This window comes from Haemaphysalis longicornis, unplaced genomic scaffold (assembly GCF_048455015.1).
Source record: "Haemaphysalis longicornis isolate Haplotype H1 unplaced genomic scaffold, Haemaphysalis longicornis Haplotype H1 scaffold_7, whole genome shotgun sequence".
Lineage (NCBI taxonomy): Eukaryota > Metazoa > Arthropoda > Arachnida > Ixodida > Ixodidae > Haemaphysalis > Haemaphysalis longicornis.
In genome coordinates this window covers 119308616-119596973 of record NW_027526422.1, presented here as the reverse complement: position 1 = coordinate 119596973, position 288358 = coordinate 119308616, and the positions used below count along the sequence as shown (strand labels likewise).

Genomic DNA, 288358 nt, shown 5'->3' with positions numbered 1-288358 from the left:
GTGCGTGTGTGCGTGCGTGCGTGCGTGCGTGTCTTTTCTGCGTATCCATCCCGCCACTATTTCGCTGGCCCTGACGCGATTGGCACTTAAGAGCATTCGTCAAGAAGCGCTAGAGGATGGTGCACGCTTACGTGTATACATCGTATATCACGATTTGAACTGCCAGAGATACTGGACATATCCGTTGTGTCCTGCCCTGATCGCGTACCCTGTGCCCACTGAGGTTACTTTGGACTGCCGGCTGACTTGTGGAGGCAGAAGGCAAAACGCCTCCTGTGTGTTCAGATTTCGGCGCACTTCAAAACTCCCCAGTTGGAGAAAATTAATCCGGAGCCGTCTACTACGGCGTGGCCCAGGTGCAGCTTCGGCGTGCTAAAACCCCCCAAAATTTGAATTAATTTCTTTAGGAATACTGCAGGCCAATTCCCCGGCCCTGGGAGGAGGGGCATTACTTAACCTGAGGAAAATAAGCGGCATCATTGCGTCGAAAAGAGGTACACGTCAAACAGGCACACTAGCTCAATGGAGAGACATTAAAAGGTCATTTCCACTAACGTGAAACCTTCGGCAAGGCGAAGCATGCAGTGTATAAGTGTATTCTTCGCGCCTTGGCGTTTTTGCCAACGGAGATGAGACCTTTGTGGGGTAGAGGTACACAGCTTTGCTGTAAAAGTCTCGTGTCTTGGAAGCACGAAGCGTTCTAGCGCGAGGCGTAAACGAGTGTCCCGGTGTTTTAGCACCGTGACTAGATGAGACGACGATTACGACGACGACAGGAGACACCAACAGCCCCAGCCCCTAAGGGGCTTCGCTCCTAAAGAAACAAAAAACAAAAGCAGAAGAGTAAAAAAAATGAAAAACACAAAAATGCAAACACCAATACAACTGCAGTTTCTACTGCTCACAAAAGAATTTTTTTAGAATTTCTAGAGATGAAATTTTTTGGCTCCCGGTTGATACTGTGGCTATTCGACTTACACTGTCGGGCTCACCGCGGATATATTTCGCGGGTGGTCCGAGGATTCCCCCAAGCCGTAGGGTTACTTGGGCAAATCGAATGCCGGACTGCTTCTCGGGGAGTCCGCGGTGAGTCCGGGACCGTCAATCGAAGAGCCCCACTTATGCGCAGCTGGGAGATAAATCGCAACCCCGAGGGACGCCCCGCGAAAATGGTAACGTCAGAAGGGAAACAATAGCTGAGGGGAAGACGAAATGGCCGCGTATCTGCTCATTTAGCTACATGTGTCGCGGAAAGACGGTCGCCGTGTGCCGCTTCTGCTACGCAAATGCAACTCTTCTCTCCCCCCGCCTACCCCTCGCGCTCTCCCCGCCCCGTTTCGCTGGTAAGTCCCACGATAAACACGGTGAAGTTTACTCGAGTCAATTCCAATTGCCCGCGTTGCACTTTTGGCTCGCCATCTATTGAAACCTTCCTTTACTTGGAATGCCTCCATGAAGTTAGGCTGGGGCGCAACTGTTTTCGTATTTTTTTTGGGGGGGCTCAAAATGTTGTTTTAAGCACAATTTTTGTTATTTGCTGCCGGGAAAATCAATCACAGATCTGTTTTTAATTAAAAAGTTGAAGTTGAAGTTCTTTTAGTCAAGTGCAATGGCTGAGGAGAACACTGCTCATACCAGTCATGTGTTGGCAGTTTTGTCTCCAATATGGCTAACGTTTTCTTCTTGCTCTACAATATTGACAAGCATGAATGGTGGTACAATTGGTTTAGTGGTTCGGAAAAAAAACTGCCCATGTAACGTTTCCTTTCAGGTTTCGCTAATTTTTTTGCCGGGTGGCTGAGTCGAGGGACAAAGGCATAGAGGCAGACGAAAATCTTGGGGTTTAACATAACGCCCAAGAAAGGGTCGTCCTTAGAATTAATTGAATTCATTCCACTTGAATTGAAGGGTCGACGTAGCTGCAGCGGAAGGGCGTCGCAGAGTGGGACCATGGTAACCGCCGCGTGCTATTACTGGATGCAGCGTTCATTCAGGGGACCGACCCTGCGTGGGCCGCTCGTGCGGCTTGTCCCATGCGGTGGTTCCCCCGGGCAGCGAAGTAATGGCCGGAAGTATGCGCGGGGGCTCCATCGGAAGCTACTTCCCCTCGCCCTCCGCCGGGCACCACGTTACTGCTCTTGCCCGATGAATAATCTCGCTAATGAGCTGGGCTGCAAGTAACCACGCGAGGTTGTCGATTTCGTTGTTTGGTTTCGTTGAGTGGTGTGTGTGTGTGTGTGTGTGTGTGTGTGTGTGTGTGTGTGTGTGTGTGTGTGTGTGTGTGTGAGTGAGTGAGAGTGAGAGAGAGAGAGAGAGAGAGAGAGAGAGAGAGAGAGAGAGAGAGAGATGAAGTTGCCGTGCACGAGACTCCAGTCCTCACGGTGCCGAGAAATGGTACAGCTCTCGATGAGTTCGGCCAGACGGACCAGTGCAATTGAAAAGTATCGTCTGCTGCTGCAATGCCCACAGCGTCGTTTTTGTTATGTGCATTTTTGTTATTTTGCTGTCGTTATGCCGCTCGTGTTTGCTTAAATGACGTGAACATGCGATGCTCAAACCGGCGGCATCAGTTTGTCGGGATTTGCGAAGCTTTCAGTGGCGAGGCGTCGCACCTGACAAGAGGGGCAGCGTACGTCAGCGACGGAGCGCCGGCGCGCTGGCCTCGGAGCGGAGGTGTGCCGTGTGCAGACGGGTAGTTCCGCGCGGCCCGCGTTTGACCTCTGGTCGCCGCGTTGGTCGATGTAAACGGTGGTTTCTCTGGATATAATCTCCTCCAAACTGTCTTAGAATTGGTTCCAAAGAACAGAACTCGGTTTTTTATGCCTTTTAAGTTTCATTGAAAAGTTGACCTCGAATGACCCCGGCGTCGACACGAATGTCGCAAAAACGCAAGGAAACCAAAGAAAGCCACGAAAGCGAACCAAATCACGCCAAACGGTATCCGACACGATTAAAGGAGCCATGAAGACAAAATACAAGTTGGGTTTATTAGAAAGACTGCTTAGTCCCGATAACAATGATACCAACATCATCGCAATCTTCGAACAAATAACGGAGATATTAAAGAAAACGTGCGAAGCAGTCGCGACCCCCTAGCCGATTTCCCGCAACTTTTCTATGACGTCACAGAACCTTGTTTGTGCGATTGGCGGCCGCCTAACCGACCTGTCGCGACGACACATGACTGGACGTCTGTAATGGGGCCTCTAGTTCCATTTGACCGCACCACTTGATTGCTAACGTGCAGTTAACGCACTGAAAATTATGTTTAATTGTTGGCCCGTACGACTTCATTCTTGCTCATAACACGTCACTGTGGCGCAAAATTTGCAAAGTTTTTAAATACTTCTTGCTTTTTTTTCGTTAAAAAAACATCTTTTGTGGCTGTAATGGAGCTGAGTGAGATACTGAATCCCAGTTCTTTCAAATTACACAAAGTTGTATTTTCTATTCATGGCTCCTTTAATGATTGCCAAAGGTAATTAAATATTGTGTAGTATTTAACAGTAATGATCAATAAGGTGGGATTAAGATGTATTAAGGACAGTGAAGTAGCGGGCTGCTGTGTCTACGTGTTTTTATGTGAAAGGTTAAAAAGTAGACGTCACAATAGCACGCCAGGCTATCGCCTTCAAACATGCAAAAGGGAAGTACAGTAAAATACCACTCAAACGAACGTCATTTAAACGAACTATTCAGTTGTACTAACTTTTTCAAATCACCCACTGAACCGCCATTGAACCCAATGCAAACGCCCTTTAGTTTAACAAAATTGAGGGCAGTGCACCTTTGAGTTCTACGAACATATTCCAAGGCACCATCCTACGTCTCCCAGGTCACATTGATCACTTAAAACAAGTACAACACGTACTTTTTGTAGCACAGTTCTCGTTGAGAATCGCGTTTCATTACGGCACAACCAATAAGGGGCCCCATTTTAACTTCGAACTGGATTCACTACCTAGGTAATCTTGTGCAGCTGCAGTTTGGTCCCTACAACCACGAAGAAAAAAGGCATTCGCGTGCTGGTTAATCTTGAGTACTAAACGAAAGCGCCTTTCCCTAGACGAAAAACGGGAACTTTTGCGGATGCCCATGGTTCACGAGAGCTTGGATGCAGTGATTCAATTCCTGACCACCGCAGGCCTAAGTTCACAGGTGCAGCAGAAGATTGCTGCATTCTACAGAGGGAGCTAAACAGTGAATATCCGCTTCCAAATGAGAAGAATGACAAATAAATTGGTTGGAATATCTTTCGAACAGCTGATGTTTCCTTTATCTCGTAGTAACGAGCATACCTATTTCAGTTGAGGGATCTTTCACTTTAACAAGCTTTTTCCTGAGGTCCCTTGAATTTCGTTCAAGTAAAGTTTCACTGTATTCCCAAAATTATTTCGGCGAGGCTGCGCGGAGAGCAGCCTCGCCGAATTTGTATTTGTTGACGAATACTTCGTCTTCCTTGAGCAGTTCGGGTCGCTTCGTGATGCAACGGCCTTTGCAACTGTACGGGCATGCCCCTGCGGGGTACGTAACGTTTCAAGTGCGACTTCAGGATAAAAGAGAAAACGTGGCAAGCAAATTAAGGTATCTCCGCAGAACTCGAGAAAAAAAAAAAAGAAAATTGGGGGATGTGGGGGATCTGTGGTTGTGCAGGATATTGTCCAAGAATTTTTCATCCTCTTTTCGCTTCGCTTGTATTACAGTCGCTACGACACTAGCGCAACCGCATCTGTGTTGTGCTGTGGAGTGTAGGTTTACAGGTGTAAGCTCCGCCTATAAACCCAATTTAAAGTTTGTTGTAAGGCAGCGCTTCGAGTATCAAAGCCTCGAAATTACCCACTGTATAAAAAAAAGTGGTTTATCTAAATTTTGCGACGATTTCCATTCGTTAAACTTGCCTTTTTTGTTTTGTTTTAATGTACCAACTTTTCGGTTCAGGGGAATTCATTGGTTGCCGGGAACGTTTTTCCAAGTGTTTGCTTGTTTACTGTAGTGAATTATGTTAATAGCTGCGCAGTTGGGCACCAGCTAAACCTCCCCGTCGTTGCTTGCCGTCTCTTTATTTTCGTGTAACCGCACAACGCAGAGCGCACACGAGGGAACGCATTCTGTGTTACGCAGAAAACTGAAAGAACTGGTTAGAGCGCTTTTTTTTACCCAAGCCTACAAGGTCCCAGTTGTCTTTGGGAGCTTCGTAAATGCTTCTTTCGTTTGTTCTTTTTTGCACACCGCCCGCCTTTGTCTCACAAACTTATTCGACCATACGTTCCAATTTGGGTTGGCACGGGTAATTAGCGCCGCTTGCTGTCTGCGCTCGCGCGGTCACTTATTTAGGACTTTTGTTTTTGTTTTGTTGATGATTTTTGCTGAAGCCTCAGGAACAGTCGGTTTGCCGTTCTTGACAGCGTGCAGAGTTCAAAAACGGAGGAGCGAAAAAAAAAAAAAGGAAACCATTGGAGTGAATCCCTACACGAGCAATAAACCGCGCGCAAAAAAAAAAAAAAAAAAAAAAGTAAAGCCGAAAGCCTCTGTCGAAAGGAACCTTTGGTTTCGGGAGCGTTCACTTTCGAAAGTGCAATTAGCCTACCAGAAGTAGGCGAAAGTAGGGGGAAATTAGGCTCTCACGTTCAATACGGCCTGTCCTTCTCGGCTCCGTTGATTTTCTTGTGGTTTGCTTTGTTTCCTGTTGGAAAAGGTTTTTTTTACACCGTGGTTGAAAACGATGTCATAGCAGAGTAAGGGAGTAGTTTACTGTTGTGTCATGTGTTACACAAGTACGGGTAACACCATAGGCGTAGGGTTTTCATTTTCCCGGAGGGGGCAGAGACGCGGTGAGCCTTCCACCATTCGGATTTATCCTCTCTCTCTCTCTCTCGCGATATATATATATATATATATATATAGCGAATTAGAATGAGAAATGAATGTTAGGCTCGTTGAAATGAAGACAGAAAATAAATGTAGGCAGTCAAGAAAGCCAAGGAAACCAAAGGGGAAAATGGGGCCAGATATATTTTTTTAATGAAAGAAAGTGGAGAAAAAATGCCCGCTGGGTGGCATCCAAAGCCACGGCCTCCAAAATACGCGTCTGGTGCGATGACCACTACACTACCGGCGGGGCTATATTCCCCTCCACTTTCTTGGGTATTTATCTCAAGCTAATTTTTTTTTAAATTGGCGTATTCATGGGAGGTTGTGGCCGTTAGTACACCAGGGTGGGCAATCCTGCTCTGGTGAGGGAGTGCGTTACAGGCGATGGTCGCCGGGGTCAGGCCGCACCCCAAGCCCCATTCTGCAATTCCATGAATACACGAATTTTTTTTCGAAATCCGATGGGAATTGTCCGGCACCTGGATTCGAACCACGGTGCTTCTGCACGCGAGGTGGATGCTCTACCTCTACGCCACCGCTGCACCTAAGGAAGGTAAGCGTTGGAGGGGGCGGCATAAAGTTTGATGGGCAGGTGAGATCAAGAAGTTCGGGGAGACACATTAGTCGCAGTTAGCACAGGACCGGGGTAACTGGAGAATAATGGGAGATGCCTTTGCCCTGCAGTGGGCGTAGATAGGCTGGTGATGATGATGATGGATTTTTTTTAGCTTGGGGTTGGTACCCGGCGCCACTCGGACTACTCGGCGTGAAGGGGAGCTTCTTTTTAGCACCCGGGCCGTGACTGGAGCGTCTACGACATTTCGGGGCGGTCGACCAGCGTTCAACCCTCTTAAGCTACCTATGGCACCAAGACTGCCAGAACAGAGCGAATTAGAATGCGAACACACACAATGCGAATATAGCGAATTAGAATGGCAAATAAGGGGCTCGTTGAAATGAAGACAGAAAGTAACTGTAGTCACTCAAGAAAGCCAAGGAAACCAAGGGAAAATGTGGTAGGTAAGATATATATTTTTTTGAAAGAAATAAAGTGGAGAAAAATTGCCCGTGGATACGGATCCCACCCGGCGGGATCAATATAACCTCGTTTAAATCTCAGAAAATCATTTAAATGTCCGATAATTCATAAATGCTCTACACTGGTAAGCCACATGTAAGATCATGCAAAGATAAATCAGTTTAAATAATTACTTACATAATTCGAGGCCTCATTTTTGTGTTGGCACTAATTACTAGCATGAGCTTCCCCAAAAGCCAAAGGCGCTTCTGTACCTTGCGGCATATTGCCGTCGTTGTGACTAAGGCCCATCCATATCGGAACATTGGTCTCGTCATCCGCCGCCTAAAAAGAAAGCGAAAGGGGCCTGACGAAATGGAGTGGCCTTAGCCTGTGACAGAGTCCAAAGATGGCTATCGGGGCTTCACTACTGCCGCGGCCGCCGTCCGCCTGTAGTAGAGTTAGGGGCCGTCATGCCTTCAGGTGTGGAACCGGCTCGGAGAGTCGCAGTGGGGCTTTTCTGGCATCACGCCCATTCCCCAGTTTCTTAGGTTAGGGAGAAATGCAGAAAACAAATCTGTACAATCGAGGAGGAGGGGGGGGGGGGAGGGGGGCGAAAGTGACTCCTTCTGCAGCGCCGCTTTCAGGTGGGGACAGGCCGTGCGCGCACGCTGTGGGCATACAATTAGCCCACTGAAAGACACTCCTATGGCTTGACAGTAACGTGAAAGAGAGGGGATATAAAGGGGTGACGCGCGTAACGGCGGCATCAATTGCTATGCGCCTTACTCACAAAGGTCCTCTCCCGGTGCATGGCCCTCATTCATCTAACCACACATTTTAACCATACATTTGGCAGGATGCGTAGCCCCATTGGTTTGTTCGGTCACTTTGTCTTTGGCGCCTTCTGCCGCCGCTGCATTGAGCGCGGTGCTGCTTGGAAAGGCAAAGTTTATCTGTTTCCTTTTGTTCACCCAAAAATGGACGGCGGTGCCCCTGTAGCGGCACTTCATAATCGACAGCAGGCACCCACTATCATCGCCTTGGGCCGCTGTGCCAGCCACGCGCCACAGAACATCATGGCCTCCGCGCTGCTCGCCACGCGCCACACAACATCATGGCCTCCGCGCTGCTCGGCCGCACCCCGCAGGCGCTCCCTGGATTCTCGGCCCATGCTGTCGTCCCCACGCAACTCTAAATAAATATAGGGCCTGCTGCACCGTCTCATCGGCCGCCTATACCCCCTTTTTCCGCCGTCAAGTACTGCAGACCACTCCTTGTTTCCCCACCACACCATGACGAGTAATCTTCTTTGCTGCGTTAAAGTCGCGCGTGGTTTCCCTCTTAGGAGGAGGGGGATAAACAACTTTATTGTTGTAGTCTTCAGGAGGTGAACAGTCCAGGACCCCAATTGCCTTGCCAGCCGCTACATCACTCTCCACCAGCCCAAGACATAGTCGGACAGGCATGACTTGGGCAGGGCGCGCCTTCAGAACTTGGGAGAGTTGAAAGGATCCAGTGTAGGGGAGACGCTGCTCTTCCGGCAAAGAACGACCAATCAGTCTCCACGTGGCGACATCGGCCACATTTCTCTGCGCATTTGAGCGTGGGACAAGACATAACATTTGGGATGATTATATGGAACCACACAAAAGGACCACGCACGCGTTTGGCGTCTCGCGCTTAGCTTACCTGAGGAGGCCACAGCTTTGGTTGCTGCAGGCCTCCGCATTCATCCTGACTGAGTCGCTTCGTTCTTTGTAAGCGCCCATACGTCGAACTGGCATTGAGACGCGAATCTTTCCAATACTGACAAGTTTGAAAGATATGCGCCCTTGTTTACACGCGTAGCAAAACTCATAGCAGGCAGCGCGGCACCTGCGTTTAAAAATTCCGGTGGTAGGAGGGGGCTTAAACCTGGTCAGCACCCCCCTGGTTACGCCACTGTCACACATAAACTTTCCCGGTAGGGGCGTCGCCCCCACCGAAGGAGCTTGGTGGGGGCATTCGCTCCGCTGCCCCCACGTATTTGACGCCTATGGGTAACACTGGGTCACCACTTCGCTATTAGTGTAGCAAAGCAGCTCTATGTAGCGCGGGGCGGTGCGGTCGTTCGTGCTCCGGGCTGGTGGTTCAGACGCCAAGCCGCGTCGGCGTCTGGTTGCCGCGTCTTTTTGTTTCCTGTGTCGCTGGCGCCCCCTGGTTTGGCGATCCGGAACCGTCGTTCTTGTTTTCGGGGATGAGTGCGCGCGTTCGCCGGCTGGCGGGGCTTCCTTCGCTTTGCATTGAGGTTCCTCGCGGATGCTGCTTGCTCTCCGCACTTGGAATGCTGCTGTGCTGGGGTTCCTGACGGAAACTGGCTGCGGGTGCTTTGTGAGGGGCAGTCAACAGTGCTAGAAAAACCTGTATCAGTTGGAGAAGCCCGGGAAAACGACCGTAACTCGAGTTGTGATATCGCTATGTTATACAGTCAAACCTCGTTATATCGAACAGTGCGCGAACCGTGAAATAGTTCGATATAACCGAAATTCGATATATAAAATTTGATCAAAAACGCGTCAAAATGCAGCGCGATTCAATCACTAAAAAGGCATCGACAGGAATGACTACTCACATGAAGCGTTAAAGTGAACTATTTATTCCCAGGGGGAAAAAAACTGCAGCAGCGTTGACTGTTTCTTCGAGTTGACCATCACTACGCCGCACGCGGCTGACACAGCGCCTTGCAAACACAGTCAGGTAACTGCGCGAACAGTGTCCGCTAGTTTAAACCACGCACGACGCTGAAGAGTTCGTTAAGGCGTTGAGGCTTGAGCTTATACGACTGAAACAAGGCAAGACGATGACTGAAGCTGGTGAACAACGACTGATCCAACTGGTGAACCGGCTGAGCCTGACTCAGCCAACTGCGTATGCCGCCTAGCCTGAATGGCGCTACCAGCGCCTCAGGCATGCGTTTGAGTCGCAAACGCCTGGTGCGCCAGCGCTATTCTCCCCTGCGTTGCGGGAAAGCCTGCCGTCTGTCTCTGGAGCGCGCGCTTTCGGCCGGCGCTGAGTTCGATATATCCATTTCTTAACCGACCGAGTTCGATACAGAAAATTAAAAATGCATGTAATTCTTTTACAAAACTGACAATGGTTCGATATAAGCAATAATTCGATATACCCGTGTTCGATATAACGAGGTTCGACTGTACTATTTGGAGGACGTTGGTCACGTTTCGAAATTATGAATTTTGTGACACGATCGAAAAAAAAAAAAGTCCGTCCAGCACGTCAAACCACGCCAGTTATTATTTTTTTCCCTGCTTATCTCTTTCTGGGCGCTTTTCTCCCGCATCGCCAGCCTTAAACAGGGAAGCATCTATGCGATATTAAACGCCGGCAAAGCTCTCTGCCTTTTCAGTGAGGAGCTTCTCTCTCTCTCTCTCTCTCTCTCTCTCTCTCTCTCTCTCTCTCTCTCTCTCTCTCATAGTTTGGTTGGGATTGGGGCTATAGTGCGGACGCACAAAATGGATGTAACTCGCTTGATAATACGTGCAAGCTAAAAAAAAATATCCTCTCAAAGACTACTCCGAACCTTGCTAGGATTGCCATTCGGGCTCATAGATAACTATTTCACTTAGTAATTCCTTTTTTTTTTTTTTTTGACGCTTCAAAGCTAATCCCGGGCTACGAGTTGCGCCGTACAGGGTATAGGTACGGCTCCCCCGCTCTTCCTTTTTAATTTTGCTCATTAGGCCGACATTGTAATCACACCCAGTTATTCGACTTCGAGGATGGACTTCTCAGTCCTTCGAGACGCCAGGTTGAAAACTCGGCGTACTAAGTCCTAACGATGCACGCACATTTTTGTAAAAGTAACGTGAATGGATATTCTGGTATAAGTACAATCCGGGTACCTCCAAAGCGATGAAAAGTGTTAATTAAAGGGACTCTGCAACACTTTCGATAAACGCTTTCACTCTTTCCTTCGCGCCTGGTAGCATTGTGAAAGCTACAGTTATCGCTAGCGCAGAGCGGCACTGCGGGATTTCCTCGTTGCAGCAGATGCGCCTTCCGTATCTGCTTTGCTTTTGCGGCGTTCTTTTTTTAATGCTGCTGTAGAATGCATTCATTGCTGAAACTAAAGCAAAGCCAGCCACTAGCCGCCACATTGCTCTAATCACTTAATTCCACCAGTCGTAGAAACGTCAAGACTGGGAAAGCGAGGAAAATCTTTTGAGCAATTGTGCAAGTTATCTGGGCGGAAAGAGCAGTGATTTCTGGCTGAGGTACTTTGCGGCCCCCTAAGCCAAGAAGTACTGGTTGTGCTGGTTGACTGCATTCTGCAAGCATTTAAGAATTCGAAAAACTTTGAAAAGAAGTATTGCAGGCTCCCTTTAAAAGTCTTGGTAATCCGAATTCCGCCTCCGACATTAAGGATCATAAAGCACCTTTAATTACAGATAGAATGCGGATACTTACAGGTAGAGAACATTTTATAATAAAAATCACGAATAAGAGAAAAAAAAATACAGCATTGATGGGTCCCGAACCCGGGACGCTCGTTGCAAAACCCGTTGGTACCCCCTAGGCAGCACGGCGGAGCCGAGGGGGTTGCCTCCACACTTTTTCAGAACGTTTCCATCGAGGGACGAGGGTTGGCCTAGAGCGTGCGGCGATGACGTCGTATCGCGTGACAGGCGAGTGTGACGGCACGTGAGTGGAGCCGGTGCGCGCCAGCCACGGAGAACTCACTGTACCCAAGCAACCACCGGACGTCCATTCCGGCTTTAGCGGACGTCCGTATGACATCCGTTTCAGGGCCGATGAACATACCATGTACCGTAATTACCCGATTCTAACGCGCACTGAATTTTCCAGGCAAAAAACCGAAAAAACTTGCACCGCCGATTGTAACGCGCAAGGAACTTTGTGAGAAAGAAAAACGAATGCGAGAAAAACGGGCGATTTATTCCCCGAAGTAATCTCACTCATCTCACACCTCGTCGCTCTCTGAGAGCTCCTTGTCGCCTTCCGCTGACCGCAACATCTCGTCATCGGTGCCGTCAAGCGAGTTCGCGATGCCACACTTCTGAAAGAACGTTCAACCTTGTTCGATGAGATCGTGGCCCACGCCTCGCACGCCCATCCCGTGAGCTTCTCCAGAGGCGCATGCTTTAGCCAACCGCTCGTTGTGAACGCGTAGGAGCCGCTCGTAAGCCATGGAAGCGGCGCACCTTCGTTGCCGCTGCTGCCATTGCTGTTATCAAGCGCGCAAGTGGAATAATTTGACGATTTGTGTAAACGCCGATAGAAAAGCCTAGGCGCCTAGATCCGAAAAATTGTTGCTAAAAGCTTTGGCGCCATCTTCAGATGGCGATGGGTGGAAAAAAATGTCAGCTGTTTCGACAGTTTCGGTTTCGTATCCGATTATAACGCGCATGCGATTTTTCCGGCTATTTTTTCGGAAAAAAGGTGCGCGTTAGAATCGGGTAATTACGGTACGTCCGTGGGATGTCCGGTTTTAACGCTTCCGTACGTCCAGTCGGACGTCCGAAATTAGCTTTATTTTCGATGTTCACTTAAAATTTCTAGAATAACATAACGAGAAGCTAATGTTCCTACAATGAATAGTACACCGCGCAAGGCGAACGCACTACCGGGCAGACGGCATACATGAACACAGGGAACTTGCTTCACATGTTTCGTTAGCGGTTCTCAATTCTTATATATCCTTCCCCAAAGAGATCATCGTTGGAGTTAAGTGCTTAAAAAAAAATTGGCCTTAATATTAGAAATATGCAGATGAAACTTTCAGCCTACAAGCCAGGGTGTTGATATACAAAATCTTTAATTGAAAAGCAAAGTAGCTTTTTCGTTTTTCCTTTTATATTCAATTTAAGCCATTAATTGATGCTTCATAGTAACTTTTTACGTCCGTTGAAGGATGTCATTCGTACTTGCACACCCGTTTCTGGATGTCCACTGTACGTCTTAAAATGTACGTCCAAACACAAACGTACAGTAGCCGTCCAAACTGGGCCTTGGATGTTCGGCAGTATTTCGGACGTCCGTGGACGTCGTGGTTGCTTGGGTGGGGAAGCTGTGGCGTGAAGTGTCGCCAAACTGACGAAGATACGAAGGCGAAGAAAGAGGCGGAGACACCGCGTGTAAGAGTAAAGAAATCTGGGGTATACTGCTTTCGTATTCTAGGCACGTGTAAGCAGACTTGATGCCTCGATGTATTTTTTTTTTCGCTTAAACGTATATTTTTGTTTCGCTGTTTCTCTCTACCTCATGTCATCCTAGCCTTTTTGTGAGGACCACGTCGACGCGTGCGCACTTCGCAGCAACCTTCACAGCAGGGTAAGGTGCGAATGCAGCGTGGAAGATGTACTCTGCATTTTAGGCGACAGCATGTAGTTTTTTTTTTCTTCATCTCGCGTCAGGAACACGTTCGGCTTCACCTGCGACGAAGAAATATAGCGGTGCTTTATAACGAGCCGTTGTTCCCTTCTTGTTTCTCGCTGAATCGGCACGAACGTGTCCACGAATCCATTTATTTGTATATTTTTGCCTTGTCTTACGCGCTCTTCGCGATCTCCTTATTCGTTTTCTTTCTCGATAATCGAAACCGATCGAACTGAATCGCGCTGGGATAGTTCGGATTTGCCGTTTTTGTTTCGGCTCTCTCGGTCTTCCCAATCGTCACGTGTTTTTTTTTTTGTTTTTTTTCCGGGTGAACTGCGCGAAGGAATTGGTCCGTGGATAAGTATATACGGCGATGTTTTCGAGCGATTTTTTTTTGTTATAACCGGGAACTTTCACCCCGCTGTTATTTATTTTGTTGATTTGGACTACCTACTCGCCAGTCGATAGGCGCTTACACCTCTACTCTCCGGTCAGTCGTCTTTTCGGTAGCTTAACTTCCGCGCCATTTCGTCGGGGACATTGTCAGGAAAAAAAAAAAAAAAATGCGAGCGCGTTATCGAGTCGTTCGGGATCTGCGTTTGAGAGACCTCTTCCGAACGACCGAACCCGACACCGTTGTCGTCGCTTTTGTTATCGCACCACCGGGTGCCGAAAGTGGGTAGACTTTGCGCTTTGTTGCTGACAGTGAACTTCGCGGTCGCTTTTTAGGCGGCCGTACATCACCGAACTCGACTTCGGCTGAGGAACTCGCGGACGTTCGATTTAATCCGGAGCCATTGAGCACTGCGTTTACATTTGAGGCCCGTCGCCCGTGGGCCCTGATTTGCGGAGGGGTAGTTGTCGCTACTGTCGCCTCGTCTCGGGTATGTTTGGAGGACCGTGACAGAACCATAAATAAGAAAAGAAAGTGAAGATAAAACGAGATGTTTAGATAAAACGAGGGTGTGTGTGGCATCACCTGCATTGGCTCATTGTGTAAACGAAACGCTGCTATATTCATAGTGGAGTGGCTTTTCACTGGTTAGATGAGCTACTCCACGCACGCCACGCTATAGCGTCGGCAGTGAGTGCGGTGAAAAAATAACAAAAACGAAAGTGTTGAAAAAAAAAAGCGCGTGTGACATAACAAATGCAAAACTTGTCGTCACGAACGTGACAATAACAACGCTGCGCGATGTGCTATCTACTCAGGTATACACAAGAGAATACGTAAGTCGCCCCTGCGCCTCTCTGTTCCTTCTAGCGGCGAAAACAGTACCTTAATGCGAGTATTTTTAGTGACACGAGTCGTTTCCGTAATTATTATATAGGGCTTAATCCGGTTATTAGTTACTGCAGCGACAAAAAGCGACTAGTCGAGTAGACAATGCCACGCATTGACCGCAATCTCCTTTCAAAACGCCCGCGCGCGTTGAGACGTCCTGGTCCGTCGCTTCCGCGGAGTGATACACGACATTAGCTGTTGCAGTTCTTAATTTGTACCCGCGATATAGCTGATGACACTTCACAGTTCCGACGCTTCCCGATGGGTAGACATTAGCCTAAATAGCGGTTACTAACCTATGTGGAGGTATACTGAGAATGGATTAGCCAAGCCAACACGTCCGCTGCCCGAAAACGGCCGCGGGTCGAGATTTCGGCGCACATTAACGATCACCACGTGGTCTTAATTAATCCGGAACCTTCCACTGAGGCACGCCTCATATCCCAAGTGTATCATCCGCCGCGGATGGGCAGCACGCGGTTAAAACGCGCACACGCATGAATATTTAGGAGCAAAATCGGGGAGTGAGGAGGAGAAGGTGGGGAGAGACCAGTAAACGCGGTTGCACTTAACAAAGTGTACTCAAGCTACAAAATTCTAGGAAATGGTAGTCGCGCACATGTAAAAGTGCGGACGTTGCGCTCAACGCCCACCCTTCGCCGGACGCGCTCCGCGGTGTGAGTATACTTTCGTTGTTGAAGAACGGGGGCGTGGCGTTGGGCCGAGTTGCGCACAGCGTCGTTAGGGGAGCATCGGGCAGTGAGACGCTCCTCCACCACGTGGCGCCGAGAGCGGCGGGAGTGTAGGGACCGTAGACGGGAGCTGAGGAGACGCCCTTTGGGAGCAGAGAGGGGAGCCCGTATAAACGAAGCGTCGTGTTCCCCGAAGGGGGAAGGAACAGCAAGAAGACGCATCTAGCTCTCGGGGTGCTTACGAGGCCTAAGCCGAGGCTTGCCCTCCGCGGAAGGTTTGGAGCCGGGCACCTTCGTAAGCGGCTTGTGTGCTTATCCTCCGCTACGCTGCATGCCCCTGGGGAGCGGAGGGTTTGAGGGGAAACGCTAATAGGGAGCGAGAGGAGCTTGCGCGGGACTGCAGTGCGTGATCTGACTCCTCTTCCCTGCCTAAATGAGGAGAGAGAGGGAGAGGGGGGAAGACAGGCTAGTAATGCGAAGAAGAAAACACCTCGCTTTTGTTTTGCGGGACGTACAGGGGTCCGGGGGAGATGGCGGAGGGAAGGAGCTCTTGGTTTGGATTAAAGCCGTGGGAAATGATCGGAAGGAGGGGGTGTGTGACCCTCGGAAGGGTATTTACGCGGCGGCGAGCAAAGTGTGTGCCCCGGAGATTTTTTTTTTTTTCTTTTTCAAAGTGTGGACAGACGTAGGAAAAAGCTGGTCATGTTACAAAGGGCTCTTCAAGCGTGGGGCAAGTGCGTGTGCATGCGGTGTGCGTACGGGAATTTAAGGAAGCGTAAAAGAACGGAGACTGGGCCCGGCGCTTGCAAGGGGTGGAAATAAAAAACCCGCTGCCTTGCGTGTGGTTCATCTTTTAATTTAAGCGGATGTGGTGGAACTGATCGTCGAAAAACAAAGAAAACTAACGGCCACGCTATTTTAGCGCGCTCTAATTTATTTACCGTCTTTGCGCGTTAGGGATCTGCTTTCTGGAAGGAAAACGGGGGGAATGGGGAATGGATGATCCCTCACTGTCCCCTTTTTTTTTTCTTTGGTCGGCTCATTAGGGGCAGAATAGAAACGGCTAAGTGCTGAGCGCCGTGTCAGGAACTCGGTGTAATTAAAAAGACGCGAAAAGCCGCGTCCTAGGCATTTAGTTACGCATATCTTTTTTGTGTGGTGGTTGTATTATTAACGCCTCATTTGCGTAATAGGCTGCTGTTCTGTAAAACTTTTTCTTGGTTGTCTTTGTTCATGCATTTCTGCCCTGAGCATTCTAAGCGTTCTTTTTGTTTTCTTCATAAAGAAGTTCATTAAGTATGTGTATCTATTCGAAGATTGAAAAATTGTGGACAACGTCGTGTTGCCTAAGCTTAATTGTCACTCACTAAAGTGCGACAAAAATCATTGGGTGGGAAACTCATTCATCAGCACACCTATAGGGCGTAGCTGCCTGGCATTGATGATCGACCGCGGAATGGCAACGGTTAATTTGTGCTCCGCTGTATGAAATCGTGAAACGCGTGCAACAGTTACCGAAGTCTATGACTAATGAGCATAGGCCACAATTTTATGCATTTGATTTTAGTTGTTGCGAAATTTCCCGCTGTTATCTTCGCTTAAAGGGGTCCTGAAATGCCTTCCGCCGATGCATGAATGTACATGTAACCAAATAAAGCAATGTATTAGCAATCTCCTCCTGCAAGAATTTTGTTAAAGCGATGAGTATTAGCTGAGAAATCGTAAATCAAAAACCGCGAATTATCGTCGCGCCGTATTTCCTCCTCCTTTCAACTGTTTCTTCGCTGTTGGCCTCCCCTCCCATGATGCTCCGCTCCTCAGCGGTGACGTACTTCCGCTATTGCGCTCCCACAGACTGCCGTCTGCTACGGGCCAGCTCTTTCGGCTTTTTCATCTCTGTAGACACCATGGAGACAGGCTGGAAAAGCGAACGAATGACCTGGCCGCATGTGTGCGGCCTGGCCTTGCCCTTTCGCGGTGTCCGTAGCTGCAGGGCTGCAGTTGGTATCGGCGGCGAACTCGCAGCCGCGTGGGGAGAATCGTGCGCTCGTTCCCTTTGGTGCACCGCGCACTGTTTATCCAAAAAGCGCGGTCTCAGATGTGGCCCCGCTGGTGCCGGGTGTTATTTTGCGGTGGTTGTAATTCCTACTACCGGAAGCATGTGAAAAAAGACATTTTCAACCGACACAGAGCCCGTGCACAAAACGCGCCGGATCGGATCGCTTTATCAGCGGCGATGAACGTGAAGGCGAAGAGCAAACCAACGCTGCACTCGATCAGCGAGAACCCGTGTTCTGACAAGCTGCACCCATGTGTTGCATTCAACACTGACGGGAAAGCGTTTGTTTGCACTTGTTTGGATAGTCGTAAAATGTCCAAACACTCCGGCACTCCGCTAGCAGATCAGCCGGCGAGACATTTCGGAAAACATTTGACAGATGGCGCCGTATGCATTAGTGTGTCGCTACGCAAAACTGATGAGACGCTCTACTAAAACTCCCATCGCGGTGTCACGGAGCGGGACGCAAAAATTTAGCGTTTAGCGTATGCAAAGGCCACAAACGCTGTACTAAAACTCTATTAGCAGCAAAATAGCGTGCGTATGTGAAACCGCTTGCGTTTACAAAGCTGCACGCCGAGCGCGTACGTTTCAAACCTAGTGACATCGTTTAAATACACTGGCAAGCACAGTGTAACGTAGTCAGATATCAACCGTATGCTCAGGCGACAAGCAAGAGCTTGTTTTTATGTGGGGCGGAGATTGCGCATAAAGGCCCGTTCGCACTTGCAACGAAAGCGAGTGAGAGCGGCAGGAATTCCGTCGCTTTGTCGCGCGACGATCGTTTTTGTCGAATGGTCGGGACAAATTTTGGTTGCACGACAGAATTCCCGTCGCTTTCTCTCGCTTTCGTCGCAAGCGGGAATGGAAAGTTCTGCCGCTGCCGTCTGATACGCAGCTCGGAGGTAACCGCGCGATCTGCTCGGGCCGGATGAACGCGCACACTCCCGCACGGCAGCGCCCCAAGCGGCAGACGGCCGCGTACATCGCTCCCGTCGCCCGCCTAGAGCTCGCCCTCGGCACACTAGCCAGTATATTTCAGGCACTATAATGGAGGAAAGATTTTTTGCTTCCGATGAACCTAGTTCTTTGCCCCTTGTGTTTTTAAATACGTGAAGTGGTTAGCACGTCGTCCTCACGCAGCTCTGTATCGTCGTAGCATCGCTGATTGTCCGAACGAAGCTTGCAGCTAAGCCAATGCAGCGACCGAAGCTGTGTGTGTGTGTGTGTGCATCGCCTCCTGTGTGTTGTGGACGCGTTCGTTTCGCGATGAAATGCGACATTGTACTTCTGCGGGTGGATAGTGCTTCCCATGGTCTGGATTATCTTTCTCGAACGACGTACCACTCAACCTCGCATGGGGTATGTGCAGTATGCCTGGCTAAAAGCCTTCTCGCTTGCGCGCCAGAGTTGTGACTTGCTGCTCGTCCCCGCAAACCGGGTGTGAGGTGAGTGCCGTATTTACGACGGGCAGGAGGAGGCAACTCATCGTCTGTCAATCGCGGTTCAGACTTGCAACGCATGTTGTGACGTTGCGTTCGTTCGAAACGCATCTCTGGATTGTTTTGAAGTTGAATAAAATGTACGCGTCAAACCCGGGCATTCGGCTCAGGGCGTTCTCTGCGATTGCACCAAAGAAGTGCCACGGGACTTTCTTTATGGTACGTACTCACGTAAGATAAAATGCACGTCGTGTTATGGCCGTGTTGCATTCAATACAAACGGTTAAGCGTTTGTTTACACTTGTTTCGTTTGTCGTAAAATGTCAAAGCACTCCGGCACTCCGCTGGCAGATCAGCCGGCGAGCCGACGCTGAGCAGACGACTCATCTCTTTGCCGGAAGTGCGTGAAAAAGCCGCCCAATAGCATGATGTCTAGCTCATGACGAACATCTGGGAATCGATGATGTAGACATGTGAAGATGGCGGCGTCCAAAAACACGAAGGAAAGGGTGAGAAAAAAGCGACAAACTTTGCAACAAAAGTGTGAGCTTTCCGCTGCGCGTAAAAGAGTAATACTTGGCACAGGTGACGTTGGCGACCCAATCTAGCGATTGCGCTAGTTCATTTAGTGTGCTCAAAATGCCTTTCAGGGCCCCTTTAAGTTTTGTCGCGTCATTGCACGATGGTTTAGATGTGGGTCATTGCACGCTTTCCTTGAGCCGGATAGTCCGCTGACGTTATACGTACGCGACGTCGCCAGTCCGGCTGCGGGAATGTCGGTCGTGCGAATCCCCCGTAACTGCGGGAAAACAATACAGGAATTGGGCATGCCAGCAGTTTCATAGCGCTAAACACATTAATTTCAAAAAAATTCCAATATTGCTTATGTTCAGGCGCTAACGCGGTGTATGGCGGTCCATGTATAAATACAGGCTTTGGCTCTTTTTAAAGGGTGTATACAAAGTACATTTATGTGTGAACGTTTAATACCGGTACTGTTTTGCTCTTAGCGAGAAAATGATTTTTATATTGAGCCTCCACCACGGCCTCAGTCAACGGCCCGTAAAATCGCTTCACTGCACGGAAGGTCGATGCGAGCCGGCAAGAGATGCCGTGGCCGCGCACGTTTTGGGTTGTCACCTGACTAGCTGCTTTACAGAAGCGCCGCTGGCTGGTACTGGATTTCGGGAGGGCTTCATCGGCTGGTGATCAGTTGTAGGAACTCTTAGTACTGACACAACATTTTGAAGGCGACTTAAAGGGACCCTGCAACACTCTTTGAGCAGTGCAAGTAAACCTGCGCGACGTTTAGATTACACTGCCAGGAATACCTGAGCCAAATATTACACGTGCACGTGAAGCGGTGAGCGCGCAAATCGATGTGAAAGACGCGGAAAAACCAACCGCTCTCTCTTCGGTTGTCCTCATTATGCATGGCCTAAGGGACGTCACATAGGCCATGGCTGCCCGATCGGCTGTCACTGGTCAACTTCGCGGCTAGATTCTCCCATTTCCGTCGTCGTCATCGCTGTGTACGAATCTCTTCTATGCCTGAACCTGTAGGCACAGTTTTGCCGTTTCTTTTGTGTTTTGAGTGCGCGCGGAGTTTGAGTGATGAGCTCAATACTTCCCTTTCGACGGGACCACTCGACTACAAACGTTTATTGCTTCAAAAACGCCCCAACAGCCCAAGCGCGCACTTGCGAGCAGGCACCCATGCCTGCTTTTTTGTGGCACCAGACCGGAAATAGACCCCTCCGCGTTGCGGAGAAAAGGAGAAAACTACCCGGCATGTGATATATCGAAGGCCGCCGAAGAGAACGCCGCGAGCCGCCCCCCTCTACGGGAGACAGCGCGCAGCTTTCGTCGCGTTGTCAGCGGACGAGTTGAGAGGGAACGATTATGCGCGATTTCTCATCGCGCGTAGTTTCGTTAATTGTGAACGGATTTTCATAATTCTTGCGGGAGGAGATTTCTGGGACAATAGACTTTATCCCAAAACACATTACTAGTAGTCGATGGCAAGTGTTGCAGGGTCCCTTTAAAGGAGCCATGAAGAGAAAACACAAGTTCGGTTCATTCTAAAGATTGCCTCGATGGAATCATACTGAGACCACCGTTAACGCACACTTCGCTCAAATAAGCCACATAACTAGGAAAAAACGGAATGGCCATGCGACCCACTAGCTCATTTCCCGCAACAGAACCTATGATGTCACATGAGCTAAGCTCTGCGATTGGCTGAGGACGGAAAAAGTAAACGCAAATTAGGCACGCCTTATAGGCTTTCCGAACGAACTACTTGCGCTAAGTTTAATGCGTATACATCAGTAAGAATGGTGCGGTAAACAATAAAAGTTACAAAAACGCACGTAAGCATACCGATGCGCACTGCTGTTGGTAGTGGGCGCACTATGCCTGTTTCAGCTGCACAGCACTCCGCCGCTTTGAAGTTGTTTTACAAGACACTGGCCGATTGGCGTAAGGGGCGTTGCCTTACGTGACCGTGTTTGTCGAGGATACCCCAGGTTTCATGAGGCGATCACTTTTTACAGTGACAAAAACAATCCAGGTGCAAATACGCTCAAAAACAAAGCAACGGCGGACAACGGCCGGTTCGTGGATGACTATAGCAGCGCCATCTGGGAGGGCTGACGGACAGCGAGGCGGCAAACCCGAATGACGCAGTGGAAGTTCGCTTGAATACACGCGCTTCTGACGTCATTTGTGACTACGAAAACCTAGGATTTGGCGGGAGAATCAAAATTTTAACCTTTATTGATCAATTTCTCAATTAATACGGCATCATTTTCTGCCGGACAAGCGCTGGCGGCGCTATAAAACGCGAAATCTTTCGAATAAAACAAACTTGTATTCTGTCTTCATGGCTCCTTTAACTTTGGAGATAGATTGGTGTGAACACACATACACCATCTACAAAATATCAGCGGCAAATACAGCCTAGGACATACTTAAAATTAATTTTAAAGTGTGCGAAACGCAACCGAGCAGCCAGCGGAGGACCTCGCGCAATCGACGTCTGCTTGGATTTGCAGTAAATAAACAACATCCAAACACGTCACGAGTTTGTGTTGGCCGCTTCCGCACTGCCGGCGTTTCTCGCCGGCTCGCCGCTCAGTTCGGTGCTTTTGCTGTCGAGCTACAAACGATCCGATCGTTGGCTCATCGGGCAGCTGGCTGCCACCCAAGTTCTAAAGCGATTCCAGGCACTCTGTTTTTGTTGCTTTTTATTACACTGGACGCGAAAAACGCGCCGGGCACACAACAGGCGCACTTAGGGAGCCGCGTATACCACGGTCGCTGTGCGGGCGGCGGCCGCGAAGTGGCACAAGCAGGGGCAGGTAGCTCGAGTGATAGCTTGTTACCGCTTGTTAAAGAGCACTCATGGCGCAAACAAAGCTGGGGATACGAGAAAGGAGGTAATGATGTGATGGCAAATTGTATTAAAAATCGTCAGCTGCACCATTTACGAGAGCGACAATCGAATAGCCGCCGCAGTGTTAGGCCTAACATCTGTAGGTGGACCTATAGCTGTGGGCTGTAGGCAGACCAGCTGGCTGCTCCCAGCGCGCGTCTACCCCCACTGCCTCGAGCGACGCGCGTCGTTCTCTAGCCGCGGCAGCAATTGGCACTTGCAGCGCCTGTATCACGTCCATGGTCGCTTTTTAATTAAGCGGCTGACGAGATCAGTACGTAGGGGCATTAGCAGAAACTGCCAGCGACGCGCAATCGACGGTGCAACGGCAGCTCTGCTCTGTGATATCCCTCCGACGGTCACGTGGACAGCTTTGTTTATACAAAACCCAACCTTTCGCAACACCCTCTCAAACCGAAACTGCGAATGGCCGCATTAAAAACGTTTATAATTAAACAACTGTCGCGCGGTGAAGCAAATGAGGTTTCCAGACGTGATAAATATATCATTAGCTACTTACTGCAACAATAAAGAAAAAAAAAACAAGATGCAAAATTTTTGTGTCAGTGCCCCTTTAAATCACTTCCGCAGCGCTGCGTTCACCCAAACAGATCACGCAAACTGAGTAGGTCATAGGCAGAGATGGCAAAATTAGTTCTAAAAAAGTAATTAAATTACATTACTCATTACTTTCCTAGAATTTTGTAAAATGTGATCAAGTTACATTAGAAATTACAGCTGCCCGGAAGTAATGACATTACATTGCTATTACTTTTCAAAAGTAATGAAATTACTTTAACAAAAATTTGTCACTCCTACACTACCAACTCATACCATTTTTTCGTCCCCGCCCGATGAAAAAACGCGCCTTTCTAGCAGCGGGCTTACCCCAGTGACTAGTGTAACGGTGCCTTGAACACAATCCGTATGTTTTTGTTTAACCCGACTGGCTTTCGCCACGGCATTCCCGGAACGCATGAAAAGGGAACGAAGAGGCACGGGAAAGCAGGCAGAGCTGTCATCTAAGAGTTGTTGCCTAGCCGGGTTAGCTACATCTGCGGTGGTGACTCCTGCCAAGTCATGAAGACCTAGCAATAGGACTTTATTCGCAGGCCCCAATGACGTTTGGCAATCCAATCCAATCCTTCGCGTTCGTAGAGTTCCAATGCCTTGGAACTTGAACTGGGCATTGAAACTCTACTTGGTCAACTTTTTATGCCGTAAGAGAAGCGGACAGGCTATATGGTAGTCAACAGTAATTCTGAAAGTAATGAGTAATTTTCGTGAAATCACTGGCCTGAAGTAATTTATTACATTAATAAATTACCAACACTCAAAAGTAATTTATTACATAACTCATTGCAGCAAAAAGTAATTTAATTACTGTAATTTCATTGCTGCCACGTCTGGTCATACGCCGACAGACCAGCTTTAGGAGGCTGCAGATTTCACCGTGGTCGCCGACGTTTGTGCATAGGTGACCGGTAAAAAGCGCGAAGGCTCATTGGTACGTTGTCTGCTCCAGCAACTTCCGGTTCGAGAGCTCTCCTGGCCTCCCGTACGCCGGCGGCTTTCACGCGCGTGTGTGCGTGTTGTTTATTTGTCACAGAGTACTTGCCGTTCAGAGAAGCCCCTAGTAGGATTTATCGTTGTTACACATTGAATGTGCGATGCACGGGCGCTATTTTTTTTTCGATGTAAACAGACAAACAACAAGCACACGCGTGCGTGGAAGCCGTCGGCGTACGGGCGGCCAGGAGAGCTCTCAAACCGGAAGTGGCGGGGCTCCGCGGGAGCAGACAATGTACCCATGAGCCTTTGCGCTTTTTACCGGTCACCTATCGCCGCATGAAAATTCCGGATGGAGAGGATATACCTTTCATGTTCTTTTCCGCCCATGTAAAAAGCTGGTGGGTGTAAGGATCTGTCCCTGGTAAGCGCTCTGGAGACTGGCCTTGACTGCCAATCGCTTCGCAGGTGCTGCGCTGCCAACCGATATCAAGCGCGCTGTTTACATTTAACGTTACAAAAAAAGTTCCACTCGGCTGATAAATTGAATTCGTTTTCCTGGTAGCACAAAACTTCAAAATTGTTCCTATTTTTGCGCTGTGATGGTGCACCGCCGGAAAAGCAGTTAATTTCCCGCACAGGAGAAAATACGTATTTCAGTACATTTAAAGCCTCATCTTGAAACGTAGCCGTGGCCACTGTTGTGTGGTCAAGACAGTCTGAAATCGCGGCATGTGCTTTTACACAGAGGGACTAGTTTCTTGTGAATGATATATGGCGGGTGTAGCGTGGCTTGCGTATTTACCCAGTTGTACGATAGGGAGCATCTTGAATGAGAAAAGTATGTTTCTCCGCGAAGTCTAAAAGAATCCTCTCGTCATCTTTCAGGCTGCTTTCATGTCTATTCGATACTTTGCTTGCCGGTTGCATATTAAGTGGCGCATTCCTTGAGCTCTTTATTTGCGTCAAAAGCTTCTTCGAAAATTCCGCAATATTTAAAATTACACTTTCCTGTCTACAGTCAACACCTGCGATCTGCAGCGATAAACATGTTCACTTCCTGCCACACTGAACCATGCCCTTTATTAATTTGCAAGTGTCGTCGTCTTTTTTTTTTTTTTTTTCTTGCTTCCGGTCTGCGGCACCGTGGGAGACCAAAAGATGCATGTGGAATCATTCTTGCCAAGCCGACAACATCGTTAGAACTAAACGAAACATGCGGTCTCTCGTACTGCGTGACTTGCCGCGGCCGGCGAAAGTGTCGGTGCAGTGAAGCGGAATTCTGGCCGAAGACCGAGGCCGTGGTGGCCGCTCAATATAATTTCTTTTCTCGGTCCCTTTTTCCTATTCAGGGGTATAGTTATGAACTTTTTTTTCCTCCTCCTCCTTCGCTTAAAACAAAAAGTACTCCGAATAAACTTCCAGTAGTGTCCTTTGTACACCTTTACCAATCAGCCCAAGTCAGTGTTTTTACATGTACCGCGACACTCTGCGATAAACGCCTGAACATGAGCAACACTGCAAACTTTTTCAAAGGTTAATTGACCCGATTTAGGGGAAATCCCCAAAGTGGAGTAAGTTCCTGCGAAGGAAATTTGGACATTCACCTCAATGCAGCCGTACGGCTACAAATGCAACCGTACGGTTGTAGCCGTACGGCTGCATTGAAGTGGATGCCAAACTTTCCTTCGCAGAAATTTTTCGAAGTTCATGTTTAGCGCTGGGAAACTGCTCGCTTCCCGACTCCCATATTTTTTTTCTCCCGCGCTTACCTCTAACAACATATACAAATTTTGCTGCTAAATTGTCTCTGAAAAAGTAACAGCTGTAAAGAAAGGTATAAATATGCCCCCCCCCCCCCCAAAAAAAAAAAAATGCCCCATTGCTTCCCCCAAAAGCATATTTTTGGACCCACTAGCAGCGGTGAGTGCGTTGTAGCAAGGAAGCGCGGTTCTTTTTCTGCCAACTGGAACTGTTTTCCCGTACTCAGTACAATATTTTACTTTAGCGAATTTTTTTTTTCGCAACGTAGGTTTTACTCACAGCAACGATATTCAAACTGTTGTGATAGAAAGAAAAAAAAATCCCCCCAAAATTGGTTAAGAAAACGAATGGTGTAGTGAAGTGTTCGACCATTATTTTTTGTAGTGTAATCGGAGGCTGTCGAACGCACTGTCTCAGAAGTTTGGCGTGGGATACTCATGTGTGAGCAGCACCGCAGTTGTTTAGAAAGCAGAAAAACGGGTTTCGGAGGTAAGGTCATGTTATGACGTCTTTAAAAAAATGCATAATTGAAAAAATGACTTTTAGTTTCCACTCAAGGGGCTGTGTATTGATTGCGTCCCCCCCCCCCCTTTTTTTTCACTATAATATTGAAACATGAGAAACGTGTTCCCGCGGGTGGTCAACGTAAGACGAATCGACGAATCGAACCGCGTCCAGCTCTGCGTTACTGTCTCTTCCAGTCTCGCCGTCGCATACAATGCTGAATGAACGGCGCACCCGTGTAGCGGGCAGACATAGAATGTACAAAGGTACAATGAGCGCACGAGGTTTGCAAAGTAGCGGGGGGGGGGGGGGGGGTGGGGGGGGTAGTAAAAATAAGTCACGGATACGCAAAGGGACTCTGTTTGTCGAAGTCTGTTCTCGAAGTGTCCTGATGGACCACGGTTTAGTGTCGCACCTCTCGCGCTGCAGTCAGACGTATTGATTTTGGCACTCAATAAAGCAATAAAACCACAGTTGAGTTTGTTGTATGTTTACCTCTCGTTTTTGTCTTTTTTACTTTTTTTCTCTTACATTTCGATCACATTTTTCCTCTCATCTCTATTTCTTACGTCATTCTAACCGTCCTGTTTGCATGCCAGTTTTGTTGCAGACAGCGTAATGTACACCCGTGATCATAAGTTTACGGACCACGTAAATGGCGCTTTTTGGTTATCTCTCTTCCCGCAGCAGCCCACAAACGGTGTTATGCATGTGAGGTGTCGTATGATTACTAAAGTATTGCAAAAATGCTGCACATAGTACCCCGGACTGCGGTACGACAGATAAGTAAGCCAAAATTGATGTGTTCCTGGTCCGTAAACTTCTGATCATGGGTGTACAAAGTCATTGAGTCCGGGTAAACAGCGTGGCTTTTGGAATAGCGGAAAGTGGGGTGCCTAGGGAATTTTCGTCTCGCAGGTTGCCATTTCTAGGGAATGACTGTTCGATCACGGGGAAACAGCGTGGAGGGAAGAATGGGAAACGGGATTTAGGGAAACCGATAGCCGCCGTTCCCCTCTCGCGCTAGGGGAAGCGACACCCCGATTGCCTAGGGAATTGTGGGGACGCTCTCCCGATTCCCCTCTCCCCCTGGGGAACTGGGGAAGTGGCGTGGCGGTGGGGAGGAGGGTGGCGGCGGCAGGCGCGCTCACTGGCATGGCGGCCGCGCCGGCGGCGGGTCGTCGCCTGGCGAGCAACCACGTCGGGGCGGTGGGGCGCGGCCCCATCCGGCCCCTGGCCGCGAGGCCCCCCGCCGCGCCTCCCCCGCCCCTCAGGGCCCCGTCCGACTCGAGCGACGAGGATTACCGCGAGTGCTGCTGCCTCACTCAGTGCATCCGAACCTGCAACGCCAAACAGGTGCGCGGTTCTCCTCTTTCCAAAAGCGCGCCCCCGCGGGGTCGGCATCATCCCCAACCCTCCCGGTTCTACCCTGTGTGGGTGCTACCTTCCAGAGTTGGGATGCGAAGGTTGCGAGATGGTTCGAGCGCCGTGCAATGCGGGAGCTCGCGGCCGATGCGGTCTGGAATAGCTCTTCCTCTTTGGCGCCTTCTCCCGTTTCGGTGCGTGTATAGGAGAGACGCGCCTTGGGGTTGCTGCAAGGCAGGATTTCATCTCGGGGATTGAAGTGTTCCTGCTACTTGGCTGGCGAGAGTAGACACGGCTGTGCTTAAAGCCGCAGGCCCGATGCGTGGGCGCATCTTGCTTTCGGGAGATTCCCAAAGCACATCCCCATGTCTCTATCGCTTGGATGCAGCAGCACTTAGCTAATTTCCCCCTGGACTTGCACATCGAGCCCGCCCGCACGTCAGTTTCCTTTCGTTCTTGAAATTAAACCCCGCAGCTTCCGGAACCATTTCCGGTGGTTGGAACTTCAAGAGCTCGACGGATGGCGCGCGGAAGTTCAGTGCTTTATTAATGTGAGCTTGCGCCGTCTAATGTGGATTGCCTAGTTGCCCGGTAAGACGCGGCTGACGCGTTTGTCAGTACCCCGCGTTGTGCTTCCGGGTGCTGAAGCCCCAGTGGCATTCTTCCGCGTCCGCATGCTTCTTGTGGAAAGCTTGCGGTGCGAAATAGTCGCGGCTCGCCCTCGATGCGTCCTCGAGACGCCCGTGCTTCTCCTACCGTATGTACGTTTACCTCTGGCGCACGTGACTTGTACGTACTGGGCGTTTTTTTTTCTGTCCCGACTTCCCGGCGTCTGCTTGCGTGGATGCTAGCGGAAGTTCAAACACATAGTTTTGCTCTTGACGAAAGCGGAACATTTTTTTCAAGCTCGTTTTTTTCTTGCAATCATCATCCTCATTGATAATTGTTATAAATGTACCAATGCATTGATGTATCTGCTTGGGCGGGAATTAGCCGGTGCTGGTTGCGGCCATCGACGCTCAGTGAAAAGAATAACCTCTCGTCTTGTTTTCTTCGCACGAAAAGTTGGCGCTTAGAGTATCGTGAAACCGTTTTTTATTTAATGTTTTTTTTTAGTTTTTCTTTGAAGTTGTGCGGCTTCATCCGGCTGTTCGGTGCAGCGCAAAACTGACTCGCAAAACTTCCAGCACCGCAGTTGACGCCAATCGCAACATACGCGCGCAAACTTCCATCGGCTTAGTGGTGGCCGCGTTTGTGCGTGGAGCAAAATACTCGATGATGATTCAAAAGAAGAAAAAAAGAAAAGCAGGAAGTAACTCCCCTAGCTTGTGATCCAGTATTTTACTCTGCCTCTAAATGGGATCGCGAACGACTCGAAACTTTCATTTTCAGGCGTCGTTTGCAAGCGTCGTTTACACCGCGTTCAGTGCAGACTGTGCGTTTTGACTGTGCGTTTCTTCGCTTCCATTTAAATTACGCGCGCATTCTAGGGATCCAGCGCAGCTTCTTTTTTCGTTTCCCCTCTGGCATCGTTGAGGAACGGCGCGTGTGTGTCGTCGGCAAGCCTGCGGCCCCCGAGAGAAGCACCTCCGGAAGGAACGGCGGCGGCATCGAACGATTTGGTGCGGCGGCGGCGGCGCGAGCTGTTCTCGGAGGGATTGGGCGCGCTATAAATACGGCGGGCGTCGCTAGCGCGTTGTCTCCCCGCAGTCGCGCCTAGCAACGCGCCTCTCAGCCGTGTCGCCGCCGCCGCTCTCGGTCAATCGAGGGGGGAGGGGCCGCTCTGGCCCCGTGCACTCGCAAATGTGCGGGGGGAACTCGTACGTGCGTCTCCAAATTACCCGCAACTGAGGCCAATAATAAAGTACCGGGTGTGTATATTCCCCGTGCGCCGCGTTGCCATTGTTTGCGACTGAAGCGTGAGTTTCGGTTGCAACCTTACGATTGTGCGGGCAACCCCAGGTTTCGACGACGGGTTTTCGCGTACAGTCAACTTTCGTTAAAACAAGGTCGCTTTATTCGAACTTTTTCGTGGCCACTTTTCAATGCATGTGTAGCAAGTGATACCCGGTTTTAACGACGTACTGAGTTGAGTTTTTTCTCCCGAACTAAATTAGTTTGCTTTCTGAAGGACTTCGTTATAGCGAGTAATTGCTCTGCGTTTCCTGGTTTTCAGTTTATTTTTCTACTTACTATGCCAACGTAGTGGCAGTGAAGATGAAAGCTTGGTGGTTTTTGTGAAAGTGAGAAGTAAAACTGCGAAAATAGCGATTGTCCCTTCACTGCAAAAAAAAAAAAAAAAACTGTTGTTGATTCCTCCTTCATAAGAATCGGTAGAACACGAAAGTGAAATGTGCAGCGAAATCTGCTGCTGAGCATGGTTTGCGGGTCCGCGGCTGTCGTGTGGGTGGGCTTGGCGAGCGACGTCCTGCTGGCGGGTCAGTTCGGCAAAGGTGCACTGGCGTCATTTTCGTGACGGATATGACGTCAGTAAAATTTTGGTGTATCCCGGCGTAAAACGCTTTCGTCTTAAAATATAAAACTCGAAAACGAACAACCCTAAGTATAACGTACCCTTTAGTACTCAAGGTTGCTTCCCCGCAAAGAGACCCTGTGTGCAGGGGTGCACCCTTTACAGGCCGCTTGCTTCGTTGTACTGGCGTCACTTCCGTGACGGATATGACGTCAGTGAAATCTTTGTTTACCCAGGAATAAAACACTGTCGTGTTAAAAAAGTCGTTGAAGACGGAAAATGGGGAAATTCACTTAAACCGCGGACGGGCCCGCCGTTAACGGGATGCCACAAAGCGATCACTGAGTGAAGGCATGTGGGCGAATGTGGCCGCAAAGCGCGGTAACGGCACCAAAGGTATACCCTAGAGACGTACTACTGCAAGTGGCTATAGTGTCGCGCTCATCCGACTATTCGACGTTCTCAGATATATCCGTTTTTCTACCACTGCGTCATACTACCACTACCCCGGATCCAGTGGTTTTGTCATGAGGAGTAAATGCAAAAAGGAAAACAGACGCGCTGTTTTGAGCTCAAGCGAAGTCTGCATAACAGGGTGAATGTGCGTTCCGCCGCATATAGCATTTAACAGCGGTGAAGCTTCCACATAAAACTCCGCAGTCGTGGTGGTGAATGAGCAATGGTTATAGCGCGACGTTAGTATGGCTAAAAGAACCATTAAAAACTCGTTCTTGCTCGTGCCGTCTGCAGGAGAAAGGCGGGGGAGGATAGAAGCGCATTCATAGTTCGTTGGTGTTCGTAATTAAAAGCAAAAGATGGTTAAAAAAGAGGACAGCAGTAAAGGAAGAAAAGGCAGAGAAAAGATAAAGCGGACATTTGAGATGTGGCAGCTAGGGAAAGTAATGAGGCTGATTTTCTTTCAATCATGATATTTGTTCTGTAGATCCTTCTGGATGGTACGTATCAATGGAGACGTTGTTTCTAAATGTGCGATGGAGCTTTTACAAGAATGACTTCTTTTAGGGGCGGAGCCCCTTAGGGGCTCGGGCTTGTCGGCGTCTCATCATCATCATGCCGTCGTAGTATCATGTAGTCACGGTACTAAAACACTGCGACACTCGTTCTCCAACGCCTTGTGCTAGAACGCTTCGGTCTTCAGAGACACCAGACTTTTAGTGCAAAGCTGTATACCTCTACCACCCAACGGTTCCATCTCCGTGGGCGAGAATGTCAAGGCGCCAAGAATACACTCATACACTGCATGCTTCGCTCCTCACCAGGTTTCACACGTTAGTGGAGGAGATGGCCCGGGATTTTTATCTTGTAGACTTTCGCTGCTGTGGTTGTTATCCAAAGTACACAAAGTGCACCCTTTGAATTTCTGTTCCAGGCTGGGAGCGGGTGGGAAAATACCACAGCAATGCTTTTTTCTGCGAGAAAATATGGATGCATGGATCAGTGTCATCGTTCCTCATCCAGATGATGGTAGGCGGGATACCCACTGATCACCTGAACGTCAGTCGACTAGCCGACATCGCAACAACTCAGACTATTCTCTCATTGTCGTTTTTCTTTTTTTATATATGTACAGCCATCCCGCAGTGCCCTAGCGCCGTGCTGTCTACGTCTTCCTTCGTCCCTGTTTTTTGAGCGCTCCTGTTTTCCATTAAGATGAACACATACCAACTAGCCCAACTTTCCGTTCTTCTGCTAGCCTTCCGCTCCTTGTCGACCCCTTAGAAATGCCCCGTTTAATCTGAGCGCTTCGGGCACTGTTGCGTCTTGTAGCGAGTTGTAGCGACCGCAGTCTGCTGGTAGCGGGGCCGGTCGCCGTCGTTTCGTCGAGCCAGGACTAGGGGAGAGCTTAGAGCAAACTCAACAGGTTTATTTACATTTTTACAGTGAGTTGTCGAGATGAAGACAGAAGACAGATCTTGGCGGGCCGCAGCACGCCCTTTTTGTTGACCCCCGATCCCTAGTTCCCTAGGTTAGGGATCCCCATACAAAACAATGCGGACCAATGGTGATGTGTACGTTCCTCGCTGTGAAGCACCGCCCTCGGGTAGGGGCACGCCTTTCAGGTATGTCGGCAGATGCACAGCACACGCACACACACACACCCTTGCCACTCGTCAGGACCCGCGCGGCGCCGCGTATTCTTTTGGTGTCTGCCGCGCGCTGCGTTCCCAGGGAGCCTAACAGCACAGATTAACAAGGTTCGTGGAATCACTCCGGGAAGGGTTAATGGCTTGACCATTGCCACTGCCTTCTTCGCTGTGCTGCCGCCGCCACGGGGTCCCATTGTCCGGTCGTCGCCGTCTGGGCTTTCACGCGCACACGCGTTCAGTTGCTCAGGCCGGGGGAATACCGGCGGCTCCTTAATCCCTTTTGGGGCGACAACACTCAACGCCGCTCAAAAGCCGCTGTCAATCAGTGGCCGCCGCGGCGTCGTGTCGGCCTCCTTCGTTTCCGTCGACAAGCGGTGGGGTGGTCGACCGGCAGGCGACTGACCCGCGCAAACATGGCGCCAGTGAGTCATAACAGCACCGGATGGCGAAGGTTCTCCGTAATGCCTTGGCAACTACCCGCCGCGGTGGCTCAGTGGCTAAGGCGTTGCGCTGCTGAGCACGAGGTCGCGGGTTCAATTCCCGGCCGCGGCGGCCGCTTTTCTGATGGAGGCGAAAAGCAAAAATGCCCGTGTGTACGAGATTTCGGCGCACGATAAAGATCCCCAGGTGGTCAAAATTAATCCGGAGCCCTCCACTACGGCGCGCCTCATCGCCTGCGCTGCGTCGGCGCGTTAAACCCTACAATCAGTCAATGATCGTGGGTGAAGCGAAGACAAATTAAAACGCCCCCCCGTGGTCTGAATCGATACTGGGACTGTCCCTCGCGTTATGTAGCCGAATGTCTTTCCGATTGCGTCATCGACGCATTCGGTTCGCTCAGCATTCTATTTAGGTTCGTTGCGTAGGCGTTGACACTCAAACAACACACCACTGCACGTCTAGCGCATCCTCTCTTCAAAATCCAAATCACCTCCGTCTACCGACGACGGTGGTATAGCGAGACGATGTGTGTAGGTTTAAAGGGGGGCGGCGCTCGGCAATTTTCTCGTGAGGGATTCGTTTGCTGAGTTTTGACTTTGACTCGGAGGCAGTTCGCACCGTGGTCGTTGACGCCTTGATTCGATACTTCACCATGTATGATTCACGCGATAGAAAGCCTCGCGTTTCAACCATCGTCGGCGTTCGGCGGAGGGGATTAGAACTTTCCTGCCACACTTCGAAGATGAGACGGCAAACTTCAATCAATGTAAGGACAGGAAGAAGGAACGCAACAATGGCTTCAGCAACCGGAAACCAAGCTTCTCTGGCAACCTGCCCAGCTCGCTTGCACGCTACTACAAACAGGTCAGCCGAAATTCGCGTGACTGCACTGATGCGCGGCATCTATGAGCCAACTAATGGTTTAAACTAACTCGAACTAAGCGGACATCACGTTAGCGGTCGTTACAGGTTAACGTGCTGCCATGCTCGTGCTCGGTGCGTGGAAGCTTCGCGTTTGCGTGGGGACTGTTCATTTGATATCGATTACCGCTCGTACTTTAGTCCGCACTGGGATGGATAACGTCACGTGTTATCATTATGGAGCCACCAGGGGGGCTTGCAGTGAATCTCGCGTTTCAACTCTGGGCTAACGTCCCGTGCTTATCGCGGGGAAGGGGAAAACTTGTTTCGGCCCCTAATGGCACGCACTGGAGACGATCGCGTGGTAACCTCCGAAAGAGTTTCGTTTTTTTTTTTTTTGTCGTCCTGGAAACAAGTATGTTGTTGTCTTGGTATGAGTACATTGTAAAATGATTGCACCAATTTGGTCTATGACTAACATCCTTATACCCTATCAAAAATAGAAAAAAACTCCCCTTGAAATGGTGGTATTAACCGTAAAACACCCTTTAAAAGGGGTATGCTTGTGTTCTTGCTCGGGTGTAATAGTGTTATAAGCGAGAAAACAACTGAAAAGGATGTTTTTTTTGTTTTTTTCAGCTACGGTGTACGAGTGTCGGTTATAGACAGTGATTTACACCCGTATGGGTGTAAATGATTTTACACTTTACATTGCGCGAATTTTATGTCTGTGGTGCTACGTTTTGTCATTGTGAAGGTAATTGATGTTCAAAAATATACTGTTTTATTTTTTTGCCTGCCACGTTCAGCAACCAAAAAGCGTTTTGGTCGTGTCGGAAATTCGGGAGTATTAAAAAAAAAAAAAAACGAAGCTAAACTGATCACTACTGCGGCCGGTGTCTGTTCTGAAAACTTCCCCGCTAGCTGGTCACGCGTGTCTTAACCCCCCCCCCTTTCAAAAAAAAAAAAAAAAAGAAACCGAAAGTAATACAGAAAAACGCCTGTTATATTTGACAACGGATATAAATCTTTATGTTGACATCGAAAGTGAATTTGTTGCGGAATTTTTGCTGCTCTCTAACGGCGAGCCTCATTCGTTTCTACGGCTGCAGCGAGGGCGCGACTTTATACAAATTTCATTAGGGAGCGAGGCATAGGGAGCTGGAAGGAAAGAGAGTGAGAGAGAGAATGATAGATGTAGAACACACCAAAAGGAGGGAGAGAGGGCGACTTGATTGCGAACATCTGTAAAAGGAGCAGCGACGTTTCTCTAAGCGTTACACGCGTAGGACTAGGCTCGCATCGCCGGTGCGGCCTGGCCTCCCGGGGATTCGTCGGCGCGGCCGAGAGACAATCGGGACGCTACGACGACGACACAAGCGTGAAATGGAACATCGGCGAAGCAATACGTTTTAATGACGGCGGTCCGTGGACTCTGTCTTCTCGTATTGCTCGGCGGACATCAGTCGTTCCGCTTAACGTCGTATCGCTCTCTTCTTCCCCTTTGTTCGTTTGAGGAACGAGGTATGTCGGTTACTGCTGCCAGCGAGCGGGAGGGAGATGCCCATCTCCGGTTCCTTACAATTCTCTTTTTTTTTCCTGGAAGAAGCGATGTTACCGCTAGCCGGAGGAAAGTGGCCCGGGGGGGGGGGGGGGGAGAGGGGAGAGAAGAGAAGAGATGACGCGACGTTTTTCGTAGCGGCGCCCTTCCGTGTTCCTCCAACCGGTCTCCTTTGTTTTGTCGGTGTTATTTAGGGACGTTTCGTTCCCCATCCCCTGTAGCCGCTGTCCCTTTCTTCGGCGAGCGCTTCGGAGGTCGTCGGGAAGAGGGGGAGGGGAGTGGCCGCGTGTTCTCCTCCGCGAGGGCGTTGACCCGAGCGGGAAGACGCCGCTACTGCCGCCGCCGTCGACGCTTGGAAGATGGAGCGCCCGGAAGGAGACGCGAAGGGAGGGAGGCCCTGGAGCGTCCCTCCTCCCTGCGCGCCCGCGATCGTTCCCGGAAAAGCGGGCTTCCCCGCGTCGAGAGTGTCCCTGCGGGGAAGCCCGACTCTCCGCGTGGCCATCGATTATTCGCATCGGCCGCTCGCGCTAGTCCGCCCTTCTCCCCGTCCTCCTTCTTTCGGTTACGTCGACTTGCGCCAGCAGTGTCCCCCCCCCCCCTTCTTCTCGTTCTCATTGTTCCGCCCCCCCCCCTCCGCGGTGGCCTGTGGCACCATCCGTCCGCATGTCTTCGGTGGTGGTGCTGCCTCTCGTCCGATCTCCCTCATCGGCGCAGCGCGCGAGGCTCGCGCGCTGCGGCCATGTTTTCACCCTCTGACCCCCCCCCCCCCCGCCTCTTCCTCCCCCCTCTTCTCTCCCCGCCGTCCTACATGCTGCGGTGGGGTTCCCCCATATTTCTTCCTCCCTGATCTCTTCTCGCTTCTGAGTGGCAGTGGGCGAGGAGGATGCTGGCGTTAGTTGTGCGGAAGAGGGCAGAAAAGAGACGAGGCTTAGCGCGTGAGCGGGGCGGCAACGTTGCCTTTGATACGAGTGTGTACGCGATGCGCGTGACGTCACGCCTTTCTCCTCACGCGTGACGGTGGATGATGCGCCGCGCGGGGATGTGTCTTGATGCGGAGGAGGAGGAGCGGGGATTTCGGGGTGGAGAGGGAGAAATCCGGGACGTCGGAAGGGGAATCGTGGTGTCCTAGTTTTGCCGGCGCCATCTAATGGTGCAAGACGACGCCGACCGACGATGCCAATGGCCGCTGTTGTAGTAGCAGTATTCAGGCGCCCTCTTTCTCCAACTCCCCTTTCTTCCCCGCGCTACTTTATTTACTTGCCCCTGTTTCCGCCGCGGCACTCGCCCCGTTCTAGCGCCGTTTCGCCTCCCTCCCGAAGTTTTTTTTATTTCTCTTCGCGTCGCAAGCGCCGTCTGCGTTTCCTTTCGTGTCCCCATTTTTCCTCGCCATAACTCCCCGTTATTCCTTCTTTCTTCCCCATTGGCCTTTCCTTTGTTTTATTATTCATCCCGGAGACTTTTTCCTTTCCGTATGCCGCCGCCATTCGCGGTGCGGCGGCGTTGTTTGTGTTTTGGCGTGGTGTCGTTGGTGTCTGTGGTTTCGGGGTTCGTTGAACGCGCGGTAGACAGCCGGGAGGGAGGCGGGTAGTCTTGAAGGGGATGTGTGTTTGCTTTACGGGGTCCCCGCCCGAGCTTATCGTGTTTTGTCTTTCTAGGGCGTGCCTTATTTTTGACGTTGCTCTTATTCCGTCGGCGTCGCTGGGCGGCCGTGTAAATGTCGGCAGCTGCTGCGTGTATATCGACTCGTATATCGCTTCTTCATAACCCCCGTAAAACTCTCTCGAGGTGCTCTCCCCGTCGCGTTCGCTCGAGCATCGTTCTTCTTTTGTTTTCCGACTATGACTGTTGTTTAGCTTCGAGATGAAAAAAAAAGAGACACCGGAGCGATCGGGGGGTTTGCGGGATTGCCTTCTCAAACCGACCTGGAAATTCTCAGCTCAGCCAGACCGAGTGTTTATTTTTTTATATTTTTCTTTTACTGGTATGCGGTGAGCGGCATTGCGTTATTGGAAACATTTCCGGGCGCTCTTTGTATCATTTCTTTTTGGTGCTGCGCGTGCGCGTTTGTGGTCAAGCTGTGTATAGGGATGAAGGATTGGAGAGGATTTCGATTGAATTTGGAAGGGAAGAAGCGGCTGCTATCAATCCTTCTTACGTGCAAGTCGAATGCCACGCTCTTTTTTTGCACTGCTGTTCACTTTCGCTCGAACGAAACGAAACAAAAAAAAAAAATCGGGGAATGTATCCGAGTTCGTCGACCGCAAGAGTAAGAGAAATTGGGAGATGGAAAAGAAACGCAGGATTGCTTGTTTCTCATTTCGTGGGCGAGATATCGCGACCGGCGGCTTAATCCGCCCAGATTGTTCCCTTGATCCGCTCTGGGAGTTCTCGACGATGTGCGTCCGCCCGTTGGCCGGCTGACCGCGGTGGCGTCTGGAAAATCTCGTTCTTCCGTTTCTTTTTGGCTTCTCCGGCGACTTGCGGATGTCTGGGGCGCGCGTCTGAGATAAATTAAGCTGTCACTGAACGGATAGCGTATCCGGGCCTCCAACTGTTGTTTCAGTGCTGTTTTTCTTGTTTTTGGAACCTCGCTGCCCGCTGGTTTTTCCGGTTTTTATACTAAAGCGCCCGCGGCGTGGACGCGCGTTGAGGAATGGTTCCTTCGCTAACACTTCTCATCTGTGTCGTAAGACAGATGTACACGTCGAGGCTTATTTGTCAACGTGCGCTGAGCGTTTGCATGTGCCCCTTTACCTATGGTCGTTCTGAAAGCATAATCGGCTGGCGATGGGGTTACCAAGCAAACGGGATTGTATTTATTAAGGAAGGAGGCAGGTTAACGAGACTATAACGTATAGCGGCGTAATGCCAAGCTCTGCCTTTATATATAAACCTTCCTTAGGACATACTAGTTTTTTTGTCTTAAGCGGGTTTTGTTAATGCAGACTGCGTCTTGGTCCCGAATGCGGTCTACGTTATACGGTTTTCTTTTAGTAAACGCTTAAGGCTGGACAAGTTGTTGTCCTAACTGTGAGATGGCCTCTTGAATTCGTATGTCTCTCCTATCTTCCGTTCAACGGCCAGCAGTGGTTTATTAACGAGAAAGTGTTTTATTCCGGGATACGGGAAGGTTTGAGTGACGTCATATCCGTCACGGAAATGACGCCAATACAACGAAGCAACACAACGAAAGCGGTCTGTAAAGGGTGCACCCCTGCACGCAGGGTCTTCTTGCGAGGAAGCAACCTTTAGTATTAGGGAGTACGTTTTACTTAGCGTTGTTCGTTTTCGGGTTTTATATTTTAACACGAAAGTGTTTTATGCCGGGATACACTAAGATTTCACTGACGTCATAATCGTCACCGAAATGACGCCAGTACTCCTTTGCCGAAGCGACCTGGCAGCAGGACGCCGCTCGCCAAGCACACCCACAAGACAGCCGCCGACCCGCAAATCATGCTCAGCTGCAGATTTCGCTGCACATTTCACTTTCCCGTTTTACCGATTCCTATAACAGAGGAATCAACCACAGTTTCTTTTTTTTTTTTTTTGCTTATACAGTCGAACCCCGGTGCGTCGAACTCCGAGGGGATCGCGAAATAGTTCGATATACAGATATTTCGAAATATAAAATAAGCCCCTCTGAAGCTCATCTGAAAGTTTCGCAAATCACCGAGAGGTTTCCGAGATCGCGTCAAGCGGTAGCTTTCCGATTTGTTCCTTAAAGCATAGAAAATACGAAAATACGGCTGTACGTTCGTGTCTAATGAACGTACAGTCGTCCATCGTCTCAGCTTGAGCAACGCCTTCCACACTTACCGTCTTCTCCTTTCTCAGCGCAAGGCAATTTATGCTGTATTCGGGTGGTCGCTCTGATACTCTGACTCGGCGTACGCTGATGCACCACTTCCCCCAATCCTAGCAAGAGTCACCGCTCCCCAACCGAACGCGCACCCGATCTTGGAGCAGCACGCGACCGTGGCGGCGCGGCGCGGCCAACACGGCAACTGCAAGCAGCCAGGCCGGCCAAGGTGTTCAACAAATGGCGGCATCCAGATCGGTTGCGTTAGCTGCAAGCCAAAGTTGCGAACGTATTCCGGCACTTTGAACACAGGAAGCGGTGCGGCGAACACTTCGGCGAACTTTGTCGCCTAAACGTGCGAGTCGTCGTCGTCGTCGTCTGGGCTGCTGTCCTCCTTGGCGTCGATTTCGAGCTGCAGAAGCAGCGAAGACGGTTCCCCTACGCTCAATAGGCGTCTCCGTTTCGACATGATGCGAAGATGCCTTCAGTAACAGAACGAGAAGCAAAAACGTCGAAATACTCCAACAACAATCCGCTGGCTAGGCCTCAGCGAACGCCACCGACTAGGCAGGCGAGCCGTGGCGGCCGCGGGGTCACGTAACCCGATCGCCTCCAGATTTCGGCGGCGCTCCCAAGAGCAGTCGGAGGCGCTCGGAGTGGAGGACGACGCTCTGAGACGACCAACCGAACATGCGTCGAGTGCTCGATTTCGACCACCCGAACACGGAGACGCTTTCCTGAGGGCTCCAGAGCGCTCTAAAACGACCACCCGAATAAGTCGCAACTTTTGCTGTGCTCTGTAGTAAAATGTGGCACTCAAGTCCCCCACGCTGGTTTGATCAGTTATACGTCAGAATGTTCGAGCTATGCCACACTAGAGGAGAATATGATGCTCCCGCCAAGCCTGTGGACGACTGTACACCTTTTCTTCTCGGCGTGTTGCTCGACGGCCGAGAGGGGGTTATTTACCTCACTCCTTGAGACGGCCCGCGCGTTAACCTGCCTGCAGCCGGAGCAATCGATCCCCGGTCGGGCGCACCAGCCGCTGGAGCATCTGCCGACGTGAGCTGGGAGCGAGAGGATCGCGCCTCCGATGAGTGTTGTTGCGCTGCGCCCTAGTCCGGCGCAACTGGCCCGGAGAGTGGGGGCCGTCCATCCACTTCACCGAAGTGAGCGGTGGCGGACGCTAATGTGAAAGCCGCGTTGGAAATCGCTTCAACATGCCGGGCCTCGCTTCTTCCCGCAGTTTTCGCTTTCACTTGCCGACCTCTGCTTTTTTTTTTTTTTTTTTTTTTTTTCTGGCTCTCTCTTTATCCAACTGCAGTTCTCGAGTTCAAATTGCTTGCCGCTTGATCGATCCGTTTTTGGGCTTTATTTTTGCTCGTTGGTTTTTAGTAGTTCTGGGTTTAATTGAGCCCGCGCTATAGTTTTACGAAGCAGAACCCGCCGTCGCCGTTGAACGCGCGCTGCGAACTTCGGCGACAGCTTGGTTTGATGAATCGTCTCGTGGAGCTTTCCTTTAAATTGCGTTCACTTTGGTCGGTTTCCGCGCCGGGTTTGTACGCCGTCGCAGCGCTCTGTTTCCGAACGACAGCGACGCGGAGGTTGAAATGTTATTGGGGAATTAGCTCGCTTGACGTTCTGCGCACCCCGCCACGTCGATCCTTGTTTGCGAAGTTGGTTTTCCTTCGTTTCACATATGGTTGGTTGGTTGGGTTGGGTTGTTGGTGAGTCTGGGCGAGCAGCCTCGCAAGATGTGCCGACAATTGCTGTATTCGCGGGGTGCCTGTGAAGTTTAGACGTGGCTGCTTTACTAAATATCCTCGAGTTGTGTGTCCTGAAAGAAGCTCTACGTAGCACGCTCCTTTGAGAAGACCACGTGGGGCTGTGCTAGCTTCCGCTTCGCCGGAAACAATGTGGTTTGCCCCGTGCTAGCTTTGAGGAGCATAGTACGTAGTGTTTCACATCTCCCACCTCCCCACGTGACCAACAGGTGTCGCACCAGGTCCATCTTCAATCGCCGAACTGTAGTTTTTTTTTCCGAGTCTCTGCGGATGCGATAAAGTAAAGATGCAGCTGGTCGTGTTGGTCCTTCTGTGCCAGAAGTGTGACGTATGTCGTCACTAACGAGCCGGCGAAGGAGGCTAGTTGGTATTTCATATTGAGCAGAAAATGAAGCGCTGCGCTGCCGAACACGAAGGATGGCGGAAGATACGGGTAACAAAACGAAACGTACAATACGAAACGTTTAAGTTAGGGATCGCGCCTGGAAAGGAGCATCCTATACAGGGATCTATTGAGTCGTGCGGCGTGAAACCGGGAAGCGAAAAACTACACTGGCGGGATGAGCGAACGTTGACGGGCTGAAGGTACTTATACGAATGCGTTCCGAGCGTTATGGATGGAGGGCTGATTTTTCGGCGAAGAGAGTAGGGCGACAGTTTGCCCAGGTGTGCGTGAGAGACGCTGGGGACAAGATTGGGTAGTTTGTAAGGTCGTATTGACGAAGTGCGGGGTACGTAATCGGTTGAAGATGGTGTTTGCAGGGATGGCCATGTGCCCCCGTGCAGGTTATCATATCCACGCCCACTGCAGGGCAAAGGCACCTCCCATGGATCTCCAATTATCCCGGTCCTCTGCTACCTGCGACCAATTTATCCCCGTAAACTTCTTCATCTCAGCTGCCCATCTAACTTTCTGCCGCCCCCTGCCACGCTTGCCTTCTCTAGGGATCCACTCTGTTACCCTTAATGACCAACGGCTATCTTGCCTTCGCATTACATGCCCTGCCCACGTCCAGTTCTTCTTAATTTCTACTAATATGTCCTTAACACGGGTTCATTGTTAGCTTAACTATGCGTACCCTGTATTCACCGTTGTAGTGAGGTATAGAGTTTCGATTTGCCAGCGGATGGAGCGTGATACGAGCGTACACGTACGACCGGGTTCACTTGTCCTTTCTACAAGGTCCCATCGTGAGGATCGTCGGGGCGGTAATGATTAGGGATTTTGATCACTGCTTGCGCCTTAACAATCGGAAGAACCTTGGTCCACGAATGAATCTTTTTATCGCTTCCTTTTATATATATATTTTTTTTCTATTTTTGTCTCCAAATTTCACTTGAGAAGTGAAATCGTGCAGGTGCGTGGGCGACGACACTCACTTGAGCCATTGGCGCCTTTTCCTTTTTTTTTTTTTCCTATCCGAATATATATCTCCCTTCTCCCGCTCGAACGTCGCCGCTTTTAAGACTCCCGCGCGGCGGAAAGAGAAGAAAAAAAAAGGGGGGATGGGGGCGTATAGTATATGGCTAATGACGCGGACGGCATTAAAAACGTGGCGGGTTCTTGAGAGTGCGCCGAAGCGGAGATAACCCGATATCCCGCACCGGTCGTCTTAAGGGTCTGGAGACGTGAGGAGAGCTGTCGTGTAAGACCCCTTGATCCACGCCTTTCCCACCCCGGTTTTCATCATTCCTCTATGGCGAAAGCTTCGGGGCAGTGTGATCTTTTGTCTTTTCGTCTCTCTAAGCCGCGATGGCTTTTCGTCGGAGGTTCCTGGAGCTGGAAAAAAAAGAAGTTAAAAAAGGAAGCGAGAAGGGCTAGTGGTTCTTTTAAGGGGAGAATTTGTGATCGATGTCCGCGCTCGACGGAAAGTTCAGGGCGCTGCTGCGCTTGGTGCGAAGAGGAGTGTCGACAGTAGAGCGCCTGGAAAACAGGACTGGTGAAATTTAGGATTTGTCGCTGCGCCATCCTGAAATTTTTTTGAAGTGCACAACACTTTAGGGCCGCGCCTTGTCGCCGTAGCTCGCTCGCTGGACCCAAGTAGAGCCACACGGCGTTCCGTCGTCGCGGCGTAACCCAGGGGCTTCGAAAGCCAAGCGGTATGTGTAGTCATAAGCGTTCGAAACTCGTGAACCGCTGGCGCTTGTCATACACCTCCCCGTTATTTAGCGCTAAGAAAACTGCAGGTACATTTGATGCAAAATATACGTAATTAACCGGCAGCGCCTTCGTTCATTTGGGTAGGAACGCTCGTTGGGTTGGTTTTTGCGATAGTATGCGAAAAAAGGGGGCGTGCAACGCCGGCACGTGCGGAGGGAAAAGCAAGCACAAAAAAAAAATTCACAGCATATCGACGGGGTGAATGATGATGAGTGGGCGAAGCTCCTGAAGGGAAATCATCGGTAAAACCGTGACTCTTCAGTGAAAGTTCGCCCACTACATCTGTGTCCGAACGTAACGTCTAGAAAGTCTCGCTTAAACCGCGCGTCGGCACCTTGGGGCTGAGCTCGCCTGATGCGTTTTGCAGACGCCTCACGAGCTCTCACTGCATCGGGGTCTGCCTGCCGATACGCGCGCTTTCTCGCCGCTTCCCGTTCTCTGACGTTTTGGAGATCCTCTTCGCGCCGCATCCGTGCCGCTTCGCGTACGGCAGGGTCCTCGCGCCGTTGCCGTGACGCTTGGGCCTCTCGTTCTGGAACGCTGGGATCTTGGCGGCGTCGTCGCGCAGCCAGACGACACGCTTCGGCCTCCCGTTCTCGTACGGCAGGATCTTGGCGGCGGCGTCGCGCAGCTTCACGGAGCGCTTCTGCCTCGCGGGCTCGCACATCTGCAGCCTTATCCATCGGGCGACTCCGAGCGCGCGCCAACAGCGAACGGATTTTATTACAACGCTCCCCGCCATCTAGTAAACAATCCAAGAACTAAACTAGAGGTAGCCACGCCATCTAGTAAACAATCCAAGCGCATCTTTTCATCATATACAAGTACCGCCATCTAGTAAACAATCCAAGAACTAAACTAGAGGGGGCTACATACATACGTCGAGGATGGACAGACCCACGCCCTAAGGAGCTTCGCCCCTAAAAGAATTCCCCCGCACCTCCCCGAAGGGAATCGTGCAGAAATGCGAATGCATTGGGTGCACCGATGAGTGTGTTGCGAGTATGGCGTAATTAATGACGAGAGTGTGAACGTAATCATTTATTCATCAGCACCTGTTTGTGTTATCGTTGTACCTGACGGCCACAATCACTGCCTTGTGATCGCTAAAGTGCACGGTCAAAGGGTCCTTGAGAAGCATACGCGCGTCACAGTTTCGCGTAAAGACCAGATCAATGCAACTCCCGTGAATGGTAGTGGGGCACGTGTCGAAGCCGGCAGAGAGACAATGCATAGAGTGCCTGGTCTGCATGTACTCGACCAGCCATTCGCCACTCTTCTTGCGCACGTCAACGTTGAAGTCGCCAACCAAGACTATGGGGTCAGAGGGTTTGGAGCGCACGCGCACACTTTCCATAGCCGCGTCCAGCTGCGCGGCAACGGCGTCTCGAGCCCCCGACTAAGAAATGCATTCGCATTTACGACGACGACGACGACGACGAAGGCAGAACTACGAGGCGCGCGCTCACGTGCGCTCGCGCTGGAGGAATGCAGGCGCACGCCGGCTAACGGAGCAAGACAACCCCCGGCTAATAAATGCATTCGCATTTAAAAGAACAGAACTCCCGCTGGCGCAGTTTCAGGTAGGGGCGCGCGAGCACTGCGAAGAAGGGCGGGAACATTGAATTGCATTGGGTGGTATCAGTGAGCGGATAACGGCGCTATAGTCCATTATGGCGAATCACTGCTCTGCACTTCCGACAGCTTTCACATTGAGTGGAACGGCTTTAATTTTTTACTCTGTGGCTGTTTTTGTGATGATAACTCGCCTACATTCAACTTTGAGTAGCCGTGCTTACAAGGCGTATACAGGCAGTAGTGTTGCCTCTTTGTGTCCGTCCTTCAACGTATCTGGTTTATTTTGAGCGAATCATTAAAATTTTTGAAGTTTACGAGTACATTGTTTTCTGGAACAGGCAGACACCGAATGCTTGGAACGGCCGCGCTGTCACGGAGTTTCCAGTTTGATAAAAAAAATTAGTAGTGGCTTAGTTCTGCTATGCCAGGATATACGTAGCGTGAGCTGAGGTTCAGCAATCCAGTCCAATCCGGTCCAGTCCAGTCCATTGCAGTCCAATTCAGTCTAATCCAGTCCAGTCCAGTCCTGTGCAGTCACTGCTCCTCGCGCATGCTCAGCACTGGTCTTCACGAGCCACGTGTAACGGCTATAAAGCGGCTTCGACGCAGCGTGAGACTTGGCTACTGCGCAATTGAGACGCACACCTGGGCACGCGCCGGCGCCAGTCCGCCTGCCGCAGCTAAGACGCAACACAACCCAACACAATCCACTTTAATCCAATCCAATCCAATGCCCCTCGCGCTTGCGCAGGACGGCCCTTCACGGCACACGCGAAACTGCTCAACCTCGGACAGTGTACCTTACGCTACAAAAAACATGTTTGAGTTGCACAAGATGTCAGTATGCATGTTGACGAGGGCAAAGCACTTCCTTGGGATTATCGGCGGTGGATGACGGGCTAGTCGGTAACAAGGATGGGCGGATGGGCTAGTTGCGAAGGTGCACTGCGGCGAAATTTCGCGGTTAAATCTCGCAGAGGTGCATCGGAGGGGTATTCCCACTTTTCTCGTTCTTCGCTCCTGTCTAGACATTTGACTCGCTGATTTGCGGCATCTACCCGTCCAGCTAGGGCTCCGTAATACCGCAACGAAGAGGCGCGCAGACTTATTTCGATACACGCAGACGGACCCGGGAATAAAATTTCCCTTTTCCTGTCGTTGGGCTTGTGGCTATAGTTTATTTGGCAGAAACTTAGAAAGCGAACGGAAGTTGAACATAGTAGTAGTAATAACCTTGTTAATGAATGCAAAAGGAGGCATGAGGGTCGTGGAGGGGTAGTGGAGGGGACAGGCCAAGAAAGAACACCACTTCGGAAATTCACGTGGAGAGGTAAACTGTCATTTCTCGAAACAAACTTCACTGAGCGATGGCATGTTCACGTGTCGTCTTATAGAGGTGCTGGAGTTCGCTGAGAATTCACTGACAGGCTTACGTAGCCTGTGCAGAGGAGCAGTCGTGAGAAGAGTCAGTTCAGACCGTTACACCAGCTTATATACAAACCGTCCGCTAAGTCGTGCCTTTTAAAGCATGCAGGGGTCTTTGTACGTGCAGTCGCAACACCTTTGCGTGAGTGCACTAGTGGGGCGAAACCCCGCCGAAACCACCTCGAAACCGGTTTCGTCATGACGGGAGGCCGATTGGAGGAGTCTTTGGTACAGGCACCGGAAAGCGTGCTTCCTATCCGATGAGGAAGATGTCGAACCGCTCGAACAGTGTGTTTTCGTTCCTTGCGAACGTCTGCCAGGCTGCTGAAAAAACGCTAGACGAGCCGCCCGGGAAGAAAGAGATGCCGGTTCACAAGAGAAACCAAACAGGAACGGTGCCGACTCGCTCAAGAAGCGGAACAACGAGAGCACTAGCGCATAAAACAAGAGTGTTGACAAACATCAACGCCCTTGGTCCTTGGTAGGCCGTTGAAAGGGCGTGTAAAAGGTGCACAGCTGTTGACTGATTAAGGCCATGCATGAATGTGTGATTGCACAGCGAAGTACAAGACATCCCCTCATACCCTCTTCCCCTCATCGTAAGAAATGATCATAAGCAAAATAAAAAAGTTGGGCCCATCTCCCCGCGAGGTAGACTCGAGTAAATGCGTCGCATAGGGGGTGGGTGTATTGCGTTAACGTTTAGTGTTTGGGGAGTTGGTGGTAGTGAATGCGTTGTATGAGTCAAGGATGAGTCAAGGATATAAGGCGCGTTCGTAGCCTCCCATTCTGTGTCGGCTTTGTGGCGCAGTGGGTAGAGCACCATGAACATTGCGTTCCGCCCGCAGGGTCGAGGGATCGAAACCAGGCGCCGGATAGTATTTTTTTTTTATATAGTGTAGTGGGGGGGGGGGGGGGTGCGGACTACGACTACGGACGTCAGCGCGGGTGACATCGTGAGTTACTGAAATGCTCTGCATTTAAAATAGGCCATTTAGCGTTCAACCCACATGTGTTTGAAACTTCCGAAGTTATGAAGCATTCAAAGCTTTAGACCTCGCTGGCGGACCGAAAAGGGGAGGGGGCAATTTTGAAAGGTTGAGCTAGAGAATCGGCAGGCCCTTTTGGGGAAGTGTAAGCGAAGGCTTTGGAATGGCGGGGGTGGGGAAAACACCGGTTGTAAGCAGAGTAAAACTGTTAGAGGGACAGACAACCGAATTTTGGCCAATGTATTGTTTTTATACCCAAATTAAAGGGCGTCACTTAAAGCACCTTATTCACCCAAAACGGTTTCGCTGATAGCGCCCTAGCACTTTTGAAATACGCGCGTCCCGCCAAAAGGAATGTTGGCAACCATAACAGTGGGCCGTGCGGCAACATGCGTTTAACTGTACCGTTAGGTGAAAATAGGCATTTAAAAACTTGTCCCCGGCCAAAACAACAATAAAGTGCTGCCTTTCCTATATCTTCACGTGGTTTGTGGATCGCGCCTTGAAATCGACGGAGTCGTTTGGACACGTAACGTAGTGTCACGTTTTGTCACTAGATGGCGCCACATTTGAGACTTCAGAAAATTTAGCGCCGGATTACAATTATTTCCGCGTGTAAATTAGGAATTCCTTGCGGTTACCGCAGCATATAAAACGCTGACTTTCGTATGAGCTACACCACGTGCACTTCACAAAAACCAGTTGTCTGTCCCTTTAAGAGCTGCCGTCTATTCAACCTGGGGCATTGCCTGCATGAGGGGGGCTTCCCAATGGCGGAAGGGTTCCTGACCGCGACTGCACCCACAGCTGGGGGTGCTGCAGGTTAAGTAAGCTCCCTCAGAGGACCTTTCGGGGGGGGGGGGGGAGGGGGGGAGCGCACGTGGGTGGTTGAGATGGCAGGAAGGAGCAACGGGTAAATTCGCTTAGTCATGCCTAGTTTTGTTCGAATAAGAGGGAAGTAGGCGCAGTGCTTAACCTTCCTGTGTTACGTTATACGCTGTGACGTCGGGCAGTGAACGTACATTGGCGGCGACTCTAGGCCGGCGCTTGCCGGCGGTCTGTGTGCAGCTCTGGTGTTTGCGTCGCGTTTTTATAGCTGTGGGAGGTGGGTATAGAATGGCCATTGCAATAACCTAACACTGGCCGCGGTGGAAAAAGAAAACGATGGCTCTCTCGTAATCGATCGCCCTTCAAGTGTCTATACCGCCACGTGTGGGCAGCCGACAACAGGTCTCGAACGAGCGCCGCGCGTCGCAAGGCGATAAAGTCGAGAAAATACGTTCGCGCCGTGGCTGCGCGGAGCGAAACACCCTGCGTTAAAAAAGAAAAAAAAAGTGTTCGGGCCGGAAGTTTATGGGGTCGCTAACTTTAAACGCCAAGCGTTGAGGCTGGGGGCGCGCTTCATTCTTTTGTTTTTCTTTTTGAAATTTCGGCGGTGTTGGGTCGGTTGCACGGGCTATATCGCGGCTCCCCCGTCTCTTTTTCGATTAAATGGCCTGAAAGACATTGGAGGTCCTCAGGAGGAGGAGAAGGAGGAGGAGGAGGTTAAGAGATCTACGCAAAGAAAGAGGCAACATCGGGGAGGAGTGACAGAAATAGGCTAGAGTTGAAGTGCCGTTGCGGTGCAAATAAACCACGACATATAGTCAACACCTCGGGGCTCAAACTATTTTGAATACTTTGTGAAGCAGTCGCATCACAAAGAATATACTCGCATCTAAGATTATACTAACTCCGGAACAACTTTCTGTGGCAACGCATTCATGGCTGCAGGGCCGAACCACGCCGATTCGCTGCGCAGATGGATGTTGTTCAAAAAATGGCCGGGTACAACCTAAGCAATGCAAAAATATATAGTTTTTATTTTTTTAGCGTTGGGTTGACAATGGCGCTAAATTGTTAGCCAGAATGTGTGAAACACAGAGCATTGTGTTTCAGATTTTCGGGTCTTCCTGCTTGCGGCGTTCGCCACTGGCGTCGCATAGGTTCTCTTAAAAAAAAATGGCGTCCTGGTTAACGGCAGCTTCCTAACCCTACGGTAACGCGCGATTTAATTCGCCCATGGGATTTTAAAGAAGCTCGGGGACCAGAAGGTGTCAAAAGTAACGATCAAGTTTTCTGCAACGTGTGCGCCCAAGTGAGATTGACGCATGCAGCCGGCACTCTCCGTCGTTTCCGCATTTCGCTCGGTTAGCCAACTTGCCGGCGTGAGCGAGCGTACTGTCGCGCGGCTCTGAAGTGCCCAAGGCGTAAAACGGCTTCGTTCTTCGGCGACTGGGAGATCGCCTAAGGTTACCGGAAAGACAATAGTGCAGCGATGCGAAAGTTTCGCCAATCAACACACTCAACGCGATCCGGATGGGATTTGACTTTGCGCCGTAGTGTGTGCGTGCTGCTCTTTCGGTATGCCGCGCCCACTATATGTGTAAGCACGCTAAACACGTATACGTGGTGCTGCCCAGTTTTCAGCTGCAGAAGAGTTTACATATCAGTGCATGCCCTCAAAACTGGAGCGCTGACAAAATTCACGTCATTTCTGGACGTTTCATAGTTGGGCGGTGTATCGTCCACGGTGTACAATTTATCAGGTCGGTCCGAGTTCTTCAGAAAAAGCATTGGCGTGTGCTTAGAAACAAATGAAGCGTAGGGAAGGAGACGCGAATATGCCTAAATGCTCGGTGTTCGTGGTTCAGCGCACATCAACCATAGGAAGAAACTGTGTAGCAAACGCGTATCTGTCACGCCGACACAGAAACCGAAATCAGTTTCTCGGGAACTACTTTCGCGCAGTCCCGTAGCTTTCTCTCAATCGCCACAGAAAGTTGTCCGCCTGTAAGTTTCCCTGGTGCTCCATCCCTCCATGAAACGCGTTGGATTAATGTTCCCGCAATTATATTTAAGGAGATTTTCATGAATCGGGTTCGGATATGAAACGGGTCGGGTTCGCTGCTACTTTATCCCTTTCCTGCCAAACAAAAAGATTTTAGAAAAAAAAGGCCACAAGTAAATAAATTCTGTGTATTTACCCCTTCCTAATCATGCTTCGACAAGTGAAAATTGAAAGCGCAGATTATTTCACACAGAAAACAAACCCACACATATGTGTGGGCTGGGCTTCTATTCGTATGATCTGCGGGTAGTAAGAATACCATAAAAATGGCACCAGGCGCAGAAAACCTGCATTTTTACGTTTTATTTACGAGTTTTACATTGTTTTCAGGAGTACTTATATTATACATGGGATTTTTGGAAAATTAATAATATTGAAGTTTTAATTAATGTAATGATTAATTATAATTAATATTTTTTCACAAGTAATTACGGAACTAGTTCAAGGTTAAGGCGCGAGAAAACATTACCAACGAGCCAGCACAAAACCGCGAATAAATTAGACACGAAGAAAGGAAAAAAAAAAATTTTTATCGCTAGCGCTGCAGTGCACGAGTCCGCCACCCTATAGTGCCCAGCAAAATTTTCGTGACGACAAAAGCCCAGCCCACACATATGTGTGGGTGCATTTTTCAACCGTGATGACGGAACGAAGACGAAGGGAACGGGTGTATTTTTCAGCCAATCGCGTTTTTCCAAGTCCTGCAAGTCGTGTATTCCACTTGTTATTCAGAAAATACGAGAATAGCAAGAGGAAATATCAGTTTTCATCTTGAAGGCGGCTAGCGTGATCGCGCTGGCTTGAGCGCCGTTTTTAATGTGCGATTTCTCGCCCCCTGGTGGCGAAATGAGTGAACTAACGAAACCAATAAAGTCTCGAAAGCGTTCGCAGCGGCTACCAAGGGCTGTGAAAGTGAAACCGAAACAGGTGCCACTTAGTAAACGATTTGTTGACCCACACGTTTGTGTGGGCTGGGCCGTAAAGGGCTATAAGCGGGGGACTTCGTGAATAAATACTTTCTGTGATGGGTTCATTTGTAGCGCGGATATGCGTAACGCGCTTCCGCTACGCAGCCAGACCGCGGAGAGCACAACGTCTTTCCAGTATTTTCCTGACGCGTCTCCTCAACGGTGGCCATACCTTATCTGCAGGCCAATCCGTCTTGCAGTCCCTAATGACCCTATTGTATAGCGGACTGCTCTGGTTGCTGCCTTATTCGGGGGGGACGAAGTCGGTTGCCCCGAGACTGCGATGCCGCGGGAGGAATCTCATACAAAAAAAAAAAAAAAAGAGGAAACGCGAGTCCTCAATGACTACCGCTGAGACGGTCATTTGCCACGAGGGTCGGTCGGTCGGTCGCTGGGGTCTCTAAGTTGGTTAACACGCGGATGCTTCCTGCATTACTACGCGTTTTTATCTTTCTCCCCGGCCGAAAAAAAAATAAAAAAAGATGTGGTGGATGTGATTGCGCGAGTTCGGGGCGTCTGAGGGCTTCGAGTGGACGCTTTCTCCGATAGCGCGCCGGTCGTGCTGGCGGTGGATGGAAGAGGCGGCGCGGAAGGGCGTGTCCGTCTTAATATACTTCATGGCTCCTGGTTAGCTGACCGGCCGTCCCCTTTTTCCCCATTTCCCCGGCGTCCAATTACGATCCCTGTTGGGGGCTCGCGCGCCTTCGGGTCACCGGTTGCGGCGTCCGACACTGGCCGGCCTCGTTTAATCCGCAGGCCGCCGGCAATTTGCCCTGGCCCGGCAGCGCTCGGCTCTGATCCCATTTGCGTCTCTGCGCGCTTCCCTTCCTCTCTGATCGCAGTCTGCTCAGTCAGTTGCCGTTCGCAGGAGAGCCCGTGCTTTTTCGTACTTCGCGCTGACTGTTCCCTTTTATTTTTATTTTGTTGAACGCTGGTGAGGGCTCTCGAGCGAAATTTTTGGTCCGTGCGTAGTTAACGCATACGCACGTCGCGAGCTCTGGTCGTAGTCATCGTCAGTGTTGGCGTGCAGGGATGCTGACGCTGACCAGTTTCGGACGAGTTTCGGAGTTAGGGACTTCGAAATCGCAATTGCGCTCGTCAGTTTCGAGGGAGCGCGAGTTGATGTGCTAAAACTCTTAGCACGTGGCTTATTGATTTTTTTTTTGTTCTTCTATTGCGGGTAATTCTTCTTTCGAGGGTATTGGCAGGAGCGTGTAGGGTACGATGGCGGGAGATGGTGAGGTGAAGCGCTATAGCGCGCGAACTATTTTCCCGGATCCTGACCTGACCAACGCGAGGAGTGGGTGCTATCTCATTTCGGGCACGGCGTTGATCGAGGTGTTCGCTTCAAGAGACGGTTACCGTATGTTTCAAGGTACCTGACCCTGTAGAGAACCACTCGTTATCTCAGTTGAACGTGTCTATCTTCTTTAGAGTGTATGGCCGGCTCCTGACTGTGGGCTATACATAGAAAACAGTTTGCCCTCCGTTTCTGTCGAGTTCATTGTTTAGGTGCCGCAGGTGTTTCAAGTTATTCGTGTTTACGACGGTTAAGACCGAGAAGTTAACCCAAGCTGGCGAAAGCGGCGCGCAGCGTAGCCTGCCTGCCTTGTAACGAATTGTGCGAGGCGGTAGAAAGGCGAGAAAGAAACGCTCGCCAGTGGAATCTCTGTGAGGGCGTGCGAACCTCCGCTCCCGTCCTTGGGGTTTTGACCCCGCTAGCCCGCAGCGGTCTTCGTTAGGGAGCCAGTACGTCCTTCCTTGCGCCATTTCAATGGCCGGGGGGAAAGGGGAAGGGAGTTAGCGCGTCGGCCCTTCGGCCTCCGCGCTGCTCGAAGGTCGTTAGAGAGGCTCTGCTCCCTCGGGGACTCGCACGAAGGGTCGCGCTGTGAGCTGCGGAAGGGGTCGTCGGTGCTCTCCCAGTGATGAGGATGGGGAGGAGAGGAGAGCGAAGTTGCTGTGCCGGAAACGTAAGGACGCCCCCTTGCTCCTCTTCCGAGCACTTTCTCAGTTGGAGCCGCGCTAGGAAGCAAATTTGGTTATACGTTCTCGCGCCTCAAGAGTGCCCCCCTTTTGTTTTTTCTCGAAAAGAATATTAAAGACAGGGTTTGCCGAGTACTTAGATATTTACACACGTCCGCGTTGCGTGCTCCGCAGAGGCCCGGCAGAAGGGAAGATGCAGTTTTGCTGAGAATTAGCATAGTATGTACTCTAGTACTGCTTCGTTATACCGGAATGGGTTGAAGAGCCTCACAGAAACGTGCCTCTGTTGTGTCTTACGCGTCGTTCTCTGTCAGTGGCGTCCGCTGGGAAGATGAGTGTACGTGACTTACATTACGGGTGTAATGTGTTACGGTGGGGTGTGCGTGATATGCTGGGGCAGCGCTTATTTCCTCCGTGTTTCTTCGCGAGACCAAATTCCTGCATTATGGAAGGACGCGCGTGGTTCACCTCTTCTTGTCTTTGTCCGTCGACAATACGCTGCTTTTAGTTACCGCCGTAACCTATTCGAATCGCGTGGCCCACATACGCAGCTCTAAGGATCTCTTCGTGTGTAAGCGTTCGCGCCGGTCCACAGTCGCCTTGCATTCAGCCTGAGTAAATTCGCTGCCCACAGAATTGGGAGCACATTGAGGTGTGTCTGTGGGTGTTTGGTGTGCCTGCCTGGGGAAAGGGTGCGTGGAGGTGTGCCTTTGGGTGTGTCTTCGCGTGTGTTTGTGAGTTTCAGAGTATGTGTCTGCTGGTGTGTGGTCTGCGTCTGTAGATGCGTGCGTGAGGATAACCGACCACCTGGGCTGGGCTGGGGCTGTTGGCGTCTCCTGCCGTCGTTGTCATACTCGTCGTGTTTTGTAGTCACGGTACTAAAACACCGGGGCACTTGTTTACGCCTCGCGCTAGAGAGCTTCGTGCTTCAAAAACACGAGACTTACAGCAAAGCTGTATACCTCTATCCCCCAACGGTTTCATCTCCGTTGGCAAAAACGCCAAGGCGCCAAGAATACACTTACACACTGCATGCTTCGCCCTTCCCGAGGTTTCGCGTTAGTGGCGATGGCTCGAGATTTCTAATGCTAATCGTTTCGGTGGCTATCGGGCCACGTGCACGAGACGCGACACGAAAATATGAACCGGAACACAGAAATAGCGCGATCTCTTTCCATGCTAGCCAAATTGGCGCTTGGCTTAAGTGCAGTACAAAGTTTGAAAATGTTACTTTTTAAGTACACCAGTAGCGCGCCGTTATTGGGCCTCCGCGAACAGTATTTCTCAATTTTGCGTGTTCTGGTTTATATTTTCGTGTTCGCGTTGTATTTGTCCGTGAATGCACATGTTGCCTGCGCGGAGCCTCATCGTGAGCCTTTTTTCTTTTTTAAGTAGAACCTGCTGCAGAGGAAGTAACCTAATTCATATACACGTTTCCTGTTCTATGGCTAAACCAGCGTGGCGATGCCTAGTTCCATTTTTCAGGGGCGAAGCTCCGCTTGCTCGGGCCCTGTGCCGGCCGTACACGGCACATTGTACACGGCACATTGATGATGATTGTGGCAGGATCCGATTGGCCAACCAAAGATTGGCCGAAGAGGTCATAACGTTCAACGCGTTCGTTGCTACCCAACAAGGAGGTGAGGAAGAAGAAGAGGTTGTCGTTCGTCGCCTGCGAGCTCAAGACACGTACCGGGGGTACGCTACACAAGACGCTCTGCAGAAGGCGACGGCCAAGGTGGCTAAAATGTCACACACCGAATTCGCCAACTTACCCATGGAGATTCTCATCGTCCAAAACAAGCCCTACATAATCACCGCAAACATCGACGTCGTCAACTGAGCGGTGGAAAACTTGACGTGTCGAGTCTTTATATGATGTGTGGGCGAATGTTTCACGGTTTTAACGATAAGCATTTTAGTTTCGCTCCTCTTATCATTATTCACTTCTTGGAGATGGCGGGATTTCTTTTTTTTTTTCATTACCAACTACACTGAAAGGGGAAAGGCTCGTCTTGTACATTGGCCTGTACCCAAGCTTTGCGTGCGAGCTTCGTGCGTGTACGCGTTGTTTAAGAAGGGAAGGCAACACCGCAATGAAGAATCATTAGATGTATTTTTCAATTAACTGACTGCTATTGCTGCGAATGTCAGCGGCGTCAGCGATGCTCTCCTCCTTCTTTTCTTCTAGCCGCCGCGGTGGCTTAGTGGCTATGGCGTTGTACTATTGAGTCCAAGGCCATGTGTTCGATTCCCGCCCGGGGCGGCCGGTTAACTGATGCTGGCGAGAAGTAAAAAACGCGCGTGTGTTCGAGATTTCGGCGCACGTTAAATATCTCCAGGTGGTCCAAATTAATCCGGAGCCCTCTTCTACGACGTACCTCATAAACTGTGCAGTAATGCGCGTTCAACCCCACAATCAACCACTCAATCAACCTTTTCTTCCTCCGTAGCCGACATATGCGGGCTGCAGCAGCTTCCGTTACACGGTCTCCTCTCCGTCGGGGTAATTTCTCTTGACCCGGCGCTATAAAGTGTAATACTCGTATACGCCGTACCGCCGATGTAATCGTGTCGCTCGCTGCTGTTGCTTCCGAAGCACATGGAGCCTAAACCTCCGTCTACACCGTAAATGGGCAGGCGTTTTGTTGCACCTTTTTGAAGTTGTTTTATGGCTCCCTTCACGGACGTTTTGTAGTGCCTTCGTAACGACAGGAATATAAGCGAAGAAGTCTGCGCGTAAAATATTGTAAAACTAAGCTGAGCCCGGGCGCGTTGTTTAACGGCGACCGCAAGAGTTTGTTTTTATCACACAGCGGCAATTTGTGACGGAGTTCACTACAAGCTTGCGGGGGGAAGTGACCACTGTAAATAAAAAGGCAGCCTTTCTTGAATGGCTTCGTTTGTACACGGACCGCTACTCCCTGACCGTGCTCTCGCGGGCGTCATTTTTCCTCGTCTTTTTTTTTTTTTTTTTTTGACAGCCAGCGAGACTCGCCGCTGCTGCAATAAGCAGCGTTCGGAAGGGCGTTGTTCAGCTCTCTCCATCAGGTCGTTTGTCTCGCGCCTTCCTGCTTTCTTTTCATTTTGGTTTCTGAACAGGTGGACGCCAAGAAGTGCAGGTCTTGCCGCGGCAGGAACACTTAGTCTATTAAACCAATCGCAGGATGCCTCGCCGGTATCACACTCAGGACTACACCCGCTAGGGGAGTATACGACGTTGTACAGATCTTGTTTGGTTCACCGTGGGGCTCCGCATGCTAAACTTGTGTCTGTATCTTTACTGACACTATTTTATCGCGTTCTTTAAGAGTTTTGTTGCCAAAAGCTATATATATATATATATATATATATATATATATATATATATATATATATATATATATATATATATATATATATACGCACATACATTGCGGGGTAGCTCATGACAAGGTTAGGGACCGTCTATCTTTGTCGGAACCGATTTCTGTCGTGGTTTCTGCGTCTGAAGCTGCTTTATCTGTGTAATGTCACTTCTTATACTCGACTTCTTGCTCTGTTCACTTTTTTTCCCCCTGACTTTTCGTACTAATGGAATCAAATGTTGGGAAGAACAGCGAGATTTTTTTCTCCCTCTTGTGCTTTTCTATCACGCCTGGTTCCACTGTTATCGCTGCCATCGTTCGCGTACTCCGTTATTGGCTAGTTTCCTCCGCTAGTTTCTCTTCCTTCCTTTTTCTCGTCGGCGAGGAACAAGCCGACCGCATTTGTCCGAGGGGCGTCGACGCGATCGGGCGGCCGCCGTGTTGCGAGCGCGCGCTGCTGCTGCCAAACCCTAATTCGATTAGGACTGGCGCGGCGACCGACCGGGCCTGCCGCAGTTTTTCTCTTTTCTTCCTCTTCTTCCGGTCCCCTTTTAGACAGAACGATGGTGGCTGCCGCTGAGGGTGCGGTGTCGACGCCATCGCTCGACCCCTTTTTCTGTTTGAGGCGCCACCGATTTTTTTTGTGCGTCAGTGCGTGTGTGCGCGTATGCGTTCGCTCACTGTTGCTGTATGCCTGCGTATTCGTATCTCCGTTTGACTTGGCATGTTCGAAGCGTGGAGACGTGTGTGCTTGATAAACAACGCTTTAAGAAAGGCGCGTGTACGTTTGAGTGGAAATAGAATTTAAGGTTTGGCCGGTTGACGGGATTGTATGCACGTTGAGGCGGCTCTGCACGAAGGAGCGGTCTACTATAGTTAGTATCACAAGCTAGGGGCAGCACTGTGGAGGCTACCTTGTAGACAACAGTGCGCCCACTGAGGGCGCCTAACTCGACGTGAAGGGGGCCCTGAAAAGACATTTCCTTCTCCCCTCTCGGCAAGTGTAACCGCAAGGCCCCGGCGCCTTTTGTAGCTTCCTTCGCGGTGAGTCAGGTGCCCTCATTGGGTGGATTGTTGACAACAACAATGTAGCTTCCACGGTGCTGCACGTAGCTTGTGGTACGAAATAAAGACGCTGGGTGAACTCGAGAAAAGTTTCGTGGTTTTTGTTTGTTGATAAGGCAGCCGTGTTGTGCTGATTCTGGCGGTTAGGAAAGTACTCGGGCAGCCCACCGTCAACGATACTAAGAACGCTAACAAGTTTTAATAAGCTATAGAGGTCGATAAAGGTCGTCGTCATAGCGAAGCCGGCGAGACCAAGCGGATCTAGTGTGGCATCACGGGCCGCCTGCTCAGTGCCCGCTGTAAGCTTGGCCAGGATCGTTATCTGAGTAGCATCCAGACGTAGAAGCCGTACGGTTGTTCAGTATAATCGAAAATGGAGGTTAATGGAACGCTCTTATTCGTGCAGTGACTCCTAGTCCTGTCAAAGCCATCTTCGTAAAGTTGGCCTTCGTGCATTAGGAGTGCGCGTGCAGTGAAGTACCCTTGGCAGGTGTTCTCGGCCGTCGCATGCCGGCCCTAAACCAAGGGAACGAGTGGTCGAGGTCACCGGTACGCTAGGGCTCTCGATCATCACACCTCCTTAACCCGGACTGTTCAGAAAAAATAAAGTCTCTCTCTCCCTCTCTCTCTCTACTTGCGTGCAGGAGTTGTCTGCACCTGGTGTAGTGTTAGTCGAGCAAGAAGTCGGAGGCCGGATTTCGTGCGCTAGGTTATATTTGGTTCTTGACCCGGGATCGGGGCATGAGAGGGAGTAACGGAACGAGTGTTGAAAGCTGCTAGGTGAGTTGGTTCGTGTTGTGTAGTGAGGTCAGCATGTCCGCATGAAACAAAAGGGGCGCATACCCGGTCATAGCTTCGTACCGGGCGCGTTTAATTTCGAAGACTTTCGGGGCGTACCGAAATTATACATAAACAACACCATTCTGAGCTACTAAAACTGATAGCATGGCTCATACATGTCCACGTTATTCTGCGCAAAGGAAGCCTGAGGCATATTTGAGGCGAAATGTAATTGCCAGAGCTGTTTCATTTAGGAATACACGTTGCATTGGTTTTTACGATATCAAATGAAAGCGCGTCAACGGCGGTGTCAGAGATGCGAAATACGAACAAGCACAGCAAAAACGAAAGGTCCCGACAGATGACGCGAGCAGTTCTATCTAGCGCGGGAAAATCAAATGAAATTGAGGAAACTTATATTGCATTTCACCGCGGGATGAGTGCGGGGGGCTGAAGGGGACGTGCGTGGCAGTAGCGACAGAAGTTTTCACGACGTTTTCAGCGAGGCAAGCGAATTTACGAAGCCGATTTTTTTTCTTTCGCCCCCATAAAGGCTCTAATTTGACCCTTACCAATTGATCCCCCTGGCTGGCGAGAGAAATTCCTCTCCGAGCGACGCCTAAGATGCTACTCGAAAGTTCCTTTCCCCACGCGCCTATTACGCGCGAAGTATATCCGTTGTGGCGAGCAGTGGCGGTTCCAGATGAGTCGATCGCGGCGCTGCCGAGTGGCGCGGATCCGCCGTACCGTTTACGACTCCGGTGTTCGGTCCTTACTCCGCTCTCTGGCGGCAGCCGCGAGCTCTCTCTGATTCGGGACGGGTGGAACGAGGTGTCGGAGGGGGAAGCTACTGACGGCTCTCCGGAAACGGTACTTGCCGACCATTTCCGCCTTTTATGGCCTCGCTGCTCCCGCGGTCGGGCCGTTTGTTAGCGACGACTTCACTTTTTTTTTATATTTTTCACCTATGTTGGGAGCGGAGAGCGAACGCGCGCTCCCAGATGTGATTTCATTTTGCGGCCGTGCGAAGCTAAAATGTGGGCTCGCTGACGGGGTTGACTACGCGGCTCGTAAACTAGCCCGTGTTCTCTCTCTCTCTCTCTCTCTCTCTCTCTCTCTCTCTCTCTCTCTCTCTCTCTCTCTCTCTCTCTCTCTCTCTCTCTCTCTCTCTCTCTCTCTCTCTCTCTCTCTCTCTCCTGTTTTGTTTTGTTTTGAGCACACACGGTGAAGGGGATGGACAGTCTTACGCATACCTGCAAGAGTAGGGATATACGATCCCGTAATAAAAGGAAAATTAAATTTGCTGAAAAGCGAATGGCTGCTACAGTGCGGTATCTGTACATGTAACCGTGCTGGTGTCTCTGTGACAGGACGTCAAAATTGATACGGATGCTATAATTATTTGGAAATTTGTGTCGTCAATAATCGCGCCTTAGCTTCTTCCGTTTCGATTTCCTGTCCTCTAGTTAAATTCTTACCTATCACCTCAGCGGGGACGGTGCTGGCGTTCAATGCGGAATTAGCTGACATGTTGATGATGATGGTCATCATCAGCGTCATTATAATCGTTCTGAAACAACGCAGGTTTATGTTCTCTGTCCATTCAGTAGTACTTCTTTTGGGTGTTGGTATATTTGCACCTAAACATCTTTTACAGTGAAGTCGTGCCCTGCAGTACGCGTTAGCCCTCGATTCCACATCCCGTTGAGCCAGGGTGCGGTGAACCTGTCTTCCGCAGTTGCTGGTCACTTCTCCAAATAGTCATTTCCTCCCTTCCTCTGCATCACACACTCACGCATACAGACAAACGCGGGTAAGTATACAGACACGTGCACATACCTGAAGACGCATACTACACAAACACGCGAACACACAGACGCAAACCTCACACACGGACATGCAACACATGCACGCATATACTTATTCCCTCTACCTTCATCCATTCATCGGCTGGCCAGCTTCCCGAGTGCACTAACCACGCAAGCTTGTAGTCCATAGCCGATTTACTGGGGCTGTTTAGGAACCCGTAGCATTGGCTTTAATTAACCCTGCGTGGCCCCTTATAATCCACGAGCGGCGCGCTCCACGGGAAAGAGAAGCTGAAAATGGAACGAACTTCCGACACGTTCCTGCCCCCCTCCACCCCCAAAGAGCGGCGCTCCAGAAGAGCGTATATTTTACGCGCTGTCCCGGGGCCCGCGCTCCGAGTGACTGTAGCGCCGCCTTCCCCCCGCTGCAGCAGCGGGGGCCGGCAGATTGATCGCTCCTTTCTTCCGGAAGGAGGCCGACGGGGGACGTGCCTTCCCCCTCCTCCCCATCGCTTCCGCCGTTCCGTCACGCGCTGCAGCGCCTCGCGCTGCCTTCGCCGCGAGAGTCCCCTCACGGCCAGTGTACTCGCACGACGGTGTGTTGTGGGGTGGTTGCGTTGCTCTGCTCTGTGAGCACGTGTGTGTGTGTCTTAGTTCGATTTTCCGTGCATTTGTTGATGTGCAGGCGTGTGTTGTGGTGACGGCGTGTAATATATCTGGAGTGCACGTGCCGCGAAGGAAGCGCGCGCGCGTGTTTGTGTGTGTGTGTGTGTGTGTGTGTGTGTAGAGGTTATATATATATATATATATATATATATATATATATATATATATATATATATATATATATATATATATATATATATATATATATATATATATAGAAATAAGGGTTGGCCGTCAAGAAAACCTCGGAAAGCAAAGGGCAGGATGTGGTGGGTCATAGAAACAGATGAAGAATTTGGAAAGAAAGTGGAGAAAAAATTTGTCTTATTTCCTATTCTCATTCGCTACACACACACACACACGCACACACACAAAGATGAAGACACGTGTCCCTCGGCGGAAACGGAAGGAGCCTGTTTCCCGGCTAGGGGCATAAATGTTGGGGCACACGAGGGGCAAAGCGACTTCGAATATCGATTTCATTTCCGCACGTCCAAGTACGTAGCCGAGCGTCGAAGGGTGGCCGGCCGGGAAAGCTGTGTTCGAAGAGTGCGTCTTCTGCTCGCGCATGGCAGGAAGGAACACTGGCTCCCCTTGTTCGCCTCTTTACAACTGCTCAGCGTCCCCGACAAGGGAGGATGTCTGGTCGAGGTGATTAGACATTACACAACAATAAAAGCAGTGATGCATGGATTGGCATCAATTGTTTTTCAAGTGGAGCTTGTGTTGAGTAGAACTACCCCTTGGGCTGCTTGTTGGTGAGTAGTTTCCATGGTTCGAAGCGCAACGAAGACACGGACGGCGAGCACAGAATACAGAGTACAGCAGAGGACAGCGCAAGCGCCTGTCCTGTCTGCTGCGTGTTCGCCGTCCATGTTCTTCGTTGCGCTTCTTACCACGGGAAGCTTGTATCGGCTGACTTGCGCCGTCGGTGGTGGCGTACGCCTAAACGCTTTGTGGCAAAGCCAACTTTATGCACGTGCTCTTCGGGCGCACCTCTTGCTCGCCCTTCGCAGCTGACGGAGGCGCGCGCGCACAAGTGTCGCTCGTCGTCGTCGCTCGCATCACGCCATATCGCAGGTTCGGTCGCTCGTTCTCGTCGGGAAGTTCACCTCCTAGCGCGGCACGGTTAGGCTGCGCGTGGTTCGCTCCGCCGAAGAGCGGGCAGCCATAGAAAAAAGTAAGCGTTCCCGATAATCGCAGAAGAATGACCTACAACAACGTATACCAAACATTGGCGTTCCGGTAAAGCTAAGCGACATGAAATGGTTTCGTGTCGGTCGATCGGTGGTTTGGCGTTTTCATTTCGGTCATTGCGTTTTGATTCTGGCAGAAGTGTTTTCGTTTGGCGGGTGTCATCGCCTTTCGATCTCGGCCGTTTTTGTTTTCACTGAGGTCAACCTTCGCGTGCGCCTCCCGTTACCGGAGGGAAGGGGTGTCTTAATTTTCCTGCTTGCTTGTTTACTGCTAAATGGGTTTTGTCTACTGCCCCTGCGTTCCTACGCTCCCGGAGCTCTTTTCAGTTCACTGCCAGGGCCAGGTTTTATTGTTGGCTTTTTTAGTAAGGCTTGAATTTGAACAAAAAAAAAAACAGCTCCCGAGGATTACGAGTGGAGCGAGCAGAAGATGCGGACAGAACTGGGACAAGTCCCGACCGTCTACCTCTGCGATAAAGCAGCGCGTCGAAGACGGTGTCCCAGTAGTCTGTGCGGATGTCTCTCTTCGCTATCACAGCCGTCAGTTCTCCACCGCGCTGCTCGTTCGCTCTTTCACCCTCCCACCTGCCTCCCGCTCGCTCGGTTGCTGCGGCGCTCAACCGCTTGAACATACGCTTCACCGCTTCGCTCTAACAACGTTATGCGAGGAGCCAACACAGCGAAACAGTGCACGTATGCGCCTTCCTAACCACACGTGCCGGGGTGCAGTTCAGCCAAGGGAAATGAAGTTGCCTCGTTGAATTATCGCGCTATTAAGAGGCGGCCGGCTGCGTATTGAGCGGCAAAGAATTTATTTCCGCGCACTGTCGCGAGGGAGAAACTACAAAAATTCCCGCGCCTTCCCGCGAGGGGAACACGAGTGAATGCAGAGCATTAGGGCTTCAGTACTGGTTGAAGGCAGTGTTGCTTCCATCGCTTCATCCGTGATGCTGGAGTAGCAGACACGAGTAAACGTGGGAGCGAGCGTCAACCAAGGAAGGAAGGAACAACACAGTGACTGAAGCACGAGCGACCGCTAGCCGCTTTATATTTGCAGCGCGCGCAGTAGAGGGAGAGCAGTACGGGGGGGAGAGCGCGCATGCGCAAGCAGTGCGCGCCCTTCCACGCCCCACCGCGCTGCTATCACGCACCTGTTACGCCGAGACCGCGACGGAGCGAACGGGCTGACTACGACGCATGCGCGCGCCAGCTGCTGTTGAGAGAGAGGAGGGAAGGAGGAGAGGCGCACCTGCTGCGGACGCGGAGCTGTGGACGCCGTCCGACGCAGGAAGAGGCGAGGCTAAGAAATGCTCTGCATTTAACAGCAGAAAAATCGTCCCGAAAACTGGTGTGGAACGCGGGGCTACCGAAGACCTGTCCCGCACCAGTAAAATTGATACAGGTGCTGTGAGAACTAAAACCGCTTTTTTTTTAATTCTTGGCAAGTGTATAAAACATTGTTTTATGGATTTTACTTTCTGCGTGTCATGCTGGGATTACTTACAATTTTTGAGAGAGGGAGGTAGCTAAACCAGCAGCTCTTGTCTCTTCTTCGTACTTCACCGCAGCGCATCTGTGTGTGCTGTGAAGCACCCTTTACAGGCTAACGTCGACTTCTTTTGCAACCACTCGAGCGCGGCATTCCGCTTGCAACTCGCCGTATTTTTTCCTGCCCCGTTGCAATTCAGTCCCCACATTTTCGGGACCCCCCTTCTTTAACGTTGCATGCTTGGCCAGTGGTGGTCCCAAGGGGGGGGGGGGGGCGAAGGGGGCGGTCGCCCCCCCCCCCCCCCAAAGAGGTCCTCAGTTTCTTATTTTTAGTTTTTTTTAAGCAGTCCAGTTGCGCGAAGTTAAATCCCAGCGGGTTGCACCGCATACGCGCCCGCGCCTCCATGGTTATCGCCACCTCCGCAGAATTGGCGCAAGGAGGGGAGCGATTCGCCTGCCCCCCCCCCCCCCCCCCCCCCCCCCAAAAAAAAAAACCGATCTCTGGGACCGCTACTGGCTTGGCTAGCCTCGAACCAGCTTGGCTCGGACCGGTTGGCTTTGGTGAACCTGGTCCGGGATATGCTCGACGTTTGATGTTGCGTTTTACTCAAGATTTTAGGGGCGAAGTCCCTTTGGGGCTGGGGCTGTTGGCGTCTCCTGTCGTCATAACCGTCGTCTCATGTAGTCATGGTACTAAAACACCGGGAAACTCGTTCACGCCTCGCGCGAGAACGTAACGCGTTCTAAAAAAAAAAAAACACCGGGACCCTCGTTTACGCCTCGCGCTAGACAGCTTCGTGCTTCAAAGACGAGAGACTTTTACAGCCAAGCTGTTACACTGCATGCTTCGCCCCTCCCCAGGTTTCACGTTAGTGGAGATGGCCCGGAATTTTTTTTCTTTCTCTCCCGTTAGTCACGTTATAACAGCTGAGCAAAGAGCCCATTTGACTGCGCATTTGATATGCAAGAGAGCACGGTGGCGAAGAAAATTCTTTCCATGTGAGATGGCCGCCGGGCGAAAACGTGTAGTAGAATTGGCGCGAACGGTAGGGGTATAAAAATGACTCGAGTTTGGAGCCTCGCTTCTCGCTACGCGTTCCGCCGTCGAATTGAAATCTGCGGGAATCACCGGCACGCACGGCAGCGAACGGTAGGCCGCAGCAGCAGCGGAACCAACCACCTGTTGTGGCTCCCGCGCCTTTAATGGAAATTCACGTCTGGGATCGCAGCCCGCGGCCGTGCGCCGACAGTCGTCGTTCGCGTGCTTGCGGCCGATCAATGACGCGGGCGCGTTCGTATATATAGGCTCCGACGACGGCGAGCTTGTGTTTAAGACAACTTCGCGCAGTGCCTTTTCGCGTTCTCTCACTCCATGTCTTGCACTGATGCCGGTATTCCGGGATCGAGACTTCCCCCTTTCCCGGCAAAGCCCTGCCGATAAAATTGGCGCCCTCTGGAAGGAGGCGTTCCGTCTGTCGATCGCTGCTGTACCCGCCCAGTGTCGTCATTTGGCACTTGACACTGGCGAAAAGTTCCGCCGACTGAAATTTCTCGTTCCAATGTTACCAGTTGTGCAAGTCGTTCGCTTCCCTCGTGCGTGTTGTTGCCTCGATAGCTCGACGCGGCAACACACACAGGCAGAGGTCGGCGGACTCATTCACGAGTCCACTCACTCAGACTCATTTAGACTCAAACTCGCACGTGAGTTTGAGTTTGAGTGAGCGCGAGGCTAGTGTAGCATGGTGAGTTTGAGCTTGAGGGAGTTTGAGCCCAACTGAGATTGAGTACTCCTGAGTCCGAGTGAGTTCTAAGTCCATTTTGAGTTTTGAGTCCATTTTGAGTTTTGAGTACATTTTGAGTACTGAGTACATTTTGAGTACTGAGTACAGTTTGAGTACTGAGCACAGTTTGAGTACTGAGTACATTTTGAGTACTGAGTACATTTTGAGTTTGAGTACGTTTTGCGTACTGAGTACATCTTGAGTACTGAGTACATTTTGAATTTTGAGTCCGAGTGAGTTCTGAGTTTTGCGCTCCTGTGAGTTTGAGTGAGCGCAGATGTGCTGCTCAGCATTGAGTCTGAGTTTGAGTGAGTGGTGATTCGAAAAAAAAATTGTGAGTGAGTTTGAGTGAGCCGCGCCAACTTTGCCGAGGTATGCACACAGGACTATTTAGGCCGGGTCCTCGCTTACCTGATGAGCCCTTACGCCTAGATAAGCACCGTGGTCGATAGGAGTCCAGAAGTCAGCCTTTAAAGGCCGACTGCACTCAAAATTACACCCTCTTGAAAACGTTATTTTTGTATAGTCTCGTAGAAAAGACTCCGAGATACAAAATATTGTGGATGAAATACTCGTATCCTTGATGCAAACGACCATACAAAATTTGAAATTTTGAAACCGAAATTAAGTATAGCGCGGCCATTACGTCCAGGCTGAAGTGACGCTCCAGCCGGCTAACGAGCGGGCGCTCGCGCCCGGCCGGTCGGAGCAAACCTGCGCGCAACGCATCTTTGCGCGCAACGCAAAGGAGAAGCGCGCCCAGTGGAGCTCGACCGGTTCTCCTGCCTGGCCGTAGGAAAAAGCGGAGGGCCGGCCGCAATGTCACTTCCGCTTCATGGCTCTTTGCGCGATCGGTCGGCAGGTACAGCGTCGCCTGCGAAGGAGCTATTTTAAAAATTTAGAACTGATTAACAACGCATATCACAAGGGTACTAGTCATGTCGCTGTTGCTTTGGTGGTACGTACTGTGTGTTCAAATTTGGCAGAGGTGAAATTTGAATGCAGTTGGCCTTTAAAGCTGATGAAACTGGTGGCCGAAAGTTGTGCTTGGGCGGCGCATTTCTTCGGGTTGCTCTACGGGGCGTCCATCCTGTAGCACCCACTGTGCGGCATGACGGTTCTGCTACCATGCGTAAACCTAAGTATAGCTGAAGAACAATGGCGACGACGCTAACCTCTCGCCTTGAGCTATTTCCTGAGGATGGTTAGGAGGTACAGTGCACGTTGTGAGGAGTTGTGCAAAGCTTTTCTTTAACAGCAGAGCGGTTCTTGGTCGAGGATTTTGTGGGACGAGGTGTGTTAACGCGGTCGCAGCGATGTGGGGAGGGCATAGCTAGCGGGGAGGAGAGCAAGCGGCAAGCAGACATGCAGCAAGTTAACAGAATGTTTGGACGAGACGCTTATATAGGCAAAGCTTTTCTTGTTTATGCTTAATCTTAATCTTAATCTTAATCTTGTTTATGCTTAATCTTGTTTATGCTTAAACAAGCATAAACTTAATCTTGTTTATGCTTGTCAACATCGTTGAGCAAAAAGGAAACATTACGAATTTTTGAGGCAAGGCATCAATACATGAATGCTATTCGCATTGTTCTTTCAGTTAAAAAAAATACATGGCCGCTTCATTTTTGCGATAGCAAATAAAAGCAAAAATTGCTCGCGGCGCCCCCTCATGGCAGCATTCCAATTTCAAAAGTAACAAAAGGTTTCCAGTAGATGGCGCAATCAGTGGAACACCGCAAACACGAATTGGCATGAACTGGAATCGATCTGCTGCAGCTTTGAGTAGTTTTATGAAGCTTAGCGTTGCGATTAGGCAACGCCAGGCGGCTTCGCTGTTACATCAGCGTTCGCGAGTTAAGCCAGTGAAGGTGGGCTTTTTTTTTTTTCTTTCCTGGAACTTAAACGGTCTTCGCGGTGGATAGTTGTCTTGAGTTTGATCGGAGAATCCTTGCTACAACGGCAGCACTGCGTGCTGTGCTGGCAATATTGAAGCAAGTTCGCAGTTCTACATCAAACTTTCTTGTGTTTATTACAAATTTACAGATGTAAAGCTTTACAGCTTTCCGTCTGCAGTTGACTTTAAATCGTAATTTGTTTGCGAGTTTGTTCCGTGCAGTTCCACCGCGTGCTGTTTGATTTTGATGTACGCTAACGTGGAAGTATTACCGCATTTACCCAAATATAAGCCGACCACACAGTGAGAAGGAAAAAAAAAAATTAACACGCAGTCGTTTCGCCTTGGGGTGCGCAGGGGGCTTCGGAATCGCGACCTTTGTTTTCTATAGCGGGTCGCGGGTTACTCTCCGGTCCCGGTGAAAGCTGTGCCGTGCCTTCGTATACGCCGTTTGCAGATAAAAAGAACTCCAGTTTCCAGGAGTTCTTGCGTCAATTTGTTATCCACGCCAGGACCCGGGTTCAACCAGTCCTCCCAGGATGCGATGCGGGAACGCAGGTGTAGGCCTGGCGGATGGCACTCCGAGTTAAGGTGCCGTACTGATGGGTAGGAAGGGCAGTTTGGTGTAGGGCAAGTAGGACGCGAGAGGGTGCCATGTATGTAGTGGATACGGGGTGGAGTGACAAGGGAGGAGGTTTGTTTTTTCCGGACCACAGAGTCGGCTTCACGGGAGAGGATGGGGTGGGGGACCGGGAAACACCGCCTACTTGCCCGTAGCGCGCAGAGATGCTGTCGGCGTGCCTGATGTAAAATCTTTTGAGTGCCAGGGCGGTAGTACACATTTGGCCACAACATGGACGGACCGTCGAAATGCGCGCTACGAACGACCGCGGAGTTGCCAGAAAGGTCTGGTTCTTTACGACTGTTCCCTGTTCCCATAGCCCGAAATAGGGTGGTCCCATGCCGTCTGCAGGAAAGGGCGCGCTGCACATTTAGTTGCCCAGATCGCCTCCGGTTTCCCTGCCGTATTTCAGCTCATTTAAGTACCAGTTTTTTACGATAAGTATATCGCCGGCCATACAGTTAGAAAGAGACGGGAGGAGGGGGCGAATTCGGGATACCTGCATTTTCTTCGTAAGGTCGAGGTGCGGAAAATGGCGAAGGGTATGAAGCTCAGAGTTGCTGCACGTCTGTGGTGCATTACCAACGCACTGCATTTGAGTGATGAACGGGCGGTGGGAACCGCCTGAAGCGGGGGAGGAAGTGCGGCTCTCGAAAAGGGATCAGCGCAAGACTGCGGTGCCCTTTCCCCATTTGCCGACTCGAATCAGGGAAGAAATGGTATCCTAGGGAACTGTAGGGACGACGCACCGGGGGCCGTTTTTCCCTGTAGGCTGCCGGGTTTCCCTGCTGTAGGGATCAACGGGGAAAATGATAGTGGATGAATTTGAAAGGCAGCGCGATCCCCTGGCGGCGGGAACAGCGAACACTAAGGTAATTGTCCTTTCTCGCGGCACGGCGTGCTCTGCTCCACGCGATGGACGCGTCGGCGGCGATCAGTGCTGGAATTAGAAAACGCGCGCGCATAATGCTCCCGCGTTGTGCTCCCGCGAGGTGTCGCCGCGTTTGCGCCAGCCACAACTCATAAATGAACTGCCGTGTGCGGTGCCTATTGTTTGTGCTCCCGCTTCGCTTTTTTTTCATTATTAAAGAATATAGTCTTTTTTGGGCTGCTCAAATGCGAAATTTTTTTGGTCTGTCTGTATGCCTGCACCTCTATTCAGCCATCCGGACAAAAATAGAAACAATTCGTCAGAAAGAAGTATATATAGGCCGAGCTGTTCCAAGCTTCTGAAAATGCTATTGCGCTGGCAATAACGCAGACCCCAGCGGAAGTGATAATCACAGATTCACTGTCAGCGTGTAGGAGCTACCTCCAAGGCCGCATCTCGTGCATCGCCATGAAGATCCTCGGCCAGAACCCTCCGAGGAAAAGGGTGTCGATTGTCTGGACACCAGCTCACGCTTCCCTCTGCGGTAATGTCTTTGCTCATGAGGCTGCTCGAGCTCTAACCAGCCGAGCGCCGCGAGAAAGTTGGCTAGAGACAGCGACCCCCGTAACTTCATACCAGGAGGTGACCCAATTCTACAGGCTCACCAGGCTTATGCTACCCGCTGGCCACCCCTCCCTCAGCAAGGCAGAGGAGCGCTCCTGGCGTCTCCTCCAAACCAACACGTTCCCCCACCCGACCAAACTCCACTTATTCTGGCCAACAATATACTACTCACAGTGCCAGTTCTGCAACGCGCCCTGCACCTTGTATCAGACGGTGTGGGAGTGCCAGCTTAACCCCTCACTTTCCCCGATATCTAATCCCTCGATTGAGCAGTGGGAGGAAGTGCTGGCCAGCTCTAGCCTCGAAGAGCAGCTTCGGCTGATCCACCGAGCTGAGGCGGCTGGACGCTCCAACGGGGTCCTGAACTGAGGAAACCGCCCGCTTGACTCCTCTCATTAAATAAAGTTTATTCTCTCTCTCTGAAAATGCTGGCGTAAGTCACACATTATTTAGCACGAAGGAAACCTTAGGCACGTTTGGGGCAAAATGTAAGTATTTAACCGGTGGTCCCTGTGTTCGTTTAGTTAGAGAAAGGGAAAGTAAAAAAAGTCGTTTTAAAATGATGCAGAATGGTTCCCGCACGTGTGTTGTGAAAGCAAGCACAAAAAGAACACAACTCCCACTCCCGCTGTTCCAAGGAAAACAAGAAATCCAAAGTAAAGAGAGAGATGAGCGCTGTCCCAACGGATGGCCCGCGAGCAGTGTGAAGGCGGGAAAATTGAATTGCATTGAACAAACCTCCGTTCAAATCATAGAGGAAGGGTTGCGACAACATTTGCATTGAAGCAAGCAGATGAGTGATGAACCGTGGCGCCTCGCCTCGCAGGTGTTCGCCTTCATCTGCGGCCTGATCGTGATCCTGCTGATGATTCTGTGCCTGGCCTCGTCCAACTGGCTGGTGGCGCACAAGTTCCGCCAGGGGCTCTGGGAGCAGTGCGTCGAGGAGGACGCGCCGCTCCCGCTGCCGTTCGGCCTCAACGTCAAGCCGGGCTGCTACGTGGCGCGCACCGTCGCCTACATCCAGGCGGCGGCCGCGCTCTGCGTCATCACGCTGCTCTGCGACATCGCGGCCACGGTCATGACGGGCTGCGGCCTCTGCAGCAAGAATCCCGTGCGAAAGTACCTCATGTACAGGCTCGCCTTCTATGTCATGGTGTGCGCGCGTGAGTATCGTTTGATGATCGTGTGATGATCGGGGCTGTCGACACATCCTCACAATTTCTCATGCTGGAGGACGGCACTTACTTGTTTATTTACAAAGCAAATAACAATGGTGGCAATCTTGGAAAAAGGACCACCTCGGAATGGCAGCGCCACCTGTAGTGTCTTAAACAAAACATGCGATGCTGGTATGTGGGAGGATGCAGCCAAATGGTGTGGCAGATCAAAAATTTCTTTACATTGCTCATTTAGGGTAACACAGTACGTCGATTTGCGACCTTTTCATGCATGAACAACATCCCTGTCCATGAACAACATCGTGGAGTCAAGTCAGCACTGCCTAGTTATATTACCCAATTAAAGTTCAGAATGCGTGGGCTAAAGGGGGGTGAAGCTAAAGTTTGCCGGGCGAGGGCAGTGCTGGTCCTATCACAAAGCTGCGTCCTTTTCGTTTCAAGGGAGTGAGGGGAGTTCCCGCTGCCCTTTGTACATGCTGGGTTGAGTGGCTCGTGCAGCCAGTGGCCGCTTTGTTCGCATTTCGGAGTGGGGGGACGGGTGCTTCGAGCGGTGGAGGAACGCAGAAATGGATTGGGGAGTGCGGCAGCGTGCACACGGAGCTGCTCGTGCAGTTTTCAGACGGACCGCGTTGGCCGGAAGGTGTCTGAAGGTGGAGCGAAAAAGCGGATGCTCTCGCAGTCATTTCGCAATGTCTAGGTGGTAAAACTGAAGGCTAAGCAAACCCCCCATATTGTTGCGTGGTCAGCTGCCGCAACAGTAACAAGGCAGCGAAAGAAAAGGATCTATCCATGAAATTCTACCTCATTCTCTGCAAAAGCGCACCAAAAGAAAATGCGACAAGCATGGATCACTGCGGTTCGTGAGGTGAAATAAGCTGGCACATTTTGTGTTTGTATTTGTGCCCTTTCAGTTTACGTTTCCCGTCTTTCAAAATGCAAACTAGGGTTCTAAAATTATTTAGAGTCCTCCCCTCCAGTTTTTTAACACATGCGTGCTGCCAATGATTGTTTTCTGCTATGATAAATGAACTTGAGAGTTGCTTAGCTGTTGCTGTTCGATATCGTCCATGTATGGCACAATAGGTTCACATTCTTCGTGGTTTCTCGCAATTTGCCTGGCTGTAGTAGCTGCATTCATTGTTGTGATTGGGACTTGTGTTTTGGAAAGGATTGCTTTCTGTTCATTTTTTTTTTCTTCCCACATTTACAACTACTGGTAATTAAGAGTCATACACCACAAGCTGTTCTGTCGTTTCCGTGAACTGTCACTCTAACCCATAGTTGTACTCCAAGCAGGTCAATCTTTGTAACGAACATTGCGAACAAGAATTCCTTCAAGGACAAGCAAAATGAAATTGCGGCTTTGTTGGCACACCCACTTAATAGCGTGCGCCTCTTTAATGCGTTTTTTATAAGATTGTTTCAAGAATAAGAAATAACATATTAACTGTAATCAATCACATTTATGTCACATTTCTTGCAAGCCTCAGTGTTTCTGCAGTCCATAAAATCCAGATGTACGAAGCGCAAACACGCAAAGGAAGTAACAAACAATGCACTGTGACGGGCTGAACAACTCTCGCTTAGCCAATGAGAAAACAGCTGCCGTCGACCGCCAAACAAGGCGTTTCCCCCCTTGAAATCGCCAGGGCAGTCTGCCGGTTTAGCGGCGCATAGCAGATGTCAAGACAAATGCGGATAAAAATGAACTCAGTAGCTACTCTGCGTTTAAACCGAACTTGCTGGACACCTGCTGATGCGTATGGTTGCATAAGTCGAAAGAAAATTTTACGCAGACCTCTTCCTGGCGCGAAGAATGCCGCACGCGTGCAGCGGAAAAAGCACATGCCAAAGTGGCGGCAGCCCCCACGTACTCCTGTGGAGGGGAAACTGCAGCGCCGTCCGGCAATCTTTTGGTAGCCTATTGTCCAAGTTTTTGTCTTTGTTTTCCGGCCAATGTACGCTCACTTTTCGGTCAGAAAAGGGTGCTGCAGCAAAGTGCATTTTCTTGTTGTGGGTAACCCTTCTAGTTGTCACAGACTCTTCCCATGGACATATTTCTCGTGACCTGTATTCCTGCCCCTTAGACTGCCATCGTGTCATCAAATCTATTGCATTCCAGTGATGCTGGCCCTGCTAATTGTCCGTTGCCCCGTCCTTCCCCTCGGTACTGCAGTGCTGTGCATCCTGATTGCCCTGGTGATCTACCCCGCCTGCTTTGCGGCCGAGATCGAGGAGAGCAATCGGCAGCTGTGGGAGTTTGGCTGGGCGTACGGCGTGGGCTGGGGGGCGGCCATCTTCCTGTTTGGCGCCATCCTGCTCCTGCTGTGCGACAAGGAGACCGAGGAGATCTACTACCGCGAGCGCGCGCTGCCCCACGACGCGGCGGCGGACTCCAAGGCGTAGCCTCCGGCGGGCGTGCGCCTGGGCAATGGACGCGCCGTCGCCGCCTGAACCGCGAGCGTGCACTGGAAACGCCCAGGCGACCGTCTCCCGCAGTGCTCCACCTCAAGTCCGCGGTCGCGCCGCCTCATCTCTCCCTTCCCCTTCCTCACCTCTCTTCCACCCTCGTCGTGGCACGATGGCGGTTGATTGTGACCCCCGCTACGTCCTCGAAGACGGACCTCGACAACCACCAGAGTGGGCGAAATTGCACCACCGACGCTTCCGTCTCTTCCGTCGTTGCTGCACTCCTTCTGGGAACCCTTTGCAGTTACAGCCTGCAAAAGTCTTTCTGCACTGTGCGCGAGATTGTAGTAGCGGAGATTCGTCGCGAATAGTCGGCTGTATTTCCTCGTTTCGTGCCGCTCGACTTCCACTTTGAGTGCCCGGAATGGGGAGGCACTGCCGCAGTTGTTGGAACCGTGTTTCGTCGTCACCCACAGCTTTTCCCGGCTAGGAGTTGATGCAAGCACGGAAAGGCCACTTCGGACTCGGGACGGCCCTTCTCGCGATGGCTTCTCTACCGCCATGGTGTGTGTTTGTGAGTGCGACTGCCTCATCTTGCCTCCCACTCAACAAAAAGTACAAGACCCTCTCCGATGGCAGCGTTTGACGAGGCAGCTCGCATGTCACACTGCAGCACCCGGTGGCGTGCTGCAAGGCTTGCTTCTTGCCCCTGTGATGTTCATCTGCAGTTGCTGCTTCTGTCGCCAGCAAGTGCGGAGAACGCGGCTGGTGTGGGGACTGGCGTCGGTGACTTTGTGTGGCAATGCGAGCGTGGAGAGTGTGCTGCGACATGTGTGCTGCGCGGGATGTGATGGACGTTTTTGAGTGTGCGTAGCCTTGTAAGGCGCACGGGACTGTGCTGCCGCGCTTTCACACTGCAGGTGAAGTGTCTGCCTCAATTTAGACAAATTACGGTATGTTTTCTTTTTTTTTTGCAGTGTTTGTGTTGCCATGTGTCCCCTATGCTTTATTTAGGAATGATTTTGTTTATCGCGATTGATTTTACATTGAAGACTGGGGTTGTAAGGGAGCAGTGGTCCTGAGCTTGTGCTTAGCTGCTTGCTTCCACGAAAGCTTGGGAATTTTACGGCACGTGCCCTAATGCAGTGTGCTTTTATGTCGAGTGAAGTTGTACTCGTATATGCATTGCTTTTTTAAAAGTCTCGCTAGAACGGAAATCCTCATTTCTTGAGGAGTTAGAAAAAATTTGAGACTTCAATTTAGAGAAAATTGTGCTTGGCAAGGACTTTGCATACTTCTCAGGACTTTGCATACTTCTCGTCAGGCTTCCCACAGCTATTTTTTAAGTTTTTTGGGCCAGTGTTGTAGAAACGGCAGCTCGGCTCTTTCGATTTTTTTTTTACAACTACTTGCTTTCCCTGTGATAGTGAAAGCGTTGGCTGCAAATATCCAAGTAGAAATGGATGCTCGCGAAGTAACACCTTGATAATTATACTCTAGAGCTGACAATCTTCATTTCTCTAATGCTGATGGGGTGCTGTTGCGTTTTCCTGCAGCCTGTGGTAATTACCGCACTGATCAGCATTGAAGGCAGAGGAAATAAATAGGTATTACTTTTGACAAGAGCTTGTCAGAGGCTTTTTTAAGCTGTGTTCTTTTTTTTTTTTAGACAAATACGGGCTGTGCAGCTCTGTTCCTGATTACGTTTTTAACAGCAGCTGACAATGAACTTCTTTACTCGTTTTTAGTGAAGGCCGTACGGCACCACCGTGCGTTCATGGGCAGCTTAGGGCAGGCTTTTTCTGTGCCTTTTCTCTTTTTGTTGTCTTTGTTGTTCGTTTTGGGCGATGAGCAATGTGCACTTCAGTTCCATAAGCTTTATTGTGGCAGTTGCAATGAATTTGTCAGTTTGTGCTAGTGACGCCTTCGCTGTGTCAAAACAGTACAAAAATGAGACACTTGGCATTGCTGAGATCACGTGTAATCACCGCGGTCATGTTCAGTGGTAGATTTTTTCGGACAAATAGATAAGGCAGAGGTTCTTTTGAACTGTTTCTTGTGGCATGTTAATGAGCCGGAAAAATTTTCTGCAAACCTTTTTCTTCTGACTATGATTTCAGGGTGTTTTTAGCTATTTGTGGAGGTTCAATGGAATTGTGTAGGTTTTTTTTTTTTTAAGCGAGTCAACCCGATTTTCTTCTTTCATTTGCACTTTAGGTTGATGTAGCATCTTGTTTATAGCAGAGTCCACCCAAGGTATTTGGCAGTGTGTTGAACTCATTCAATCGAGTGTGATGGTCAGCAGTGTGTTTGAAAGGATGTTTTCACAAAAATCAGCTAATGCGTAACGTTTTAAATTTGGTGTTTGCTTTTTTGGTTTGTGCTTATCAAGCAGCACGTGCAAAGGAACCTCAAACGAATGTGCCGCAGTGCTGCAAGTTGTGCAATGCTTCTGTTGCATTTCTTCATCGCTGCCAAATTTCAAATTCGTTGTATTGTAAGCCATTCACATTCAGTCACAGCAGAACTGCACAGGCATCATCAAAAGCGTTTGCCACAGTCCAAAACTAAAGCTTGGAAATTGATAAACCTTCGTTTTAGTAGTCGAAGTTTAGCAATGCCTGAACGGTGTCTTCTTGTTTGGTCGATCCAACAGTTCTGTTCGTTTGCAAGATGTTCCTTTTCTTCGTGGCTCTGTGTGGTGTGTGCGTGTGTGTGGCTCTGTGAGTGTGCAAGCTCTGGTTGCTATAGCTGAGGAATGTCGTCGTGCAAGAGAAGGCATCGATCGAGCATGGTAGAGTTTCTTGAATGCGCGCGTCGCCGACGGGGTTGTCGACCCTCTGACGCATCCTCCAAGTTCCTCCCCATTGCTATCCGCCATCCTCCTTTGTGCATTCGGATCTGAGCTTCCTGATTCTTTTTCGCGAAATTACTTTTTTTCTTCTTTCTTTGCCAGTGTTCCTGCAGACCTGCCTTTTCTCTAAGAACATAGACTTGGTGGCACTATGTTGACGGTTCGCTTCATTCCTTACCCTTTCGTGCCAGTGTTCCCGCGATTCCGCGCACACTTTTTTCGTAGGGTAGACTTGGTTAAGTTATTACAGCAGTTCACTCCATGCCCTGTTTTACGTTTTTGCTGACTGGGCTGGACACAGCCTTTTGCGCGTTGCGTGTTTACTTTGAAGCTTTGTGAAATTTCAGCCGCGTTCTTTTGTCCAAAGAAAGCATTTATTTTGCTTCGTGTATATTGTTGAGTCTTGTTGTCTGCTAGCTGTCCTCCCGAAATTTGATTATGCCCACTGGAAGCGTTGATTTTTTTTTTCTCAACTGTGCCACAGGTTACCTCATCGATTTCCGTGGAACCAGTTGGATAATATTGTGGTTAATGAAACAAATAGCGTGACCGGGCTAAAGTGTCGTAAACTGCTGAGCATGTGCGCTTGATTTCTCTTAAATGGTTTCAATTCAAAGGTCAAATATTTAAACTGTTTGGCTGCTGGAGTTTTCCAAAGAAGTTTTTCACCAGTAATATCGTGCCATACTTTTGCGTAAGGCGTGCATTGTTTCAAAGGGAGCACTGACTTGCATTTACAAATTTGTGACAGCCATCTTGTATCAGTAGGAGACCACAGTGAAAAAAAAATAATAAAATGGACAGCAAAACTCTGATTCAAGGGTTGCTGCAAGCATCGAGAAATTCATGTAAGCAGAGGTCAAAAAGTTAAGAAAATATAAAATTGCTGGTGGAATCACGGGAAGTGCCTGCCGCCCGGAATAGCTTTGAGTTGCGCAAACAGCAGCCTAGTGAAATGCTAATTACATGTCAACAGCAGCAAGTTTTCTTTAGGCACCTTTATTGGCTATACTGTTGGCTTCTAATTAGAAAACCACCTTGTTCATGGGGAGTACGGAAGTCGTTGTCTGAGCTACAAATCAGCTTTTATTGTCCAGCTTTGCGGGCACTACAGATGCCCCTAGTGGAAACGTTTCTTTGGGGAGCGGCACAAACATCACGTGTGTGAGAACAGCCCCTTTGTGTTTAAGTGTGTCCCAGGAATAGGCTTTATGAAGAAAAAATTATTTCAGAATTAAGTGTTTCTTGATCAGCGATGTGATGTAAGTGCTGTCCATTTTGACGGTACCACATAAGGGATGTTTTTTGTTTGGTGTGCTTTTAAGTATTAAAAAGAAAATCAAAAAGGCAGGTGGAGATTTCGTCGGCGTAGTCTGTAGACTATGCGTGCACTATTTTCTCGTTTTTTTTTAACCCCTACCGATTTGCTTCGTATTTATGTATCCTTTGCAGAATTCAGTGCAGATATATGAGGCTCAAATAATGTCAATGCACAGCCTAAATCAAAAGTAATTAACAGCTTGATTCAATGAATGCGTGACCACAAACTAATCAAGTGCAACTTCTGACAAGAATTTAAAGTGTCTCGTCTTGTTTTGTTTCTGTACGAATATGCTGGCGTGAAACTAAGACAAGATTTGGTGGCGACGTAATTTTCATTCTTTCTGCACTGACTGTCAACTGCTTTATTTTTTTCCTTTTCTAGTGTTCAGTTTTGTTTCCCCCCTGGCAGTAAGTAGTGCTGTTTGTCGGCGAGAAGCAAAGCGCGAACAAACAAAGCGCGAATGTCCTAGAAATGTGAGCATTCAAAGAACACTGCCAAAATGTTTGTTGTGTGCAGGCATGGGATGTCTCGCGCGGTGTCTCGTGTGCAATGTTTCCTGACTGAATTTTTCGTTCGGAGTGTTGGTTGTCACCTTCTAGCTTCATCTTTTTAAAATTTTTAGCTCTTGTAGGTTGCACTTCATACATCGGTGTTCACATTGCATTGTCTTTGTGCGTGTGTGTGTGCGTCATTTTTTTTCTTGCACGTTTTTACAACACTCATCCGCATGCATGACCCTCCCGCATTACATGTGCTTGCTGGTAGGGCTACAGATCACTGCTGATTGGCTAGAAGTGCACTTCGTACAGTTACGCCATTGGGTTGCCTGCAGACGTGTATGTGAAACTTGTGGCTCAACCAACCCAAGATGTGTTTTCTTTTTGATAGCTGGGCCAAAAGGTTAAAAAGTTGCACTGTTTCTTTTTTTTTTTTTGCTTTTTTTACCATATGATGCAGGCGTTGCTCCCAAGTGAAAAATTTGGATGTATGAACCTCACGACATGTCACCATCATCATCATCAAAACTCTTTTCTCAGTTATGTGAGGGGCAGATGTGGAATTTCCTTTATTTTTGCTGTATGTCATTCATTAGTGCAAGTACAGATTGCCACATTGTCAAAACTGTTTCACCCTGTAACATGGCGAACTGTCGATAGCTGACATTATTTTAGATGTCATTGTTTCTGGAAGTGTGCAATTTCCATCATTAGTTCCTTTTATTTTCTTTTTCACGCAATGGTATAATGAATTAGTGCAATCGTTCACTGCACAAACCTTGTTTTGCATGTTCTAGAAGCTTATACAATACGATTAAAAAAGCAATTTCTGATGAAAAAGGTCAATGTATGCCACTACTTGTGAGCCGGTCAAACCACAAACGTCGGAAGCAAACCTTTCAAAATGAAAGGCAGCGAGGTTGTTTTGCAGGTCGTAACATTTCTCTAAAAGCAACTCGTTCCTTAGAAATTGGTTCTGCACCTTTAGAATGCAGCTTATTCTTTCCCTAGGTCTCCACAAAAGGAGCTTTCTGCACAGTTTTTGCACCTGTGTGAGTGTCTGTGAATGAGCTATTCTTTTTCTTTAGTTTTACATGAGGTGAGGTGGGGTTGTGTTGTGGGACAGGTAGGCAGTCTTTAGTGCACCGTACAACTCTTGAAAGAGGTAGCTCTAATTGATGACACACTGTAATTAGCATCCTTGTTAAGTGTATGTCACTCAAGTTTCACTTTTCTGCCAAGTAACTTGAACATTACCTGACAACTTTTCGTGCGTGCTTGTGCGTGTGCAAGTAAAAAATAGCATCTTGTGCTCTAAGCGCATGTCCGGGACCCTCTCACCCCTAGTTGTATTGGTTTACAGTTACGTTGAACCACATTTGTCTGTAACCTAACCCACTGCGTCACATCCTTGCACTATTTTAGCATCCTTTCACAAATTTTGGTGCACCCGCAGTGTGCTTACATTTTCTGTGGGATGGGCATGTCTATAAATGTGCTATCTTTTCCATGATCATTCGTACCTATAGTTGACTCAAGGGACCTATTATATGTTTGCTGCCTTTACCATGCTTAGCAATAGCATATATCCATCTGAGGGGAGGGGAAAGTGTCTTGAGAGAGCAAGCCAAAAATGATTTGTTTTGACGCACTGCTGCCTAGAAGAAAAAGGTCAGCCACAGCAACTTCTACATATGCACCCCATTCCCATCCCTTCCATCTGTGCAAATTTGCATTGACAGTTGCACGGTTAAGCTCATCTTAAATCGGAACTAAAGCTATTGCCCCACTACTGCCACAATATTAGAGGAATTTGGACATCACGTTTGCACTGGACAAAATGTGCCATACTTGTTGGTCTCATTTGCGAAATTCGACACTTTAACGCGGACACGTTTCTTGGCTAGGTTGGTGAAAGTGCGCACCTGGTCTGTGTCCTCAGAAGGTGTCCATAAAATACCAGTTGTAGCAACACTGGGCACATGTTCAATTCCCATTGGCTGCGATGCATTTCACTGCGCTTGCAGCAAGAAATACATAAATTTAAAAAGAGCTCAAAGAAAAGAATGTGCATCAGAAATCTCATTGGCAGTCTCAGTTGGCCTTCAGCTTTTGTGGAGGCAGTGTCGCAGAAGCAGGAATAGCGATTCTGCAACAATCGCTATTCCTGCAACAATTGCTTAGGCTTAGCATTGACACTGGCATACTGATCACCGACAAACTCGGCCAGAAGAAGCTATTTCGCGTTCTCATCGTCTGATACCCTTGGGGATCTTTTGTAACTCTTTTGTGAACAGCTTAAGATGCCTTTTGCTCGCACACATAGTCGCAAGACTTCTTCCAGAGGTGGGTACTGTGGGAGTCAACAAGTGGGATGAACACCTAATGTATTGCGAAAAATTGAATTGTTAGAAAACGAAACAAAAAAAAAGGGCTGTTGTACATTTTTGATGCTTTTATAAACAAAGAATAAGTATGCAGTTAGTGTTCTGCACTGAGATTAACCATCCTGTAAGAGTTCCTTTCTTTCTCTCCACAAACTGCGCCCCACCCCCCCCCCCGCCCTCTCCATTTTGGCTAGCAAGAATATTTTTGAGTTCATGAAAACGTTGATACTTAGAAAGGCCAACTGGAAAGGCAAACTGGAGAGACACACACACACAATGCAGTGGTGTGTGGGTTTGCCTCTTATACCGGTTTTTTGTTTTGTATGCGGGTCTAAATATGAACCATTTTTAACTAGTGTGGCTTTTAGCGAGTCTTGAAAACATCTACCTTGTTGAAGAGTGCTCCTTCCCTTCATACGTTTCCCATGAAACAAATTCGCTATTCAGAACTTTTTTTTTATTTGTTCCACAGCGCAACAAGTGTGACTGTTATTTACATTTCGTTTTGTGATTCTGTGTCCCATGTACTTAGAAGCATAGCTTGCCAGACGGTGATTCTGCTGGCAAAACAAGGATAGAAAAAAGAAGAGAACTGTGGTTTTGAAGTGGAGGTGTTGCGAACTTTGGTTTGTAAATACTATATGCAAGGAGTTGAATGCTTGTCAGCACTGCACTGTACAGCTATAGCTTGTGATGATGTAGGTTGTGGATTGCAATGTTTGTGGCCCCGTTTATCGGGGAAACAGTGCAATTGGGTGTTGCACCTCGGTTTATGCTGCTGCTGCAGTGTTGATTTGCGGTCCCTCAGCCTGCAGTTTTGTCCTTTTTTTGCCACACCTGTAGAATCTGGCTGTTGATTTCATCCTTTCGTTGCATGGTATTAAAACCGGAGCAAAAAGGCTTAGAAACATCCATACAGCTGCAAGCCGCTTTAAATGTTGACTTGAGGGGTGGAATGTGGTTGTCGCCATATCTGTTCAATTCCCAGCAGTGGTTGCTGTAATTACAGTGGTGGCAGAAACAGTGAACACCTGTGGGCATGAGATTGTGGTGTAAGAACCCCGCCGGCTTCCATTGTGGCGTGCCTCACAGCGAAAGCTCATTTCTGGCTCATCAAGCTTAGGGTTTTGATAAACACGCTTATCTTTGGAGGGATCTGAACTTCAAAATATGTCGTGTGACGGCCGCAGTCTAGAGTCTTGTATCAGTTTTATGGCTTCAGGAGAGTTTTTTTTATCTTGTAAAGCATCCGGTGTGGGTGGCTCAGTGGCTAAGGCATTGTGCTGCTGAGCCCAAGGACGTGGGTTCGATCCCTGCCATGGTGGTCGCTATTCACATGTAGGCGAAAAGCGAGAATGCCCACGTGTCAAAATTTCGGCACACTTTAAAGATCCCCAGGTGGTCAAAATTAATCCGGAGCCATCCATTATGGCATGCCTCGTAGCCCAAGTGTAGCTTCGGTGCGTTAAACCTTTGAAGTTTGAAAATTCTTTAGCGAATTTATGTAAAGTTCAGAAATTGGTTTGAAACGCACTTGCACGTTTTAATCTCTTTTTTTTTTATTCTCGTTATTTGCCACACGTTTAAATTCATGCTCTTGCAAGCTTAGTGTGTTCCTCACCCAAGTACTGGCACCGTAATAGGCTCTGAGCGAATTATAGCGACTGAACAAATCTCAGGAAGTTAGATTTCCTCGTAGCGGCCAATTCACTCGCGTATCGCTTTTGTTAACTGCGGCTTTCCACGTGCACGGTGGGAGTTTCTTTGTGAAGTATACCGGAGAAAAAGAAAAAAAAAGGCGAAAACAAAGTATTCAGCCTGTGCAAATGACTTGCATGTGTTTGCATTCATCTTGCTGAGTGTTTATATAGAACTGTCAATGTGCTTGACGCTGAGGATGAAATGTTATCACCTATATTTGTGTGCGAGCTGTTTTTGTAGGTGAAACTATTGCTGGTGTGCAAGTGTGGGCCTTTCTGGGAATGACGTTTGCAGCGGGACTTGTTTTCTTTCGTCACTCTTTAACAATGTTCCCGCCCGAAGTACGATTGTCCGCGACGCGATCTTGTGTGCTCGCCTCAGTTGAAGTTCTCCCATGGAATTTTTTGTTCCGTTCGACTCGTGTTTGGTTGTGCAGCTCTTACCGTGGTTTGTTTTTTCGGAAGATCAAATAAAAGTTACATTTTCGACTGTTAGATGAAGCGTGTCATGTCCCAGTTACTCCTGTGTCTTGTGTGCAGTGTCTGAACAGGGGCAGCAAAAGTGTAAGATACGAGGCTTGAAGACAAAGCTTGCTTTACAACACAGTAGATTGTTAAATATTACATTTTTGATTGTTAGGTGAAGCGTGTTGTGTCCCAGCTATTCCTGTGTCTTGCATGCAGTGTCTGAGCAGTGGCGGCAAAAGTGTGAGATACAAGGCCTGAAGACAAAGCTTGCTTTAAAACACAGTAGATTGGCAAAAATTACATTTTTGACTGTTAGGTGAAGCAGGTTGTGTCCTAGCTATTCCTGTGTCTTGCATGCAGTGTCTGAACAGGGGCAGCAAAAGTGTAAGATACGAGGGTTGAAGACAAAGCTTGCTTTACAGCACAGTAGATTGTTAAAAATTACATTTTTGACCGTTAGGTGAAGCGTGTCTTGTCCCAGTGCTTTACAACACAGTAGATTGTTAAAAATTACAGTTTCGACTGTTAGGTGAAGCGTGTCGTGTCCCAGTTATTTTTGTGTCTTGCGTGCAGTGTTTCAGCAGGGGCGGCAAAAGTGTGAGATACGAGACTTGAAGACAAAGCCTGCTTTGCAACAGAGTAGGTTGTTAAAACTGAACATGGCAGTACACACAAGCAGAATGCTAGTGTAGGAGCACTTTGCATGACATGTGGCTGCATTGTGTGTAAGCACGAAAGGTTAACCCAATAATAGGTGTGCCGAAACTACTTTTATGTCGGAATTAATATTGTGAAGTGGAAGCGCTACATCGTAAGGTCAACATCGGGCATTGTCAATATTTTTGTGAGGGCTGTCAAGAATGGAAAAATTGATGCTCCAAAGATGGTTGGGCAGCAAAGCTTGAATTCTGTAGGGCAAAGCACAGGACACTATCACTGGGGCACAGTCCAAGGAAGTGCAAGAAACAAAGCTAGCACAGGTAATTTAAAATTCAGCATACTTCCGGGCTATTTTTCTTTTTATTTCTTGGCTAAACCGAGAGGAGGTTGAGGCTAAAGGCGGATCTGGCCTGACAGGCCTCAGCCAGCGGATTCACAGTGTACGTAATAAAAGTGCTGTTCATAAATTTAAACATAATAGCAAAATATCCCAGAAAGCACAGTCATTAATAAATTTCCTATGTATTATAGAAAGCATAGGACAGTCATTAATACATTTTCTATGTATAATACAAAGCATAGCTCTAAAATGCGCAGGGGGATCAAAGTGTACACACAAACGCAGTAATTCGTACGCATTAACTTTCAATAATTACAATTCTGCATCGTAGTTACATAATGTCTTGTAGTTTGTTAATGTTTACTTCTTCCTTTAGGAGAGCGTATCAACATATACTTCAAATAATTATATATGAGTGTTGTAGGCGTTTTCCTTAAGTAACATTTCTTTGACCTGTTTTTAAAACGTGGGTTCACTGGCGTTGCAGTTTAATTTTTCTCCAAATTTATTTATTATTTTAGTTGACTAGTAGAGAGTGAAACTGGGAAGTACTACACTTTTACCCTACGGGACAAAAATGTAGCTGTTCATTCTAAGGTGGTTTTGTGATGGTGCTGGAATGCTTGGGAGGGGCGGCTTCATCCTTTGTGTTAAAACTGCCACTGATAGTTATACATGATACCAGCCGATATCAAACTCACCAGGGCAATGCAGTTTCTGAACAGTAAAATGTCATAAGTTATTTCGAGATAGTGTCGGTGAAGCATGAAGTGCAGTCGTAAACGAGTGTCCCAGGTTTTGTTTTTTTTTTTTCAAGTACGAGTTGCGTTCCAGGGCGAGACGTGAACGAGTTCCCCGGTGTTTTAGTACCGTGACTACATGAGACTATGATTACTACGACGACGACAGGAGACGCCAACAGCCTCAGCCCCTAAGGGGCTTCGCCCCTAACAAACTTTTCCCGTGGCCAGAATCGAACCAGGGTCCCACCCTGTACCTCACCACAAAAGGTTGATTGATTGATTGTAGGGTTTAACGCGCCGACGCAACGCAAGCGATGAGGCGCGCCGTAGTGGAGGGCTCCGGATTAATTTTGACCACCTGGGGATCTTTAACGTGCGCCGAAATCTCGTACACACGGGCGTTTTTGCTTTTCGCCTCCATCAGAAAAGCGGCCGCCGCGGCCGGGAATCGAACCCGCGACCTCGTGCTCAGCAGCGCAACGCCTTAGCCACTGAGCCACCGCGGCGGGTCACCACAAAAGAATACCAAAGCAAAAAGGCTGTGTCCAAAATCAGAAACCCCAATGCGGAGCAATGGGAGGCACTGCTGGCCAGCGACTGCTGTGAAGACCAGATTGGTCTGATTCAGCGGGTACGCAAGCCGCAGAGGCCGTTGGAGCCCCGGGCCAGGGGTACCACCCCTGCTGACACCGTTGGGAGTTGTAGCACGTGGCCCAAGACCCTAGTGCTGTGCCGCCCAACCACTAAAAAAATATAAATAAACGTTTTCCCTCCTTCTCCTCCTTGCTTTATGAAGCCATCGTCTATCCGATTGCTCCATTGAGCAGCAGGTACCGATTCGCGCCACACCCTAAACTCGAACGTTAGGCCTACGGAGTGCACACCTGAGAGTTGCTGTGGGTATTGGTTGGTTGGTTGGTACTAATAAATGAATGGCGCGTACCCGCTCTGGGGGATCGGCCAAGTTATATTTCTAACCGTAGTTCTATTTAACTACGTAGTTCTTTTTAACCGTAGTTCTTTAACCGTAGTTCTTTAACCGTAGTTCTAACCGTAGTTCTATTTAACTACGGGTAAATAGAACTGAGGAGAGTGTGAGGGACGCGTGATGTTGACAGTTTTGAGAACCCAAGAAAATCGAAGTAACTATACCATACTGAAACAAAACAGATGCCACACGTACCAGAAAAAGAAATTACAAGATGTGTTTTATTAAATAAACAGGGTAAACGACCTGATTCTGAAATAAAAGCGTGAAGGGCGCGAAAGACGTCTTCGTTGCAGAAACCTATACCCGACGCTCCAAAGGACAGTAAATTCGAAACACAAGGAAAGACCCAGGCGCCGGAGGGGAACCTTCAGGTAACTATTTCGGAGGGAGGAGAACCACCGGCAAGAAAGCAGGAAGTGTTTGATTGTCTCCTCCTGTGGAGAAAAATCGCATATGGCCGAAGGCGCTATGCGCGCGCGGTGAAGGTAGAAATTCAAATTGGGCACTTGGCAGCGAAAGCTGGTCAGTGTGACCTCTCACAATCGAGACTGCGCAACGTCGCACTTCCACGAGTACCGGAGGTGCTCAATTTCGGGGTAGCCAGAGATACTCTCTGGTGGAAAGCTGTCCAGCGAGCTATGCCTTCGAACCCGGGATGCAACAACTCGGGCTATGGGGGCAACAGCATCAACGAGCAGTCCATTCAATGCCACACCTACAAGATAATCAGCGGTTTCATTCAGGTAGTTAACCATGTGCCCTGGAACCCAGACCAGGCGGATTACTTGTACACAGGGTGGTACGAGCCTCGAGAGCGTTAGATGAAGAAGAGTAAAGCTTGGAGTACAGATAGGGTGGAGCAAACTGAAAGCGAGTGCGTCACAATGAGCGGTTTCGAATGGTGTTCACTGAGTTTTCGAATAGCAGGGGCAATCGCCAAAATTTCTGCCAAGAATATTGTCGCGAAATTGGGTAGGCGCAAAGAAAATGCCTGATCAAGTTACGGTGAAAAGTAATGCCAGCTTTTTTGTCCTGAACAGACGCATCTGTGGCCACAGCCACGTGGGGGTGAAACTTCTCTAAATGGCTGATTAGAAGACCAGATATCGTTTTCTCCGGCGAATGGAGGGGAAAATATTATCTAGAAAAGTGGTGCGTACTTGTAGAGTAGCAGATACTCGCAGTGTGGGATTGGCCAACCAAAGAATCCATCACGAGAAAGCGTCGCGATAACCATCGTCGTCGTTAGACAGAGGGGTGCGTGATTTTGTTTTCATACATAAGTGCTGGCGGTAACACGCATTTTTTTTTTTTGACCCGGCCAGCCTTGTAGAACAAGAGAAAAAACGAAGGAAGACAAACCTGAGAGCCATGACTCTCCAAAATGAGCACCCTCTTCCAAAGGGCTTATCCAGAGGGGCTCAAGTTCTGACCTACAAGGCCCGAACAGGGGACGCCCTTACCGAGGATGTGCTGCACAAATGGCGCTCCTACGTTAAAGTGGCGGCACGTAGTAATCCAGACAGACGCAACGGCTCCGCCGCTCTCATCGACCCACCTTACCCCTGCCCGTACTCCAATGACTCCGCAGTCCAGCAGGACATTCGAAACCGCCTGTGGGAGTGTGGGGGCATCCGTGAACTCCGAGCCCGACACGCCCAACAGGTGCCATCATACGAAGATTGGACTACGCCCATGAATCCTAGTCATGCCTAGAAGAGATTGCTTTCCCTTTGGGAGTTCGCCAAAGAGTCAGGCGTAGCCCGAAAAATTTAGGGCCTAGAGGAGCCCTGCCCCTCCTTCCAAACACCGCCACCCCCTTAGGCCACTGGCCACCCCTTTTCTTAAGAAAGATCTATACATACATACATGGTTACGAAGGGTACAGACACGTCATGTCACACTTTGGCGAATTTTGGTGTGCAGGAGAAAGGAGGTAGGTTATGGGAACTGACAGAAGAATTTAATAGACACAAGTCAGCCGTCCTTTTCAATTAAGCCGGCTGTTTTCCAGCACGCCATGCGTGGCGCCCCGTATGCAGGTCGCACCACTAGTAATGTGAAGAGGAAGAAGTCTCGGACACGCGCAGGTCCGTGCTCCAGATCGCGAGCTTTCCGCCCGGCCCCAGAAGAAGCGAAGCCATGGACGAACGCGAACCGAAGCCTCGCAGGCCACCGCCACACACCGACCCCGACGGCAGAGTCCCGATCCACAGCTCGACGCCGCCTCCCAAGCGACCGCCGCAGCCAGGCCGAGGGGAGTACCAGCCGCCTTCCGAGTACTCGTCAGCGGAAGACCCCGGCTCCCCCGGCCGGGGTTCCCCACCGGACGCGCCTGACGACTGCAGCGAGGGCTCGTGGATGAGGTGGGATGCCGGAGAGCTGCAGCGGCGGGCCCAGATGCCATCGCCACCAGCGCCCAGCGTGGCCAAAAAGGTTGGCCTGCAGAGCGGCTCGCTGCCAGCGCTCTTCGAGCAGTCGGCGCTGGACCTCCTCGCCTCGTCGGACAGTAGCAGCACTGGGGACGAGCCGAGCCAGCAGGCGGGCGACGGGGTGCCCCTTGCAGTGCCGAAGACACACCACCCGGAACCGCCCGTACCACCGACGCCGTCCTCGGCCGTTGTCGATAAGCGAGCCTCGCGGCCGGCCCACCGCCGGCAACACGGCACCCGAGATTCCCACATTCCCTACTGGGATGTGCATCGCACACACTCCATGGACGATGAGGAATGCGCGGACGAGCTGACGGTGGACTACGTGCCGGCCACGCTCAAGATATACGACACGGAGAGCACGCAAGAGGGCACGAGCATTTCGCCCGGCGGCGACGACTTCGGTACCGGCGGGGAGGCCGCCACCGCCATATCGGGAGGCGCGACCAGCGAGCACAGTCCTCACGCCAACTACAAGCGCGGGCGCATCAGCTGGCTGAGTTTAAGCGAAGATGGCGTCAGGGATCCGCCCGTCAAAGAAGTCGCCGTTGGTCCTACGCGAGCGGAGCCCAGCGTGGAAGTTCCCGTCATACATCCCAAAAAAACCCTCGCCGGGGTCCAAACACTCCCGACCAAGCCTCCGTCGGATGGGTCACTCGTCGACGAGCTACCCGCAGCGCCATCCCCAACCAAGAACGTTTCAGACGAAGAAACGACCGCAAAACCGCCAGTAACAAGATCCGCCCCAAACAGACTTTCAACAGACCTCTCAGGTGCAGGGTCCCCAGACACCAAATGTCATCCTTCGAGGTCCCAGTCCACGACGAAAAGTGAAACGGATAGCGTGGCTGCAAATGTGGCTTCACCGCGTAGAGATCCAGCCGCCGCCCGACTAGATCAGAATCTGGAGCCCCAAGCGGAAAGTTCGCAGCCTTCGGTCGCGGCATCTGCGCCGGTCCTTCCGTGCAAGATAGCCGTTGAACACGCTTTGAGACTGCAAAGAGCACCTCTGCCGCGTAAACAACCGGTGGAAGCCGACGACAAAAGCGGCAAAGTGCCTTCGGCGGTTCCCTATGAAGAAAAGAAGCGGGCCAGCTACTTGAACGAGCTAGAACTGCACAACACCGTAGCGGCGAAGTTGCAGAGGATACCGATGCGACTGCTACTCTTCGACCTGTTCCTCGCATTCCTGCTCGTCATATTTTCGCAGATGGAGATGCTTGGCCTGCAAGGTAACACCACGGCGACGACGACGACGCCGTCGGAGGGCCCCGCTTTATTGTACGAGCGGCCTGTCTGCCGAAGCGCGGCCTGCAGTGCGGCTGGAACCAACCTCTTCTACACGCTCAACGAGTCCGCAGACGCCTGCCAGAGCATCTTCGATGTGGTATGCCGGCCCTGGGTGCACGAAACGCCGTCCACGTACCACAGGGCGCTCGTGGGAAGTGCGCGGCTCGCCACGGCCACTGTCTTCGAAGAAACCACTAAGTTTCTTGAAAGTCAGCTTAGGAAGGCATCACCCTCCACCAGCCAGGGTAAGCTGGCGTCTCTGTACGCCAGCTGCCGAGACCAAGAAGAGCGTGATCGGGCAGGTTTGGCCTACTTCCGGGGCCTCCTTCGACGCTACCAGCTGGACCGGTGGCCTTTCGGCGACGACCACGGTGGCCTAAGCCGACCTCAGGGTGCGCTCGAGCTATTCACTCGAGATACGGGAGCAGAACCGTACTTTACGCTTCGTTTGCGAAAACTAGGAAATGGATCCATTCTCACCGTTGGCTGCCCACTTCTTGGATTGCCTCCGCTCAGTTTCATTTCGAAGGATGCGGACGTCAGTCGGTACACGGACTACGTCGGGTCCGTCCTGAAACTGGTTTCGGGACCTTCCGCGGCGCTGACAAACGTCCCCGCAACTGTGGTCGACTTCGAAACGAATTTTGCTCGGTTGCACGTGGCGTCCTGCAAAGAAGGCGGAACCTACAGGACAAAAAGGCTGCGGGATCTCGTCGACTCAAAGTGGAACTGGGAGCACTTCTTGCACGAAGTGACCGAGGGAGCCGTGACCAACGACCACGTCCAATCGGCGTCATGGGAGTACGCCTCTAGCGTCACTGGCTTCATCGTGAGCAACAGTGCCGCGGCTGCCAACTACTTCGGCTGGAAAGTGGTAAGCCGACTGGCGCCGTACACGACAACGTCAATGGAGGACACGTACAACGCCTTCCTCGAGGCTACCGGCCTGGAAACTCATCGGCCGTCGAGGCGATGCCTCACGCAAGTCAACCGTGTCCTGCCATTCGCCATGGGTCGCGCGTACGCGATGATAAGCCCCGAGACATCGACGAACTACCAGGCGTACCTAGTGGCCCACGAAGTGGCCAGGAGCCTGGACGCGTACATGGTCAAGGACGGCCAGCCCCTGGCTTCCGAGGTCGAGACTTTGTACCGCAAGCTGCGCTCCACCATGGACTTGACGATGGGCTACCCGGACTGGGTCCAGGACGAGGCGTCTGTCGACGCGTACTACGAGCCCGTGACAATCGGCGGCTCGTACCTGGAGTCCCACCTGAGCGCCGCCAAGGTCACCTACCAGCGTAGCTTCGACCCAAGGGTCAGCCTAGGGGGACGCGAGCGACTCATGTTCCCGGAAGACCCCAAACGCTGGACGATCGACCCCGCCTTGCTGTCTCTTTACGACATCCAGGACAACCGCTTTTACCTCCTCCCGGCGGTCCTTCAGCCACCGTACTACGTTGAGGGAACGGCGCATTCGCTGAACTACGGTGGCCTTGGTTTCCTATTGGCAAGATCAATACTGTCTGAATTGCTTTCGCACAACGTGGAGTCGACGGTGGCTCCGCTCCCGGACAGCCAGTCGCTTGCAAAGTCCGTCCAGCTTCTGCGCGCCAGACTTCTCAAGTCCTCAAGCGCAGGCGCAAAAAATAGGAGCAGCGAGGCCCTGGCGGCCAGCATAGCCTACCTCTCCTTCCAGATGCACGGCGACTTCCGCGACGAGCAGACCGTCGAAGGCGCCGAGACCTTAACGCCGGACCAGATCTTCTTCATCGCCGTGGCCCGAACACTGTGCACGCTGGCTCGCAGCCGCTACTACGTGCGTGTCGTGGTCCAGGGGTCCGAGGTTGACGCGCTCAGCGAGATCGACAACTCGCTGATGTCCCTTCCGGAGTACCGGGACGCGTTCGGCTGCAACGGCATGCTTCGATGAGGACAAGTGGATGAAAATGCTGCTTTAGTCGCTATTAGCCCCAGGGACGAATCCTGTTGGGAATATAGAATTGATAATGGTCAACGTTTTACCTTTCTGGTAGAGCTCATTTTACGGTCAGGTGTATAATTTCCATTCCAATGACCAAGGGCGGGCAAGTAATTTATGTAATAGGGTAATTACGAAGTTACGAGAATCAGCATTCTTTGCACGGTTGCAAACAATATGCGCTACATGACTGTCCCTTTTACCGGGACTTGATGGCGCCGAAATATTAGAATGTTACACCGAAAACTGCGACACCAGTACTAGACAGTATTTGGTTGTCGATTGTTTGTAACCTCATACGTTCAGTGAAATTTCACAATTTGTAACAAGGCGGCTCGGTAATGGCACTAAGTGGGTCCGTCACGGAACTAATAATGAAAATATGCGGCCACTCCATTCTGTGAAAGTGTTTACTCTTAACAAAACTGCGGGCTGTCTCCACTACTGTGAAACCTGTGGAGGGGAGAAGCATGCAGAGTATAAGTGTATTCTTGGCGCCTTGACACATTTTCCAACGGAGATAAAAACCGTTGGGGGGCAGAGGTATACAACTTTGCTTAAGGGGATATATAGTGAACGTAGGTGTTCGCTGCTTTTAGAGCTATCTACTTGAAATTATGAACGATATGTATAATATATGTCTACTAACCATGTGCAAAATTTCATACAAAAACATGTAATAGATTTTGAGTTTTTAGATTTTCGGATGCGAAGTATCTCATGCTCGGGGCTGTGTCCCTCCCTCCCTTGTCGTTGTCGTTGTCAGCCGTCCTCACACCCACTGCGCATGCCTGGCCAGGCACCGCTGATGATGATCGTGGCAGGATGCCCCTAGGGATTGGCCAACCAAAGAATCCATCACGAGATAGCTTCGCGTTCAACCACCGTCGTCATCTTCCCGTAGGGGAACCCTGAGTACCACACCCCCACTACGCATGCCTGGCCAGGCATCGCTGATGATGATTGTGGCAGGATGCCCCTAGGGATTGGATTAGATGCGAAGCATCTCATGCTCGGGGCTGTGTCCCTCCCTCCCTTGTCGTTGTCGTTGTCAGCCGTCCGCACACCCACTGCGCATGCCTGGCCAGGCACCGCTGATGATGATTGTGGCAGGATGCCCCTAGGGATTGGCCAACCAAAGAATCCATCACGAGATAGCTTCGCGTTCAACCACCGTCGTCATCTTCCCGTAGGGGAACCCTGAGTATCACCCCCCCCACTGCGCATGCCTGGCCAGGCACCGCTGATGATGATTGTGGCAGGATGCCCCTAGGGATTGGCCAACCAAACAATCCATCACGAGATAGCTTCGCGTTCAACCACCGTCGTCATATTCCCGTAGGGGAACCCTGAGTAGTATGCGAGGCATTCCTCCTCTCCTCTCCGAAGCTCCTCTCCTCTCCGGGATTGCGCAACGAATGGCAACACCTGCGGCTCCACGCGCGATATTGCGAAGCAGCTTAGGATTAGAGACGCCACGGCAGCCGCTGCATACTCCGCTAGGGGCGCCACTGTAGCTCCGCGGTATAAATGACGCGCGCGTGCGCTCCGCTCCCCTCATTCTCCTCCCGTAACGCCGCGATCGAACTGAAAACTAATGGGGGCTAGAGTCGACCCCATGGCTGCTTCGCATACTACTCAGGGTTCCCCTACGGGAAAATGGTGAAATTTTTTCTCAGCTTAAGGAACATTTTCAGATATGTTTTTGAGCCACAGGGCTAAAACATTTTCTATATGTGGTAAATTCCTCTGGCTTTCTTGTGAACCAAATAATGGTGGCCATAACCATTGAGTTTTAAAATATATACATAGCACAAAAATTTTTTTATTGAGTTTTGAGAGAAAAAAATTGTGAACAAAAAAATTTGGTTAGAACATGCTCATTCTTGTTCAGAATGTGTACACTGCATTGATAAAGAACTCGCACAAAAATGGTTTCGGAAACTCCATTAGTTGAAGAGACAATGTTCTTTTTCTCGGCGGAAATTGTGTTTTGAGAATTCGCACTTCAAAGTTTTCGTTTCTTTTTTTCAAATTTTCGCTCCTTGCGCGGATTCTGAGAAAAGCGAGGGAATGCTACTAGCACAGTGGACTTCAGGCTTCAAAGATCGCTGTAATATGTCAAAAAATAAACCAATTACATGCGTGAAACAGAAGAATAAGTGACCAACCTGCCGTAAACAAACGTATCGCTATGCATACGCAATGCTATTTCAACTAACGCAGCGCCATTGCGTCTTACATTGAACTACAGAAACATTCAAATAACCATGCGCTATAATTGTAATTAATTATAGAAATAAATGTTATCACACGTCTTCAAAAAAAATAACAATGTAAATACCACTGTGCATCACACGAAACTTGCAGTGACTAGGAGAGACTTGGGGCGCGTTTGGCTCCATTTTTAAATGACTTCTGGTGCGCATCTGAGGATGCAACTTCGTGGGGACGTTCTAGAGCAGTGTTAGAATAATTTGGGTCCATAATAAAAAAAAATCAAATTCTTAGTCGGTTTTGTCCGAAGCGTTCCGGCGCGAGGAGTAAACGAGTGTGCCGGTGTTTTTTTTTTTAAGTGTGAATGCACTTCTTAAGCGAGCCTGAAGCGTCCGCCGCCGTCCGCATTCCGCTGCCGTCTGCATAGCAACAGCAGCGGGTGCGCGCGCTCCTCGTCTTCCTTGGCAACGGGGGGAGATGGGCGCGCGCTGCCTGGCCGCTGACATGGCACATACCCACGTGGGGGATTGGCCAGGAATCGGGCGTGAGAAGGGCTAATGCACCCGCTTAAAGGAGTACTGACACGAAATTTCAAACCTGAGATCCGCTCTAGCAATCAAGTACAACGACAACACAAATAGGTGTCTGTGCATGGCACATACCCACGTGGGGGATTGGCTAGGAATCGGGCGTGAGAAGGGCTAATGCACCCGCTTAAAGGAGTACTGACACGAAATTTCAAAGCTGAGATCCGCTCTAGCAATCAAGTACAACGACAACACAAATAGGTGTCTGTGCATGGCACATACCCACGTGGGGGATTGGCCAAGAATCGGGCGTGAGAAGGGCTAATGCACCCGCTTAAAGGAGTACTGACACGAAATTTCAAAGCTGAGATCCGCTCTAGCAATCAAGTACAACGACAACACAAATAGGTGTCTGTGCATGGCACATACCCACGTGGGGGATTGGCCAGGAATCGGGCGTGAGAAGGGCTAATGCACCCGCTTAAAGGAGTACTGACACGAAATTTCAAAGCTGAGATCCGCTCTAGCAATCAAGTACAACGACAACACAAATAGGTGTCTGTGAATAAATGCATCTTTCTTTGTAGTTGTGTGTGTGTGTGTGTGATCTCTCTTTCGCGAACATTACCGAACCGCGCAAATTCAACTCGTGTATTCGCACTTTCACATTCTTCCCCTCGGGGAAATGCGGGGAATTTTTTAGTACGCGTTACGTTCTAGTGCGAGGCGTAAACGAGTGTCCCATGCATAAGCTTGTAAAAAGCTGCGCGTGACAATTTAGATCGGCTGAGCGCGCGGCACGACATAGACACATCCAACACGCACATATCACACTTAGGCAAATGAATTGAGCTCGAAAACCAACGGAATGCACGAGGAGAGCGAATATAACTTGGTTACCTTAGAAATCCGTCTGCTTTTCTTACTTTTATAGCCAGCAACGAAAGTCGCCTGATGGAGTCACTGGGCTTGTCGCAAAAATCATATATTTAGCGATAATTTTAGAATAGCGCATTTTAAAGTGAGAACATACAAGAGTCAGCATGTAAATTTGCAATGGAATATAAATGGATGACTTTATTAGGAGGAGGACAATAGGCTCTGTTGTGGGACATGGCAAAAAAGGTAGGGGAAGATGGTTCATATGAATATTTTCCCTGCACTGTGAACATTCACTTAGCACGTTATGTCTGGCTCCGCCCATAAAGGTACCGTATGCACATGCAGTTGAAGTAGTGGCGAGTACACTCTAATAGGATGATCATCCGGTTATCCAAAAGGTGCCGTTCAGGAGCCACAAAGGGTGTTTGGGGGGTCATCTAGAGAGGGGGTGAACGATCCGCCATCATACTACTTTATAGAGACCTGTTTTTTGGACGAATTCTGTAATTTGCTGTTTGGGGGTTGTTTCTGACATGTTGGACAAGTTCTGCAGAAGTCGTTGGGCGTACTTTCGTTGTAAGGAACTGGTCCCGGTCAGTTGAGTAAGCTGAACAAGCCCAGATGAAGTGAAAAAGGTTCGGTGTATTGTTGCTGCCGCAGTAGGCGCACCAAGGACTAGCACGGTGCCTGGGCGTCCAGTTGGAAATGACGTCCGGAGTGTAGGCCGAGTCAGCGTAGACGTCCCTGGCAAAAATTTCTCCAGTTCTTGGCAAGGACTGCAGATGAGCAAGAAAACCTTGGGTGGTGAGACGTCGGCAAGCCGTGGCCGGCTGAGGTTCTTAATTCGACGGTATTCTTGCTGCCAGTCCAATTCGCATGCCTGTTGGGGGTCAGGTTGTTCCTGGATGGACGCGGGAACCATGGGAGGATTGTGTAAACACTCCCAGGCAGCCTTATGCGCCGACTGGTTTCCGTCCGCTCCATGTGTGTGAGCGGGAGTCCAGACCAGGCGTATGTTGAACCCTTCGTAAGTGAGGTCTCGGATTTTGTAAGGAATGTCGGTGACCGAGAAGGACCTGTTCAGCTCCCGTAGAGCCCCATGGGAGTTAGTGATTACGCGGAACTTGTTGGTGGCGATAAAGGAGGTCACACTTTGTACGGTCTTAATGGCGCCGAGGATTTCGAAAAGTTCGACTCCATCAGTGAGACCGTATGTGTTTGTGATGTTGCGAGAGCCATTAAGCTGGGGGATGACATTCAGGGCAGGTCCAGGCAACCACTGCTGTTGTTCCGTTCATGGCTGCGTCGGTGAAAATGTCGATTTCATCCGGAGCTTCGTCGTTGGGGAGAGTGCGAACATATTTTCCCCGCACGGCGTGGTTACGGCGAGAAATGGGTCGGCGCCTGAGGTGGCCCAGGGCGGGTCGCTCCCAGGGTGGAGTAGCAGGTGGAAAAGTGTCAGCATTAAAAGTACTGTTTAATGTGTCCCACTTCAAAATAGATTGTCCTTGAGGCACGTGTTCAAGGTGTTTCTGAAAGCGGAGTGTCGTCTCCTCTACCAGGTTAGCGATGGGGGGAAGCGAAACTGCTTCCGACAGTACGTCTGTTTTGGTATGGAGTGAAAGCCCCGAGATGGTACGGATTAAATGTCTGTTGAGGATGTTCAGCTCGTTTAAATGGCGGGGACGCAATTCATAAACGGGGAACCCGTAAGTCAGTCGTCCGTGCGCAACGGCACGAGCAAGCGCGAGACATGCATTCTGACGTGATCCGCCATATTTTCCAGAGATGCGAGTTACCAAGTGCAATGTGGAGCGCAAAGTAGTTCTTAAATGGCGCATTCTTAGAGCGGGATTATTGCAGCTGCTCATCTGCAGCCCCAGGAGCTTGATAACGCAATTTTTAGAGGTAATAACCTTGTCGGCCACTTGAAGTTCGATTGTTTGATCCGGGTTCGTCGCGCGCTTGCCGTCCACGCTGAGGAATTCTGTCTTATTAGGAGATAATTACAGATTTAATGTAGCGAGGGTGCGCTCCGAGCTGAACGCAGCAGCTTGAAGCTCAATTTGCGTACCTTCGTTGGAGTCATAGTCGGCAGCTTCTGTCCACACGATCATCTGCATACATGGCGAAGCGGGCAGCAGAGTCGGTTTAGAGTGTACGAGCAACCCGGTTCATAGCCAGGTTGAATAGTATAGGTCCACGAATCGAGCCTTGAGGAACGCCTATGTCAATGTAGTAGGTTGTGGGCGCTGCGTCCTGCGGTTGAGACGAATGGGTCGGTGCTCTAGAAAGCAGCGAACCCATTTCTGCGCCTTTTTTACTGGGGAAGGCAGTGGCCAATTCTCAGAGTATGCCTTCTTGGCTGACGTTGTCGAAAGCCTTGTGAATATCGAGAGCGACGATGTAGTCAGGAGTACTCTTCCGGGATGTTCGGTTCACTACTCGACGGAGAAGCCAAAGATGGTCGCGCGTTCCCAAATTAGGGCGGAAGCCAATTAGTGCCGGGTGAAACCAGCCAGTCTGCTCGGGATAATGTTAAAGCCTGTTATTGATCATCCGTTCTATTAATTTGCATAGGACAGGGGTTAATGCAATAGGCCTGAGGTTTTTTCGGGCTTACGAGGGTCTTTGCCCAGGTTGGGTATTGGATGAATAATAGACGTTTTGAGGTGGTCAGGAACTTCTCCAGCGTCCCAGGATTGGTTTACGAGAGCCAAAAGTACATCTTGCCCATTAGGTGGTAGGTTACGAATATGCTGCCATTTAATTAAACTTTTTAATCGTTATTTCGAGGGGGAAAAGTGCTGTAGTTATTATGTTCAATAATTCATAGCTTTTGTTGCTATCAGTGAATATTAGTATCAAAAAAGCAGCAGTCGCTAAGTGCACGGTCTAGGGTAGTAACGATAGCATTTAGGTTTCATACCGTAGTGGCAGTACCTATGTACCGTTTTGTGGGTAGTAAAGTTCGTAAGGAGTCAGTGAATACAACCCGTTACTACCTGTTTGCTAGAATTTTTGTTAAGGGTGTGTGACCCCGTTGGCGCTGTACATTACTTATAATATGTACAGAGAAACTATACTGTTCTGTTGGCAACATTGTGCGGGTTTTGGAACTTACATGAAACGAAATTCCGTGTGATGGAGGAAAGTGGCCAATTCTCCCCTTGAACGTGTTCTCCCGTGGGTTGGTGAGCCCTGTGACTCGCACAAAACCAAGATAAATCAACTGCCCCTCTGTCGAAACCACAATTATGGGGAACGCGAAGCCTTCCAAAATCAAGTCCAACGCCGAACGAACCGAACGAGCGGACCATAGTCATTTACGATGGTTAGTATGGTGGCAACGCGTTTCCTACCTAATGTGTATGGTAAGGCGGTGTGGTGTGGTTGCTCTCGGTATGCTCAAGCATTCCGTGGCTTTCCCTCGCGTGGAACCATCGTCGTCGTTAGACGAAGGGGTGCATGATTCTTCTGTCTGATTTTGCACGTCCATGCGCCCCCCTCCAATTTCAATTCCAATGCCGTGCCCCCCCCCCCCCTCCCTTTCTCTTCACGAAGAAAAGTGAGAAAAGGATGTGCGGAACAAAACTTGCTCCAGGTAGGCCATGGCAGGTTTGAAGCCAGTCAAAAATAAGCAAACAGGGCTTAGAGCCAAATAAATATTTTAAAGGAAAATCCAATTTGAAGATTAAAAAAAAAAAACCTTAATATATGCAAAAGCAGGACATCAAATCAACGATAAAAAACTGAGCACTGTAAAGCAAAGACCATTAAAGCATGTACAGTGCTACTCTACATCACTACCAATCGTCGTCATCCCTTTTCGCCGTCGTCTTCCGACGGCACAGCCTCGTATGGCAAATCCGTGCCTTTCTAGCGCATCCTCGTCTCGGCATATTTGCATTTCTTCGCCAGCTGGTCCGGTGGCCGTCTCCACGTGTGGATTGGGAAGGGATGGCTTGAGAGATTCGCCGTCATCGTCTTCGGCGCCCACTAGTCAGCACAGCCAAGTGACGCAAGGCGCCATCAAACTATGTCCACGTGCACGTGGCCCTCAATTTAATCGCTCAGAACTGCTTGGTCTCGTAGTGTAGTAGTTCCGCTCCTGCGAAGTAAACATCCTAACCCCGGTTCAAACCCGTTACCGCTTTTTTTTTCTTTTTGAAGGGTTTGTCATATTTGAATATTATCATTTGTTATCACGCATATAATCTATTTATGACATCTTCATGCATTATAAATGGAATTTCTGGCATTTTTGTAGCCTTTTGGTCAGTTTCAGCTACTGCTACTTGTACGTTTTCACGGGTTTTCCCCTTTAGGTCGGTTTTGGCTATTTCTGTTGAATATTTTTCTACACCGTGGTTTTCAACTATTGCAGGTCCGTTTTTGCTGTTATTTATCTCAGTTCGGGTGGTTTTATATGCTTCAGGTACGTTTATGCTGTGACAACCCCCTAAGAAAGCTTAGGTGACGGCTGGCTGTATACTGTCTAGGAAACGCATATACGCGACCCGTGGCGCGCTGGTTGCTACACCACGACGACGACGAAGGCCGGAGCTCCTCACGTGGCGTAAGCCCACGCGCAAGCTTGGACGACGCCGGGTGGTCACCACTTGGCACGCGCTCACGTGTGTTCGGTATTATTTTCCTTTTTGGTGAAGCCACTACGTGAAGGCGCGCCCGGCACCTCGCGCCGGGGGCGCCGGGCGGGAGGCACGCGCTCACGTGCGCTGGGGGTTTTCAGTCTACGCAGGACGGATTTGTGTCGGCCTAAACATTCGCTCTGCGGTTAAAATAATCACACAGAAATATATCAAAAAAGATATGTATGTAAAATACGCGGCAAACGAAACGCGAACACGCAAATATGAATCAGAACACGCAAATTGCGCAATTTCTTTCCATGCAAGTCAAAATGACGCGTGGCTTGGTTACAAAAAATTCCCCGCATTTCCCCGAGGGGAAGAATGTGAAAGTGCGAATGCACGAGTTGAATTTGCGCGGTTCGGTAATGTTCGCGAAAGAGAGATCACACACACACACACAACTACAAAGAAAGAAAGATGCATTTATTCACAGACACCTATTTGTGTTGTCGTTGTACTTGATTGCTAGAGCGGATCTCAGCTTTGAAATTTCGTGTCAGTACTCCTTTAAGCGGGTGCATTAGCCCTTCTCACGCCCGATTCCTGGCCAATCCCCCACGTGGGTATGTGCCATGTCAGCAGGAACAACAACAAGAATGAGCCATGGGGACGCGGCCAGGCAGCGCGCGCCCATCTCCCCCCGTTGCTAGGGAAGACGAGGAGCGCGCGCACCCGCAGCTGTTGCTATGCGGACTACGGCGGCGGACGATTCAGGCTCGCTTAAGAAGTGCATTCGCACTTAAAACAAAGTCCGGAAATGTGGCTTTCCGAATATACCAATATCGCGCCATTATTACACCTCAACGAACAGTGTTTTTTTCAATTTTTTTGTGCTCTGATTCGTATTTTCGGGTTCGCGTTTCATTTGCCGCGTATTGTACACTATTATCAGAGATATTACCTACAGAAAAGAAGCGGTCCACGTTGGGCGGCAGTTTTCAACTTTTTCCGAAATCTTAAATGCTTGCAGAACAGGGCCGAGGTCATTCCACGCCTTCGGCGGTGTGCTGGCAGGGCAGGCAGGCAACCCAGAGTTTCTATTTGGTAGCTGCCGCCACCTCTGGAAGGCTTTAGTAGCCAGTGTTGATTACTACAATTTCGCGCTCTTTATATATTGCCGTCCTACACTTTTAGCCTTGTGGAGGAGGAAGGCGGAGAACTTCTCAGTGCTGTTATCGTCCCCCGGTAATGCGTCCCACTCTCCGCAAAACATTATGCCAGCCATGTCATTTATTTGATTCATTATACGCAACGCTATTCAAGTGACAATACCTCCTGATACTACTTGAATAAGCAGACGATTAGCGCCGAAGAGTCACTGAAATTTCTGTTGTCCTCAAGAGGAGAACTCCACGCGATTTAATGATTTGCGTAGAGCAGCGATTTCTGGTTCTCAGTAATCACTCGAACGTGACCACGTTGACGCAGGTGGAGATTGGAAATGGATTGAGCAGCAAATGGTAACACGCAACGCGTGACAGAAGCAAGCAAGCAAGCAAGAAGCAAGTTTTTTTTTCTTTCATTTTATTTTGACCCCACATAGTTCAGGAGGGCGCGGCCATCTCGCGGCGACACGCCTTCATCCTCGGGGATCAGTCGAAGAATCCGCGGCTCTGGTGCGGCCCTCTGTTGTAAGGGAAAAAAAACAACATCGTTACAACGTATGCTCAATTTTTTTTATTATTCAAAAAGAATACACGTCGCCTGCACCGCACTTGTTATTTTGTAAAGAAGTACGAAGTGCGGCGTATTGCGCAGGCCTACGGACACATTTTAGGGCACCTGGGCTCATTACCTCTTGCGCAGCAGCTGAACAAGCATATCGCTGATAGCGCGCAAAAAACAAGTACGGAGCACAAAGTTCGTAATCTAAGGTCCACAGCGTACGCAATGCTTAAAACTGTTTACTATGATTGGCCTATAGGGCATCTGGAGAGAAAACTCCAAAAACAGAAAGTACGCTGTTGAAAGTGTACCTAACGAACATTCTTATAAATGCTAAGCGTCCTGTGGAATAAAATTAGCGGGCGTGTATTTACATATACGTATCTGCTTTAGCTCCCATGACGACATTGAGTTACAAGAGCCTAGTTGTATACGTACGTTTTGGTGCCTCCTACTTCTTGCACTTGTCGCAGGGACAGCCGCCGGAGGCGCACTTGCACGACGTGGTGCAAACGCACTTGGGGTCTGTGAGGGGGCAAAAGAAGAAGGAGGAATTTCCCAATGAGCTGCAATCGTGCACGTGATGTCAAAGAAACCCACCAATCAGGTGGGTTCATCAAGTGACGTCAGCGAGCTCACTAAATGCGCGCGTATGCGGGAAGAAACATCTCTTACGAAAAGAGTCGGATACAGCTTGGAGAAAGGCGTTAATAAGCGCTCGCAGAATATCTCTGCGTTTGAGAACGAAACAAACGTTTCTCCACATTTGAGCGCCGAGAAGATATAAATCGTACGACAGGCCACTTGACATCAAGCGACCGTTTCGTTGTGCAACAGCTCTGGATTCGACGTAACCGACCGTATATATGCGATTCATTTTCGTTAAGTTCGTTTGTGGTACCAGTTTCAAGAGACGTTCACGTCGCAAAATAAAAGAAGCGCTGCTGTAACCCTCCTATGCAGTGTTAGCGTTGGCTTCGAGTTGAAAAGCTGCGGAATTGAAAACAAGCCACGCTGCGGTTCGAACACCCGATGACGGGGCGTCTCTCGATACGCCGCGATCGTCAGCAATGCTGATAGCGAGGAAGGCGACGGCGAGCTTGGTAAGCGCAAATTCCTCGAACCGTACACGCCCCGGATACTCGCGAACCCCGATATCGCACAGGCGACGGCGAGCTTCGCGAGGTCACCTGGCTGACGTCCAATTGAAATGGTATGAGTCAACGAACAGGGGAAATGCAAAACGCCCAGCGTTCTTTAGGATTTTTATTTTGACACTGGGGCAATAGCGGAAAGAGGATTCGCTCCACCTAAGCATTCCTTCCGTGCATAAAGCAAACAGCACTGAAGGTATAGAATTGCCGTGCGTCATGTATACGTTTCTGCAGAAAGGACGTGCAAGAACGGCACATGAATTGTAATCTGGGGCGGTATTCTCCTGTTTGTCCGTTTCGAAAACGGCCGTTTTGCGTCCGTTTTGTTGTAACGTACTTCCAGTTGTAGGCGGGCTTTGGGTTGACTTTTGCGCAATGTTCTTGTAAACACATTATAAACGACTAAACCTATTTTAAACTAGCTTTCATGTGTTTATTGTTCCGCCAGCGAACCAACAACAAGGCGACGAAATATCGCCTGCTCCAAATTGTCTACTCCGAGAAGCCGCGGCTCATAGCACCGGCGAGATTTCATGGCGCCACATCCGGGTGTTTGCTTTTAGCCAATCAGGGCTTGCTCAAAAACACAAAACACGAGAATACCGCCCCTGAACGCCAAACACCTGTAGGCGATATTTCGTGCTTCCAAATATCAAACCACCGCCAGATTCAGCTAAAAAAAAAAAAAAAAAAAGAGAGAGAGAGAGATTTCTTCTCGCAGCTGAACTGTACCCGTCTGCTCAATTCTTTCCCGAGAGCGCGCAAAAAAGTTTCCAATCTCCTACTAAACGTTATCGGCTTCGTTATTGATTTCGGGACATCGTTGAGCCTATCTGGAGCTTAACAGCAGTTTCGTTTTGCTGTCAACATATGCTCCTTGTGAAGTTCACTTATTTGTGATACACGCTCGCATATTTGCGATGGTTCAGCCTCGTCGCGAATGCTCACTGCTTTGAAGTCTACTCAGCCATCCGGAGTGCATTGAGTTGGATGGTACCCACCATAATATGCCCAGCCGTTGGAAAGTAAACAGAGAAATCACCGCTCGCAAAAATGCGCCGAAGTGAACGTAGTTCTCTGCGCCTCCCCACACCGAACGCGCCCGGAGCGCTGGGCGCCGCTCTTGAGCCAAATATTCTTACATTGCGAGCTAAACGTATCAACACACTTGAAGCACGGCGGGCAAGAGAGCCCTTGTCGAGCCGCGATGCACCGGAACCGGCGATAAGACGCGATAACTCCGACGGAGCTTCCCATAGCGACAGGTAACGGTCGGGTTACGTATCGGGAACCTATCGACCTGCAAGTACTCTCTGACTGAGTGCCTACGTCCTTGCGTAAACGGGCTAAACGCGGGGCAGTGTTTACGAACACAACTGCATTCGTTCGGGGAGAGGCGAAAAGAAACTAACGCAATTTCTTTGCACGCAGGACTGGCAAGAGTTGCGTGGTTGCTTTATGGGTGGCGCAATGCCAGCGACACGGAGAAAAACAGTCATTCCTGAGGAAATGACTTACGGTAATCACGGCTTTATAGGCTCTGCGCCGTAGCATTGTATTATAAGCTGAAGTATACGCCACGAGCCACCGCTGTAAATTCCCCATGACGGGTCTTAGTAGGCCTTAAATGTTACCGCTCCGCATTCACACATGCATTTATTACGCAAGTATTGGGCAGAATCCGGTAGGCAAGGCAACGAGTGCGTGAGAGAGAGAGAGAGAGAGAGAGAGAGAGAGAGAGAGAGAGAGAGAGAGAGAGAGAGAGAGAGAGAGAGAGAGAGAGATCTTAATGAAAGCAGAAAATGCAGGGAGGTTTGCCGTCATGCGTTCGCCGACATGCGAGTGCGCGTACGTTGGTTTGCGAGGAAAGATTTGTCACAGCCTTGAAAATTCAAAACGGTTCGGCGCTAGCCCCGAGTCTCTTTCAGACTCAGCCCGGGACATCATGGTGCACGGGTTACTGGGACAGCGACATTGATGACCCCCTGATTACATTCGTCAAAGCAAAAGAGCTGTACGACTAACTTCATTAAAGTGAACTAACCGTATCATTCTCGAAGAAGCCGGGCAACAGATTGCGACACAATTCAAGGCTCCAGAAGTCAGCGCAAATAAGGTAGCTATGTTTTCTATCCTATACTGACCAAATTCATAATTCATAGCACAAAAAATGGGAAGGAAACGTAAAAATTCTACACTCACCGCCGCACTTGCATGCCTTGTCCATGGTTCTTCGAGAAAAGTGCGTCTCAACTCTTGAGGAAATGTAGCTCGATGTATACAGTAGTCTTTAACGCTGTTTGAAAGGCCGCCAAGACTTTTATACCCATTTCGGAGTCGCGCTGGAGTCGTGCGCAAAAGCCTCCCTATTGGCTCTGGCTCACCTACGGGCTGCGCGCAGACGGAGCGTGCGGTGTGCAGATGTCGCAGCGAATGGCGTTGCAAAGCTCGTCGAAGCGCACGACGCACGTCATGACGCGAGTGGGGAGTCGTAAACAAAGCAAGTGAGTCACCTCGCTCTGCCGGGAGGCGAGTTCCAGGGATGTTTGCCACCACATGTCGCCACCTGCTCGGAGCGCTTTCAAAGCGGACTAGTATTGCTACGGCCGCTGACAACCACCGTTATTCCGCACGAGTCGCGGGCTTCCTGCGCAGTAACGGCGCACGGTGGCAATGCCGCGAGTGATACTCGAGCCATGTACCTGAATGAATGCGAGGGCTAGGATGGAAGTTGTTTTCTGAGGCGGAATTTACAGTTTTGTCCATTTCATGTACGTTTCGACTGAGCCCTGATTGGCTGAAAGCAGCCGCTAAGGGGGGACGCAGCACGAACAAGGGGGAGCGACAATTTCTGCGAATGCCATTGGTCAGAGGCTTCGCAAGTGCACCTACGTCACAACTAAAACAGACCCAAAATGGACATTTTTGAGACGCAAAAGCTCAGAATTCCGTTCCTGGTCTTTTTTTTTTTTTTTTCTTATGCCAGTCCTGTAAAGTTCTGGGCAGTTCGCGTGCAACCCAAAACTGCTCTCGCAAGAAGAGAACTTCTGCAGGAAAAGAAAATTATGTAGGTTATCTGGGCAATTTTTGCGCTGCCCAAAACGACAATTTACAGAAACCGTCAGTCAAACCGTCGCCTACTTCCTGCCGCATGACAGCGGACACTGCAGGAAGGCGAGATAATACATTCCGCAGCCTGCCGCACGGAAGATCGAAGAGCAATTCACTTACTGTTTGCAATCTATTGCCAACGCTGCTCGCGGCATTCCGCGTCCCTGAACCCCGGCTCTTGATTGGCTGCTGAGTTTGCCCACGGCACGCTCTTTCTGTGCACGGCTCCGATGTGAGTGAGAGCCAATCGGAGAGCTTCTGCGCACGGCTCTAAACAGCGCGAAAGACGAGTATAAAAGTGGCGGCAACGCCTCGAACGTCATTAAATTCCAAGGAATTTTTTTGGGTACGCATCTTGTTGCAACCAGCATCAGCCACTATGGACCGCGCTTGCAAGTGTGGAGGTAAGCATGTTGTACCTCGGTCTTATTTTCTTCGAACGAGTGCGGTGTTTTACATGAGGTCCTTGAGGAGTCTGATGAAATATTTGCTCGTTTTTTCGTTTGTTTGCTTTAGTGACAACCAATTGTTGATGTTGTACGGTCTTTTTACGCCGTAACGCCGCGCTTACTTTTCGCGTGCCTCCAAACAACTGCTGTACATCATTCAGTTCCTCGCAGTATTTAAAGTTCTCGCCGCTTGATACTCGTTTGTTTTCCCACTGTGGCATAAAATAGTGTAGTGCTCGATGTTGCTATGCTACGTTCAAGGTTTAAAAATAATTTCCGTATAATTTTCAATCACTTGCGTTTTTTTTTTTGTTTCGGCACCACCCGGCAATGCTTTTTTGTTATTCATTTGTTGCAGTAATTATGCAATAGCACTTGTTGAAGCTTCGCTCACATTTTCATGGTTTAGCGGAATCGCAGAAGGAGAAATATCATAGGCTCTAACTGCACCTCTCTTATAGGCGACCAAAAACGGCTTCGTGCTTGCCAGTTTTCTGCAGTTTATGTGAGCATTACACACCATAGCTATCTCGGAGCAGCTTTTTGAATCTTGTTGATTGCTGCGCATTCTATCTAGTGCTTAGAGAAATCGGAAACTATAAATAATAGTTAGTTTATTACTGCTTAGTCTCTTTCATGTCGTGACGAACCCTGGACTACGAAAGAGTGAAAATTTAACTCGATACGCTCACATCTGTGCTCTAGATTAGTTTTCTTTTTTCTACCACTTTCCCGTTTATGCGGCAGAGTGCGAAGCCGGTATTACTGCCGCAAGTATTCGCGATCCTAACACTTGAGGAGTTTTTTTTTTCCTGTTGTGCCAAATCCAGAAACCGAAACAAAATCGGTAAAAACTAGTGAAAAGAAAAGCTCGGCAACTTTCCCCTAGAAAACAGGTTGCAACGAATAGGTCAGATAAAGCCCGCCGAACGTGACGCAGATCGTACTTCGGATCGAAAATCAGCCAGATTCTGTTATGGCCCGGGTCAAAATGAGCCAAATCCATTTTCCCTATGGGGGTGCTTTTGGTTTGACATCACATAACCAACATGAGTTCCTGCCAGACAGCTCGGACTGCCAGGCGGGATGAAATAAATATTTAAGGTAGTAGTAGATATTTAATTAAGAAATATAACAACTATAATTAAATAACTGATTAATTTTTGATTATTTGTGACTGTAAACTTCCCCCTGCTGGCATGTAAAACATATCACATAAAATATTTGACAGCGTTGAATTTAGGTCTCGTAAAAAATTTCGCTGTTTTTTTTTTCAAATTTTGTTTGGGTAGATTTGACTCATTTTGAAAAACGAAAAAGAAAACTCCTCACTTACCCGCTTGTTATAGAATATTACTGTTGGTGGTGTTACCAGAAAAAAAAAATATTGATTAAAAGGAAAGGAGAGCTGCAACTTTGACGTTTCGACTTGCGTTGTCACATAATTTGAAAATTTTAGGGATACAATAAGGGTAACAACTTGTGCTGCGTATAAAGAACTCATACTTCTAGCGAACTATAGCACAGGACGAAGAAAGAAAGAAAAGACGAAACATACGCTAGCGTGTGTTTGTCTTTTCTTTCTGTTCTTTCTTTCTTCGTCCTGTGCTATAGTTCGCTAGAAGTATGAGTTCATTAGTCAGCAGCAACCAACTCGCCCAACTGTCCGCTTTAATTGTGCTGCGTATATTTTGCGGGCTGCATTGTGTTTTCATGGCACGTACAATTTATGACCTCTCTCGCATGCGAGCGCTGATTGACTCGTTCGTTTCGTTTGCCGGCGCCGGCTGTGTTTTGTAACTATTTGTTGCGGGTGATTAACAAGAGATACATACACGCACAAAATTGCACGCGAAACTCAGTTGAATCTCTGGTTGCGCAGGCTTTCAACGCGACGACGGACGCGCTCTCTATTTTTTTTTAGATGCGACTGCATCTCATTCACTCGCCTTGTCCCTCCATACGGCGTTGTTGTTGTCCGTCCACACCCCTTCCCCATTCTCCTCGCCGCGCGAGCTGCGCTCTCCGCCGCTCACCCCCTCTCCTCTCCGATAGCGGACACTCTCTCGCGAGGGGCATTGGATTGGATTCGATTGGATTGGCTTGGCTTGCCTTAGATTGGATTGGATTGGATTAAAGTGGATTGTGTTGCGTCATAGCCGCGTCACGTTGCGTCATAGCCGCGGTTGCTCCAGCACCGGCGTTCCGATTTCCATCGATGCGTTGAATGGAGCCTAACAATTCTGCTATCGCCCGCGCAACCGTAACAAGCACCGATCACTGTGATAACAGGAATGCTAGCACCACTGAAGACAAGGCTGCGAAGCGGCGTGAACGTGATGCTGAACGCAAACGACTGAAGCGAGCAGCCGATTCCGAACTTTGTAAACGTGATACCGAACGCAAACGGTTGAAGCGAGCAGCCGATGCTGAACGTTACGCCGTGTGTTAAATAAAGAATACATCATACGCGTTCCTCACACGTTTCACGCAATTAGAGAATCAACCCAACGGAAACACCAAGTGAACCCCCAAGATGCGTCGCATCTCCACAGGGGTTCCCCTCGCGGGAAGGTGGGGTAATTTTTCGTTTTATTCCGCAAATATGCGCTAAATCAGCGGAGACAAAGGGGAATGCTGAAAACGCAAACAGCGTGGAAATATGCAGTCGACTAATAGATATCGCTATTCGCCATTCCTCTTAGCAAGCAAAACGCAACAAAGGCATCCCCGGGGTATTCTCGAGACTGAAGTCAGTGTCATTCTTTTTTCATACCTAGGCCAATATATTCCAACGAAAAATTTTGTCACGTTGCTCCCTGCGTGAATTTCCGTTCTATCCCACAATTCTTAACCTTTTTTGTCCTTGTCTTCTTTACCTCGCTTCAAATCCATGAGATGCTCAGGCTGTCTAACGCGAGATGATCATGACAAGGTTGTCACCTGTTTGTTCTTTACCTCATCGGTCGCTTAAAACCACGACCAAGTTGGTCGTGCTTAAAACCAATCGCTCAAGCTCAATTAAGACGCAATCTACACCAATCATAATTTCGGATGACCTGGCTTTCCTGGGTGGTCGCCTGTAAACATTTTTGTTTGTTTTGCCCCCGCAAGTTCCTGCTTACGTAGTTAGTTAACGAGTTCTCCCTTTCCGCAGACCCCAAGTGCGTTTGCACCACGTCGTGCAAGTGCGCCTCGGGCGGCTGCCCCTGCGACAAGTGCAAGAAGTAGAGCCCCCCGCAACGGTAAGCTATTTACGTTGTGATTTAAATGCACGTTTTACATAGCTGTCAGTTTCTATTCGATAGCGGCCGCTCGAAGCTCATTCAGCAAGCTTCTTGCTTCCCGACCAGCAATTGTTTCTTTTCCAGCTGTGTGCACAGACCATAAATGCGGGACATTTTACGGCGTGATATTCAAATGACGGTTTCGTTGATAGCTGTTGCTGCATCAATTGCCCGCCTGGATTTTAATATACTTGTTTGGTCCCTCGCAGCGCCTCTTGGGCAGTACGGAGTAGTAATATGTTAGAAGGACCGCATTCAGTGAGTTGTTTTTATACGAGGCCGTGCACCAACGCTGCCTATCGTTATATAAGGGGGACCGACAATTATGTCGCTGCCGCAAGCTGCAGACCAACTTCACGTGGCTGTGATGTCTGCTCTCGCGTTCAGTCCAGCCCCCCTTTTCACCCACGCAACTCCCCCCCCCCCAAAAAAAGACCGAAACAAATGGGAGCTCTCAATTGCATAGTATGTCAAAGGCGAATCCCAAGTTTTTTACTTTGAATATTGAAGGGATTCTTTGTTTCGTTTTTTTTTTGTTTTTTACTCCCCCCTCCTCCCGAAATGGAATTGTTGCAAGTGGGTCGACTGATAAAGTACACCCACACACACACACACACACGCACACACACACACACACACACACACACACACACACACACACACACATATATATATATATATATATATATATATATATATATATATATATATATATATATACATGTGCTAGATGCTTTGTTCTTCCCAGCTTCCTAACTATACACTTGCACCTCTACGACTGAACCGTCCTTTTTTTTATTTTTCAGAGTGCAGCACCACAGTAGTGGGCTCTCTCTCCTGGCCCAAGGAATGGACTCGCAGGACAGCAGCGACAGAAATGCAGCAGTCATTCCTACTGGCAGAGGCCAGGAATAAAATTATAAAAATGCATTACTTTCGTGTCTCGTTTCCAAATCATTTGTCATGTATGCTGTCAGCGGCCATCGCAGGCTTTTAGCATGATAACTCTGTTCGTTTCAGGAGTACCCATATTCATTTACGAATATTGATTGATTGGTTGATTGATTGTAGGGTTTAACGCGCCGACGCAGCGCAGGCGATGAGGCGCGCCGTAGTGGAGGGCTCCGGATTAATTTTGGCCACTTGGGGATCTGCGCCGAAATCTCGTGCACACGGGCGTTTTTGCTTTTCGCCTCCATCTGAAAAGCGACCACCACGGCCGGGTCATTTTCAAATATTATGCATGCATGCGCGCAGACACTAATAGAATACCTCAGAAAAAACAAGCACATTAAACTCTCAATCAAACTTATAAGTTTCACAGCTTCCGACATAGGAATTTTAATCATTCAGCAACAACTAGTCTAAACTGGCGTGGTTTCAAACGCTAGCTGTATGACATCAAAATAATCATTCGTCTTGGTTTGTAGAATTCCCTTCAAGCAGAACACAAATGACATAAGTGCGGGTTACTGCCAAAGAACCGGGAAGGATCCTCTTGTAACAAAACAAAGAAAATCTCGTTGGGCCATACAGAGGTTCAAAAGCATCGGGGCTAAGACGGAACCTTGCGGGACTCCACGCTTTAGATACGTGGCAGATCCTCAGCCAGGGAGTTGATCATGCGGCGTATACTCTAAGGTGGCGCTTGGTAAACTATGTGGCCAGCTTGCGGTCAGAACCACACACAATTTGAATGGTGCACAAATACGACGCATGCAATATACCAAGCGATGTCTTTGAGAATTCGTCCCTTGGTAGAATCTGTCAGCTTCGGATTAAATTGTGAACGCATTTTCGCGCTTGGACACTGGAATACGCTTCTGAAAGTTCTAGGGTTGCTTCTTAGCTTACTCTATCAAATGCTTTCCGTAGCCCTACAGTCGCGAGTGGCTGTCGCGAGTACCAATATTAGTGCAAGCCAGTTCGGGCAGGATGGGACCAAGGATGGGCCAGGATGGGTGGATGCACTCCACATGATGTGAACAATTATCTGTGGATGGTAATCACACAAAAGTTGAGCGGGCTATTTCTTCTCTTGGGAACACTGAAAACATGCGTCCGCATCTCAGAGAAAAAAAAAGCAACCCCCGAAGTACGCGTCGTCCATGCCGTTACCACCCGATTCTCGGCCGTGGCGTCACAGATATGCATAATCGCAGTGACATTGTGTTGTTATAGCGCCTAGAATATAGGCACTGTAGTGTGGGATGCTCTCCTTGCCTTTGAGAAATCAGTCACCAGCGGAGAGTGGAGCTGCGGTTGCGAAAGAAAACGGCACGACGCGAATGCCTACGCTGCAGTGCAGTTGCCTGCAAACACGGATATCGACAGAGGTGCATACGCAGATTGCTCACGGCAGAGTCGTGCTAATGCAACTGCTTGAAGCAAGAGCCCGTCTGAAAAAAAGAAAAAGAAAACGGGGCAAAAAGTAAGCGTTAACGCACGATGGTTCATTCTTGCGCTCCCTGCATTTTATGGACCAACACATGCTTACTTCAGAAGAAAGAACGCGTGCTTATGTTTTGAGAAAATTGTACCTCTTGACAAATTTACCTACCACATTGTCAGCGAGAGAGGTGTCTGGTGCACTTTTCGTGCCGGTGGATCCGCCGCGTGCGCTTTGCTTTATAAAATGAAATTCGAACCCGGGACCCCCGCCTAACTAGGGCAGTCGCTCTGTCGCCTAACTAAGACCCTAGTTACGCGGTGGTCTCGGGTTCAAATCCTGGACCTTTACGAACTAGGGCAGTCACTCAGGCGGTGGTCCCGGATTCGAATCCTGGTCCTCGATGAATTTTTCTTCAACTGCAAAGTTTCTGAGAAAGCTGTACAGCTTTCCGTGGCCGTAAGGCTGCATTTAGGAGGGTGTCAAGCTTTCAAGACTCTGGTGCGATTTAGTTGGTTCATGATCTAGAAACTTCAACAGCGCGAACTGACAGGACGAAAGACGAGAGACACAAACGACGTAGACGGGCGCTGACTTCCAACTGTTTATTTCAGAGCGTCCAAGCATGCTTATATCTCAAAGAAACACATACGAAACTTAAAACCATGAAGAAGTAAAAAGAAAAGTACATTTGATAACGGAGGGAACTGGTTAAAGGACACCTTGTAAAAATTTTATCTCTTTATCGTACAGTGACAATGATGGTGTGCTAATACATTTTTTACCCGCTTTGTTTATGTAAAAGGCTTCGATAATCTCTCTCTCTCTCTGTTTTATCAGAGGCTCGTTTTAGGAACTTGGGTTTATCTAATAGTGGCTCACACCCTAATCTCTAATCTTTTACAATGGTCGTTCATGTGACCACCCAGATTGCTACGTACAGCAAGTTGGTGTTCACGTGCCCTATCATTAAAGCATCGGCCTGTCTGTCTGATATATGAAAAACCGCAGCGCAGTGGTATCTCGTACACAACGTTGCGCACGCAATCAGTGTAACGTTTTTCATGTTTCTTTGTGTAACCGCCCTTGGTTTCTTTCTTTTCCATCATTGGACATAGTCTTTCCAATTTGCACGGGGCGGAAAACAACACGTTCACTTTATATCTCGCCGCAACCTTCTTGACGTTATGCGAAATGCGGTGAAAATAAGGAATAACGTGCGTTGTGTTACGTTCCAAATGAGCACGCTCTTTTTTCTTTCCTTTCACCTTTTGAAGGAGGCGTTCACAAACATTTTTGGTAAAAGCTGCAGCTAGGATACCCAGCGTTTGTTAAGCGCGTAGTCTGATTTTTAAAGCTGACGTCGATTTTATGCTGACACGACTTAACGAGTGCAGCTTGAAGACAGGTTGTCGCAACCCCCCTCTTGACTAACTTTGAATGGGCACTGTCAAAGGGAAGAAGGCACTTTTTTGTTCTTGGGTTGTACATGTAACAGATGTGATCAGGAGCAAATTGTAGTTCCAAATCCAGCAATTGAATTACCGTTCCTAGCGGCTTTTCTAGAGTGAAATTTAATCCTTTGGATTGAGAGACAAATGTTCCCTTTACCTCTTCAATTACGCTATTAAGGTCAGTCACACCGGAAGTGTTTAAAAACACCAAATAGTCATCTACGTATCTGTAGGTTTTAACTACAGAGAGGTCACTTATCTCTTCGGCTACACGCCTGTCTATGGAAGCTAAAAAGATGTCACAAAGAGCGGGTGCAACAGAGGAACCTATGGAGGTTCCTTTCTTTTGCACATAAAAGGCATTGTCAAACCGAATGGCAGTGGAAATCAAATATAACTCTAGCAACTCTAAAAACTGCTCACCAGTGACACCAGCCGCGTTCTGAAACTTCACTTCTCCACATTCTTCAATCCTTTCACGCACAGCCAAGAACAAGGGACCGTGAGGTATGGAGTAGTATAGGTCTTCAATGTCCAGGGAAAATGCGGTGGTTGCGCACATCAGTTCCCCGCCTTCTAAATCTTGCACCACTTCTGCTGAACTCTGGACACAGAAGGGGTCACCACCAGTCAAAGTCCTCAGGCGACGTTGAAGATAGCGGCTGATCAGGTGCCCCACAAGCCGGAGTGTCCCCTTCGGGTTATTGTTTCGGAGAAAGACAGCTGGCAGCACCGGAAATTTTTCGCACCCAAGAGCTAGTTTTTAAATGCGAATGCATTTATTATTTGGGGGTTGTCTTGCGTCCATCGAGCGGCGTGCGCCTGCATTCCTCCAGCGCGAGCGCACGTGAGCGCGCGCCTCGTAGTTCTGCCTTCGTCGTCGTCGTAAATGCGAATGCATTTCTTAGTCGGGGGTTGTCGTGCTCCGTCGGCGTGCGCCCGCAGGTGTTATCTCTCCGCGCTCAATGCCGAACGCATGCGCTTGAAGCGAGCTGTACTAGTTTGCTCGAAGCGGCAAGGACGGCGAGTACTGCGGTGTTAGTCTCGTGTCTAACGTGTATGGGAACTTGATATCGCACGCCGTTGCCACGTCTCCAGTTCGAGACACGTCTCCGTACAAGGACTTGTACACCCTTGCGTACACCGGAGACGGAGTCTTTGTGGTGACCGTGTACCTCGCGCCCAACCTCGCTCGAGACGCCGTTGCCGCGCAGCTGGACGCGGCTATGGAAAGTGTGCGCGTGCGCTCCAAACACTCTGACCCCATAGTCTTGGTTGGCGACTTCAACGTGGACGTGCGCAAGAAGAGTGGCGAGTGGCTGGTCGAGTACATGCAGACCAGGCACTCTATGCATTGTCTCTCTGCCGGCTTCGACACGTGCCCCACTACCACTCACGGGAGTTGCATTGATCTGGTCTTTACGCGAAACTGTGACGCGCGTATGCTTCTCAAAGACCCTTTGACCGTGCACTTTAGCGATCACAAGGCAGTGATTGTGGCCGTCAGGTACAACGATAACACAAACAGGTGCTGATGAATAAATGATTACGTTCACACTCTCGTCATTAATTACGCCATTACTCGCAACACACTCGTCGGTGCACCCAATGCATTCGCATTTCTGCACGATTCCCTTCAGGGAGGTGCGGGGAAATTTTTTTTTTGTGTTTCCTTCTTGAAGGGGTCCTGGAGTGACGTTTTGGCCGGCGTTTTTCCCATCCAGCTTGAACCAGAGCGACACTTTGTCCCGTGTCTGAATGCTTCTCGCGCATCACCAGCCGCCCCTTTATGCGTGCATCAGGCGGGGTGGATGGTGTGCACATGTGCACGTCTCACGTGCCGATGCGACCTGACTGCTGTTCTCCGTGGTCGAACGGCTTGGGTTGGTGTGTTCCACAGACGACGCTGCATGAAGAGAAACAGACGGCCATACGTTGGTCCGCTAGAATAAAACTCTCGTGCTTCCAAGTTTCACTCAGCTAAGTTTAGCTAAGCCGAAGAGGTATGCTCAATCGCAAATTACAATTAACAAGCGCGTTTTGTGTCCATGTCTCCTTGAACTAAATGTGCACAGCTTCACTGGTCGCCCTTCTTGGCAAAAAGGGGCAGTGAATTTTTAGATGCACACTACCTATAGCCAAGACTAGTGCTAGTCTGGCGCACTGCACTAGACCTACTTAATAGAAAATTAGTTATTTTTACCCATCATTGGTGAATGATTGGTTGAATTAACTTCCCCAAACAGGTCTGTCGCCTGTTCAGGGAAGTGCAGAAAGTGGTGTCTATGAAAGAAGTATCGCTACTTATCGAGGACGCAGAACCCTAGCAATGCTAAAAAAAATAATCTTCATTTCAAAGATTTCTGCCGTGATAATAGCTGCAAGTTTGCCAGTGGGGATGGCAGCGAGAATCCTCTGATTCCCGCCTTGTACTTTTCATTCACGGAAAACTGGTTCAAGCCTTGCACGACAACGCAACTTCGCCAGCTTTTTTTCGAAGCCGAATGCCATGAAGCGGCGCAGACGTGAAAGTGTTTCAGCCGAAAAAGAAAATCTGCATTATTGTGGAAATACCATGTGTTATACGTTTTGCCTATTTCCGTAATTCATTAGTATTTTTCTTATTTTTTTAGTTTTTCAAAATTTCGTCTGACCATTATCTCCATTTACGGTATTATAACGTTTACATTTGGAACTTCCGCGAAATCTGCATTATCGTGGAAAATTGAAATGCAGGGCGTTACACGTACGGTTCGCCATTTTCCGTCATTATTCTTTTTATTATTTTCTTAGTTTTTCAAAATTTTGTTCCTCCATTTGCGCTAATTATAACAAATACATGTGGAACTTTCGCGATATCAGCATTATTGCGGAAATGTAGGGCGTTACACGGTTCGCCATTTTCCGTCATTATTTTTCGTTTTCTTATTATTTTTTAGTTTTTCAAAATTTCGTTGGCCCACTTATCTCCATTTGGGCTATTATAACGATTGCAGGCGGAACTTTCGCGATATCTACATTATTGCAAAAATGCAGAACGTTACCCGTTTCGCCATTTTGCGTAATTTTTTATTTTTCTTATTTCTTAGTTTTTTTTCAAAATTTCGTGCGACCAGTTATCTCAATTTACGCCATTATAGCGATTCCAGGTGGAATTTCCGCGATATCTGCATTTTTGTAGAAATGCAGGGCGTTACACGGTCCTGGCTGTGGGGGTAATTGGCAAAGAATGCTACGCATTAAAAAAGATTGGAATTGAAGACACAACTGCACCAAGACTGCACTCCCAAAAGGTCCAATGGTTTTTTCGGCTGGGAGCGCTAGCTATATAGTGCCTAGGCACTATATAGCTAGCGAAACCGTTCCAAAAGTTTGCGCTAACCTTAAAATTGGCGCTGCTTAAAGTAATTCTGTTTTACTTTACTTGTTTTAAGCTAATTTAAATAACTGAAGTGAGCAATTATCGCTTTCTAAAAAAGTAACGTTAAAAAGTGTGCTCAGTCAAATATGCTGTCTACCCTCAGTAGAGAGCGCTACATACCGGTACAGAAAAGCTAGGAGAGAGTTGGGCCGGATTGATGCGGTTGCATTCAACAGGCGCTAAAATATAGGGAAGGCACTGGCTGCTTTTTTTACATTCATGTCAACATTAGATGCGTGATTGCTGCCGGTTCAGCCGGGCGGAAGTTATTTCGCTTTCGTAAAGGCACGAAATCTCCTCAAAATGGTGAGCCCAATTCCAGCGTGTTTCGTTGTCTTGTTATTGTGTCATTCATTACTGACGTGATGCTCGAACTGATGTTTATAATCTCTGGTTTCGGTAGGCAACAGGTGCCTTTGAAGTTCCACTAAAGTACCAATCCTCTGTGATCATGGGTAACTGTCCGCGTGACATGTTTACAGAATAGTAAATAAGCACTCCTGTCACAGTTTTGAACACGTTCGAGGGTGGTTCATCTTGATGCATGCGAATAACTTCGTTCTAACGCGGGTGGAAAAGGTGCCTTTGTCGGCGTGTACAAGTCAGTCGGTGCTCTCAGGTTCAAAGCGTTCATCTGATAAGCAGAGACCCCATGCACTGCAACTGCTGAGTGATACAGGTGTGCAGGTTGTTGCACCTGGAAAGAGTGGAAGATTTAGCGCAAACCCTATCTGCCAACTAATTAGCTTCTAAAACACTCAAGTTTTTGAGACAGTGATCAGGAAACATGACAATCGCGTAGCATTGTTTGCGCTGCATTGGATTGTGGTCTTGGTTCGAGATGCAGCCATTAGGTGCGAGCAGCGTGCAACTTTCCATGGCTGCGGCGCGATAAGGACCCCTGCTACTAAAGGGATGTCGATCGCGGGTCTTCGATCCGGACGGGCTCTTTATGCCTTCCCGTTTTCTATTTGCTTTCTCTTTATGCCTTCCTATGCCCTTCGATGTTGTTTTTTCTGCGTGCTGCGACCTTTGTAATGCCTTTAACTTCACACCCGTAGCATTTTTTGGGGAGTTATCAAAAATTATTATTTTCGTCTAGGTGTTCGTAACAAACGCACAGAAGCAAGTGGTCTGACTGGGATGTGCGAGTCACGTTTTCAAATAAGTTCACGTTCCCCACTCGTGAAATTCATGTATATTTGACGAATCGGCAGCCTTTGGTTCTCACGGAGCTGCAAATGGCTGCTAAGCGCATTGTGTGACCTCAACAAGGTCGAGAACTGGGCCAGTTGGTATACATTCATTCTGAGGGAGCAGCGCAAACTAGACAGGTGTGACCTGTCTAGTGTGACCTAACTTTTTGTGTGACCTTACCTTAATCAAACGCACTTTGTTTGTGAAGCGACCGATTTGATTGATTGTAGGGTATAACGCGCCGACGCAACGCAGGCGTTGAGGCACGCTGTATTGGAGAGCTCCGGATTAATTTTGACAACCTGGGGATCTTTAACGTGCGCTGAAATCTTGTACAGACGGGCATTTTTGCTTTTCCCCTCCATCAGTAAAGCGGCCGCCGCGGCCGGGAATCAAACCCACGACCTCGTGCTCAGCAGCGCAACACTTTAGCCACTGAGCCACCGCGGCGTGTCTTGTGAAGCCACTGCAAACAGGGCTGCAGAGCCGGCAGTTGAAAGCTACATATGCCTGCGATATCAAGCCAGCACGCAGCTGCTGGCTTTAACGGCACTAGTATGTTTTTCTAAATTTTTTACTGCAGTGTTACAGGGCCAAAGGATGGCTCTGCCAGTGTGAGTCTGTCCTACGTGCTCAGATAGGACGCAATCAGGTCACAAGTCGTATGTTGTTTGTTGGGCGGTGCCCTCACCTAATTAAATAATATATCTTGTGCAGTGGTTGTAAACAATGGCGATGAGTAGCAGTGCTCTGAGTGCAGCGCCTTAATTTTACCATGTCACCGAGGTTGAATTGGGAGAGGCTAGAATTCAAGACGATGTAGATGCAGTGTGTGGCTATGCCAGCAGACGATGACCAATCGACCAGCTGCTCTGTGATATGTGAGCAGCTGTGTCTCTTTCTCTCTCCTCCAGCCAGAGCGGTGAAGGCTTGCTCTGTGCATTTGTTTCAACGGCAGTGGTGATTGACTGCTTTGACAGCTTGTAGGTGTACGGATCAGGCTTTAAATATTTCATTTTCACTTCATGCTCATTAGTTGTTCCTGCAGTGCAGCTACATCACTCCCGGCGTGGTTAAAAATTCTGCACACCTCACTTGTTAGGAAATATGCCTCTGCTTGAACATTTCGTCGTGTACAAGTGAAATGGGATTACGAAATTATGGACCGGAACGCACAAATAGTGCAATTTCTTTCCGTGCAAGTAAAATTGACATGCGACATAATTTAGCAACAAAAATGTGGCTTTCCAAATAGAGTCGAGTCCACTTATAACGATACCGTTTATAACAATATATTGGACATAACGATGAACAGCTGTGGTGCCGTCAACTTTTGTATTCTTTCTATGGTAAAATAAACCGCTTATTACAATGCTCCAGTGCCACGATATCGGGTTTAACAATTGAATCTGGTAATATTGTGCACCAAAAGTGCAACAGGGACAACTCTAATGACGTGGTTGTGCAGTCTACTCAGGTAGGGTCTTCGTAGGAGGCCCAATGCGTGACACAGTCCTTCGAGGACTTTGTTTCCGCCAAGGACATTTACCTCAGCTAGGTGAAGCACCTGTAGGTGCTTTTGTGAAAGATTCGCGCTAGCTTTCCACGCGGCAAACAATCGTGACCAACTGTGGCTTCTTTTCCGCAAATTAGTAGTAGTAGCACCTTGCTGGCATGCGAATAAAATGTTTTGAGCTCTGTTCTGTCTTATTTATTTCGCAACCCGCTTATAACAATTATCGGTTATAACGATAGGATTTCCTTGGCACTTGGATATTGTTGTAGGTGGACTAGACTGTATACCAGTAGTGCACAAGTGTTGGACCTCCACGAACAGTTTTTTTCAATTTTGCATGTTTTGGTTCATACTCTCGTGCTCACATTTCATCTGTTCATGACTGTACCTCATCTTAAGCCGCATGCCTTGTGCTGTGAGTGAGGCAAAAAGTTTCTTTTCTTTCTTTTTTTATTGATATGCAATCAACACGATCCAATGCACTGTATTCTGGCAGGGACTGTGTTACTAACATTGAACTTGCTCAAGCTTGGCACGGGTGGCTTGAGCTGTTTTCATGGGCATGGGACAGCGAAAAGCGTACCTATTCAGAGTGTATTCCTCTTATTGCTGTATCTTGCAAAGACAGCATTTGACTGGAAAACGGCAGCTGCAAGGCAAGTGTTGCAAGCATTGTAATAAGGGAAGGAAAAAAAACAGATCGTTGCCCTGAGCTGCAATACAATCGAAAGACGAAGCCTGCTGTAATACTTGTACGCAGTTGAAGCGGCGCGACAGGTTTCAGTACCTTTTAATTTTGCCGTGCATAATAGAAGCCAGATTGTTACGCTTCAGATTATGTTGAACAAATATTTTCAACTAGTTGCTGCTTTTACATTTTCTTTTCCAAAGCGAAACGTGGTTGCGGTATGTATTATGGGCATTGAAAAGTCTATAATGTACGGGCCTTTGCACAAAAGCCTCGCGCATCATTTTTTAAACTGTGCTAATCCTCCCTTCCCCCTCCCCTATTTTGGCCACATGGCCTTCCCTTCATTAATAAAGGACTACAACAACAACAGTCAAAATCCGATTTTGTAATCTTGCGTGCCGGTCGCAGGTACTTATTGCTGCTGTGCCTTTTGGAGGTATGTTGGGTATGTCTCTTTGTCCACCGTGGTGGCTTCGTGGCTAAGGTGTTGCGCCGCCGAGCCAAAACACACCGGTTCGATCCTGGCCACGGTGGCCGGGATTCAGATAGAGGTGAACAATTAAAATATTCGTGTTGACATTTCATTGCGCGTTAAAGATTTCCAGGCGGTAGAAATTAATCCAGAGCCCTCCACCACGGCATCACAACAAAAAGCAACACGTAGATGAGGAGTTGAAGAAAGCAATTCACAAACACAAGCACTGATTAACAACTAGGACCTTGTTTCTTGCACTAGGCAATGTAAAGAGAAGTAGTGGAGTGACGTCAGGGACGCAAACACGCACGCAAAAAAGTCTGTGCGTTTTAGTCTTGTGCCTGTGAACTCCTCTTTTCGTCCTGCCTACGTGCTGTTTCTTGCCATATGGCTGCAGAACCAACTAGACTAAGTTCAAGCCTTAGTCACCCTCTCTATGGCACACCTCATAGCCCAAGTGTAACTTTGGGACACCCCCCACCCCCAAATTTTAAAGACGATAGTCTGTCTTGGGCTACTTGAACGCTGAAATTCTGGTCAGTCAGTCTGTCTGTGACTCGATTCAGCCAGCCGGCCAAAGCGAAACAGAAACTGCGCAGTAGTCTTATATACCCACAGCCAAATCCAAATGTCCAAGTCCGGTGTTAATGTTTTGTACAAGAACAAGACATTACGCAAATATAAGGCAGAAAATCAGTACATCAGCGATATTTGCCGTACTTCTTCATTAAAAAATCATGGGTTTGCGATAGCAAATGAAATACTACATCAATGGCAGAAAACCGTCGCCTGGTGTTGCCTGCGCTACCTCCTGGATTCATTTAAGAAATCAAACGGCAACTGCAACGAAAGGTTTCACTAAATGGGATCCACATTCCGCTTGGAATGCTCGGGCTGTAGGGCATTGTGGTTCTATAAATGTTTCAGTAGGGTGCCTCAATTCATGCGCGTCTCTGCCGTACAACATTGCTGGCATAGGGGCACCCGACTTAGAGCAGTGGAACATGGTAAATTTAAATTGACTTGAGCGAACCTGTAACATGTTATCTTGGGAGGAACGAGATGGGTGAGGAACAGCTTGAGAGGTGAGCGGGAAACAGAAGGGAGGCTTAATTAAGCTGTTCCCATGATGAAGTACCAACTAGCTCGCATTGGCACATTAATTAAGAAGGGAGGCATTTACTTGCCAGGGGCGCCAGTCAACTATCATCTTTCATCGTCGACATTTGAAACGAAAAAAGCAGATACATGGCCATTTTCTTTTTTAAGGTATTTCTTGAAGACGTCATCTGTTTAGGCATCTGAAAGTTTGGCTCTGGGCTAAAGAGACACTGAAATAATTTCTTCAGCCTCTTATTTTTTGCAGCATTATGTAGTTACTTTATGTAAGGCCGTATAGTTTATCTGCAAACATTGGGAGAAGCGTGTGCACCCTGGCAATAGCTAGAAGCTGACACAAACCACGAAAGTTCATAAAACAGGGACGTTTTGGCTCCCGTTCAGAAGCCTTGTTCACTCAGCCTTTGTGAAAGGAAGACAAGATGTCTTTTTCCCTTTACGATACTTTCATGGCCGCTGTCAGCTTTAATTGTTGTCATGTCTTTTACTAACCAGACGGGCTTCCGTCATACTCTTGATTTCAGAAGACGCCCTGTGCCCTTCTCTTGACTGCCTAACAAACTTTCACTGGGATGTCGTGATGGTTTGCAATGTAGTAGTTCAACTGTACACATTCACCTAGTTTACGGTCAATATGAATTCTTTGTTCATGCCTTGTTTACGAAGCTAAGTGCGCTTGCAATTGATGCCATCCTAAAGGAGTCAACGTTACCAAAGGCAATGACGGTGTTTCTGTGGAACACACTTTTTGCACGAATAAAATGCAGAAAGTGTGTAAATTGGCCGGGAGTACCAAGACAGCCGATGTTTTGTTACACTTTAAGGGGATAAAGTTATTACGCTCTATTTGTAGCTCGCTTCAGTGTACGTTTAAATTAAAGCTGCACTGAAATAAATTTGTCAGGAAGTTTAATTTGTGGATGCATTGGGTAGCTGAGCCTGTGTAATTTATTATTTTACTGTTTAGCACAAGTCTACAGTCTTAGTTAGCCGCAACTTGGGCCAGGTGCGATAACACCATGTGTTGTTCGTGGCTGCTCTACCAACCATCGTAATAACGTCACAGTGGTTTGCAGTGGATTTTCATGCTGTTTTCTTTTTTGAAACGTTGATTTGAACCCGCTTGGGTCAATATCAACATCTTGTTTGTTCACACGTAGGTTGTGCCAATTAAACATGCGAGTAATCTGGTTAATCTTAGTCGAAATCCGCAAACTCGCGGCAAAGATGGGGCAAATAAAACAGCAATTTTCAATGCACTTTTCTCATTAATAACTATGTGGAAACTGGTTAAAAGAAAAACCCTGAACAAGGCCTACACATTTTACACTCCGAGCGGCTGAAGTAGCGAGACAAATGCATGTATGTACAATATGCAGCAAATGAAACGCGAACGTAAAAATATGAATCAGAACACGCGAATGGTGCGATTTCTTTCCATGCAAGTCAAAATGACGCGTGGCTTTGTTACGAAAACAAAGTACAGAAATGTGGCTTTCCGAATATGCGCCATTATTAGACCTCAACGAACAGTATTTTTCAATTTTTTTGTGTTCTGATTTATATTTTTGTGTTCACGTTTCATTTTGCCGTGTATTGTGCCTGGCTTCTGCGTGCTTTTTAATTAAAGGCTCGCATTGCTGTTGCCTTCCAGAACAGACTGCTGCCTCACGTCCGTCGGTACTGCACGGCCAAGACGCGCTTTCCCCCCGTGACGACGCCCATGCTGCCGCCCGGCACTTTCAAGGACAAGGTGGCCCTTGTCACGGGAGGCGGGACGGGAATCGGCAAGGGCATGACGGAAATGTTGGCGCAGCTGGGAGCTAGTGTGGCCATCATGAGCAGGTGAGCCACTGTGAGCAGATGAAGTTCTGGTTGGAACTGGTCTGGTGAGTTCGTTGGTGAGCAGGAGTGCACAGGTATTGAATTTTCGAATGGGAATCGAGTTGTTGTGATTCAACTGGTATTAAGTTCGAGGATTTCGTGTTAGACGTCCAAGTACTATTCGTTTTGAGCCTACTATGTCTGAGCATAGTATTCGCTTTTGGTTTCATGTCAGAGTGTACCTTAACGGGGCCATGAGGACAAAATACAAGTTTGTTTTATTCGAAAGACTTTGTGTTTTTAGACCTCCTAGTGCTTGTCCGGCAGCAAATGATACCGTATTCACTGCGAAATTAATCAATTTAGGTTAAAATATTGATTCTCGCGCCAAATCGTGCATTTTCGGGATGTCAGCAATGAGACTATAAGCGCGCGTATACAAACGAACTTGTGCACTGCGTGATTCGGCTGCAGCGCTGCTTGCCATTAGTCTTCCCAGATGGCACTACCGTACTCATGCTTGGACTGTTGTCTGCCGTTGCTTTGTTTTTTTGACCGCATTTGCACCTGGCTTGTTTTTGTTACTGTAGAAAGCAATCGTTTCTTGAAGCATGAAATATCGTCGACAAACAGGGCCACGTAAGACAACGTCGCTCACGCCAATCGGCCAGTGTCGTGTAAGACAACTCGAAAGCGACGGACTGCTGTGCAGCTAAAACAAGCATAGTGCCAATCACAGAGCTGGCTGGTATGACATCATTGGTTCTGTTGCAGGGAAATGAGCTAGTGGGTCTTTAGCCATTCCCTTTTCCTACTTACCTAGCTTATTTGAGCAAAGTTTGCATTAAAAGTGGTGTCAGTATGGTTCTAACGAGGCAATCTTTCGAATGAACCAAACTTGTGTTTTGTCTTCATTGCCCCCCTTTGAGTTCTTGAGCTTGTTTCGAAATGTGCGATGTGGAATCGCTGCTTATTTTGCAAACGGCTGATGTCCCAGCTGATTATCTGAGAATGAATCGTGCAAGCAGTACTATGCTTAATTAAGCAAATGTGGAAATGCAAATGTGCATTCGGGTCAATTTTATTCCTGCCCATTTGTCAAGATCCACAAAGGCAGTGCGTGTTTTCGAAAGAAAAGTTTGGATGCGGCATGTTCGACAAGTCTTCTTGCCCTGCTTTGGGAGTTATAATCTCTAATAGAGCTGGAATACAAATATGTCAAACACATGGTAAAGGGACAGAGCAGATATGGACTTCGAAATGTGGGGAGCAGAAAAATCGCGTTTTAGTGAGGTGTGGGTGTTATATCCTATGATAATAGGGCATCGCAGGCACTATCGTCATCATCCAATTCCAAGTGCAGAGCACTTTATGGGCTCGCCTTGTCGTTGTAGCTCGCTAACGGTCGATGTCAAGCGACTGCCGGAATCAGGTGGCGCAGCGAGATGACGGACCCAAGTAGAGCCCGGTGTACCGTCATCAAGGAGTCACACTGAGGCTTCGAGAACCACGTGGTTTAAGTAGTCGAAACCGTTCAAACCGCTGGCGCTTGTCATGCATCTCCCCGTTATTTAGCGCAAAGAAAACTGCAGATACATTTCGGGCAAAGTATACCTAATTATCTGCCTGTGCCCGCGTTCATTTAGTTAGGAACTCTCATTGGGTTGGTTTTTTTAAGCGAAAAAAAAGCGTCTTTGCAAGAAAAAAACCGGCACGTTCGAAATGACGCGGAAAGGCTCCATCCGCGCGAGAAAAAAATTACGCGTTCGAAATGACGCAAAAACAGCACCAGCATGCGAAATTAAAGCAAGCACAAAAAGAACAGAACTCCCGTTTCAGGCAGAGAGCGCGCGAGCACTGCGAAGGGTTGGGAAATTTGAATTGCATATTGATCAAGAGAGAAGTGAGACAGGGCGGCGAAGAGCGTGATGGGTGGTAGCAGTGAGCAGATAACGTCGCCACCACCCATTAAGGCAAATTCCTGCTCTGCACTTCTGACGGCTTTGAGATTGAGTGAAACGGCTTTAATTTTCATCTCTCTTAGCCGGTTGCTTAATTTTTCAATGGGACAGACATTTCAGGACAGTGTTTGGTGCCTTTGTTTTGTGTTTTTTCATGTTTTGAAATCCCAAAATTGTGATATTCTTTTTATTTCTGGGCATTTTTTATTTGTTCTAACGAACAGGAAGCAAGAAGTGCTGGATGAAGCGGCCAAAGAGATTTCCTCCAAAACTGGCAGCAAGGTGAAAATCCTTCATTTACGAATGCGTAGGCAATAACGGTGCAAAGCTGTCGATCGTGCTGTCACCATAATTGATAAGTGAATCGTAATTGAGCTATAAATGTTAAAAAAACTGAGTAGTGTACATTTTGCTTTAGTAAAACGTGTCGGTTTGATGCTAGAAACAGAATTATCGGTGCAGTGCCATTCATTGTTGACTGTTGTAAAACTTAAACTTGTGATTTGCTGGCAAGTCAGAATTGAACTGTCGATATTTAAGAGAACTGTCAGCTGCGCTGAAGCTATGGATGGTATTAATTTAAAAGATGACAGGACATCAGCAGTTCAATCAAGAAGTATAATAATCTTGTAGGAAAGAAAGAACACCACTGAAAGTAGGGACATATTTGTAATCATTGAAAAACAGTCTTGAAACCAGTGCACATCAGAGAAATTACGGAGATCCTGCCCAGAAGGACCATTGGTAGTACATTATAAAAAATTATCGATGATGGACTCTAGAACAGTTTTAGTGTAATTTTGCCTTAATTTGTTTGAGTGTCTGTCGATGGTGCTCAAGGACTTGCCGCACAGTTTCAGTGGGAGGCAGAAATTGCAAAAATAGATCATGTCAAACCAATTAGATTAGGTAGTAAAGTAAATGACCACGAAGCACAGGCTTATCAATTTTCTTGGTGCGAGAAAAACAGCATTCACCTCGGCCCTCTCCCTATCTTCTTCAGTCTGTGGGACAAGTCATAAAAATAGGGGAGCACTGCAAGCCGTTTTTCGTTCTCATTTCCCTCAGCGCCACTGCACGCCTCAGTTTCTGTACCTCGACCAGTGTGTTTGACACTCCTGAGCAGGCCCAAAACTTTACTCATCAACCAATTTTCCAATCTGGCCTTTATTGGCTTCACTGTAAAACACACGAACTAAGCGGGAAAGCTACCTTACTGGGACGTCGTCTCTCACAGGTTGCGCCTAGTGTCATTAGAAATGACCTCGTCAAAGTTAGTGGTGAGGACGCAGAAGCGTCAATCTGGCAACACTGATTAACACTAAAATGGCCGCCGTTTCTAACTTACGTGCCTGAGTGCCGGTACTCTGTATGTTATCTAGTGACTCCAGTTGTGCCCACCAACCAGCGAGCCGGACTCTGTATTACTGGCTTCACTGCAAAACACTCAAGCTAAGCGGGGAAACTACTCTAAGAGGGCGTCATCACCATCTCTTGCAGGTTGTGCCTATTGCCGCGGACGTCCGTGATCCGGCCGCCGTGAGCAGTGCGGTGGACAGGCTGGTTTCCGAGCTGGGCCTGCCGGACATTGTGGTGAACAACGCAGCGGGCAACTTCATCAGCCCCACTGAGTCGCTGTCTGTGAACGGCTGGAAGACCATTGTGGATATCGTGCTCAACGGAACGGCCATCGTCACGCTCGACGTCGGCAAGAGGCTCATCGAGGCCCAGAAAGGTATGCCAAGCGTGCACGGTCGAGTCTGCAGGTTTACCTAATCGTTGTCAAGTATTCAAGGTTCTGGAGTTAATGTGCTTCCCCGAAAAACTGAGAACAACATTGGTTCCCAACTGGTGTAGCACTCGGTGAAGTTGCTCTCGAGTTGGTGAGGAACAGGAGAAGGTAGAAAAGGCAATCACGTTAACAAGCTCAATGACCACCAACTGTCTTTCTTGCAGGGAAGAGGACCTATGTGTGAGATTTGATGAAATGTCATCAAGCAGTTTTTAATGTGAAAGCATGAAATAGCCAATTGATCAATGCAACAGGCAAGGAATGGACTCAAGAAGCGCAGGACAGGAGCGGTTGGAGAGGCCTTCATCCTGCCGTGGACCTAAGTAGGCTGCTATTGTTGACAGTGATGAACGGTAAATTGTGGCCTTGGCGTCAGCATCGACGTCTGCATCAGCGAAATGACTCCTACAGCATGTGTTCTCGAAGTGTTCCTTAGCGCAAGGTGTTCCATACCCTTAAACCTGGAAGTTCTGAAAGGAACCTCTGGGTTTCAACTCCACAGATGAATGAAGGGAGAAAAACATAGTCAAGTGAGCAAATGAACAGGCAGTGAAATAAATCCGCCATTCTTGTCAACTCTCCCAATTCATGGCTACAGGAAAATTTGATTGATTCTAGGGTTTAATGCGCCGACACAACGCAGGCAATGAGGCGAACCGTAGTGGAGGGCTCTGGATTAATTTTGACCACCAGGGGATCTTTAATGGTGCCGAAACCTCCTACACATGGGTGTTCTCGCTTTTCGCTTCCATCAGAAAAGCGGCCACCGCGGTGGGGAATCGAACTTGCATCCTTGTTTTCAGCAGCGCAACGCCTTAGCCACTATGCCACCGTGGCGGGTGGTGCAACACATAGGAGGCAGATCGATGCCATTCGAAAGCGGGAGGATGGAGCGCACTGCAAAGCAAATTGTGCCAAGCAACGAAAGAACGAAATTTTTTGAGAATGCGGGGTGGAAGCAAAGCATCTCGTGCGTTCAATTGAACAAAAGTGGCTTCGCATTCAGAACCCTTAAGAAGTGCTTAGGTGCTCTTGGATATTTTGCATTTCTCTTTTGGAGTATTTACTTTGTTTTTGTTTTCTTTGTTCGGCAAAAAGTGAAAAATCTGACCTCCCTTCTTGCAGTGTTTACATGGACGCTTTGCTTTGCTGGATGACTTTGTTTTAGTGAACGATCACACTGTTAACCCTGTTTCAGCTGTTTTCTTTTGATGGCAAGTGATACCCTCTTTCATTAGAAATAGGTGATCAAAGCTGGAATTTCTCTCTTGTTTTACTTCAACTTTTATGTGATGCAAAAGTTCATGTCACATTTGAAAGAAGGATGAAGCCATTCAACGAATTTTCAGCAAGGAAAGTGCTGCTGCCTGGGAAAAACAGTAGAAACTACAGTTAAACCTTGTTATAACGAGACGGGCTATTACAAAATAAGGAATATAACGAGCAAATTGTAGTTACCCTTGAAAGGCCCCATAGAAACCAATGTATGTAAAACCTCATTTTAATGAGGTAAAATTTGCCCGTTACGGGATACTAAATGAGCAAATTTCATTGGGAAATAAAATTTTTATCCAATTTCATGACAGTGCGCTGCGCGGATTTTAGACAGTGCTCAATGCGACAAATGTACCGTATAAACCGGATTATAGGTCGACCCGGTATATAGGTCGACCCCCTACCTTGATGTGGGAAAAGTTGACAAAAAAAATAATTCGGCACAGAAGCGCACTCACAATGTCTATTATTATTTTCGACGCCCGTCCATCACTGCCACTCACTATGCCTGCCGAAGTCACTCGTCCGAGCTCTCAGAGTCGTCCGAGGATGACTGCTTCGCACTGTCATCTTCCATGCCATCAGGCGCGTTGCTGATGGAGCACTTCCTGAACGCTCGTGTAACCATGTCGTCGGGCAGCGACTGCCCAGAGAAGGACACCCAGCTTGACACGGTCGCAACCGGCCCGTATAGGTCTTTTTGTTGTCGCCGGCTATCCACTCATTGTACAGTTCGCGGAGCCGGTCCGCGCATGGCCTCCGGAGCGATCGTGAGTGAAGTTCCCGGACAAAGTTCCCGGACGAAGTCCGCCACTTTGTTCTTCAACTCAGGGTGCACCGCTTGACGTCCACAGAACGATCGGTTTCGGGGGTTGCACGCGCACAGCTTAGCTTTCTGGCTCCGCCAGTACCGCACACTTTTCTCTGAAACGCCTAACTGGCGTTACGCCGCCATATTCCCATTCTGCTCGGTGACTCAATCGCCGTCAGCTTAAACGCCGCGGTAAACTGGCGTCGACTGCCGCCACTTATCTCGGAACAGAGACGTACAGAAATGTACGCACGCACGCGTAATACACGAGTAAAAGACGAAAAACTAGAGAAAAGCGAAATCAAATAAAGGCCTGATAGAGCGAGAGAGCAGTCCGACACGAATGGCGGTGGCGATTGGCGACGGACTACGCTTGCACAATGTTGCCAGACAACGATTTACATTCTGCCAATGACCGCTATATAAGACGGGGGGTGACTTTTGTGCGGATTTTTTTGGAAAAAAACTCGACCTATATTCCGGCTTATACGGTATTTAGCATTTCAAAACTCCTGGCATGCATACTCGAGCAACCTGTGCAAAGCTGGACGTACCACCACGTGTCTGCTCCGCTTGTGAAGCTGATCCCCCCTTCCTAAGTTGCGTGCACGTTTTTTTTTTTTTTTTTTTTTTTTTTTTTTTTAGTGCATCAGCCTTATCTTTCATCATGCTGCTTCGAGCAGCATGAGTGCACCAGGCCGGAAGCGAAAGTGAAAGACTTACACTAGACCAGAATGCGGTTTTGGCAAAAGTCGTCACATGAGGCACGAAGCTGAGCGAGCCATCGTTAGCAGCAGAAAGATGCGTCAATGTGCAGTTATGGGCGTCTTTGCTGCGAGGCCTGTTGGAAATACGAGTTGCTTATTTTGAACTGCAACAAAGTAGGCGCACGACTTCTTATTTTTACTGCAGCAGGATGGAAAGTTGGGCGAGTTGGTAGGTCGACATGATGTAAAAACAGCGCGGTAGGACGAAATACACGAGGAAAGGAGCCAGACAGGACAGCTTTCCTTTTTACCTCTGGAATGCGGTTATTTTGTTGTGTACCGCCATGCGGGGAGATCTAATTTCGCCCACTGTTTGTTTAGGGTAAGTACAGTGCACAGTATTTGCAGTGAATGCTCACTACGGCTGCAACAAAATATTGGTTATAACGAAAAAAATTGCAGCGCCCCTTCAATTTCGTTATAATGAGGTTTAACTGTACTGAACTCGTGCAATTTCCCACCACAGGGGCAGGTCCCTGGGTTCGTACAGGTTGCACCGGCGGTAATCTTGGACTTTTGCTGCTGGTCGCACATATATAAACACGGATAGTGAAAATAGGAAATGGCCCTTCTGTTCACTTGCACAAGCCTTCTGGCAGTACTTATGAATACGCAAAACAGGGCACGGAAGCTGAAACTGACACAAAGGTTACTAGCAGTTGCAGTAAAAGCACATGCTTAAAAACCCCGGGCCATCTCCACTAATGTGAAACCTGGGAAGGGGCAAAGCATGCAGTGTTTAAGTGAATTCTTGGCGCTTTGGCGTTTTTGCCCATGGAGATGAAACCGTTGGAGGGTGGAGGTATACAGCTTTGCTGTAAAAGTATCGTGTCTTTGAAGCATGGAGTTTTCCAGCACGAGGTGGTCGAAAACGAGTGTCCTGGTGGGTTCTTTTAGTACGCATTACGTTCTAGTGTGAGGTGTTGGAAAACGAGTGTCCTGGTGTTTTAGTACTGTACTACATGATGCTATGACAACACGAGACGACAACGACATGAGACTCCGACAACCTGAGCCCCTAAGGGGCTTCACCCCTAATACAATGGAACCATGATAATACGACTTTCAAGGGACCGCGGGAAAGCGTCGTATGACCGGGGTGTCGTACGACCGGTGTGCGGGTAAATGCCGGCCTCATAAACGGTCTCACGCGACAGGTGGGCTAGGAACTTATTTAAACTACTATATTTAGCGCGTTCTCGTGTGACTTGCGAAACTTTGGCTGAAATCACAAGTTTAGCCAAAACGAAATGCCGATGTTGTGCCCCCCCTTTCCTCCACGGCGTCCAAGCTAGCACGCAATACAACTGGTGCGCGCTGCGCGGCACCCATGCCATCCGGTGCTATTTATAGCCTGCCAGCCCCGCGCCTTGACCGAGCGAGATAAGACCGACGTGGTCGAAGAAATCGAGAGGGGAAAAAGCGAGTGTTAAACTGCCAAGGCTAAGCGATATGAACGACAGTGCAAGGCGGAGATGAAAAAAAAAAACAAAACAAAAAAAGGATTTCCCGTACAGGGTGAAGACGCTCTTCGAACAGCCCCGTGCCGTCACTGTGGGGTCAAAGTGCTCAACACATACCTGTTTTCGTTTCCCACAAGATCTAGCAACGCGAAATAGATAAGATGATTCGAACTTCGCTAGTAAACATCTTTGTGGTGAAAATTATAGCGTGGTCTTGCTACAGTGACTTGCTTTGGCGGCCAGCGAGTGACCCAAAATGGCGGTGCCAACGTATACATGTCTCCACCCTTGCGGCGGACATGCGTGAATCGAGGCACCCTAGCAAAGAAATGAGCGGAGTGACACCGTGGCTTTGAAAGACACTGATAAGCAGAGAGGGGAGATACGTATAGGGAGCGATAGCGTCGTGAAAGAAACTTGGATAAAGCGGGCGAGGAAAGCGGGTGTTCGGTCATCGCCGTGGGGTTGTGTCGTATGTGTTTTCGCATTCGCCGGCGGCTCATAGGGAGCTTCAAATTCACAGTTTGCCCCTAGAGAAAAAAAAATATTTCTTTCTCCATGGTTTGCCTGCCACCTGCACTTCGACTTCTCGCAGTTGGCGCATTAGCGTACTGCTGCTCCGTGGGGCAGACGAAAATTTAACTCGCGCTCGCGAGTGCTTGCTTGCGTGCTTGCGTCTGTTCAGTAAGTGGAGTGGCCCGCATGGGGACCTTTGCTCATCAAGCGACGTCAGAGGGGGGTTAAAAATAAGGAAAGGTCAGGGCGAGGCGGCGAAGCAGTGTAAAATATGGGAAAAAACGCCGGTTTATCCGCACCAGGATCTGTCGTCGTATGAAGCGGGCCGCATGCACCCGAGCGTGATATCATCGGGGTTTTTCAGGCATCGTTTCTATGGGGAGTTTGCAGGGACCGAGGTGATCCGTCATAGGAAGCGGGTCATCGTAAGTCCGGGGGACGTATCAGCGGGGTTCCACTGTACTAGCATCCATGTTTAAGACGGAAAATATGCCCGCGAGCCATGTATGGGTTTATTTATTTATTGTTTGTTTTTACTGCCGGGCCAAGCCCGGCTGTGTTATCCGCGTTCCAAGCAAAGCGCGTCTTCCATTCTTTACTTTTATGCCGCACGGGCTATCACATTCAGATAAGCAGACTGTTTCGCCTTAACGTCGCTAGCCCAGAATAATCTTCTGCGATCTACAATGTTCTGGATGTGAATCGACGGTTCCAGAAACACTCGCGCCGAAAGATAAAAAGCCTGCAGAGCAGAGGCATTCGATTCGACGACACTCGCCTGCGCAAGTCACTCCAATTGTTCAATTGCGCAAGTCACTCCAAAAGTTCGCTCCAATAAACTTATTTTCCTTGAAGACAACCGCGTCGTCTTTGCCCACGTTACAATATGTGCCTTTTCGGAACACATGTGCTAAGCAGCAGTTTCCACATAAATTGGTTTGTGCGCGGGCTCGGGCCTACCCGAAACCCGTGGCCTAACCAGCCCGACTAACTTTTTCACCCACGCCTGGGCTGGACCCAAGTCGAAATATTGCACCTACGGTCGGGCCGGGCTGTCCTGGCGGCCTGGGTTCAGCCTGGCACAGTGGAGCGATACTGAGGTTTTTAAGGATAGCACGGAACCTATACGTTGTCAACGTGGCCTAAATATGGACAGAGCTTTTTTATACATTCGACATGGCTTACAGCTGGCCCTTTAGACATTATACATACATGGGCTGGCTGGTTTCATGGTATAGAGATTCCCTTTCTGAGTGGCAGTCACATGAACCAGATTCAAATCCCACAGGCGCAGCTCTTTTGCTTATTTTACGGCGTTGCGGTTAGCCTCTAGTTGGTAGGAAAATTTCGTGTTGTAACAAAAAAACCCAGGCAGGACTCAGCAGTTCTCGCCTAAGATGAGGAGCACATTCGTCAGACTAATCAGTTATGCAGCATAGGGCTCAGCATTCATTAAAAAAAAAATTAGTAGTGGCTTAACTCTGCTATGCCAGGATATACGTAGTGTGAGCTAAGGTTCAGCAATCCAGTCCAATCCAGTCCAGTCCAGTCCAGTCCTGTCTAGCCACTGCTCCTCGCGAATGCTCAGCACAGCTCTTCACGAGCCACACGAAACAGCTATCAGGTGGCTCCGGCGCAGCGTCAGATTGGCTACTGCGCAATTGAGGCGAACACCTGGGCACGCGCCGGCACCAGTGCATGTGCCGCGGCTATGACGTAACACAATCCAACACAATCCACTTTAATCCAAATCCGATCTAAGCCAAGCCAATCATTTCCAATCCAATGCCCCTTGCTCTTGCGCAGAACGGCCCTTCACTGCACACCCCCGCACGGGGCACCTTGAGTAATCTTGGTGATGGTGAGTGGCGACACCGCGTACTCCGAGCCCCCCATACTTAAGCTGTTACCTACCGTGGCGAGAAGTTGAAAGGTGAAGGGTTAGAAGCCGTGAACGGTGGCTGTCGGAGCCCTCGTCAAGCTCCGGCCGATGGGTTCCCTGTCTGTCTATCAGGCTGGGAGCTCCGGGACCTCTTTGACCATCAGGGTAACGTCAAAGAAGAAAGTACCCCAGTTCCCTGCTTTATACTATGTCGCATGGTATTTTTGAAACCCTCTCTTCCAAATGATCGGGCCCCAAAAAGGGCCCGCACCGATGTAATATTCAAACCTTTGCCCAACATGAAATTTAACACCCCGGACAACTTTCCTCGCTTCTTAGTGATACAATCTAAGAACAAGGAATCTCCAGTTACCTGCAAGTCTGTCTTCTTATTTGCCAAGTTCATTGAGAGTGTAGTTGGCGCGAACTACAAGGCAAAGAAGCTGACATCGGGGGACAGGCTTGTAGAACTATCTACTAAAAAACAATCTGATAGTCTCTTGAACCAGACTGACTTACTTGGCCTTGAAATAGCTGTAACGCCACACCGGAGCCTTAACAGCTCGCAGGGCGTCATTTCCGAGATGGACCTGCTCAATGAAAGTGAGTCTGACCTCCTCGAGGGCATGCGTGACCAGGGCGTTACTGCGGCAAGAAGAATAATGATCAGACACGATGGCAAAGAAGTAAAAACGAAACGTGATCCTAACTTTTGACCGAAGTGTCCTTCCGGAGTCTGTCACTGCAGGCTTCCTTCATTGCAACGTACGACCTTACATACCCAACCCACGCCGCTGCTTCAAGTGCCAGCGGTATGGGCACAGTACTACCACCTGCCGCGGAAAACTGACATGCGCCAAGTGCGCAGGACATCATGACCCTTCAGAGAACTGTGCTTCTAACGTATTGAAATGTGCCAACTGTGAACAACCCCACGCTGCATACTCCCGGTCATGTGCTAAATTCAAAGCCGAGAAAGAAATCATAAACATGAAGGTCACCCAGAACATCACCTATCAAGAAGCACGACAGAAACACTTAATGTTTTCGCAAAGGTATGCCGATGCAGCTTGCCGGGGGGCGGAGCGGCGTCTTGTCACGGCGGCCACCCAGTACTGCGAAGCAGACTTGGTGCCGCCCCAGCCCCCCCAGGTGCTGCCCAAGGCAGCCCAACCATCCGACACGACACCTGTGGCGCCCGCAAGTGTTGTGTTAGCTGCGAGTGTGAGGAGTGACGGTTCTGCCGTCAGTCCTCCTCTTCTGGCTGCCAGACTGCAGGCAGCCATGGACGTAGATGTGGTCGGTCCCACGACCACTTCTGTGTCTAACAAACAGTCGGGGACGGCATGGGCTCCTGCCTCCACTTCGAACATATTCCGAGGTGGAGCCCGCAAGGACTCCATCTCGTCACTGTCACACCACTCAGATGATGACATGGAGGTAACACCGTCTCGGCCAGTGCCAAAGGCGGAGAGAGAACAGCGCACCATGGCGGGGTGAGGCAAAAAGCCACTAGCCACCCGGGTCACAGGCCCAAGTCAGAACTGAGAGATAGTATACATCCAGTCCTAGTCCTCATCTACACCAGGTAAAATCTCCTCCCTAAACATTTATGTTAGCACAAATAATTACACAGTGGAACTGCCGGGGCCTTATTAAAAACCTAGATGATATATATGAAATCCTACACAAAACGCAATCAGCCATCCTATGTTTACAGGAGACACACTTGAAACCTAAGCACACCAATTTCCTCAACCAATACTCAGTATTTAGGAGAGATAGAGATAGCTGCACGCACTGCTCTGGTGGCGTAGCTATAGTTACGCAAAAATCTGTCCCTTGCCAATCTCTTCAATTGCGTACCACCCTAGAAGCGGTTGCAGTCCGGGCAATTATTTTCAACAGATTAACAACAATTTGCTCACTATACATTCCCCCTGAATATCGTTTATCTAGCTCTGAATTTGAGTCTCTCATAGATGAGCTGCTGGAACCGTTTCTATTGTAGGTGACCTGAATGCACACAGCCCACTATGGGGATCTGAACGCACAGATTCCCGGGGCCGCTTGATAGAAAAATTCCTCTTCTCATCCGGAGCTTGCCTCTTTAACAAAAAAGAGCCGACATACTACAACACTACACACAATACATACTCACGCATAGATTTGGCAATCGGCTCTTCTGTCCTCTTTCTGGCTGTTGAATGGGAAGTGGACGACAACCCCTATGGGAGCGACCACTTCCCTGTCATCTTGAAAGGCATTGATAAAGCCCGTAACAGTTCCATCTGCCATAAAAAGTTTAAGGAATCTGGTGCTGATTGGTTAAAATTTAAACAATTATCTCAGCTTTCATATACGTCTTTCAGCTATTTGGGCATTGACAAAGCCTGTGAACTGGTGACTGCACACATTCTTCATGCTGCTGAGGGCTCAATTCCGCAAACATCTGGTGCCACACCTAACACTAGGAGGCCGTGGTGGAATGAAGAGTGTAGGCTTGCACGGCAGGCTCAAAATAAGGCGTGGGGTGTCCTTCGCAGGTACCCCACTGTGCAAAACTTGATTTCCTTCAAATGTGCAAAAGCACAAGGAAGACGCATTCGCCAGCAAGCAAAAAGGGATAGCTGGCGCTCTTTCGTGACTTCTATCAATTCATACACAGATGCAGGCAAAGTATGGAACAGAATTAAAAAGTTTAATGGACGGAAAACACACACCCTACCTTTGGTCAACAGTACAGGCGATACCCTGGAGGACCAGGCAAACACACTAGCGAAATACTTTTCATATGTATCGAGTTCTGCTCATTACATGAATGCTTTCTTACGACACAAAACATCTATGGAGAAGAAACCGATTCGTAATAACAAAAGATCTGACGAACCATACAACACCGAATTTTCCATAACAGAGCTTTTGGTCGCCTTGGGAACATGTAAGGCTTCAGCGCCTGGGGCAGATGGCACATCATACACAATGATACAAAATCTGCACCCAGAAACTCTCCGAACACTCTTGCACTTGTTCAACAAAATATGGGTGGCGGGATACTTTCCGAGAGCTTGGAGAGAAGCAGTTGTAGTTGCCATATTAAAACAGGGGAAAGATGCCTCACTACCTGCCAGTTACCGACCAATAGCTCTGACAAGTTGCCTAGGAAAGGTTTTTGAAAAAATGGTAAATAAGAGGCTAATGCATTTTCTTGAATATAATGGCATCCTGGACTGTTGTCTGGCTGGTTTCCGATCAGGTCAAAGCACAACTGACCAGCTAGTTGCCTTTGAGTCGTATGTCAAAGATGCTTTTATCCACAAACAGCACTGTCTTTCTGTTTTCTTTGACTTAGAAAAAGCATACGACACAACTTGGCGTTACGGCATACTGCTTGATCTCAAGGCATTCGGTGTGTCTGGACATATGCTAAACACTATTGAAAGTTATTTGTCGGAGCGGACATTTAGGGTAAGAGTAGGGACAGTGGTATCAAGAACATACATACAAGAAAATGGGGTTCCCCAGGGTGGAGTATTAAGTTGTACTCTGTTTATAATTAAAATGAATTCACTTGGTAAATCGTTACCACCCTCAATCTCCTACTCCATGTATGTTGATGACGTCCAAATAAGCTTTAGGTCATGCAATCAGTCCATATGTGAAAGGCAGATACAGTTAGGTGTGAACAGGCTTGCAAAATGGACGGAAGAAAATGGTTTTAAATTGAATCCTCACAAAAGTACATGCGTTCTATTCACAAGACAGCGTGGAATTCGTCCAGAACCCGATGTCATACTGAACGGAGAACGGATTGCTGTCAAGAAAGAACATAAGTTTTTAGGTGTTGTACTTGACGGAAAACTAACGTTCGTGCAGCACTTGAAGAAACTCAAACAAAAATGCCTAAACACCATTAACATTTTAAAAGTTTTGTCACATCAGTCTTATGGTGCTGATAAAGACTGCCTTCTACGTCTCTTTGTGAGTTTAGTTAGGTCACGTATAGACTATTGAAGCGTAACATACGGGTCCGCGTCTAAAACTGCCTTAAAAATGTTAGACCCAGTACTACATTTGGGCCTTCGCCTTGCCTCTGGAGCCTTCAGGACAAGTCCAATCCAGAGTCTTTATGTAGAATGCGACCACTGGTGCCTAGAGCACCAGCGTGCTTATACAGCACTCCTCTATGCTATTAGGACAATGTCTATGACGGATCACCCATGCAATTCTATTGTGAATGACATCTCATCCGCCCATTTGTATTTAGCGCGCCCATCGATCCCTGCCCCTGTAGCCTTGCGTGTCAAAGGCCTTGCAGAGGAGATAGGGGTGTCTTTAGATGATGGCATAAAAACCTGTATCGCCGATATAGTCCTACCTTGGGACATGTCAACTATTCATTGTGACACATCCTTTAAACAAATTGACAAGCTTCGTGCACCCCGTGAATTGATTTTACAGCATTTCTTAAGTTTACAACACAGATATCCATGCGCCTGTTTTTACACAGATGCTTCCAAGTCTTCTTCTTCTGTGTCGTGTGCTGCACATGGCCCGAACTTTGCCAGCACAAGGACATTGAATAGAAATTGTAGCATCTTTACAGCAGAAGCCTATGGTATTCGAATCACAGTGGAACACATTACACGAGACAAAATACAAAAATCAGTCATCTACACAGACTCCCTAAGCGTAGTAACTGCATTGGATTCCTTTAAACCCACAAAAAACGTTATTCTAAACTGCATTTTTAAAGCTCTTATAACTGCCTATAAGTCAAAGCAAAAATGGCATTCTGGGCAATGAAATCGCTGACCAGAACGCCACTTTGGCGGCCCTCCGTAGTGGTGTTGATGTAGCGCAGGTCCCTCACCTCAATCTGAAACCAGTAATCCGGAGGGGAATCCGTAAGTGCTGGCAGCACATGTGGGACACACACACAGACAACAAGCTCCACTCAGTAAAACCAAACCTAGGAAGATACACAACAGAAAAACAAAAGATTCATTGAAGTATCCATTTGCAGACGGCGAATAGGCCACACTTACGCTACACATGCATATCTTTTGAATGGCACACTCCCACCTGTTTGTAACAAGTGTGGGGAACGGCTCACCGTCCTCCATGTGTTAATTGAGTGTACATTCTGCAATGAAGCCAGAAAACGGCATTTCCCTAAAATATATACCTACAACATTCCACTACATCTTTCACTGTTTTTAGGAGATGAACCTATGTTTACAAACAACAGTCTTTTAAGTTATCTTGCAGACATCAAGTTTTTAAAACTCATCTCGTACAGTGCGTGACCTCAGAGCCTACGTGCAGTGAGTGAGGCCCTGATGCTTCCTTTGTCAGCACGGGAGGCCCACTCTCGTCGCATGCTCTTTGGCTCGAGGTGCATCACGTCCCACCCATAATCCATTTCAGCCACCATTATGAACATCTTCATGTTTTAGCGGACGGGCCCTCTACACCCATATATACAGTATTTTAGGATATATCATACTCATTTCATACATCTTTTAAGCCCAAACATGAGTATTGAAAGACCACGTAGCATAGTTCTGGTGCTCTTTGGTCTTAGAAACCCTTGCGCCAATAAACCACAAACATACATACATACATACTTCACTGCACACGCGAAACTGCTCAACCTCGGCCAGTGTAGCTTACACTACACAACAAAAAAACAAAACAAGCATCGAAACTACATTATGGATGATAGGCACCTGTGAACAATGGGACCCCGCCCAACCAACCATGTGTTCCTGGTAAAGATGATGTTTGCAGACTATGTGTTTGAAGGCTAGGCAGGACAAGTGCCACTAAGTACTAGAGCAGTCCTTGCCCAAGATGCCGAGCGCATGCTTCAGGCTAGGCAGGACCCAGAATTGGCCGCCGGAGAATCCAAGAGCAAGCGACAAGCCCGCCAAGATGGCGAGGAACATAATATCCTCCCATACCAGCATTTGTTGTGGTGTACAACAGCTTCGCTGGACATCCACTTTTGCAGGGCGGGGTGGCAACCACTTTTTTTTAGTTTGTTGTTCTTGAAACCCATGTCTTCTTATCATGTGTGACATCTACTTATGACACATTTCCGCATTATAAACAAAATTTTGGGCGGTTTTGTTCCCTGTAAGTCAGTTCCAGCTTTTGGTTTGTACTTTTTAGTGGTTTTGTTGCCCATTTTTGTCCGGTTTTACTGATTATAATTTGCCCTGAAGGGCTTAAGCCCTTTAGGGCAAATTATAATCAGCGAAAAGCAGATAAAAATTTTTATCTGCTTTAAGTAGGCTTCTGCTGCCAAACGTCCCCTAAGCAGTCGTGGGCGCCTACGGGATATGGATTGTGAATGCATGGCTGGGCCGGGCCTGGGTCATAGGGTTATGATCTCAAACTGGGCTGGGCCAGCCTGTTGGTCTTTTTTTTCGGGCAGGGCAGGACTGGGCCGGGCCCGGGCCACAATGTTTCGCCTGTGCACAGCTCTAACGTGCACTTACCTGGTTCCGTGCGTGCCTAGACATCATCACCTTTACCATCACCACCACCAGCCTATTTACGCCCACTGCAGCGCAAAGGCCTCTCCCATTAATCTCCAATTATCCCGGTCCTGTGCTAACTGCGACCAATTGATCCCCGCAAACTTCTTGATCTCATCTGCACACCTAACTTTCTGCCGCCCCGTGCCACGCTTGCCTTTTCTAGGGATCCACTCTGCTACCCTTAATGACCAACGGTTATCTTGCCTTCGCATTACATGCCCTGCCCACGTCCATTTCTTCTTAATTTCTACAAATATGTCCTTAACACGCGTTTGTTCCCTGCCCCCCTCCGCTCTCTTCTTGTCCCTTAATGTTACGCCTATCATCTTCCGTTCCGTTGCTCGCTGAGTCGTCCTCAATTTAAGTTGAACCCTCTTAGTGAGCCTCCAAGTTTCTGCCCCCATAGGTGGGTACCGGTAAGATGCAGCTGTCGTACACTGTCTTCTTCAGGGACAATGGTGCGTGCTTAGACAAGCTCCACCAAACCCATTTCACCATTCACGACTTGTGACATCAAAAATTGTAATGTGGGAAAGCATGTTGGGCGGCAATACCTTTGTGCTACTTTTGCCATTTTCTGCATTAATAATCAACTGTCGTTGCGGTGAGTTCGCATCTATGGCCCTGTTTAGTTAGCTTCCCAGAGGCCAGTTTGTTTCTACACTTTTGTGTCCCTTTAAATAGGCCGTGTAATAATTACCGTGGGATAAAATGGCAGCATTAATGGGGGAGGGGTTCCTATGGTCACAGCAGGGACAATGTTAGTTTGGCACTGTGTTGGGCATAGAGTGGCACCATCCTAACAGAGGAGTGGCACGGAGCGTGGAGTTTATTGCCACTTGGTGCAACTCCACATTAGTATATGCATCAACACTCTACAACAATTCGCTTACTTCAAACAAACACGTTCCTTCACCCAGTCTGACTCCATATGCAGTTGCCCAATCAGCATCCACCTCAATGCAAGTTCTGTGGAAACTAATAGCGGATTCGGTTGGACGTTTACGAGCGCTCTGGAGGGCTCTGAAAAGTGGCCGCGCCTTCGGTTGGTAGAATTCAAGCGCTCGAACTACCTTCGGTTGATTCTTTCGGAGCGTGAGCCTCCAACTCGGAGCGCTTCCAACCGCTCTGACTGCGAAGTGAGAGGACGGGTCGTGTGACACAAAACGCCGCGGTTTACCCGGCAACTTCCCGCGCTGGCTGCACGGTGGTGATAAGCGCGCTGCTCTGAGATCACCGATGCATTTAGGTTGGTACGCTGCCTCTCGCGCTCTGACTGCGAGCTGCCTTGGCATCTGGCGACTCTGAGCTAGAGGGCAGGAGCGGCCAACCGAATACGCCATAAGGGTCCCGGTGCCATGTAGTCTGCAAATGTCGCCAAAACTTGGACTTCCCACTTCCTTTCCCTAACCCCAGCCTCGAGCAGTGGGAGGCAGCGCTGTCTGGTGCACACCTCGCCGACCAGTTCAGGCTGACTGAGAGGGCAGAACTTGCAAAGACGATGCTTGTACTTCTGGACTAAGCAACCCCCACACATAGAAATGCTCAAAAACAGTTCTACTCCCCCCTCTCTCTCTCCCTCTCTCACCATCAAAGTGTGCAAGGAGTATGACGGATGCAAATTGTATCACTGGCATGTTGTTCATCTATGGACCTCTGGTCATGTTGTATTGCTTGCTGTACAATAAATTGCTCCCACTTGTATATTTCATGACCCTTTGACGTCTCTTTTGTCCAGGTGCGAACTTCCTGGCCATCTCTGCGACTTACACCAACTATGGATCGGGCTACGTCGCTCCGAGTGCGGCGGCCAAGAGTGGTGTCGAAGTGCTCATGATGTGAGTGTGCCTTGCCCTTCTGTACCCTCTTTTCTTCTTTGTATCTTTCTTCAGCCGCTGTGGCATTGGCTGATCAGTGAAAGTACAGTCGTGGACAACATCGCAAAATTCAGGCAAGAGGCTATTCGCAGTCGGTCAAGTTTGGCCTGGCATTAGCCGTAGTCACCTTGAGTGGAGCGCAGTTCTGTTTCAACTCAACGGTGTAGGTCGCTTGAGCGCACTTATGTTTTTTTGTGCACTCTTTTCTTGACCTTTCAGTTGGGCATGCATCTGCAAGGTTCCACTGTAGTATTAGCAGCAGTGTTTTCAATAGTAGCATTGCCCACTGTGGTGGCTCAAAGTGTTGTGCTGCTGAGCACAAAGACGCGGGTACAATCCCTGCCGTGGTGGCTGCTTTTCAGATGAAGGTGAAAAGCGAAAACTCCCCTGTGTTGAGATTTTGGTGCACTTTAATGGTCCCCAGGTGGTCAGACCTAATCCGGGGCCATCCACTTTGGCACGCCTCACAGCCCAGATGTAGCTTTGGCGTGTTAAACCCCTGAAATTAATAGTAGCATTATGCTATTCATTATGATCTGGATCATCACCTCTTCTATTTCCTTTTATGTGGGGTGGGGTTTGCTGTGCTATGAAGATGGTCTGGCCTACGACGAGGCCATTACACTTGCGCAGTGTTCCGTCAGTGAGCATGTCTGGCCAGGCCTCGATGTCAGATTTCTCAACACAGCTGCAGCAATACCAGCTATGGCAGCCCTGAGCGATTGATCGTGCAATTGTCGGCGCTGAGATTTCTAGGCCTCGTGCTGAAGGATTTGCCCGGGGGTCTCTGGCATGAACTGCTTTTGTGCTGGAAGTGCAGTGAACACAAAAATGCTAGCTAGAAGAACAAAACGCTACATACAAGATGAATTTAGTAATGCTTGTGGCGCATAACGTGATGCGTGCTACTATACCAAGGAGCAGCACTTTTGTTAACAACCCAAGCAAAGTGTCACGACAACTGGCGTATACTTTTAGCTCTAAGAAATGTCCCTACAACTTCAGTGAATACCACTACAACAATAACGAATCCGCTGGGGAAAGCCAAACAATTCGCTTTTGTGGGACTTTTGTTGCTGTGAGAAGGAATTAAAAAATGACAGGAAAATCGTCCAAAGACAGGGAATTTATTTCCCAAGGTCGGTTATAATACTTTGCGAGCCTCACCTTGCCGCAACTCCACAACTCAGCTCTCGCACTGCAAGAAGTGGTTCATTGCTAGTCGTCGTGCGCGCCTAAGAATGACAGGATCGTGTCAACTGCATCCAAAACATCCCGCGGGTTCACCTTCTCTGCTTGTTTTTCTGTTCCAGTGCTGTCCACAAGAGTAAGTGAGAACCGCTTTGTTGACGTTCAGAAAGGCCACAGCCATCACTGTTTTGTTTTGTGCGCGTACGCCGCCAGTCAAGAGTGGCGTCCTTGCTTTTCAAAATGGTAGAACGAGCTGTGGGCAGTTCTACAAAGTTGTCGCCGCTATCCTCCCTTCCTCCACTTGGGCCATTGACTTGGGCAATGATGGCTGCCTGATCTCGATAAAAACTTCCACTTTTGATTGAGAGCAAACGTGCCGATTGCCGCACACACAATGAATGTGTGCACGCTATTCAGCAGTAGCCGGATATGATAGCTGGGGCCCAACCCAAAGCAAAAAGACATGCCGTGACATAGCCTCCTGTATAACCGACTGTAACTGCTCTATCACTCCAAAACCCATTGGAGCAGCCCATTCTCGGTGGGGGTGCCAAGTTCCCAGGTTTTTCGATGGCCATGCCAATGCGAGCTGCTGTTTCAAGAGGAGGTGAACTGAAACGCATGTTGGCGTCGTCTGCTACGCGAAAGTGTCTTCCTGCTACAAAAGTCTGCAAAACGGCGAGCTCAGGTTTCGTTAGCCAATGTTAAAGGCCGGAGCTTTATGTGGGGTGTCGCAGAATTACTAAACAGTGTTCAGTGTACTGTTTGCGCCCGCACGCTCGCCCTTTTAGGTTCACTACGAAAGTTCCACATGAAAATGTATGTATTTACAAATAAATAAATGTAAGTATTTACAAATAAATAAATAATGTCCTCACAGTTGTCACTGCGATAAGAGCAGGTTGACTTTCTCCGCTCTGTAACAGTCGATAAGTGAGAAATAATGAGGCTTGATTAAGTGTTTATAGATAACTGAGTCATATGAATTTAATTTTGTTTAAATAAGTCCAGGCCGTCGAGCTCCCCCTTTTCGCTTACAAGTCCATTCAGTCTCAATCTGCCACTAATATTCTTTTACGGTCCCTGGAAGCATACGCTCCCACTGTCCTCCCCCCTTTATTTCTTCATTGCTGCTGCTTCACGAAATGGTTCCATCGTGCATGTAGTGGATATATTAATTGAAGAGGCGGTGATAACCAATGTTCCCCTCACAGGGCACCTTGAATAATCTTGGTGACGGTATTGGCGACACCGCGGACCCCGAGCCTCCAAACATAAGCTGGAACCAACCGTGGCGATGTGTTTTAAGGTGAAGGGTAGAAACCTCAAACGGTAGCCCAACCTCAGGCAGAGGTTGGGCCACCGTTTTGCCCCAACCGGTGGCAAAACCTCAGGCAGCCCAACCCGCCTCCGCCCCGCTCGCTGAGCCAGCAGTGGCTGAGCCAGCCGTGGCATCCACTGCTTCCTCTCCACCGGCCTAAAGTACATGCGAGGGCACGGAGGAGATGGAGACGGAGGCACCCGTGGCAGTTCCCACCCCCGCCGCACCGCCTCTGCCACCTGGGGCGCTCCTGACTCCCTCAGCAGCCGAGGCTCCAACGAAGCACACTGGGAAGGGTGCCAAGTCCAAGGGGTCCGGTCCGCCAGCTACTCCCCACAAATCTGATGATGAGATGGATGTGGGACCTTTCCTGTCCGCTTTGCAGCGGAAGGAGCAGGTCCCTTCATTCAAACCTCCAGAGAAGGTTAAAAAACCCCTTTCAAGAGTCCAAGCCCCGAAAAACCTTACATAAATAGTCACACTCCAGTAGCTCTGAACGCTTAATAATGGGAAGAGAAAATATTGTTCAATGGAACTGCAGAGGCCTTCTGAATAATCTTGACGACGTGTACGGGATTCTGCATGCTAATCAGCCAAGTGTGATGTGTGTCCAAAAAACACATTTAAATTCCAATAATACAAATTTCTTAAATAGCTATATGGTATTCAGAAAGGACAGGGCTGGCTGCACACTCTTCGGGCGGTGTGGCCATAATCGCCCGGAAATGCTTAGCATGCCACCCTATCACCTTGAACACTGTCCTTGAGGTTGTAGCAATTCACACAATAATAGTTAATAGGTTGATAACGGCATGCTCCCTTTACATTCCTCCTGATCTTGCACTTTTGAGCTCTGACTTCGAGGCGCTGGTTGACCAGCTGCTCGAACCATATATCCTCACAGGCAACCTTAATGCGCACAATTCTGATTGGGGCTCTTCTCGCATTGATGCCCGAGGTCACCTGATAGAGAAGTTTTTAATATCCTCTGGAGCATGCCTCTTCAACAAAAATAAGCCCGCATACGTTAATATAGGACACAATACACACTCATATCTTGACTTGGCTATTGGCCCCACAGTTCTCTTTCCTCTTCTCGAGTGGGGTGTGGGCACTGACCCATACGGCAGTGACCACTTCCCCACCTCACTAACATACATAGGTAAAGGCCCAGGCAGTCCATCTTCCCAAAACAGGTTCAATGAAGCAAGAGCTAACTGGAATACAGTTACAGAGACATTCAAACTACGCCACACATCCATAAAACACATACACGTGGAAGAAGGTACCCAACTCCTCACGGCGCACATCCTCGATGCCACCGAAAAGTCCATTCCCCACGCCTCTGGTGCCTTGCGCAACCAGAGGAGACGGTGGTGGAATGAGGACTGTAGGCGGGCACAAGAGGCCCAGAACAAGGCGTGGGGTATCCTCCGTCATTACCCCAGGTCGGGTAACTTCCTTTTATTCAAATGGGCCAAGGCATTAAGAAAACGTGTGCGCTGTGAGGCAAAAGAAGAGAGTTGGCATACCTTCTTGGCATCCATTAATTCATACACGGACACACACAGTCTGGACACATACGTATACGTAAGCTCAAAGGACAACAGACACACAGCCTGCCCCTGGTTAGCACAACAGGGGACACACTCAAAGACCAGGCTAACACACTCGCACAACACTTCCAACACGTGTCCAGTTCAGCACACTACACAAACGCTTTCATGGAACACAAAACATCTCCAGAAAAAAAGTCCCTGCATGATAGAAACAAGTCGCACATTTCCTACAATTCTCCTTTTTCAATTCATGAGCTGAAGGCAGCCCTGACCAACGTTTATAGAACAAGGTCAGTTGTAAAACTTCGAAGTGTTTCCCGGCGCCGCCGCACCAAGCCGCATTGAAGGCGCTGCAGTCGCACCCGGCTCCCGAGCGGAGCACCGGGTGGCTGAGGAGGCAGCTGAGGTCAGCACGTTCTGAGGGATACACCTGCCGTTGGGCGGCTAGCGTCTCCGCGCGTGCGGGCTTGCGTGCGTGCGCGTGCGTGCGTGCGCACTCCAGTTGTAGATGGTTAGGTGAGCACCATGCCGGCGTGTTGTGTCCCCGGTTGCACGGGTGGTTACAGGGGAAACCAAACCCAAAAGCGCTTTTCCCGCACTTCAAGTTACTTCGGCCTTCGTGTAGATATATGGTACCGTGCCAATGCGTGTCTCGACCGAAACCTCTCAGCCAAATCGCGCGTGTGGCGTGAATTTTTACCCTGAGGACATAGCAAAGAGCTACACCCACTTCATTAACAGTGAAAAAGTAGAAACTGAGTGAGGAAAGTGGAGCCTCGTCGAAGGAGCCGTCCCGAAAATATTTCCAAACCTGCTTCTTACCTATCCAAGCCGCCGGCAAATAGAAAGAAATTGCCACGCCGAAACATGCAGATTGTTGCACAGACCTCGTCTGCACAGAAAGCCAAAACAAGCGCTAACGGTGCAGCCGAAGAAAGTGCTGCAAATTTAGACGTGCTGGCAGCGAGCAGTAAACCTTCGTTGAGAGACATGGAAGGAGTTCGTTTTCAATTGGCGAGCTGGCGAAAGAATGTTGGCAGAGATTACAATAGAAGTTATGTTGGTTTTTTGTTGTTGTTCTTCAGAAAATAGAGGGATAGCTTCTTTTCGTTTAAAAGTGTTTCAGTCGGGGAAGAAGTAACTATTTCGGTCAGCTGCTGTCTCCGCTGCAGTGCCTAGAAGCTCTGTCAATAAATCTCATTTACCGGCACGACGTAGACGAGATTATAATAGCGGTATTTGCACTATTTACAGAGCTACTAGGCACTGCAGCGGAGACACAGAGATACGGTTTGTGCCGGGCGCACTGCGATCGTCGTCTTCGTCTTGATTCCCTTCTCGGCCCCATCACCACGCAAAGCTGATACTTGACAGCCTATTCTTTTTGCCAAGAGGGATATCCCGTGAAAATATCTCCTTTCGTTGAAACTAAAAAAATATCCACTTTTTGGTTCTTTTATTCAACCGATAAAGCTTTTTTAACGAAATGATGACAATGTTTGCCAGCCTTCACTAATGTCTCTGCATAACGCACCAGCCACATTTCCTGCCTAGAGGGTTAGAATATGCAGCCGCCTCAACAAGAAACGTAAATTATGTAATGTGAAATGGCAGACGATGCTCTAAACGAACGCGGAAGTGCAGTCACAAAGCTGCGGGGCCTTTGAAATGCAAGCGGCTACTGCGTAATGGTTGTCGCCGATTGAGCGCCGTAGCTCCGGTGACGTGTGGCTAGACTTACCACTTACAAGCGTAAATAAAAGGTTATAAACACGGTGATCGGCATATTTCGCGATTAAGCTCGCAACGGCAGTACAGATGCAGCCCGCGCTGCTTTCGCTCGTGCTTCCCCAGCGGCTGAAGGGAGCCGGTTGCGACGGCGACGCCACCTGGCGCTGTGGGTTGCTCGGGCGCCGTATTGCTGGTATGGCGGAGGCGGAGAGTTTTAAAACTGACCTTGGTTCTATAAACGTTGGCCCTGACCACATGTAAGCCTTCAGCTCCAGGTGCAGACAAAATGACATACACCATGATTCAACACCTACACTCAGACACCCTTGAAACACTTCTACATCTATACAATAAAATACGGCTTGCGGGGCACATTCCACACTCTTGGAGGGAGGCCATAGTAATGGCTTTCCTGAAAGAAGGGAAGGACCCTTCCTCCCCTGCCAGTTACCGGCCCATTGCTTTGACAAGCTGCCTGTGCAAGCTCTTTGAGAAGATGATAAACAGTGGGCTCGTGTACTTTCTTGAGTACAATGGTCTTCTCGAGAGCTGCCAGGCAGTCATCAGGGCAGGGCGGTCCACTAACGATCAACTTGTCGCGCTCGAGTCTTGTACTGTAAAGCCCGCTTATATCGAACACGGATATATCGAATTGTTGCCCATATTGAATCCTTGTATAGTTCTGGTAAAAATTACACGCATTTAAAGCTTTTTTTATCGAACGTGATTTTGCTCACAATGAATATATCGAACTCTCCCGCACAGGATTTTTCGCTCTCCTTAGGCATGCAGCAGGATTTCCCGCAATACATCGGCACGCAGCGGTGGCGCGAGTGTCGCTTGCGACTTCCGCGCAAGCTCGGGCGCGTCCAAACCGGCCGTGGCAGTAGTGGCAGAGCGACATGCATGCATGCCATTGGAGCCGGAAGCGCCGCATTGGGCGCTGTGGGCTGCGGTGTCCCCGAACTTCAAGTCCGCGCCACTCACTGCCCGCACTTGCTCGGTTCGCTGGGTTCGCCATTATTCGCTTGTATCCATGCTTGTCTCCGCTCTGTCGAAGACGCCGAGGACTCCGCACCCCTTCCGAACATGAGCGAAGCCGTCGCTGCCGTGGCCCGGCTAGGCAATACTGCAGTGCCATTTAGGGCAGCGGTCTTGTGCTTGTCGACTGTTTAGATAATGTGGAGCAAGCAGTCACCAGCAACGTGTTGCGCTCAAAGAAGCAGGCTACACTCACGCAGTTCTTTCGCCCCAATAAATTATTGTTTTCTTTCTGAGAAAATGTCGTATCAATAGTGAACTGCAGGGTGGTAAGAGCTCAGCGTTAGCTCATGACTCCGCCGGCAAGATTGCTCTCATGCAAGTTTTTTTTGCTTCACTTTCTATATCGAATTTTTTCTAAATCGAACTTTTTTACAATCTTCGCGCTGTTCGATATAAGCGGGCTTTACTGTATAAAGAATGTGTTTATTCATAAACAGTTTTGCACAACGGTGTTTTTTGACCTTGAGAAGGCCTATGACACCGCCTGGTGCTACGGGATCCTGAGTGACCTAAAGTCGTTTGGTGTCTCAGGCAACATGATGAACACCCTTGCTAGTTATTTGTCCGAAAGAACATTTCGTGTGAGAGTTGGTGGCAGACTCTCAAGGGGGGTTCATGTGCAAGAAAACGGTGTTCCGCAAGGTGGAGTTCTAAGCTGCACTCTGTTCATAGTTAGAATAACTCCCTTGGGAAGGCATTGCCACCTACAATTTCTTATTCAATGTATGTAGCCGACGTCCAGGTATCTATTAAATCATGCAATATGTCCATCTGTGAGCGTCAAGTCTAGCTCGGTGTCAAAAAACTTGCCAGCTGGGCAGACAAGAATGGTTTTAAACTTAACCCAGAAAAAAGCACTTGTGTTGTCTTCTTCAGGAAGTGTGGGATCCATCCGGACCCAGACATTACCCTTAATGGCGTTTCGATTCCTGCGAGGAAGGAACACAAGTTTTTAGGTGTGGTGTTGGATGAAAAACTTACGTTCATCCCTCACATTAAACAACTGAAACATAAATGTCTTGTATGCCTCGAAAATCATGGCCCTGACTAACCACCCTTTTAATTCTACCATTAGTAATACATCCTCACAACAACTGTTTTTAAATCGTCCTTCCGCCTCTCTGCCTTTTCAACTAAGGGTAAGAGAGGAAGCCTCCGAGCATGAGGTACCCTTTTTAGACATTCACAAGACACCCATCACTGATTTTATGCCACCATGGAATCTGCACCCTGTTTCTGTGACGTGTCTTTTATGCAGCTTGATAAGAACAGGGCTCCAAGAATTGCGATTCTACAGCATTTCTTGTTTTTACAGGATAAATACCGATGGGCAAAATTTTATAGTGATGCGTCAAAGACTGTTGCCGCTGTGTCTTTTGCTGTGCACGGACAGAACTTTCGTGCCTGTCAAACAATGAATGTCCAGAACAGTATTTTTACGGCTGAAGCATACGGCATCTTAATGGTTTTAGATCACATTGTCCAACACAAAATTCCCAAGTCCATCGTATACACGGACTCCCTCAGCATTGTACGTGTGCTGTCCTCTAACAAATGATCTAAAAACTGTGTAGTTAATCTGATTTTTAAGGCTATTCTATCCGCATGCACCGCAAACCTTGGTATAACTATATGCTGGGTTCCAGGCCACTGTGGGATTGTCGGGAATGAGGTTGCTGATGAAATGGCTGCCAGTGCTGCACTGCAAGGCACAGTAGATATAACAACAGTACCGTACACTGACATGAATCCACACGTTAGACAACAACTTCGTAAAACATGGCAAGCAGACTGGAGTGAACAGATAGACAACAACCATACACCACCGACACACGCAACAGATACGCAGAAGTCGCTTTGGCTAGGCTACGGATAGGGCACACACGTAACTCACTTGTATCTGTTCACGGGATCTTCAAAACCCCTGTGCAGCAGGTGTGGAGAGGCCCTATCCGTAGTCCACATACTCATTCAATGCAAGGCACTTCACACAACACGGCACAAACACTTTCCCCAACTCTACAGGCAACACGCTCTGCTCCACCCATTGTTGTTTTTGGGTGATGATGCCATGGTCTCTGTCAAAGGCGTTTTTAAGTATTTGTTCAGATATGAAGTTTTTAAACCTCATTTCCTATCATGTGTAATCAAATCTGGCCCTATACGCCAGCCATCACCATTATCTTTAATTGATTTTACTATGTCCAGTTTTCACGCTTTTATACCTACCTTGTTGTGGTAATCACTTCTCTTCAACCATTAAATAACTTCTTTTCTGGTGCTCTTTGCCCTCGTTGGCCTTGTGCCATTAAACACCAACCATCATCGACATAACCAATGTTAGGCTGCTGTGCAAAGAACGACGACTTCAAGCTTTAGCTCAAGGTGATACTCATTATTTGAGGGCCCCTAAATAAGCTTAGGATAAACATTCAGCATGCCCTTAGCTCCTCGTTTTTCTCTCTACTTCTCCTCGCTACACTCATTCTTCCCTCACCAATCACATAATGAATAACCGATCAATTCTCAGTGAGTCACAAACCCACGAATGAACTTGCCCGTAACATTGCTGGCTGAGTCGAGTGACACGCAGCAGGCAAAAAATTTCACGTTAAATTATTTGCGAACGATTTGTAATTACCACTGTCAAGCTCTAGCGTCACCCTACCCACTTACTAGATCATTTTATTTCTGGCCTTGTTACTTTTTATATCTTTTTTGTTAAACAGAAGTTGTGCGTCAGTGCTTGTTCGCATTACTACCTTTCTACGTTAGAGCCAGAGTTTCCTTTATACAACGCATGTTTTACGTTTGCAAAGAGCCTTGAGAAGTTTTTTTTAAAACCACCTATTGTTGCCAGGTGTGAAGACAAACATTGACCATGCCCTCGCCAACATAGGAGAACCTGGGATTAGGGCACCACCAGAGAGAACAGTGGAATTTCTGGTACTGATCAGGCACAAAGGCGTTATACAGGAGACAACAACCATGAGTCACGATGTGCCGCCCCCAGATGGTGTCGCTGTGAGGCTGTCTTCGCAGACAGCCGCCTGTTGCATGGTCTTTTATGCAAACAGATATGTCGGCGGCCATGCAAGCGCGCTGCGGCAGAAGTTTTAGCGTGAAAAAAGTTGCATTTGAGCACTTTTTGGACACTGTTAGCCTCAAATGCGTAGATAAAATGCCGACCAGACTTGCAGAGAATTTCGTTAATGCGGGATTGCTTTCCTAAAAACATTTCGTTGCCGTGAGATGTGAAATACACGGGCTTATATGGGCATTCGCGGGGGTCCGAAAATATTTTGTTGTCGCGGAAATTGCAGGATTTTTTTTATAGCGGGGTTTGACTGCGTTATGGGACAGGGGATAGCAGGTTACTTGTTGGTTCGCTGATGCTTGTTGCTGCATATTTGTTGTTCTAGGTCACTTGCAGCCGAATGGGCCAAGTACGGCATGCGCTTCAACTGCATTGCACCAGGGCCAGTCTACACAAAGGTATACACTGAGGGAGGATGATGCTTGATGCGTTGCACTGTGGCTGCCTGCACTTGTGCGTTTGAATTCTTTGCTTTATGTTGGAACATTAATCTTGCAATCGCTTTGCACCGCACGTGAGGACACAAAGGAAAGCTATGAAGCGTCCCTCAGAAACTTTACAGCTGAAGAAAAGTGCGTTCTGGTCCAGGATTCAAACCCTGTTGTACCACCACCTATCTAGGGCAGTCGCTCTACAAATGTTGATAACAAGGCTAGCCATTGGTGGTGCGAGGGCAAATTGATCAACAATTTGAAGTGGGGGGGCAAGTGGTCGACAACCAGTTTGTGGGAAGCCTCCAATGCGGAGTAAGCTTCCGGGAAGAGAAAATTCGCGACATACATGTGAAATTGATGTCCTATTGAGATGTCGCCATCCATCTGACATTCAGGTGGATGCCAAATTTTCCATTTGCAGAAACTTGTTCGACTATGGGGAGGCCTGCCATAATCTGGTTGTCTAACATTCTGCGTAATGTCGCTTCTCCTTCCTCTTTTTGTTCTCCCCCTGAAGGGCGCCTTCAGCAGGCTGGATCCGGGGGGCATCTTCTCCAAGGAGATGGCCAAGGGGGCCATCGAGAGGATGGGCGAGGTCGCAGAGGTCGCCAACATGGCAGCCTACCTGGTCAGCGACTATTCCAGCTGGTTGACCGGGGAGGTAAGAAGCGGGTTTGAGCGTGTGGAAGGTTGGGCGCAAGAGCACTTTTCAACTGTCTGAAAATGCAGGGTCGACAAAACACTCTACTGTGCTGAAATTTAGAGCATGAAGTTTAGTTTCCACATGATCTTAGTGATGACTGAAATTGGGGGTCAAGTACTAGCATGGTGTGGGCAATTGATCACGGTGTTGTGGGCAAATTTTGCTTTGTCTTGAAGTCTCTAAGCTATTTTTGCCATGAAGACGTCATGTTAATTGGCTAGATTTGGGGGATGTCCCCAAGGCGGAGTAAGTGTCTGCTAAGGAAAAATTTGACATCCACGTGAAATGCGGTTGTATGGCTACATTTCTGATATCTGTCCTTCGTAGCTGTACGGCTGGATTTCAGGTGGGTTTCAAATTTTCCTTCGCAGAAAGCCTTATGTATCCCACTACAAGAAAAGTCTGCGACTGTGGTGTGGCCACAAATGGTAGTAAAATTAAGTCATGAAGCATTCAGTGTGAGCGATGGATGGGGGGACGAACAGGGGTGCAGCAGAGAAGAAAGAGGAATGCACTTTGCACTCCTTCCACTGCCTCGCCCATTGCCGCAGCAGTTACCAGCAGGCCAGGGCACCGTGCATGATGCACCGCTGCACTGCTTGCCTGCACTGTGGCTGCTTTTGCTCCTTGGTGCTGAAATGCATTGTGGTGCCCACAATACTGGCAGCAACACTTTTTGTATGTATACAAACACTACAGAAAAAAATTAACCCTCTGGGGCAATAACGCTTTTGCTTTCCTACAGTTATAAAATTTAAGAGTCTGTGCCTGTTTTTTAACACAAAAGCTGAAAAACCCCACTAAGCGAAAAATATGTCATTCAGAGCTGGTTACAGAAAAATGACTCCTCTGGAGTCATTTTTGCTACCATCATCACTTTAGCTGCCGTGTTTGTGCACTGCATGCATGGTAGAAGGTTGTGAACTTATTCGCCGTGCTTATCACAAGCACCACTAAGGAAGCTGAAAACAATGCACTAGAAAGAGCGGTGGTGTCGTCGTGTGCAAGCTACATATATGTATTCCAAGGTGTTCCATGGCACGAGCCTCAGTGAAAAACGTGGCATCTGGCATTGGCGTCTCCAAGAAAAGCATCCCCTTCATGAGGCATTCCACAGCGCGAGCGTAAACTTGGCAGTAGCGAGACGGAAGAACAAGCAATGAAATCGGCCATCATCACCCCTCCCATTACATGGTGGGAGCAGTGAGCAGTGGTGCCCATGTGAAGGTGTTAAAGGGACAGACAACCGATTTTTGTCGCATATGTATTCTCTAGCTCATATGAAAGCCAGCGTTTTATATAGCCCGGTAACCACAAGCAATTTCTAAACAAATTTGGGGAAATAATTTTAATTTGGCAGCAAACTTCCTGAAATCGGAAGGGTGGCGGTTCGTAGTGTCGAAACTTGACACTACAATATGTGTCCCTGTCACGTGACCTGCAAACCTAGCAGCTACTGTAACTGCTGAAACGTTTATTTACGTATTGAAAACCTTTCAACACAAGTATTTGTACAAGTTGAAATTGTATATGTATTTCTAAACATTATTTTGAAAATTTTAAAGACACGCTGCCCGCCGTCGCTGGGTGCTCTCAGTGTGGCTTACTGAGCCTACGTGCCCAGAATCAACGGCAGCGTTCAGTAGGCAGACCCAGTGAGGAGCTTTGACGATTCTGATTGAGTAAGCGGCATTTCTTCTGCAGAAATGTTTGATTTCAGTTTCCAAACACGCCAACGGCAGCTTAAAAAAAAGGTAGCCCGGGGAGAATCGAACTTCCCACCTCCACAACGTGAAGCCAGATTCTACCTATCGTCTATCCCAATAGATGGCGCATTCGTGCAAAATAGACCGTTGCATTAAAAAAACACATAAAGGAACAGAAAAGCCTACGATTCAAACTTTTTTAGCTGGGGACAAGTTTTTAAATATCGTTTTTCATTTCACATAGAGACAAAAGTATGTTGCCGAGCTACTCTATGTCATGGTTGCCAGGATTATTTTTAGGAGAGACAGATACGGCTTGTAGATCTAAACATTTCAAGGCCGTTATCAGAAAAACCGTTTCTCGTCAAGGTGCTTTAAATGATGCCCTTTCATTTGGGATAGAGAATATATACTCGACAAAAATTGGTTGTCTGTCCCTTTAAGGCAAGGCACAAAGCAAACCATCTCCATTGCCAAGATTGCAAAGCCCTTTGGCAACGTGAGGCGAAAGAAGGTGTCAGAGTTTTTCAGGTGGACATTCATGCTTTTGCATTCACAACCCATAAAAAGTGCTTAGGTATTCTCTGATTTACTTTTCACCCAGTGGGTGTTTTTTTGGCATGCTGAGAACAAATATTAAGTTTTAACAGTGTAGCTGTTGCACAAGTCATAAGTTCGGTGTTGCAGGGAAAAATTTCCAAGAAAATGCGGAGCACTCGTGAGCGCGTGCTTCGTGGTGACCGCCAAGCATTCCCGGCATGCACAGTGGCTTTGGAAAAAAAAAAAAAAAAAAAAAACCTCCAGCGCTGTCGTCAAGCGGCACTGAGCATGTAATGCGTGGCATGAGGAACATGACGATATCGATGCATATGGTGATTTCTAATAGCACAGTGCAAAGTAATGACGTAGCATGTACCGTATGTGCTTAGGGCCGCACTTTTTTTTCCCTAGAATATTGCCTGGATGCAGCCCTTACACTAATCAGGCTGATGGCAGCCCGCCAATGCTTTGTACTGTTTCCGTGATTGTAGCAAAGCATAAGAGGGACTCAAGTGACATGACAGAAGCATCTTATTCTCACTCCATTTCGCTTTCACTTTATTCGCTCGCAGAAGAGCTCACCTCGTCAGCATCCTCCCAGAGGCCATCATTCTCGGTACCGTCCACTGAGTTTGAAATGCCCACCACCTTGAAGCTTTTCACAACAGTGTCAAATGACACTACACACCACGCACTCAACATCCACTCGCAGACTTGTTGCAACGATGCCCTCTTCAGTCACCCTGACGGGGGTCTTCTCATGATCGCTTGCAGCCATTCTGAGTAGCAGTGGCGGCATCCTGCTTTGAACGGCCGGTTAACGCTGACGTCGAGCAGCTGCAGCATGCTTGTCATTCCGCCAGTAATCACGGCGAAGATCCTTCGGGTGGCCGCAAGCCGGTCTTTGACACAATCGATCAAGTGACCTCGGAAGCTGTCAAGCACTAGGAGGGCTTTCTGTCATACCAGGCCTCCCGGCCAGTTTTCCCCAACCATTTTTGCTCGGTCAATGACAATTTCGTCGGGCATCTATCCTTTCTCCCGCACGTGCACAATAATTCCCTGAGGAAACTTCTCCTGCGGGAGCATTTTCCTCCCCTGAACACAACAAAAGGCCGCATCTTCCTGCCATCCACCGTAATGCACAGCATCATTATGCATCTCCGTAGCTCTGCGCTAGTCGTGCGCACGGACACACTACTTGCACCTCGAAAGTCAACCGTGATGTTTTCTGGTGCGTCGAACAACACGGGTTTTGTCTACATTCCCAGTTTGGGATAAATCGCGGTCGCGCTAGCGCCTGAGAGCGTACACGAAATGGTGAAACTTCAGGAGCTGGCTCTCGTACTCCCTCGGAAGCGTTTGGCATTTTGTCGTTCGAAGGTGGATGCACAGCCTGTTGCGTTTCATGAGCCGTGTCAACCACCCCCGACTTGCTTTAAATTCCGTCAGAGGAATTTCCATGTGGCAGGCAATACCGAGCACTTTTACACGCATCATTTCAAATGATACGGCGTATCCATCTCTCTGTGTGCCAACCCCATTAGAAACTGCTTTATTTTTTTTTTTTTTTTTTTTTTTTCAGTTTTGCGAACTTGCACTTCTTCCCATGGAAGGCCTTCCGGTTTCACTTGGTTGCGGGAAGGTCTTCCTTTTGCCACATCCAGTACCACACACACTCTCATCCACGTCAAACTTTCATTCTGCTGTTTGCTTTCCATGCTCCTCGGCGTGTTCAACCACTTGCAGCTTGAACGCTACTGTGGAGGACCTCAGTAGAACGGACAATTGGGCTAGTTGGTAGCTGTTCATCTTGAAGGTGGAAGCGCTCGCACAACAGGGACAAAAGGTAGAAAGGTAGAAGGTAGCGCCGTGTCGTCTCTGTTTTCTACCTTTTGTCCCCGTTGCGCGAGCGCTTCCACCTTCAAGAAGACCTCAGATGCCATCTCATCATTACTAATCTATGCTGGCCCGAACCGGGCTTTCTTCTGAAGAGGCAAAATGCCACTGAATCTTACTGAGAGCAGGAGACGGTCTCTTAGCCTTCAACTCAGCGTCCGGGCTAATTCCAGTACTAGCACCATGTTCTCCCCTGGTGAGCCTCGGGAAGCATTATTGCCTTATTACATAGCTCGAAGATACGCAGGACAAACTTAGCGTCGTCGCTGATGCGTACTACGCAACCCAGATGGCCGTAAACATCCAGTTGTAAAGGACAACAGGCGAGGATGATTAGCAGACGACTATGCCTGCACCTCGCTCGATTGTAAACACGCAGGGGCGCTACTGATGGTGCAGCCGTGATGCACGGCACCGCGGAACCACGCTGCTGCACTGCACCGGCACCACAGAACTTTCTCTGCAACGTTACCGTGCACCCCTTCTGAATCGAATGGAGCTACAGTGTGTGCCGTGACCCACGCTTGTGGGAAACAACGGCGAATGCAAGACCGGCCAATAGGGGCCGAAAGGCATTTATGTACCTGTGCACTGCACTTCCGCCAGCGGTCTCTCCACGGTCGTCTCTCCACGCGTGTCCCAAGTCCCCGTGGGGAGAGGGAGGTGCCCGAGGATCACCCTCGCCCCACTGAGAAGGAGGGCGTCGCTAGCGCCTCGTCACCCCAAGTGGAGGGCTTTGGCCTCTACACCGCGAAGAAGGCAATGACTTCTTCGATGCAAATGGCGACGATTACTACCACCGCAACTATGCAAATGAACAATGATACTGAAGCTTAGCTTCGAGTCTGGCAATGCTGACCTACAACAGCTTCGCCATTGAAATATTAAGCGTGAGTACAAGCTTCCCTGAATTTTTTAAAGCAAAGCTTTCGGCCTCGACCAGCCAACGGTTCCTTCGTGGCGTGTGCAGAAAGAAACTCCCAATGCAGCTAAGGGGGGAAGGGGGGAGGGCAGTTTTCACTCATGGAGCACAGTGTAGATGGCGTGGCGAATGGTTACCCAACATTCAGTTGCCTGCTCACACCGGCGGTGGCTTCGGCGGTACGGCTTTGTCATCTTCTTTAGCGACGGTTGTTTTGGGCCTGTTTTGGTGCAGCTTCGCGTCCATTGCGCTTCTTTCGCGCAGCTTCTGCACCTTCTGGGTAACCCGCACCCGACAGAATTAAGTGCTCGTACAGCAAAGATACGTTAGGGGCTGGTTTGAAGGGTGGGAAAAAAAAATGTACAAACCACAGACAGATATCTGGCCGCAGAGAAACGCTACCTTCTGCGCGCTGCTTGTTATGAATGGGATTCCGTTTTCTAAATTGGTGAACACCAATTGAATTATGTTTTAACAGGTATTACAAAAGGCGATAGGAGCAACTGGTTCTGATTAATAGCGAGTATAAAAGTTTCCTCAGCTTTCTCGCAATTCTCAAACTTAATAAACTAATGAGTAGTTTTAATCGGCATAAATGGGAGTCACTAAGCTCACATGCCGAATTGTTTCGGTGTCTGCACTTGTGAATTCAAGTGACGTCGCATGGGCAATTGTTGTGGGTGTCATTTAAAGGGGTACTGACACAAAATTTTAAAGGCGAGATAACTTCGGAGATAGATTGTTGTGAACACATATACCATAAAATACTGAGCAAGCCCCCCCCTCGAAGTGCCGACAGTTCAGGGAATTTTGGGGAGCAGTCCCTTGTTCAGAACTGCTCCGCAAAGAAAAGAATAATGCAGTTCATTGGAGAGAAACACACCTTTAGTAAAAATAAAGACTGTGAAGCCCTTCTTGGCACAACCAGTGTTTGCAATGCATACAACGTTCCTGTCAACCCTGTTGTTGGTCCTGTTAGCCAGAGCGTGGCCTCCGCGATCGGCTGCCGGCGGCGCGCCGTTGCTCCGGCCGTCCCATTCGGCGCGTCCCCCAGCAAAAACCTGTAATTTGGCTAACTCCGACACACGCCGCGAGGCGGCGCCGTTAGCCTAAGATTGAAGCGAGGCTCGTCTGGCCGACGCTGCCTGCGCTTTGAGTTGTAAATCAGCCTTCGTTGTCGCGTCTTCGGGATAGAAAACTCTCAATATGTGGTCTATGTATTTTGACTCGATCCTACAAGTACAAAGTTGTTTAACGTACGTTGTTTAACACCCACGATTGCCTTTGCACGCAGCTTTAGTGGTCGTTTGCTTGAAAGGCGAATGCCATAGCCCAGGGTTCTGTCATCTTGGGCAGAGTGAATGCCAGCGTGCTGAATTCTTTTTTCGCTGTTACAGCATTTTAGCGCGATATCGCTGCACGAAAATATGCTTTTTTTTGCCTTTTAAGTTGTTTCGAACGCTCTGGGTATCTGTTGTGTGTGCGTGCGCGTGTGTGTGCGTGCGTGTGTGTGTGTGCGTGCGTGTGTGTGCGTGCGGCGGGCGTGCGCGAAAACAGCGTAATACCGATAAGCTCTCGTGTATTGTTTATAGGCAGGCGACTTTGATAGTCAAATAATCTGGTAGGCTTCCACGGGTACGAATCAATCATATTTTTGTGTTTTATATGCTTAGGGGTTTCAAGAACCTACTGCAATCACGCTACCAAATTATTTGCCGTGAGTGAAAAAGTCATGATATTCCGCGATGCCTTTCATATCGCTATCGACTCTACATATGTATTTTTTCGAAAGACTGTTTCTGAATTTCTAGATTTGCTAATTTGTTGTCATGACATATTAAGGGCATTACTTTTTTCGGTGAGCAGTTAAGCTGATCACTAATATCTGTATGCACAACATCGGCTGTAAGTAAGTTGTTCGGGATATTAGTGAATAAACACATCAAGTGGAGAACTATACCAATCGTAACTCGGGTTACGATTAAGGGTTACGATCGTAACTCGGGTTACGATCGGGTTAAGTTTTTATTACATTACTTAGACCTCGTCCATTTATGGTAGACTGGAAGTCTCTCTGTACGTTTGTATATGCAAGCATGCATGCCAATTTAACGGCACCAGCACGTTTACCCTGCCTATTGTGGAAGAAATACCGATAGCCATTTGGACAGTATACACTTCAGATGCTGAAGTATACGACGTCTCTGTTAATAGTATCGCGGTCAAAGTTACGCCAAGCGTTTCAAGTAGTGTTGCCATGTCATCTACTTTATCTGTCAAAGACCGCACGTTTAAAGGAGAAAAAAGGAAACGACGTAGGGGGTATTTTCGTGTTTACTAATGGTTGGATTTCGGTCGGTTGAATTCCCATAATTTGGTTCTTCCTTGGAACGCACGGAATATGCGTTCCGTGCGTTCCAAACAACATGTACGAGATTTTCAGAAATAAAACCGGAAAACGTGTTGTGTTTTGGAACCATGCGTGACTACAAAAAAGAATACTGCTGTGCAATGAATTCACTTATGCATCACCCCGGGCACAGTCTACGTCAAAAATTCAAAGCACCAGTAACTACCCTAATGGCACCAGTAACTACTTCTACCTTTCACCTGCATTGGTGTGCGGTAACTTTTTTATTAAACGTCGCACACAGGCTGTGAAGGCCGAGTTTTTGTCCTCTGCACCCACCCGCGCCAGGGAAAACGACCTTAAGGCACATTCCCACTGGCGATTTGTCTCGTCGCGCGACGGCGCGCGTCGTGCGATGAGGCGTTGAGGTGGTGTTCGCACTTGCGATGAGCGATGATGCGACTGCGTTCAGCGCAGCTGCTTCCCGACTTGTACATACGACCTCGTTGGTGCGTCAACCATTCGAAGTCAAAGAATACGCGACAAAAGCAGGTAGAAATCAAACTAAAACACATGCTACTAACCTGGAGCAATGCCGAAAGCATTTGCGGGTTGCGGGAGGAGCAGAAAATAACAAACTCACGAAGGCTCTTTTCAACATATTATTGCACGAAGAAATGCACACGTTTGCTTTCACGCCACAACACCCGCATCACGGCCCACAAATGTCGCTTCTTTTCACATGCGCAACGTTCTGACGCCTCTGAACTCTACGCGTGTTTACCAGTCGCCGATAGACGAAGAGGCTGCAAGTCAACCTACCGTCTCGCTGTCCACCTAGCTCTATTTACAATCCATACACGCTTCTCCACACTGATGAGTTCCACGCTATTCGTTGATTAGTGCACGCGCACGCTGAAGCCACTGACCAAAGAACCGATGCACACGGGAAGTTGCTTGCCGGCCCGACCCGGCGGGTACAGCGATAGCGGGCCAAGCGCCTGGCCGCCTGGCCGAGCCAGCGGCGGTGGCGGCAGCGGCTCGTCCTCGCCCGCCCGCAGCGTTTGTATACCGGATGTAAAGAAACGTTTCGTTTCCGGCTATGTCAGCCTACTCCGCGGCCATGATTGGCTTACCGGTTTTGCGGGGCCGTCGCGCGACGAGGGAATTCGGACAGAGAGCGATCGGCTCCGCCGTCGCAAAACGCCGAAAAGCGACGGCCGGCTCGTAGCTTTGCGACGTCGCTTTAGTCGCGCGACGAGGCGCATCGCCAGTGGGAATGTGCCTTTAGGCTACGCGCACCGCGGTGCGGCGGAAAACGGCGAAACGGCCTCTTCGGAATTACGCTCTCTCCGGGCGATTGGAACGGCCGGAGCAATGGCGCGCCGCCGGTAGCCGATCGCGGAGGCCACGGCCAGAGGATCCATTTTTGGCATCATCTGTTCTATTTTTGATATGTTCAACAAAGTGTACTCGTGACATGCTTGGAGGGCATTCACGGCAGCGCAAAACGGCTTTGGTGCCTTTAGGAAATCTTCCAGTGTCTTCTGGCTTTCATTGCGAATGCATGTCACGAACCAGTGTTGTCAAAGTCAGAAGCACATTTGGCTATGTCAGATGACAATAACAAAATGGTGAGCGTGTGCAGAATTAATGCCTACCCTGTTTTCTTGGATTGGATTCTGGTTTAGAGAAAAGCGCATTCAGAAGTGTTCCTGGGTGGTTTCGGTTTCACTGGTTTGGGCCATCAACGAGTGGTTGGGGGAGGGGGGGCGCGTGTTCGGTAGTGCGCGAAAACTCGAAATACTCAGATTATGAGAGGGGGCCGCTTGCATGGGTGGAGATGCTTGATCGGTATTTTACGGTACATTGTCTGCAAAATATCAGCGGTAAATAGAGCCTGGAACATATTTTAAATTAATTTTAAAGTGCGCGAAACGTTACCGAGCAACTAACATAGGAAGATCTTGTGCAATCGACATTCCCTGGATGTTGAGTAGATAAACAACATCCAAACACGTCATTCACTGCAATGTCGAGCCTAACACATCTGTAGGCAGACCGGCTGGTTGCTCCCAGCGCATGTCTCCCCACCCACTGTCTCGAGCATGGCGCGGCGTTCTCTAGTCGCGGCAGCAATTTGCCCTCGCGGCGCGTGTATCAGGTCCATGGTTGCTTTTTAACTGAGCGGTGATGAGATCAGTATGTGGGGCAACCGCAGAAACTGCCGGCGGCACATTGTCGAGAGTGCTACAGCAGCTTGGCTCTGTGATATCCGTCTGACAGACACGTGGACAGTCTCGTTTACACAAAATCCCTCATTTTGCGGCACCCTCTGAAACCGAAACTGCAACTGGCTGCGTTAAAAACATCTTTAATTGAACAACCGTCACATGCTGAAGCAAATGAGGCTTACACACGTGATAAGTAGGTCATTGGCTGCTTATCACAGCAAAAAAACCAAGATGCAAAATTTTGTGTCAGTGCCCCTTTAAAGTTTTGCTTTCCAACTACCTTCACAGTGGGGATTGGAGCCTTTTTTTTTGTCTACACAGTGTAAGTTTAAGTTGTGTAATAATTTGTGCCAGTCAATTCTGCCCATATTTATGATTACGTGCATAGTAAATAGTACTGGTTTGCTTTACGCTTATGTGTGACCTATGAGGAACAGAGAATGCAACTTTACTGCAGCAGCGGGTTTAGGTTTCTCACAGCCAAAATTATGGTAATATGAAATTTTCGTGTTAAAAAGCACTAATATTTTGGCCAAATAAAGTGCGGAGTATCGTATACTTGTGCTGGCAAGTTTTATATTTCCATGCCCCAACGCAGTATTCAATCAAGAAGCTGTAGAATGCAGTAAGAACACGTCAAATCTGACCTGTACATCCAAAGAAACCTTTTCTTTCACTGTTTTTTTTTATTGCAGGTCATTCGAATAGATGGAGGTCACCTGAACTACCACGCCAGCGTCTTCAACCGTCTCTCAGATGTTCCCAAAGACCAGTGGAAAGTCCTTGAGGCAGCCATTAGAAGTGTGAAGGGCTCGTGACAGCGGTAGCGTCTGCTAGGATGGAACCAAATGTTTTTTACTCAGTCCAGATTCGCGGAGGCTTGTTTTACCCTCTCGTGTCCTCTCCCTCGTTTGTTGAACCATGAGGCATTATGTATGCACACTGTTGCGAACATTGCTGGGTGATGTTTATTGTACTCCTCACGCAACAGTTGCTAAGCCTAACGAGGTGGTAGGTTAAGGTAGCAGTTACTAATGAGGGTTTTCGGTTTGCTTAGTTCTTTTTCAGACAGCGTTAAGGGGGCCGTGAAGACAAAATGCAACTTCGTTCAGTTCGAAGGAAGTAACTTGGTAACTCGCTCACTTCATTTGCCTTTTTAACAAGAAAAGAAATGTAGGGTGAAACGACGATAATTGGAACACGTTAAACTTTTTTCCTGGTCGAGCCGCCGCTCTGTTCACACTCAAACTTCATACGAAGGGCGCATTTTGTGGTCTATTTTTTTGACACCGGGAACGACGACGGTACTTACCTGTTTATTTTGAAAATAAAGAAAAGCTATTTTCGCCTATGGGAAAATGGCGGCCAATTTGGACGTGCGAGCCAGTGCCAGCTGATCTTGGAACGGTGGCACCACCTGGGGTGATGCCGCAGAGTGAAATGGATGATTGGTATTCACGTAGGAAGACGCCAAATGAGGTTGCAGATGGTCAGGAAATGTGAAAGCAGGTGAGGAAACAGATTATTGGCAATGATGAACCATGAAAATATTTTATTTTTATTGGTATCAGCTGTTGTGCAACTGTTTTTGATCATCCGTAAACTAGGGACAAAATATTTTCTGATGGTATGCTCGGCCGCGCCACCCGAATGCGTCATAACTCACGCACCATATACTGGCATGCATTGTCGGTTACACAGTGTTGCGAAATCCCTTGGAATATCGCATGTCCATGGCACACTCAAACGAGTCCCTCGTAGATTGGAAGCAATACATGCGATGCAACAGTCAGCGTCGTTTGCGATGAGTCACTTCTCTGTCTCATGGTCGCCGCCGCTTGGTCAAACAGCATGCAGTGCAGAGGCAGTGATGAGGCTACGTGTCTTTTGGAACCCAACAGTGCGAGAGGCCCAAAGCAATGTAAAGGGGCACAGTATAAACAAATATGTTATGCAATGCAACTACGATGGCTGTCCGAGGATATTGCTTGTGGATGATCGCACAGTAAATCATTGAAGTTTTGTTTTTAGCACGAAAGGTTTGTAAATGCTACATGTGCAACAGTGTCTATAGATATTTTTCGTATGCTCGCATCCTCAGGTATGGGAAACCCCCTAGCATTAGCCACATTGTATCACCAAATTGCTCCCTCGGTTTAATTTTCAAGTAACTCTTTGAATGTCTGACGTGGCCGTTTGCGCCCTTTACTGGTTTGGTTCCTTTAGCATATCATTTCTTATGTGATGACAATTTGGTTCCGTGGCCAGCATGGGTGACTCAGTTTATAAATTGCCTAGCGTGTTTTATTGCGTGATAAACAGGTGGAATACAGTCAAGCCCGTATATAATGAACTCGGATAGAGCAAATTATGCTTTGAAGCGAACACTCAAAGTTCTTCTGCCATTATGCTGTGCTGTTATGCTGTTCGTTATAACCAGGTTTGACTCCATGTCTGCGAAATTTTTACCGTTGATTCGTCAATAAAATGATGATAAAACGCATGCATGTAATGGTGCTGCCTTTGAACTGCTGCAACGTTGTTAGGGAGACCTTGCACTCTTCTCTCCCGTGTTGACTGTTTCATGTTACAACAATGGTACAACGACCAACTTGCCACCCTTTCTGTTTTAAGCTTTACATTCATTGTGATCAAACACAGACGCCTTTTATCTACATCGACGATAACGAAATTGGCAGGAAGATCTGCCAAAAAAAGCTGCGTGTTTCGTCTGCTTCATTTCAACGAGTTGCGCTCCTGCGATAACCTTCAAATCGAACTCGACTGTAACTGCGGCACATTTGTACAATACGACAGTGACGTGAGTGAACATGCATCTTCGTCCTGAAGTAATTGGCTTTTTATTTTTCTGTGCCCATAACGGCACTAAATACCTACACTCAGCGGAGTATTACTGCTGTTCAGTGTTGAGCTTATTGCACGTTTCTCAAATTTCTTTCTATTTCTAACTGTTTGGCCTCAACCGCTAGTTGAGCAGAAAGACTGAAAACGGGGCGTTGTGTACAGCGCCGAAAGCACGCCTGGTGAGTCACGTGATGTTCTTCAAGGGCTGTGTCCCAGAGGGTGTGTCTGTGGTCAAAAGGTGAACTTGTGCATTCGCGGTGAAACCGCTGGGTGAGAGTAGTAAAGCTTTGCTTTAAAAATAGGAACTTTCTGAACCTAGAAATTGGGATTTTTCTTCCCAGTACGGAACATCACTGGGCGGAAGGGCGAGTAGCTCATTATGTACCCGGGCTATGGCTGCTTCAGTTTTGTCGATGGAGGCCTCCGTAAAGATGTCTATTTATTTTTTTGATTTAAGAAATACTGCGGACGGTTTCTCAACATCATAGCTGGGGTCGGTTACGGTCACAACAAATTCCTAACACAAAACTGTCATGTTGTTGATTGATTGATTGTAGGGAATTAACGCGCCGACGCAACACAGGCGATGAGGCGCGCCGTAGTGGAGGGCTCCGGATTAATTTTGACCACCTGGGGATCTTTAACGTGCGCCGAAATCTCGTACACACGGGCGTTTTTGCTTTTCGCCTCCATCAGAAAAGCGGCCGCCGCAGCCGGGAATCGAACCCACGACCTCGTGCTCAGCAGCGCAACGCCTTAGCCACTGAGCAACTGTCATGTTGTAGGAAGCATGCAGCCGGAAGGCACTGAATTCCATTCATCGACAGTTCGTGCAACAGAGTACAGCCAAAACTCGATTTAACAAAGTTGAGGGGATTCGTGAATTATTTCGTTAAATCGAACACTTCGGTAACTAGTTAGTCATTTCTTGGTCACTTAATTCGGTACGTGCGGTTATATATATGCGGCATTGTATTTGCGAAGCATAAATGCTCCGAAAATACCACGAAAATTGTTACCTCAACAAGAACGGCCCCCAGGGTTCTACAGATTTATTTTCCACCGAAGAGATTAGGGATATATTGCAAGCGCTTTCTAAGCAACGACATCACGGATTGCTCGCAAGTTTGTAGTGCATCCAAATGCGTGTTCTATTACCTCGTGCACTCCGGCAAACTTCCGCAGCATATGAGCGGCATATCCATCACTTGACGGGAACTACCCGTACGGAAACTATCCGCAGAACTACTGGGAACTATCCGCACGGGAACTACCCGCAGAACGATGGCGTACGAACAATACTAAGTACGCCCCGAAAAATCCGACCGCCGAAGACCGAATTAATCGGAACAGAGACCTATGCTGTGCGAACGAAATTTATTTTTACCGCTGGCGCTATCGGGGGAATTCCACTTAATATTACTACTCCTGTTTTGCGCCGCGTAGTGTTGTAAAAAAAAAAGGAGAAAGGCGCACCGCGATGCCATCTTTGGCGCGCCATGAATCAATTTTGAGGCGTTTTCTATAAATAGACCATAAAATTAACACTTTTTGAACGGTATTTTTTGAGGAAAGGTTCGTTAAACCGGGACAGATCGTGATTTTCGTTTCGTTATTTCGCGTTAGTCGATGCATTGGGTTTTCAGGGCGTCTGAAGGGAAACGAGGATATCAACGTTAGATTGGTATTTTCGTTAAATCGGGTTTGTTAAATCGAGTTTTGACGGCACTGGAATGTGCTAGTCTGATAGGAACATATGGTGGAACATTTTGCAGCGAAGCTGTGTATGCACGCTCATGCCCCCCTCCCCCCTCCCCGGTTTTATTTCCGGTGAAGCCGCTTTATTCGGCACCGCTTCGCCACAATGCATCGGCTCCTCTCACACGTTTTATGCCCCTCTTTACTTCCAATGCCTCCTTCCCCATTCGCGCAATAGGCTGATAATGGTGCAGGTGAGCTTTTAGCTCACTATGGGACGGACACGTGTCGTTCTCGGATGAATAGGGGAGCGGAAATTGAAAATAATAGAGGGCTTTAGCGTAGCGGCTAGCGGAGGCTCACGTGGGGAGGACGAGGAGGTCGGCCCCTCAAGCGGGATTCACACGACGGAGAAACCCTCTCACGGAGGCGGACGGATATGTGACGTCAACAGCACGTGACCGGATTATCCGGCCTGGCGGCGCATCCACACGTGCGGAGCTACGCGGAGTGACTAGCAGACGACAACGCCGAGGAACAGGTTCCATTCCCCGCCGAGGGCCACCGCCGTCGAGCGAAAACATGCGGAGGCATTTTCTTTCGCGGAGCCACCGCGGGCTATCCCCACCGAGGGGCGGAGCCTAAAACCGGTCACGTGAGCGGGTCCCGCGGGCCAAAAAAAAAATTCTCGCGCCTTCCCGCGAGGGGAACACGAGTGAATGCAGAGCATTGGGGCCTCAGTACTGATTGAAGGCAGTGTTGCTTCCATCGCTTCTTCCGTGATGCTGGAGTAGCAGACACGAGTAAACGTTGGCACGAGCGTCAACCAAGGAAGGAAGGAGCAACGCAGTGACTGAAACACGAGCGACCGCTAGCCGCTATATTTGCAGCGCGCGCAGTAGAGGAAGAGTAGTACGGGGGGGGGGGGGGGGAGAGCGCGCATGCGCAAGCAGCGCACGCCCTTCCACGCCCCACCGCGCTGCTATCACGCACTTGTTACGCCTAGACCGCGACGGAGCGAACGGGCTGACTACGACGCATGCGCGCGCCAGCTGCTGTTGAGAGAGAGGAGGGAAGGAGAGGCGCACCTGATGCGGACGCGAAACTATTGACACCGTCCGACGCAGGAACAGGCTAGGCTAAGAAATGCTCTGCATTTAAAAGAGAGGGTTTCTCCGTCGTGTGAGTCCCGCTTCAGCGGAGCGAATGCGCGGGCACGGCGAGGGCCGGCCCACGGAACTAATCCATCCTACCAGAACAACTCCGCAAGTGCCCAGTCGACTCCCGGTACTTGCCGCCATAGTGTTAGCGGACACTACCCGCTATGCTAAAACTATCTAGTATCGGAGCGCACAGGGGCGCAAATGGGCGCGAAAACAACGGGAGGCCGCTGCTGCAGAAACTGCAGCCGCCGCCGTTGCAGCCTCAAGTTCCACTTCCTCAACACGCTCCTCAAGTAGCTGCGAATCCTTCCCGGGTGAAGAGCAACTTGCCCGCTTGGAGCGCCCGCGTGTGCCAATAATTCTTGTTCAGCTTGGGGGCTTTGGGAGTGGCACTTTCGCTAGTGTATTAATCATTAAGCACGCTCACATCACTGCCTGCCAGTTATGCGTGCACGGTTATGTGGCAGAGGGAGGGAGGGCGGGAGGGGTTGTGTACGTGCATCTAGTCTTCATGCTTTCACCGGTGACATACATGCCCGTTGTGATGGCGGGAATTAAAACGTGGACGTCTCATGGGCCAATGCGACCTCGCCGCTACTCCTCGTGGTCGAGCGCTTGGGGTTGGTATGTTACACAGACAGTAAGATGTCTGCGACGCGGAAGGGAAATGGTCAACCCCATGTTTCTCCCATTCCTTTTCAACGTCGTCCTGGCTCCACTCCCGGACTGCATCCCAGCTGGGCTTGCATTTCCAGTGGGGATGGCAGTCTATACTGACGACATCGCCATCTGGGCGCGCGGACCAACGAGGCTACTCTCCAAGGTGAAGGCGTGTCTCCAGGGGGTGCTGTGGGCAGTCGCCGCCTTCCTGACAAGCTGTGGCCTGCAGCTGTCCGAGACAAAAACGCAGGCCATGATCTTCCACCCGAGGGGCTACAGTGCACGCAAGACGACACCGCCGCTCACCTTGAACGGTCAGTCCCTTCCGTGCTGCACCAGCGCCAAGTATCTGGGGCTCCTGGTCGGCTGCCAGTGTTGCTGGCTACCTGCGGTGAAGGAGCTTCGGAAACGCACAACGAGGGTCCACCAGGGCGTGCGGAGGTTGCTGGCGCGTGGACAGCGCTGCAAACACACCGTGGCACTGCGGGTGTTCCACGGGATGGCGTCGTCCACCGTCCTCTATGCCCTTTAGTGCAACTCAAGCCACGCCGGTGGAAGGAGCTGGAGGTGAAACAGCGCCGGGCTATCCGCCTCTGCTTGGGCCTTCCGAGCACATCTCCGGTAGCGGCGACATACACGGAAACACGCTTTTGGCCTATCCAGATGCGGGCCCTGCAGGTGGGGCTCCACCACATCCACCGCCTGCAGGGCACACCAAACGGCGCGGAACTCCTCCAGCGCTACCGCAGCCGGCCCAACTCTCGCATGGGCATGCTGCTCAGCACGTACGTGAGCAACATCGCGTTGCCGCAGCGGCCCCACCTGGAGCCACCACCCCCAGGCACGGGGCAGGCTCTACGCATCGCCACCACGTTACCGGGGGTCCGTAGCAAGAGGTCGACTCCACCCCAGGCCGTCCACCAAGAGGTGGCTGCCCTGCTGCAGGACGACGCTGCCGGACTTCTGCAAGTGTACACGGATGGCTCTGCGCAACAGTCGACGGGCAGAGCCGGAGCCGCCTGCACGGCCCTAGAAATCGGCACCAACCAGGTGTGCAGCCTGGCCTTCCCTGCCTCATCTACCCACGCAGAGCTGGCTGGACTCCACTTGGCCGCAGATCTTCTCAAGCAGGCCACCCACGCCCGGGGGGGGGGGGGGGGGGGGGCATCATCCTGACAGACTCACGGTCTGCCCTCCTCCGTCTGCGTGCCGCCGACCAGCCAGCCAGCCCCAGCGGCTACGTTGAGCGGTCGCTGGCGGCCAAGCTTCATGCGGTGGAGGCGCACGGGTGTCCACTGCGACTTTACTGGCTGCCATCGCACGTGAACGTCACGGGCAACGAGGTAGGAGACGCCTTGGCCAAAGGTGCTGCTCGCCAGGCAGGTGTCCCAGCCTCCCGGGATGTGGTGTCATTTGACGCTGCAAGGACTATCCTGGCACGAGTGGTGGAGGCCATGAATCCAGATGCCCGAGTAGCCAGTGGCCAGGCCCCACGGGTCTTGCCCGGACGCATTACCAGAGAAGCCCGGTCACTCCTGCTTCGCCTGCGGCTCAATTGCCGCAACGCGGGAGCGCGCTTGCACCACCAAGGCCGCCGGGCGTCCCCCACCTGAGCCGACTGCAGGTGGGGGACGCCCAGCACGACACCGCTAGGGCAGAACTCTGGGCCGCACTCCAGAGACTCGGTGCCCCAAGCCACAAGCTAGAAGACTTCCTGTTCTCCACGGGACCCGACGCCATTCGACGGGAGGTCTTCCAGCACCTACTCAACTTCCTGGTTACAACAGGACTAGCGCTGCGTTTGTAGCCATCGAGTCATGGACGATTCGAACGCGATATAGACTATCCCCCACTCTCCTACCGCTCTTCTCTTTCCCCTTCTATCTTCCCATCCTTTGAAACCCCAATCCCCTTCCCTGGACTGTGCTGTATGAGGGTGGACTCCCCGTTGAGTTCAACAATATCCCCAGGCATTTTCTCTTCCCTCCTTTGTTAATAAATCACCACCACCCACCACCCGCCAGAATAAAGCTCTAGCACTCCCAAGTTTTCATTCACCTAATTGGCTAGGAAGTACGCCGAATCGCAAATTACAAACAAGCGTGTTTTGTATAATGCACTCCTTGGATTGCGCCCATGCATGGCTTTGCTGGTCGTCCTCAGATTCGCAGAGTGCTCTTTTTAACGAATTAACCTTACCGATCACTGTGTGTGTGTGTGTGTGGGGGGGGGGGGGGTGGCAGAATATACAATTCTTTATTAACAGCAGAGCTATTGAGGCTTCAGCTTGGTTCGATGTTACACACACAAAAAAAACGAAGAAAACAACTCCCCGGCGCGAGCCGCTTGTCGCGACCTTCGCGCAGTGGCTTTAGCAAAAAAGTATACCGAGCGCACGTGAGCGTGCGCCTCGTGAGGAGTCCAAGCGCCGTCCAGGCATGCGCGTGGACTTGCGCCACGTGAGGAGCTCCCGCCCTCATCGTCTTTTGCGAGGCGGACCCATGGCGCTCCGGTCGCTACACGGCTCCTCTCCGTAGAACCGGAGGTCGTTGTGTTGGCGACGTGACATTTTTGGTTGGTTGGGCTTGGGATTCCGGGGCGGGGTTGTTGAGACGGGGAAGGCCCGGGTGGGTCGGAGGGAAGCGACGTAAACTAGCTTGACTCGGTCGGCGGCGACGACGTCTTGGCGGCCGTTAATGTCGAGTGTTGCCATTCGCCGTTTTAAGGAACTTGCATGACTTGCTCTTTCTGCTTCCTCTCTCCTTGGATCCGCTGTCAGCGAGGGGAGAAGCTAGGTCGACCCCATCTCTGCTGTTTCTGCATCAGTATTGCACATTGCACCGCTAGCCAGCTGCGCGAATTTCTCAAACCAAATTCGTTATTTTACAGTTTGTAGACAGTACCTTGCAATTTTTCCGCCTAGTTTTGAGAAGAGCTGTTGTTTTGAGGGGTTCAAACCCACATTTTCTTACAATTTCAGAACTGAAGAGAGGCGCCTAAGATAAAAAAATCGTCTTACTCGCCTGGAGCCTTGTCTTGTGCAAGTTTTCGAGCCGATATTGTACCTCTTTCTCTTTCTGCGGGCGGGCAATGCGTCGCCGTATTACGGGGCAGAGTGTTGGTCGTTCCCAGCGCGAAGCCGGTAATTTTACAGCTGAGTCGTTATAACTTATAAGCCAGTTTGTAGGAGATCTATGCGTGCGCAGATCGAGCGTATAGACCAGAAAACCTCGTAACGTCGATTCAGCTAATTATACCTTCGATGTCTCGCTCCACCTACCATGTGCGTCGTCGGGGTGCGCTAATTACAGCTGCGGCGCACTCTCTTCGCTTACTATCTGCTGTGTCGTCCGGAGTTGGCTCTATAGCCAAGTATACGTGCAAACGACATAATAAACTTCACATAAACTGGAAACAGCCAATGTGAGTCTCTTTGGCATGGGCACGTTATCTTAGTTGCGTTCCGGCCGTGCAAAGCTCCGTTGGTCAACCACACTTACTGAATGAATCGTATACTGATTTCGCTTATTACGCGATTGGGTTCCGTGCACAGCCACCGTCGAACCATGACACGCCAGCAACTGATCGCGGTGGTCATGGTCGGAAAGAATGAGATTCGCGCGAAAACGCAGCGGCGTTTGGCTATGGTGGCTAGTTAAGCTGCCGCCACTCTCAGATGCCGGCGACCACAGCGCCACCGCTAGCTCGGCGCCAAGATGCCAACCGCCGGGGGCGCTGCCGATGTACCTCAGTGCTTCAGTGACATGACTGCCGGTTGCAATTATCTTACTTTTGATTGTATTGACACTTATTCCTCCAACGACGACTACTGTACGTAGTCGCAATGGCGGAATAAGTGGCGACGCAGGTTTTCACCGGTACACTTAAAACAGCCTTTGCCATCTAAGCACAGCAAACAACGGGGAAAAACTTTGAATATCGAACTCAAATTTTTTGCTGTGTTTTTATCAACGTTAAGTTTTGGAAATGTGCCACAACTACACGCATACTTTTTAATTAAAGTGTACAAACGGTTTCAATTCCTTTACAGAATTTGTTTTTGATTGTCATGAAACGCAAATGTTACGTACATCAGCGCGCACACGCTGGCGGCTAACTCAGCGTGCGGGTTTGTGCGCGTGGGGGTCTTTGAAATTCACGTGAAAATGTAATTCCGTCTGTAAATACCATTATTACAGCGGCATACCGTAAGCGTTACAGTGGAGCTGTTTGTGGCTAACGCGCCGTGGATTTCTCATGTGCGCGAACAAAAATATTGGCTGCGTATCTGCTCGTTTCGCTGAAAATGTCGTCGAAAGACGATAGCCCTCTGCCACCTCTTCCACGTAAATGGCTCTCTTCCCCCCACCGCTCACGCTGTTCCCCTCCAGCCTCGTTCCTACCACGATAAACACGGTTGAGATTCGATGAAGTCATTTTAATTTTACCTCGTTCTACTACTCGGGAACTTTTTGTTACTGTTGGGCTTCTTGCAATGCCACAACGAGTGTAGGGTCGGGCGCGGGCGATTTTTGCATTTGTGGGCCAGAACATTGTTTACAACAAGTATTTTTTTATTTAATATTTAAGAAAATCAAGGAGAGGGTACTGCTGATATGTCCATGGGGTTTCTGAGTGCCGCAGCGGTGGCCCTTTCATCTGCTGCCTCATTTCCAGTGATCCCAGCGTGTCCCAGGACCCAACACAGGACCAGTTCAAGTTTTTGGGCATACGCAAACATGGTGGTGTTTAAAATCAGATGGACTACGTAGTTTTTGCTGGGCTTGTGAGCTGACAGTGCACGAACAACACTTAATGAATCTGTATAGATGATGGACCTGGGAATCTGGTTTTTAAGAATGTGTCGTACAACGAGCAAAATTCCACATGCTTCTGCTGAGAAAATGCTGGTGTGTACGCTCATGGTTCTCGAGGCATTAAAGTTCGGACCATGTGCAGCACAAGATACCATGGTGGAGGTTTTAGAAGCGTCACTGTAAAATTCTGCACACGGGTATTTATATCGCAAACACAGAAAATGCTGTAATATTGCAGTTATTGGTGCCCTATTATCAAATTTCTTAAAAGATAGATCAGAAGACACAGAACAAACTTACCAAGGCGGTAGAATGTCTGAAAAATATTATCTGTACACATCTAAAAGCGACACATTAAAATCCGAATCTTCTTCTCTCACTCTAAGCTAAAAGGGCAGAGGAATTAACCATTAACCGACGGGCGATTTGTACACACCGGAGATGTGGAGGTATCATCAAAAACATGCTTAAGAAGATGGTTCTTCAGCGATGAAATTTTAAAAGCCTAAAGAAAGTCCATGTGCGTTCGTTGGTCCTCAAGGCGCCACTTGTTACATTCAGCATATAGACTCACTGGGCTAGTGCGGACAGCACCAGACGCAAGGCGAAGCCCCAAGTGTAGCCCCCAGGTCGACCATTCTTAATGCTGTTTTTGTTGCTGACCCATACACGACACTGCCATTGTCTAGCCGATACCCAACCAAGGCGGTATAAAGGCGCAGAAGGAGATTTTTGTCGGCACCATACGATTAGCTTGAGAGGCCCTTTTCAGATATTTATGCTTTAAGTTGCTTGATTTGAAGGATGAATGTGAGTTTGTGATCAAACACATTACCTAAGAACTTGTGCTCCTTGTTCACGGGAATTGAAACGCCATTAAGAGTAAGGTCTGGACGGAATGGATACCATGCTTTCTAGTGAACACCACGCAAAAGCTCCTTCTAGGATTGAGCTTAAAACCATTGTTGGCTGCCCAGCCGGCACGCTAAGCTGGACTTGACGTTCACAGATTGATATATTACATGATTTAAATATATCTGGACGTCGTCTACATACATGGAGTAAGGAATTGTAGGTGCACTGCTTTTGCAAGAGAGTTCATCTTAACTATGAAAAGAATGCAGCTTAACACTCCACCTTGCGGCACGCCATTTTCTTGCACGTGATCCTTTGAAAGTGCATAACCAATTATCACTTGAAAGGCTCTCTCCGACAAGTAACTAGCAAGGGTGTTTAACATGTTTCCCGAAATACCGATTGACTTGAGGTCACTGAGAATCCCGTAACGCCAAGCGGTGTCATAGGCCTTCTCGATGTCGAAAAACACCGTCAGGCAACACTGAATATGCACGAAGGAATCCTTAATATACGAATCAAGTGCCACAAGTTGGTCGTTCGTGGAGCGCCTAGCCCTCAAGCTTGCCTGGCAGCTATCGTACTCAAGAAAGCACATGAGCCTGCGGTTTATCATCTTCTCGAGAAGCTTGCACAGGCAGCTGGTCAGGGCAGTGGGCGGATAGCTAGTGTGAGAGATAGATTCCTTCCTCTCTTTCAGAAAAACTACAACTGTAGCCTCCCTCCAAGACTTTGGAATGTGCCCTGAAAGCCATATCTTGTTATGTAGGTGAAGGAGTGTTAGAAGAGTGTCTGCGTGTAGGTGCTGTATCATTATATATGTGATGTTATCTGGGCCTGGAGCTGAGGGTTTACACGTGCTCAGAGCAGCCCTCAGCTCATGAAGCGGTAACCAGGAGTTATAAGTTGTTGACTTGTCGTTATCACGTAGAGCCTGGCTTCTTTTCGGTCGATTGTTTGTGTTTTATGAAAGTGTTTGTGTAGTGTGCTGAACTGGACACGTGTTGGAAGTGTTGTGCAAGTCTGCCAGCCTGGTCTTCGAGTGTGCCCTGCTGTGCTGAGTCCTGACCAGAGGCAGGAAGTGTGTTTGCTGTCCTTTAAGTTTACGTATTCGTATCGATATCTTGTGTGTGTCTATGAATGAGTTTATTGATGTTATGAATGAGCGCCAACCATCTCGTTTTGCTTCATGGAACATACGTTTTCCAAACGCCTGTGCCCTTTTGAACAATAAAAGGTTATCCGACGTGGGGAACCGACGGAGGATTCTTCGCGCCTTGTTCTGGGCCTCTCGAGCCCGCCTACAGTCCTCATGCCACCACGGCCTCCTTTGGTTGTGCGGGGCACCAGAGGCGTGAAAAATGGACTTGTCGGCGGTGTTGAGGATGCGCGCCGTGAGTAGTTGGGAAGCTTTTTCCACGTGTATGTGTTTTATGGATGTTTGAAGTAGTTTAGATGTTTCTGTACATGTATTCTAGATTGCTCTTGCTTCATTGAACCAATTATGGGATCATGAACTGCTTGGGCCTTTACCTATGTATGTTAGTGAAGTGGGGAAGTAACTACCATATGGGTCCGTGCCCACGCCCCACTCAAGACAAGGGAAGAGAACTGCAAAACCAATAGCCAAGTCAAGGTATGTGTATGTGTTGTGTCCTATGTTATGGTATGTAGGCTGTTTCTCCTTGAAAAGGCATGCTCTTGAGGATGTTAGAAACTTCTCTATCAGGCGACCTCCGGCATCCGTGCGAGAAGAGCCCCAAAGAGAATTGTGTGCATTAAGGTCGCCTGTGAGGATGTATGGTTCGGTCAGCTGGTCAACCAGCGCCTCGAAGTTGGAGCTCGAAAGTGCAAAATCGGGAGGAATGTAAATGCAGCACGCCGTTATCAACCTAACTATTATTTTGCGAATTGCTACAGCCTCAACGACAGAGTTCAAAGTAATAGGGTGGCATGCTAATTAAGTATTCCCGGGCGATATGACCACACCGCCCGAAGAGTGTGTGCAGCAGTCCCTGTCGTTTTTGAATATCATATAAGTATTCCAGAAAATTGTGTGTGTGTGTGTGTGTGGAATTTAGATGTGTTTTTGGAGGGACATCACACTTGGTTGATTGGAATGCAATAATTCATAGAAATCATCACGATTTTTAAGAAGGTCGCTGCAGTGCCATTGCATGATATTTTCTCATCTCATTATTTCAATTTAGAGCAACCGGAATGATTGAGTGAAACACTTTATTAAGGACGAGAGGCCATGATGCCTCGTGGGGAAGTGAGGATGGTGGAGGGGAAGGAGAAAGGGAACGGTCACAATTCACACAGTGAACACAGTTCTAGTTTTAAGGTCCTATTCACAAGATGCAAAGTTCGCTCTGTCAGTGGCACCAAAGTGCACAGTTTGCACTGTTGACATTGGTCGTGGATGGGCAACCGGAATATGTGCGTGTTTATGTATCGTCTTTCGGGGCTTGAACTCTCGGAGGGGTTTTTTCACCTTCTCTACTGACCTGGACGCCGGATCCCGTTCTTTTGCTGCGATGAAAGCAGGAACGGCTCGGCATCCATGGCGTCATTGGAAGTCATGGGGGTGCCAAGCGGACCAGGCCCCCTAGACTTGGCATTCATTCGGGTGTTCTTCGCCTGTGCTGCCAATACCGATGGCATGGGGAGCGCCAGTGGTGGTATAGGCATCGCGGCGGGGTTGGGACCGTACGAGTCAAAACTCGTCCGAGTCAAACTGCGCCGTAATCATTCCGAGATCAGCTGACTGTGGTCTGTCGTTGGGCGCCTGGACTTGAGCTGGACAGACTAAAGACGTTCTGTCGCGACATCGTCATTAGCCCCAACCACGGTGGAAAAATATATTTTACACCGTGCCCCCAACTAAACCTACCTAAACGTTCGAGGTTTCGCCCGCAACCCTAGTCACAACATCGCTCGAGTCAACGCTCATTCAAAAGCTCCGAAGTAACCCTTTTCATTTCAGCGGACTCGTGCTGCCATCTCTCGGTAGCCCGAGCTCTCTAGTCTTTTGGTCGCCCCCTGTCTATAGTGCCTAGAATGCCAGTAAATTCTAGGCACTATACCCTGGCTCTCTGAAGTGGCCACGCTCTCCGCGGTAGCCTTTTTTGCAACGAGCGCACATAGCCTGCGTTCTCGACAGCGCTGGACTGATGCGTGCTTCGTAACCAAAGCCCCTTTCGCGATACACCTGATCGTACGTGTTCGAGAAAAAATGCAGATAATTTAGAAGTCGCGACAGCTTCCTGGGTGAGCAGTACACCAAACGGATTTCGATGCTAATGCTAGCAATCGGCAGGCACGCGCTCCGCGCTGCCGTGGTCTGCTTTACACACACACACACACACACACACACACACACACACACACACACACACGCACACGCACACGCACGCGCACGCGCACGCGCACGCACGCGCACGCACACGCACACGCACACGCACGCGCACGCACGCACGCACGCACGCACGCACGCACGCACGCACGCACACACGCACGCACGCACGCACGCACGCTCCCGTTAACTGAGACGGTTCGACGTAGGAACGGTGGACCATGACTACTTTCGCCGCTGAATCGCACAGTACTCGGCTCGGTTTGCCGTAGACTACGAAATCGCGTACGCGTGGCTCCAAAATCTACACGCTGTCTTCATTCTCATCTAACGCGTGAAAAACAAGCTTCACCTTTTTGCAACCTGCAGCAAAATGTCCCGTTTCCCTACAGATCAAACACCCAGCGTGCTCTATTCCAAGGCACCGAATCACCATCTCGTGCTCGCCGTAACCCTTCGCTTCTTTGAGCCACTCTTCGATCTTGGCCATAAGCGTACAGGCGAACTCTGAGTATGACCTGCCTTTATCTTTCTCGGCCTGACAGAATTTCTGGCGAAATGCTCCACCTGACAGCCTATACTTCCGCAGAAGACTCGCTTCGATTTCGCAATCTTCCGCATCCTCTCTTGGCAAGCGAGCCATCACGTCGGACGCCTTACCTGCCAAAAGTGTGAGCAAACGTTGGGGCCATTTCTCGCGGCAAAACTCGGCTTTCTGGCACGTGCGCTCGAAAGTGACCAAAAGAAGACCAATGACCTCTCCTACCTTGTAGGTGAAGTCATGAGCTTGACGGAACTTCGTATACAGTGCAAAAAGATGACAACAATAAAAAACCGTCTTTGTTATTAGATGCAACGCATCTCATGCTCGCCCCTCTGTCCTTCCTGCGTCTGTCCGGCGTTGTCCGCACAGCTGCGCCTCTCCTCCTCTCCTCTCTTCGATAGCGAACACTCTCTCCCAAACAGCTGCGGGTTGGCGCAGCCAACACCCGCAGCGCGCTGTCACTCCGTTGCTAGGCGCCGGTGGGCGGCGCTGCGTGCGCTGCGCATGTAGAGTTCCTGTATATAGCTCCCAAAGGGAGCTATATAGAGGAACTCTATGCGCATGTGCAGTACTCTATCTCTCCGCGCTCTCCTCTCCTTCGGGTGCTGTGAATATAAAGCGGCATGCCGTGCTCCGACGGTCTCAGTCGACGGTCGTCCGCATTACGCTTGCACTCTCTCGCAGTACTCGACGATTGCTTGATGCAATCGTCGAGCCCCTAACTGTGCACTTTACGGACCACAAGGCACTCATTCTCGTCTGTAATAAAGACCGTACCTGAGCATACGTGTACTGCATATGCATTGCATGGTGGAAATGGAAAATTACGCCCACCTCCCCTTCGCGTGAGAATCCCTGCTATAAGCGTAATCAATACGATGGAAAACGCCAATGGAACCTCCCATGAGATGCGTTGCATCACACCAGGGTTCCCGCGAGGGGAGGTGGGCGTAATTTTTATCAACTACATGGTTGCTGTCAGTTTTTTTATTGTTGTCACGGCCTTGTAAGGTCGCATGGGCCACTCATTCGAAACGTAAGTCGCTCAATCGCTTCTGACTGCATGCTGCTGTCGCTATGAATCTTAGTTCTCGACAATTCCAAGTGGACAGCTCAACTTTTTCCTACTCGAATTGGATTTCGTGCTTTCAATCTTTTTCTCCTGCTGGAGTCTTTCCCGCTGGAGCTGATGTTCTCGTTTGTCTCTCTAGAGGTAGACTTCGTGCTCTCGCTTTTATCACTGGCGCTCACCGTTTGCAGCCTGACGCTTAGCAGTCTCCTTTTCATTGTTCTGAACAGTTGAGCGCAAAGAATAGATAGGGACTGAAAAATGGATACAAGACAGAGACGCTAATAGAACTGAATTTCATCACTCATACACTCCTTTATAAACACGCTATGAACAGATAAAACCATTTAATTGATCAGCTCAATGTATTCGACAGCCCGTCATCGTCAGTCCCACAGCGAGTAAAGCGTGTATGAGCTCTGGCTTTCTCAACGCTTCCGTAACATCCAGGCGCAACTATTTCGCTGGCTCCAAGAATTGCGTTTTTTCAACGCTTTCAAATTTATAGTTGTATAAAGCAGGGTGTCGAACACGAATGTTTTAGTGTTCGGTTCAGTTTCGGGTTCTAGCCTTTCGGGTTCGTTCCGGGTTCGGTTCCCGAGCACCATTCAGTTCCTGTTCGAACCGGTTCAAACCGGTTCAAACCAGGTTCGAAGAAAAAAACAGGAGTGTTTTTGGCTTTACTTTTTAGTGCTTCGGGTTTGTTCGTTCTTCTGTCAGGTCGGTATAAAAACAACTGCAAAATGTAGGTTCGTTTCGTGAATGTTGACTTGGCCAACTTGACAGTTTTCCATGGTTTCGTAAATGTTGACTTGGCCAACTACTGCAGAGTATTTTCTATGGGAGGCAAGCGATTACACACTAATTGATGCGAAATAAAAGTTTTGCAGGGACACTTCAGGCTGATTACGTGCTAAGTGTGAAAGCATTACTATTTATTACCGCAAGTTTACATTTATTAATTTGTTTTATTTTATTAATATAATTAAATTCAATTTTATTCTTGGGTCATAAATCCTCAGCTTCATAAAACGCAGTTGCTTTCTTTAGGAAAACAACAACAATGGCTCCACGCAGCCGCCGCGGTGCTGCTTTGTGCTTCATTCCCATCGCCGCCCAGTGACGAGCCACACCTCGTCTCCAAATAATGCATCCTTGTGCAGCCTCTTTGGCTGCCAGGAAACTTTCCTGGATAGCACAGAGCCTGCCCGTGCGCCATATTTTTTGGTACCATCAAATGTCGCACACGCACGCACGCACTCACGCACGACGTCTGTGCAACGCTGGCTTTCCCGCAGAATGGTTGGCTTTCATTGTGGAAGCCTGATTAAAGATGCAAATTCAGAGGACAGGCAGCTTGAATAAACCTTAACGCAAGAGGGCGTGGCCTGTGGTCGTGCCTTACGTACACAACCTGTGCCACCGCCTGAAGGAAGTGGCGAGAAGATGCGGCATCCGAATTTCATCGGCGCCAGGAAAGCTTGCACGTGTGTGCATGATAGTGAACAAAGAAGCTGAAAAAGCTGGCTGCACAACAAAGCACGCTACAGGCTTCGTGGAATGTAAAGTCGGTGTGGTATCGAGGATTCCACTGGGTTGTGGAAAATGCTACGTCGGACAGACGGGCATTAATCAGCGATTGAAAGAGCATTTCGCAGCCGTAAATTCATTGTCGGGGGAAGAACATTTGGCAGTTCACCGCCGGCGGTGCTCTTTCACGCTTTACTTTCAGAGAACACACGTCCTCGCACGTTTAGGGCGCAACAGCAAAGAGAAATCTTCGAGGCGTTTTGTATTACCAAGGAAAATGACGATTGCGTGAGCACACCCTCTCTAGGTTTGCACTCAAAAGAAAAAGCCAATGTACAGCTACAGTCACATTCTTTGTGACAGCTGCACCATCCGTCTCTTTTCAGCTTTTCGGCGCATTTATATGTTTGTTGCATTTCTCGTCAATAAAGCCCCAGTTGATGTTCAGCGCTCGACCTGTGCAACTGTCCCTTCTTGTGTCCCCGTCCTGTCGCGCTTTCTACCGTGTCGGAGGAAGGGCTAGAATTTCATGTTGCACGAACAGTAGGCGGTAGTGCAACGCCCAGGCGAATTCTTTCTCCGGAGGGCGACCTCCTCACGGAGGGTTAAGCAGGATGCATCCCACACGGATGAAGATGCGCACGCGTGGAGCTCCGAAGAGACTCTTTTTTTAAGTAGAAGAGTGTCCTGCAGTGACAGCTGCAGAAGCGGGAACGGGTACACTACTTGCGGGGGATGAGCGGCCAAGTCGGCATTAATGGGTGTGGGCGTGCTATACGGCGGGCCCACAGGATGTGAATAGGGCACGAGAACGATTTCAGTATCCGGTGCACATCGCATGTAATGTCTAATGTACGCCTGCACGCCGTATCTCTGAGTAGCATGAGTGGAATCCGTGTATATGATCAGGCAAAATGATGGGGCCACACAAAGACGAGAGCCGGTGGCGCACAAGCCATCACGGACGGCGACAAGCTCTGTCAAAACCGACGGAAGTCCTGCCTCCGTAACATAAGTGCATGCCTAATTTAGCGACGGTACAATGATCAGGATTTCTCAAATAATTGAATAGATCAAATAGTTGGCCGATATATATTAACATTATTTGTTTTATTGGACGTTTTACTTGCAGGACGTATGCTTCTTGTGCGTATGTATGTATGTATGTATGTATGTATGTATGTATGTATGTATGTATGTATGTATGTATGTATGTATGTATGTATGTATGTATGTATGTATGTATGTATGTATGTACGTACGTACGTACGTACGCATGTATGTATGTACGTACGTACGTACGTACGCATGTATGTATGTATGCATGTATGTATGTATGTATGTATGTATGTATGTATGTATGTATGTATGTATGTATGTATGTATGTATGTATGTATGTATGTATGTATGTATGCATGTAGGCATGTATGTATGTACATCTGAATGTATGTAACCTTGTAAATAATCAAATAATGCAACCAACACTTATCGCTAAGATGATGGAACCGGCCACTGTGCAAGAAGAGCTTTCAAGATTATACAAGCTCCCCTTTCCCCGTCCCCCTTCTCTGCATCTCCGCTGAGTAGCATGTAGGCGACATGCCGGGAGACCTGTCTTCGTCTAATATTGTTGTAACATTTATTATGAATAGGACGGCACTAGGCCTGTTGCGGTGGGAGGGGGAAAAGGGAAGGGGGTTACGTGCGTCGCACTATGGAGGCTTCACACGCAAATGTCCACAGTGAGAGTAGAATTATCTTGTGGTCGTGTAAAAAGCTTTTTTTTCTCTCTGTCATGTATACATGCATGTATGTATGCATATATGTATGCGTGCATGTATGTAGGTACGTATGAATTAGAATTTAACTCGACACTTTTCGGGAAGGAGGAGGAGGAATAAACGTGTCTCTAAATTAGTCAGCCCTGGATAAGAGTCCTCATTCCAGGACCCCTTGAGTCCGTCCGGCTTCTGGCTCGCTGTACCAGTCTATGCTGGTCGTCAGGGTCCAAGCTGGACAGTGCTCTCTCCCAGTGCTCAAGGGAGAGGAGGGGAAGGGCAGAAGGCGTAGGTAGGAGTTCTTATCACAGCCCCACATGATATGGTAGAGGGTTCCCGGAGCCTCGCAGAAGCGGCATTGCGAGGAGTACAGGGTGGGGGCCAGAATGTGGGCTCTAGTAGGGTGGGGAAATGTGTTTGGATGCCTCGGAGATGACGCTCTTGTTCTTTAGTGAGGATTTTGTGCACAGGAAAATATAGTGTTCGTTCCAGACGGTAATTTTGAGTGATTTGGTGGAACGACAAGAGGGGGCAGACATGCCATTGCTCGCCGAGCTCCTGGCTTGCTCGGTGGGTCAACTCTCGGGCACGGTGGTGGGCAGCTTCGTTTCCAGATACGGCTGAGTGGGCTGGAGCCCAAATAATGTCTACGGGATGTCGAGGAGGATGCTGGAGAAAAAATGTTCTGGCAGGTCATGGTATGCAACCGTTGAAGAAGGTTCTACATGCTTGTTGGCTGTCTCTGATTATTATTTCTGCCGAAGTTTGTGCAATCGCTAGGGAGATGGCCGCTTCCTCCGCCTGCAGAGAGTGGGTGGTAGGAATTGATGCAAGTGTAACGAGGTCTTCCGTAGTAAAAACCACAGCGGCCATAGCCCCTCGCCCGGGATCTGAAGCGGCGTCTGTGTAGACTGTGGCAGAGCTTCGGCCGTATAGATTTAGAGTAGCTTTCGCTCGGGCTTCCCTACGAGCCTCGTGATGTGTCAGATGCATGTTGCGTGGCAGTGGGGCCACATCAATGAACTTGCGAACATCATCGGGAAGCTGAGTCGCATCGGCCTGCGGGTGTTGCAGAGGAGAGCGCAGTTGCAGTTGAGACAGAATGGCTCTACCGGTAGGGGCAGTGCTGAGGCGTAAGAGTTGGCTCAAATGCTGGGCTTCGAACGGTTCACCTAAGGTATTGTGGTCTCCCAACCGCAAGAGTTTCTGCGTTGAGGTGGTAACAGGTAGTCTTAATGCTAGTTTGTACGCCTTGCGTCACAGGGCTTCCACTTTGTTCTTTTTGGTCTTGGAGAGTATGGCGTAGGAGAGGGAGCAAGTTACCCTAGACACGACGAAGGTATGAACCAGCCTTAGTACATCCTCCTCTGGCATATGCCTCGTCTTGGTACGAATCCTGCAGATCGTGTGGGATACTTGCTCAATGGTGTTCTTAAGTCTGTTGAACAGTTGGATGTTCGAACGAACTGCTTGGAAAAGCATGCCCAAAATCCTGACTTGTGGAGTAAGAACAATTACACGGCCATCCATGTGTAAGGAGATGGTTGGCGACCCAGGAGGGAGTTTATTCCTTGCTGAAACGATCAGCAGCCCCGATTTCTGCTGGGAGCATTCTAGGCCACACTGCCGTGCACATTGAATGACTATGTCAACCGCCTGTTGCATATTGTTCTTCATGTCCCCTACTGATCCATGAATGACTCATATGGTAACATCGTCCGCATATAATCCATGACGTATGTCTGGTACGGCAGCCAGGACTGGAGGGAGACCAATGAAGGCTATGGTAAATAGCAAGGGGAACAGGACGGCACCCTGGGGTGTTCCCTTGTTTCCGAGGTAAACGGGATCTGATTTCGGTTCACCCACCCTGAGATTAGCTTTTCGGCCGTCAAGGAAGTCTCGAACGTGGGTACAGGTACGTTTCCCGCAGTTTAGGCTGCTTAGCTATTTGAGTATAACTGTGTAGCTGACATCATCGAATGCCTCTTTTAAATCTAGGGCTAGTATGGCTTTTGGGTGGTCCTGGGAGGCTTTAAGCATGACCTCTTCTTTAAGTTGAAGAAGGATGTCCTGGGTACAGAGGTGACTGCGAAATCCACACATGGTATGAGGAGACATGTTGTGCTGTTCGAGATAGTTCTGTAGCCTTTGTGGATGATGTGTTCCAATAGCTTCCCCAAACAAAAGGTTAGAGAGATAGGGCGTAGATTTCCTGTGCTAGGTGGTCTTCCAGGCTTTGGAATAAGGCACACTTCAGCATCTTCTATTTTTTCGGGAGTCGACCTGACCTCCACACCGTGTTGAGATGGCCCGTGAGGTCAATAGTAGAGTGGTTATCTAAGTTAGCCAGCAGCTTATTTGTTATGCCGTTCCCTGCTGGAGCAGTGTTGCACCTGATGATGTGAACGACCGCTTTGACTTCGTGAACGTAAATGCCCTCATCCAGTTTAACATTGGGCTGCCCTGTATATGGAGGTAGTGGGGTTGTGGGATAGACCGGGAGCTATTTCTCCTGGAAGGGCTTCATGTGGTGAGCAGAATCCCCTGGGTGGGTGTGAATTACGTTTCGCATGATGTGATTCGTTTCTGTTTTGCTTTTGGAAGGGTCGATTAGATATAGTAGCAGTCTCGGGGGTGGCGTAAAAGTCCATATGGTTTCACAGGATGAGAATATTTACTTTTAAATCGTCTCTGCGGCCACGATGTTTTGTAAATAATCAAATAATGCAACCAACACTTTTATCTGAGATAATGGGGACGGCCATGGTCCAAGAAGAGCTTTTAGAAATATACAAGCTCCCCTTTCCTTTCCCCGTCTCCTTTCTCCCCATCTCCGCTGAGTAGCATGTAGGCGCCATGCCGGCAGACCTCTCTGTCTTCGTCTAATAAAAAGCTTTTTTTCATTCTGCAATGTGTACTATATGCATGTATGTATGCGCGCATGTATTTATGTACTAATGAATTAGAATTTAACACGAATATTTTCGGGGCTGGCGTAAAAGTCCCGATGGTTTCGCAGGATGAGAATAGTTAGTTGTAAATTGTCTCTGCGACCACAATGTCTTGTAAATAATTAAATTCTCTGAGATAATGGTGACGGCCATGGTCCAAAAGGGCTTTCAAGAATATTGTATCCCCCCTTTCCCCATCCCTCTTCTCCGAATCTCCTCTGAGTAGCATGTAGGCGACATGCCAGCAGACCCCTCTGTCTTCGTCTAGTGAAAGGTTTTTTCCTCTCTGTCATGTATATATGCATGTATGTATGCATGTATGTATGCGTGCATGTATGTATGTACTAATGAATTACAATTTAACACGAAATTTTTCGGGCGTAGCGTAAAAGTGCCGATGGTTTCGCAGGATGAGAATATTTACTTTTAAATCGTCTCTGCGACCACGATGTCTTTTAAATAATCAAATAATTGAACCAACACTTCTCTGAGATAATGGGGAGGGCCATGGTCCAAGAAGAGCTTTCAGAAATATAGAATCTCCCCTTTCCTTTCCCCGTCCCCTTTCTCCCCATCTTCGGTGAGTAGCACGTTTAGGCGACTTGCGGCATGCCTCTCTGCTTTCATCTAATAATCGGCTTTTTTCTCTCTGACATGTATGTATGCATGTATGCATGCATATATGTATACATTTAGGTATGCATGAATGCATGCATGTATGCATGAGGACTGCTGTACGCAAAATATAATCTCCATACATCAACTCCATGCACGCCAACGCCAGGCATGACGCATAGAGGTATTCCGGACCTTAGAGCAGGTGTTTTAAAACAACTAGCTGTGGTACGGAAGTTCTAAACCTATGGTATTTGTGGACGGTTGATATCGCCCACTGATGCTCGGAAACGGCGTCGTAAAATTCTAGCCGGATACAACGGTGACGCATAGCTGGGTGCTTATGTATATGCGCCCATTTTCTTCTTAATTTTTGCCGTAGCTTCACGATGTTGGCTGTGCACCCATAAATTGTTAATCAGCTAATAGAAAGGACAGAAATTTCCGCAGCTGGACGTGTTTGTCAAAGCGAGGCACTTGTGCCGGCAACGGGTACTGGCGGCATAGGAAGAGTCTACCACTTTTTTTCTGTTCTTTCATCAGTGTGGAAAAACAAGAGCTGCGGTAGCTTTAGCCGTGGAGTGGAAATCATGCAGCTAAGCACGCGTAGGAGTAGCGGACGCGGATTTTCACGCAGAGTTGGCAGGCGTATTTAAAATAGAAGTGATCTGCATTCATGTCGAGATATTTTTTTTCTTGCGTATTGCTTTCCTTCCCACTCCCTTCATTTTACCAGGACGGTGAGGGGGGGCGGGACGGCTGGATTAGCTGGAACTAAGTCCGGGAACGGTACATAAATCGGTTCTACTGGAACTGAGCCCACAAATAAAGCAAAAAATCGCTGTTCCAAGACAGACTTGATATACATATCTTGGATGTTCCTTACTGCATTAGCGGAATGAAAACTTTCATCACAACAATGAACACTGCTCAAAAGACGTGGACACAAGAAGAAATTAAAGAGACATAGGACCACGTCTGCCGGACTGCGCCATGTGCCTCTACTTTTCTTGGCACTATTTTGGGCAGTTTTTATCGTCTTACTTCTTTCTCTGCGCAAAAAAAGGAACACTCCGGAAAGTCACATTTTGGTTGGTTCTAGAGCCAATTCAAAATCACGTGCGGCGGTAAAACGCGCCTCAAAGCGAAGGTGCATCAACTGGACATCTATGTCAAAAGAATGGTGCCTTGTAAGGGGGGAAGGAGCTCGTAGCATAACTGCGAGATACACAGAGCAACCAGGAACCATTCAGAGGGATTCCGTAGCATGCATTGCAAGAAGACGGAACGTGCTCATTGTTATTTTTGGTGCACTGTAAGCCATCACGGCGACGGTACTAAAGCAGCTACAAAACAAAACCATTCAGCAGAAGTGACCTTTACTCATCTCGTAAACATACGAGTTAGAGAGCAATAAATAACCTCCAGCATGTGTTCTACACACTCTCGTCGTTTTGCTTCCCTTGTTTACGCGTACGCTTGGTTCATTATCATGATATATGTACGGTGCACAGTTGCACGTCCGGGACCTAAATGCGCTTTTTTGTTGTTTTAATTCTGCGTACTGCTCAGTGCGCGCAGAGATACTCCCGGAACCTCGTTATTTTAGGCAGGGAAGCATCACGTGACTGGTGTAATGTGCAGTACTGGCTTCGGGCATAAAAAGAGGCTGAGGGTGTTTAAAAACTGAGGGCAGTACTACCTTCCCATTGTACTGACCGGCACTCCCAGAGGTCTACGCAGACCTTCAGGTACGTACGCTTGAAGCGGTAATCGTATGAACGTGAGCATTCCGTGTAGCAAGCCCCCGATGTTTTTCAGATGAAGGTGCAAAGCGAAAACGCCCGTGTGTCGTCATTTCGTCGCGCTTTCAAGATGGGATGTTAAATTACAATATTTCTCCAATGGGAATTTGAACTTAATTTCACGGGCCTTGAGAAACGAGAAAAAGATGTCCCGAGGTAGAGTTTTTCTACTTCATATACGATTACAAATACGCAGGACCGGTTATTCTAGCAAAACCATATATAGGTAAACACGTACCGCTATAAGCTGCAATACAACTAACGTTTGAGTTCAGGCTAGTTGGTTCTTCATATAAGGTGAAACCTGCGCTGAAACGAAAACAGTAAAAGAAGACACAGGCACGAGCGCTGGCTATCAACTGAGCACGCTTTATTGCTCCCGGGAATGTGAAATGACCTCACATGAAATGACTATATAATGACCTCACACCTCGTGAGTGAAGGAAACACAGAAAACACCATAAAACAGCATTTTAAAAATCGTAAAAAAGGGTGCTATAAAAATCATGTATCCCTCTGTCTAGGGACGACGAAGGTTGAGCGCGAAGCCTTCTCGTGACGGACTTTTTGGTTGTGTCTTAGTTTTCCAAATCTCGTCGACTATGTCGAAATTGGCCAATCGGATAGACAGCGGCTTGGAGTCCGTGTTGGAGTGCGGTCAAGGGACGCGTTTTTTTCTTTCACTTCACTCACTATCATTCATTATCATTGTCAAAGAAAGTTGGCTTTCCAGCAGGGTGTTTTCTCGTTACAGATGCATCAGTGAGAACATTAAAGCTACGCTTTAAAAGTGCGCACTAGCGATCAAAAGGAGCCACTATTAGCGGGGACTTTGTCGAAGATGCTGATGCAAGAACTGGAATTGATTACGAAGCAAGGGTTAGTGCAGTTACGACGAAGACGTGTTTGAAAGGCTGGGGCGCCCGTTCAGTTTTTCGCCATCCTCGTCGTAACTGCGCTAAACCTTGTTTCATAATCATGAACCAAATCGTCCAACAACATGTTTTATTGAACTGACACTGTCTTCAAATCGGGTTACGGTTGTATTTGGAGCGGATGAGTGCCTGTCCTAGTATTATTTCGAGTTTTATAAAATTTGCGAAATGTATATGTAATTAAAATTGTAGAGATAGAACTGTACAAAGTGTTTCTGCACCTAAGCTAAAAAACTACGCATAATTTTCTGCTCGACAGTTTAAGTTTTTTTGTTTAATGAGTATCATATGGGTCGGAGGGAGGGAACTTGCACATGAAATTACGGGATCCAACAGAAAAAAAAAGTTTGGCGTAATGGTTTTGTTTACATTATTTTGTTGGTGCAACAACTGTAGTAAAGCTGAAGCTTTGTAGCCATTTGTTTTTTCGTGCTTCCCAAAGCTCACTACTAAATACTAGTTTGTCCGTAAACACTGAAAAAGATGTATATTTTCGTCGTGTCTTTTTGCAGCAAACAGAAACCTGCAAGAAAAATAACGACGTCGAGGCAAAGCCGGAGCGGAATCATGAAGCTGACAGCGACGCTGTTCTGCCTTTGCTGTAAGAATTAGTACACATTTGTCAAATGAATGTTATGGCAGTGCCGCTCCGCTCACAGAGCATAGCCCTTTTCCCACTGATGGTTGCCAAAGCCAATTTGGAGGCCTACGCACCGCAGAAACACCTTGGTAACGAGTGCAGCTTCTTGTTTTCGGTGCATACCTACAAAACGGAAAGGTCACCCTCCGGGGTTTATGAGAATCGGTAATAACTAAAACATACCGAGTTTGCTGTGCTTTAGTTGGAAAAACCCCTGCCTCGCGGAAATCAAGAGGTTTTTCCCTCGATCATTCTGGCAGCGGATGAACGTATTGAAGTGGGAATTGATGAAAGTGGGAATTAATGCCATTATGTTCATGTACAGTGAGGGAGGTTAGTTATAATCCACCCATCGAATGTAAAGAAAAAAAATGCTAGAACCTTGGCTAGGCAGATAAATGTGAGAACTCTTCCTGGATCTTTCGTGCAAGTCTATCGCATTTAGGGCGTTGCGGCGTCTAATATGACGTTTAAATGTTGCATTAAAAAAGAGGAGACAAGGGGTTTTGCTTATTTGAGCAGCGACATTTAGACCCAGTGCGTCCGAGGCACGGCCGCCACTCCGTTCTATATCCTGTAAAGAACGCTAAGTGCCGCCGATCCTAACTTCTCAATTTCTACATGGTATATCATACTGCTTATGAGCAGAGACCGGAACTTTATGCACGGAAAATCAAGGCTTTCGGAGCTTATAATAGACACTGAAAGTCATGTAGGCATATACAGGTATCAAGAACTCTTGTTTGGACATATATAGGCCAAATTCGCATTTACTTGAGCGGCGTATTTTAGGGCACATTCTTCACTAGCAATGAAAACAGCGGACAAATATTGCGGTATGGGAAAGTAATTTTATTTTTCATAAAAATGGGCCCCACAAGAGCCGCAATTTTAACAGATTTAGGTCAAAGTTGGGTGATTCTGCACTAAAATAACGACTTAACAGCAATAAAAAGTGAGCCGTAACAAGGTTTTACGGCATAAAGTTGTACTTCATTCAGACTATATTTCAGTGCAAAAAGAAAAAAAAAGCGCTCAACGTCCACGGATGTTAACGGAGCGTATATATAATTGTACCTTGAAACGCTCTATGATATAATTCCATCTGTACTAGCAACGTTTGCCGCTCAGAGCCTTTGGTAGTTCTTTTACCACATGACATCCAGCAGGAACTTTGTGTAATATGTCCGGGACGCGTATTGCCAAACCATGTCCCGTAGGGGCCCAGGCCGACCACACCCCCTAAGCAGGGGCGCAGCCAAAGAGATTAAAAAAATTGCAATTTTTTAACCTCCTTGGACGCAGCACCGTGACGTCTCTACCTTTATGTGCGCGACTTCATGCGAGGTGGATTTTTTCTTTTTTCCCCCTCCCCTCGTTTCGACTGCTTGGCAGGCGGCCGATGGTTTCGCTCCGTGGGCGGGGCTGGCCTGCGGCGCTGGGGAAGCTGACGCACATGTGGTAGAAGCTAACCTCTTGTACCTGAGCCCCTGATCTCTCCGCGCTCTTCTTGCGCACCTGCAAGTTGACGCTGACCTCCGATCGTGTTCCTAAATAAGCGCTCGACTCGGTGCTCGAAGTGCGCGCGCGCGGATGGACGCTTTCACGCGCATGTGGCCATTATACACGGTCCGGAAAGCGAACACCCTCATTGAAAGCTCATTCTACAGCACACAGAAGGGTATACAATTGAGTTGGGTGCTCTTTCACTATATACACAGCTCGAAACACGATTCGGTGCTGCAGGTAAGGATTACAAGAAAGGCAGCCAATTACCCATGACTACATTTACAAACTGTCCTACTCTTGCGAAATATTACAGCTGCATGAGCTGCTACATTTTGGCACTTTCATAAGCACTATTACATTGAATTTCGTTAACATTAACTTCATTGCATTATTCTTTATCAGGAACAGTGCCACTAAGGAAAACATTGACATTTTGTTAACAGCAATGGAAGGTGTGATCGTTCTTGCAAGGGTGATACATTGATAAGAAAGACACCAGCTCAAACGCACACGTTTTACACTCGGTCATGAATTCTGCATAATTTGCACTGCTGGTCATAACAATTTAGGGAAACAATATCGAAAATATATACCAACCAAGGGCTAAGTAATAGTTGGATTGTACAGCAACTGAAGTACTTGAGGAGTTTGATATATGTCTTCTGTACAGGGCTATTGACCACACTCTCTTCACTGAAGCCACCAGGCCGAGTTTGCTATCAGTAATCATGCGTGCTACCACTCACGCTGTTACCAATGTCGATTAGTTATTTTTAACAATTTGTGCTTCATGCACACAGACATTTTGCTGCATAAGATACGTTATTTATAAATAGACAGCTCCAGCAGGATCCGAATGGCGCTGATGTCCCCCCTGTAATCGGGAAGGCACACCAAATCGTTACCACTTAATTTGGCTCTGTCCATTATTCGACCGTAATCGCCACCAGCTTTTAACTCTAGGTCCCGCCCCTGCGACTGAAAAGGAACATGTTAGTCGGGTCCGTGACGATCCCACCGCACTAGAAGCAATTACCGAGTACGCCCTTGAAAACAGACTCTACAAATTGGTGTAGCAGCCTGGCCGACTTTCCCGTTCGGTATACAATGTGAACTGTCTGCAGAGTGCACTGTTTCCAGTGTGAACCGCATTGTCCACAGTGTGAACTGTACATTTAAGTGTGAACTGTGCGTTTTGCTGCCACTGACTGACTTTAATGTGTTCATTTTGCGATTAGGACCCCAAGACTGCAACTGGGTTCATTGTGCGAGTTATGACCTTCCCCTTTTCTCCTCATCCTTGCTCCCCCGGGGCCCCATGGCCTCTCATTTAATGCAGTGTTACACTCACTCAGATACGTATATTCTTTTCGCTGGGACTAATGAGTAGTTGCCCGTGAGCTTGAAGTCACGGTAGTCGCAGCAGAGATAAAACTAAGTAAAAAAGTTATCTCCTTGGCACACTATTTTTACGACAGTGATCTCGGAGTCCAAATAGCGGCAAAAAATTGTCACTTTTAGAGATCCACTGATGGGTATAGATGAGCAGTTTGTGTCTGTTTCCTGCGACGCATTTTTAGCTACCACATATATATATTTCTGTAGTGTCTGGCCTTTTAATTCGCCAGCATTGTGTCACAGCTCGTGCCTCAACTGTAAGCCACACACACGGAAAAAAGTATACAAATGTATAAGCAAGAAATAGCACGAATAAAAATATAAATAGTACAACACAAGTTGCCCGCGGAGCGAAACCATCGGCCATCCGCAAAGCAGCCGAAACGAGGGGAGGGGGAAAAAGAAAAAAAAATACACCTCGCATGAAGTCGCGCACATATAGGTAGAGACGTCACGGTGCTGCGTCCAAGGAGGTTAAAAAATTGCAATTTTTTAACCCCATTGGCTGCGCCCCTGCTTTAGGGGTGTGGTCGGCCTGGGCCCCTACGGGATATGGTTTGGGAAAACGCGTCCGGGACAAATATAAGGTTCGGAACAGCTCTATCGGCAATTGGTCCTTCAGGGATGGCGGTCGACTTGTCCCGCACCTCCGAAGAAAGCTCAGCATACTGATTCTAAGTGGTGCCCAAGTTTTCCGCTGGGGAATGCTTTTTGCTCAGAATGGAAAATAAGCGCACGAAGGTGCTCACTTGTGCTCAAGTGTACAGGGGTATATAATAGTCTGGGTGGCGACGCTTTTGTCGGCTGAAAAGCTGTGAATCACCCACAAGTGTTTGTTGTAAAAGCCTTGCACCGTTAGTCGTGTTCTTGGAGGTAACTGGTGGAAGAGGCACAATCGGCAACTGCTCCTTGAGGACGATACCAATGAATCACATGGATAGCGCTGAAAAGTGCATTGATTCCGAATAAAAAAAAATGCGAATTGGATGCCCAGAATAGCCGCTGGGAATAACACTCTTCATGCTCTTCATGCCGATTAGCAGCATTAGACAACGCGCCAGATTATTTTGAGCTAACCCGTATTGCTAGATTGTAAACGACCTTCAAAGTTTCTTGACGCGGCAGATGACGGTTGTTGCGACCAGACTGAAGAACTGAGGAGCTCGTTCTATAACCCCTTTCACTGGTTCCTTCTTGGTCCTAATGTGCTGCTTCTCGACGACCAACAGTGTTCCGGTGATGGGCGGCTCGTTGAGCTCTTGCTTTTGGCGTCACTTAGAAACTGTCGTGGGTTAGATGTTCACGTGGTTTTCATTGGTCAGCATCTTCGACCTTAAGGGGCGCATGCGCTGTTGGGTCGAGTTCATTCCTTTCTTTGCGTGTTTTTTTATTGCGTTAGATGCTAACAGGGCATGTTGGAAAAAGTTTTCACAATTGGTTCCGGGACACACCGCGGCAGAATAACATAGAACGAAAAGCTCATGCTGACATCTAACGGCGACGTTGGCTGCGGTGTCCATGCGTTCGGACCTCTGGCATCTTGCTTTAGTTGCTCGGGTTAACCTGAGGAGGGGTGGCGACGGATCGAGCGCGGGTTTCCGCGTCTCGGCGTGATTGGTACGGTGCGTGAATTCTCCTTGAAAACAGTGTGAGACAAAGCTGAGTAGCGGGCTTCTTAAGCGAGGAGAGTTTTAGCGGAACATATATAGACGCGGAAAACGCTAAGAATGAATATATAACTCAAAAAGGCACATTTAGGCGCTAGAAAGACGGTGTACTACGAACCTCAAAATAGGCACTTATATATGCGCAATAAAAAAAAATTGCTTCGAAGGTTTCATTTCTCTTATATCATGCTTATATGTTAAATAAGCTTGAAATGGACTCAAGGAAAAGTTAGGCATTTTGCCTAAAGCTCCGGGGGCATCTACTTATGAGACTTCTGCTACCATGAAACTTGATCCGAATTCAGCGCTGGCTATCTCTAGCTTTGGAATAAACAGGGCATATTTTGCATATCCGAGGGAAGCATATTAGAGGACCAGAGGTAACCGAGCCGCGTTGCTCGTCGCGCATACGTATTTGGAGACCCCGTGGTAGAAGGAGAGAATGGAAGGAGCTGGATTTTAAGGGAGTACTGACACAAAAGTTTATGTTATCTTTTTATTGCCTTTTCTGAAACAGCACGCCCAGTAGTTGTGCGCGGAATACCCTAATTACATAGAACGGCCCGAAAATCGTCGGTATCGGCTTCCATTGCTTCGAGCCCGAAGGGGCGTACACGAAAACTACGCCATGACCTTAATGTTTTCTGCGGACGTCAAAACACTGCGGACACCTCCCCGCCACCGAAGCTGAGCGTCTGAGCTGCCTGAAGGAGTTTAGGCGTACCATTGCGGCGGATATTCGATGAGTGCTTTCAATAAATGCATGGTTGTTGACTTATATTGCGATGTGAGGCTATATCATCATTTCCTTTCCCGCATCTGGAAGTTCACTTTTGCAAAAGTGCCATTCTGGTGAGCGGTTACAGATGTAGCGCTCCCTTCGCGGATCAGTTTGCGGCGCGCGTGAAGTGACGTCACGAGTTTATGCCAAACGGTAAGCCACACACGGCTACGTCACCTTCGTTTTCTTACCACGGGCTGACGTCACGCTGTTGTCAATTTGCGCCGCACTGCTTCCCGTTGCGGTTTCGCCGGCGCGATAAATGGAATCAAATTAAAATATGTTCCCCACGTCGCAGGCAGTTCATATATCCGCCAGCATATTCTGTTTAAGTAAATGATGTGACCTGCGTAAAAATATTAACCACAAAATGCTGTTAGGAGCAGTTTAGACTAGTGCCACTAGAACAGGTTATTAGTGGCTCTAGTTTAAACGTGCATCGACACCTTTTCACTCATATTGTGGGACAAGTTAAGTGATTTGCGCTTCTTTGCAGGTATCGCTGCCACTGTTATGGCGGTAGGGTCTGGGCCTGGAGGAACTATGAACGGAACCTTCCCGGGGCCAGGAGGCTTTCCAGGAATGGGCGGCAATGGAAGCTTCCCCGGCGTCGGACCCGGAGGACCACCCCCTAAGACGAATGGCACAGGATTTCCTCCCGGTCCTCCATACATTCCTGGCAATCCTGGAGTTCCTGGTCTCCCTCCCGGGTCGGACAAACCTGGAAAGGGACCAAAGGGAGGCCCACACGGCGGTGGACCTGGTCAGGGAAACGTGACTACTCAAAGCCCGGGAAGCACTGGCGCAGCTGCCTAGCTGCCTGGCCCTCCATGTGCAGTTTGAAACCATTGTCCCTAACCTCTGACGCAAGGTGTTTGGATAATCGAGGACAAATCAAACACTAGTGAAATGTTTACACAGAAGCGAAATTCATAAAAGCGAAATTTTTGTGTTGAGGCCAGCAATGAAAGGTTAATGAGCTTGGGATGCGGTACTGCACTTTGGTTTTGGGCACGGCGCGTCTCAGCGATTTCTACGCTGACAGATCAGTAATGGACAATACAATAATCCAGAAATTTTTTTGAAGGTTGAAGTCTTATTGGAATAAAGTTCAGGGGAAAAAGTGTTGTCAGTGTTATTCTGCAACCTCCCTCATTCCCATTCAGCCTGTGTTCTGGACAGAGCGACAACAGAAGGTATCGTCTTATTAGTCAGGTCGGCAACTCCCTCTTTCCCATCACGACCATGCTTGCCGTCCTTGTGGTAATTATCAAGATAATGAAAGGTGGGCTTAAAAAGAATGCCATGTATGGCTTCGGCTGTGTAGATGCGTTGCAAGTGGAACTATGGTAAGCAGTAACTTATGCCCTCCACTCATTTACTGCGCTTCAGGAACTCCCAGCCACGAGGGGATGCAAAGAAAATGAGCTTTAGTCCAGCGGGAAACTCCATATATTATTTATGTTCCTGACTGGGGCCGATGTCACGCCCTCCGCGGCTACTTATAGCTGGAAACACTACTTCAATACTTGTCAAAGATCGTAGGTCGGTGCGTGACGCCGGATGGAGTGGTTGCAGCTTCTGTGGCCTCTGTGTGGCCTAGGGCACGAGTAAGCAAATTCTTGGGGTTTGTGTAGTACGTTTTGGTCTAATAGCGGTACGGACGCTAGAATCACAGTGACGGCTACTTCTCGGGGTACTTGTACGGGGACACTTTTAAAGGGGGACACTTTGACTCTCTCGCGTCTTTTCGAGTGGATGCTGCTGGTGTCGCTGCTGGTGTCGGCTTCTCCTATCGCTCCGTTCTGTTGGCGAGAAGAAGCAACCTGGGTTTCTAACGGAACCGCCAGATGGCGCGCTGGTCTCTGCGAATGCTGGCGTGGCCGTTGGGTACAAAGAGCACGTAAACAGGCGCAGGCAAAATTGCTCGGCATCGTTTCTGCAGCATCCAGGACAATTAGGCCTCACGCAGAACAGGAGCGTCTGTGGCGCACACCATGAATGTGCGATTCAAGTCTACAACTAGAGGCGGCAATAAAAAACGACGAGTGCCGAGAACTACGCCCAGAAGCGACGAGCGAACAAGAATGCCACACGCACTTTTGTCTAAATCGATATGACGGCCGTGCAATCACTTCAAACGGGCCTGCTTGAACTCCATTTTGCATTGCAGAACACTGGAATTAGTGACGATGAAAGCCTCGTTGAAAGATCCGCCTTACGTCGATCCCCACATATGCGTAGGATCCGCCAATTTTTAAGGTAAGTTCGTAATTGCTGTTTCGAATAAAGTCGTGATTTGGTTCTCTCCGAAGGATTCGAAGTCCTAGAGGGGAATGTACACGAAAGAAACACCCGCGCTTGTCAAGTACCCGTTCATTCGTTTCTGCATGAAGACTCAGAACAGCTGACGTTAAGAGCGCTGCCGTGGCCGTAATCGTAGTCCCTGGTGGGGAAATGGAATAAAAGAATCTTGATGCTGCCATTCTTTTCCTTCGTTGGCGCACGACAGACAACTTTAACAACTTGGCTTTAACAACTAAATATTTTATTAATTGTAATTTATTTCAGATAACTGCTTTTATCCACTCCAAACATCTTACACAAAATGATTAATCGAAGTGTTTGTTTTGTTGAGGGAGAGCAATCGTATACACCCTTTATGTGGCATTCGAAATGTACTTGTATATAAGCCCCTTCACGGGCGGAATAGTCGGCATGGGGAATACATTACGGAAAGAAAATAATTTGAGACCCCTCAATAATAGTAATGTGTCTGCAACAAGTTATAAAAAGAAAAGAGACAAAGCTAAAGGGGGCTATATAATGATTATTATTGCGTAACGAGACGTGTGTTCTGGGAAAATGTTCCAGTAGTAGTGATCTCGTGTTTCGGGTCACTCCAGTCATTTTTAAAGGGCCCATGAAGAGAAATTACAACTTTGTTCATTTTGAATAAACTAGCCTTTGATATCTTATTGAGCTCGACAAGAGATGTTAAAAAAATTCAAATGTCATGGTACAGTGGCGTAATGGCCAAGAGTGAGGTAACTAGGACCAGCAATAAATCAGTTTTCAGTATGTTAATTGTACGTTAGCATTCAAGGGATACGTTAAAACGGAACTACAGGCCTCTCCACAATCGCCCGTTCATTTTTCTTTGCGGTGGCTTAAAGGAGAAAAGCGCAAACTGCATGTTCGGCAAGCTTATAAGTTCTGCCTAATTTGCGTTTGCTTTTGCCGGCCTCCGCCAATCCCAGAGCTGTCACATGTGACATCATAGGTTCTGTTGCGGGAAATGAGCTAGTGGGTCGCATGGCCATTCCCTTTTTTCCTAATTACGTAGCTTATTTGAGCGAAGTTTACGTTAATAGTGGTGTCAGTATGATTCTAACGAGGCAATCTTTTGAATGAACGAAACTTGTGTTTTCCCTTAATGGCTCCTTTAAGTAAGCGTACGCAAATCGCACAGACAAAATTCTGTCATGTCATAAAAAATCGCCGGAAAGTGGGCGGGGAGCACGGCCGCTCAACGAAAGAAAGGTCCTTTCTATCGAGCGGCGAGACACGAGGCTGTGTTTGCGCAGACTGGTAGGGTTTCGGCCGGGAGGTTAGTGGCTTCCGTTCTGCAGTTAATCAAACGCTTTACCATTGAAGGTATAGCTGAGGCGTAGGTGTTTTTTAAAGGAGTACTGACACCAAATTTTGACGCCTAAAAATGTTATAATTGGCTTCAGTGGTTTGTACAGATGCCTCACAGAACTTTTTGCAGCTATCCGCGGCCGGAATCACATCGAAAATCGATTTTGATTGTCCCGGCCGCGAGCTTCCACAAATCGGCAGCACTAGCAAAATCGCTATCGGCGTGACGACACGTTGACCGGCGTGTCTGGCCGGTTCAGGGTGACGTCATATAGTCGTTTTCGAAACCGGAAACGATAGCCTGCGCTGCTGTTGTCGGTGGTCTTCGTTTGGGCAGGACACGTGGGTGTACCTCTGTGAGCAGTGCTTGTAAACTTCGCGCACTTTGCGTGTTCGACGTCTTTGCTCTTCAGTTCGTGGCCGGCGCATGGTGTTCCCTTGCGCTGGTGCCGAAAACTGCGTGGTGTCTTATCTGAGCAGCCTGGGCGCGTCGACGAGCTCGCCAAAGTTGTGCTATGGCAAGCTCGCGGAATGCGAAGTACTGCTCAGTGGAAGCCTGTCAAAGCCAATCGACGACGACGCCAAGATGCATTATTTTCCGCGCGACAACTTGCAGCGCGAAACGTGGACTGAGTTCGTGCGTGGCGGCGGCGGCGGCCGCAAGAACTGTCGCCCAAGCCAGCGGGCTTGGAGTAGCTCGGGTGAGCTTGGCGATGGCTTTGGTGTTGGGAACTTCAGGCTCAGTATCGTGGCGAATATTTGATAGCCGCTATCTGTACAACTGCGAATGACCGTCCCTTACACACCTTTCCACCACACTATCATCCACTTTTCGCATGTGGAGCTTTATTTTGGCGATAATTGCCGTTTGAGCGATCGGTGACCAAGACATCTGCCGTGGCCTGTTCTGATTCTACCGCGCAGGTGGCGCCATCTTTCTGCCGCTCCCCGCAACGCGGTGCTGGCAGTGCTGGTTGGGAGCGCCGAACCTCCGCTGCCGGTCAGCGTAGGCGAATATCTGATCGCGGCGAATATCTGATCGCCGCTTTTAAATTCAGCGCTGATAACAACCCCTAGCACAATTTTCCCCGCACTAACATCTACTTTCTCGCATGTGGAACTTCTTTTTAGCGATCAGATTGATTAGAAGAGTGACGACAAGCTGTTGCTATCACGGCCTGCGCCGGTTCGAGCCACAGTGATATTAAAAAACGGACGACGGCGAAGACGTCGCCGGCCTAGTCGCCTGGCCAAATAAAGTTGTTCTGCCTGTCTGTCTGTCTGTCTGTCTGTCTGTCTGTCTGTCTGTCTGTCGGGTGGCAGCGACTCATCCGTGTCTGACGATTCAGACGACATGTCGAATGCGCAGGCGAGTGCGGACCATGTGCAATCGTAGCAGACGATGCGGCAAACGTCCCTGACGTCACGGAAACTGTGACGCCACATTCTCAGTCCTGCATTTGAGCGGCCGTTTGGCGCTTGATGACCGAATTTGAAACTAATTGGAATAAATGCGTTATGATTAGATAGTTGTAGCAGTCCCTCCGTTCCGTCGTGTACGTTGTAACCGGGTTGACCGGGACCCGTCTGCGCCTGCGCGCGCGGAACGGCGACGAGGCGCAGACACGGCGAAGGCAGGCCCGCGGAACTTATCCCCCTACTGCGAAGAATGCCCCAGTGCCCAGACGGGTCCCGGTAAACCCGGTAACAACGTACACGACAGAACAGATGGACTGATAAAAATCTCCATTATTCTACGCTGGCGGGTGAAAAGGTTCAATTTTTGTAATTACTGGACCACTAGGTATTCTTTACAGCATGAAAACCGAGAGCTAGAAATTTGATATCAGGACTTCTTTTAAAATGGTGAGCTTCGAGGAGATCATTCAAAGCCTTGAAGTGTTCAAGAGTTAGAAGATTTTGCGTTCAGGGGTTGTGTAGTGCCATTGCTAGGTTGCATGCTAAGCGTGAGAGCATCCACCGTTTAATTTTCAGTCACGGAGAGTACGTCGTCGGAATAGGCTTCAGTTCAATGAAGGCGACATAGGCTTAGATGAGCCTCGATGCATGTGCCTATCTATAAAGTATTGGCTTTAGTTATGAGACAGATTTCAAGGTACCCTCACCACTCCCCGAACAAGGCATTTGTTAAGGTATGTCATTGATCAGTTTTACAGCAATGCAATATTACCCAGACACTGCATTCATTCGACGGATCGCCCCAAGACGTCATTCAAATGCTCAAGGCTAAATATTGTTCAACACCTCGTGCCACTTCACCTCAACCCTTTACATGGGGTCGACAAACAATGACATGAATGACTTGCTACTGCATGAACTAGAAGGAGCTCTTTCCGAGTGCAACAAAAACAGCGCTTCCGGACCAGTCCAAGCTACTCACCAGCTTTTTGACAACCTAGATGGCGACTCTCTCTATAATTTCTTCCACCACATCAATTCATACTGGAGCGGTGCAGTGAAAGACGGCTGAGATGCGGTTCCCACCCAAGCCAAATAAGTCCCCTCATCTTGATAACCTGCCGCCTATCTGTCGCACCTCCTGCGTGGGTAAATTGGTTGAACAAAGATTACTAAAGCACCTCCAAACCTTTCTTGAAAACCAGGGCCTCATTCTCAACCCCATGTATGGGTTCAGGAAGCATCTGAGTACCCAGGATATTCAATTTCGAATGAAAGAAAAAGTCCTTACTTCACCAACCCGCTACTACTCTATAGCCGTTTTTGCAGTGGATTTGAAAGGGGCATGCGACAATGTCTGGACTTCACCTATACTATCCCGTCTGAATCAAACAGGGTGCAGCCACCGCACGTATTAATACATTGCTGACATTAGAGAGTTTTAGCAGTCCGGCCGTTCCGTCGTGTGCGTAGCTAGCGTGTTTACCAGGACCCGTCTGGGCACTTGGGCATTCGTCACGGTAGGGGAATTAGTACGACGGGCCTGCCTTCGCCATGTCCGCGCCTCCTCGCCCTTCCTCCTCGCCCGTCAGCGCGCGCAGGCGCAGACCGGTCCCGGTAAACCCGGTAACAACGTAACGAACGGAACGGACGGACTGCTAAAACTCTCTATTATTACTTAACGCTACGCTATTATCTGAGTAGGAGACTTTTAATCCCAGCATTTCGCACTCGGAGATCGGGGAACACCTCAAGGTTCTGTCCTCTCTTCGCTACTTTTCAATTTGGCCCTCCTGGATTTACCCCATCAACTCGACGCCACCTCGCACTTACATCACGTGTTTTACGTCGACGACATATGGACCATATGGACAGACATTGGCTCCATGGGAAACATTCAAAACACCTTTCAACAGGCCACCCATGTCGTTAACAGATATGGCTCATCAGTGGGGCTTCAATACTCACCACATAAATCAGGACTCATCATTGTTAGTAAACATACCTCTGCTTCTCACACGGAACCCATCTGTATCCACCTAGACGGCCATCCATACGGCCCTGCTCCTTCGGATTTTAGGGTTTATCATCCAGGTCAACACACGTAATGATGAAGCTTTACCGAAACTCTCAATGGTCTTTCACCAAGTCTTCAGCTTGCTTAGACGCGTTTCTTACTACTGTCAGGACATGAAGAAGACAGATCTCATCCGTCTGGTAAAAACCTGTTCTGGTTTCACATGCAACGAATGTCACACCCTACCTTACCCTCGCCAAAAGTGGCACTGAAACCATTGATCGACTAATCCGCAAAGTACTAAATCTGCTCATGACCACATCCACGGCCCGTACCCTACAACGTGGCCTCCACGGGGCGGTATCCGAACCTATCGAAGGCCACCAACCAAGCCAACTCCGTTTAACCCAAACGCCTACAGGACTAGCACTATTAAACAGCCTCCACACCGCATGTTCGCAATCTACTGCCTGTCAGATCCTCCCTCACCACTGGAGAAGTAACATCCGGGTTCGCCTCTTACCAAAAAATATGGACCCTGACCATCATCCCGGCCACCGACAAGCCTGAAGTGAAGAACATGAGAAAATTTATGGAAAGAGAACAGATGTCGCCCATACGGATGCCAATGCGTATACCGTAATTGTCAACACAAGGTAACCACAGTCACCACAAAGGCCACCCTTATCACCTGTGTATCAATCAAGACATCGTTAACGCGGGTTGCCGACGCTTGCTATCGCCTTAGCCCTCATACATACGAAGCCCCCAGTGATTACCACGTATTATCAAGCTTCATGCGCCAGCTTCTTATCCGGTAGGGTGGCCCCTTCTACCCTAAAATTACTCTCGCCACGTCAACGCCGCCGCAAAGTCAAAATAATCTTGGCTCCTGACCATTCCTCACTGACGGGCAACTTTGCTAATCAGCAAAAGGGTTGAAAGTTGGGCGAGTTGGTAATGAAGCATCTCAAAAAACAAAATGCGCGCAAATTAAGAGGGGCAAGAACTCATGAAGACAGCGCAAGCGCAGACTCGCAACTAGTTTAATATTATACAAATCAAAGTCTTAAATGCCCAAGCGCCCACTCGACACGCCCCACATCACAGTTCTCGGCGCACTCAGCCGCACGTAAAAAAAAACCGTAACAACAAACCACAAAACAAACTTTGAGGCGCTCGAATGGCGAAAAACAGCAAACATAACCACATCACACACGGGTTAAGACACCGCTCTCCCACCCCCAACACGCATTTCCAGAAGGGGCGCCGAGTGCATCTAAGTATGCGACTTCTCGACCAAGCAGGGCGATAGACAGATGACTGATGCAATCGGAACCAGCTTTTATGATGTGGCTGGCTTCTACAATTTATGGCGCTTGCTGGTGCTTATGTCGGAATAAGATGGCTGTGCGCTCAAACACAGGAACAAAATCAAGAAAGCATGCAGGGCAATGGGAAGACAAGTGGCTGAGGGCACTTTTTTCTTTTGAATAGTTATGTTCTTTAAGCCTGGCATTTAAACACCGTCCCCTTTGGCCATTGTATACTTTCCCTGTGACGCATGTTGGGCGTGTCCATTGGGAGCTTGGGCAATTAAGGCTTTGATGTGTGTAATAATAAACTAGTTGCGAGTCTGCGCTTGTACTGTCTCCATGTGCTCTCGTCCCCGCTAATTTGCCCGCAGTTTTTTTTGAGATGCTAATCAGCAAGCCTGTGGCCTCTCTTTCCAGGCTTCCGAGGGAACCACATCGTTCAGCCCTCTCGTATGCTATCAAGACGCAGTATTACAGGTCCGAAAGGCAACACTTTCCACCCTCTCACCCTGCACTCTCCAAGGAAGAAGAATCGCTACTCCGTAGAATACAAACCAGTAGCTTTCCCCACCCAGTTCGCCTGCATCTGATGTTTCACACTCAAGACTGCTGAATGCCAGTTCTGTGCACAACCAGGTACTCTACCTCATATTATAATACAATGTGAGCACAATCCGAGAGTTCCTCCTCTTAAATCCCCTCTTCCCACCCCTGAGCTGTGGGGGCACCTGGTGACCCGCGGACATCTCGACGTCCGGCAACTCCTGGCGTACAGAGCGAAGGATTTCTGCTCCTCTCATGGATTCCCGGAGCAGGGAACCACTCCCACTTTAGCGGCTTAAACTTTTTCTACTTAGCTACCGACCGGCGCCTTACCCATCCCTGTTGTCTAGGGGGCACAAGAGGAGGCTTGTAGATATCCGCACCATTTGAAAAAGGAGTGAGAGAGGAAACTTTATGGGGAAGGAGTCTAGGTCAAACCGGTGAAGTTATTGTTTATGGTCGTAAATGGGGTCCGCAGGAGTCTTCATAGAGAGCCTGGTGTGACTCTTTGGAGGGCGGGAAATATATACTTAAAACCTTGGGATAGGTACATGAAGAGAGTAGATTCTCGGCTCGGCTCAGATAAGCGAAGGGGATGACAGCTTTAATGTTGCGTCATCGCAGCGAGCGCATGTGCTGTTCATGTGCGTACTTGAAGAGTGGAAGTTGGGTTGCAAGGTCCGGTGCTTGCGAAGGCGAGCCATTTTAACGAAAGACGCCACAGCAGAAGGCAGTGCGCCTTATCTTGGGACGTGCATAGAAAAGTGGCTGCCTAGACACTAGCGGACCCATGACGTTACAAGGCGGAAGCAGTACTTAGTCGTCGTGCCCATAGAGTTTCTTAGTAAGTATTCTAGAGAGAAAACTGCGCCTAGGAATCCATGTCGCCATGGCAGATTGTGGGGTGACTACAGTTTCTGGCCAGGGCTTGGCATTGCATTTGGATTCTGAAGCGTTTTATGAGGTTTGCTTTCTTCACTATGCATTAATATGCCAAGGCAACCGTTTCGACTTACTCTCTTTAAAATGAATGCGCTCGACTTTCTTTTCCTTTAGCTTTAAAAAATCGGTTTTTATGTTTTAAGTATAGGGTTACACACTCTTCTTTGCGTTTTTGTGGCATTGTATTTGAATATACGGCGACTAAAATGTTGCAATTCAAGTCAATAATGAGACTAAGAAGGGCGCACGGTATAATGGCGGCCCATGACGACGCAGACGGGCTTGATGTCATCTGCATAGACGCTAGCGCCAGATTTCTCTCTTGTGTATATGCCGTTGAAACACCGCTCAACAGGTGGCTCGATTCGATAGTTCACGTAGCGATGATTTGTCGTTCCTAAAACGGTCCAAAAGAACGGGAAGATCCTCGTACTCTGCGTGGTGCATGTAGTTCTTGGTGGTAACTGCACTCATCATGTGAAATTGCAGATCGTAATGGTTTCTGCAAAACATCTTCACACAAGTACCGGAAAACAATCCAATGTCTGTTCATTGATACTTTGAGTTTACGAAAATGCAGTTCTACAGAAAAGGGGCATCATCGTTTTTTGCATTATACATGTTGAGATTGTAACAAGGGGAGGAGTAAAACTTCTAGGTATTATCTTTGTTTCGATTGCGTTAAGTATTATGCATCCTGGGGAGCTATTCCAGAAGGCCTGAGTTCTGCCTACTCCCGAGTTTCTAGCTGCTCGGGTTAAGAAAGTGGTGATAGTGGAGCATCCGATACACCTTGAGCGAAAACGGCTCAATCGCGCAGCATGCCTGGCATATTCATCGCGCCGTACTCGGGCCGCTTACGTTGAGAAAGTACGGCTTGAGCTATTACCCGCATGCAGCGCAAGCTGAAGTCGAGCTGAGATACTCGCTCCCTAGCATAAATTAGATATCTCCACTGCTACTTTCAAATCGCCAGCCTGGCTGTTGGCCACGCCCGGCACGGAGCGGTCCGTTTTTGTCGGTGTTGCCGTAGCTTGATAGCGTGCTTGTCCCGAACCTTTATTGAGGTTGTTTTTAATTTTGTGGAGGCCAGAATAAAGGAAGAAAGAGGATTCATTAGGATTATCGAAAGATGAGTAGCAATCGCCAAGAAATTTGAACTTCCAATGAACGGTAACTAGTATAGATGCGCTCATACCAACTCTCAGAAACAGATTTTTTAAAACCAGAACTCGCTGCAAGTCCTCTTTTGCATATTTAAAATGCATAACAGAAGACCTACCCTGCCACAATTTCGCCAAGAATGCACTTGTAAGTCATCCGATCACCGTATGCGTGCACTAATGCTCCGCACCTGTCTACTTGTCTTTGTTTTGTTACATGTTGGCATATTTCTCAAGGTATCTTAGTTGTCTGTGCGTGGTTATTTTAGGTTTGTATTCCTATGCGATTTAGTGTCGTCAATAGTAGACATATTTCTCTCACACAGACCCGCTCATCTGGGTTGTTGCGCATGCAAGCCTCAGTGCATCACAAGTAAAATCATGGGGACAACGCTAACATGCGCGCGATATTGCGCGCACTTGACTATAATTCTTGACTGTGTACTGCCATTTGCAGAATCCTGTGTGCGTTGTGCTGACAAGCCTGTGTATCTGTGTAGCAGGCAGCAATGATGCACTCTTTGCACCAGCTGTTGAGCGGGTGTTACGTTGTTGTTACGTTACCAGTCATAAATTCATGAACGGGTGCCCCATACAGGACGCACTAAGTTTCATTTTAAGCCGAGCAGCATTGTTGCGTTACCATTCATACATTTCATGCTTGCTGTGTGTAATATATAAAAGAACAAGTACTAGCGGAAGTATACGTGGTACCTCCGAAGCTTTAGCGTGTGCAGTGTGCAGTACAGTGGCGTCCATGCAAAACTTAACCATTCACCCTAGATGCACCAATACGGCTATACAAAGAACTTCCGCAGCCAGAATAATTTCAATCAGCTGAAAAGTTCTTTGTCGGTGTGGCCTCCCTCTGTAGACTTGCGGCTATATGCAAGGTGGATGTTAACCTTTCTTTGCAGAAGTATATTTCAAGTGTTGTTTTCTCTGAACTTGTCGGCTAACAGCGACGTTCACACTGCTCCGCATGCATGTAATCGGAGTACCTTCTGCTGATGGGTTAGGAGACTCGTAAGAAGAGGGATCGTAATACCGTAACACACACGGGACGAAGACAAATGTGTCCATACTATTCAGCAATCTTTGGTAATATAGCTCAGAAGCGCTTCAACAGCAAGGAAAAAAACACGACTTCCATAGATAAATACGTTTCGAAATTTATACGAATTGTCGAGTAGAGCAGGCCACTACTTTCTCTACAGATTTTTCCAGAATGAATGCCTAATTACGGTGGTGTCAATTTAAGAATGATCGGTGAATCACGGTCAGTTTGAAAACCAAAGTGTTAGCGTGCAGACTACAGTGCCAGCACCAGTACTCATTGATAACTAATGTATCCTTTTCACAATTTCTGTATCAAGAACGCTTTCTTCAGCAAAAAATAGTCATGTTTGTTTAATTCTGCCCCAAAACGGGATGCGTCTTTATTGGATCCATAGCCATAAAAAAAAGCAAAAAGCTCCACCTGATATCAGGCTGTCATGGTTACACCTGTTCCGGCAGGTTCATGCTGTCCACCTGTTTCTTGGCGGCCCACGCATGAATCTCCGTCTTCTTCAGGCCCCTCATATTCAGATGCTGTTTTATGTTCTTGGTTTTCAGCACCTGAAAGGCTGCTTTCACCACCAGCTTCCGGATATGAAACTGCCCTTTCTTCAGTGCCCTCACCACTAAAAAGGTATTTGAGGAATGATACAGGGCCAGATAAAAGGTCGCGGCTTCCCGAAAGGCCTTCGTTTTCTTCTTCACGGGGGGCAGCTGTAGGTTCGCCTTTTTCATCGGTGAACTGACTTTATGCACTACCTAACTCTGCACCAGGATTCTGCCCGCTCCACTGAGAGAGTGCGTTGCCACCAGAGGATGGCAGAGGATTCCTTCCTCTTCCTCCTTGTTCAGTTTCTCATCCAGTTGCTCCAGTTACGACAATTGTAGAGAAGAGACGCACGAAAGCTTGCACCCACCAAGGGAAATTTAATGGGATTCCAGAGCCCCTATTATCACTTAAATCCAGCGCGGATCTGGTATGAAGGGCATTCAACGCATTGCTACCCTGAGTTACTAGGGTTTATTTCATTCGAGTACGGTAAGCACAGGTATTAATTTTCAAACGCATATCTTATGACGCCCTATTTAGCCTTCCTGTTCAGCAAGCACAGTCGTATTCCACCAAAAGCTGACAAACCGCCTCTAGTACGAAAGCATTATGTGGGCCAACCACACGAAATCTGCGCGCGTTCTCGAAGCCCAGTAACTTGAGAACGCTTCATGAGCGGCTATCAAATCAATCATTCCAGTCTCAGTTAACGAATTCAATCAATCAATCAATCAATCAATCAATCAATCAATCAATCAATCAATCAATCAATCAATCAATCAATCAATCAATCAATCAATCAATCAATCAATCAATCAATCAATCAATCAATCAATCAATCAATCAATCAATTTAAGTGCGAGAACTTGTAGGGTCGACCATGAGAAACTTGTGCGCGTACTCTGAAGCTCCTATTACATTGACACATGCCGTCAGAATGGTCCATACCCGCAGAGTTGTATCGAGAAATTTGCAAGTAATAATGGACGCTGAATGTGATGAGCAGCTTCATGTGAACGAGCCTAACGACGCAAATGAACTAAATTAGGCTTACTTGCACACCTGATTCTGATTCTACATCTTTGCTTCCCATAATTTTTTTACCTTATATCCGAAATCGCTTGGCGAATTTTTCTGTTCATGGAAGGTATTATTTAGCCATTCGTTGGTATTTTTAATTGATCTCCATCATCATTCTCACAATATTAGTTATCACCGTCGCCATGATCGTTATCAATATTCTTTTAAATGTTCTTCAGGATTACGCACAGTTGAAGGGCAAAGCTTTCGCGCCATGTTTAATTTGTGTGCTCCCACTGGACAACAGTTGGGATTCCTTTAAAATGCGAAGCGTGTATACTAAGTGCGGCAGAACAGAGGAATCTGACTTTAAATCATATTTTAATCGAAAAGTTTTGAGTAGCAGCACAGAAATTCGGAATTAGAATCGAATCTCATTTTTTTTTGGTTTTGACTCCAAAATATGTCAAGGATGCAAAGCATCGACTAAAAATCGAGCTCGTATCAAAATTTTGGTAGTGTGCAACCAGCATTTAGACTTCCCTCCAAAAAATTGCTGCTGAAAAAATCGAAGTGCGGCTTATCTGCGCTAACTCTGGATATGCAAGGGCTTGGCTTAGTCTGGCTAAGTCTTGGTTTCACTTGGTTAACCTTTGATTTAGCTGTATTCGTTATACAACTCGCCCAAAGCCTGCCTTTGTACGGTTGTGCTCCCGCTTCCGGCGTTTTCCGAGGCTAACGGCTCGCTCTTCCTGAGTCCTGATTGATTGATTATGAGGTTGAACGCGCCGACGCTACACAGGTGATGAGGCGGCTGTAGTAGACGGCTTAGGATTAATTTCGACCACCTGGGGATCTTAACGTCCGCCGAAATCTCGAACACACGGGCGTTTGCGCTTTTCGCATCCACCAGAAAAGCGGCCGCCGCGCCCCGCTCCCCCAGTCTCCGACAAGAATTGACAGCGCAGACGCACGAAGGACGAAGGGAGAAGCTCGAGTGCCGCCGCCGGGGTGCCTACGGCAGCTGCGGTGCGGCGAGACTGCGGGGGTGGTCGGCTGCCTATCAGCTGAGCGGCCGACCCCGCCGCATCCGCCGCCTCTCAGTTCAGCAGAAGTACTGAAAACGGGACCTAGTGCGCAGCGCTTACAGCGGTCATGGTGAGTCACGTGATGCGCTGCAATAGGAGTGTTGCAGCTGTGGTTAAATGAAGGTGAACTTACGCACGGACGGCGAAACCCTTTGACGAGATTAGTAAAGCTTTGCTTTAATATTGTTACGCTGTCTACTCACGGTCCGCAAGGTCAAGTGACCCAGGGAATTGAGCAACGAATTAAAGCGCAGGTGCTGGAGGTAGAGGAGGACGAGGTTGCTAGCGTTCGCGGCTGCAGTAGGACATACTGAGCTACCCCGTGTTTACTTTGCAATAAACCATCGTTCCCCGCACGTAACAATTGTGGTGGACGGTGCTGGGTACACCACGACGGATCATCAGCACATCCAGGTTCTTCGCCGGAGCCGACGAGTCGCTGGTCTACCACCATCGTTGCCGGAGATGCCCAACGAACCAGCTCAGCTCGTGGCTCCACTGACCACCTTGCAACATCCACGAGAGCCCCGCGAATCCGGTGAGGATGTCGATGATTGGCTACGGCAATACGAACGAGTAAGCCGATACAATCGGTGGGACGCGACCATGCAGCTCGACAATGTTCCGTTTTCCCTGACTCACACAGCGTTGGTTTGGTTCGAAAATAATGAAGGAACCGTCACCAGTTGGGACCGTTTTGTAACGGAAATCAGGCAGCGTTTTGGTAACACCGCAGCAAAAAAGACAAAAAAAAGCCGAACAGACCTTACTACAAAAAGCTCAACTCCCGGGTGAAACATGCACGGAATTCATTGAAGGCGTGCTGCAGCTCTGCCGGATCGTAAATTCGGCGATGTCTGAGGAAGGCAAAGTGGGTCACCTTCTTAAAGGAAGATGTCTACAACTTTCTGATAAGCAAAGATCAGCTCAACACTACGGCCGATGTGATCCAGCACTGCAGGTCGTTTGCAGCTTTGAAGATGCGGCGCGTTACGACCAAGTTTGGATGTCTTGCCAATGTCACCACTGTCGCTGCAGTTGATGTGGCCGCGTCAGCCGACGTCGCTGAGATTTTGCGTCGTATCGTGCGAGAAGAACTCGTACGGCACGCAGAGTTGACTCAGCGGCTGACGACGTGCGCGATGGCTGTGCAATACAAGAAGAGCCCTTGAACGCTTTCTCAACCAGGAACACCCGTTTCAATTCAATGACGCTCGGGAATCCCCGGGAGCTGGCACCTCACGTCGACCGGGATAGGAGGAGCCGTAACAAACGCCTCAACCCTCCATACCTGTTCCAGTACCCAAGCTATGACGGACGCCCTACCCTCGAGTACAGAGATGGTCAGGCCGAGTTTCGGAGAGAACCTCCTGTCTGCTATTTTTGCGGATGCGTTGGACACATTGCCCGTTATTGCCGCTGCCGTCGCCAAACAACGGCCTGTGTTCTCGCGCTCTACCTACCCTCGCGATTTTGGGGGATACGGACATCTGTGGTCAGCACTTCCTCCTAGACAGGACGCATTCCAGCAATCTCTTCGCAACAACTCTCCGGCCTCTGACGGAAGTGTCACACCCCCGACTCGGCGCGTACGGCGGTCCCCTGCATGGCGTCGCTCGTCCCCGCCGGGAAACTAGCCGGTGCGGCCGATGGGGGTGAGGTCGCAGGACAGTCTTCTTCGGAAATACCTCTGCTTGTCTTAATGTTAAAGAACAAAGTGGACGTTATAATTGATGGAATTCCTGTAAGCGCTCTAGTGGACACTGGGTCTACGCTTTCGGTTATGAGTTTGAGATTTAAACAGAGTTTACGCCGAAAGGTGATGTTCCATTGGGATCAGCCGGTTACATTTCGTGGAGTTGGAGGGGAGGTGTTGTGTTTGCTTGGGACCTGTTTAGCAGGTGACACATGTGTGCATCTCGGTGGAAAGGTGTTCAAGACAGAATTCACTGTGCTTCCCCGTTCCACGCACGATGTCATATTGGGTATTGACTTTCCCAAAGAGGGTGGTGCTATGGTTGATTGCGCAAATGGAGAAATTCACCTGCCAGACTAAGTTTCTTCACCCCTAATGGACTATTCGACTGATATCTCCGCTCTTTCTGTATTGGAAGACTATGCCGTACCAGCGCTTTCGGCAAGATGTTTTTTTTGTTACTTCGCCCACGATCCGTTCAGGCCCGTTCGAAGCCTTGGTGGAGCCAGTATATGAACGCTGTGCCAAAAAGAACCTACTGGTTCCGCGCTTTGTCGTCTCAGTTGCTGATGGCCGTGCCAGATTGTGGGTGGTGAACTGCTGGAACTAAACCACCGTGCTTCCCCAGGGCATGAAAATTTCTTCGTACGACGAATATGCCCCAGCCGCAATTTCTGCACAGACCGATGGCCCAGTTCATTCGCTCGATCCTTCTTCCCGGGAAGCAAATTTCATTGGAATGATTGATAAATCTCTCTGCTCTGACGAACGCCGGTCTCTGCTGAGGATTATTTCCCGGCACTCTGCTGTATTTGATTTTTCCCAGACCCGCTCCACGCTGTCGTTTCCAAAATCCCGGGCGCATCACGTCGTAAATACCGGATCAGCAACACCAATTCGCCAGAAACCTTATCGAGTGTCACCATCTGAGTGCAAAGTTATTAACGACGAAGTCGGCGAAATGTTGAAGCAAGGCGTGATTCCAGGAGTCTTCGAGTCCTTGGGGAGCCCCCGTTATTCTGGTGAAGAAGAAAGACGGCTCCTGGCGGTATTGTGTTGACTACCGCCGTCTGAATGCTGTCACAAAAAAGGATGTATATCCTTTACCACGGGTCGACGACGCTGTTGACTGCCTCCACTCAGCTTCTTACTGTTTTTACTTCGACTTAAGATCCGGACACTGGCAGATTCCCATGCATCCAAGCGACAAAGAAAAGACGGCTTTCGTCACACCAGATGGGCTATACGAATTTAATGTTATGCCCTTTGGCTTGTGTAATGCGCCTGCCACCTTCGAACGGTTCATGGACACAGTTTTGCGTGGTCTGAAGTGGAACATGTGCATGTGCTATCTGGACGATATCGTCATTTTCGGTCGCACTTTCGACGAGCATAATGCCCGCCTAGCTGTTGTGCTTGACTGCATACAGAACGCAGGCCTCGTATTGAACTAAAAAAAATGTCGCTTCGGCGAGCGCCAAGCCCTTGTTTTAGGCCTTTTGGTTAACAAGGATGGTGTGCGACCAGACCCGCACGAGACTGAGGCTGTCGCATCCTTCAAAGAACCACAGTCTGTAAAGGATTTAAGAAGTTTTCTTGGTCTCTGCTCGTATTTTTGACGCTTCGTGCCCAGATTTGCTGATATTGCGTCTTCCCTAACGCACCGGCTTCAAAAAGACGCCCCTTTCATCTGGACTCCAGAATGTGATGAAGCTTTTCGCCAGTTGAAATTTCTGCTTACATCAGGGCCAATCCTGCGCCATTTCGACCGCCTGGCCCCTATTGAAGTTCACACGGACGCTAGCGGAGTGGGCATTGGTGCCGTGCTAGTTCAACGTCATGATGGCCGTGAACACGTTATTGCTTATGCCAGTTATTCGCTGAGCAAAGCCGAGAGTAATTACACCGTCACGGAACAAGAGTGCCTGGCAGTCATATTCGCGACGCAACGCTTTCGTTCTTACCTGAATAGCCACAGCTTTACCGTAGTTACAGACCACCACTCACTGTGTTGGCTTGTGAACCTCCGCGACCCTTCAGGCCGTCTTGCACGGTGGGCTTTGCGTCTTCAGGAATTCAACTTTACGGTCACCTACAAGAGCGGCCGCAAACATTCTGACGCAGGCTGTCTTTCCCGCCTCCCAATGGAACCAACAGACGGCGATTCTCATAACCTCGACGACTATCTTGCAGCTGTGACCACGGAGTTTCCTGACCTCAGTACATCCAAGAAAGCACAACTGCAAGATCCGCACCTAGCATCACTGTTCGATTCAGGACGTCGCATTCTAACGCGCAGCTCCTTTTGTGTTCACGACGGGTTACTCTACAAAAAGAATTACTCGTCAACCGGTTCCCGATTGCTTCTTGTGGTTCCTCAAAGCTTGCTTACTTCGGTTCTCCACGCTGCATGACGATGCCACTGCGGGCCACATGGGACTTGCTCGGACGCTTCACTGCACGCGCCAGCGCTTTTACTGGTACAAAATGCGTTAGGTGACAGAACGATACGTCGCGAGTTTCCCCGAATGTCAACAGCACAAGACCCCTGCGTCAAGGCCACTTGGCCAACTGCACCCGGTAAACCTACCGCACTCTCCATTCGAGAAAGTTGTTATCGACCTGCTCGGTCCATTCCCACGGTCAGTGCACGGTAACCGTTGGATAATGGTCTGCGTGGACTACCTTTCCCGTTACACAGAGACAGCTGCGATCCAATCAGCTACTGCCATGGAGGTCTCAAACTTTCTTTTGCACCGTATTCTGCTCCGCCACGGCCCGCCTCGCGTCATCAACAGCGACCGTGGGCGCCAATTCACCGCTGATGTTGTCGAAGAACTGCTCCGGCATTCTTTCTCGCAGCTTCGGGACTCAACCCTCTAGCATCCGCAAACGAACGGCCTCACTGAGCGCACCAATCGGATACTTACCAACATGATAGCTATGTATGTTGATTCCAAACACAAAAACTGGGACGCCATCTTGCCCTTCATTACGTACGCATATAACACCGCCCGCCACGAGACCACAGGATGCAGCCCTTTCTACCTCCTTTATGCTCGTCCCCCGCCGAGCACTTTGGACATAATTTTTCCGTTTTCTCTTAACTATGACCGCAGCGTAGCCAAGACTCTCTGCCTCGCTGAAGAAGCCCGTCGACTCGCTCGGTTACGTACCCTGGCCTGACAAGACCGGTCGAAGTTGCGCTACGACAGCTGCCACCGCGACATGTCGTTCAGAAGAGGAGATTCTGTGTGGCTTTGGACCCCCCTCCGCCAACGCGGTTTGTGTGAGAAGCTGCTGGCACACTACACAGGCCCATTTGTGGTTCTCAGTCGTATAATCGATGTGAGCTACGTCATCTCACGGCTCCCTAGAAATGGCAGACGAAGCAGCAAGTCTCACACAGTTCACGTCGGCCGACTCAAACCCTACTACTCACGCGGCATGCCTTCAGTGGCCCGGAGGGCAACGCCTCCACCGGGGGAGATGTTACGCTGTCTAGTCACGGTCCGCAAGGTCAAGTGACCCAGGGATTGAGCAACGAATTCAAGCGAAGCTGCTTGAGGTAGAGGAAGACGAGGTTGCTAGTGTTCGCGGCTGCAGTCGGACATACTGATATACCCATTGTTTACTTTGCAATAAATCGTCGTTCCCCGCACGTAACAATATAATCACCTGGGGAGACAAAGCGCCGCTTCAGTAAACTTTATCGGTTGTTCGTATTGGTTTCCTTCGGGAAATATTTGTTGTTGCCAGTAATTATAGTGTGGGACCACTACAATTCAAAGCACGCTTTCCAAAGGTTACTTTTCTACATGCAGGCTGTCACTCGACGCGCAAGCCGATGACTTCTATGATTCATGGATAGCTTTCTCCCAACAAGGCTGTCTAACGACAATCTTGCTCGGCAAGTGCGACTAGAAGAACGCGTGAACGCGCCCTGACCGTCCCTTTGCTGCGTGTTGCGAATTCTCACCGCATGTCGAAGGACAAGGCATGGCCTCTTTTAGAACTTGACTGGCATTCTTCACGGGCGTCACAAGAGCCTGGATGTGTCCCTCGGCCACTGAGCCGGAACTGCTCCCGGACTTGGCGGTGCAACCCCTTTGCTTTTCGTGTTAAGCAGAATCTACTTTACCTTTGCAGTGCTGTTCAATGACTAACCGACAATAATGTCTGGCCTATAAGTGGTGTCACCTATAAGTGTTGTCTTGAGCACATGTGAAATAAACGTACTACGTTCCAGTAACGCCTGCGGCCGCCATTTCTGTTCTTTTGAACAATAAACCCGCCGCAGAAAGCGCATGCTGAGCATGTTCAGTGAGCGAGGATCAGTGTGGGTTTGAAACGGGTCGCGTTTCACAATTGTGACATTATAAGAAGCCCTGTATTGATCTTCTTGTGAGGTATCGCACTGCTTTTCAGCTCTAGAGCCGTAGAGGTACTCCAACCGGCAGGCTATCGCTCTCAAAGGACATAAACTAATACTCACAAAGGTAGGCAACAATCTGTTACACTATTTGTTGTTAGGGCTGTTAAACCGTTATTATAAAGCGACATTAGTTGTTGAGTAACGTTTTTTCTTGTAGGGTTGTTTCCTACAGTTTGGCAAACTTATGTTGAAATACACCAATGAGGCATGCCGAAAGCAGTGACAATAATTATGCCAGTAAATAGCACACATAGCTTACTGAACAGGCAAAACGAGAGCGTCCCCAAGATGTTCATTCTTATGTTGTGCTTTTCGCGCGCTGATGTGGTTGCAAGCACTTTTATCTTGTTTGTCTCAGATTGGCTACATGGCGAAAAAAAAACATCAGGATAAAATTATACATAGGCTTCGATAAGTACCGCTTTAGCGAGCATAGATCATGCAATGTCGAACTCAATGTCACGTGAAGACTACGGGCGTTACTAATGTTGAGTTGGCCGGTTTATTAATGCCTAATTCGTTCAGTAAATGCCGGAACAAAAACAGAAAAGGTCCGGCAATTTTAGGTTCCATCTGTAGCTCCGATCTCCAGCTTTCCCATGCACCTTTATTGAAGTAATCAAATCACAGAATGCATGCAGGCGCGTGCTCCTTCCGAAAAGCATGCACAACTCTCACTTGAGGATTCCGGCATGTAGAAGAATTATTGTTCTCAAATATTCCGCAATATCTTGCATGTATTCGAACGGTTCTTAGTTTGTAACGAAACTGACGCATTTTAAATGTACACCACTGCCGCATCTCGAGTTATTTGGTTTTTCTTGAAGCCTTCGGCGAGGTGAGAATTTTGTTCAATTTAGCAGCACTGCACTTCCTTTTCTATCCCTAATTATCTTAGGCTGCGGTATTAGCCATAAGAAATACTTTTATCCACTAGTCCACAGGTTCGTTATTATCACATCAGGGCATGAAACTGCGTGATAGGAAATAATGGTAGTTGTGGTTTTTACCTTATGGAAGGGAAGGAGAAAATATGCCTCATTAGTTTTTCTTGGGATGCTTGCGAATGAGCAAAGACGTTATTAGATTATCCAGAGCGGTGTGTACCTGGTCCCAGAGGTCGACTCGAGAAGGGATTGTGCAGTATGTGAGGAGCTGCTTATATGATCGACACGATTTGGGCCTCTTTTTATGCTGAAGTAGCACCACATGGGACGGTACAAGTCACGTGATATTTCCGTGGCTCAAGCGCCAGCCTGAGAAAAAATTGTTGCATGCATATGCTGAAACAATTCCAAACTATGGAGGACTGCTCCTCTGGCTCCCGTAAAACCATGCCACACAAACATGATTCATTACAAACTAAGGCGATATAAGAAGGAAAAGAAAAAGAATAAAAAACGCATGGAGGAATTGTGCGCTTTATCTGGCGCGTACTTGAATCACAGCTTTACAGCGTGGTTACGTACGGTTACGTGTGGCACACTGACGGACGTGCCACACGTAACGGCACATCTGTACGGCACATCTGTACGGCACATCTGTCAATGTTTGCGCTGACAACTTAGCTGCAAGAACACGTTCTTCACCGTTGATGTAGCAACTTGTCTAGAGGTGTTCGTTCTATCTTCGTGCGGTGTGCAATAGAATAAACCAACCAACATGTGCCCAGAGGCTCTGTTCTCATTGCAGCTTCGTCGCGAGCGTGCAATCCTGCGGCAACATGCATTCATGAACAGCAGTGATCACCAGGCGAGCTCACCGAGTGATGACGAGTCATCCAGCATGCATGTAATTCCTCGATTCTACCTTTGAACGCGTGTTTTTTGTTCATCATAGTTTTGTTAAGAGTCCATTGATGTTGTCCTAATAAACAAGACAATGCCTGTTGTAGTAATGATCAAAGCAATATTGTCCAAGAAATTTTCTTTTGAGTCTTGCAGGGACCAAGCGCAAGTAGAGGTATCTCAAAACGCACGTTTCGTTCCTTGCTTGCATAATGGAACCTCGCAAAGTCGGATGGCACCTGCGACCTCTTTCTCTAGCACTCGTTTTTAATAGTTTACAGGGGTTGCGGTTCTGCAAAACGTACCTCATTTAGAACCCGTGGAAAAGGATGTGTTTTTTTCAAGTCCTTAGGTTCCTTTCTTGTAGCACGTACCTTGTGGACCTTTGAAACTACACCGGCTAATTGAGACTTGACTTGTGGCTCTAAATAGTATCAATGATAATTGTACACCTACTTACGTCTTCTGCTCGTTTGTCGCCATCCGTCATGATTTTATTTATTCTACCACCTTCTTCTACGTATTCTATTTGACCATAAGATTTGCCTCCGGTCAATCTCACGGCTTTTGTCGCATCAGAGTGCCCTGCGTCGTTCCCAATCAATGATGTCCGGTTCCTAAAATTCTATCAGTCTTTGTATGACCGATTGAGTATATACTGAGGACTAATAGGTAAAAGGCAAAACAGTGGCGGCGTAAGGCGGGTTTACGCGAAGGCTGCATGTTGCTAAAACTGTGCAGGAAACGCATGTGTGGCACGCCCGAGGAAAACAACGAAACGAACGTCGCTGGAGATGCTACATTTTGAGTGCCCCCGGCGAAATCCTGTCAAGATACGCTCCGTCAGTAGTTTTGCTCTTCACAAACACTGAAGAAAAAAACAAATTCAATGGCATGAGTAAGTGCCATGCAAATAGGTTTCTCATGTTGTAAGTGCTGAATGTTGTTTTATATTTATTAATGCCCGATTTTCCTTGGGAAAAAGCAAACACGACAAAAAGAAACAGAAGATAGATATATAGGCCTAAGTGCATAAACATAATAAATTTCAAGTTTAGCGCCCAAAAAAAGTGGCATGATGCAGAAATGACATCATTAATGCAGAAGCATTCTTCTAATTTTTGACTTTTAGTACGAGACACCCCCCGCTGTTCGTGGGTGCCCTGTAGGCGTTGTATACTGGATTCTCTTATCTTGTGGTACTGTGTACATTTGTAAAACCGTATATTTCCTCAAAGACAGATTTCGTGAGCACTGCCAGAACTCAAAAAATGTGAACAAGAGGCATCTCGGCATACACTGTAAAAGTGCGGCTATTTCCGTGACTTTTAAGACTGCTTCGTAATTTATAAAACTATACACTGATTCACAAAAGGGATTGTTGAAACTTTTCAGTTTATTTACACAAGACACATCTTTGCGCCAAAGGACACCTTGCTTCTTGACCACCCCCTGAATATTTTTGCGCCAAAGGACGCCATGCCTCTTGACCACCTCCTCCAATATACCTATCACACAAGGTCCTTGGAATGCTCCCATTGCAGTGGTCTCATGCCCACATTATCTTCATTCCGAACACACAGAAGCTCGTCTCCGTAATAATATGTCTCTTTCCCACTTATCTCATGCATCGGCAAACCAATGGAACAGCTGCTCCGAACCATGTTGACTACGTAGAACCCGATGCGCTGCTGCCAAATACCAAGTACGGCTGTTTACCACACCTCGAACTCAAGAAATTTCACTGCAACTGAAGAATGATATTCTAGCGTTAAGCAGAGGGTGAGAAGTTATTTCAAAGAGAAAACGAAAGCTCCATCACATGACTTTCTGGTGACGTCGCTGTCACCGGGCATGTCACAACTGAGCTAGCCTCTTCCTCTTTTTCTCCGAGCCGGCACACACATCCGCTGCCACTGAATGGCGTGGTTGACGTTATCCCCTCTATCATCTCAGTAAAGCGCCCGCGGAGCATCGTCTCCATGCTGGGAGTAGTGGTGAATGCTACGCAGGGAAGCATTCTTGTTCCGGATTACCACGTCACGCCATGACGTAGCTATGACGTTGGCTTGCTATTTCAATTTGAAGTAAATAGGTTGTAGTTTTAATGTAAATTCCTTATTTCATTGAATGACCACGCTCTGTCTACAGTTCGTTGTTCCGAGGGCTGTCGAGCGAGATCCGTTTTAGCCACCCTTCCACTGACGCCGCGCCATACGAGGCTTTAGTTTTGTTAGGCAAGTCTTAAACTGAGAATGTGCTTATAAAAATGGGACCGCTGGCGGCGCCATTGACATCCAGCCGTATCACCGGCATATAGGAAGGTGACACCTTACTCTCGGCACCCACTACAAGTTCTCCTACGCGCAGCGGACACGGTGGCCTCCCATGCGAACCCCTCGTCCAGCCGGTCATCTCCCGCCCAAGCCAAGTACGCGTAGCCCAGCATCAGGGTAAGTGAGCTTGTTCTATGGAATTATGCATTCTCGTTACATGTATTTCCCTTTTTTTGAAGCTTCCCAATCCCTGAGCTTGACGCGGAGACTGCAAGGCCTTGCTCAAGCCCCCGTATACTACACCTGGGCGAGGTTCTCATGAACATCAGGCTGACCGTGCACTGGATATCCAGACAGCGGACGTGATTCGGCGAGTGCCTGGTGGCTACCATCTCGCTACCAAACAGTACCACTGCCAACTGGTACCGGCCTCGCCGTTTCAACGCTCTGTCCGACTAGGAGATCGAGGAACTGAACAACGCGGCTGGCCTGACCGTCCTGTAGTCAGCTGACACGATACCGGGGATTGTTTTCCACTTTTAGCTTTTTTTATCCTATTTCTCCCTTATTGTATAATCTGCCTCCGCCTCCCACTTTTTTCACTATCCTATATTCAAATTAGGGTATCCAGCTTTTTAGTGCAATAATAACTAGTTTATTCGGTAGCATTTTGTAACCGTTTTTTCTTTACCTTATTTACCGTTTAGTACACTAATTTTTTTCTTGTTCTGTACTATTGTGCTGTATACCTTCTTTGAATCCATATCTATATTGATATTTTAAATAGATCACTGCCGCGAGAAAAAATGGTTGCGTGTCTTTTTTGTGAGGAAGAGCAGGTGCGAACGCACTTTCCCGATGTTGTCGCTTTGGAGGATCCTGTTGAACGCGAGCACAATGCCCAAACCTTAAGCTGCAGCCCCTTCTACCTATTCAGAACCGCTTTTCAAAACTATGCCGCATGCTACATGCTAGCTCTCGCCTACAACGATGCGCAAGGATTCGGTGTTGTCTACACTGCTTGAGACGCACAGGGCTGCAATAAAAGCCCCACTAGAGTGCTTTGGTCTACCGATTCGTATTTTTATCACTTCGCGCCTAGACCTAATGAAAATTCAAGATGACGACGGAATGCCGTCTTTAATCACTTTCTAAATTCTCACGTCCGATCAGTGTGTACTCTTGGTGAAGGAAGATTCGCTTTGACCAGAGCGTGAGAAGTGGTATTCGCTCGATTGGAAAACTATTAGGACAGTGTGTCCGGGTCAGCACTAGCATGCATCCATGCCTGCGAGATTCACGTTTGCAGGCTGCGTCCTTCGCGGGTCAGTTGCGCAGGCGTAGATCTGCCTCAAGAGTTTCGCAAAAAGCGTTGCGTTTTAACCGTAGACGATCGACTACGTTATGATGAGCGGGACAAGTGCTTCATGTTTTCGGTTCTCGCCGGTCTGTATCCGGGCCCCAGATACGGACGCCTACGGGCATCCTACTACAGAGACTCTGAAGCTCTGTACAATTGGAACTTTACATTTCCCATCGCCTTTCCCCGGAATGTGCAAAAGTTTTGAACAAGACAATGACGCTTCCGTCAACGTATTCGGCAATGATATGGACAAGCACTATGTCTATCCACTTAAAATTGTTAAGGAGGTAAAAAGAAAAGCACGTTGACCTGCTCCTCACCAACGATCACTTTGTCCTGATTGCTGACTGCTGCGGAAACGCTCTAAGCGCTGCATGCAGGGCTTCAACAGAGAAAGCACGTACGAAAGGCCCGTTAGATACTGTGGGGACAAGAAGCCGGCCAAAACTACCAACCCAACTGCGGGCAAAATTCTCAAATTTGACAGCCCTCACCAGACTGAACCATTTCCATTCTTTGGCGTATTTGACTTTGAGGCTATCCCAGAGTCTGGTAAGAAGCGAGAATACGTGCGTTCGTCTTGTTGCCTTCTAATTGGGGGGACCAGTGATGGCAAAATTGTTGACGAGTTGCTTTACTGAGGTCCGGACTGCGTTCAACAATTCATTCGAAAGCTGAACAGAGTAGCCAAAATTATCCCCGAAGAATCACGGTGCTCAATAGCCCCGAGCAGAAGACTTCTTCAGACCCCGAGCAGCATGCATCGGCTACCCATTGTGTGGTGCGCAAGGAATCATTCGCCAAAAAAATTAAGGTTTGGGATCAGGACCACGTCACGGGTGCCTTCAAAGCGAGCCTCTGTCAGAGATGTAACATCTTGCGCAGTAAAAGATCCTCCCTTCCTCTCATCTGTCATAATCTATCGCACGACATCTCATTCATCCTGCCCCATGCTAATCTTTTTGACTGTGGCAAGATCAACATTTTAGCGAACTCGTGTCAAAAATTTAAGACTGTACTCATCGGTCCGTTGCAGATAATCTACTCATTGGTCTTTCCTTAACGTCAGTCTCCACACAGTCGCACAAAATTTGAAATTAAAGGGGACCCTATTCTTTAGCTGCCTTAGATCAGTGTACCAGACGACTATCCCCGTGTTCTGGGCAAGAACCCGATGTGCTACGATTACCTAGGCGACTTTTCGTGGTACGATGAATCCGAACTGCAACCCAGGGAATCATTTTACAATCGGCTTAAGGACGAACAATTGTTGAAGGATGACTACACACACGCGCAGTGGGTATTTTAGACCTTCAAGTGCAAGACGCTGTGTGACTTGTACACGAAGGTCTACTGCACCTTATAAGTGATATCACGGGGAATTTCCGGCGACACACCTATGGCTCACATGGCCTCGATCCGCTTCATTTTGTTAGCCTTCCATCACTGGGCTGGGTGTGGGCGCTAAAAATGTCAAGAATTAATTTGGAGCTTCACGCCGACACAAATCAATTTCAAAAGAGCTTCCAAAAATATAAAACTCTCCACTTTCTCCATCCCTCTTCTCCCCATCTCCACAGAGTAGCATGTAGGTGACATGCCAGCAGACTTCTCTGCTTCCATCTAATAAAGAGCTCTTTTTCTGGGTCTCATGTACAGCCGGTAAAAGGCTTGTCTATAACACAGCTTTCGTACTCTCAGCCCTATCCTGCCCGACGGAGCGGGATTTCAATAAAACGACTGCGGAATTCTGAAGTCTTAGCCCTTCGCTTTTGCCTCCGACATGTTTGGAACGAGTATGTTTCGGCAGTTTTCGGTAGTAGCTGGTTGAAGTTGAAATCGCTGTTATAGACAAGCGTTTTACCGACTGTACGTATGCATGTATGTGCATGCATGTATGTGCATACACATATGCATGCATGTATGTATGAATACATGTATGCATGCACGCATTCATGCATGTGTGCGTGTACGCATGAGGACTGGTGTACGCAAAACAGAACCTCCATACATCAACTCTACGCTCGCCAATGCCAGACATGACGCATAGTGGTATTCGATATCTAAGAGCAGGTGTTTTAAAAAACGGGAACAACTAGCTGTTGTAGTGCAGTTCTAAACGGACGATATTTGTGAGTAAGTGATAGCAAGGACTTCTACTCTCAAACGGCGCCATAAAACTCCAGCCGGATGTGACAGTGACGCATAAGCTTGGTGCTTCTGTATATGCGCACATTTTCTTCTTAATTTTTGTCGTGGCTCCATGATGTTGGCTGTGCACCCATGAGGCACATGGTAACCCGTTAATAGAAACCACGGAAATGCCCGCAGCTGGACGTGTTTTTCAAAGCGAGATACTTGTCCCGGCGTCGGGTACTGGCGGCATAGCAAGGGTTTATCACTTCTTTTCTGTTCTGTCCTCAGTGAGGATAAACAAGACCTGACATAGTTTTAGTCATGGAGTGGAAATATGCAACAAATCACGCGTACGAGTAGCGGATGCGGACACACTAACAAAGAAATTTTACGCGAAGTTGGAAGGCGTGTTTAAAATAGAAGTGACTTGCATTGATGTCGAGACATTTTTTGCGTACCACTGCTTTCCTTTCCACCGATTTTTTTACCAGAATGGTGAGGGTGCTAGACCGGCTGGAACCTAGTTCGGGGACGCTACCTAAACCGTTGTTACTGGAACTTGCCCCACAAATAAAGCAAGAAATGCCTGTTCGAACGTAGATTTGATTTACAGATCTTGGATGTTCCCTACTTAGTTAGCGGAATAAAAACTTACATTACGACAACGAACACTGCTCCGAAGTCGTTGACACAAAAAGAAATTAGACAGACATTGCGCCATGTCGGCCGGACTGCGCCATGTTTCTCTACTTTTTTGTCTGTGTTTTGTGAAGTTTTCATTGTCTTACTTCGTTCTGTGAGCAAAACAAGGAACACTCTGGAAAGTCACTATTTTGTTAGTTCTTGAGACAATCCTTGGTCATTTGTGACCGAGGCTTCCGTGTGGAAGCCGAAACGTTTCCCGACCAGACGGGCTTCCGTCATACCCTTGACTTTTATCCAATCCAAGGTCACATGCCGCGGGAAAACAAGCTGCTCAAAGCGAAGGTGTATCAACTGAACATCTATGTCAAAAGAATGGTGCGTGGTGAGGGGGGAGGGTTTCGCAGCATAACTCCGAGATGGACAGAGCAACCAGGAAACGTTCAGAGGGATTCTGTAGCATGCACTGTAGCATGCACTGCAAGAAGATGGAACGTGTTCATTGTTATTTTTGGTGCACCGTAAGCCATTACGGCGACGGTGCTAAATCACCTACACGACAAAACTATTCAGTAGAAGTGATCTTTTACTCCACTCGTAAACATACGAGTGACAGAAGCTATAAATGACCTGCAGCATGTTCTCCGCACATTATCGTCGTTTTCGCTTCCCTTGTTTACGCGTACGAACGTTCCTTATCATGGTAAATGTACGGTGCGCAGTTGCACGTGCGGGACCAAAATGCGCGGTTTTTGTGATTTTAGTTCTTCGTACTGCTCAGTGCGCACATATACTCTCAGAACCGCGTTATTTTCGGAACGGAAGCATCACGTGACTGGTGTAATGTGCAGGTACTGGCTGCGGGCATAAAAAGAGGCTGAGGATGTTTGAAACTGAGTGCAGTCCTAGCTTCTCGTTGTACTGACCTGCACTCGCAGACATCGACGCAGACGTTCGGGTACGTACGTTTGAAGCGGTAATCGTAACGTAAGCATTCCGTGTAGCAAGCGCCCGATGTTTTTCAGATGGAGGTGCGAAACAAAAACGCCCGTGTGTCGAGATTTCGTAGCGCGTTTAAGATTTGGTGTTAAATTGCAATGTTTCTCCTAAGGGATTTTGATCTAAAATCTCACGGGTCCCGAGAAACGAGAAAAAAAAATGTTCAAAAGCAGAGTTTTTCTTCTTCATATGTGATTAGGAATACGGAGGACCAGTTCATCTAGCAAAGCCACATTTAATTATACGGCTGCAGCTACTATAAAGCGGCAGTATAAAAGCGGCTTTTAAGCGGCACTATAAAAGTGCGCACTAGCTATCAAAAGTAGCCAACATGACGCGGAGGCGTTGTCCAAGATTCTGGTGGAAGGAACAGGGTTTAGCGCAGTCACGACGAGGATGGTTGAGCCTGGAGTGCCCGTTCAGCTTTTTCGCCATCCTCTTCGTAATTGCGCTAAGCCTTGTTTCATAATCATGAATCAACTCTTCCAACAAAAGGATTTATTGAACTGACACTGGCTTCAAATCGGGCAACAGAGTTGGATGAATACCCGCCCTTAGTTTGATTTGGAGTTCTTATAACTTTTGCAAAGTGTACGTATCAATCCAAAACTGTCGACATTCAACCATACGAAATGTTTCCGCACCTGACCTAAATACTACGTATAATTTTCTGCGAGACAGTTGTGTGTTCGCTTTTTATTTCATGAATATTTTGTGGGCCAGGGAAGGAGGGAAACGTGGACATAAAATTACGGGATTCAACAGAAAAAAAGTGTGCAGGCGATGGTATTGTTTTCCTTATCGGGGTGCAACAACTGTAAACAAGTCAAGCGGAAGCTTCGTAGCCATTAGTTTTTCACGCTTCCCAAAAGCCCACTATAATAGTTGGTCTATAATAGTTGGTCCGTAAACACTGAAAAAAAGGTGTTTTTTTCGTCATGTTGTTTTTTCAGTGAACACCGAATATAAACTTGCAAGAAAAATAACGACGTCGAGGCAAAGCCGAAGCGGAATCATGAAGCTGACGGCGACGCTGCTCTGCCTTTGCTGTAAGAATTAGTAATTTTTTGTCTAATGAATGTCACTGCAGTGCCACTCCGTTCATAGATCATGGCGCTTTTCACAATGATGTTTCCCAGAGAAAATTTGGAGGCCTATGCACCGGATCTAAACCTTGGTAACGAGTGCACTTTCGTATTCTCGGTGCATACCTATAAAACAAAAAGGTCATCGACCGAGGGCCTTTACTTAGATTCGGTTAGGACCAAAACACATCGAGTTTGCTGTGCTTTAGTTGTGAAAACCCCTGATTCGCAAAAATCGAGTTCCCCACTCGAGCATTGTGGTAGCGGACGAACGTTTTGAAGTGGAAATTGATGAAAGTAGGAAGTAATGCCGTTATGTTGGAGATTAGTTATAATCCACCAATAGAATATAAAGAAGAAAAGAAAGACTAGAACGTTGTCCAGGCAGACAAATGTGAGAATTCTCCCCAGATCTTTTGTGAAGTGTATCGCATTTGGGCCGCAGCGGCACCTAATAATTGGCTTTGTTGCGTGGAAAAAGAAGAGAAAAATGGGTTTTGATTGTTCAGCTGCGAAATATAGCCCAGCGCGTGCGAGGCACTGCAATCACTTCGTTTAGGGTACCGTAAAGAACGTGAAGGGCCACCGCTCCCAACTTCTCAGTTTGTATACCTGGTATATCACACTGCTTATGAGTAGAGACCGCAACTTTAGGCACAACAAGTCAATGTTTTCGGTGCCTATAACAGACACTGAAAAGTCATTTAGACATATATAAGGGTCAAAAAGTCTAGTTCCGACACATATAGGCCCGATTCGTATTTACTTCATCTGTATATTTTAGGTCAAATTCTTCATTAGCAATGGAAACAGCGGACAAATATTGGGCTATAAGAAAGTTGTTTTCTTTTCTTCATTAAAATGTGCCATACAAGAGTCGCCATTTTAACAGATTTACGTGAAATTTGGGAAATTCGGCACCAAAATAAGGACTTAAAATAATGACAAACACGCCGTGACAATGTTTTACGGCACAAAGTTGTATTTACTTTCAGTCGATATTTGCGTGCAAAAAAAAAAAAAAACACACACACACACACACTCAACGTCCGCGGAAGTTTGCCGAACGTATACGTGTAGTTTGAAACACTCTATGATCTAATTTAATCTGGAATATCAATGGTTACCGCTCAGAACCTTTGAAGTTCTTTGAGCCCATACCATTCAGCTAGAACTTTGTGTAATATGTCGGAGACAGATTTGAGATTCGGAGTGGCTCTGTCAGCAATCGGTCCTTTGGGGATGGCGGTGTACGTGTCCGGTAGCCTCGAAGAGAGCTCCGTATTCTGTCTTAGAGGGGTACGCAAGTTTTCGCTGGTGGATGCTTTCAATTAAGCTTCTGCTATCTATAGCTATGAAATAAACGGGACATACTTTTCATATCCAAGGGCAGCATATTGGAGGTCCAGCGTTTAGCCGAGCCGTGTTGCTCATCACTTGTTCCAGGAGACCCCGTGGTAGAAGAAGGAAGAGGGAAGGGGCTGCACTTTAAAAGAGCACTGACAACAAATTTTATGTTCTTTTTTATTGCTTTTTGTGCAACAGACGTTCAAGTAGTTGAGCACGCAGTAATTACATAGAACAGCCCGAAAATCGTCGGTATCGGTTCACATTGCTTCCAGTCCGGAGGGCGGGTACGAGAAAACCACGCCATGGCCTGAACGTTTTGTGCGAACGTCAAAATACTGTAAAGACCACCCCGCCACCGTAGCTGAGCGCCTGTGCTGGCGAGGAGTCGCATAGCGGCGGATATTCGATGAGTACTTTCAATAAATGTGTGGTTAGCGACATATATCGCGATTTTATACTACATTATCACCTCTTTTCCCGCATCTGGAACTTCGCTTTCGAAAGAGTGCTATTCCAGGATGCGGTTACAGATGTTGCTCTGCCTTCGCCGATCAGTTTGTGTACGCTGCCAGCCGCTTGTCGCCCGGTCGCAGAGGGGCAGAGCCGCGAGCGGTACGCCTGAAGTGACGTCACGAGTTTATGCCAAACGGCGGAGACACACGCCTACGTCACCTTCCTTTTCTTACCACGGACTGACGTCACGCAGTTGTCCATTTGCCCCACGCCGCTTCCCATTTCCGTTTCGCCAGCTCAATAAACGAGATCAAATTAAAATATGTTCTAAGCTTAGCAGGCCGTTCATGCTTCAGCCAGTGTATTCTGTTATGTAAACGAAGCGAACTGTGCAATAATATTCACGCTAAACTGAAATGTGCCTAAGCACCCTTACACACATATTGTGGGACAGGTTCAGTGATTTATGTTCTTTGCAGGTATCGCTGCCACTGTTAGGGCGGCAGGGCCTGGGCCGGGAGGACCTCCCAACGTAACCTTTCCTGGCCCAGGAGGACTTCCAGGAATGGGTGGCAATGGAAGCTTTCCTGGCCCAGGAGGACTTCCAGGAATGGGTGGCAACGGAACCTTTCCTGGCCCAGGAGGACTTCCAGGAATGGGTGGCAATGGAAGCTTTCCTGGCCCAGGAGGACTTCCAGGAATGGGTGGCAACGGAACCTTTCCTGGCCCAGGAGGACTTCCAGGAATGGGTGGCAATGGAAGCTTTCCTGGCGGCGGACCCGGAGTACCACCCCCTTGGATGAATGGCCCAGGATTCCCTCCCGGTCCTCCAATCATTCCTGGCAATCCTGGAGTTCCGGGTCTCCCGCCGAGGCCGGGCAAACCTGGACATGGACCAAGGGGAGGCCCACATGGTGGTGGACCGGGTCATGGAGGTTGTGGAAACTGGACTACTGAAGGCCCCGGAAGCAATGGCACAACAGCCTAGCTGCCTGGCCCTCCATGTGCAGTTTAAAACCACCGTCCCTAAACTCTGATGCAAGGTGTTTGGATGAGCGAGGACAAATCACAATCTAATAAAATGTTTACATGGAAGAGAGAACGGTTGATAAAAGCAAAATTTTTGTGCTGTTGAGGCCAGCAATGAAAGGTTAAAGAGCTTGGGATGTGGTACTGCACTATGGTTTTGGGCACGACGCAGCGTGGCGATGTCAACGCTGACAGATCAGTGATGGACAAGACAGTAATCCAGAATTTTTTTTTTAATGTTGAAGTCTTACCGTAATAAAGTTCAAGGGAAAAAGTGTTGTCAGTGTTATTCATCAATCTTCCCCATTCCCATTCAGCTTGTCTACTGGACGGAGTGACAAGAGAAGTTACTGTCTTATTAGTAAAGCAGGCAACTCTTTTTTTCCCACAAGGACCATGCTTAGCGTCCTTGTGCTACTTCTCAAGGTACTGAAAGGTGGGCTTAAAAAGAATGTCATGTACGGCTTCGGCTGTGCTGATACGTTGGAAGTGGTAACTTCTGGAAAGTGGTAAATTATGTCCTCCAATGATTTACTCCGCTTCAGGAACTCCCAGCCACGAGGGCGGGAAAAGAAAATGAGCTTTACTCCAGCGGGCGACTGGGCGACTGACCAAATGTGACAAGTGGTTGTTACTCGTGGCATTGCTTTGTGAGTAGCGTGGACTGCGCGGAAGAGCGTAGCAGTGAATAGGCTCGAGTTGGGCACGCCTGGGCGCGTGGAGTAGCATGCCACCAAAGAAGAAGCCAGGTGAGGTGTGCATGCGGTGCGAGCGCGAGTACCCGCTCGAAGAGACGCGGTTCGAGTCGGTCGAGGAGGCGGAAGGGCGAGATTTTATGTGCAGAGTGTGTGTCCTGGCGTCGCGCCTCGACCGGCTCGAGGCAGAAAAGCAGCAGCTCCGCGTGCAAGTTGAGGAGTAACAGGAGGAGCTGAAAGGTGAACGGAAGCAGCGGGAGGCGCTCGAGGAGAAGGTAGTGCAGATGGAGGACAATCTAGCAACGAGGGGCGCCATTCCGACCAAGATTGGCGTGCGCAGCAACACAGGCACGCCGGGGTGGGCCTGGCCCCCAGGAAAACAATGACGGACAGGGCAGCGCTGGTGACCGAGGGAATACCAGTGCGGCCATAACTAAGGAGAGTAGCGAAGACGGAGACACGATCGAAAAGGGCCCGAGCGATAAGCGGGTCAGGCTGACTCAGACGCAGCCGGAGGAGTTGGCGGCACGGGGGGCAGCCAAAAGAAAGGAGATCGGCGGATGGTGATCGTGGCAGGCGATTTGAACATGCGCTAGTCCGAGGGGGAGATTAGAGGACGGGTGAGGGGAGACGAAAGAGTGCAGGTGGGCGTGTTTCCTGGAAAGACGGTCAGGGCAGTTCTGGAAAAGGCGAAGGACAAGATGTGGGAAAATATGCAGGGGCAGAACCTCGTGGTTATAGCCGGAGGAACCAATGACGTTCTGCAAGGAAGGGGCGCTGGAGTGCAAAGGCAGCTGGAGAGGGGAGTGAGGGAGCTTAGGACGCTGTGCCCAACGGTGCAGGTCGTCGTCACCACAGTACCCAAGATTACTGGGAGAGGGGTGCATGTGGAGAAGGAGGTGATGACAGTGAACAGGGAGATACGGGAACTCGGTAAAGCGATGTATTTCGCAGTTGTCGACATCAACACTGATGTCCGACGAGTGGGCTGGAAGAGGGTGTTCCAGCGGGACGGAGTCCACTTCAGCGAGCAGGTGGGACACGCCAAGCGCGCAGTGGCTTTTTTAGGGGGCTGCCGGACTTTGTGATGAGTGAGTAAACGGGGAACAAGAAGAGATAGCTAGGTCGGTACAAGTGGGTGCAGGTACAAGAAAGAGGAGACGCCGGAGTGTAAATAAGAGAGGGCGCGAACTAAGATGGCGTACATAAACATGCAGGGTGGCAGGAAACAAGATAAATGGATGGAGATTCGTAAACCCCTAGAAGAAGGTATCCGGGTATATGCAGTGACCGAGACGCACCTAAGAGACCTGGAAGAGCCTCCGGTAATCGGAGAGTATGTGTGGGAAGGCTGCAATAGGACGGCGGGGTCAAGAAAAGGCGGAGGAGTAGGTATGCTTATGCGACAGGGGGGAAATTGGAAAAGAGTGAAAGAAGACTGTAAAGTACATGTGTGGGTGAAAGGGATGGTAGGGAGTAGGGAGGTGTCTTTAGGAGTGTCGTACGTGTGGACGGGTAAGGAGAGTAAAGAACAAAATGGAAACTTGGTGGCGTGCCTAAAAGGGGACATTGAGGGTTTGAAACGATCCGGGAAGGTACTATTGGTAGGGGACATGAACGCCCACATAAAAGATCTGGAAAGGTACACAGACAACAACGGACATCTAATGCTGGGTGTGTCGAGGACCAGAACCTGATCATAGTAAATAGGGAACAAAAATTCGAGGGTCAAATCACGTGGGAGTGTGGTAGGAGATAGTCGAGTATCGACTACTTCCTCCTCTCGGAGGGACTTTATGAATGGTTGGATGGAATGAGCATAGATGAGGAAGGGGGTAACAGTCTGGGCAGTGACCACAAGCGCATACAACTGAGTTTTGGGAAACCGGGGCGCGCGAAACAGGACCGAGTGGGGTAGTACACAAAGATAAGCAGTGAACAAAATGCGGCTATAGCTAAAAGTATAGAAGCTGACATAGAAAGAAACAATGGAGAAATATGGGAATACGACAGGTTCATCAAAACTACCCAGCAAAAAATAGTCAAGGCAGAAAGGGCAAATCAATGGAAAGGAAAGAAAACGCTAAGAAGCTGGTGGAACGCAGAAATCAAGGAGGCAATAAAGAGGCGCAAACAGGCGCCTAGAGAACACAGGCAGGCCAAGAGGGCAGGGAGAGGTGGACATAAAATGGGAGCATTATAAGCAAAGAAAAGTGGAAGTGCAACTGTTGGTGCAGGCGAAGATAAAGGGCGACAGCGAGCGATGGGTGGCGCAAATAAGAGGGAGATGTAGAGACGCGCCGAAAAAGTTTTGGAACCATGTGCGGGCATTAGGGAAACGCACGGGACATACAGAAGGTGCTACAATTGAAAATGGAGCGGGCCGGATGCTCAAGGGAGAGCAGGCATTGGCATACCTTCATGAAATTATTACTGAAAAATTCTGTGAGGTTGATAGAGCGGCTCCGCAGCGCCACAGCGATGTCATGACGGGGAGACCGAAAGGTCTGGAGATAGAAGGGGACAAGCTCAAGAAGGGAAAAGCGAAAAGAAAGGTCCCCAAAAATACCGCTGTGGGCACGGATGGGATACCAATGGAGTTGGTCAACTAATTAGGACCAAAGAACAAGGGAAGGCAACTACATGCGATTAGCACAGGCATAAAAAAGAAGGAAATACCTGACACGTGGCGTACTAGCAGGATGAACTTAATCTATAAAGGCAAATGAGACAAGACTAAGCCAAGCTCGTGTAGGCCAGTCACCGTCACGTCCGTTTTATACAGGTTGGGAATGCAGGCAGTGAAATTCGAACTAGAGAAATGGGTAGAAGAGAATAGAGTGCTAGGGGAACTTCAAAATGGGTTTCGAAAGGACAGAATGCTAGATGACAACCTATTTGTAGAAGCCAATGCATAGAGGTGGCGAAGATGCAAAACAGACCTTTGTGGTTAGCCTTTCCGGACATTAAAGCGTCTTATGATAATGTACACAGAGAACGGCTGTGGAGTATCATGGAGGACGGGGGAGTGGGGGCAGAATTCATTAACTTTACTCAGGGAGCTATACCGGGAGAACCAAGTGCAAATAGTGTGGGAGGGGATAACATACAATAGGCGTGTACACACCTACAGGGGTTTGAAACAAGGATGTCCTCTTACTTCACTGCTGTTCATGATCTACATGGCGGGTTTAGAAAGGAAGTTAGAGGACAGTAGGCTGGGATTCGATTTATCATACATTAAAAACGGACAGGTGGTGGAACAGGGAATTTCAGGATTAATGTATGCAAACGACATATTGTTGATGGCGGATGGCCGGATAGGTATGCAGGGCCTGATGGATGTATGCGGGGAGGAAGCGACACACCTTCGGCTATCTTTTAGCAGAGAAAAATCAGGGATCATGGTTTTCAGCGACGACACGGAGCACAAATTGGTATCAGTTCAACAAGTAGAAATACCAAGGGTAAAGGAGAATAAATATTTAGGAGTATGGCTTAACGACGGCGCAGATTACACGCATGTGCATGAGGCTCACGTCAAAACGAAAGGAAGACGGAAAGCGGCTATAATGAAACATAGAGCACTGTGGGGCTAGAACAAATACGAGGTGGTAAGGGGAGTCTGGAAGGCGTCATGGTACCAGGACTGACTTTCGGAAATTCGGTTTTGTGCATGAAACCAGAGACCCAAGCTGGCCTGGAGGTAAATCAGAGGGCGGTAGATAGGGTGGCCCTAGGGGCCCATAGCAAAGCTACGAATGAAGCGGTACAGGGGGATATGGGCTGGTCGTCTTTTGAGGCATGGGAGGCGCAGAGCAAGATGAAATTTGACGAGAAATTGCGTGACATGGAGGAGGAAAAATGGGCCGCGAGAGTGTTTAGGTAGCTGTATATGAGGAGCATGGACACGCGGTGGAGACGGAGGACCAGACAGCGGACCAAGCGGTACGGAAATTCGGTAGGGGAAGGCTGGGTATGCACAACAGTTAAAAAGCAGTAAAAGCAGCGGAGACGACAAATTGGGTGCAGAGAATGGAAGGTAAAAAAAATTGGCCGCGTATCTGATCCTTTCGTTGCAAATGCCATCAAAAGACCATAGTCTTTGTCGGCTTTTGCGAAGTAAATGCCTCCCTTCCTTTTCCCGCTCACCTCTCTTGTTCCTCTTGCGTCGCGCTCCTCCTAAGGTAAAGACGCCAAAGGTTTGCTTAAATCATTTTAAATTTCCCGCGTTCCACTGCTCCAAACCGGGTGTCTCGATGCGAACGCTACCGTACGGCGAAGACGCGCGTTAATCGAGGCGCCCTACTTCAACGTTTATAGAACCGCGTTTCCCTACTCCACGTGCGTTGCAAGCAGAACGTGGAACCTATCTAATGGAACCTTGCGTAACTGTTGCCGGTTGATTTCTTAAAGGGGCCATGAAAGGCGTTTTGAGCACACTAAATGAAGTAGCGCAATCGTTAGATTGGGTCGTCAAGGTCATCTGGGTCAAGTATTACTCTTTTACGCGCAGCGGAAAGCTCACACTTTTGTTGCAAAGTTTTTCGCTTTTTTCTCACCCTTTCCTTCGTGTTTTTGGACGCCGCCATCTTCACATGTCTACATCATCGATTCCCAGATGTTCGTCATGAGCTAGACATCCTGCTATTGGGCGGCTTTTTCACGCACTTCCGGCAAAGAGATGAGTCGTCTGCTCAGCGTCGGCTCGCCGGCTGATCTGCCAGCGGAGTGTCGGAGTGCTTGGACATTTTACGACAAACGAAACAAGTGTAAACAAACGCTTAACCGTTCGTATTGAATGCAACACGGCCATAACACGACATGGATATTCTCTTACCTGAGTACGTTTCATAAAGAAAGCGTTGAAGCCCCGTGGCACTTCTTTCGTGCAATCGCAGAGAACGCCCTGAGCCGAATGCCCGGGTTTGACGGATACATTTTATTCCACTTCAAAACAATCCAGAGATGCGTTTCGAACGAACACAACGTCACAACATGCGTTGCAAGTCTGAACCGCGATTGACAGACGATGGGTTGCCTCCTCCTGCCCGTCGTAAATTCGGCACTCACCTCGCGCGCGGTTGCGGGGACGAACAGCAAGTCACTTAACTCTGGCGCGCAAGCCGAGATGGCTTTTAGCCACGCACACTGCACATACCCCATGCGAGGTTTAGTCGTGCGTCGCTCGAGAAAGATAATCCAGACCATGGGAAGCACTATCCACCCGCAGAAGCACAACGTCGCGTTTCATCGCGAAACCGCGAAACAAAGGCGTCCACAACACACACACCATCGCCTCCTGTAATGCCAAACGCATCTCGCACTTCCAAATGAGTGAGTAGTATGCCTGCAGTGCCCATATGCCGCGAGGTGGGGCCCCAAGCTGAACCGGGATCACGCAACCGTAACTGACTTCTGGGGCGGTTTGTGCCTTGTTACCAAGGCAACCGATGTTTGAGATTGTCAAAGAAATGGCGCTCGCTCCAGCGCTAGAAAGCTCAGAGGCGCGCCGGAGCATGTTTTGCCAACGTTGCCGCTTTCCACCACGCGTCGCCCCAAGCTGAACTGGTCACATGATTGAAGCGTTTTGTGCACGGGTTCTGTATCGGTTTAAAATTTCTTTTTCACACGCCGCCGGCAGGAATTACCACCACCGCAAAATAAGACCCGGCGCCAGCGGGGCCACATCTGATACGGCGCTTTTTGGATAAACAGTGCGCGGTGCATGAGGGGCATGAGGGACCGAGCGCACGGTCCTCCCCGAGCGGCTGCGAGTTCGCCGCCGATTAAAAGTGACGTGCTGCCCTGCAGCAACGCACACCGCGAAAGGGCAAGGCCAGGCCGCCGCACAAACGTGGCCAGATTTTTCGTTCGCTTTTCCAGCCTTGAGCGGAGTGAGGGATTGAACGTGTCAACAAAGCTTGCCCGTAGCAGACGGCAGTCGGAGGACCGTAATAGCGGAAGTACGTCACCGCCGAGGAGCGCAGCATCACGGGAGGTAAGGCTGGCGCGCCATCAACAGCGGAGAGTAAGTTGAAAGGAGGAGGAAGCGCGGCGCGACGATAATGCGCGGTTTTTGATTTACGATTTCTCAGCTAATACTCATCGCTTCAACAAAATTCTTGCGCGAGGAGATTGCTAATACATCGTCTTATTTAGAGACATGTACATCCATGCATCGGCGGAAGGTATTTCAGGACCCCTTTAAAATGGCGCCAGAAGCTATAGTGGCGCGGGCGACAGCAGGCGACGGCGGAGTGAATTCTTTTTCTGCAGTTGCCGAAGTACTTAATTTCGCAAAAGTCAAGCATGTTTGATTTTCTTATAAAGGAACAATGCAAATATCACTTCTGTATTGATTTGTTGTCTCATATTTGCGTAATGTCTTGTTCTTCTTCAACAATATTGACAAGTATGAACATTACACCGGACATAGACGGGTAGATTTAGCTGTGACTATATAAGACTATTGCGCAGGCATTGTTTTGCTTTGGCCGGGTGGCGGAATCGAGTCACAGACAGACAGACGGACAGACAGACAGACAGGCAGACCAAAATTTCTGGGTTGAAATATCCCAAGAAAGACTATCGTCTTTAAAAACCCTGGAGACCTAGAGGAGAGAGAAACTAGAAATCAGGAAGGAAGGTGTGTATGGCAATACGCGAGGCAGTGCATTGCTTTTTGAAGCCCGGGCAGGGTGTCTGAGAACACGGGCATACACGGCTAACTACAGGCAACAGGACGAAACCTGTGTATGCTGAGGCAGGGATCGGGAAACCGTAGGGCATATTGTTATAGACTGCACATAGATACGACCGCGACGGGGTGATGGGGAAGCGACGTTGACGGAGGCTTTGGGATTTGGTGTGAGGGAGAGCCTCAACTTCAGGGCCATAGAGGTGATGAAGAGGCGGCTGGAGTGGTGGTGGAAGAAAAGTAGGGAAGGGAGTGGGACGTAGGATGAGTAATCTACCGAAATAGAATCAGAAGGGGGGAGGTAAACAGGTGTGCAAGGACAGGAAGGGGGGGGGGAAGTGATAGGAGTTTAAAACCGGGGGGATGGGGATAACCCATTAAGTTACGGATGGGTAGGGCGAACAAATAGAATAATACAGGCAAGTCGGGTGGTGACAACCGGCGTCCCGATACAAAGGGAGGGCCCCTAATTATCATCATAATCATCATCATCATCATCAGCATCATCGTCGTCATCACACCACCATCCGTCCCAAGCACGTAAACAGGCGCCAGGAACATTGCTGGATAGCGTTTCCGCGGCGTCCGGGACATCTGGGCCTCACGCAGAACAAGAACGTCTTCGCTGGCAGCGAATTGTGGAGCAGACCATGAATGTACGAGTCAAGTCAACAACCAAAAGAGGCAATAAAAACGACGAGTGCCGAGAGCTACGTACAGAAGCGACGAGCGAACAAAAATGCCGCACGCACTTTTGTCTGAACACATATGACGCCCGAGCAATGATTTAAAACGGGGCTACTTGCAGATGGAGATATGCAGATGACATATCGCTTCCAGCAGATAGGGAACAGTGTCTGCCACAGCTCACAGATATATGCGGGGAAGAAGCCACTGAACTGGGGTTTGAGTTTAGCACAGCAAAGTCGGGAGTCCTGGTTTTTAATGACGACGCCCGTAACGAATCGGTATTCGTTCAACAAGCAACAACACCACGGGTAACTAAATAGAAATATCTGGGCGTATGGATAAACGAAGGTCAGGTCTATCTAAAAACTCATGAGGAACATTTAAGAATGAAAGGAAAAAGAAACGCCTCTATCATGAAGCACAAAGTACTGCGGGGATATAACAAATATGAAGTAATGAGAGGAATCTGGAAGGGTTAATGGTACCGGCACTCACATTTTCACACGAAGTAGTGTGTGTATATCCAGAGATTCAATCAGGGCTAGTAGTAAATCAGAGGCCAGTAGTTCGATTGTCATTAGGAGCACACAGTAAAACAACAAATGAGTCAGTGCAGGGAGACATGGGATGGGGCTCCTTTGAAGTGATGGAAGGACAGAGCAAAATACTGTGTTTTGAATAACGACTTAGAAATATTGATGAGCGGAGATGGGCGGCCAGAGTGTTACGGTATATTTACATGAAAAGCGTGGACACACAGTGGAGGAAATGTACCAGAAGGCTCAGGACAACGTATATGAAACCTGGAAGTGCAGGAAAACGACCAACGCAATAAAAAAATGAAGTGAAAGAATCAGACACAATGACCTGGAAAAGACGATGGACGTAAAGAAGTCCCTTGATATCTACAAAATCAGGAAGCGGGAGATCACGAGGGAAAATTTTTTGACAATACCAAAGGGAGTGCATTACTTTTCGAAGCCCGGGCGGCTTGCTTGGGACAAAAACGCTTATCCGCGAGCCGGTACAGGAACAAGTGTGCGCAGATTGCGGAAGCGATCCAGAAACCATGCGACATATTGCATTGGAGTGCAAAGGCACCCGTCCAGTCCTCAGTGAGGAAGAAATACAGCTTCCGGAAGCAATTGGCTTTAAGGTTAACGGAAAAGTAAAGTGTACAGCAGTAGAGGCTAGTCACAAAGGTTAGAATGTTGGTGGGAAAAGAGCAGAGAACAATCTGGGAAAACATGCGAACAAAGAAGTCGGACTAGCACAAAAAAATCCCTAAAGCTGCTTTTTTTGACGAAGTGATTGTACAGTGGCGTTACGACTTAGGTCGCTGTGTAACGCCACCCCGTTACAATGTGGAAGCAGATCATCATCATCATCATCTCCACCACCACCTCCATCGTCATCATCATCAACATCATCAGCACCGCGCCACCACCACGACCATCATCATCATCATCATGCTGCTGTCACCGATGCATTCGAAGAGGAGCACGTAAACAGGAGCTAGGAAAAATGCTCGGTAGCGTTTCCGTAGCGTTCAGGACATCCAGGGCTCACGCAGAGCAGGATCGTCTTCGCTGACAGCGAAACTCGGCACAGACCATGAATGTACGAGTCCAGTCAGAACGCATGACGGAAATAAAAAACGACGAGCGCCGAGAACTACGCCCAGAAGCGACGAGCGAACAAAAATGCCACACGCACTTTTGTCTCAACACATTTGACGCTCGTGCAGTCATTTCAAACTGGGCTAGGTGAACTCAGTTCAAGTAGCCAAGTTTGAAGTTCAGTTCAGTTTGCAGTTTAGAACTCCGGAATTAGTGACGATGAAAGGCTCGTTGAAAGATTCGCTTTACATCATTTATCGCATATGCGTGGGATCCCCCAATTTTTTAAAGGTAAGTTCGTAGATGATGTTTCGAGTTAAAGGGACCCTGCAACACTTGCCATCGACTACTAGTAATGCATTTTGGGATAAAGTCTATTGTCCCAGAAATCTCCTCCCGCAAGAATTATGAAAATCCGTTCACAATTAACGAAACTACGCGCGATGAGAAATCGCGCATAATCGTTCCCTCTCAACCCGACCGCAGACAACGCTCCGAAAGCTGCGCGCTCTCTCCCGGAGAGGGGGGCGGCTCGCGGCGTTCTCTTCGGCGGCCTTCGATATATCACATGAGGGGTAGTTTTCTCCTTTTCTCCGCAACGCGGAGGGGCCTATTTCCGGTCTGGTGCCGCAAAAATGCAGGCATGGGCGCCTGGTCGCAAGTGCGCGCTCGGGCTGGTAGGGCGTTTTTGAAGCAATAAACGTTTGCAGTCGAGTGGTCCCGTTGAAAGGGAAATATTTAGCTCATCACTAAAACTCCGCGCGCACTGAAAACACAAAAGAAACGGCAAAACTATGCCTACAGCTGAGCACGAGGTCGCGGGTTCAATTCCCGGCCGCGGTGGCCGCTTTTCAGATGGAGGCGAAAAGCAAAAACGCCCGTGTGTACGAGATTTCGGCGCACGTTAAAGATCACCAGGTGGTCAAAATTAATCCGGAGCCCTCCACTACGGCGCGCCTCATCGCCTGCGTTGCGTCGGCGCGTTAAACCCTACAATCAATCAAAACTGTGCCTACAGGTTCAGACATAGAAGAGGTTCGTACACAGCGATGACGACGACGGAAATGGGAGAATCTAGCCGCGAAGTTGACCAGTGACAGCCGATCGGGCAGCCATAGCCTATGTGACGTCCCTTAGGCCATGCCAGGGGTTGCATAATGAGGACAACTGAAGAGAGAGCGGTTGGTTTTTCCGCGTCTTTGCCATCGATTTGCGCACTCACCGCTTCACGTGCACGTGTAATATTTGGCTCAGGTATTCCTGGCAGTGTAATCTAAACGTCGCGCAGGTTTACTTGCACTGCTCAAAGAGTGTTGTAGGGTCCCTTTAAGATATGATTTGGTTGTTTCTGAACGATTTGAAGTCTTAGACGGGAGTGTACATGAAAGAAACGCGTTGGCTTGTCAATTACCCATTCTTTAGTTTATGGGAGAGACTCGGAACAGCAGACCTTCGGTGAGCTACCTTTGCCATGGTTAGAGTCCCCGATGATGAACTGAATCCAAAACAGTTGATACTGCCATCTTTTTCCTTTGTTGATGCGAGACAAACATAAGTAGTCGCGGTAATTTAAAGCTGCCTTGTCCTTTCAACGTAAGCTTTAGCCAGCCAAGTTGTCAAATTAGAAAAAAAAAATTTTTAAAATTGTCTAAAAACCGGACAAAAGAAGGCTTGGTGCCTCTAAACGCGGTCGTTCATCACCGTTTCGGAGGAACGAAGGGAGTGCTTGAACCCTTAGCTTTGTGTAGTCGGTGCCTATGTAGACATCTTTTAGTGGGACAAGTAAAAAAAAATACAAGTTTCATTCTTTAATAAAGACAGGCAGGTAGGTGAGTGGTTGCGGTAGGAGATTGATGATGGTCAGCGCAGACGAGAACGGGACAAGAAGAGTATGGGCGACACGAGCGGTGACATGTGGCATGTAGTGGTGAGCCCCGTTGAACCAGTGATTAACTACAATAGGGTAGCGAATAAGGCGAAGCGGATGATGTGCATGACGGTCATGATGATTTCGTCTGGCTGACCATCACGAACGTACTCCAACTCGCCTAATTCACTACCGTACTGTGGTACGGGAGTTTTGGTGGGCAGGTTTGGGAATAGAGGGCGCCCGAAGTCTCACAGAAGCGGTATTGTAACTAGAGGCTTCGGAAAAGTTTTGTACGTGGGAGCTCACCTCAATAAAATCAATCATCTGATACTGAAAACTGGTTTTGAGGGTACGCACACATTTTTATCGGTTCTCATTTTTATGGCATTCAGCTTGTAACTATAATAAATACCTCAACGCGAAAAAAATTTAGACGAAGGACGTGCAGGACAAGGGCCGGCGCTAACTTCTGCGGCCACTAACATTGTTTGTGTACCTGTTTTTCGCGCTTAAAAGTGTTGACCGTTCAGTACCAACCGGCTTGATCATACACGTTGTTCAGCTATTATGCGCGACAACCTTATGCCCATTTTGACTTTTGCGGTTCTAGAGCGCATTTTTGGGCTTCAAAATAGTTTTTTCACTGGCGTCAGGTCTTCTTTAACAACTTAATATCTAATCAATTGCCACTTACTCCAGGTAACTGCTTTTTATTCACTTCAAACATCCTACACCATGAAATAATAATGTGAAGTATTTGTTTCATTGAGGAAGAGCGATCGTCTACCCTTTATGTGGCATTGGAAATGCGTTTGCATATAAGCGCCTTCATGCCTGGAGCAGTCGCCGTCGTAAATGATATTATCGAAGGAAAATCATTTATAAAACAGCCGAAGTCAATAATAGTAGTGTGTCTACAACCGGTTATAAGAACGAAAGAAAGAAAGTCAATGAGGAGTTATATAACGAGTAACCCTTGCGAGACGACACGTGTGTTCCGGAAAACTAACCCGGTCGTATTGATCCCATGCTTGGGGTCACTCCACTATGTTTTTAAAAGGGCAAGGAAGGAAGGAATAGTACAGGAAAGGCAGGGAGGTTAACCAGAATACTGTCCGGTTGGCTACCCTACTCAGGGGGGAGGGGATACGGGAAATGAAAGGGAAAGAAAGGACAGCGGTACATATTAAAGGAGAAAATGAGAGAAAGAAAAGTAGAAAAAACACAAGGCGTGACCAGGCAACTATAAAGGCGGTACAAACAACGCACACAACCAGAAAATGCACAAAACTAATACGGTCCACTGATAAATTGGGCGAACTAAAGGCACTGCACTATAGTAATGTCCCTACAATCGTTCAGACAGGCCCGTGTCCTTCAAAAAGAGCAGTAGGGCTTTTATAGCCTTTTCGGCCTGTGTCGGACAGCGCCTATGGCACAAAATTGTCTGCGCCGTAAAGGGGAGGTCGTCGAGTCGGCGAAGTGTGGTGGAGAGCTGTTGCCTCGGCGTTATGAAGCGGTCACAATGGCACAGAAGGTGTTCAATCGTCTCGTCGGTGGCGCACGCATCACAAGCAGGGCTGTTGGCCATTCCAATGGTGTAGGAGTAAGCACCGGTGAAGGCAACACCTAGCCACAGGCGACAAAGTAAGGTGACGTCCGAGCGTGGCACGTTATTAGGTAGGTGGCGCTGCAAATCTGGGTCGAGCGAGTAAAGACGAGCGTTAGAGAACTCGGGTGTATTCCACTTAGCGAGAGTGATTTCCCGGGCAATGGACCGCAGCGACCTTGCAGCATCAGTGCGTGATAGAGGGACGCGGGTCAATCTTGCACTTGTGTGGGCGCCATGAGCCGCTCTATCCGCCTGTTCGTTCCCAGTAATGCCGCAGTGGCTTGGGAGCCACTGGAAAACGATATCATGTCTATGCCTGACTAATGTGTCATATAAGCACCGGATTTCAGCCACAAGGTGTTCGTATGGGCCGCGGCGGAGGGCAGATTGGATGCACTGAAGAGCGGACCTCGAGTCGCATAGCACAACCCATTTTTCTGGCGATTCCTGCTGGATGAATAGAAGGGCCTCCCGAATAGCTGCCAATTCAGAAGCGGTTGACGTCGTCGAGTTTGAAAGCTTAAAATAAATTTCGGTCGACTTCTGTGGTATCAAAACAGCGCCGGCAGAACTGGACGTGGTGACCGACCCATCCGTGTAGACATGGACACGGTCTCTGTATGCCTCATGTAGAAAGAGTAGGGATAGCTGTTGAAGACCGCTAGGTGGAAGGTCCGCTTTCTTTTTTATTCCCGGGATGTTTAAGTGCAGTTGTGGCTGTGACAGGCACCAAAGTGGCGACGAGGGCCGAGACGGAGGTGTATAGCTCGATGGCAAGCTCCCACTGTGAGCGGCAACCACCTTACAAAAAGATGCCTGCGGTCGTGTTGAAGGCAGGGATGCAAGGTGGTGATGGGGCAACCGGGTGAGTTGCCTAATGTGTGCCCTCAGTGTCTCCACTGTCATGTGGGTTGTGATCGGGTGATCCCTTGCAACGCAAATTGTGGCCACAGTTGAGGCGCAACGCGGGAGACCGAGACATGTACGAAGACCCTGGGCCTGTATGGCCTGAATTGCCTGTAGGTTGGTTTTACATGTGTTGGTTAATACAGGCAGGCTGTAACGCAAAACACCGAGAAACAGGGCATCGTACAGGCGTAACATTGAGTGGACGGAGACACCCCACGTCTTTCCGGCCAGAAACTTGAATAGCTGGACCACTGCAGTTAGCCTTTTTTTCAGGTATGAAACCTGAGGAGTCCATGATAAATCCCGGTCCACGATAACTCCCAGAAAACGGTGACTTTTGACGTAAGGAATATGTTGTCCATTTAAAGAAATCTTATACTGCGACATTTTTTTGCGGGTGAAAGCAACCAGTGCACATTTCTCCGGAGATATTTCCAGCCCTTTTCGACGCAGGAACAAAGACGTTAGCGTTGCGGCTTTCTGAAGTCGGGCCCGAATCTGAGGGCGTGAAACTCCTGATGCCCAGATGCAGATGTCATCAGCATAGATGGAGAGCTGGACGTTGGTTGGTAATGCGGTGGTGAGTCCTATCAACGTGAGGTTAAACAATGTAGGGCTAAGCACACTTCCTTGCGGGACTCCACGAGAAACAAAGTGCTGTGATGTTGGGCCATCTGACGTCTCAACGAAAAAATATCTTCCTGATAGGAAGCTTTGGATCCATCTAAATGTCCGTCCACCGACTCCTGCATCTTGTAGGCCGCCCAGAACGGCGTCATGTATTACGTTATCGTACGCTCCTTTTATGTCTAAAAACAAAGCGGCTGTCAAACGTTTGAGTGATTTGTTGTGCTGTACCGATGTGACAAGGTCAATTACGTTGTCGATGGATGAACGTCCGCGTCGGAATCCAGCCATAGCATGGGGGTAAATTTTACGGTGCTCAAGGTACCATTCCAAACGACCTAAAACCATCCTTTCCATTAATTTTCCAATGCAGCTTGCAAGGGCTATAGGACGATATGATGCCGGGTCAAGGGGAGACTTGCCTGCTTTAAGAACTGGGACCAGGCGGTTAGCCTTCCAATCCTCAGGGACCAAACCATCTTGCCATGACTGGTTCAGCCGATACAAAAGAGTGTGACGGGCTTCTTGGCCGAGGTGACGCAGGGCGGCGTACGTCACTCCGTCTGGTCCTGGTGAAGATCTACTTCGGCACAGATGTAACGCCGCATCGAGCTCTTCCATTGAAAATGGGACGTCCATGCAGGAGTCGCGTGATACGGGGACGACGCGTATGTCCGCTTGGCTGGTCGAAGCTGGACCATTGGCGATTCTTAAGCAAAAGTCCTCCGCTACGTCGACCTCTCGGCGTTTCTGATGAAGCGCCAAAGCACTGAAAGGCCGACGTTGCTGTGTTGTTGTTCGAAGGCCCCTGACAGTGTTCCAGATGTTAGATAGAGGTTTCCGAGGATCAAGTTTCTCGCAGAACGATTTCCAGCGCTGTGCTTGTACTTGTACGATGCGACGTTGAATTTTTTTCTGTGTACGTCGGGCCTCCCGAAGGTCATGAATAGACTTAGTGCGCCTGTATCTTCGTTCTGCACGACGACGAATAGCTCTGAGATGTTCTAGCACTTCGTCAAATTCTGTAAGCTTGGGATGCACCCGGAAAGAACGCATGGAATCTTGCGCAGTGCTGGTTACGGCACTTTCAAAAGTCGAGGAGAGCCCTTCGCAGCAGAGATCTTCCATGCGAGATTTAAACCTCTTCCAGTGTATTCGTCGAATGGTTTTCCCAGGAAGAAAACCATCAAAGCCCTCGATCCTCAGGTATGTTGGAAGGTGGTCACTTCCACGGGTTTCCATGTCTGTGAACCATTGAATACTGTCAATGAGACTTCTCGAGACAAAAGCCAAATCCAGACAGCTACTATACGTCGTACCGCGAAGAAATGTTGGGCTGTCATCGTTGACACCGCAAAGCTCATGACGGGACGCCAGTGAAACCAGTTTTCGACCTCTTGGATCATTTCTGTGGCTTCCCCAGAGCATATGATGGGCATTATAGTCCCCCATAAGGACCCAAGGACCAGGGGTGTCTCTGATGATTTTGTCTAATCTGCTGGAATCGAAGCGACCTGAAGGAGATAAATAAGCTCCTATGAGTGTGAACGAGACATTTTTCCTCTTCACTGTGAGGCAAATGTATTGGTTGCTGTCATGAGGTTCCACAGAATGGAGGTTATATGTTAGTTCCCGTCGGACGAACACCAGAACTTTACTAGAAGCATCACTAGCTGGTGACGCAAATGCTTCATATCCAGAGAGCCTGAACGCGTCCGTGGCGTTCGGTTCGCAAATGACGATGATGGGGAAATTGTTTATAAATACAAACTGTTTAAAGTCCGAAAAACGGGGCTTGAGGCCTCTTGCATTCCATTGGAGTATGGTGGCGCGTTTGACTTCATCCCGAAAGGATCTTGAATTAGAGGCCATGATGCTCCGAAGGGGCATTAAACTGTGGTAGGAGCGTCGCAGTAAACCCCAAAATGACAGGTACGAGCCCTTTTTACAGCCCTCCGGTCCCACCTTGCTTCCATGACACCAAGCTTCTTCAAAGGGCAACGAAGAGAAAAAAAATCAGGGAAGCTTACACTCACGCGCAAGACTTGGATGGCGAAGCTGTAGTAGGTGAGCACTGCGGGACACAGTCAAGTTTCAGTGTCATTGTTTATTTGCATAGTTTGCGGTGCTACTAATTGCCGTCATATGCATCGGAGAGGCCATGGTCTCTTCGCGGCGAGTGGTAAATGCAAAGCCATTCTCATCATCGTAGACTTTCACCAACTCTTCGTCATTAACTCGAGGAAGCGGTGGCGGGATCTGCAAGTCGTCGCGGGAAGGATATTGGCACACCAGTAGCCTTGTCTCCAATTATCCACAACGGCTTCTAGACAATGCGGCGGCCGCGGTGACCTCTCCACAGTAGGGTGTCTTTACAACTTTAGCATTTGCGCTGGGGTGTCTTTCACATCCGCGGTAGCGTTTGACGACAGAGCTTGACTTTTTTTTTGGTAGCGTCTATTATCCCAGCGACCGTGAGAATTACCGTCAGAAATTTCTCACAGCAGTCGGCTCTCATTGGCTAAGCACGCTACGTGGAGATTCTATGGGATAAATATTCCCTACAAAGCCTTATTTGCAGCTGCCACTGTAGCGCTGTGGTATAGTACTTGGTTGTAGAAGAGAACGCTCCCGTTCGAATCCGACAATGTGATGTTTTTTAAATGCGAATGCATTTCTTAGTCAGGGGTTGTCGTGCTCCGTCGGCGTGCGCCTGCATTCCTCCAGCGCGAGCGCACGTGAGCGCGCGCCTCGTAGTTCTGCCTTCGTCGTCGTCGTCGTCGTCTCGGCGCGGCGGACCCGCGCCGCTACAGTCTTTTCAAATGCGAATGCATTTCTTAGCGGGTGGTAGCTCGGGCTGGAGTAGCGGAGGGCAAGGGGAGAGGAGGAGCGCGCTCGGGCGTGTGAGGGCGCTCGCATCGCGGAGCTCGGGCGGAGTAGCGGAGAGTGAGTGGAGAGGAGGAGCGCGCTCGGGCGTGTGAGGGCGCTCGCATCGCGGAGCTCGGCGGGAGAGAGAGAGCTCGTGCGCGGGCGGGCGTGTTGCGCGGGTCTCTCTTTCCTCTCCGCGTACCCTCTCTCCGCTCGCTGCGCTCGGAAAATGTATATAAATGCAGTGGAGCGCACGCCTCTCTCCGTTACTGCTTGCCGCAGCGCACTCATCGGTGCACCCAATGCATTCGCATTTCCGCACGATCCCGTTCGGGGAGGTGGGGGAGTTTTTCTTTAGCTTTCAAATTTTTTCGGTCACCGTGATTTTGTTAATACTTTTTTTACTCTATTTTTTTACGATATTGAGAGATCGATGCACAGGACTTCTAGAATGGTTTGAATTACGTTTAATATAGCTGTGTTTCTGGGTCGTTGGGCTGGGTTAGATAAGGGCTGTTGCAGTTTGGCTGGATTTTGGTAGGTTATGACGCGTTCAGTTAGGTTACGCTAGGTTAGGTGAGGTGATATAATGTTAGGTTACGTTAGGACGTAATATTATTCAGCAAATTGTAGGCCAGTCAGCGGTTATGGAAACTGCCGTGAGAATTTCCCGGAGGTCATTCTCACGGCTGCCGTGAGATTAAATGCAGCCGTTCCTTTTTTTTTTTTGCTGCAGCCAATGCGCTTTTTGAGGACGCTCGGCGGTAGCAGCGAGGCATGCGCGTACGACCGCTCTTGCATTTTCTTGGTAAAATTTCCTGCAACGGCGAACTTACGGTCTGTACAAAAACTCCGCTGTTAAAATGCACCTGTCTTCAATTTGAAAGACATAGCCTTTGGTAGCTTCAGCTCGTTTTCAGCCCTAAAAGCCCTTTTGTAAACGAAAAAAAAAAACTCAAGAGATATTGAAGAACTCTGAAATATTAGACTAGAATGACGTAATATGGGAAAGAAAAACGTGAATAAGGCCAGCAACAAAAACTGCTTTCAGTATGTGAGTGCACGCTATCATTCAAGTGACACGATGAAACCAAAGTAGAGACCTTTCTACGATCTCCCAGTCATGTTCCCTGGCGGTGGCTTAGGTAAGCGTACGCAAATCGCACTAACAAAATTCTCTTACGTCATCGAAAAATGGCCTTCAAGATTCTTGGGTGCACGAGCACGGCCGCTCGATAAAAGAGAAGTCCTTTCCATTGAGTGGCGTGACACGAAACTCCCTTCTGTGTTTCTGCAGAATAGCGGGGTTTCGGCCATAAGGTTTATTGCTTTCGTTTTGCAGTTCACCACACGAGTAATTGGACGTAGAGCGGAGGAATCGGTGTCAATTAAAATGGTGAGCCCCGAGGAGATCATTCAAAGACTTGAAGTGTTCAAGATTTTGAAGTTGTTGCTTTTCGGGATTGAGTAGTGCCATTGCTAGGTTGCATGGTTTGCGTAAGAGAATCCACCTTGTCATTTTAAGTCACGGAAAATACGGCGCAGGGAAAGGCTCAATTAAGTTACGTTGCAGACGGCAAAATCTTAGACTAGCCTGGTTACATGCGCCTCTCCAATCCCTACAGTCTAGGAGGCGGAAGAGAAATTCATCATGACTTATTCCGTGCCATTTGGAACAGGAGGGAGAGGAAACCCTTATTGGATAAGTCTAAGTGAAACCGTTCAAAGGAGGCGGCATGTGCAGCTTTCTCGCTCGCTCATGGCAGTCCTTTCAACAGTAATTACTCTGCAATTTTTTAGCGAAATGAAAAGTTCTTTTGCACAGCTTATATTTGGGGTGAATACTTGCTTTGTGCACAGTTTCAAATCGCGCACGTTGCGCGACTGGGTTCCTGAGCCATAGGAGCTATCCCATAGAAATGCATGGGGAGTTAGATTTGACAGCGAATTACACAAAAAAAACATCCAGAAACCTGAAATCTTCTTTTAGCGTTTTAATCTTCACGTTGACTTCTAGCTTTATGCCAAATATCATTTTTCTAAAGTGGTTTTTCTAGGTTCCCGAGAGGTTGTAATTTGGAGCGAGAAAGCTGGGTATGGTGTTTAGAGTCGTGGACGGGGTCAGCGGGAGTCTTGAAGGACAGTCTCGTGTACCTCTGTGGGGGGCAGGATATATACTCAGAACTCGAGGATAGAAAGCACTGACACAAAAATGCTGCATCATGTTTTTTTTTTGTTGCGATAAGTAGCTAATGACCTATTTATCACGTGTGGAAACCTCATTTGCTTCAGCGCGCGATGGTTGTTTAATCAGAGACATTTTTAATGTGGCCAGTCGCATGTTCCGTTTCAGCGGTTGCCGCGAAAAGTTGGATTTTGTATAAAGAAAGCTGTCCACGTGACTGTCGGACTGTCGGCAGAGCTGCCGTAGCAGCGACGATTCCGCGTCGGCAGCAGTTTCTGCGAATGCTCCTATGTACTGATCTCCTCAGCCGCTTAATTAAAAAGCAACCGTGGGCATGATGCAGGCGTTGCGAGTGCAAACTGCTGCCGCGGCTATTTGAACGAGGCGCGACGCTCGAGGCAGCGGGTGGGGAGACGCCCGCTGGGAGCAGCTGGCCGGTCTGCCTACAGATGTAGGGCTTAACACTCGGCGGATATTCTATTACCGCTTTCGTAATCGGTACCGATGACGATTTTTAATGCAATTTGTCATAACATCCTTACCTCCTTCCTGCATCTCCATATTTGTTTGCGGCATGAGCTCCATTTAGTGGAGCTCATGCCGCGTTTAGTGGTAACAAGCTACCACTCGAGCTACCTGCTCCTGCCTGCGCCACTTCGTGGCCGCGGCCGCCGCCCGCGCAGCGACCATGCTGGCGGTATACGCGGCTCCCCCAGTGCGCCGGTCGTGTCCCCGCGCGTTTTACGTCCAGTGCAATAAAAATCAATAAAAATAGTGTGCCTGGAATCGGTTGATTGTAGGGTCTAACGCACCGATGGAACGCAGGCGATGAGGCGTGCCGTAGTGGATGGCTCCTGATTAATTTTGACCACCTGGGGGTCTGTAACGGGAGCCGAAGTCTTGCACACATGGGCGGTTTTGCTTTTAGCCTCCATCAGAAAAACGGCCACCGCGGCCGGGAATCGAACCCGCGTCCTTCTGCTCAGCAGCCCAACGCCTTAGCCCTTGAGCCACCGCCGCGGTTGTGGGCCTGGAATCGCTGTAGAACTATGGGTCGCGGCAGATGAGCCAACGAAATCCCGGTGCCTCCACCGCCCACGATCGGATCGTTTATAGGTAGAGAGCAAAAGCCCCGGCCTCCGATCGCAGAGGCGAGCCGGCGAGAAGCGCCGGCAGTGCGGAAGCGTCCAAGACAAGCTCGTGACGTGTTCGTATGTTCTTTATCTACTCCACATCCAAGTAGATGTCGATCTTGCGAGGACCTCCGCTGACTGCTCGGTTGCGTTACGCCCAGTTTAAAACCAGTTTAAAACTGATATTAAGTATGTTCTAGGCTGCATTTGTCGCGGATATTTTGCAGATGATGTATGTGTGCTACACCAATCTATCTCCCAAGTTATCTCGCCTTCACAATTTTGTGTTAGTACTCCTGTAAGATAGTAGATTCTTGGCTCTTTCGGACTCAGCATAGACCCCTGTGAATGAAGTTGCATGCAATAAGGAGTAGCGTGTAAGGGTCCACTGTACGGGATTCGATATGTGATGAGGGGCGCAAAGGTGTGACGACTTATTGTGGAAAATTCCGAACAGTGCAAATTGGCGCTGAACATCGACAAGCGTGAGCGATAAGCAGTAGGGACACCCAGGTGCAGGCGGGAGGTGTTCCAATCAGAAGTCTCTAGGAATGGCTAGAGTTGCAAAACATTTAGTAATGGAAATTTTGTTCTAATTTATTCTTTTGTTGTCTTTTTAACAGCGAAATCTGTTTTTGGAAACGAAACCTGGCAAGCGAAGCTATTATTGGTAATTGCAACTAGAGACGAGTTGGCACACTCAGATAAGCGAAGGGGATGACAACTCTAATGTTGCGTCATCACAGCACGCGAACGTGCTGTTCAAGTGTGCACCTGAACGGCGGAGGGTGCGGCTGCAAGTTGCGTCGCTTGCTAAGGTGAGCCATTTTAACAAAGATGCGAGAACAGAAGGCAACGCGGCTTATCATTAGAACGGGCATGGTAAAGTCAAGTGGCTGCCTTGACACCGGCAGACCCGTGCACAAGGTTGAAGCAATAGACCTTATGCAAAAGTGCCGCCATCTACCGGAAGAAAAACGAAACGAGCACGCCACGCCATGTTGGGGGATGGCGGTCGCGGGATTGCTTGGTACGGAGTGTGTGAGGGGGCTTTCTCGGCTTGGCGATCCTTTTATATTCAGATTTAAGCGCAGCAAAATGAGCGACGAGTGATCTGTGGACCTTTCTCTGTTGCCCACATTTGAGGGCGACTTCGTAAATACGCATTATGCATCGAAAAAGCAATCAGGGAGGCACCGGCAGGGAAGCTGTTGGAGGCTGTCGCGTTCCTTTTTTTTTTGCTTTGAGAACGCACACATTGAAAGTAGATCCGTATTGGTTCGCATCCTGTGCGTTTCTCAGGAGGTCATTCCTGAAACGCTTCGAGACTTGCGGGCTGTCCTGAGGTTGAAATGGGGGAGAGGGGGGGGGGGGGGCACTCGCGATATAGCTATACACTAAGGATCCTCTGGGACGCAGAGGAAACCTGCAAAAAAAAAAAAAAGCTTAACAAAATAAATTGCATACCTGGCATTTTTTAACAGCGGAGCTGTTGTAGCTCGCCGTAATGTGTAGCGCGTAACGTGTGTGGCGTGTAACTTGCTAAACATTGCCAATAAATTACCAATAAATTACCAATGAATAATTAAATTACCAATAAATTGCCGGGCGCTGGTGAGCGCGTGCCTCGCGGTGACCGCCGAGCGTCCCCAGCACACGCAAAGGCTTTAGAAAAAAAAAAAACTGCTAAAACCCTAAAGAGCTAGAAAATGCCGAGCGCTCATGAGCGCGTGCCTCGCGGTGACCGCTGAGCGTCCTTCGCTCGCACCGTGGACAACAAAACTGGGTGCACACTCCCGATTAGAAAATTCCGCTCGAAAAATTTCATCTTGGGAAAATAGGCTACGGTCGAACAGCAGGCGACGAGCGGTAAATGACCGATACACGGAATTACTACGTACGTTACTTGTGCTACTCATGGCGCTACAAGAAGGTTGCAACTCTCGCGGATCCCTTATTTCCTGTAACGTTTGGGAAACGAAAGAATGCGTAGTACTTCCATAAAAGCCTACCGAACGTCCAGAAGACAAAGAAAACGCGGGCGCGCAAAGCACGAACGGCAGACTCTGAACGATGCAGTGCGCCGTAACTACCAGAAGGCAGGAGTGCTCGGCGGCAAATACAGAGCTAGAAAATAGCTCACTTTGGGACCTTTTTACTCCTGCACATATTTTTCGTTTCGTGACTATGCATGCGATCTAGCTATAATATTACTGCGCGAAGGCAAGTCGACACTCGCAAGCGACTTCACGCAGGGCACGAGTCATGCTTCCGTTGAGAAATAAAAAAGAAAGATGTGTACGCTATTTCCGTGGTCGTCCTCGTATCATCTTTGTGCACATAAAGTTACACGGCGGTATTTGGACATCTTGGACAACGCTAAATGCCGACGTGCGCGTCGCTAACCCCGGGCTATCATGTACAAAGCGGTATCCGTAGATCCGGGAATCCCCCAACATGGCGGAAGCGCACGCGGTTCCCGCAAGAGGGCACCAGTTTTTGCATAAGGTCTATACTTAGGCGTCGTGCCGTTTAAACCCCCGCTCAGCGGGTGGCTCGATTGGAAAGTTTACGTAGCGATTCTTTGTCACTTCTAAAACGGCACACGAAAACAGGAGGATCTTCGACTGTGGGTCGTGCGTGTGGTAACTGCACTCGTGGTGATTGAACTCGTCATTTGAATTTGCATAAATCGTAACAGTTTCTATAAAAACATCACCTTAGATGTCCCAGAAAACAACTGAATGCCTGTTCATTGATATTTAAAGCTTACGAAAATGCAGTTCTATATGAAAGGGGGCCCCCTCGTCTATTGCCATTACGCTTTGGGATGTTAATAGGAGAAAGAGTATATTTTTGAAGAAATATTTTTGTTTTCATAGGGTTAAGTATTATGCATCGTGTCATAACTTCGTATCGGATTCTCGTGTTTCAGCAGCTAGAACTGTGTAGGCACGCTCCTACATCGTGCGATTTTTCGCGAAAAGTGAACGCCATCGCCGTAGGCGTCCACACGGATATTGCCAAAACCTGCGTGACCTCAACGGCGGAACTGCGGAGGGGGGGAGCGTAATGGTGCTCTGTCAAAGCTGCTCGGCTATCGCAAGTGCTGGTTGCCGCTCACCAAAGCTATTGGTCATTGACCCGTAGTAATAATCAGTGAGGTTGGATAAGATGGAATAAAATGAATTATTATTCAGTAAGATGGATTAAGATTATTAATATACAAAAGTGATTGATTAATGATTCATCGTAGTATTTAGTAAGGTAAAATTAAGGTAAATTAGGCTGCGTAAATGAATTATTATTACTTAGAGAATATTAAAGTAGATTAAAGTAGAATAAGGGAGGGATTGAGGTGGTATAAAGTAGATTTTAATGGTTTAAGAATGATAAATTAAAATGGCGGCTGTGTTTAAGGGTGACATGCTTATTAAAGGTGCCCGTCAGAATAGTAGGACAGGCTTTCGACTTAGACGTAAACACGTAAGCAGACTTTTGTGTCCCGAGAAGTTTTGGTAGCGAAGTATTAGTTGAATGGATTATTGGTAAACACGAACGCATTAATTGAATTTCCGTCAGTTGTATTCGAAAGTGTGCTAATGAATGGCGAGCAATAATATTACCTGCGGATTGGACCACTAACTAACAAATCCTTTTAAATGGGTCCTGCTAGACTGGGCTATCTCAGTGGGTTGTGTCAAACTTTAAAGGGGTCCTGAAAAGCGTTTTGGGTGGGGATGTAAGTTTCAGTGAAATTTTGAAGCGCGTGAAAAAAACAAGTTTGTCAACGTGTTTTTTTCAGAAAAGTATAAAAAATTGAAAAAAGGCGATTCCGCACACATCTAAAATACTCAACATACTTCTCTCATCCAACCCGAAAAGAGATGGCAGTTGCTGGCGACTACACAAATGAAACCTAACTACGGCCGCTGTAAAAAGAAAAAGTGAATAAAATATACATATACAGTTGTTTAGGTTCAAAGGGGATTTAATCCAGGGTCACCAGAGAGCCTGAGCAAAGTGCGGAAACTACAGAGCTAACCCGGTACCGTGCAAGGATGAAGCAAGAATTATCCGGGTGCGTGCCGCATGACAGGTGAACTTTACTGCGCCGCAAACACCTTGCAGCAGTGAAAAGGTTTTCAAGAATCGCTGGGCTTCGCCTTCAAATCACCAACAGAGAATTAAGTTACCAGTAAATTTTTCCGTTAAGACTGAAAAGAAGATAATTGTTACATGCTGCATCCCTCAAAATCTGCGCCAGATTTGACGTCAAGGCATTCATTACAGAAAGCGTTTCCATCACTTCAGAGTGGTCGCATCGCAACAAATTTCCCAGGAGAAGCTCTATTTGATTTTTAAATTTTGTCCTCGGTGAGTAAAACGAGAAGTACCTGTTTTTTTGTTTTTAGAGTTTTTTCAACCTCTAACATACCTAATTTGCACACACTACGTGAACAAGCACAATCGTTAGGTTGGGTGGTCAGCGCCATCTGCGCCAAGTACAACATTTTTACGTGCAGCGGAAGGCTCACACTTTCGTTGCAAAGTTTGACGCCCATTTCCCACCTTTTTCTGTGCATTTTTGTACACCGTCATTTAAACGCATGTACGTCATCAATTCTCCCCATGTGCGTCACGAAGCAGAGATTGTGCTTTTGGACAGCTTTTTTTTTCGCACTGCCAGCGAAGAGAAGTACCGCCTGCTCAGCGTCAGCGGGTGGTTACGGCGGCACCTCCAGTGAGGCAGCGCACCCTCCAGCACGCTTACACGCGGTCGTGTTCGTCTATATTTACCTTCCTTACTCTATTACCACGCCTCACGTTTCAAGACATGGGTGCAGCGTGTCGAAGCACACGTGCACACTGCATGAATGCGCCGCTGGTTTGCGTGATGCTCCCCTCCTCCAGGAAAGCCGTTCATCGCGATTGATAAAGCGGTCAGAACTAGCGCGTTGTGCACATGGCTTCTCCGCCGCTTTAAGATGTCTTTTTCACATGCAGCCGGCAGGGATTATCGCAACTCCGAAAAACCAGGCTCAAGACATAAGGAAGCTTGAAGGGAACAAAGAGGAAGCTGGCTATTGGTAGAGAGAGAATGTACGCACTCAGACACGAATAGGGTAACACTACGCGCAATATGGAAGAAATAAAAAGTTGCCGAGACATCTACGTTTGTATCCTAAGATGTAAGGCGCGATAGCGATACTTCGACTCCACGAAGCGTTTCCGTACGCAGCTGCTGCATATTTCATATATATATATATATATATATATATATATATATATATATATATATATATATATAGGGAATCAGAAAATGGGAAATGAGGGACTCGGTGAAATAAGACTGTTTTCTTGACTGCCAACCATTATTTTCTGTCTTTATATATATATATATATATATATATATATATATATATATATATATATATATATATATATATATATATATATATATATATATATGTATGTATATGCTTCACGACCAAGAAAGGTTATCGAAAAGAGAAAGACTAGCAACCAGGGTTTTTAATCGCCGTGTCCCAGGAGAGACAAAGGCTCTCTGCTCTTCTGGGGCTTAAAACGCGATCGTGAAAGGTTGCAAATGCGAGGTGTAGGTTAGTTTGAGCGAGGAGGAGTCAGTGTCAGTGTATCGAAATGTTTATTCCGTGATGTGTAGACCAGGCTGGACAATTTTGCTTTTATCAAAGACAGAGATGAATGATTGGTGGGAGAGCGCGCAGCTACAGCTGACCAGCTTACCTCGTTGTCGGCGAGAGGACTTTTCTTGTTGGTCGGCACGGTTGGCAGGAAGCGGCGCGGGCAGTACTCCTTGCCGCTGTAGTGTGCGGTTATGAGCACAGTTTGCACTTTGGTCGGCACGCATGGTCCTTGGATGGAGAGGATTGACCACAGTCTGGACACTTGGAGTCCTCAGATTGGGGACACACGTTCATGCGATGGCCAAGTTCACCACACACGCGGCAAACTTGCACACACCGGCGAAATGGTCGGCAACTGAGGAGGACGCTGCCCAACTTTACGTAGAAGGGCACGTGGTTACCTTGGAAAGTCAGAAGCACCTCCCTCCAACGCGACACGCACGATTTCCTATCACTTCCTACTTCGTCTCACTCACTCCCACTCTCACTCCCGTCCCACAACCACTCCGCGAACTCATCAAACAATTGCAAAAACAAAACGCTAAACTTCTCAGCCGAGTGGAAGCACTGGAAGCCGAACGCGCTGCACTTCCTCATCCACCCCCGCTGGCTCCTGAGGCTCCCAGTCCCTTCACGCGAGCCCAAGTAGAAGAAATTGTGAACACACAAATTACAGCCTGCGTCGTCCCATATTTCAAACAGTATATCGAAATATCCACGGCTTCCCTCACTAAAATGATCACGGAGGCGGCCGACGCCACCCTTCGTCTTCTCACGGAACGATTCTCTGCCATTTAGCAGACTCTCCTCCTCGAACAACCACCCCGAGCCAAAAAAGCACAAAGGACAAAATGACCCATAGGCATACAGTGCAACCCCGTATAACTATATACCAGTGGCACTGTCGATCATTTAAAAGCAAGAAAGCCTCCCTTGAACTCTACACGGCCACAACCCGGGGGCGTACTGGCACTACAAGAAAGTGACACCCCATCACCCACGCTGCGCGACTACAACATCTACAGCAACCCACCGCACCAACGCACGGCTGTATTTGTCAAGCGTACCCATCCGGCCCAAGTGATACCCACGGTGTCCCCTATCGACCACGCTTTGGTAGAGCTCATCCCTCACGACAAGCGGGTAAAAGCCTCTTTATCCTGAACCTGTACCGCCCCCCACCCAGCCTCTCACGGCCGTATAACAGCTACTTCATACAGTGGCCCGACTCACTGGAAACAATTCGGGCATACTCCTCGGGGATTTTAACGCACCGCATGTTAAGTGGGGATATCCTCACGCATCAAAGAAAGGAACGAACCTACTTCACGCTACGCAAAATTACCATTTCATCTCGCAAAATGACCTCACCGAGGCTACCCGGCTCGGCAAGAGCGAAACGCGGGATTCCATCCCCAATGTCACGTTTACGCGACATGTCCCACAAATAGACTGGGAACGGAAGCCGGACACCTTGGGAAGCATCAACTTCATAATTGTCATATGTCTTCAATCGTGCGTCCCGCCACCGCACCGGAGTGGCACGACGAACCGATTGGGAGGCCCTCCGGAAAGCCCCCCTTCTCTCTATACTACCCGCGGAAGACATTCCCTCCATAATACCCGCAGAAGAAATTGAAGAATGGACTCAACAGCTGGCCGATCTACAACAGACTTACACCAAGAACATCATACTCACACAGGATCTCCCAGCAGCCGATACCCACTTTGACCACCTCTGGGAAGCCCGCCGCGGCTTACTGAATCGATGGCGTCGCAAAAAACACAATCACTCACTCAAACGGCGCGTCATAAAACTAACACAAGAGGCACTCACGTACGCCCAACATCTTCAAAACCAAAACTGGCACACGTTTTGCGACCAACTGCGCGGATCCCTCACAACAAAGAAAGCATGGAACATATTTCGGCACCTGTTGGGCAACACGCCATCCAAAACCGCCATTACTCAACACATCACCCGCCTCATTCACAAGCACTCTCAACCCCCGGACCAGCTGCTTTCCTCTCTTCAAAATAAGCTTTTTGGCTCCTTGCTAACTCCGTCGTCTGCTTCCCACCCTGATTACAAAGGGGATCCAAACGCCAACCTTGACGAGCCATACACACACGAGGAACTCTTACAAGCACTCCCAAGGTTAACACGCAATTCGGCGCCAGGGCGCGACCAAATTACGTACAAGCTGCTTCGGAACCGGAACGACGAACACTTGGATTCCCTCCTTGACTGCTACAACCGGCACTGGGAAGACGAAACACTACCCTCGCAGTGGCGACATGCTGATATTACCTCATAATGCCAAAACCAAACAAGTCCTTGGCGTTCGACAACCTACGACTTATTTCCTTAACCTCATGTGTGGGTAAACTATACGAACATTTGGTCGCTAGACGCCATACAGAACTCCTAGAAGATACTGGCCGCTTTCCCCACACCATGTTCGGCTTCCGGGCACATCTGTCTGCTCAAGACGTACATCTACAATTGAAAGAAACAATAATTGACCACCTTAGCAAAACGAACCCAAGGTCCATCGGTAGCCCTGGGCATACAAGGGGCTTTCGACAACGTAACCCACACCGCCATCCTACAAAAACTCCAAACCACGGGATGTGGAAAGGCAACTTACAACTTTGTCCGCGCCTTTCTCACAAACCGGACGGCTACCTTACACCTCGGACCGTACAAGACACAGAAATTCCACATCCCCGCCCGGGGTACGCCCCAACGATCAGTAATCTTCCCTTTGCTATTCAACGTCTCCCTCTCAGGCCTTCCGGCGCAACTTGCACAGATACCTAACATACATCACGCTCTATATGCTGATGATCTCACGCTCTGGACTAACACAGGCTCCCCAGGTTACCAGCAAGGCAATTTACAGCAAGCAGTCGACGTTATCTCGCATTACCTCCGTAAGTGCGATCGCTCATGCACCCCATCGAAATCTGCCCTCCTCGTTTTCCGAAACAGGACCCGAGGACGACCACCGAACCCGACACCCCACCCCACAATATCCATCGGCGGCCAACTTATCCCCACTGTCAAGACCCTGCGCATTCTGGGGGTTCATTACCACCACGACGGCTCAGGAACTGCATATCTCCCCGGACTACAAACTATTGTGTCACAACTAACGCACCTGATCCGACGAACCTGTTCGAGAAGACACGGTCTCAGAGAAGCCGACAACTGCCGCATTCTCCAAGCAATACTAGCCAGTCGGATCACATACGTAGCTCCATACCTCGCCCTCAAACCGCGAGAACAGGCCAAAATTGACATTCTAATTCGGAAATCCTACAAGACAGCGCTTGGCTTGCCAGTGTACACCTCGAACGAACGGCTACTACAACTCGGTCTTCATAACACTCTCACCGAATTGATGGAGGTCCACATAAACAACCAGTTGCAATGACTGCAGCTCACCCCAACGGGCCGAAACCTTCTGCATAAGCTCGGTTGACATGTAGAGCAGACTCCCGATACCCCCCAACGAATACCCACTGCTCAACGCGCGAACATCCGGTTGCTTCCCATCCCATGCCATATGCATCCAACATACAATATTGGACGACGACAGCATCAGACCCGCCTCCTACTTCTAAAATACGGCAGTGTTTCAACTGCCCTTTACACCGACGCCACTCCCTAGCAAACAGAATCATCCAGCCTGCAAACAGAATCAAAGAGTACGGCAGAAGGAGCCCCTATAGCCCTCGCCATCGCTCACGCTACGACTCCAATTGTCACGGGGCTCACGGACTTTCAAGCGGCCGGCCGCCGCTACGCGCAAGGTAGAGTTTCCACCCTGGAATTCCTCATCCTGTCCCAACGCCGCACTCTACCCTTTACCCGCATCGTGTGGACACCGAGCCACACATCCCTCCCTGGGAACGAAGTGGCTCACGCCACGGCCCGCGATCTTCTTACCCGGACCCTCCCGGACGAGGCCTGCCGCCTAAACCTCGACCACGGTCCCCCTACTCTGACCCTCCTCCCAAAAACGTACACCGACATCCTGTACCACTACAGGGCCTCCCGACGCACTTATCTCCCTCCTCACCCTTCGTTCTTCTTTTCCGACGCCCGTATATGGCGAAGACTTCAAACGCACACATACCACAACCACGTCGCCCTCCACCGCACCTCCCCCAGCTGCTATCACCCAAGTGCTCACGCTGCGACATTCCAAACATGACCCTGCACCTCGTATGAATGTGCCCACTGAACCCCCAACCACCCGATCCCCCGTCTGTAGAGCGATGCGAGAGCGCGTTCCGCAGTTGCCAACTAAAGGACCAGGAAGCCCTGATCTCTCGGGTGAAGGCGGCGGCGACCCCGCGCGGCCTACCACAATAGGATGGCCGCCCACCGCTCCTAACACTTTCTCTCCACTACCCTCTCCCTTTTTCTGAATAAACGTTTTCCAACCAACCAACCAAAGACAGAGAGAGCGAGAGAAGATCTTTGATCAGAAAGAAATAGTTGTGGTTTACGAAAATCGGGTAAAGACATGGCAGGAAGCTCAAAGGCGGAACCTGAGTCTACGGCACTAGATGTAGCAGCTCCTTCCCTTGCCGTCTCAATCAGCTCGCGCTGATCTTGAGTTGGTCAAATCTGCCTCCCTTCGAAGAAGTGCAATATGTTATGTTTGAGTTTTTCCCTGGCCATAACCTAGGACATGAATAGGTAGCGCGCAAGAGGGTGGATATTTCCCCTATTTTAGCAGAGTTCTAAGTTAATGTCTGATACTCCCACCGAACACCTTAACGCACATAAATTTTCACATAACTGTGCCTGTTTTTCATTCGCAGATTTTGTGATTCTTCGGCATTGAGACCTCATTGTAGAAAGGGGAAAGAGCATGAGGATTCCTTCTTAACGTTTTCCGAAGAGGGCAGTGTGGTAGTCGGTGCCACAAGGAGCACGCTCCGTGAGTTCGTGTTCCTCGTGCATATTTCCTCGTTCGCTTTCAGACCTTTAGATCCGGCTGTCCAGGTGACGTTCTTAACTTTCTGCTTTATGGATGGGATATCTTACCGAAGCGCTTGGCATTCTGCCTTCATAAAACAGTATAATGCCCTTTGTTAGTCTGTAATGATGTTATGCTTTTATATGATACTTCCGCTATTAGGATTGCCAAAGGACGGCTCCAACTTCCACTTATTTGTTCATGTATGTTGGAAGGTCGCGCAGTCACAAAGATTGGCAGAGTAGTCAACTAAGACAATTGGGGCCTTGTGCTTTCGTTCATCGGGGAGCCGGTGTATACTGTGGTCTCATGATATTTCCCCGAAATAACTTGAGCCTGCCATACCGCCCCTTCTTGTGTAGAATTGTATCCATATTTTTGGTAGACGAGACTTTTTAGGCGACGTCGCTGGATCGGTGCTATGCCTATTATGGCGTGCAGTGATTTGCTTTCAAAGGGGTGGAACTGCCTGTCTTTTCTTTTCTGTTTGGAGATGCCTCTTTGTTTTCATACGGGGTATGATGGCCCGTCCCGATTTTGTTTTACATCCGCATTCTTGATGCTAGAAGAGTGCGTTGTTTCTCAGATTTCTGGGAATGCGTTAGGAAGACGCAAGTTGAGGACCTATTCATCGTCATTATCTCCAACATACTATTGACCTTCCCCCGCTGTTGTCCTGCGCTTCCCGAGTGAATCCTTTGCCCAGCATGCTGTTAGTTCATCCCTTTATCGAGGCCGTCCTGTTCTTCTACACCCCTGTATGCATGTTCATTTTGTTACCCTGGTGGTCCACTATTTGTTAGTTCATCTCACGGTCAAAATTGCGAGGGTGAGAACTGCCTAATATGCTGTCCTAATGATGGTGTTTCTTTCACTTTCTTTGGTGCGGGTAAATTTGTGGTACGGCAGGCTCTGCAATATTCTGGTCATAATCAGTGGTTGCATGAGTCTTATTGTTTCTTTTCTTTTTTTCTTGCTGTGTCTTGTTTGGACGTTTTGCTTGTGGGCAATAATTGGTTAAATATTTTCTGTTTTCGACGATTGTGAGTTGGGAATTAGCCACTTGTCTAGAACACCGCCAAGCATTCCTACGTGGATGTTCTCTGGGAGGATATTCGTACCTTTTTTTCGGGGGATTTTTAACTGGGTCACGTGGCGCCATCTGTCGTTTACCGAGCTTTCAGCGCAGACATAACAGTGGGAATATTGAAAAGTATTTTGAAAACTGATGTGATTAGACGATTATGCCCACTAAATCTATGCCCTATTAATCTATTAATCTATGCCCTCCTTGATTTCTGAGATACCGGCGTTAATGATTTGTCCCCTGTTTTAGTTAGGTCACCCACTGTTGGTACCACCGTAAGTCGCGGTGGAAATCATGCCGCGGTGGCTCAGTGGGTAAGGCGTGCGCTGCTCAACCCAAGACCGCTGGTTCAATTCCCGGCCGCGGCGGTTGTTTTTCTTATGAAGCAGAAAACAAAAACTCCTGTCTGTAGAGACTTCGGCGCACGTTAAAGATCCTAAAGTGGTCAAAATTCTTCCGGAGGCTTCCACTACGACATGCCTCGTAGCCCACGAGTAGCGTCTGGGCATGCATGAGTTACGGGAAATTTACATTTTTGATCTTCTGGTGGAAACCCGCTTTGGTGTGATGACGTAAGTTGCGGGCACGGCTGGAGACCGTGTCTGCAGATCATGCTATCACCGACTGTGCATAGAACGAGTTTCACCACGCAGGTGCGGTACCTGGTGAAAACGCGTGTCCTTTCTTTCGTATCCGACGTTGTATCATTGTCCTCCTTTCCAAGCTTCTGTTGCCGCAGCACCACATCACATGTTCAGCGAAGCCCTAGAATCTTGCTGCCTCAGTCGTAACTTGGGGGTGGCAGCGGTGACGTATTTCCGTGTACGCCTGATGAGCACGGCTGATAGCGGACGGCTAGGAGCCACGGGGGAATCGAAGAATAAGCCTAATAACACTATCGCGTTAATGTTCTCTAGTAGACGTATTTCCCTCATACAAACCCGCGTATCTCGGTAACGGCGCATGCAAGCCTCAGCGTATCACGAATACAAGCGCGGGGACAACGGTAACATGTGCGCGACAGTGCACATTGCACTGTTATTCTTGATCCTGTACTAGCATATGCGGAGTCCTGTGTATTTCGTACGGACAAGCATGTGTATCTGCAATGCCATGTAAGAACGATGCACTCTCCTCTACTCTTTGCATCAGCTTTAGGACCGGGTGCCACATGCAGGACGCGCCACGTTTGGGTTTGAGGACAGCAAGATTGCTGGGCTGCCATTCATGTACTTTATGCTTGCGCTTAGTAATATACCGTATAGCAAGTACCCGCGGAAGTATATCTGGTACCTACGAAGGTTTAACGTCTGCAGTGTGCAGTACAGGGGCGTTCACGCAAATCCCATTTATCCTAAAGGGAGCTATAGTGGTACGAAGAACTCCCGCAGAAGGAATAATTTTTATTCAGTTGGAAAATTTCTTCATCGGTGTGGTCTCCCTCTGGACACTTGTGCTATATGCATGATGAATGCTAACTTTTCTTTGCCAAAGTTTATCCCAAGTTGAGTGTGCTGAAAATTCACCGGCTAACAGTGACGCTCGCACTTCGCATGCAAGCTATCGAAGTTCCCTCTCAGTGGGTGAGGAGCCTCATAAGAGCGGGAGCATAATGCCGTAACAAGCTCGGTACAAACACAAATGTGTCCATGTGATGCAACAGTGTTTCATAATATAACTCAGCAACACTTCACCAACAAGAAAAAAAAGGTGTCTATACAAATATATTTCAAAAATTATACGTTGCCAAGTAGAGCAGACCAACTTGCTCTAGATATTTGTGCAGAATAAATGCTTTATTCCGGCTGTAGCAAAGTAGTTAAGAATAAGACTGATTGTCGGTCATATCAGGTGCAAAAATCTTCGTGCGCACACTGCAGTGGCAGCACCACGGTTTCTGGGTTATGAACGCTTTCGTCAGAAAAAATAGGCATGTTTGTTTAATTTTTGTGCCAAAACTGAGGGCGTCATTATTGGCTCTTCCACCGTAAAATACAAAAAGTTCCATCTGATTTTAGGCGGTCATGGTTACACCTGTGCCGGCAGGTTCGTGCTGTTCACCTGTTTTTTGGCGGCCCACACCTGGAGCTTCTTCTTCAGGTCCCTCATTTTCAGTCACTGTTTTCTGTTCGTCATTTCCGGCACCGGGAAGGCTGTTGTCATCCCCAGCTTCTGGATCTGAATCTGAAACTGCCCTCTCTTCAGTGCCTTCATCGCCAAAAAAGTTTTTAAGGAATGATGCTGCGCCAGACAGAATGCCGCTGCTTCCCGAAGGGCCATCGTTTTGTTCTTCACGGGGGACCGGTGTAGATTCGCCTTCTTCATCGGGGGACTTACTTCCTGCACCACCTAAATCTGCACCAGGCTTCTGCCTCGCTCCACTGAGACCGGGTGGGTTGCCGCCAGTGGACGGCAGATGATTCTCCCCTCTTCCTCCTTGTTCAGTTTCTGATCCAATTGCACCAGTTACGGCAACTGTAAATACAGGAAAGACGCACAAACGCTTGCACCCACAAGTGAAATTTAATAGCATTCCGGTGCCCCTATAATCACTTAAAACCAGCGCGAATCTGCTTCGAAGGGCATCCAACGCATCGCTACCCTGAGTGACTAGGTATGCAAGGTTTAAGGTATTTCATTAGAGTACTGTAAGCATAGGTTTAAGCTTAGGGTAATAATTTTCGAATGCATATCTTATGACTCCCTATTTAGCCTACTTGCTCAGCAAGCAGAGTCGGATTCCCCTGAAAGCTTGCGAACCGACGTCTAGTACAAAAGCATTAGTTGGGCCAACCACACGAAATCTGCGTGCGTTCTCGAAGCCGAGTAACTTGAGAAACCTTTATGAACGGCTATGAAATCAATCATTCCAGTCTCAGTTAAAGAAATCAATCAATCAATCAATCAATCAATCAATCAATCAATCAATCAATCAATCAATCAATCAATCAATCAATTGGGCAATTTATAAGTAGGCTGTGTCTAGAGTGCCTTCCGACGGTACTTCCGACGGTGCCTTCCGACGGCAGTCCACTATATCCGTGTCCGCTAGTGTTTCGCAACAAAACTGCCGCGTCTGCTACTACATCGCTCCATTTAACGAAAAGTGAGGTAACCTAACGCAAAACTGACACAAGATGACCTAACGACCACAAAGCAATGATTTAAAACACCAAAAACTAACCTAAGGCATGAAAATTATATTTCAATTTAAAGGTGAAGAAAATATAACCGAGGCAAGAGCGGGTCGCGAACCACTGTCATCGCCTTAAAGGGAAGCTGAAACGCTTTCCAAAAAAATTGAGTTAGATTAACAGTTATATAGTTTCTTGCGCGCTGATTCCGAATATCACATTGAAATGTATCGTACATAAGTCCAAGTGGCATTTATCTTGAAAAAAGCGCGGCCCGGTTTGAAAGACGCGCGCTTTTCGTCTTTTGACGCCCCTGATTGGTTGCGCCCGTCATGACGTCAAAGGAGGACACCCTTCGGCCGCGCGGGTTGTCGGAAGCATTGCGAACGATCGCACGGTTGCCTTTGCGGCAATTTAGCATGCAGTTTAATTTTCGCACATGACTGGAAGTTTGTTTCATAATTTCCCGTGCTGTTGGTTCAATTATCTTGGAGCTTAAATTTGCTTTACACGACAGAGAACCCCAAAGCAGTGACTGTGACGTCGACTAGTGGGTTCCATCAAAATATTTTTGAATTAGGCAACCAGCATAGGGGGATTTTATACCTTATGTTAATATTTGGTACTGCCTTAACTGCTTTTTATTATACACAAAACCATTTATGCCGAAGATTAATGGGCGTTTTATAAACAATCTACCAGCGAAAAGCACGTACGGGCACTGCGCGAAAAAATAGCGTTCATGCGCTGTAAACGTATATGCGAGACACATCTTGCCGGTACACGCATAAATCAACAAGCAGACTCTGCTTACGCATTTCCTTTGTTCGTTGTCGCCCACCCCAGCCCCGTTACTCATCCCCGTACACAGACCCACACGCGCGCGCAATTTCGGCAGCGGCGCTACGGCGCCTCCGCGATTGCTAGCTGCACTTCGATGAGTGGCGTCTTACTGCTTCACATGCATTTATTCTGAAAACACTGCAGCATACTAGTGCCTGCTCAGCATTATTGGCTGTAGTAGGGCTTGATTTTCGCTCGTGCGTTGCGCATTCTGCTACAATATTACGGCCACCTCGTTATAATTAACAGACCAGTCGGACAAGGCAGTTACGTTGTAGTTACGTTACTTTAGGTAACAATCACCAAACGTTTGTGATAATGAATCGTTGGCCTGTTTCAGGATTTCTAGATTTAAGCATTTACCGCGCTCGTCGGACAGAGGCCGTATATTTACTCTTCGCTCCTAATTGTTTTAGTATCATCATTATATATATCACCGACTATCACTGGAGCACACTTGAGGTTCAGTGACAACAAGTGCTTGCCGGTTATAATATGCAGCCACACGGAATCTTGGGCAAAAAATTAGGCCCCCGCAGTCAACACAAATTATGGCACGGTGGTGGTTCGGAGTGGTGTTTTTTTTTAATGCGAATGCATTTATTAATCGGGGGTTGTCTTGCGTCCATCGAGCGGCGTGCGCCTGCATTCCTCCAGCGCGAGCGCACGTGAGCGCGTGCCTCGTAGTTCTGCCTTCGTCGTCGTCGTCGTCGTAAATGCGAATGCATTTCTTAGTCGGGGGTTGTCGTGCTCCGTCGGTGTGCGCCCGCAGGTGTTATCTCTCCGCGCTCAATGCCGAACGCATGCGCTTGAAGCGAGCTGTACTAGTTTGCTCGAAGCGGCAAGGACGGCGAGTACTGCGGTGTTAGTCTCGTGTCTAACGTGTATGGGAACTTGATATCGCACGCCGTTGCCACGTCTCCCGTTCGAGACACGTCTCCGTACAAGGACTTGTACACCCTTGCCTACACCGGAGACGGAGTATTTGTGGTGACCGTGTACCTCGCGCCCAACCTCGCTCGAGACGCCGTTGCCGCGCAGCTGGACGCGGCAATGGAAAGTGTGCGCGTGCGCTCCAAGCCCTCTGACCCCATAGTCTTGGTTGGCGACTTCAACGTTGACGTGCGCAAGAAGAGTGGCGAGTGGCTAGTCGAGTACATGCAGACCAGCCACTCTATGCATTGTCTCTCTGCCGGCTTCGACACGTGCCCCACTACCATTCACGGGAGTTGCATTGATCTGGTCTTTACGCGAAACTGTGACGCGCGTATGCTTCTCAAAGACCCTTTGACCGTGCACTTTAGCGATCACAAGGTAGTGATTGTGGCCGTCAGGTACAACGATAACACAAACAGGTGCTGGTCTTGGTTGGCGACTTCAACGTTGACGTGCGCAAGAAGAGTGGCGAGTGGCTAGTCGAGTACATGCAGACCAGGCACTCTATGTATTGTCTCTCTGCCGGCTTCGACACGTGCCCCACTACCATTCACGGGAGTCGCATTGATCTGGTCTTTACGCGAAACTGTGACGCGCGTATGCTTCTCAAAGACCCTTTGACCGTGCACTTCAGCGATCACAAGGCAGTGATTGTGGCCGTCAGGTGCAACGATAACACAAAAGTGGTGATGAATTACGTTCACACTCTCGTCATTAATTACGCCATTACTCGCAACACACTCATCGCTGCACCCAATGCATTCGCATTTCTGCACGATTCCCTTCGGGGAGGTGCGAGGGAATTTTTTTTAATTCCAGACAAACGTCACCTTATCGTGACATGTATACTTGCAAAATAAGTAATCTTGTTGTCTTGGTTCTTTTACTTTGTAGGAATACTGTTTACCTCTTAGCCGGGAGAGACCTTCTATCAGGATTGGCCCTTGTTTTAGTTTCGCCAAAAAATTGTTTTTTTGAACACTGTCCTGAGCCCATAGGGAAAGAAAACCGACGCGTTTAACGAAACAAGTATTTCCTGAACAAATGTGACTTGGTTTCTGGAATGGAACGAAGCATCCCCGGCCAAAGTACAACAATATTTCCCATTCTTCTTAAATCTAGAGTCTAATGTGAACATTCACGTCCGTCGCGTCAAAAAAAAAAAAAAAAACCGCATTGGAGCGGTTTACAAAGTATTTAAAGTAGTGTAGTATATTCTCTGCCATCAAGCACAGCCACCTCGGCTGTCGCTTCCGTATGTTATCAAGCATCCCGGCGTGGCATTATTCTGCTTAGGAATACGGCATGATAACGTATGCCTCGTTTGGCGTTCGTGCATACTTTTTGAACACGAAAATTGTACAAATGAGTGCTATCAACCACAACAACAACAAGTATCATTCACAAGGAAGCACGGCGAAAAGAGCATGGCCGAGGCGGCCGATCCGGCCGGAAGTCCAGGTATGACGTTTTTCAGCCGGTTTTCGCCCGTGCTCTTCGGTCTTCCGGCATCGCGCGGCGAGATGGGGGCGGGGCATCGGGCCACTTTTGTTTGCTCATTGCGCCGCTTCTATTGCATGTATTGCGAAAATATTTCGTACACCTGAACTATTCAATGTGTACTTGCTGCTAGTCAACTTTTCTTTTAATTCTAAAACCGCTTCACCTTCCCTTTAAAGAAGCTATGATGGAACCTCGATACCAGAGCGACTTTTTTTTTTATTGCAACCCTATACTAGAACAATAGACGCTTGTGGCGGTGTTAGCGTAGTCTTAAATGTCCGAATGGTTTCGGACGGCACTATGGCCATGCCTGCACCGCTGATCTAAAGTGCCGTCCGATGGCACTTTAGACAACGCGTTATAAGTAAGAATGCAGCAGAATTTGATGAGCAGCTTCATGTGAGCCAGCATAACGAAGCCAGTGAACCAAATGAGCCTTACTTGCACTTATTTGCACACGTGATCGAGTCTACATCTGAGCGTCGCTTAATTTTTTTACCTTATATCCAAAAACCGCATGGCAAAGTTTTCTTTCAGTACAAGGTATGACTAAGCAGTTTATTTGTATTTTTAATTGATCTCCATCATCATTCTCACAATATTAGTTAACATCACCATAATAATTATAAATATTACTTTAAATGTTCTTCTGGAAGACGCATACTGTCACCCCATGTGTAGTTTGTGTACTCCCACTGGACATTTTTTACGGTTGCTTTAAAGAAGTACTGACACGAGATGTCAAAGCTGGGACAACAATGTAAAATGCTTCGTTTGTATATGGAGATATCTCCCAGCAAGCTTCAACAGTAACCGTTCAGTATAACATATTTTAAATCACTTTTAATCATTGCGCACACGAGAATTCTCAGAAGGGACACCCTTTCGCAAATGGCATCAACATGACGCAATCTAGTCCTCCTGGTCTGAAAGTGCCGACGTGAGGGCCCCCGTGACGTGGCCAAAGGGCTGGTTTGGGTTGACGCGCAATGTTCCGCCGTTTATATCACGTCGCGGTTTTGGGACTGACGTCATGCTACCTGGCGTGTGGAGATGGTTGAGACCACAGTTGGTCTGGACGCGCGAGCGAGGGCGAGCGCTCTCGCGTCCACAATGCCATTGGTGTAACGGGAACGGTGACGTCACGAGCGTCCTCCTGTCACGGCGGCCGCCTCGGTTCACTGAGGCTCGGGGTTCACTGACTCGGTCTTCAGTGACTCCGTGTTCACTGAGTTTAAAGCGAAACTTATTCAAATAGACGAGGATGAAAATAAATATTTACGTTGCTATCGGCCATCTAATGTGTCATTCTATGGATAGTGGGCTTGTAGGCACCCATAGCAGCGAAAAAAAAACTTAACACGAAAATTTCGTGTCCGTACTCCTTTAAACTGCGAGGCGTTTTTAGCACACATGAACGAACAAAGGAATTTGACTTCAAATCAAACATTTAATAAAAACTTTTTGAGTAGCAGTACCCAAATTCGGAAGTAGAGTCGAATATTGAATGTATAACTTTGACTAAAAACCTCCAGGATGCAAAATCTCATCTACAAATCGAGCCCCCACCAAAATTTCAATAGTACGGAGCCAGACGTCCAGCCAGAAAATCTCTGTTACAATTTATTGACTGCGGCGACGAAGCTCCGCTTTAGTGATCTTTATTGGTGGTTTATATTGGTGTCCTTTAAGAAATGTTTGTTGTTGTCGGTAGTTATTGTGTGGAACCGCGACAATTTCAGGCAAGCTTTCTACGGGTAACTTTCCCACATGCAGGCTGTACTAAACGCGCAACCAGAGGAATTCTATGATTCAGGGATAGTTCTTTCCCAACAACGCTGTCTCACTATGATGTTGCTCGGCAAACGCGGCTAGAAGAACTCGCCCTGACCGTCGCTTCGCTGCGTGCGGCGAATCGTGGCCGGATGCCGGACAAGACGTGGCCTTTTTTAGAACTTGACTCGTGTTCTTCACGGACGTCACGAGAGCCAGGATGTGTCTTTCGGCCACTAAGCCAGAACTGTGCCCGCATGTGGCGGTGCTTCCCTTTGCTATTCCTGTTAAGCAGAATCAACTTTTCCTCTGCAGTGCTGTTCAGTGACTCACCGACAACAATGTCTGGCCTACAACTATCTGTAAGTGGTGTCTTGATGGAATGTGGTATAAACGCTTTGCGTTATGCTAACGCCCATGACCGCTATTTTGGTCCTTTTCAACAATGTACCCGCCGAACAAAGCGCATGCTGGGCATGTTCACTGAGCGCGGATAAGTGTGTGTTGGAAGCGGTGACCGTGCGTGTCACAATCATGACATTACAAGAAGCCCGGCCTTGATCTGCTTCTTAGGTATAGCACTGGTTTTATGCTCCAGAGCAGTAGAGGTTATACGACCAGCAGGCTATTACTGTAGACTGTAGACTCTAAAATGACATAAACTAATACTCACACAGTATGACAACAATCTGTTACACAAGTTAGGGCTATTACTCTGTTACTGTAAAGTGGCATTACTTGGGTGACTTTTTTTATAGGGTTGTTTCCCAGAATTTGGCAAACTTGTATAGAAATACACCGACGAGGCATGTGGAAAGCAGCGGCAATAATTATGCCAGTAAATAGCATGCATAGCTTACCAAACAGGCAAAGCGAGAGCGTCCCCAAGATTTTCATCATTTGCTTGTGCTTTTTACTTGGTGGTGTGTGTAAGCACTTTTATCTTTTGGGTCTCGGATTGGCTACATGGTGAAAATACAATCAGGATAAAATTATACATAGGCTTTGATTAACACCGTTTAAGAGAGCACAGATCATCAATGTGAAACTCCATGTCCCGTGATGGCGACGGGTGTTACCAAGGCTGAGAGGGTGGTCTAGTAACACCCCTTTCGCTCCGACAATGTACGAAAGGAGATACCGATATTATGGTAATTTGTTTATCTATAACTCTAATCTCCAGCTTTTATATGCACTTGCTTTATTTGAGTCATCGAATCATCGAATGCACGCAGACGCGTGCTATTTGAGAAAATCATGCAGAACACTAAGTTAAGGGCTCCGGCCTGTAGCAGAATGTTTCCTCCTGAAATATTCCATACCATATCTTGCATGTAATCAGACGGCTCTTAGTCTGGAAAAAAGTCGCATGGGCGCCTGTCAAATGTTCTCTACTGCAGCATCTCCGATTATTCTGTTTCCTTGAAGCGTTCGTCGAGGTGTAAGTATTTCCGTAATTAGTAGTACTGAACCTCCGCTTGCACGAGCAATTGTCGTAGGTTGGGGTATTAACCACAAGAAATACCTTTATCACAAGTCCACAGATTATTTTTAACACATCATGGCATAAAAATATGTAATATGAGGTAATGGTAGATGTCGTTCTTACAACACAGAATAGAAAGCGAAAATGTGCGTCATTAGTTCTCATTGGGATTAGAGCTTTACGTACCGGTCTGACAGGTTGATTCGAGAAGGGACAGCAGAGTGCCTAAGAAACTGCACATACGACTGCAAAGATTTGGGTCTCTTTTTATGCTGAAGGGGTGCCACATGCGACGGTGCGAGTCACGTGATATTTCCGGTCTCAAAGAGCCAGTCCACGAAAGAATTGTTACATGCCTATGCTGAAGCAACTCGAAACTAAGGCTGACTGCACCTTTGGCTTACATGTGAGTGCGCAACATACACGTGATTGATTACAGCACGAGGAAAAAGATCCGGAGAGGATTCAAGACGAACGCATGGCGGAACTGTGCGCCTTATCTGGCGTGTGCTTGAATCATCGCTTCACAGTAGGAATAAGCCACCACTTGTACGTGACGTAATTGTAGCGCACATCGGTCAATGTTTTTTCTGACAACTGCCCACAAGAGCTCGTTCTTTACCGTAGCTCTGGCAACTTGTATAGAAGGGATCGTTCTATCTTCTCGCGACCGGAAACGAAATAAACCGACAGGCGTGTGCCAGGAGCCCGTTTTCCATGGCAGCTTTGTTGCCAGCGTGCAATCTGTTGCAACAGGCATTTATGAATAGTAGTGAACAAGGGGCGGGTTCAACGCGGCATGACGAGTCATATAGCATGACTGCATGTCTCAATTACATAATTGAATTCTTGTGTTTTTGTTCATCATGGTTGAAGAGTTCATTTATGTTGTCGTAATGAACAAGAAAATGTCTGCTATGTCAATGATCAATCCAATATTGTTCAAAATATTTTCTTTTGAGTCTTGCAGGGACTAAACAAAAGTAAAGGTTTCTCGAACGCACGTTTTGTTCCTCGCTCGCACAACGGGGATTCGTGCAGTCAGAGGAGAGGAGACAAGAGCACGCGATTCTAATAGTTTGTGGGCGTTGCGGTTCTGCACAACGAACCTGATTTGTGACACTTGGGAAATGATGTGTTCTTGAAGTCCTTAGGTTCCTTTCTTGTATCACTTACATTGTCGACCTTTGAAACTACGCCGGGTAATCCAGACTTTACTTGTGCCTATAAATAGTACCAATGAAAATTGTACACCTCCATGTGCCTTTTTCTCGGCCGTCATCAACAACCATGATTATATTAATTCTACCACCCCTTCTTCCACTTATTATTCTTGGCCATAAGATTTGCCTCTGGGCAATTTGACGGCTTTTGTCGCATCAGAGCTCTGTGGCTCATTTCCAATCAATGCTCTCCGGCTCTTAAAACTCAATCGGTCTTTGAATGATTTAGTGTTTGTCTTGAGGACTAATAGGTAAAAGGCCAAACAGTGGCTGCATAAAGCAAGTTTACGCGACGGCTGCATGTTCCCTGGAACGTATACAGGAAACACATGTGTGGTACGTCCGAGTAAAACAACAAAATGAACGTTGCTCGAGATACTGCATTTGCAGCGCCCTAGGAAAATGACGCCATGGTACGCATCATCAATAGTTTTCCCCTTTACTAAAACAAATCCTAAGCCATGAGTAATAGCCAGGTAAATAATTTTCTGGTGGACATAAGTGCTGAAGGTTGTGTTATATTTAATTGTGCCAGCTTTCCAGTTAGAACAAACTCACGACAAAAAGAAACAGAAGATGGCTAAATAAGCCGTAAGCGCTTAAAAAGGAGTAAATTTCAACTTTATATAGCGCACAAAAAGGGACACGATAATGACTATTATTAATGCGCAAGCATTCTTTTCATTCTTGACTTCTAGTGACAAACACCATACCCTGTTGCCTGGGTGCTTTATAGGCTTTGCGTACTTTATTCTCTTATCTTGAAGTAACGAGTGGACGTGTCAGACCACACATTGACCCAATGACATATTTAGTGAGTAGTGCTAGAACTGAGAAAATGAAAACAAGAAGCATCTTGCCATACACCGCGTGATTTCGGCTATTTTCCCGACTTTCGAAACTGCTTCGTAGTTTCTAAAAATACTTGCCAATTCACAGGAGGGATCGTTAAAGCTTTTGAGTTTCGTTGGCACAAAGACACGTCTTCATGGCAAAGGGGGCATTGACTCTTGAACACCTCCTCCAATATATCTATGACATAGGGTACCTCGCATGCTCCTTTACAGTTACCCCATTTCGACATTAAATTAATTCCCAACCCCCAGAAACCTGTATCCGTCTTAATTATTTGCTATTTTCTTCTGATCTTGTGCGTCGGCGCGCTAACTGAGCAGCTGCGGCTATCTCTTTTGTCTACGTAGAACACAATGCGTTTGTACCAAATACCAAGTACGGCTTTTACTCCACCTCCCGACGCAAGATATTTTACTGCCAGTGGAGGAGGACGTTTTAGGGTTAAGCAGAGGGTGAGAAGTTATTTCAAAGAGAAAACGAGAACTCAAATGCAGGTAATCCTAGTGGAGACACCGCCATCAGGCGGCGGTGGTGGTGGTGCCAGAAGATATGGCCCATACCCACTCAGGGGGATTGGCCTGGATAGGGGCGCTCACCGAGGTAAATTATATAGTAATTAAAGAAACAAATTTAAGGAATGAATTTAAAATAAGCGTTTAGGGGGAAATATAAACAGAAAAAAATTGCCCAAATGAGACGTAGCTAACAGGAAGTCTTGAAACCGAAATAAACTCAAAACTAAAAAAAATCAAATGAAAGAAAACATGAAAAGTATGTAGAGAAATAAAACAAGAAAGGAAGTTGGTGAACATGAAGCAGTGGGCTGAATGGCACTGATTGCAGCGAGCTTATACGCTGGGGTCTTTTTGAGGGAAGCCCGGCATGGCCTGGGGCTAGCACGGGAGACGGCCAGATTCCGAGATCAATAAGTGTACGGCGGAACAAGGATCTGCGCTGCTAAAACCCAGTGCCTTCGCACCGAACGATAATATTAGAGGAACAGACCGTCGGAGGGCCAATTGGGTAAACCTGTTTTCCAAGTATCTTTTTCGTATGGAGGAGTACCGTCGGCAGGAGAGAAAAAAAAGTTCAGCTTTCTCTAATTCGTTACACAATGCTCAGAGTGGTGAAGGGGTATTGTACAACTGAGCCAGCCTCTTTTTCTTCTTCTCCGAGCCGACACACATAGCCGCTGTTGCTATACGCCGGGAGTGACTTCATTCCCTCTAACATCTTAGTAAAGCTCCCTAGTAGCATCGTCTCGCATCTGGGATGCATTCGGAGACATAAATGGGTCCACTCGGAAAGAGATGACGCCGCACTTCACTTTCAAGTGTCACACGAAACTGTAGCTGGCAGAAAGACAAAATGTTCTACCCCTCCGTACGCTTGGGATTTCAAGACAGAGGGGGGTACGAGAGAAATTAGCAGAGAGGGCAGGGGTGTGAAAGGAGTCAACAGAAAAGACAGATAAAACCTACCGTTGTTTGCGTCCATTACGGGGAGGCGAATCGTGTAAAAAAACGAGACATGTACATACTTGGACTCATCGACGACGCGTTGGACTGATTGCGGCATAGACAATATTTTTCTTTCTCAGATTTCAAAAGCGGCTACAGGCGGTTGAATGTGTGAGATGGAGTGCGGTGACAGGCACCCAGAGTTGGTGAGACAGAAACATTCCGTATATGTAGTTATGAGAGTACGGAATTATTAGTATTGCGAACCAAGGTGTAACTAATGGAGTAATGGAGACAATCTTTCCAAAAACAAAAGAATAAAATAATTTCTCACAATAGAAACATTTGACACAGTTTTCGTTTTTCTGTCTTTATTAAAGAGCGAAATATAAAGTGACTTTGGTAACGTCGCCTATCAGGCCATCTAGCAAGTTCTCGCCACCTACAGCTGCAGCGAATTAACTTTCTCCCACATCGCTTGCTTCCAAAAACAACCGCAGAGGTACCGTAGGCGACGGGCATCTCCGCTCTGACACATTTCCAATGGCACCCAGAGGAGCTACCCAAGGATCCGTTGTTTCGCGACTGCTATTCAATCTAGGCATAAAGTACCTGACTCCAGTCCTCGCTACAATACCCAACCTATGGCACGCACATTACGCCTACGACATGAACTTGTGCGTCCCCACCGGTAGCGCCAGAGCTCAACAAGACAAGACGAACTTCAAGAAGACATGCAAGCCACCCAAACCTACCTTCGAGCTCGTGAACGCGCCCCGGACAGATATACCCTTTTTTGTCTTCACTTACATAAACACGGGAGCCCTTCTAACAAGTGAAAAGGGAATTCGAGCGAAGCTGGTGCTTTGGTGGGATTTGCTGTGTTTGGGTTTGCCTACACTGGGAATTGGCTCGGGTGAATTTGGCTAAGTTGATTATTGGACGGTTGATAAGACACTTTCTCAAAGGTCCCAGTTGTCGTAATTTATTTCGTGACCATTGCAATAACTACATTGCGATCGCCGTGGAAGACGGCAAGGCATTTCCACTGCGTCAGGGTTCTTCCTGAATGTTAGGTCGATGACGAGTGATGGTGACGAGAGACAGGTGACGAGTAATGGGCACGGTGGCATCGGTGAAGCACTTGAGGCCAAAGCGCTCCAACGTGAAAGTAATCGTATCCACGCCCTGTCGGGTCTGCTGACATCGACATTAAAATCTCCAACGATGACGATAGAGCCAGGCCTAATCTTCCCAAAGACATCCACCATATTCGTTCAATCTTTCTCTTGCGCGTAGAAGGAGAGATGTACACAGTCGGGATCGCCGTGCTGTTGTTCAATCTCACGTCGCAGACGCCGGTGCACATGGACACGACTGCTTCACCTATGACAGGTAACGGGTGAACGTCCACGCCTCCGACGAAGTCGTTCTTACCGTAGATGGCGGCGCCACCGGACCTAGAGTGAGCGTTCTTATTGCAGGTGACTGTGTTATACCCATGGTCTTAGACAAGGGCATCCGTCCACGTCTCCTAAAAGCACAGAAGTTTAACCTTGCCTAGCACGGTGTCATGCGTAAAATCAACGAAATGCTTCCACAGAGAACGTATCTTAAGCGCGGCTATTACAAATGCATGCGGCTGGCCCAGTTGTTCAGTGCAGGTGTTGGTGATGGTACCGAGATAGTGCAAATCAAGTCGCCTAAACTCGTCCATCAGGTAACGATGAACGCTGTCCTTTCCGTGGCAGAATGTAGATTTACTCTTTCTATTGGTGAGGTAGAAACGATTGATATCGTGCACTTGCTCAAGGCGACGTACACAAGTGTCTGAGGCTGCTTACGGTCATATTCGTATAAAAATAATGGCATAGGTAACGACGGTTTCACGGGGCGGCGTGCCCATTCTAGATTCTGGTGCACCGGCGCTCCTTGTTCCCGCTGCTCCTGTACGGAACATGCAACACTGGTCCGACCCACGTGAGGTAGGTAGTCAAACTGACAAGAACAGTGGGTCGATCTTCACGCCACAGATGAGGGACACGCAGGGTTGGCGGGTAGAGACAATGGCGTTTTAAATGAGCGCTGCTATGGTAATCACTATTCACGAAGCAGGCTCTAGTGCGCGGCACAGGGGGCCGACGAAGACTATGCATGTATTGACAGCATACCAGAATTTCACATTCCCTTCACGTGAGGGCGTAGTCATACCAGCCTAATGGGTCTCTGCGCGAAGGTTGGCGTAAGAGAGCATTGCAGTTCGCTAAGAACGGTGCCTTCAAGTCATTCATCGATGCACTGTGAGTAATGTGGCTGTGCTTCAGCCTTCAGTGATGCTGCAATCATGTTTCGACAAGACGATCAAAGATCTAAGGGAGGTGATAGAGGCAAGAATGAAGGAAGCTCACACCACTAACGCGTAAATCTTGCAGGTAGCGAAGTTGTATGGAACGTTCACGAGGATCACGGCGGTTTAAGTCCACAATTGCAGCCGATTTGCTTCTTCGCTGCCGCAATGACCTTTACTCCATCATTGTTACGATAAGTGTGAGCTTTCTGAATTTTCCTGGGAGTGATAACCCTTAGACATCACCTTGGCGTGGCGTACGCTATGACGTGTCTTTCTCGTTCCGAACAAGTGTTGCCATGATTACGGCGAACGCTGCAGTTTTTTTGCTTATATTTGCCAATCTCCCTAAGTGGGTACGCTCGTTTTGGCTTATCTTGTCAAATCTTCCTAAGTGGGTATGCTCGGCATCTTTTAGTTATTTTTAACTGCGGGCACGAAAAATTACGATTTGCTAAACAGCTTCGCTGTTAAAAAATTCTGCCCCATCGCAATTGAGATGCGAAAACTGAGGAAACAGCAGAGCTGCTGGTCTTCACTAGCTTTAACTCGGCTTTTATATTCCAGGCCGCGGCCGCCGATGGAGGTCAAAAGCAAAAACGCCCATGTGTTCGAGATTACGGCACACGTTCGAGATTCCCAGGTGGTCAAAATTAATCCGGAGCCTTCCACTACGGCGCGCCTCATCGCTGTGCAGCGAATGGCGATGCGGCGCTGGAGAGCGCCGCAAATTTTACAGCTGGAATCTGAGTTTGTGTTGAAAAAAGATTACCCCCTCATTTTGGATACGCAGCACAATCATGAAAACTGATCGGTTTTGCACTAGGTGCTTTGCATGATTACTGGGCAATTTTTTCTCGAGGTGTGCAGCCGTGAAGTTTGCAGAACGACACTTCTAATTCTGCGATTCTAGTGTCAGTGTTCGCACACCGTCGCGTCCACGCCATTGACCAATGTCTAAGAACAAAATTCAATCACGCTAACACGCATTTCGACCATTTGTCTTAAATCGGATGGCGCAAACCGAGTATGACCGGCTCGAGAGAATCGCCGGGGAAACACTAGCTTGTGAACTCGTCATATTGGCTGCCTGACTCGCCGCTGGGTCGCTGCCGCTCGGCGATGCCTCCGCTCGCCCTCTTAGCTCTAAGCGGGTCCAGCTCTTCGTGCGCTTGGAGTAATGCAGCGTAAAATGCATGCGTTTGGGTTGGGACCAGAGGAAATTTCGAATAAAGCAATATTTCGAGTAAAGCGACTTCGTTATAACGAGGGATTACTGTACTTACAAATATAGCGCCTAGTTACTTGAACTTTCCTGTAGTTCAGTATACCGCATTGGCGCTGCATTAGTTCAACAATCATGGCGCATGCATTGCGAAACGTTTGTTTACGTCTGGTCGGTCGTCTATCGTTCTGTTTGAGCGCACGTAATTGGTTTCTTAATAGACAGATTAGGGCGATTTCGCACGCCTGAAGTGCACTGTGCAAATAGCATTGCCTCGCTTTTCTGTGGATCCGCGCTAGAAGCGCCATTTGGAAGTAAGAAAAAAAATAGAAACGGGAACTTTGCAGGGGGAACACCTTTTCCGCAACGAAAACGAACATTTACTGTTCAGTTATTCGAGTTTCCAGAAGCATTTTTTTTCGAGTTCTTTATCAACGTACCCCATTTACTCGATTCCACCCCCATTTGTCAATGACCGCGATGCCTAAAGTTAGGGGGTGGGTAGATTTGAGAAACCGAAATTATACCCCCACCACTCCTCCGCAAATTTTAGCGCCGCCGTATCTCCATGAGACGGGCGAACGGAATAATGCTTTATTCGGCGAACATTCTTAAGAAAAATAGGTACAGACTGTCAATACCCCGCATACGTCTGATACTCAGTCTATTCTCACTCTAATACTCACTACCATTCGAGTCCGTTGTGCCGTTTGGGCCACCGCTCTCAGTATTCCCCAGCAGGTCGTCTTCTGGTCTGTTGAAGTGGTTGGTACAGTAAAAGCTCATTAATTCGAACTCGAAGGGGGCCATAAAATTGTTCTAATTAAGCGGAGTTTGAATTAGCGGGTGGGCGCTCGAATGAATTGCCATCGCGCCACGCTGCGTGGGCGGAACACAAAGAAGCCACCTCTGGACTCGTTATCGGGAATTCGGCGGTACAACACGTTTGTGGCAGGTGATTTGGTAAATAATGTTCACCGAGCATGAACAGCGAACGGCTCCGGCGGCGCTGCGCCCGCTCCGAAAGCAAAATGACGCTGCTGGAGCAGCGTATAGCGCGCGCGCTACACCGTTGGTTTTAGAGAGTTTTAGCAGAGCGGGCCAGCGGCCAGCGGAACGGAGCGGACGAGCGCAGCGCCAGCGGAACGACGCGCGAAAAAAGAGAGTTTTAGCTGAGCGATCGGCTGCCGCCTCCAGCGAAGCGTTGCACTGCGCCATCTGTCCGTTAAAAATTGAACTAGTGTGATAGGAATATTGAACTCCGCGGAGTGTCAATTCTCGGCCCACCGCCCGATTCACCGTGGCGACGACGCGAACCCATTTGTGGTCGTCGCCAAAAGGCCTCGTCGCGGCCGCCTCCCGCAAAATGCACAGGTCTTCGTACGCCGTGAAGCACTGCGGGGCTTCTTGACTTGCCGCATTTCGGTTGCGTCCGTGCGCGATGACGACGCACCGCCGCTCGCGCTACAGGCAGCCATTTTGAATGCCGACGCTCGCTCGCTGGGCCGCTGGCGCGCTGCGCTGGGATGACCGAACGAGCGGGCGAGCTCGCAGCGTCGTAAAGCCGCTGGCCGCATCAGCGTACTGACGCATGCGCAGTGGCGCCTCCGCTCGTCCGCTCCGTTCCGCTGCCCGCTGGCCCGCTCTGCTAAAACTCTCTGTTTTGCATGTGTAGTTAATTTGGTTTGGTTTGGATTTGCAACACATCGTAATCCCTCTGTGCCGTCTTTCTCCGAGGAGCGATGGAAACCAGGGGATCCGAGTTCGAATTAACCGTTCTTTATACCGACGCGTTCGAATTATCAGAAGTTTGCTCCCATTTTTCAGATGTACAGGGGTGTGCCGGGACCAGGGCGTCGGTTTGAATTAACCGGAAGTTCGAATTAACCGAATTAAAATTAACGAGCTTTTACTGTTAATAGAAAAATTCATCTTACTTGGCCACAGCGTCACCTAGGGCTAGTTTATACCCGTCTGAAATCCATGTTGCGACGGTTGCTTAGAAAAGAGGGTGCTTAGATTCGCATGCGAACTTTTTTTCCAATTTCCACCCCGAAAGTAGGGGAGGTTGCTTAGAATCAGGGGGGTGCTTAGAATTGCGAAAATACGGTATTTACGCAATCTGAAAAGAAATGGATATGTTCTCACTGAAATTTGTTTTTTATATTCACGCTTTTTGTATCGAAAATGATTAAAATTTGTGTTTCTGCTATGTCACAATTTAAACAAAAATCAGTGGTTATTGCAACCATTACGGTAATTGTTACGGTAACAAAAATCAGTGGTTATTGCAACCATTACGGTAATTGTTCAGAAGAGCGCCCGAGGCATTTAACCGAAATAACTCTGTGCCTGTACAAACACTCTAAAAATGTCCCGTAAGCGGATGAATAAAGCTAAGAAACTATAGAGTTTATTTTAAAAACTGGAAATTATCTTTGTATGAAAATGTTCACACTGTTAGCAAACATTCATTATGCGTACCCTCCAAAAATTCAAGTTCATTGCTCAAAAAGCAGCGGAGTTAGCCACATGCCTAGTTGGACACATGCGTCGACTATCTATCTATCCCCCATTCTATATGGATAGTTTTTAAAGCTTTATGGCTTTCCTCAGTAGACTTGCTTCTATATGCAAGTTTGATGTTAACTATTTCTTGCAGAAATGTGCTCCACGTTGCGGTGTTTTTTTTTAAACTTGTCAACTAGCACGGTGCTCAAGTCCTGATGCATGTTATCTGAGCCCCGCCTCTCAAGTCGGTTTGGAGCAGCATTAGGAGCGGCATAATAATCCCACAACACATTCGGGGTGAAGACACATGTGTTCATACGATCAAGAGATATTTAGTAACACCGATCAGCAATGCTTCGCCAGCAAGTAAAAACTCAGTTCCTTATGTAGGAATAAATTTTCAAAATTACATGCTAATTACAGCAGCCCTGCTTTCTTCAAATATTTTCTAGAAAAAGCCATTTATCACTTTAATATCTAACTATTTTACAATGGTGAATGAATCACGGTTATATCGGATACCAAGTGTTACCTTGCAGACTGGTGCCGGCGCCAGTACCCTGGTAGTAACCCTTGTAACTCCCTCACGGTTACGTGATTATAAACGCTTCCATCAGCAAAATAGTGCTCATGTTGGTTTAATATTGCGCCGAACTTCGGGGCATCTTTATTGAATTCTATCATTTGAAAAAAAAAAAGGAAACCTCCTTCTGCTTTTACGCGGTCATGGTTACGGCAGTGTCAACCGGTCCAGGTTGTCCATCTATTTTTTGGCGGCCGACAACTGAGGCTGCATCATCTTCACGTCCTTCAGCGTCTGGTGTTTTTTCTTGCCCTTCATCTCCGGCACCAGAAAGGCGGTCCTCATCCCCATTTTCCGATCCTGAAGCTTCTTTTGCTCCAGTATCATCGCCACCAAAAATCCGGCTGAGTAATGGCGGAAGTCCAGATCCAGTGCCGGTGCTTCCCGAAAGGCCCTCGTTTTGATTCCCACTGGGGACAGGTGTAGGTTCAGGTTGGCTACTTTCATCGGTAGTCTGACTTTCTTCCCCAACAGATCCTGCACCAGACGTCTGGCCTAGTCCACGGAGGCCGGGATCCGCGCTGCTACCAGGGGACGGCTGGGTGTGTTGTTGTTCCTTTCCGCTTCCTCCTTGTTCAGGTTCTGCTACAGTTGCACTGGTAACGACGACTGTAAAGAAAAAGAACACAAGCTTGCAGAAGCCACGTGAGATTTAATAGCTTTCAGGAACCCCGCATTATCACCTACCACCTTCGGCAGTGTGTAGTCAAGGTCACTGAACGCAACGTTAATCTGAGGGACCAGGGATGCAAGGCCTAGGGTACGCGATTCCAGACCAGGAATCACTGGGTAAGGATCGGGGGACTAAGTTTTGAATGCATATGTTACGACCCTCTATAAAGGCTGCCTACTGAGCAGGCAGAGTTGTATTCCACTGATAGCCAAGTCTACGGACTTTTAGTGCAAAGGCATTAGGTAATCCAACCACAAGAAATGTGTGCGCGTATTCTGAATCTCTTACTCGTACTCTGAATCCTGACGCTGTGTTTCTACTACACATGGCCGAACGGAAAAACTTGACTTCTAATCGAATTTTTACGTAAAAGTTCTTACATCAGCGCAAAAAGTCAAAAGTGGAATGGAATATAGAGTAGCTTGTTTTAGACTAAAAAAATATAAAGGTCCTGGAAGCAAAATGTCAACTGAAAAATGATGCCCTATCGATATGTTAGTAGAATTCAATGAGCGCCTAGATTTCCTGCCCGAAAATTGCTGTTATGAAATTAATTAGTTGGGGGGACTATTTATTAACAAATAATTTTGGTTCCCTTCTGGAAATATTTGTTGACAGCGTTTATTGTGAGGGCATCGCGACATTTCCATGCAGGTTTTCCACATCTAGTCTTTTCACACGAAGGCTATTATTAAATGCGGTAGCGAGGGAATACTATTATTCATGCATAGGTTTCCAACCCAACAACGCTGTCCCGCAACGATGTTTTCTTCACGTGCGACGACGGAAACGCGCGCTGTTTATCCTTTCACTGCTAATTGAAAATTATTGCTGGAAGTAAAAGGACGAGACATGGTCTTTTTTAGCATTCTATACACGTTCTACACGGATGTCATGGGAGCGCGGATCTGCTCCTCGCGCACTGGGCTATCGTCTTAAGCTTATTCATGGTAAGTAAATCCATCTCGATCGCTGCAGGGCTATTTAATGACTCGTCATCATTGATTGCCTATACCTATCTGTAAGCGAACTCTTGACTGCATCCGGAATGAACGCAATTACGTTCTGTTAACCCTGTCTCGTGCGGACCCTATAATCTGCTCCTGTGAACATTGGGTCGGTGGTAGAAAGCGCATGCTGGGCATGCGCTTAGCGCAGATGAGTGTGAGTGTGATGCGGGTAGCGTGAGTCTCACAAGTGTGACGTTACAAGAAGCCTGGTCTTGTTCTACTTGTGAGGTGACGCACTGCTTGGAGCTCCGGAGCTGTAGAGGTTGTCCAACAAGCAGGCTATTATACTCGCAAAGCAAATAAACTAATACGCCCACAGAGAGACGACAATCTGGTTTTCTATTTGTTGTTAGGGGTATTACACTGTTACTATCGAGGTATATTAGTAGTTACGTTATGTTTTGCTTAATGAGGTTGTTTCCGATAATTAGGCAACTTATATGGACATAGCGATCAAGCGATCTCGAAAGCACTGGGAAATAACTATGGAAGTGAATAGCACGCGTAGCTTACCGAATAGGCAAAGCGAGAGAGCCACAAAGATCTTCATCTTTAAGTTGTGCTTTCCAGGTAACAAGTATGGTTGAGCACTTTTATCTTGCTGGTCTCGGATAGGCTACATGGCGAAAAGAAACGACATCAGGATAAAAGTATGCAAAGGCTGCGATTACTACCGGTCAAGTGCGCACAGATCATACAAAGTCGAACTCCATGTCCCGTGAAGACTACAGATGGTACCTGTGCGTGAGCGGCCGGCCTAATAGCACCAATGTCACTCAGACAACTCACGAAAGGGAATATAGAAAGTATGATAATTTAACTTCAACCAGTAGATCTAATTTACAGTTTACTCATGCACCTGTGGTTAATAAAGTATGAGATCATCGCATGCATGAAGGCCGGTGCTTTATGGGTAAATGAAGCACGACTACCAGTTACGGGCTCCGGCAAGCAGGCGAATCTTTTTTCGTGAAATATTCCGAACAAGATAGTACATTCTTACGGTTCTTATTTTATAACGAAAGAGACATGGTACCGTTGCACATTAAATGTTAATGTTAATGACTGCAGAATCCCCGGTAATTTTGTTTTGTTTGAAGCGCTCGTCAAAGTTTCAAGTTTTCGCAAATCAGCATTTCCACACCCATTATCCACCGGTAAGAAATAATGTTTCTACTAATTCAAAGGTTGATAAAACTACACCGGGGCATGAAACTATGTAATATGCCGTAATGCTAGTTGTCTTTTTTACCACCTAGGAGAGAAAGCGAAAATGTTCTTCATTAGTTTCCCTTGGAATGCGGGCAAATGATCGCACACTTGGTTAGATATCGAGACCGATACGTACTTGATCCCAAATGTTGACTGGTGGACAGATGGCGCAGTGCGTGAGGGACAGCACATACGATGGAAGCAATTTGGGTCTCTTTTTATGCTGATGTGAGACCCTATAGGACGGTGTGAGTCACGTGATATTTCAGGGACTCAGAGCCAGTCTAATAAAACGTCGTTGCATGCATATAACAAAACAAAGAATTTAAAACTAAAGGCGACTTCTGTTTTGCGTGAAACTATGCAACACCACATGCTTGATTGCAGCATGAGGAAAAGTATCAGGAAAGTATAAAAAAAGAACGTATGACATGACGGAACTGTGCGCCTTATTTGGTGCAGGCTTGCATCGTAGCTTCGCTGCCTGAATAAGCCATTATTTGTAAATGCCGGAATTGCACGGCACATCTGACAACGCTTGCTCTGACAACTTAGCCACATGAGCTCGTTCTTCACCGTTGCTGTGGCAACCTGTCTAGAAGGGCTCGCTCTATCTTCCTGTGGTTGACAACAGAATAATCCCAGGAATACGTGCCCTGAAACGCACTTCATATGGTTGATTTTTTGCGAGTCTGCAATCCTGTTGATACACGCATTTGGGGCAGTAGTGAAGAAGAAGGTGCTAGCTCAACTATGGATCACTAGTAAACCATGTCTATATCGTCAAGCCAATGATAAAGCCAATACCTAAGTGCAAGTAAAGGTTTTTCAAGCACACAGTCAGATGAAACATGCGGCTTCGGTTTCCGGCACGCGATGCTAACAGTTAATGGACGTCGCTGTTCTGACGAATTAAGCTGAAGTATGGCTTCTGTAAAATGAGATTTTTTTGAAGTGCTTTGGTCACTTTCTTATATCACGTAGCTTGTGGATAGTTTAAACGGCACCGGCAGACTGACTTGACTTGTGGCGCCACCAGTGAAAATCGTACACGTAAATACGCCTCCTTCTCGCCCGTCGTCATCCATCATGCATGATTTTATTTATTGCACCACTCATTCTTCCAAGTATGGTACTTGGTCATTCGACTTTCCTTCGGCCAATATCTCTGACTCTGTCTTATTGAAGGGCTCTACGTCATTCTCATTCAATTCTCCGGGCATCCTAAAATTCAATCGGTCTTTGGATGGCGTAGTGTGTTCATTGTGGACTAGTAGGCAGAAGACAAAGTATTCGTTGATGGTGAGTGTTATGTCAGAAGAAGGGATTCTAAGAAGATCCCTACGGTGATTTCGAGGAGTCCACACAGGGCGTCTTAAGACTTTCAGAATGATTAGTTGAAGGGACCTAGTGTGCAAATTCGGCGAATGCCGTGGCCGAGCATTCGATTTGAGTGAAAAAGGACATTGGCGCTGAGACATCGCGCAATGCAAAAGGCTTTGCCAGCCTTACGGACATGCATTTTTAGTCGTGTACGTTCGGCCCCGTTATTCGACAAATTTGCGAATAGGCGACTTCCATTGGTCATTCTGAAGCATCGTGGTTAGGACGCCCTACGGGCACTTTTTAAAGTGTTAGTTGCTTAGACCGAGCAGCCAGGTCCTTTTAGCAGTTGCTCAAACTAACAAAAAAAGTATTCGAAACAGAACAGAACATGGCGCTGGGTGCGTACAGAAAGTGGCGGGAATAAAACCGAATCTCGCTATTGTTTTCATTCTTGGTGTTTATTGAGAAACACCGACCGCTATTCGTGGAGTGCTCAGGGTATTTTTCTATCACCTGGTTGATGGTGTGAATGTCGTATATTGTTAAATAGAAATTACGAAACCCTGCTTGTTCATTTGGTTAACTAAAATTTAAGGTGGCAGAAATTCTGCTAGCGATAACCTTGGTAAGTAAGTACCTTGGAGATGACTGACAGTAAGCTGACCGGCCTGTAATTTTTCAAGTCCTTCATGTTACTTTCTTATGGATTAGTATCATGTTCGCGTTCCTCCAAGATTCCAGTACATTAGCGGTTATTAGGCGTGCCGTAGACAGGTTTGTCAGTTTTTGTAATTCAATTTGCACGCCATTCTTGAAGAGGTCTGCCATTACCTCATCCACACTAGGTGCTTTGATTGATTTATTGTAGGGTTTAACGCGCCGACGGAACGCCGGTGATGAGGTGCGCCGTAGTAAGGGCTTCGGAATAATTTCGACCCCGTGGGGATCTTTAACGTGCGCCGACATGTCGTACACAACGGTGTTTGTGCTTTTCGCCTCCACAAGAAAAGCTGCCGCCGCGGCCCGGAATTGAACCCGCGTCCTCGTGGTTAGCAGCACAATGCCTTCGCGGCGGGTGACCAGGTGCTTTGCCCCTTGCATTTTTTTCAAAGCCTTCTTTACTTCTTCTGTCGTTATTGGTGCGATGTCTACTTCCTGTGAACTAGTTCTCCGTTCGGTGTTATTCTGGATGTCATGGCTGCTGTACAGATCTCTATAGAACTCGTCGGCTACTATAACTATTTTATCCATGTTGGTGATGACATTGCTTTGCTTGTCTTTAGGTGCGTACATTTGATTTTTCTCACATGCCTAGACCCCTCGTCACTGCTTTCAGGCTGCCTCGTTTTTTACAGCATGATCAATCCTCTCCATATTAAACTTCCATGTGTCAGCTGTCTTACGCTTACTGATCAACCTCGAAAGATAGTTCTATCCTGCCAGCTGGGGTGGAGTTTGTCGTGCTTTGCCGTTTCTTAATTAAATCTTTCGTCTTATGGGAAAGTTCACTAGTATTAGGTCTAGCGACCTGACCGCCCAATTCTACTGCACGCTCCGTGATAATGCGTGCAAGATTGTCGCTTGCTTCCTGTGTCGTAAACGCTGCTTCCTCTGTTAGAGATGAATATCGGTTGTGCAGGGCGATCCTGAATTCCTCAACTTTCCGTCTTACTGTTAGCTCATTGATCGGCTTGTTTTATACTAGCTTGTTACTGTCCTTCCTTGAATATAGCCTAATACGAGGTCTTACCACCCCCCGGCCACTACAGCTCAGCCTTCCGGGCCCTTCCACATTCAGTACGACGCCGTTTTTAATATTGAGCTTATTATCAGGATGTTAATTATTCAACAATAAATATCAATGAGCGAAAACAATTGTCGCTTCCTTTGTTGTGTCGAGCCACGGCTAGCTGCGGCTGGCACGGTACAGCACGCAGCCGCGTGGGGAGACAGCTTGCTTATAAACTGGGCGAAACCAGAAGACAAAGGATGATAGCGCCCCTCGTCGTCGGTTTTGGCATTACATAAGAAAGTATCTACCTACTTTACCAGTATAAATCCCACTACGTCTGCAGCACGTCTTAAAGTAGTTTGAACTGCTTCTTGTTATCCTGTTTCTCGAAGGCCCCGGCGTTCATGTTCTATGAGGCTACATACGGAACCTTTCGTTATTCAGTCTCTGGAACGGCGTTCTGCACAAACGAAATTTTGGGAACATATATTAGTAGCAGTAGTAGTGGTAGTAGTAGCAGAAGTAGTAGTAGTAGTACTACAAAACGTTTATTAGAGTAATAAAAAAATGGAAAACGTTGGTGGTGAAGCGTCCCTAGTCCTGGTTGCCTCTTGACCGAGCCGACTCGATGGTCCGAGAAACTTAGGCGCTCTGGCGGGCCCGGCGCGGGCTGGACAGCTCAGTCTCCCTGCGCTCCGGGATGAGGAAGAGATGTGGGTTAGGGGAGTTCCTAGACAAAAATACGAGGCGGGATATGGTGAAATGTGGTGTCGCAGTGTTGGAATTGCCGGGTGTAGATAGTGGCAGCGATCTGGTGGAGAATGACATGATTCTAGAAGGTCCCGGTCTGAAGGCGAGGATAGATTATGGTCTCCTGGTTGGTTAGGGCGGTGTGTGTGTGGGGGGGACGGGGGGGGAAGACCCGGCGGGTAATGGTAAGCGAGGAGTTTTCACCTTACTAGACTGACAAAAAGACGTAGAAGGCACAACATTGTTGCGTGGCTGCAAGTATGCAAGTTTGTATCACTCCTGCCTTGGCCACCAAGAGGTGGCTGGCAGTATGTATTAAATAAATAAATAAATATTCCCGACTGCACGTTTGCCCGTGTTCTTTAGGTTGTGCGCAGTTGCGTGAATATACGAACCACAGCAACATCATCTGCTTGTTTAAAGCAAAGATGTACACCTCTACCCCCTAATGGTTTCATCGTCGTGGGCAAAAGCGATCTCCGTGGACAAAAACGCCAAGGCGCCAAGACCTAAGACGCCAAGCGCAAGCGTCAGGCTAATCCGGCCGACATGATAAGCTCAAAATTCGTTTAAATAAACCATAATACAAGCATCAAAACCGCATTATGGAGGATAAGGTGTCTGTGAACAATGGCAGCGCCGACCATGCGTTCCGGGCAAAGATAATGTTTGCAGATTATCTTTGAGGGTTAGGCAGGACTAGAGTCAATAAATAGAGCAGTTCTTGCCCAATACTCGGAGCGCATGCGTCAGGCTAGGCAGTACCCAGCATTTTCCGCATATTTGGACACACTTTTCTGCTCATGAAATGCTGCACGCGTTATCTTCGATTCGCTTTCGGAACGACGTCAGTCGCGCGCAGCCGCATAGCAGGGAGAACCAGCTAAGCCTACCAAAGTTGACCGACTAAAATGCATAAACAACAAAATGGCGGCGCCCATGAACCTTCGCAGTATAAACAAATGTCACGTAATCAGAACTGACCGATGATCATGTCTGTAGTGTTCGCGGAGCGCGAGAAACGTACAGCCGACACGTGTGGC

At 48.5% G+C, this 288358-nt stretch overlaps 3 protein-coding genes and 3 long non-coding RNA genes across 10 annotated transcripts in view; 4 read left to right on the top strand and 2 right to left on the bottom strand.

The window, feature by feature from the left end:
• Positions 1 to 81354, top strand: part of LOC144146890 (transmembrane protein 47) — a 125086-nt gene extending 43732 nt beyond the window's left edge. For both annotated transcript variants that reach the window (XM_077678849.1, XM_077678848.1), the window contains 2 exons: positions 69337 to 69673; positions 71865 to 81354. In XM_077678849.1, the coding sequence (XP_077534975.1) occupies positions 69337 to 69673; positions 71865 to 72094 (567 nt within the window). In that variant the 3' untranslated portion in view covers positions 72095 to 81354. The remainder of the gene's footprint in view (positions 1 to 69336; positions 69674 to 71864) is intronic.
• Positions 81355 to 99534: 18180 nt separating this feature from the next.
• LOC144146888 (uncharacterized) lies at positions 99535 to 103207 on the bottom strand. The gene is made up of 3 exons (XR_013317755.1): positions 103067 to 103207; positions 100149 to 100235; positions 99535 to 99671 (listed from the first exon to the last, which is right to left on the bottom strand). It is a non-coding gene; the product is annotated as an uncharacterized LOC144146888 (long non-coding RNA).
• A 1036-nt stretch (positions 103208 to 104243) lies between these two features.
• LOC144146889 (uncharacterized) lies at positions 104244 to 108644 on the top strand. The gene is made up of 3 exons (XR_013317756.1): positions 104244 to 104379; positions 107582 to 107669; positions 108518 to 108644. It is a non-coding gene; the product is annotated as an uncharacterized LOC144146889 (long non-coding RNA).
• A 2334-nt stretch (positions 108645 to 110978) lies between these two features.
• On the bottom strand, positions 110979 to 112217 carry LOC144146494 (uncharacterized). Its single transcript, XM_077678439.1, has 2 exons — positions 111712 to 112217; positions 110979 to 111368 (listed from the first exon to the last, which is right to left on the bottom strand). Exons 1-2 carry the CDS (start codon positions 112114 to 112116, stop codon positions 110979 to 110981), a joined length of 795 nt encoding a protein of 264 aa, XP_077534565.1. The 5' UTR covers positions 112117 to 112217.
• Positions 112218 to 115123: 2906 nt separating this feature from the next.
• On the top strand, positions 115124 to 163923 carry LOC144146887 (2,4-dienoyl-CoA reductase [(3E)-enoyl-CoA-producing], mitochondrial-like). Its single transcript, XM_077678847.1, has 8 exons — positions 115124 to 115281; positions 121628 to 121818; positions 123983 to 124040; positions 125259 to 125493; positions 140551 to 140650; positions 150958 to 151030; positions 151584 to 151727; positions 162116 to 163923. Exons 1-8 carry the CDS (start codon positions 115279 to 115281, stop codon positions 162236 to 162238), a joined length of 927 nt encoding a protein of 308 aa, XP_077534973.1. The 5' UTR covers positions 115124 to 115278; the 3' UTR covers positions 162239 to 163923.
• Positions 163924 to 186945: 23022 nt separating this feature from the next.
• Positions 186946 to 228346, top strand: LOC144146886 (uncharacterized). 4 transcript variants are annotated; one of them, XR_013317752.1, is made up of 3 exons: positions 186946 to 187078; positions 188580 to 188668; positions 227523 to 228346. It is a non-coding gene; the product is annotated as an uncharacterized LOC144146886 (long non-coding RNA). The 4 variants fall into 4 exon arrangements; XR_013317753.1 differs by lacking the exon at positions 227523 to 228346 and adding an exon at positions 194559 to 195185 and having other exon boundaries at positions 186973 to 187078; XR_013317751.1 differs by lacking the exons at positions 186946 to 187078; positions 188580 to 188668 and adding exons at positions 223964 to 224114; positions 225109 to 225204.
• The last annotated feature ends 60012 nt before the right edge of the window (positions 228347 to 288358 follow it).

Excerpts from the sequence above, each read along its gene's own strand:
- LOC144146494 (XM_077678439.1), bottom strand. The coding sequence starts at position 112,116 with ATGTGCGCAACCACCGCATTTTCCCTGGACATTGAAGACCTATACTAC. Across the intron at positions 111,369-111,711 it reads TTAATAGCGTAATTGAAGAG|GTGAAAGGAAAGAAAAAAGA; the intron begins GTAAAGGGAACA and ends CTCCTTCAAAAG.
- LOC144146887 (XM_077678847.1), top strand. Across the intron at positions 125,494-140,550 it reads GCTCATCGAGGCCCAGAAAG|GTGCGAACTTCCTGGCCATC; the intron begins GTATGCCAAGCG and ends TCTTTTGTCCAG. Across the intron at positions 151,031-151,583 it reads CAGGGCCAGTCTACACAAAG|GGCGCCTTCAGCAGGCTGGA; the intron begins GTATACACTGAG and ends CTCCCCCTGAAG.